Genomic DNA, 281,858 nt, shown 5'->3' with positions numbered 1-281,858 from the left:
GGTATATGGCTTTTTAGAGGAAATGCCTTAGTCCTCCACATTGATCATTTGGCAAAAGGAGGTAGAGTGTGGAAAAAAAGACTCACTTGAAGTCCCTAAAACTGTTCTGATTTTTGTCTCAAAGTATTGCCACACCTTGTCTTCCTAAGAAGGAAATTCTAAGGGCAGCCTGATAGTCTGGGAACTCTGCCAAGCACTAACCTTGTAGTAGTAAATATCTGGAGGAAGACTGGAGAATTTTGAGAAAAAAGTAACAAACACTTTTAATTTGATATGGATCAGCTCACTTCTGTCTTTGTTTGACAGTGGCCCAAGCTGGACCAAGGGACTAAACTGTGCCTCCAGCTATATAAAAGACATGCTGCATGTTTTCTATATAGCTGGAGTGTGGGACTTTTTATTATGTTCACTTAATAGCAGTGAACATGTTTAATAAGTGAATGAACAAACATACACACACTTGGATTCAGTCCCACCTTAGTACTTAGTTTTGTTTCTTTTGTTTTTAAAATTGTTTGTCAAATAAACGAGCAGCATACAGCAATCAAAGGACAGAAGTGAAGTTGTGTAAATCATTCATAGGAGTAACAAAGTAATCAAGGGACAGAGCTCCAACCCTCAAGAAACTGTAGTCAACTGTTTGGTCATATCATCCCTGCAAAGCAATGACAAGGGGACATGAAGCACAGCTGGGAATCCAGGGTGGGTGTTTCTAAAAGAGCATTCCAGAACTGGCTACAGCCTATCAGCAAACCTGCTCTTGGAACGATTCCTTCAGCCTCTGAATTTAGCTGCATTAATTATGTTTGTCTCTTCATTCCACTAGTGCCATTGCATAAAACACATTATTGATGAACACTCAGTTTGAAATTCAGAGTTATTTTGGAAAACAAAAACCACACCCTTTGCCATGAACTAAAATTCTCTGACCTAACACACTCAGGAAAGTATCCATATACCCAGACACTGGGTCTAGTAATTAACCTGCTGCTCAAATGCCTTCCATCCAAACTCCTACTGCTACATCCTCCATGAAGAAGCTGCCTTCTTCAGTACTGCAACCTGCACTAGTTGTTGTTGGGATGTAGAAAACAAGGCAGGGGGGGGAAAAAAAAGGACTGATGGTAAAACCTCCAGAGTTTGCCTTGCCAGAGCCAAAGTAAAGCACATTTATGCCTGATCCGGCCAACATGGCCTGGACTTCCTTTTGTGTACACATCTAGCTTAAATTGCCCCAAGGATACAGACTCAGTTGAGTGCTGACAGTTTTCCCAGACTTTCCCACAATTCCTTCTATGTCTCTGCATGGCTACGAAGTCTTCCATTATTTGCTGGGACAGAAAACAGTTGTTTTTTGTTATTCCTATGAATGATTTACACAACTTCATTTTTAATTGTCACACTCATATGAACAGGCCATCAAAAATAATATCTAAATGATCTAAGATGCAAGTTTGGACTCTTGCTGTTCCTATTAGATGGGGACTTTTCCAGCTGATTTAAAAGAGCAGCATTTAAAGGCAATTCCTTTTATAAAATGCAAGTACTGAGAATCTAGAAAAATAGCAAGTATCTGAATATTATGAAATGTATTCAGATACTCCATTGTATCAATGTGTTATGAATATGCATTAGGAAAAAGCAAAGGCTTTCCTACACTGAAGGCTCCCAAACAAGTCATGTATTAAGATACACTGAGATACTGGATAGTTTTTTGTGAAATGCTTCTAAGAGCCACTTACAGTCTAGTACTCTATAAAACATAAATTTTTTAGGGATAGAACACCTGAAATTTGCTGTAAACAAATGGCAAAGAGAATGTCTTAAAACACTGTAGAACCATCCATGGAATCTCAAGAAAATGATACCTTTACAGATATTTGCACTCACCTTTATAGATTGTATTTCTGTATAATGTAACACTCAAAGTAATTAGCAATAACAAGTGGCTTTGTCTTGGTTTTTCTCTGAATAGTGCTTTAATGACTGATGAGCGTGGTCTCTCCATCTAAGGCCCTACTTGCTTTCTAAACTGCTGCCAGACACTTTCAAATTTCTGTCTCTTATCAGTCCTGATTAATTCACATGATTAGTGCATGCAGGTATTGTATTTTTATCAAACTTACTAAGTCCTTACCACTTTTATTTTTCTCTGTACAAAACAGCACTTGTCAAAACTTGTTTGTGTTGATCAGCTCATCCATGTTCACATCACATATTTGTTCCAGTTTCAAGGAGCAAACTTTTCTTTTAGAGAGTAACAGACTCAGAGATTTGATATGGAAAGAGGCTTCACTGAGTCACATAAAATCCTGCAGAGAGATTACAGTCATTTTATCTGAGTCATCCTTGGTAATACTATACAGTAGACAAGAATGGCAATAAAAAATAGGTTGGAAAAAAAGGAGGTTTCTCAAAGTAGCCAACATAAAATCTATTCAGCCATTTTACATTTTCAAATCATCAAAAACTTTCTGTTAAAAACACATGATTAAAGATATTTCTGGAACATAAGACTTTCAGAAGAACCAGTCTGTGAATATGACCTCAATTATTGTTTTACTTTTTCCATAAAGCTTTAGTAGGGACCGTCCACCTATTTTCAAGACCAAACAAGATGAGAATAACACACATTTCTCATTATCAAAAATAGTAAGAAATCACTTGTGAATAATGCAGGTACTGGAACAAGCAGGGGTAGGAAGCTGACGTATGTCAGCAGAAGAGAAAATACTTGAAGTCCCACATTTGATAAAATGTCACATAACAGGACAGAGCAATCTGACTGCTTAAAACCCATGGGTAGAGATGACTGCCTCACAGCTCCAAATAATATTACAAATGTAGAACCAATTCAACCAACAAATCCATTTCAGGCTCACATGCTCAAGCTTAGCTGTCCAAAATGCTGCTAAATGTGGGCTGCTCTTTGAGGCCAGCAAATCTCAAACCATTTCTCCCAATTAGTTCAGTTGTGAAGCTTGTTCCTTCATTTCTTCCTCTGCTCCTGACAAATGGGAGGGGAGTTCTAAGTGTTTGTCTTCCAACTTTTAACCTGGTATGTGTAACCAAGACCCAAAAGCATTAAAAATGAACCCCAGATCATTTCCTCCAACATCAGAGTGAGATTTGTCTACTCCCACTCTCTTCCACTGCCATCATTTCCACAGCTATGACTATTTATTGTCCTGACCAGACAGGTCCCTCATTTTAAAAAAAGTTGTTCTACAAATCATAGCTCTCTGCAGTCTGAACTAGTTCAGCCAGAACTGAGGTCAGTGTAAATGAGGGCCTGTTTAAAAAGCTTTCAGTCCTAGATCACTTACAAAATAAATTACATAATTTCTCTGTACACAAATTCCACAGCTCTTCCATTTGCAGAACTGACACTGTTCTGATGGTTTGAATAAGTCAGGAAGATAAATGGACACACTAACAGAAAGCTGTATCCCATTAAGTCCTTCAGAGTTTCAATGAAATTTTAGGAGCTGGTGAGCAATGGTAGTGCTTTGTTAGAGTACTGAAGTACAAAAGGCTCTATTAACAATAATAATACACTTTTACAGCATGTTTTATCCAACAATCTCAGAGATCATTACAAACATTAATTGAGCCTAACTATAGCTTGTGATGAATTAGCATTATTATGCTAATTTTATGGATGGAAAGAGAAAAAGACAGAGAGGTTAAGTGATTCACTCAGGAATAGAACCCAGCACCACGTGCACAAGGGGGTTATCCCAACCAAGAACTGTTGACAGATTAATCCAAGTGGGATGTCAGATACAAATATTATAAAGCACTCCCCAAACCATGATGTAGTTGCTCTGAGGAAGTGCTCACCAGCAAGGAAGTAGTGTTGCTGTGGACATGCAGCAGGTAAATTTCTTTCACTTGCTCCTTTACTTTGAAACTCTCACTGGACCATTGCAAGATCATTCATAAACACCAAGAATTTCTTACTGGTTATATTGGTTTACTCAGATACATATCTAAAAGTAGAAGAATATTTTAAATAATGGTCATGAGCCTGAAGCAGTCATCTGTGTTATTCACATCACATTATGACTTCAAAGAAGAGGACAGCATGACTGTATCCACTTTCTTTAAAATATCATGCTGGATATAGAAAGGAGGACAAAACAGTTAAAATAATAAAATATCTCTCCAAGTACCAGTCCAGGTTCCTCCAATAATTTCAGCTCTTGGGAAGAAAAAAACCAAACAATAACAACCAAACCTTTAAGAGCTGTTTTGGCTTCCTCTCCTTATTGAATGTCCTGGAAAACACTTAATCTGTCACTCGTTAATCTTAGTCTAATTTAATGTATCTCACAATGAGAGCTACAACAAAGTTGCATCTTTGCCAAGCATCAGAGACTCTATTTCAGACAAAAATCATCCTTTGCCTCTTTTCCACCCTTTGTACCATTCATCATTTGCTACTTATTTGACACTGGTAGTTTGTTTCATGTGCCTGCTTGGTTTACTACTTTTAGACTGCCTTTTCAATGATTCCTAATTTTCATTATATTTGATACATTTTTAAACAACATCAGTTTCTAGAATATCACAATCTTTATGCAAATGTCTTGTTACTCCCCAAAAAATTATTTTAATTAAATCCTTAACAGACTTGTCATTGTTAATAGCAGAAGAAAGAAAATGTTCTCTTATGAATATCCAACAGGGAGTAACTAGTAATTAATGAAAGGTATTTTCCTCTACAACATACTGAAGAAATTATTGGTGATTACCATTTTCTCTTTTCATTAATCCTCTTAAAGGTTTCTTACCTGCTTATGCTGAATATGCCTTTTATTTGCTGGGCAGTTCTGGCTTTATCAGTCTTTCTCATTTCATAAAAATTAAATTAGTGTAACATAGGAGCTGAACACTACAGATATAAGCAAATCAACTGCAGCAACAGCTTAGTCTCCATTTCCAGCTAACCACAAGCTTCCCTGCCAGCAGTATGGTCAATGGGGGGAGCTTTATCCAGGAGATTTCACTTAGTGCCTTGAGGATTCCATAAATTAACATCTTCCAAACACTGCTGGTTCAGATATACCAGTCATGACATTACTTCCATGCTGATTCTGACAGAAGTTGACATTTGGAAAGAACAGTCAAAATGCTGAGCAGTAGAAGAGCCCAAAAAGCCAATCAGGACTAAAGGGGCTCAAGCTCACACAACTGAACAGCCAGAGTCAGGCACAGAACATTTCTGACCCTCTCCTTGTTCAATATGAACTGAAAGTAAACCCTGAGCCCAGGACCCCTGGATCTAGATTAATATTTTTGTTGCTTTGTTTACTTATATAAGAAAGGTCTAAACAACCACAGATCCATCTACATTGTCAGTTGCAGGATGTAATTGCGGCAGCACCTTAACACCTGAGTTAGTTTGGGTAGTGACAGAAAGGAAAATACACAATTGCTCACTTCAGCCTAGGCCAGTCACACAAATTCCTGGGATCCCAGACCTGGTGGAATCACAGCAAAATCTCTAATCTTGGTGATCTTTCAGGTTTCCACAAACACTTGAGGCTGAATCCGTGTCACTCTTCTCAACATAAGGTGTTTGTTCTTGATCCAGGTAAAGGGTTAAATCCATTCCTTCAAGAACCAACTGCATCCCTTTTGTTTGTCCTGGTTCACTGCCTTGCTGTGCAAACACTTGTGCTGGCCCAGGGAAAAGGGGTAGGAACAAATACCTGTGCCTGGGGAAGGGGGTGTGCCTGCCTCTTTTGGGAAGCAGCTCCTGGAAGAGCTGGCACCACCTTCTGTGCCTGCCACCTCTTAACACAGCCTTCTAATTTGTTTAAACTGGTAGGAGCCAGGCAGAGACCTCACTGCTCCCAATGCCTGGTCCTTCTCAAGGCTGGCTGCTGCCTGGGGACAGGGAGATAGAGGCAGCAAGCAGAGCAGCTGGCTCACCAGATACCCTCCTCCTGTCCTGAAGTAAGGGAGGGGTGGGAGCTAGGGGTGGGAGCCAGGGTCAAAACAGGTCATCAAGCAAGTTCATGACCATGAGGCAGGTCCAAGGTCAGGCTGAGAAGTCAGTCTGCAAGTGAGGGTCAGACACAACCCTGTGACTGACAGGCAGGTCTGTGATGCCAGAGCAGAGCTGAGGTCAAGCCAGGAGTGGTCCAGCCTTGTGATCTCCAGTCAGGACAACAGTGAGAGGAGAGAGCCAAGGTGAGGCTGGGAAGTCAGTCCATAGGTCTGAGGCCAGAACAGTCACAATGCCCAGATCAACAGGCACAGATACAGGCACAGGTATGGCTGTGGTACACATAGATATTGAATGTAAACAGAGACTTTGGGCCCATGGGTAGGGCTGTGGGGGAGGCCAGTAAAGGGTTATTAGAGTCATCAGGGTCCTGACAGTTCTACTCATTCCTCTTCCTTGTGTCCTGTTCCTCCCACCCTCCTCATTCCAGCTTAGTGCTTGTAAGGCTGCATGTGGAGTCAGAGCAGCTCAGGAGGAAACCAATCCTCTTGGTAAGGTTATTTTCCCACACTGCAGTGTCAACACCAGAACTGGTGCTGTGGAGTTGGCTGGAACGTGTGGCTCAGGGCTGAAAATCAATAGACAGTGGTAGATGTGGCAGTGTGGTCTAAGTGGGGTCTCTGCCACTTGTGAAACTACACTCAGAGTCTTCTGAAATAGTACAGATATGAATTTTCAGATTGCAATTACCTTCTAATATAACAGCAAGTGTATTGCAAATGTCACTGCTCACAAATATCATTACAGAATTAATTTTTTAATTTGTATAGCTCTACTTGGTGATCTGTATGCAGCTGGACTAGATGGTTGTTGTGGGCCCTTCCCAGCTGAAATATTGTATTCTATAGACACAGTTGTGGATATACTTATATTTGCCTCCAAGTACTAGAAGACAGTCAGTGTCTCTCAGAGCATTGTCTGGGCTAGAAACATTAAAATAAAGGAGAACCAGTCACAAGGAAGAAGAAAGGGAAACAATGTCCTTTTTTTTTTTTTTAATCAGAGCTTGTTTTTTCTTTCCACACTCTGTGTAACAACCCAGCAATGGAATGCAAATTAACATTCATGGTTTTTTAAACAATAGCCTTTGTGTTCTGAACCACACTGACAAAACAGAACAATACAAAAAAAACATGATCACAAAATCTTTTTCCAGCAATGTGCTAACCAGTTTTGTTGGAAACATCTAACTGCAAGGGAATCTGTTTTGGAAAGCAATAATAAAGAGAAGTAATAAAGAGAAGTTGGAAGTCCAACTTCTCTTTACTCAGTGGAGAATGTATTTCATTTTTTTCTCAAGCTGAATTTCAAACTGTTACATCACTGCAAATTCCATGAAGTCAGTATGGTCCTGGGCTCTAGGTCTAGGCAGCCAGGCTGAGCAGACATAAGCAAGGGCATAACTCGATTTTCAGGATTTTTGTTATCAATGAAAAATGCACTGAAAAGCACAGTGTTTCACTGTCAGAGACCTGACCACTCACTGTGCTTGCAAATACAGAAAACAGAATGTATCACCTAAACCTATTGCCTTTTGAGTGGAAGGCACTGAGAGAAAATATTCATGATACTTGATGCCAGCTTTACTTCTGAGTAGGAACACTAAAAGGTAAAAATACATGTAAAAGCATACTTTCTCCTGAAAAAATTTAAAGTTTGGAAAACTAATCACGATTGCAGTTACTGCTGGTAGATGTCAGCTCCTGTGGAAAATAATTTATCTGCTGCCCTATTAAACTGCTGTGTAATCTCTATTTAGGCCCAATCACTGATTTCAACCCACATCTGTAAAATATCCCAACCTATCTTTACATGTGGGCAGAACCACATTGCCTGAGAGACCTTCCTGGAAAGTGTTGAAAAGCTCTGCAGGACTGTAGAACATCTGTCATGAAAGTGTCACAAATGACTGGTCCACTGGTACACTGGCAGTGTTTGGCAGAGGTACCCCAAGTAGAGCCAACATGAGAGTTCACCTGCTCCAAGCGTGTCCTGCTCTGGTCCAGGACAGCTCAAAGGGTCTCACTTAGGACAACTGTTTATAGGGTTGCAGAAGAGTTGGCTTTAGTCATAGTAATTTTCCATCCTGGCCACAATTAGGGTCAGTGACTTTCTTCGAAAGTTTGATAATAAAAATGTTGTTCTACTCAAGGTTGCTATGCAGGCTTGAGCACTAATTTTCCAAGGCTATTTTTTGAAAAACAGGACCTGACAGAGTTTCTGACAAGTTCAAGAGGAGCTTAGTCCAGGTGCTGTTCATCAAGGACGAAGCTTAATGGGTGTTTCTGAGATGATAGTGCAGCCCAGGGAGTGGGGAAGGATGCACCACCACAGAAGGCAACCTTGAAGATACACTCCAAGGTGTTTCTGTCTATATTCTCTGAAATGAGAAATGAGACCACCAACAACTGTCACTACTCTGAAATCCTCTGTGTAAACCATCAGAAGACATCCTCTCCATTTACAGTGGAGAATATACAAATAAACCATCATAATCCACTGAAGGGAGAAGGACCACCACAAGGACAATTGGTTTCTGTGTGTCTTTTCTACATAGCATGTAGTTCTCAGTCATTTTTAGCCTGTGGTTACTCACTGTGGGTGAGCAGGTTGGTCGCTGCTGCTCTCTGAGGTTCTCTGCCACTATAACCAGGGAATAGTGGACCAATGTCCGTTTTACAAATGCAGAGGAAGAGCAGAGACAAAATAGTGTATTTAGCATTATGCATTTAAAGCATAAAAACACAACAAAGCAAAAGTAGCTTAAGAGAGCTTTTTAGAGCTCTCATAAGGGATAAGGAGAAAGTCAGAAATTAGCTACATCCCTTATTAGCTTTTGCCTACCTGACAAAGATTCTACTGGCATTACCTCTTACTTTTATAAGGAAGAGCTCTGTGGGAGAAAAGGATTTGATGATCTTGGAATGTTTAGTGTCTTGACAAATATAACATGCTGAGCATACTTGTTTGAGAAAGTCTGTGATTGCCTTAGCTTGTGGCCTACAATCATCTCACTATGATTAAACTGCATAAAATCTGATATTATCTAAAGTTTTATCAACTGGAATTTACTTTAACTGCAAACTCTGCCTTTAAAAGATACCAAAATTACTATTGTTGTGACAGCCACCATAAATCTGCATTAGTGACTGACCTTAAGTCAGTCCTGGGGCTGTAACCCCAAAGAAGCCACAGAAAGGAAAAACTGTGAACTGCTTCCTGATATCCAGGACCTAGGGCTCCTTGCCAGGACAAGTGCGTGTGAACAAGACACTCAGAAGAGAGACCCCATCGATCACACAGCTTGTGTTACCAGAATTCTGTAGAGATGACTGTTTCCACCACTATTCAGGTTTCAGTTTGCAGTTATTCTAATTCTGGTCCTGTACTTGCAATGCAGTTAAGTGATACTCAGAACAGGCCATGTTACTCCAGTCTTCATGCAGACAGTACTTTTTTCCACCTGTCAGCTTGGACTTTCCCCCACCTCCCTGTAGCAGGACTCTTCTTGTCTCTCCTGCTCTGATTCAACACTGGGAATAACAGGATAAAATAAGAAAAGCAGCAAGATTTCAAATTACTTACGGGGGAAAAATATTAATAATTCCAATTGTTTTATTTTCTAATATTTGCCAGGAGTAATTTTTAGGTTCCGTTGCTAATATGGAGCTATGGCATTATATAGATTGTTTTCATATTTTACATAGCAATTCAGTGATGTAGAAATATGTGCATTTCTAAAAGACCTGTTCAGGAGTTGTGACTGTACAGATCAGACATCCTGTGTTGTTTTTGACATCCTGTGACGTTTTCTTCACTGAGCTCTTGGTTTGAACAAGCGCTGGAGAAGGCGGCCCCGGAAAGGCCCGGCCGAGCAGCGCAGCCCTGGCCCCGCGATGGCTGCGCAGGGCGGCAGGGGCAGGCTGGGCGGCTGCAGGCAGCAGCAGGGCCCAGCTCACACACGGACCTCGGGCTGCTTCTGTTTCCCAGGTCATTACCTGCATACCATTCTCTCTGCTGTACTGCGACGCAAGAAACTTTTCCCCCTATCATACCTAAAATTCAGGGCTCATTCCAAAGTGGAACTCATTATCAGCTGACTTTAGTTTTCAGTCTCTGTGCAAACTGTGCTGTACTTAAGATGACGGTAACAGGCTAAAATAAAGACCAAGCTGTGGGCTGTGGTTAGGCTCATACTTCCTCTTTTTTTTTTTTTTTCTTTTTGTACTTCAGGTTACAAAGAGGGATCTCATTGGCTCATCTAAACCCACTGCTACATAAGCAGGTTTTAACTCCTTTTTCATCTGCTTGTCAGATCTGCATAAGTAAGACCATGTGGACAAGGCCCCTGCTTTCAAATTTAAGTGTCACATGTTGTGCATGTCAATGTGTAGTGAATGGTACAGTAATGCAGCAGTTACTGAAATTCACCCTGAAGTACAATGTAACTTTTTCCCTCATCACAGCATTATGGGATAGGATTTGGGGATCCTATTAATAGGAAGTGAATTAGCATTTATTTTAAAATAACTTCTAGCTTTACAGATCTTTATCAAAGCTAAAAGCAAATATACCCTGTAAAGTTAAACATTAAAAGGCAAGCAAACACCAGATTTGCTTTCCTTTAGTTTTATAATAATTTAAAAGCTGACAATTCATTTTCTGGTGTATGTACTTATGAATGATCTCTTGGAGTTGACAATGCTGGAAAAATTTTCAATTAAAAATTATTCTACTTTTTCAGATTTCTATGTTTAGGTAGCCTCTCTCAAAATAAATCCCCAAGGATTTAATTAGCCTTACCTTACTTCAAAAGGCAACCTCTGGACCTTCCAGAGCATACAATGAATGTAAGGAAGCCAGAGACGTAAATACGCATATCTTTTCCTCAAGTACAGCAATTTTAGTGGTCCTACAAGAACAATGAATTAGCATTGTTAGATCAAGAACTCATTGTTTTAAATAACATAAACCAAAAGAATTTGTGCTCCTATTTTTTGAAGTATTACAGAATTCAATAGTAAAAAGGATAAATTCATCAAAAAAGGTAGTTCACTAAAATAGTAATAAAACTTCACTGGTCTGAATGTAATAAGTAAAGGAAAAATAGTGTACATCTTTTCATATATTAAAAACTATTCTGAAACTTGATTCTGCAAGTTGATTTTGCATTTGGAAAGATTGTTAAGTGGAACTTACTGCTGTTACTTGCCTATCTAATAACAGTTACCTTCAGATAGACTCCATCGTATTCTTTGTAGTCATAACTTTCACTGCCAGTGAAAGTAGGTTTTCATTTCTTTTAAAATAAATCCTGTTTTAGATTTCATTTGGCAAACCTGCAGCATTCTCACATGCCAAGTCGTACTCTGTCTTCTGCTTGATCTTGTTTCATAGCAGCTTCATAGTAGTAGAGTCATAATAACAAGAATATGAAAATTGTTAAAGGAACGAAGCAGTTCAACTTCCCTTAAGTTCCAGTCAGTGTCATAAAAACACTTTGTGCAGGTGTATCTAAGGCTTTCTCCTTTATTTTACAGTCCTGATGATCATAATTTCTTAGAAAGTGGAAAGTTAGAATTTTACATGTAAGATCACTCACCTAACTCAGCAAAACTAAATAGCTGCTGTGTCATTAATGTTTGCCATGTATTGAGTAATTGCACCAAGTCTTCACCCCTTGAATAGCTTGGTTTGCAGCTCTTTGTTTCACTGACCATAAACCACAGGGTTAAAACATAGTGCAAGTAACAAAGAAGGGTTGTAAAACAGTGCTTTCATGGTGTCTTCCAACAGCTGAACATAGTGCAAATAACAAAGTAAGAAGGGTTGTAAAACAGTGCTTTCATGGTGTCTTCCAACAGCTGTTATCAGAAGTAGCAGAAGGTGCAAACTCAGTTGCAGTCCATGAATAATGATAGTTTTTCTGGGCTTTTTATTTTAGATATTTGAATGCCCATCATGTTTTTCTTCTCTGCAGAAGAGACAGTAGTCAATTACAATGATGATTATAAGAACTATAATTAAAACAATTCCAGCTGCTCTGACAAAAGTAGCTCCAGGCAGAGTTGGCCGTGAAGTTCTGTTTTGAGCATACCTTGAGGTGTTTCTTTTCTGCCTTCTGTAAGTAATAGGCAAATAGCTTTAAGCTTTGCTATAATCCAAGCACAAATGATGACTTGGTGTTTCACTGAGCACACTGGTGGTAAACACTGCAGAGATCAGCATATGCGGCGAGATACCGGTGAAGTGCCATCAAAGTGAAGTGCCATCCTGCCACTTGCTCCTTGTATTCCAAACATTGTCCCTATTACAAATCGTGGAGTTATCACATTAAGTACTTGTAGTGTTTAACAGATTGCACCAAGGTCACAGAGGAGGGAAAAACAGAGCAGGTAATGGTGCAGGAGAAAATACTGCACTTATTTCCTCATTTGAAGCATTTTCAGACTATCTCTAGTATTAGCAACCTAAGTGAAATAATAACAATGTAATAATCTCTTTAAAGGAATGTTTTTAGTACATTTTCTATATGCACTGATACTGAGCATTTCCTCTCAGATGAATTACTAAACATGTTCATGATCTTTAAAGGCAGCTCCTAGGTCCTGTAAAAAAAAAAAAAAACACCAAAGTATCATAATTTGTACAGTTGGCTTGATGCTATTTCTTCCCACAACCACAACAACCTTGGTGGAAGCTTTCACTTTGCTCATGGCCAGCTGTCACTCAGCTGTTAGCCATAGGATTCCTCCTGACAAATTTTCCAGGCTGCTTTGGACAGCCTGGTGACCTCATTTTTATTACAACGAAGACCAGCCTGTGCTGGGCTGTTGGGTAACAGCAAGCCACAACACAGGTACTACATATCATTTCTGTCTTAACAAAACTCTAGAGCAGATTTTCCATAGTTCACCTACAGTCATCTTCTTCCAGAATACTTCTGAATACAAACAGCATATGGATGTGGGAGAATCAGTGTCTCTTACTGACTCTGCATGGTTCAAGAAGGTGACATAGAACCTCCATAGACATGTGTGGCCCTTGGGCACATGGAGAAGAAATAAGCATTTAAAATTATTGCATGGGCTGCAAAAAGTCAGGGGGAAAATACAGAGTATATGAAGTTGATTTTGATGCAAGTGTCAGGGACAGGTTTACATAAAAAGAGAAATATTAGTATTTTTCTTTTGTTAAAGCAAAAGGGGCCAGTGACTGCAGCTTCCCTCCAAGGAGCTGAATCACCACTTCCTGTCAACTTGTCAGCACTAACACATCACTTCAGAGCTACAGCTCCAAAGCTTCAAACTGCTCCACACAGGCCAGCTTCTGTTTGTACAGTGCAGTCACTGAGCTGCACTTCAGCAGTGTCAATACTGGTGTCTGGGGCTATTTTTAAAGTGCACTGCATTGTCATGAATCAGCCTTCTGGTCTCCTACTGTAATCTGTTAAGCAAATGGTGCATTTAGCTACTTCAGCCACTTTTTATATATGTGTGTGTGTGTGTGTATATATATATATATATATATATATATATATATATATATATATATATGCATGGTAGGCACTCAGTCTTCATTCATTGTGCAGGATGATGAGCTCATTGAAAGGGTGCATTAAATAAGCAGAAAACTGCTTTTGTAGAATGAAACCACTGAGTCCTGTGGTTGTCAGGGGCTCTAGGAAGTCAATTTTATATGTGCATAAATAAGGAAAGCTTTGCTTAGTCATTCATCTATCAGTTGGTCTTTTCCTATGTATGGGCAAAAGATAACAGTGGTTAAAGGGTCTTCTCTGTAGTTTAGATCTGTATGCTGATTAAGATCAGTCTGCAAGGCATGTGGTAAAATTTCAATTTATGAATTTTTACAGTTCTTGTAACAGAGTCATGGGGCCTGTTCACTCAAGTCTTTACCCACAACACATGGAAGTCTTCATCTTGCAGATTTTCCATATTGCAAAAGCTTAAAGAATGTTAACACAGAGTTTGATAGGAAGTGAAGCCTGTTTGAACATCAGCAATGTTTCTACATGGAGCTAAAGCTTCATTTTAAAAGCATCACAGATTTAATTTGGAGTTTTTATTTAGACTACATGGAAGTAAAATTATTTCATTTTAGCATTTACACAAACTAAAAACCCCTCAATATATCAGCTGTATTATTTCACATGGGCACTGCCCATGGACATTAGAATGACAATATGTTGATAAATAAATTAGGAGATGTTTAAAGGAAATCAAAATCAGATTGCCACTGTAATGTGTCTTAAACTATCTTCTATCATTACTACATTCACTGACTTTTAAAACTCCAAACTAATTTTGACTAAATATATATAGAAATATTTAATAATCTGAAAGCAATATTTCATCACTGTGGAAACAAAAGGATTTTTAATACTTAAATATTTAGTGGCTGAAGTGATCTGGTAATGTAAATCAAAAAGAATATACACCCAGCAGAAGTGAACTCTCCCTGCTCCAGAGGGGCAGTTTGATCTGGCATCCAGGACCTCGTGTTCACCAGCTGCCAGGGCTGTGTCCTGAAGTGTCCCTGCCTCAGGAGCCTGGCTGGCCCATGCTGCAGCCAGGGCTGCTGCAGTGTGACAGGAGAAGGAGCTGCCCTTCAGCAGGTGTAGCTGGGACAGTACTGACTCTGCCCTGTCTGCTGGCAGTGCCTGAAACACGGCAGCTCCAGGGCGTCACACGCTTCAGCCCCTCTGGCTCCAGGAGAATGAGGGTCCTTATTCTGACAGCCCCATCACATCCAACAGCCCCCTATGCCTGTCTTGGCTAACTCAGGGTGCTTTAAAAGGCACTGGAAGCCTCCATTTAGGAAACTGAATTTCATCCCAAATAACACTGCATGAGCAGCCTGCTGCTCTGATTCTGGCCTGCTTCTAACTGTAATCCTGATATGGGAGAGACTTCAAACAAGGAAAAATGTGGATTAAAGTGTGAGATGCTAGGAAGGCACCATTTGTTAACAGGTCAGACTGATGTTCAGATAAGGTATTTCTAAACTGTCTCTAATACCACAAAGCTGACTGGATCTATTCTGAAAAAAATATCTACATGATGACAGAAAATTATGTGCAATTGTAGCTAAAATAATGGGCTCTCTTCCACTGAAGCCAAAGGGTACTGCTGGTTTCAATTGGACAGGACTGGTTTAAGATGGATGTGTGGGAATTGATGATGAATGCTTTCTAGTCTGTTGCAGTTTTATTCAGACTCACGAGCAAGAATGTTGTTAGGTATAGGTAAAATGTTAAGAAGATAACAAAAGTATTTTGATTTTGTACCAATAATCTATTCCCAAATTTAAGAAATATCATTTGGAGAAGTTTCACAATACAAAAATACAAAAAGAGTATACAATACAAAAAGAGTATAGGAACATGGGGAACTTAAAGGACAAGAATGATAAACTAAAAATAACTCAGAAGTAGGAAAATTTTATAAGTTTGAGCCTACTGAGGCAATATTTAAAGACATATATGACTCAAATCTTAGGATGCAGATTCGCTGAATAATATCAAGAATAATTTTCAGATATATCTTGTGGACTTTAAATATCAAAGTATATTTTCCAGAAACAGTTTTTCTTACTACTAAGAAGAATAGTCTGGTGTATCCCCATGCTTTTGATGTTTAGCTACTCGATATAGTTTTATTCTTTGAGTGTAACACAAACTGTCATCATAAATTCATCCCTTTACTGATAACAGTTTCATGTAGGGGATACCCACACTTTTATTTGGAAAAGATAAATTTTAAAAACAGATAAAACATCAATTTCAGTTGTACACTCATGCCTCTCAACTATCTCAATGATAATTAAAGGAATATGATGTAACTTGACTGTATCTTCAAAGAAAGTTAACTTACCTTGTATTTTGTCTCTGTTCAAACTGGAGTACTTTTTGCATGCTTCCTCCTCTGTGTTGCTAAAACGTTGTTCATTGTAAGAGAAGAAGCAAGAGAAATTAAAGAGAAACAAAAATAGAGAAGTTACTTGGAAACCAAAATGTCTATAATGTCATTACATACTTAGAATGTGATTCCTTCTAGAGGCATTTACTGTTTTTTATGCCATCAAAGACTCAAAAAGTAATAGCAAGAGATATAAATATTGTAATAAATACAATAAGTTCACAGCTACCATAGATTTACTGTGGCCTAAAATTTTACAGAAACAGAAAAAGTAACAAATCTCAGCTTCCCTTACTTAGAATGTAATTCTGCTAATTAATTAGCTGTGGTAAAGAGAATACCTGTTAATAGCCTAAGACAAATTGTGCACATATATTCATGCAAATTTTGGTCCCAAGCCTTAAAATGGTAACAGCCTTTCCCCCAAACTAGCTGTCAATAACAGTCCTAAGTATCTGCAAGCTGGTATCCTGGGTAGAGAACAGCAGCAACCAGGGGTATCTGCACCAGTACATTTTGTACAATGACACAGGCACTGGGAAAAACATGTCTCCCATCTTGTCTGACTTGTCCTTGAAAGCTCCTCCTTTGCTCCAACCACCAAAGATCAGCAGGCAGAATTTCCTTTGGTTCTTCATGCTGAGTGTACCTTGTGGCTGTCTCCATGCACAAGTACCTGCTGCATCAGACTGACATAGCTACAACCCACTGCATTTTGTTGATACTTCTCAGACAGGGCTTGTGACTTAAAAGGGACTGCAACATGCAGCAAGACCACAGTGGGCTTGCAGGCTTTGGGGTGGGTTTTATTAATATAATTTTATGAACTAGAAGTAATAAAATTATTCTAGTTCCATAGAACACATAGAGATAGATAGAACACATCTGAGAAGTTGTATTATTGCTAGTTCTGAGGGAAAATAACAAGTAGACAATATGCTGTTTATGCCCAGCAGAGAGGAGGAGGGCCCTGCTCTGTTATGTTGTCGTCCAAATGAAGATTCTCAGGGTACCATTACAACAAGCCAGGCTCTCTGGATGACAGTGAGCTAAGACTGCAGAACTGGTAAGGAGAGTTGCAGCAACACGCAGATAACTTTCAGCTAACATCCTACAAACAGCAGCTGCCAACAGCAAATTAGGTGATGGCTCTGTGCTGAGGCAGTGAGCAGGGCTTTTCACAGCACAGCCCATTTGGGGCATGCTGTAATTGGGGTTTGGTAGGTGTGCAGCAAATTCAGGAAGTGCAATTTGCACCTCTTTGCGCCACAAACGGAATGAGTCAGATCCTTGAAGCTTCAATTTCAGCTTTGCTGCTGCCTCCTCATTGTTCTGACTAATACAATGATTTCATACCCAGCTAAGTATGGTAAAAGCCAGCTGCATGGCCTCTAGGTTAGAGCCAGCTCATGCTGGCGTCAAAGCTAAAAGACTCCCACAGATTTCAGGGGAGCAGCTGCAGGCCACTCCAGCTACCTGAGAGCAAAATTATTACCTACACTAAGAAACACACAAATCAAGGTACATTTAACAGTACAACACACTGCATCAGAAGTCATTATCATCTCAATTCTTCAGTGCCAAATTTGAAACATCTGAAAGAGGCCACAAGTTCAGAAAGAACAAAGCAGATGGGCATAAGACCTCTAACATATTAAAAAACAAGAAACTTAAAATAGGCAGCAACTTTAAATGCAAAATCTAGCTCTCTAAACATAAGAAAAAAAGCCCTAGAAAAATGGCCTGTATGGTTTTGGCCTCAGATGTTCCAAATTACTGCATGTCCCAAATGCACTGTGCTGTGAAAAGTCCTGCTCACTGCCTCAGCACATGTTTGTCTAACACCACAGGATCAGTGTCCTGTGTTAACTTGGCATGACCTTGGTCCTGGGCAACGGGCAATACTGAAACCTCTCTCTTTCATGAGACTTTATATATGCACCCTGGCACTTTTCATGGTCAGCATACACATTTACAGAATACAGGCTTCTTTCCAATTTATTTAATTACTTAGTATAATTAAAGTATTTAAAAAACCATTTTTTACTAATGGGTATAAGGATTTTTCCTTCTGTTTATAAATTAACTTTAGTAATTTGTGAAGAACACTGAGGGTGAAATGACTTAAAATAATGTAACATTTGAAAGATTTAGTAACAGTTTTATTTCCCTGTGTGCTCCCACTGGAACCACTACTTGGCAATGCATTTGAAAACTGTTTTCCCTTCTGATCTTATATAAGCCAAAACCTTGGTCTGACAAATGATATTGTGAGAGCAGTTATCTAAAACTGCCTGGAGCTCTGGCAGAATCAGGCCAAGGGCCTTGATGCTAACCCTGCAAAAAGTAATCAGGATTTGCAGTTGGCTATTGGCAGAGTAAGATTAGATTTGGTTCTGTAAGGCTGTAACTCCAGAAAATGAAGACCTCATCCTTTAGTAGTGTTCCTAGTTAGTCCACAACATTTTTTCTTAAAAGGTGAGGATAAGGTCAGTGGTGAGACCCAGAATCTTCCCCACCTCTCCAGAAGAACTGCAGGGAGAAAGATCAGGGTAATTTGACACAGAGGTCAGACTTTGTTTGTACTTGCTGTACAGTATTCTCTGGTCTCAGTGCAGCTGACAGCTAGGATCCCTCCTTTCTAACAGATGTCAGGTGTATTTCAGTAAATATTGAAACCATGGATAGCTTTCTGAGCCTGATGGGAAAACAGAGATTCTAAGGTTTCCTGCATGCAGTTTCTAACCTCCTTAGAGGCCCCGATGATCAGCCTTGCCTGCCTGGCAAGCACTACTCGCTTTTTGGGTCAAAGAGGCATCAAAATGGGGTCAGAGGACGAGCTCATTATTTCCTGTCTTCTCAGCAGTCTGCTCCCAGTGTTTCTTGGCTCCTCTGTGACGAACGTGGCATTGTTTGTGAAACAATGTCATGTTTTAATGATTTGCAAAGTACTGTGAATCGTGCATATTAAAGATACTCAGAAAGCATTAACAGCTGCTATTTAGTGCAGCAAAGTTTTATAAAAATTCAAGAATATAGACTGATTGTGTGTTGAACAATAAGCCCCCATCATAGTGGGCTTACTTAAATAGCCCATCAAGACATCAATAATTTGGCAATAGCATGAGAGAAATTAATATAGGATTTAAAAATATTTTTAATCTAATGTGCTACATCTGACGTAGCAATATTTTCAGATGGATCTTAGTTAAGTACATAAAATAAATATTAAAACCTTCCAGTGTATACTTGCCAAATAATTAAACTTTCAGAACCCATAAGGTGTCTGACCCCAGCGTGACCCGCTCACTGCGCGGGTGTTACCGGCGTCATTCCCGCCGCTCCCCGCCAGGAGCGCCTGCCCGGTGTGTCCCGCCACATCAGCACCTGGCGTGCCCCGCGGAGCTGCTGCTCCAGGCCGGGCCGAGCCGCGGCCGAGGCCGTTCCCGCTTGCAGCTCCCGCACGGCCCGGGCGCTCCCGGAGCAGCCCCGCCTGAGGCGGCCCGGCCGCTGCGCCACGGCGCCCCCTGGCGAGGCGGGCCCGCCATGGCGGCCCCGCTGGCCCCGCGCCCTGAGGGAGCACGGGCCTCACACCGGGAGGGCGGGGAAAGGGCCCCACAGCGGCCCCACAGCGGCCCCGCTGGGAGCACCGGCCTCACACCGGGAGGGCGGCGAACGTGGCCCCACAGCGGCCCCGCAATGGCCCCACAGCCGCCCCGCTGGGAGCACCGGCCTCACACCGGGATGGCGAGGAAAGGGCCTGCCGGAGGCGCTGGAACATTATTTTTATTATTATTATTAGGGACACTAAAACGTTGTGGTCACTGCCCCTTGCAGGAAGCCTTATTAAAACTGATTGTTGCTCCTCATTAGAGCCGCAAGACAATTTTGTTAAGAAGTACATTAAAAGATACAAAGTGGCAGAAAAGTCAGGCCAGTAATAGTATAAGCTGAATAAACCTTCCATTTATTAATAAAACCTTGAGAAGAGGGTCTGCAATATTTAACCTAAAAGACAGTGCACCTGGTTGGCAGAAATCATCATCATCCCAGTGTCAGGAGCACATTAACCTTTCAGAGTACAAACAAAAAGTGCTTCTAAAATGATGTTCATAGAGGTTAGCAATCATTTCCTTCCTTAACATATAATAAAGTCTTATTAAAATAATATTTGCATTCCCTATTAAAGCAGTTCCACAGATGACCAGCTGATTTGGACTAAAGAACATTTACTAGTTTGTTTCTTGCATTGCAGCCGCCACAACAGCAGGACCAGCACCCCCAAAATCTGCCTGGGCCACCGGCAGCGCCAGCCCCTGGAGCTCGAGTCCATTTTGAAACCAGGGCGAAGTGAACAGCTGGCTCGAATGAACGCCTGGGAGCCCACACCCTCGCTCTCCCTCAAATAACAATGTTTATTGCATTCTTGTTGCACTGAAAAGAAAGCAATAAGCATTTGGGAAAGCAACATCTACAGGCTGGTGTGTGGGAGGACATTATGATGTTATCCCGTCCAGCAATCTCTTACTTCTCTCTCTCCATTTGATAATAAAGACAATGACTGAACAAATGTCCCTCTCATACTTTGCTCTTCTGCTTTTTGTTCTTCGTCACTCTCCCTAAAACAACACAAACTGAGCCCGTAATTCCAGAGTCTGGAATGCATTTTCATCAGCCCATTTCTATCTGGACAGAAGTGCAGAGCTGCTGCAGCAGCTACAGAAGCACAAGAGGTCCCATACATCCCTGTGGCTCCTCTCATGCTGGAGGAGAATTACAGCTATCGATAGGAGTCCATACTGACATCTCTGCCACCTCTCCTGTGTCATCTCTCTGCACTCTGTTCCATCCCCCTCTCTAAACTTCTGTGCTTCTTAAAGCAATTACAACTCGAGTGACTCATGACACCACAAGTCTTGGAGTCACTCTCCCATACAAGAAAAGCTCTCCCTCTTTTCTATGAGATCTACTTTCTGCTGGTATTTGAGTGAGATGGTGGCAACCCAGACAGAACTGTCATCCAACACTTCTTCTCAAGTAGCTTTTTACCCCTTAGTGACTTGGTAGGAACAACAAATACACAAACTCAAATGGAATGGAACTGGAATGCTCCCAGTGACACACAGTGCAAGACAGGGACTTGCAGGTGAGAAAGTGCCTCTCCCTGAAAGATGAAGACTCTGAAGTTACCTACATGTGCATTGTCTTTCAGATTCCCTTGAGCTGACAGCTCCCCCACCTACCTGTGTGAAGTTTTATATGGCAACAATGAAGAGAAAGAAAATTACTAATAGAGAAAGTGAGATAACAAAAACACAAAATAGAAAAATATGCTAAAAAAAAGCTCAGCAGCAGAGTTAGAAATCCAACTTTCCCCTGAAAACAGCAACAGGAATATAGCCAAGAAACAATGGCCTTAGTATACTTTGGAAACTAGAAGTAGAATAATTAGAGGCACATCTTATTTAATCAGTAATACATAAGAAGTGTTTTCTAGAATCCTAATTATGGATTTAGTCCTGTAAATTTTTTACTTGCAATGAATAGTAAATACTTAGAAGATGTTTATGCTGTTCTTTAAAAATTTATTAGGAGACTGAAACAAAGCAGTAGAATGTAGCATTTAATTATGAAAAAGAGGATACACATCACATCCAAGTATTTTGGCACTCTCCTTCTTCTTTTAGGGTGAGCACTACAAATGCTAAAAACATTTGGATTGAAATAAAAAGCTTATAATTTAGGTATGTGTTTTTTAAACTGAGGATCAATCTGGCAAATGCCAACAAGCAAAACTGCTCCTGTTCAACCTAAGCATGCTGTATTGTACTTTTGAGATTAAGCTATTTATAATCTTTACTGCTTTATTGTTGTTTTAAAAAGTGCATAGGTGTATGTAAATATTTACATACATAAATATTTTACAATCTGTAGAATAATTTTATTCTGCACTTGCAGAAAAGTATTAATATGAAAACATATATTGAAATGATATTCATATAATATGTTATACATGAAAAACAAAATATTGTATAATTTTGGTCAGAAAAGCTTTCAAGCTCTGACAACATTCTTTGGCAGTTTTCATATGGAAAAATGGAAAGAAAATTATTTTATTATCCTCCGCTAGAGGGAGAGAGAGCAGCTCTTGTTGCTGGGCGGATTCTGCACTTTCATTCTGCACCATTTAAAGCAATGATGTCAAGTTTCGGGGAAAAAAACCCCGAGCAATTTTGTTCATTATATTATCAAATATGAAGTAACTCCTAAAATACTGAAGTCATGAAATCTAAAATTTCGTTGCTGCCAGGTTACTTTGTGGAATCAATACTACACCAAGTTGATTTCTTTAGACATCCATGTTAACATAATTATTAAAACATCTGAAATAAATAGCAAAACAAAACAAAGTTAATTTGACAACAAAACAAAGTTACCCATATTGTACTTTCTATTCTGTATTGAATGTGGAATATTCCTACAGGTACTGCATTTTTTCACTGCTTCCTTAGAAATCAGAGCATGATTTCTTCCACCCAGCAGGTCACCCTCTATCTCAGAAGCTCAGAGAAGTCTCACCTCTCCAGAGACAATGTGACAGCAGCTGTTCAGAGTGTCGATGTTTCCATTTCACCTAAATTACCTGATGATCCAGTCCATGATATCCACACAAGTATCTGTCCCTTTCAGTCCTCTGGACTCGTGGTCATGCTGGTTTGCAGGTTGTGGTAGGGTAAGAAAACAAGAGCTGGTGTCTGTGTGCCCACAGAAGGTGTAGGAAGTGCCCCAGCCCACAGAAACATGAGAAACTTGGTTTAGCTCAGAGTACTGAGCAGGACCAAGTTTCTGATGCATTTATAAGGTCATTTGGAACAGTGAGCATGGGATGCTCAGTACCTAAAGGACAGCCATGGATGGAACATAATCAAAAGCTGAAATGTTACTTTCATTTAAAACCCACTGCAGAAAGAGTAAAGAAGAAAGGCTAAGAGGGCTTAATATGACAACTGTCAAAGCAATAATTTAGCACTGGAAGTTTAAGTGACCTTGAAAAGTAAATATGTCTTTATATACTGTGACATGGACAAACTAAGCACAAGGCAACAACTGTTCGGTTTGTGCTCATATAGATTTCAAAGGAAGCCCTCTGTTTAGGGTTCAAGAACAAAAACTCAACAAGGAACCACAAACCAGGCCTTAATACAATGTTTGAATTCAATTCTGAGGTTTATAAAATGCTCACAAATAAAAAATCCCATTAAATATATTTCTGTTCTGCAGTCCTGATTATGTTTATTTAAGTTTTCTAAGGAACTGGAGGCAGTTTAATAATACATTCCTTTCTTTTATCTCTGTTTAGGGAAAACTGTAGTTATTGACAGTATGAACGCTATGCAGAGATTGAAAAAACTCCAGTGAAACAAGCAAATGGTATTGGAACAGTTACTGAGAAGGAAGGAATGGCTCTATCTTAGACACATAAAGGCAGCTTTTGTACAAACAGTTCTGGCTGAGCTGTCACAGGGATCTCTGTTGCAGGACTTCTGGGCTTTTTTGGCCTAATGGAGATCAGTCCCACTCCAGCTCTCCAAAACAGCCCGTGCAGCTGTGGAGAGCACGACAGCAGCAGAACACTGAGCACACCCTGGCAGCTTCACACAATGTGAAAATCCCTGGTTCAGGTACCTGCAGAACTGCTGAGGATGATCTTATGAGATACGAGCCACTAATGGCACACTGCAGTTTAGTTGTGAGCTGAGGAAGTCACGTGCTGTAACTTGGCTGAAATATTTACAGCTCTCAATTCAGTGGAGGACAGTGTATATGTCTCTTTCTGTCTCTATGCATTGTTTACCTGCTCTGTTCTCGTAAATCATAACACCATTGCTGTTCCAGTGTTTAAAAAAGACCTTTCCTGAAAATATATTGCTTTGGGACTTTACCCAAAACAAGTTATTGAAATGTTGTGTTAGGATTTAATGAAAGTTTTGATATTTCACAAACTGTTTATAAAGAATGTAATACTTTGGCAGTGGTGATACAGCAAATAAAAAGGGAAACAGAAAGGAAAATCACACAGTTCAAATCAGTCTCAGAAAATCTCAATGTTTACAAGCACAAATGCTGTTTTATATTATGTTTTCAAAATGTTTAGATGTCAGAAGAGTCTTTTGACCAAAATGTCTGTCAAGATAAGCATGAAGAAAACTACAGAACAAAGCTAGGTATATATTTTAAACTTTATGTGTAATCTCCAGCAAATCCAAATTTATTGGTTTGCACTAGACACATGCAAAACATTCACTTCATACCCACTGGAATAAAACATTTCAAGAGCAAAAATTTAGAAAGCTACTGCACACAGATTAATACTGTGATTTGAGTGCCATAAAATCAGACATAGCCTTGGTACCACTAAAGTAAATACATGAATTTATATTAACTAGTGCTAATTTGACCTTGCATTAATTTGCAGTTAATTTGGTATATTTGCAACAGGTGCAACCCACAACCAAGTCATGTACTGCATGCTCTGAGATCTCTTCCATGCTGAAGTCTGACCCGGAGGGAGTGACTGCAGTGCCAGTGTGAGTCATGTTGGAGGCCCCAAGTTCTCTCTCTTCACGCAGTACTTCAGATGTTCAGCCAGCTGCAGCCACACCCTTATACTCGCACGTTTTAAACCAGAAAAGCGAGATATCACCGTGTGCAAAACATGTTAGTGTTACAATTGCACTTGGGACTCATTGGATTTTTCCTGATAAGACAGCTTATCTTCCCTTCTCAATATACAACTTTGATTACTAACGAAGAAAGCTGAAGTTAAATAATGCTGCAAAAAAGGACTGTTTTGTCACCTCTTCTTTTGTTTTGTTAGCAAGTTGCATTCCTCCTGAGCTGTGACTTTCTGAATTAGGGGAATAACTATAATGAGTTGCAGAACACACATTTTCCTGTGGACGTCTTTATCTATAACATGGAAATGTAGGTTTGCTGTTGCTGCTGCCACTGAAGAGCTTAAGTGTGTGGGTGGCAGCAGTTCAGTTCAGAAGCAGCCACCATACATACTCCTACCCATACAATGTACCCTGCCAGCTCTTTAGACTTCTTCTGCAACTCAGTGTCCTGTTCCTGCTCACTTTCTCCTTTCATTCTTGCTGCACTTCTTGTGGCAGGCTGAACCTCCAACTTCTCATGTGAGGCAATGCTCAGTTTTGCTGGGAGAATTCTAATATGAATCTTGACAAGTCACTGATAAAATAGCCTCTCCACTCTGAGGCAGGACTGTTAACCTCTGCAGCATCCCCAGCTGCTGAGAAACGTTCTTTGGTTCTTTTAATACACTCCAGGAAACTTTCACATTTCTCACCGCATACACGGTGTGTTTTTTACACAATTTAATTGAAAGAGGGTAGCCTTAGATGAAATGGTACAAAGAAATTCTTCCCTGAGGGTGCTGAGGCACTGGCAGAGGTTGCCCAGAGAGGTTGTGGCTGCACCATCCCTGGAAATGCTCTAGACCAGGCTGGACAGGGCTTTGAGCTACTCAGTCTAGTGGATGGTGTTCCTAACCACAGGAGGGGGCTTGAAACTACAGGGTGTCTAAGGTACCTTCCAACACAAACCATTCTATGATTCTGCACTGCCCTCCTGAAGGATCTAAGGAAATTGAACAGGACCTTCTCTATCTGTAGCTACTGTGATTCATCAGCTCTTGGAGAGACAAGAGAGAAGACAGAAAAGAAGTTACTCTCCAAAAGGAAATCTCCATGCCAGCAATGATAAAAATGTTGCTTTTCCCTCTACTTTTGAATTCCATTCCCATGGCCTATCCTCAGTATTGGGTGAACTTGAAGATAGCAAATTAGTTCATTCTTTCCCATTTGAGTAAGACCCGGCAGCTATCATGGGAGTAGGCAGGGGAATTGCTGAAAATGTTCATACTTGCTCAGAGTATTGTTTGGTAATGTTGTTTTGTGGTTGAATCCACCAAAGATACCAAGGATTCTCTGCAGACAGGCAGTGGGAAAAGAAGAAAATATGCATTATTTCTGTTTGGCAGTCTGAAGTTACCAAAATAAAGAGAGGGCACAAACTTTTAGGGTGTTGTAAGGTAGCTGTACTACTGTGGAGTCTCTATGCCAAATGATAATATTGGGTTGTTTTCCTTTTTGCCTTTTTACCCAGCACCAATGTAACATGCCCTTGCAAATATACAGAATTCTTCAGTCACCCAAAGAGGCTCATGGAAGAAAGAGGAGGCAAATTCTATAAATACCATAAATTATCTTTCCTTTTAACAGTAACTTGTGTAATGAAGAATTGGCCAGGTCATTTGGTGATACTTCGTACTGGTTAAAAGTTCAGTGGTTCAACAAAACAGGGAGAAGGATTTTTTTTTCTGTTCTGTATCTTGGTGCTGCAGCAGCCAAGCTCCTATTTCAAACCTTTCCTTCCTCATCAATCACTACAGCACCACGACTTCATGGGAAGCAGGGTGGCAGCTTAATGAGAGCTTTAGGGAGGAGAGGGATCAGCACTACAGCAATAGTAGAGGAAAAGTGCTGGGAAGATAAATAGCACTTTATTTTTTTATCAGTATGCATTTCCAGTGAGCTGAATGGTCTGTGAGATCTATAGCACAGCTGCCCTTTTAAGCAAGGAGGATTAAGAAACTGGTTGAAGCTGAAGAGTATAGTCTGAATGAATGAACTGCGAGATGGGTTAAAACTGCATGGAATCCTGGGCTTGAAAAATAGGAATCAACGGGGTGTTTAGTTGGTGTCGGTTTCTCGGCTGTTTAGGTGACCTGGAAAGGCCCGAGGTGGCCTTGGGCAGCCCGTGCTCCAAAGGACGAGAAGAGGCTTCAGATCTTTTCTCGGTCTCGGTGTTTATTAATTGTTTATCTAAAAGATTTTCTCTCGGCCCAACAGAGGTCTGCACAGCAGCCAGCCATGAGCACACTGCGAGCCCCCGGGGGGGTCACCTATCTTTATACTCGAAATTACGTATACAATATTTATCATTTTTCCCCAATACCTTTTACCCTTATTAAGCAGTGCACTTTTAGTAATAACCAATCCCAAAGTGCCAACATCACCACAGAAGATGGAGGCCAAGAAGAAGAAGAAGAAGAAGAAGGACAGGACATGCCCCAATTCCTCCATCTTACTTCTTTAGACCCCCCTGTACAGAAATCTTAAACCCTGTGTTTCACACTCTAATTAACTTATCCCTTCACCATTCACCCCAGTGAAATCCTCCCATCCTCATACAGGTGTCGTATCTCGTGTAGGATCAAAGTCCAGCCCCCAGACACTTCTGGCAACATTCCAGGACTCCCGAGCCCCCCAAGGGTGGTCTCGGTCACTCTGCACATCAGTCCTGAGGTGTTGAGATCCCACAAGTTGGTGACCAGTACAAGTAGAACACTCAAGGGTCAAAAATTGGTGCCAGAATTGTTCTTTACTTTGACTTTAGTTTGAATAATTATATAGGATGCACCTGCAAGAGATTTTCAGACAATACTAACTTAGAAGGGGTGATTTCCAAGTCAAACAGTGGAGATCCAGTTGAGAAGCCTTTGGGAAACTTAAAAACTGAGGCAACAGAAACCTTACAAAGTGTGATGAAGAGTGCAAAGGGAACACTGCGGTTGAATAGTGCCAGGCTCCAGTGCAAGCTGCCAGAGCAGCAGCTGAAGAGAATGTGGGGTCACAGTGGACACAAAGCTGAACAGGAGCCAACAGGGAGTTTTCATTGAGAATAAAGTGAACCACCCTCTGAGCTACATTAGGAAGGGAGCCCAGACAGCAGATAAATGGAGATTATTATCCCTCCTTATTTAGTGATAGTGAGTCCACGCCTGGGATAATGTGTCCTGTTTGGTGTTCCCCGGTTCAAGAAGGATGTCAAGAAACAGGAGAGGGACTCACAGAGGGCTGATGAGATGGCAAATGGCCTACAGCATACAACTTGTGAAGAGTTTAGAATAAGTTGGACTTGGTTTGCCTGGCAGAGAAGAAAATAAGGGGATATCTGACAACAACCTAAAACTACTCAAAGAAAAGTGGGAAAGATTATTGAGCTGGACTCTTCTCAGTAGTAGCAAATGGCAAAACCAGAAGGAAAAGTCACAAGCTGAGTCCTTGGAGTTGTGTCTGGATGCATGTGATTGAGCATGGCTGGTGCTACACTGGAACATACTGCCCAGAAAGGCAGGCCAGTCTCTATCCTTGAAGGCTTTCACAGTCCTGCTCCAAGTGGAGGGCTGGACAGGGTGGATCCCAGAGATCCCTTCCAACCACCACTTCTAGGACTATGCTGCCACAGTGACCCCCAGACAGTATATTATGCCATCTAATTACCTTTATGTTTAAGGGACTACTAAAACATCCTTCCTTTTCATTTGGGGTTACCCTGCTTGCCATCCAAGCATTTTACACAGTGAAGATTTCTAAGGTACCAGTAAAAGGTACCGTAGAAAGGTACCTTTTAGATTAAAGATTTCTAAGGTACCAGAGTCTGTCACACTTTGTTTACCTCTTATTTTACTGGATCAGGCACCTTATTCTTCTTACCTAAAAATGGCAGACTTTTTCTGATACTATAGGATTGTCCTCTCCGTTCTTACAAAATGGACTTTTTACCTTACTGAACACAATTCATATTCTTGCTATTAGACCTGCACAGTTTAGTGGTTACAATTCAAATAGACCCACACATACTCATCTTCCCAAGGGACAACATAAATCCAAAACAATAGCCCAGAACCCCTGTAGTATATGAACCAAAACTACTGAAGCAGTATGACACAGCTGAGGAATTTCTCCATCAGATCAAATCTCTGTTGGCACAAGGATTTAGGCACATAGGTGGCACTCAGGTGCTGGAGGCACTGGGTTAACAGCCAGTCAAATCTGTTTCTGCAGCACTTAAAGGATGTTAGCATGTTGGATAATTCATAAATCCAAGTGTATGTGTCTCAAACTTGAGTAATAACAGTAGTCAATAAGCAGCTAATTACAAGTGCCAAGCCCCTAGCATTAAGCCTTTTAAGAAAGCAGACTCCAGTCAAAAAGCTAATGCCAAGTTATAAATTAAATTCTGGGGTACAAGTGCCCATACACTGTTGTGCAAGGTATTGTAAAAGATTAAATCATCAGGGAACACGTGTACTGTAGGATGACACATATTTGCAATGAACTATCACAGTCTTTTAAAATGGAAATCTAGTTTTGTTTATGAAGGAGACATAAATAAACCTAATCACAAGTCTCTGACATGAATCTAGTTATTTATTCTGCAAAAGGACTTCTTTTTGAAGACTACAATGCAAAGTAGTGTTTTATTCAGTAAAGACTGAAGCCCTAGCAATAGTTCATAATCTGCCACACATTTGAATGGAACCCAGATAGAAGCGTTTCATATTGATATATTTGATGAATTAGATCCATAACTAGCATCAGCACATTTTTAAATGAAAAAACAGATCAGACTTGCATTTATCAGTAGATGGAGGAGCGTCAAGCAAAAATGCAGAAAAAATATTTAAAAGCCCCAAATTAATATTTTTAACCCTCTTCTGACCATTTCTTCTCTAACAGATTCTGTGCCACATTTTGCACATAGGCAGTATGGGTAACACAGAACGTTCCTGTTGGCCTCTCCTCATTTTGTCTCCTTGCAAGATACTTCTTATGTCTTCTTGAACAGCCTTCATTTATACTACTCAGCGCACTGCTAGGACATCAAGAATCTCTGAGAATGAAAGTTATGTGTGGTGGCATATGGTCACCTTAGCCTGGGTATATTCACTGCAAATAGAGCAACGAATTGCAGAATGTAAACCTCATTAGTCAGGTTACTTAGAAAGACCCAATGGAGGAGCAGATATTCGTTTGAAAAAGTGATGCATTTTTGCAGCTCTTCTCCCGAAAGTGGAATATTTTTGAAACTTATTTATAGTGCAAATAAGGTGCCATACAGTGAAACTTCCCAAGCTGCATTGTCAGGGTGGTTTGGATACATAAATTCAACCAGCCACTCTGAAATAAACATATTCAACGGCCGTTAAAATCTCGATACTGACTGATTTTATTGGATCATATCCTCCAGCTCTCTGGGATGTAAATTTCCGGCCATAACCTGTGCAGCAATAAACTTCGTTCAGCCACAAGAGTGTGCATGTGAGAGGATTGCAAATCTGCTCTGCCAAACCAGAATTAGCCGGTATCGCAGGAATGAAAGAGCGTGGAGATTTGAAATTGCAGAGAATGGAGACAAGGCGGTGCAGAGGACGAGCTGCCCGGGGAGCAGGAGGCCCCAGACCGGTGCCGCACTCCTATGGAAAATAAGCCCCAGGGTGGTGAGCAGGGGCGAGGCTGAGCCGGCGCGGGGGCTGAGCGGAGCCGGGCGCAGGTGGACACCGGAGCCCGCAGCAGTCCCCGAAGTGCCGGGGCGCGGAGCAGCGCCGGGGGCTGGGCTGACAGCGGGACACGGTGCTGAGGCGCTCAGGGACGGCGGCGTTGGCGGAGCTCGACGCGGTGAGTACCTCGGGAGGAGCCGGGAGCCACCACACGGCAGCGGCACCGGAGCGGGAGGGGAACGCGGAGCGGCCGCGCCGCCTGCGGCAGAGGCGCGCTGGGCTGGGCTGGGCTGGGCTGTGCGGGGCTGGGCAGTCCCGGCACGGGGCTCCCGGGGCCGGGGGCGGCGGCCCCTCGGAGATGCGGCGGAGCAGGAGCGCGGCTGCCGCAGCGGGGTAACTCGCGGTCATCCTTTGTGCTCGGCGGGCGGTGCCGCGGCCGCGCCGCCTCCAGAACGCCGCCCCCGCCGCCCGGCCCCGCCGCGGCCGCCGCCCCGGGCTGCGGGACAGCCGCGGCTGAGCTGGCCCTGTGGCAGCCCCGCGGCCCGGGCGGTGGCGGCCGTCCCCGCCCCAGCTCTGCTTCGCATAGGGGAACCGAACCTACGCTGGGAAGTGCCGGGAAGGAGTCGCGTGTGAAGCTCCCAAAGCTGTTCTCTTGGGAGAAAAAAGTACATCCCCTGCCTTCGGGCTGCTCCCGAAACAGGCTGTAAGCCTGTACAGAATAGAGGTGCACGCCTGATGCAAGGTGCCCACGACCTTGGGACCAAGGGAAGATAAGATAACGATTCACTATCTGAGCCATTTCTGCTGTGCGCAGGGACGGCGCACCACGCCTGGGTCACACCGGGGCACAGCAGCACCGAGGGGTCTCCGGGGAGGCCGCTTGAGCAGGGCTTGGAAACATCCCTCAGGGAGGGGCAGCAGGGCAGCACCCCGGTCTGGAAACCGAACTGCTGCAGACTTTATGCAAACTTGTCACCCTGGCAATTTGTTTAGCCTTTTAAGCATCTAATTTCCCTGATTTTGTGCTCCCTTCTGGGCATGCAGTTTTATGCACTGGGGCTCTGACTGGCAGAGGTGGCCGGTGTCCACATCTCCGCAAAGCTGCTGACAGCTGAAGTGCTGGGCATGTTAGCAAGGTGAAGTCAGACTGCTGAAACATATGACAACCAAAATAAACCATGTTCTTATCAATGTTTCCTCTGTATGCCTTCAGCAACCAAATAATTACATGTGGCATGATTCCCGGGAATATTACAAAGTAAACCTCATTACTAGTTATAATGCATATATGAGTTATCCATTGGAACTGTCATTAAAGTACAGTTTTATTCTATGTTTTTTTTAAGACTGAGGCAGTCAAATGCTGAAGGTAGTTGACCAAATATATGTAAATTATTCATCATATGGATTTTTTATAGCAAGAGCAGATGTTCTTCAGTGATTTAGTTGAACTACAAGTAAGAGAGCCATAGCTCCATTATGGTTCATAGAACTTGGGTGTTTTGCTGCTAACTTAGGTCTTATTGCAGCACCTGCATTTGTCCCTAAAATAGCTCATGAGTCAGGTTTTCAAAAAAGCTCAGCATCTTCACAGGCACTAATGCTTGGGCCATTTTTCTAAGAGCTCTGCATACTTTGTGTGCATTTAGTCTAAAAAGCTTTTCTGGGAAAAAAAAAACTCATTCTTTTACAGGTGACCAAATAAGAATCCAGATTCCCCTGCCTTTAAATGAAATTCTTCCTGAGGGGCTGTATTCAAACACTGTTACTGTGAGTGGCTCTTCCCTGCCTTGCTTGTTGGGGAAACTGGCTGGCTTGTTGGCTGGCTTCATCAGCTGCTGCAATTTCACTACAGTTTCTCTAGGATTTCACAACTGCAAAGGGTTCACTTGGCTCCTCTGCCTTTCATGAGCCTGTGCTTGGCAGGGCTGTGTGGGAAGAAGGTAGAAGACAGGTATGTGCCTTTCTCCTGGGTGCAACAGGCCATGGGATGATCAGGCTGTCCTGGGGAAGAGATCCAGGCATCCAGTCCTTGCTTTAGCCAGAGACTGAGTTTGTGCAGTTATTGGAGATGACCTTCTCTGCTTTTGAGTGTATTCACTCTGAACTTGTCACCTTAGTGAAAAGTTAATAGTATGAAAGTAATAATAAGCAAAAATTCAGTTCAAATGGAAAATATATGCATTTTCTGAAGATTTGTGGGGGTTGATAGAAGCATGACATTAACTTGCATCTACTCAATCTGAGCCAGTTCTGTCAGCAAGACTGCAAAGAGGAGTGTCATAACTTTGCAGCTCAATATCAATTATTTTTCTTCAAATGATTTAAAATATGTAAAAGATGTGCCTATTTCCTGTCCAAAGAAGAATTTTTTGTATCCAATATCAGGATTCAGGTGTGCACAAAACCAGTCAAAAGTATAAGAGAGAAAGGTGAGGCTTTACATTTAATCTTGACTCTGAATCTTCAGTTACATAATTTTGTATTCCATTATCTAAGATGCACTGTAATATCCCTCATACATTTTCATTAATCTTATGCAGAGCATGTGCAACAGCTTGCCATTTTCCTTCATCCTGCCTCTTCTCATTATTTCCCATTAGCATGATTATTCACTGTGTTTATCACCTTTTTGCACCTAGTCTCTCTCTGCCTTGTGAGTGGGCTGAGTCCTCTGTAAGAAGTCCTGTAACCTACAGCAACAGAGGATCTGGCTCGCAGTACGTTATTAGGAAAGGGTTGAGATGTCATCTTTAAGACCTATCTTTTGCAGAGGAAGGGTGAGGTGTAATTATGACTAAGGCTGTCCTCTTTAATTTAATTAATAATAGAATTTAATAATTGTGACCAGGCTGTCCTTTTATGGTCAAAAAACCAGTCTGTACCACTGCATGGCTCTGACTTGTTCCCGTGCTGCTCGCCCTCCCTCAAACACCCTGCAGGACCTCTAGAAGGACCTCTAAGCACGATCCCCATTCTCTGTTTCCCAGTTTGGAAAGGAACAGCCTGGAAGGCATGTCAGTATCCATTTCCACTGGCAACTCATCAATTGATCCCAGCTTATCTGTCTGTGCAGCAAGTGTTAAATGTGCACAGTTCTTGTTCTTCCTCACTGTGTCACCAATACCTCCCATGGCCAAGTTAGGGCAAATGACAACTTAGTCACTATAGAACATCCATCTGTGAAAGATTTGCCACCAGGAGTGCAACATATTTAAGCTGCATCTCATTTATGAGGCAGATCAGTGTGCTCTCAGAACCTACAGGCTCAAGCTGCCCTTAGTTACACCTGATTCCCTGCACTGCCAGGAAGGGGCAGGTGGCACTCGGGTACAGAGGGACCTCAGGCAGCAGCCGGGCTGGGGAGGCTGCACATACCAACGGGTGTTCACTGCTGGCTGGGACTGGCCAGCTCTGATTCCAGCTGTGGCTTACTGTGCAATGCCCAGCGCCTTCTCTGTGTGTTTATCTAGCAATAGGAAAAAAGTAAAATGGTTTGGAAAGGTAGTCACTTGAGAAGCAAAATGTACTCACATATTTAAAGACAATTTTTGAGTTGGTACAGAATCTGGGTTTGTCTGTTCACTGCCGGTTTGCAGCAATGAGGAGCCAGCCCAGAGGCACACATTCTGAGAGCTCACAGAAGACATAAGAACCTTTTAAAATCAATTTTTGATAACTTTTTTCCCTTTCCACTGTTGTAAAGCTGTTGTTTCTTTTTTATTTCTCCGGAGAAGAAAGAAGACAAACAATTACCATCTCTGGTAACTTGTATCATTGCATTCCTAGTCTCCATGGAAACCTATGTGGTGCTCCACAGTTGGGTAAGATTTGAATCTGTTGCTGCAGAAATCAGATAGAGGGAAGACTGGATTATGCACCTTGACTGTTAATCAATTAAAAGAGGCTTTGAAATTATTTTCACCTTGTGTTGTAATCTTTACTTAGAGTAACAATAGTTACTCTATCAAAATAATCAAATTAATCAAATTAAGCTAGTGTGACCTGATCCTATGTACACCTATGCATGTAACTCTGCCACTCAGTTTGATTCTGATAGGCATTGACATTAATTTGGAAGAATTCTTTGTTTATAGTAGGATAATAAGGATTAATACTATGGAAACTGAACACATAATAGCAAACTGTTGTCATATTGACTCTTTTAAAAAGAGAGGCAGTAACAATTGCCTTGTTTTAATTTATGTAAGTAAAACATTTTGAAAATTAAGAATCTGAATTCCTTATCTTTTGCTGTCTTCATTCTTGTTCTTCCACTGCTAAGGAAGAAATACATCCCCAAACTGGTTTCCTCTGAAAAGATGTGGTAACTTCATCTACCTGCTGCTTCTTTACTCCAAGCTTTATGAACTGGAACACAAAGGCACATCATCTTACTGGGACAGCAGAAGGTGACACAGAGAAGTAATATACAGAGAGAGACCAATCTTTTTTGTGACCACAGTCAACCCATGAAGAGTGAGGGCTTTCAGCCACCTAAAAGTAAGTAAAATATATAGTAATGGAGATAGTGCAGCCTACTGTCAGCCTGTAAATACTCCTGCATAGACAGCCACGATAACAAGTTACACAAAGAAATAAATTAATTGCACAATTTTCTAAGCATTTTACATTTGAACAATGAAGTCACGGTATTCACTACAACTGCACTAACTACAGTGGTGAAATACAACAGTGATTTATGGTATTCACCATAACAAACCACAAAATCTGATTATTTTGTATGCATTTGTAGGTATTTACTGCATTTGCTTCAGAATACTGTGGAGAAAATGTATGCAAGTCGAGAGGACATTGGATATGATTTTGGAGATGACTCCAAAGTTGGAAGTAAGCCAATTAAACCTAATCCAAACATCGATGGAGGATGGGCTTGGATGATTGTATTTTCCTCTTTCCTTGTGCACATACTCATCATGGGCTCCCAAATGGCCCTTGGAATACTCAACATGGAATGGCTTGAAGAGTTTAATCAAAGTCGTGGCTTAACAGCGTGGGTTAGCTCCCTCAGCATGGGCATCACGCTTATTGTAGGTATGTGCTGGCACCACGTATTTTAAAACTAGATATATTTTTAGAATATGTTTGCCATTCATCCCTAAAGTATTTTCTTATGGTTGTCCCAAGCTGACCTTTTAAAGTCACCAGGAGAAATTTTACAATGTAGATGGAGAAAGGGAATAACAGGGAAGATGACAGGGAAGACAGCCCAGCAGACTGCATGAGCAGGAAAGGAATGCTGTGACTTCCAGGTCTGACTAGAATTAAGAAAACATGATCTGTGAAGCTTGGAGTCCTCCCCATGCTGCATCTGTGAGGAGAAAATGTTGAATTCACACAGTTTGTATTTCAGTTTGGCAGCTGAATGAAAATGTATTTTTTTAGTTGTAGTTGGATCAACCCAAAATAGTATCTGGAGAAAATGTTTGTGTATATATGTATATACACATGTATGACTCCCTAAATGAAAACTGAAAAAAGTTATGTTTATATCTGCCTAAATTATTCTACTGAAAACAAGATAAAAATGCTTAACTTCTGGTTACTTGTGAAAAAGTCTTGCACTTATACAGCATCAGAATGAGGAGCAAGAGTTTCAGCTGATTCCTCTCTTTAAACTGTCCCTTCTTCATGGGGCAAATTTGATTGTAGGCATTGCAGGTGTTTGCTAAGTATTTAATCAGTTAGTTGTATTTCTCTTTCCATGATTTTAAGAAATAATATGAAAAATAAACTGACTTGCACGAGTTGCCTGATGTTTTAACATTTTATTTAAAACATTAAGAAACTTAAGGTGAAAAATTATTAGAGCATAAAGAATTAAATAAATAATTTATCATTTCTTTCATGTTTTTTAACAGGTCCTTTTATCGGTTTGTTCATCAGCATGTGTGGGTGCCGCATGACAGCCATAATTGGAGGGATCCTGAATGCCCTGGGTTGGATACTGAGTGCCTATGCCTCAAATGTGCACTACCTCTTCCTCACCTTTGGAGTGACAGCTGGTGAGAGCTGCACTAATGTTTGAAGGTTCTTTCAATTATTTCTGATTCCTTTGAAGCTTATTTGAGTGAGTAAATAGGGAAGGTAGACTGTAAAGTTATTCCAGCTCTGCTTTCACACTTTTACAGCCTGTTATCCTTTTAGAAAACTTATTTATTCAGTGGATTGGGCCCAGTGACTTCTGTTGTTGTTTAAATTTGCCATGTGAAGGTGGAACTTCTATCAGTTTCAGCCAAGTGAGTACATTAGAGGACGTTTTTAATTAGGGGAGTTACTGTAACCCAAACTCTGACAAGTAAAATTTAAAGATGAATTTCATATCTAGCTAACTCCTCTCCTTGCCACAGGAAAGAATAACAAATGTTTTCTCCAGAATTTCTATACATAAATTTTTATCTAGCTTTCCAGATGGAGAAATACTGAGCAAAGATCACTCTGATGACTCTTTACACCACCTTACCGTAGACTTCAGTAACATTGTAAATTCCTGAACAAAGAACAATGATCACAGAGAGGATCCTGCCTTTTTCAGAATTTCTGTTTTCATATATACTGAATATAATCAAGCAGTCAGGAATCTACACAGGTCTTCTTCAGCTCCTGTGCTCTTTTCAGAAAGAGCACACACAAAACAAAAAATGGCAGAGTTTAAGTAAAGAATTCAAAGAGGGGTGAAAACCAGATTTTCTGGGAAAAAAACCAAACAACGAAAACAGAGACAAACTTTTATGTGAGATAGACAAGTGAGATGTTGCAGGAGTAATTCTGTCCAATAAAACGGTGTAGAGATACCTGAGAGGTTCCTTCCAGCTCCATGAGACCTCTGCTCACTGTCCCTCCCTCACGATCTGCTCACTCACCCTCAGTCCTGCCGCTCACTCCCATCCCCTCACTCACCATGCCCAGTCGCGGCCCATCCAGAGAAGTCTCTCCATGTTCTCATGGCTGCTCCTGGAAAGCTGCTTTTCCCTTGCGGTGGCCACATCTTGCTGCCATCACCTCTGGGCCTCCACACTGCGCCTGTGGGCCTGCTCATGGCTGCTGCCTTCAGTCCATCCCTCCGATCCCAGCCTCATCTCTCCATCCAGAGCCACCCTCAGCACATTGCCGAGGGCCCTTCCCTCAGGGCTCCGCTGCTCCTGGCAGCCGGCTCCCCTGGCGGCACCGGGGCTGGCTCCTCACGGCAGCAGCCCCAGGGGTAGCGGCTCCCCTGGCGGCACCCGGGCTGGCTCCTCACGGCAGCAGCCCCAGGGGCAGCGGCTCCCCTGGCAGTACCCGGGCTGGCTCCTCACGGCAGCAGCCCCAAGAGCAGGGGTCCCCTGGCAGCAGCCGGGCTGGCTCCTCACGGCAGCAGCCCCAGGGGCAGTGGCACTCCTGAGGGACAGAGAGGCCTCCCCGAATCTGTGGTTGGGTGTGGGGAGGGACACTGGTGCAAAACAAAAGCCCAAAAATAAAAGCCCAATTGTGTATTTGCCTAGGAAAGTAAGAAATACTTCTAAAAAGCAAAATGGGTCAGCTCTGGTCAGGGTCACTGCTGTGATGGTGAAGGGCTTTTTTTGGGTCTTTTTTGGAATCACGGCTTTCTCTGGCCTAGCTGCAGCTAGATCATGCTGTAGCTGTATGCAGCTATGTTAGCACCTCTTTAGGCAAACTTCTAAGTCACAAAACACTTCTGAATTACAATCACAGTGAGTTGGGAAGCATCTTCTGCATACACCTGCTCCAATCCAAATCCCTCTGTGAAGAATTTGCTGTGAGAAAAAATGGTGAACTGTTACCTCTAATGATGTGTTTGTGCAATACATCGCTTCCTGCTTGAAGTATGTGCCATGAATACCCAGCCTGGTTTTTAACTACAGGGGAGGGGTTTTCAACAGAATTAGAGATCTGCCTTGTAAGACTGAGCAGCTACTGTGTGGCCCTCCCTGGACTGCCCAAAGAGAACCAGCCTGGAAGCCACCTGAGGTCCCACCAGTGCACTAACCCCGTGTGCTGACTCCTCAAATACATGTCACGGTCACTGTGGCTCCAGCTACTGAACAAGGACAGGATCTCAGTGTGAATCTTCATTGCTGGGGAACTTGGGTGAAAGCAACAAGATGTGCTCACTAAGCAGTTCTGGTTACTGATACCATCGGATGTGGGTATTAGAATTGCAGATATTTCAAAACAGGCTGTGTCTATGTTTGTCCCCATAGTAACTGTCACTGATTGGTTGTGGGACATTTGTAACTTTCAGTGTTGTCACGCTGACCTGAGAAAAAGGTTTTATATTCTATGTGTTTAGTTTTTCTGGCAATAAATATCAGTGTTGCATTCTCTCTAGAATGAGTATTGTAGATTTTGGAAAACACTATGAAACAGAAATGAAAGCTAACATCAGAATTGAAAATCTATTATTGGTTTTACTACTATGCTTACACAAAAGCGAGGAATAAAATAGATTTTTATTTTCACTGCTTTTTATGTTGTTGGCAAAGAGTTCAGATTTTTTTAATTTTTTTTATAGGTATTGGAAGTGGCATGGTTTATCTGCCTGCAGTGGTCATGGTAGGGCAATATTTTCAGAACAGAAGAGCACTTGCACAAGGGCTCAGTACCACGGGAACGGGGTTTGGAGCTTTCTTAATGACTGCCTTACTGAAGTACCTCTGCACTGAATTTGGGTGGAGGAATGCAATGTTCATCCAGGGGGCCATTTCCCTGAACCTCTGTGTCTGTGGGGCACTCATGAGACCACTCTCTCCCAAAGAGCTCCGTGAAAAATATGTGGTGGGAAATGATAGCGAAGAAAATCGGGCAAAAGCTCTGTCCCAATCTACAGAGACTATAAAATCTAATGGAGTCCTTGGTGAAGAACCAGAGAAAAAAGAAGAGGCAGCAAATGAAGAAGTGCTTGGCAGTGTGCAGCACATAGAAATCGGAGGTAAATCTGGAAGTGAAAGGAGCATGTATGGACTGCGCCTCTTTAAGACAGTGAGCCAGCTGACAGTCACAGTCAGGAAGGGCTTTGCACTCTGGTACTCCAGCTACTTTGGAGCTGCATCACTGTTTACCAATAGAGTATTTGTGGCCTTTATCATTTGGGCTTTGTTTGCCTATAGCAGCTTTGTCATTCCCTTTATTCACCTTCCAGAAATAGTCAAGCAGTACAAATTATCTAGGCAGGACAATGTATTTCCTTTGACATCCATTATAGCCATTGTTCATATTTTTGGTAAAGTGATCCTTGGAATCATCTCTGATCTGCCATGCATCAGCACATGGAATGTCTTCCTCATGGCTAACTTTACCCTGGTCACCTGCATTCTTACTTTGCCACTAATGCAGACATACATTGGCCTGGCTGTGGTTTGTGCTCTAATAGGATTTTCTAGTGGCTATTTTTCTCTAATGCCTGTTGTGACTGAAGATTTAGTTGGAACTAAACACCTTGCAAATGCCTATGGCATCATCATTTGTGCCAATGGAATATCTGCTTTGTTTGGACCACCTTTTGCAGGTAAAAAGTTCAAATTGCTAACCAACAGATGTTTGTGTAATGACTGTATGACTCTTTGTATTATTAAACATTCTTATGCTATGAGCATGTGTAGTTAACAAAATCACAGCTGCCCCAGAATGGACATAACATCCAGCTTTACATTGTACAGATTTACAGCTCATAGCTCTGCCATCCCCAGCAGAAGGGAGAAGTGTATGTATGCTATCCCTAGAGTTAGTTAGGTTTAAACAGACATTCGTTACACATTTCCTCATAGAAAGAGGTGGGGGAATACAGAAGAGATACAGGTACTGATTGTCAGTATTATATCAGACTCCAGCTCTCTTTTACAGAGGTGCTGCTGAGAAAAAAGCTGTGAGAAATTCTGGGAGTCATGGCCTTAGTCAGCCAGGGCAGCTCTAGGCTGAAGGGAAGGCAGCAGCAGCATGAGCAGCCCAGGAAAGCGAGAGCCCCTTCTCTCCCCACCCCTGGGTAAGCGACACGAGCGAGAAGAAAGCTCTCTCAGTGCCCCTTGAAAGCAGCAGTGTTTTACTGTGCCACGTTCCCTCAGCACCTCCCAGTCTGTGCTAAACCTGTCTCTGAATTTGGCCTTTGGTTAAGAAGCAAACTGGATGCAAGCAGCTGATGTAAAGAGAGCTTCTGATCTTGTGGGTACATCGCAATGCAGCCAGTGTGGAGTGAGGGAGTTTGGCTTAGTTGGGTTCTCAAACCTTCCTGAAGTAATGAATAAGTAACTCTAATGAAGAAGTAACTTTAATGTGTTTTTGCAAAGGAATTGAGGCTGGAATGAGAGTCATTGCAGTATTGAGATTGTATCTCTTGAACAGTCTTCTATTGGTATGTGAGGCTTGGGAACGGCTATGGGGAATGTGTTTGCTTACACAAGGCATAGCATTTGAAATGCCCAGTATTGGGCATTTTACAGAGGCAGTGATAGGGAGGAGGAAGTAATTGGTTTGGGATTACAAAATCTCGATTTTAAAATCAAACCTGTGATAACATATTTGAAAAATTTTGTTTTTCTATAAAATATTTGTGGATTTGACAGAAACGTCATGAAAGAAATGTGAAGTATTTTTTGAATTTTCTCATGAAATGTACCTTTTTGGCAAACTTTGTAATAAATATGTTCTGTCCTTATTTTCCAGGTTGGATCTATGACATCACACAAAAATACGATTTTTCTTTTTACATAGCTGGATTGCTATACATGGTGGGAATAATATTTTTACTTATACAACCTTGTATTCAAAAGAAACAGTCAAGAGAAAAATCTACAGAAGAAGCACAAGTATAGAACAAATTCCAGAACTTTTTTACAGAACTTTTTTTGTTTTGTGTTTCTCTTGTGTGGCAGTATGAAGATGTTTTTCTTATAGAACCAACCACATTTAGCTGCACTGCACTTAAGTGAAAAGCAAATATACTCCATAAGGCTTATAAATTATTGGAAATGTGCTTTTAAAATTGGTTAAGATATTTTTTACTTTAGAACTACCAAATACAGTGATTAAAAGCACACTGCTAGTATGTCAATATTAGAACAATGCTAAGAATACTTACCCTTGCTTCTTTTTTGATATTTCACCATTAACCATTGGTGAAAATCCACTGACTGCAGTGCAGTTACTCTGATTTACACTAGTCCTGTGAGAGAATTTGGTCAGGACATGAATGATTTATAAAAGTCCTTTCTACTATGTATTCAATCTGATGAAAGATTAGTTACTGGGTATTAGATAATGATTGTATTTCTTGCCTGGCTACCTAAGTACTGTTGAAATGCTACTATAATAATTCTACTAATTCAGCTTACTAAAATTACTATTTCTGTGATGCAAATCTGAAGAAAAGTTCTCATATATTTCTGAAATTATTCAGTTGGACTCAATAGGTCCCTCCCAACCCAGTATATTCTGTGATTCTACTTCAGTGATTTTTAATTTTGTTTTTTCAAAGTATCAACTGCATTTGAAGTAGCTATCCTCAATAACTAGGCTGCAGTTTAAACACTGTGACATTTAATGCACCTGAAGTAAAAAACCCATAAATGAAGAAACAGGAAACATATGGAAAATGTTTCCAGAAACAGTTTGAGTTCTTTGGCCCCTTTACCTAATTAGAGTTATTGTAGAATTTAATAAAATTGCCACTGACTCTTTCCATGGGAATGAACTCTACTACAACACACTAAATTTTGTTATAATTTAATTTAATTGTTCACCAACTTTGTTACATATGAGCAGTCGTGTTGCTGCTTGTAATGTACCATGAACTGACTAAGATTCATCATGTTTGGGAAATTTATTCTCTAGAAAATGAGATACTGCAGAGCATGGAATAGCTAAAGAGCATTTAACATATTAAAATAAATTTTCTTAACATTAAGGGTCTGGTAACCAGTGCAGAAGGTGATGTATGGTGGTTGAGGGTTTATTTTTTTCAGCTTTGAGAAGTGAGTCTGATGTTAATTTTCCTATCAAATAAGAACCACTGTAAGTTTTCATCCTCTTAGCTTTATGAAAGTTCTTTGCATGATGAATCAGGTTCTTAGGTTAATATTTCTACGTGTTGCTGGAATTCCTTAAAAAGCAATTGAAACTGTTCAATTATATTGAAGAACTATTGGGAAACAGCTCAGTACACAACAATATCAATATCCTTATCTTCTTTATAGCTGCAAGGTTGGTTAAAAAAAGTTCTGAATGTGTATTGTTCCATATTGCAATTCACCAGCTTCTTAGTGTTGCACTTCTACAGCTCTTGTCAGGGACATACTTTAAAGTATTCCTTAAAGATCACTGAAGTGAGCCAAGTTAAAAATAAAACCTTAAGAAACCCTGAATTATTTTAAGATTTACATCAGTACAAACATGTAGGGTAGTTATGTATGGCCTTTAAAATTCACATAAGACAACTGAGGTGGCACTGAACTGCAACACATGGAGTGAACACACAGTCAGTAACTTCTGAAAATCAGCTTTTGTTATTGGAGAGAATGTGCACATAAAATTTCACATCAGTTCTTTGTTACAGGTTAAATGTCTTCTTGGTGGGAATGCTGCTGATGGCTCATTTGATCTGAGCTTTTTTTGTTTTTGAAAGATATGTATCCTTCATACATAGATCTTCACTTTGTCTTTTGTCAAAAGCAATGGTATTTGCATAATACAGTAATGAAAAATATGTTCTTCACTTGTGGTATCTGCAATAGATCTTTTAATAGAGGTTCTTACAGGGCCACGTGTTGGGAATAAACTTACATTATCCAAAAATACACTTTCTGTTCATTTATGAAGTTAGTATGGTATTTTAGCCACATAATGGAATTTTTATTTCTCATTATCCTAAAACAAAGTCATCACAAAGATGAAAGAATATATATGGAAGTGCTTCTTATACCTAAAGGTGAACAGTCACTGAATGTTTCCAGCATATTGGTATATAGTTCTAGAAGAAAAAAATCCTTAATCTAAATCAACAAATATTTAAGTATTAAAGTACTGGTTTATAAAGAAACAGAATTATACAAGAACCCTGTATTCATAGTTTTTAATCAATTTATAAATTCAAGTTTAGTACTTGACATGTTAAAAAGTTGTAAACTCCTTACACTCTTCAAATATGAAACTATTATATCCAAATACTGAAATCACTGGTTTAATACTTGGGTCCTAGATCTAGTCAATTGTAAATGATATATTAATTACCCTCTATAAATGACAATGCCACAGCATCTCCTATAAGCCGTGGAGTACCTGTGGCATAGATACAAAACAGAGAAATCAGAATGAAGAAATACAAAGTAGCCACAACCTGTTCTATCGCAGTAACTACTATGAGGCTGATAAAACACAATTTCACGATACCCAACCTATTAAACATTGTAATATTTACATGTTGCTCCTGGTAAAACATATTTTATTTTTCTTCCTTCAATCCTTAAAAAGTCTGTTTTCTGTAGTAAAGAAGAAAAGTCCATGTGTCTGACCCAATAAACAGCCATGCCTTATAACAATTACTTCAATGGAACACACACCTTTATTCTGTTAGGTTTTGTTCTTGGCACATTGCTCCTGCCCCCTCTGGAGCTGTGGCTGACATTTGTGTGTGTGAAGGTTCCCAGCCCAATTCCTGGGGGGCTCTTCCATTTCAGGGGGGGCTGTGTCACGCAGCCTCTCTGCAAGAGCTTCCCAGGGCACATTACTGTCACGTAGCTGCTTGTAAGAGAATGTAGAGGCTTAAAATCATCATTTGGCTTACTCATTGCTGCTTATTCTACTCCACAAAATGTGTTTAGACAGCACAGAGGCCTTGTATGAAGGTCACTTGCAGTGCAAGCTGCCCACGCATTTTGAAAGACGCAGTGATAGTTAAACTCACAGAACATCAGAAGTTTTGTCCAGGGTTGCCAGTGCAAGATATCACATGTTTTTCTGTGAAATATCTGAGAAGCTATTTTTGGTATAATATCCAAGGCCTTTCTACTACTGGAAGAAAAAAAAAAAAAAAAAAAAAGCAGCAGCTGTAATGCCACGTATTTTCCTCGTGTGTAATTCATACAGCTGCTCTGAAATCAACCAAGCTGTATAAACTGATGCCAAAAACCTTGTCAGTATGTAAAAATCACCTCAGGAATAAAATCTGTTTTCAAGGTAAGTAAAAGAGTCCTTGGGGTTTGAACAGAAATGCGATTTTAGAAAACTTTCAGATGTACTGTAAGGATTAAGGCTGTTTCTCAGGAGATGCTGCCTGCTTTCAGAATGACTCCATAAACAGAATCAGGTGGAAACAATATAAGGAAGGAAAAAAAGAAAAAGATTTAATCTGTTAGATGACAGAACCACCACAAAAAAAAATTAGGAAGATACCCTGTGTGATATATTATCTACTCAATGTAAATTATACAAGAACACAGAAACATTAATTTTTCCCACAAATGTTCCACTTTTCTTTCCAGGTGCAGTTGCAGGAGCCTAAGTGCAGTTGTACTCAATGATTCCAATGCAAGTGGTAACAGAAATAGAAAAGCAGAAATCCTGGTGTACCTTGTGTTACACACTGCAGATGTAGCTGGAACTGCTTCCCTCACTGCCTACAGCAAAGCTGTCTCAGAGTACGTGTGGTCCTGGTTGTTCTTATGCAGGCATACACAACATCCTAGCACATTCTAGCTGAGCAAAAGGAGAGATTTTTGGGCAAAAAAGGGGATAAGTGCTGAAATGGAAATGTGTTAGCCTCTTAAAAGTTCTCTTTACATTTCTGCTTACTCTCTGCTCTTGCCAATCTTGTTTGCCCATGAAATAAGGATACCATGAATGGCGAAGTTTTTAATGAAGTTAAAAACAATATATATTAGTTTTTCCTATTGCATATTTACATTTCCAAACACAGTGCTCTATAAAAAAATACAGGAAGAAAAGCAAAGCTGATTATCCTGGCCATTCCCTGGCTCTGGGTTATCCCGGCCATTCCCTGGCTCGGTGTTATCCCAGCCATTCCCTGGCCCTGGGTTATCCCAGCCATTCCCGGGCTCGGTGTTATCCCAGCCATTCCCTGGCTGTGGGTTATCCCAGCCATTCTCTGGCTCTGGGTTATCCCAGCCATTCCCTGGCTCTGGGTTATCCCGGCCATTCCCTGGCTGTGGATTGTCCCAGACATTCCCTGGCTTGGTGTTATCCCAGCCATTCCCTGGCCCTGGGTTATCCCAGCCATTCCCTGGCCCTGGGTTATCCCAGCCATTCCCTAGCTCTGGGTTATCCCAGCCATTCCCTGGCCCTGGGTTATCCCAGCCATTCCCTAGCTCTGGGTTATCCCAGCCATTCCCTAGCTCTGGGTTATCCCAGCCATTCCCTGGCTCGGTGTTATCCCAGCCGTTCCCTGGCCCTGGGTTATCCCAGCCATTCCCGGGCTCGGTGTTATCCCAGCCATTCCCTGGCTGTGGGTTATCCCAGCCATTCCCTGGCTCTGGGTTATCCCAGCCATTCCCTGGCTCTGGGTTATCCCAGCCATTCCCTGGCTCTGGGTTATCCCGGCCATTCCCTGCCTGTGGATTGTCCCAGACATTCCCTGGCTCGGTGTTATCCCAGCCATTCCCTGGCTGTGGGTTATCCCGGCCATTCCCTGCCTGTGGATTGTCCCAGCCATTCCCTGGCTGTGGGTTATCCCAGCCATTCCCTGGCTCGGTGTTATCCCAGCCATTCCCTGGCCCTGGGTTATCCCAGCCATTCTCTGGCTCTGGGTTATCCCAGCCATTCCCTGGCCCTGGGTTATCCCAGCCATTCCCTGGCCCTGGGTTATCCCAGCCATTCCCTAGCTCTGTGTTATCCCAGCCATTCCCTGGCTCGGTGTTATCCCAGCCATTCCCGGGCCCTGGGTTATCCCAGCCATTCCCTGGCCCTGGGTTATCCCAGCCATTACCTGGCCCTGGGTTATCCCGGCCATTCCCTGGCCCTGGGTTATCCCAGCCATTCCCTGGCCCTGGGTTATCCCGGCCATTCCCTGGCCCTGGGTTATCCCAGCCATTCCCTAGCTCTGTGTTATCCCAGCCATTCCCTGGCTCGGTGTTATCCCAGCCATTCCCTGGCCCTGGGTTATCCCAGCCATTCCCTGTCCCTGGGTTATCCCAGCCATTCCCTGGCCCTGGGTTATCCCAGCCATTCCCTGGCCCTGGGTTATCCCAGCCATTCCCCGGCCCTGGGTTATCCCAGCCATTCCCTGGCTGTGGATTGTCCCAGCCATTCCCTGGCTCTGTGTTATCCCAGCCATTCCCTGGCCCTGGGTTATCCCAGCCATTCCCTGGCCCTGGGTTATCCCAGCCATTCCCTAGCTCTGTGTTATCCCAGCCATTCCCTGGCTCTGGGTTATCCCAGCCATTCCCTGGCTCTGTGTTATCCCAGCCATTCCCTGGCCCTGGGTTATCCCAGCCATTCCCGGGCTGTCCCCATGCGCGCTGACAGCGGCCCTGCCCCGGGGCGCCCTCTGGCGGCCGCCGCGCCCCGCAGCGCGCGGAGTTTGAGGAGGGCTCGTCCGGAACTCCGGGCTGGGATCGCTCGCGGACGGGACCGGGGCCGGGACGCTGCACAGAACAGCAGCTCGCTGCCAAAGCGTCGGGAAAACACACACACTGCTCACACGGTGAGGCCACGTCAGGACTTCTGTTACAGGACGTAAGAATAGCCCCTAGTGAACAGTCTAAAACACATTGAAAGCATCTGGATCTCCTGGAGAGCAGGATTTATGCTCAGAACTCCAGTCAGAGAAATGCCATGCTTGGGGTAACAATGCAGATATCTGCTGAGTTCAGCCTGCAAGGATGCACTGCATGGCACGGACACACAGATCTCCCACACTCCACTTTCCAGTCCTGAGTGGAGAGACTGTTCTATTTCCTCTGTTCAGAAATCCAAATATGCTACTCGATAATCCCACAGAGAGCAGCATTCCAGTGTATACATAAATTACTCTGGAAATAAAAACATATTATTTGGGCAAATTTTTAATTCCCCAGGTATACTGCTGAAATGAGAGAAAGGGAGCATGGCTTTACTTGTTCTCATAGTTTACTGCATTAAGCCAAAATCATATTTTTATTGGTATGCAACTTAATGCTTTCTAGGATTTCTTTAAATTCCAAAATATCCAAGGCTTTGTGTTAAACTAATGAAAAGTTTACTGCCCTCCATAGTACCTTATCCTACTTGACTCACACTCTTCAAATGACAGATGAATTCCAAATATACTGACAAATAATTTCTTGGTCTCTCTTCAATCCATTCTCTTCCTTTAGTTATTTTACTCCCTTATTCTCCATTCAGTTGTTCCCCAGCCACAATATCAACTGATTTATCTTCAAACTGAAATACAGCCCAGAACTTTAGCAAGCTTATCTGCTCCCATCTGGCCTTCATATTTAAATTAATGACACGCTCTATTTTCCTGTCTTGCCATTTCCTCCTGTGCTTTCTTTGCCCCGTTCCCTTTTTCTTGTGCTCACTTGAACTCGCTCTCACTAAAGCATCTGTAATGCTTTGGTAGCCACAAAACAGGAATAGCAGCACAGCCACATCCTCTGGAACTGCCAGTCTGACACAGAACTTTTCTTGAAATCTTGTCCCACATAGCCTCAAAATAATAGAAATCCTGTGAGCAATCTCATTGTGATTGGGATGTGCTCTGCACCAGACATGTCCCACTCTCCATGCTACAAGTTTAATCTGCCTCTCTGAAGTCTTTCAGAGCATATCTAGTTGTCACAGCAGAATCAAGAGAACTAAACCCATTTTACAATTCCTCATAAGGTCTCACTGGTGCTTATGTTCTCATTAACTTCTCCACCCAGAAACTGATGGGCTTCATTCTAGGCCTCTACAGCACTCTTGGGTATAAGAATAAAGTTATTTTACTCTTTAAAACATTTCTCTTCCTATTTTCCATGAGCTAAAATATTTCTCTCTCCTACCTGAATTACTGCAGCAGCCTTTTTTCAGGCTCTGACAGGGATAGAAAATTTTGAGGTATTCAGACCCACAAAAATAAGCTTCTTACATGATAGCTCTGCATTTTTTAGCTTTCCATCCCAATTTCCTGACCCTGCACTGACCAGGAAGCTGGAACAGTTGCCCTCCCAAAGGCCTTTCCAATACATTTTCTCTCTTTTGCACCAACAGATTGCTCCCCATTCTCCTGCAGCTTCCAGGTTATCCTTCCAATCCCTTACCTGTCATTCAGCATGGAGAGGATACCCTTAGCTCCAGTTTTCCAATAATGGCAACTTACTGTTATTCACTCTTTAAAGTTTCAATTCAACATGTACATACTATTTCCCATCATTTCCTGAGGGCTGGGAAGAGCTTCCTAGCAAGCAAGCAAAAGTCACCTCTTTCTCCTCCTGTGTTTCTAACAGTTCTTGCTGCAAAATCTAAAAAAATCTCTTTCCTTGTGCTCATGTCTTTTGTCAAAGACATAAAGAATTTTTGTTTGGTGATGAGTTCAGAATAAGGAGATCTCAGTCTGTGGGTGAAGTTTCTAGACACTAAATAATACAAATCATAAAACAAAGCAAAGGTTTCACATTTCCAATACTTAATCCTGGAAGTAGTGTGCAACAGCCAGCCATGGGTTGCAATGGAATTACCTGGATCACCGAGTTTATTATAAAACAAAAGCTTGCAGGATAAACACACCCTTTGTAAGATCTGTTTTTTACTGCAGCCATTCAGTTTGATTCATTTATTGTCTCCAAAAAAATGACAATCCTTATTTACTTGTTGTCTTAAGGAAAGCAGACAGATTGATGATTATGTTAAACCATGAATCAAAGCCAACAGTCTGCTCAGCAAAGATAACTATTTCAATTTGAATGTTTTGGGTTTTAAATTTTTACTGTCTCAAATCTGTGTGAAACTTGAGAAAGTCTGGCAATATCTTCAAGCTCAGAAAGGAAATGATGTACAGGAGCAATGGGACAGGAAGCTGTTTCAGGAAGTCATAGTTACCTCGGCACAAATTGAGGACGTTCCAGAATTCTGGCACAAAACACTACAGCAATCTGAAGTGGGAAAAAATGAAACCAAATACGGGAGACAACAGATTTGTAAAAGCCTGAAATTTCTTTCCAGGTTATGCAGGTACATCTTAAAAAAAACCCAAACAAACAATACCAAAACTGGCCCAACAAAACGTCAGATGTTTTTCCCCTATGTTTTTCTAGAGAAAATATTATCTAACATGAATATTAAGATTCATTTTTGGATCAACTTTCCCACGTACATACAGATTTTTATGTAAAGAATGTGCTATTTACTCAGAGGGAAGTTGGTAAAACAACTGAAAAAGATACTTCAGTCATATGTTTTGGGGAAAATAATGATGGCTCTGACATCATGAGTCCCTGTAGTTCTGCTTCTTATCTTACATAGGTACAGTGAAACCAACATGAAATTGAAGGCAGTTCCCTTCTACAGGGATGTGGCATTTTTTGTCTTATTCCTTTGTGATCCAGTACCAAACCAAGCTGTCCTTCTGTAAGTCTCCTACCTAGGGAGGAACTGCCCATCCCGCAGTCACCTGATTATTTCTGCTTCTGTGCCCGACTTGGAACTTGGCCTGTTGACTTTACCACTGTTTTCTTCAGATCACGTATCTAGTTTATCAAATTCCTGTAATAGAATTACTGGTTCACTACAATAGAAATCCTGAATTCAATTTGCTACACTTTTAATGAATAATCAGTGGTACATTCTGAAGCTGCATGTTGTTTCCTAACAAAATGAATGCAGCCATCCCGATTTGTACAGGATTTTTTCCACTTATTTTTCATGGAAGTTGAAACTATAATGTCTATAGGCCTATTTTTATGCTGCAGTTTTCCTTCCTAAGTATTTTTTCAGATTAATTAAAAAACTCAACATTGTGTGGATACCTTTCAAAGAGCTTTGAAAATGACACGATTTTAAGATGTTACGATTTTTTTCTTCTTCCCCCCCCCCAATATTCCTGAGGCAACCACATGGGAGGATGGGAGGAAGCTATCACCTTATCTTCCTTCATGTATTTGGCTAGGTGACCCAATATTCTGCAGCTCTCTTTTCCATGCTGTATCTCACTGCACAATCAGTTTGCTGTCAGTTCTCCTTTGCTTTTTTGCATTGCAAGCATCTCAGTTCTATACAGTTGGTAATTTCCCTAAAATTTCTTATGCAAGTACAAAATGATCTACACAGTCAACTAAAAATGGTCGGGCTGATCTAATTCAAGCTGATATGAAAGAATGCTTCAAATCTTCTCATCCTGGGAATGATGGGGATAAATATTTTCACTGCACATCTATTTAATGTTGAATGATCAAGCAGGCTACCACACACATATTTGACTTTTTCTTTATTAGAAATTATTTATTTCTAGAAATAATAGTGTGATCTGATATAGCTATTCTAATATATATTTAGTATTTAATTTTTTTTAATAATGTATGTGAAGCTAACAATGAATTAACTGTGAAAATCTATTGAATTTTAAGTTTTCTATGACATTTTCATTCTGAAAGTGCTGGAGAATATTTGATGACTTGTACTAATTGTTCACCCATCCAGAAATATAAGTTGCTCAACACTGTCATCAATTAATTTCCCATCATTGCAAAACCAAATCCAAAATCTTGCTCTATCCTCTTGGCTTAATGAAATAATGAAAAGAAACATAATTATTTGTTATTTCACTGCCCAAAAAGAACAGAAAACATCTCAAAACAAACACGAATGTTTACAGCTGTATGGTTGTTTTTATAAATTTAGTAAAATGGTAATGTTAGTAGTTCAGGCACTTTATAAAAGAAAAAAAAGTTCTCTAAAAATCCCAATCACATGAAGAGAGATAAAATCACAGGAATGAAAACAAGGAGATAATGACAGGAAATACCAACACTTAACAGGAAAACATTTTAGTGGCAGGAGGGTACCAAATATTTAGCAGCAAACCACAGATCTGGTGAGAAGTATTTATTTGAACTCTCAGTCAGCAAATAAATCAGTATGTATCACTAGAATATTATTCCAGAATATGTATGTATGTATGTATGTATGTATGTATGTATGTATGTATGTATGTATGTATGTATGTATGTATGTATCTATCTATCTATCTATCTATCTATCTATCTATCTATCTATCTATCTATCTCTTTTTCCAGTGAATATATATGTATATTATATATTTGTGGAGAATTAATAGAAAAATAATAGTGTGTGAATACTCAGGAGCAGCAAAGCTCTTAACAGGAGGTGAGGAGGTGTAAAAACATCACATTGTGTGGAACAGCAAGAACTATGGACAGAAATAATATCAGAATGACAATACAACTCACAAACATAGTAATTTATACTTGTAATACTTCTATTTGTGTTAGCATTTTTCTAAAAAGAAAACACCCTTATTTTATATTATAATTTTAATAAAAAGTAGAGGGGAACCCTCCAGTTTTAGAGATACTTTTAGCAGGAGAAAGAAATGACTACATCTTAGAAAAGAATGGCAAATGTGGCTTTCAATACTTCCTATAGGGAAGGAAACCTCTGAACCACCAATAAGACTTTTCAAGAAAAAGCAGGCAGATCTTATTTATAACCTACTGAATTATTTGTAACCTACTAAAACCACAGAATAACAGCGGAAAACTGCTTGCTAACAATAATTTAATTACCTACATCATTGCACCCACGTAACATAAAACAGATGTTTCATTGTGACATCATATTAATATCAAATGCTGCAGAAAAACCTTAGACTACAAGCAATGAGTAAAAACCAAAAAGCTAGAAGCCTTCTCACCAGCATATATTCACATCTCAAATCTACTTTTATAAGGTAAATTAAAAAAAAGAGGTTAACAAAAAGAGTATAGAAGACTACTTCTTTGAAAGCTCAAATTTATAAAATTTTAATTTTGCTATGAATTAAAATGCAGCACAACTTTTTGCTTCAGCTAATGGAGCAATTAGGAACATCTGCAAAACTCCAGCATATTTAAAGTCTGTCTGAGCCTGAGCCAAGTTCAACAGGCAGTCCATTTTTCTGTTGGTTCAGGCCATATTCATTCCCCTCCCAGTCAAAACAAGCAGTAATAACTGGAATTAAAGATTGGTTTTGTCATGGACTGTGAGTGCTGATTGAAACTTTTTCCATGCCTTGTGTATATATATCCAGTCCCTTGAGCTGAGAAAGTGAAGCCTTTCCATCCATGGAACACTAACAGGGCTCACAGCCCTACCCAGCAGCCTAAGGTGGTGTTATTATTTCTATCAAGTTCACTTGAAACTGACCAGTTGCAAAAGTTATAATAGCAAATCAGAAACACAAATGTGACAAACACAAACCTAAACATAGAAGTGCAGGCCATATGAACTCAGCAGGGCTAAAAATCTCCCAGTTGTGCTGTAGGATGTGTTAGATTTTAATAAGCAAAGCATAGAGAATGTGTTGGTCTTATCTGAGACTCTGAGTGAGGATACACTCCATTTTATTCTTGACAAGAGATAAATGGTTGTACCCTCCCCCTACCCCCATACCTCTTTCCCAAGATTCATATCCTTCTTGGGAAAGCAGATCTCCTCCACCTCTGTGCAAATAATCACAGAATCACCCAGGCTGGATAAGACCTTAAAGATCATCCAGTCCAACCATCAGCCCAGCACCACCATAATCATCCCTAAATCATTCTCCAAGTGTCACATCCAGACACCTCTTGAACACTTCCAGAGAAAGTGACTCCAGCACCTCCCTGGAGAACTTACTCAAATAAGATGATGATTACATAAGATAGTGATTCAATAAGATTATGTCAACCAAAGCTGTTGATGAGAAAAACAAAACTTTATTTCAAAATGACACTTTTCAAGGTCATAATAAAAATGGGATAATTATGAAGTCACATTGTAAATATTTTTTAATGCCTGTACAGAGTGAGAATACAAAAGCAGTTTATTTTTTAAAAAGTCAAGATCTCACCAATCTGAGGTGGTTTGTGCTATTAGGTCTTGGGCTACAAAAGAGACTGCAGGTGCAGTTAAGAAATTCTCCATTTCCAGACTAGGCATAGCTCACCTCACCCATCCCCAGCAGTTACTGAATAAAGATGTCTCTGGATCAGTATTTTCAGAAGACTGTTTTCTCTGTGAACCATGATCAACTGCATCTTGTAACATGACCACCTCTTAAGTTAATCCATTACTGGGGACCAAAATTATCAGATGCAGAGCAATAACTACCTGGGACACAGTTCCATGGAACTTTGGGAAAATGCATCATTATTTCAGATGTTCTCAGTGGCCAGCCTGTCTCTGAGGTTAATTTAGTGGTGTCCCCACTGCCCTTCTTTTCCTGGCTGTCTGCTCCTGGAGTAATTTTGCACTTGTATAGACCCAGTCACCTGTTGCATTAGCAGTTGTGTCAAATTAGACTGGGAATTCAAATCTGGATGGCTCACAACATGGCCATAGAAACAAATGTGCTGGCACAGAGCATTATGAGTTATCAGCCATAAGAACATTGCTTTCTGGCCTATATTTGTGGCTAAAATCTCTGTCATTGTCTTACAATGAAACTATGAATGCTGCTGGGCTTTTTCATATATTTAGGTTTATTGTCACATCTTTTTGGTTTTTTCATGATTCATATATTAATTTATATTAATTAATTCAGAGGAAGAAGTATGTTAGCCAAAGCAATCCCATCTTTCATGAAATTTATTGCAGATCAATATTGCCACCCAACATTTGTAATTATTATTATCCTCCTGGGACGCTATAATTTCTCTAGGTTTTAAATTATGAAATTCATTCCTAAGGGAGATTTTCCACCACCTGAAAATTACCTACAATTGTGAAAGAAAAAAAAGAAAAAAGGCAGATGAAATTAATATCAAGCACCAGGAGATAAATATTATACCAGATTCAGGGTTGGGACCACGTAAATATTACTACAGTCCCAAAAAAAGTTTTCCTAAAAGATCAGACCACAGTTACATTACCAGCAGCTTCAAGGGACAATAAACATCCCCTAATGCACTGGCAACAAGTGTAAAATGTTTTAACAACTCCTGCATGCAAATCATTCATAGAAATAAACACACACTTCACACACAAGATATCTCAACAGGCAAGACTACAAAGATTCTGGTTTTGTTTCTCATTTATTCATACAATCACAATGTATCAGGTGTCAAGTTATGTGGTTAAGTAGATATACCCATCCAACTGCTCAGGCATTCAGAAGTGGCAGCTTAGAAGTCAAACTGGGACTTTAACGTTTTGTAAAAATCAAAACTAATAGGACAGTTCAAAGCTCAGCATTTAAGAATTCTGAAAACTCTGGCAAAAGCTTTCCAGAAGTAATGTTCAACTCACATTTTCAGAGACAGAAAAAGAAAAAAAAATCTGCATTACAAAGCATGCAACCGAGACAAAAAAATTAACGTGAATAGTAAACTAGATAGCTATGAAATGATGGAGTATAAGTGGTCCTAACTACCAGCAATTTTCCCAGAGTTGTCTTAAAACATTACATATGTGCTTGAACAGTGTGTCACCTTTTAACATTGACTTTCTTTCTGTTGCTGTCACAGCTGGGCCTACCCAAGAGGAAAGTCATCATCATTCACACAAGGTGCTCATAAAGAGCACGCTCCAAGCCACAAGTAAAATTCACTGCTGTTATAGACAAGGTTAAAAAACCCATCTAATCCAGTGTTACTAATATTAATCTGGTTTATTCCCTTCTATTTAATTAAGAAAAGTCAGGACTTTACACGGCCATATCTATAGGTGGGCTCCTGACATGAGTGATAAAACAGAAAAATGAGAATATTAGAGAGGTGAACATTTATAAACACATTCACATACATGTGTGTATAAAAACACATACTCCACAGAACTTTCTTTTTTCTACTGGCATGCCAAAAAGGAAAATTAAAAGCAAGCCTTGAGTAAACTGTCAATACTTCCATATATTGACTGAAAAAAATGGAGTTACTTTTACAAATCTTAGCGCTGACAACAGTGGTATACATCTCTCAACATAAAATTTAACTTTAGATCTCTCTGGTATTTCACTGCTAAAATGGAGATTTTAAAGTAGAGTATTAAGTATTTGTAACTCCCAATGAGTTGTATTTAGTTTAATTTTCAAATTAAAACTCCTATTCCAGACTATCTTCTAAGGCAGGCCTATACCAATCATGTCCGTATTTTTCAAGTTTTTCTTTTATCCTGTTGATATCTCCTATACAGCAGTAAATAAGTTAGAATAATAGCTTAACATTTTTATCTGAATGTCAAATATAACCAGGTAAAATTTATCATTTTGATGGTTATTGTGGCTAATATATCACTATATGGGGTAATCATAATGGCTAAATCACATATCTGATTGCATACATATAAAATAGCTTTGATTAACACTCAGAGATATCCACAGTACTCTGCAAAACAACCTTTTGTAGGAATAAAAGGAAAAAGTCCTACTCAGTTACATAAATTCATTTTATTTTACAATAAAGTCTCTAGTCCTTTGCAGTGAAACAGCTGCATCTTTGAAGGCAAAAAAGCCCATATTCATCCAAACTGCATTCTAGAATTTAATATATGAAAAATAAATATACCATTGAAGCCTTTGATACAGTGGAATTAATATTTCTGCAAGGAACATGCACAATATAGACTACCATGTTGTTAACATAACCTCATTTCATACACCAGTGGTAATGAGGATTCAATGCAAAAGGGATTATAAAGCCCTTGTCATTCTGTTTCACAGATGATGTTGCTACCTGGGAAGGCTTTAGAACTCGAATGATTGCAGCCCAGCACAGGGATAATAGTACACTGAATGCCCTACTGTACTTCCTAAAGCTCTTTTCATCTCTAGCAGTGTAGGGAGAAGCAGCGCACAAGGCTACTTCCATTCTTATTTGTGGAAAACATGAGGTGAGAATAAGGTCAAAACAAAACTGATACACCAGTAGAGAAAGAAAAAACATCTCTAACATGTTCCTCATCTTGGATATCCTTCAACATGGACACATGAATACAGTATATATGAGAAAACCCCCATTGTTAAAGGAGAAAAGAAACATGGTTAATAGGCTTTCTCTTGGCCTTTTCCTGTTACTGTTGGAAGTGACATTTCTTTAAAAAACAAACAAACAAACCAATTTCTCAGAATGAAAATGCCAAATGTAACTGAAAAACAAAATAGCTACCTGTCCCCAGAACCACTTACCAAAACTGATTAATAACTGTTGCTTTTAAACTTTTGAACTTGCATACCTTAAAATGTTCTACAGATTAAATCTATAAGTCTATACAGAAAATTAACTATACACAATTTTGTAAGTTTGATTCTTTAAAAAGCAGAGCTCTACTGTACCAGAGATTACAATGCGTTGAGATCTGTAATAAAATACATTAATCAACACTTTTCAGTCTGGAATGTACAATACAACAAAACAAAGTGCATACAGATAGAAAATACTCAAAATCTGCACTGCTGTAAGCAAGACAAACTTTTCACAGTAAGTATTCTATATATTTTTTTGTTATTTTGTGTATATGAATGAATTTATCTATAATGTAAGCTTAAATATATGTGAGTGCCCAAGAACATACTTATTCTAAACACTAGGTGGGCATATCTGTGTTTAGACTCTTGAAAAAGGTTTTTGTCTTTACAGAATCTAACAAACTTTAAAATGGAATATAAGCCAATATTCTGCAAATTAAATACCCTTGTCTATTACAGCAGATGTTTTAATATGGGTATAAAAATGTACTTTCTTGCAGTATTGTTGTACAATTCCAAATTATTGTTTTCTAAATTCCAAGGCATTTTAATAGGAATTTCAAAAAAAACTAAAGAAATACATACTTCCATAACATTGCCTCCTCTTAATTGCTGTACCAGGAATCACACTGCCATGGAACTCTGCCAAAATGGAAAGATCAGACCAACATGTGGAGGCACAGGAAAAGTAAAATATTCAAGTCATTTTATTGAACACCACTGTGATTGTTTGAAACATTATTCTTCCATTTACAGTGGAACAAACTGTCAATAGCACCACCCCATTAAAAAACTGCTTTATGTACAAATACCCAGGGCAAATTGCAGTTACCTTGGTAATTTGTTAGCATGTGGTTATTTCAAATAAAAATATTGCATAGATTTTATAATACTATACTATTTGCATAGATTAAAAGAGAAGAATGGAAAGTGTTATGAGTGCATCCTGGTTACCATGGACACATTCCATTCTCAATGTTATTTGGAGGTGCAAGTGGTAAAGGAATTCACTACCACACTGCTTATTCCAAAGGCATTTTCTTCTTTAAAAAAGAGAGAAGAGGAAAGGATGAGCAAACCTAAATCTAAACAGTAGGAACCAAACAAAGCTTCAGGTAAAAAGTAATTGCAATTTTTTAACCAATAAAACAACTTAAATATTTAAGTGAAAATTAGCAAAAATTAAATTATTTAGGAAGTATCTATTGTCAAAATGAATCTGAACTGTAGATTACCAGAAGCATAGAACTCTTTACATTGTATGAGAAAATAATATTTGAAATTTGTCACATGGTGAGCCACCTTCCTCAGGATGTGGGTCTCACTCTTCCTTTAATCTTGTTCAGAAGCTATAGAAGTAGACAAGTCTCACACTTCAGACTCATACTGTATACTGAGAAACCTCTGGGGAAGCTGAGACAGACAGGGTGAATTGTGAAACCCTGTAGAATGGCAAATATGAGACACTTTCTCCTTCCCCAGTACACTTTATTAGGATTTCAAACTTCTTCAGATTCAGCTTTTTGCTTTGCTTAAAACCAGTAACTCAAAACACAGTTTCTCAGATTACAGGCTATATGGAAGTTAACTTTTCCCTTAAATTATTCTCTTTTAAATAGAAACATTTGTTGGAGAAGGAAGGTGACTACAGAATCTAGAAAATAACATTGTTGAGATTCAGGAGATCTAGATTCAAACATTTTCCTCTGTCCAAGGTGAATGGCCTAAATCCCCAGTCTTTGTTTTTAGCCTTGGATTTGTTACTACAGTCCAAGATCTCATTCCACTGTACAGTGAAGGAGCCATTGCGTTTTCTAGAGAGAAAATGTCACATTCTCAGTCTTAGAGACTATCTCTACTAAATCCCTTTACCCAGACTATTTTATCACACATTATATTACTTCCCCATCATATTAAAAAAACAAACAAACAAACAAACAACAACCTGTGCTTTAGTTGGGTTTTGTAGATTAAAGAAGACCAGAAAATTTTGATTTCAGAATTAGAGTATTCAAATGCTTCTGTCACTCATTTTATAATTTTATCTTTTTTTCTCTTGCACAGAGTTGTTGCATTTTTACTACAATTGCAAAAGAATCTATTGGTTATAAAACAATTAACTTCCATGCATTTTGGTAAAAAAATTGCCCATTTCACCCTCATTTAAATCTTTACAAAATAAAAGTGGAATAAATATCAACATTACTGAAATATCTTAAAGGAGATAACTATAAATTAGATAGTTCTAAAATTTTTACTTAGGAAAAGGCACCCTCTCACCATAGTTTTTTCTACTTCTACTCTAACATAGTTGCATCTAATTGAGAAGCTGATACCATAGTAGAGGGTTTTTTTTACTTTATAGTGAAGTTTTTCACACAGTTGCATTTACATCCACACTGCAGCTTTGACTGCATAAGAAATAAAGGAAATTTTGAGTTGGACAACATAAATCGTTAGGTTTAGACAAAGCTATGCTCATTCTGCAAGTGAATGAAGCTGAGGCTTCTAGGTCACTTTAAAAAAATGCAAAACAGGTACCTTAAAATTTTACTAAATTTTCACTAAGAAGAGGCAAACATGTCTTGTGTCTAAACTATGAAAGAGCTAGCACTGACAATGGACAGGTATTTGCAAAAGAACTAAAATAAAATGTTTCACAGCTTTAGAAGGGGCTGGAGTGAGGCTATCCTTAGGCATGGACACTGGCCCAGCTCAAGGCAATGCTATTTTGATCCCTGTGGGATAAGCTGCTGCGGAATGATAACACACATGGGCAATTGTTTCATGAGAGCCTACAATGGCATATTGTGATTAACTTCAAAGCAAGAAGGCAGATCTTGTGCAACTGAAGAATCTGTTAAGTCTCCTTTTTTCCTTCCTGCCTCCAAGACCAGTTAGACCCTTGGTAATGAAAATATATGACTGGCCAAAGCAGATTATTTTGAGAGTTCTGATTTGGTTAATATGCAAGAATGTGAACACTAGCAAATGCAGCCTGGAAGAAGGGGCTGGTTTCAGGACTGGTGCTGGTATGTAGCTCAAAATTACTGGCAAGCTTTGACCTGAAAAAGAAAGTAAAATGAACTATCAAGAGGTTGGTTAATGAAGTCCTAATTTATTTGGCGTTCTCAGAAGTTTTTGAAGGACAACTTTTCAGGAATAAACACAAAAAATTAAACACATCTGGGTGCAATAGTGCAAGAGTCCACCAAACTGAAGACTCTGGTGCCGGTGCCACACACTGATGCCATTCCACATTTCGGGGATGAACAATATGAAACCAAACAGGTACTAGTTGCTGCCTGTTATGTCTGTGAAATCATATGCTTTTTGTTCTTTTGGCAATTTATTAAGCCTTACCAAATTTAAGGCTTACAAGGTTCCTGCTTCATTTCACAACTGACACAAAACCTCGACATCTGCATTTGCTATAATATAGGAAATCATACAAATTACTATTTTTTCTGTACTGATAGGATAACATCTATACAAGGTAAAAGTTTCCTTCTGATGTGCACTCCACTTACGAGAAGAAAAAGTAGATTCGGCATTAACTAGACATGGTCCATGTTTCAGTCTTTCTCAGAGATGTCCACTTCATCTATGCCAGAGTCTAAAGTGTAAAAGCTAATACCCAGCTGTGCTAGAGGAACTGTTCTACAAGAAATAACCATACACATCATCGAGTAGAAATTCTGGACAACAGTGTGTACCTGAAAGTTTGCACAGATTCTTCTCAGGACCACATTAGTCATCATGGAAACCCACATACTTCCCTTCTCTTATGTCTGCTTTGGTTTTGGAGAAAAAAGAAGTTTTAATAGCAAGGAAAGCTAAAATAAGATTAGTTTGCTTTAGTTAGCAAACAAAAATATACCAGTGACTGTAGCAGAGTTCAGAGATAAAGATAATGACACACAGAAAAAAGATAACTTCTGGTGTCAAGGCAAACTCTTTCGTGTGGTGCTTTTAACAAGTATTTCAAGTGCATGAAGAGAAATGTCTCAATTCCAAAATTTCACATATAGCAACTTAGAAGTTGATAATTTTTCCTTCACTTCACTCACGCTTGGAAACATCAACCCACTTAAACCAAGGGATTAGCTTTGCGTGTGTGTATGCATGACTACCGAAGGCTCCCACTTAGAGCATTTGAAAAATGTTTTAGTAAAATTCAGGAGGAAGATATAATAAAAAACTTGGAATTATAATTGTCTTTTCCTTTGGGGAATGCAGTACTTATATTTGAGCACAAAATTTGTTGTCTTGCCATGGTCTCTTCCATTTCTCTCAGTTTCATACTGGGTTAAGTCCTATTTTAGTATCTTTCTTCCTTGGTTTTCCCAGAGCTTGTGGGTGGGAGAGAGAATAAATAAAAAGTGAAGAAAGTAAGGGGAAAAAAAAAAGGAGATAAAGCTGTTTATCACAGCTGCTTACAGCAAAGGTGCTTTGGAAGCTAAGGTCTACTTTTGTATAGAATCATGCACACAGATCAGAGAAGCAATACAAGAGTGAGAGACAATGCAGAAGGGAGGTGATGTGCTGAAGGGAAAGCAAAACTATGAGAGGGAATAAAATATTACTCTAGAGGATCAGAGTCTTCACTTATGAGCATGATACTTGCCATTTATTAATGTGATTAAACAGGCAGACCTAGATCAGACCGCCACAAAGAGATTATGCTACTACTTCACAGAACAAAGCATGTAAGCTAAGTGCAAGACATAACATTTCTTTCTAGATGGATAAGACACTGACAGGTTTAATTTAAAACCATTTCTTTAAGTTTTGTCCTCCTTAATTCAGTTTCAAGGTCTCTCCGCACAATTTCAGGTCTAGTCAATGCTTTGAATTGTTTTTTTGTGTTTGAGTTTCTTTCCTCTTTATTAGAGTAAAAAACTCCAAACAACAGAACAGGGCAGTCAGACTTTTGCTATCTGTCTAAAATGTCCTGAAGTTCAGCAGTGTTACAGTGCAAAGTAATTTTTAGGGAATCTGCACCTCTTTTAGCAGGGTCTGCACGTATACCTGGCAATCCTTTTTATTACAGATGAAGTCTTAGTTAAATCATCCCACTGCTCCCTTCTTGGATACTTCTTATCTTCCTGCCACTTGTTTAATATCTGCTGAAAACTGTTTTCCTATATTCATACGTGGGCAGCTCACTTTCAGCACTGACATCTCCTACTCTAAATTTTGAGGAACATCTATTGCACTGGCTCCTAAATCTCACCACATTTTTAAAGAACAAACTAAGACTACCAATATGTTTTTCAAAGTTCCCTTGGTGCCTATTTACAGCTTTAATTCCACCTCAAATCAGAAGACAGGAACACTAAAGAATCTATCACATGGTGCAGGCATTCTCATGTACTTGGCTCCTACGCATGACTCCAGTTTTTAGAAAAAGCTGTGTTAACAAGTGTGCCCTTTCTCTCCATCAGCTATCAGCCCAGTACTACAGGCAGCATGTGCTACCTGTTGGTTGACTTTGTTTCCTGTTTCTTCAAACACTAGGATTTTTTCAGTCCAATTTTAACTCCTCATTTTACATGAAACTTAACACTGATTACCTCTAGGTTTCAGCCTCATTATAAACTGCACAGGAGAAAACAACAGTACAACTCAGCTGTAGCACCAACTTAGCAAGAAGTGAAATCTCTCATTATCATTTGCCATGATAATTTGATATGCACATGTATTAAAACATACATTACATTTTCTGTCAAAAGTATCTGCTTGCTTTTTTGATGCTTTCCAGCTACACAGCTTCTCTTGCTTGCAATCCCCATCTGCTGTCATTCCTTTCACTCTATTGTTCACTGTCAACTTATTAGGTTATTTAGAACTCTGGCTTCAGAACTCTCCCAGGTTTCTGTGTCTACAGTATTATTTTGAATTTTTCAACAAATGATTTATATCCTTTTACTGTGCACTATTGTTCATTCTTCCAGTTCTCACCCTTCTCCAGACAATTTGTGTAATTCAGGCTTCAGCCAACAAATGACATGTACACTGGTTGTACCCAATGCACAATTTTAATCTAATTTCGTCAAGTCCATCCAAAACCTGCAGGCACTTTTACTTTGGTTTTATTTAGGCTTATTTCAGTTTAACACAAACTGATTTAGTTTACAGCAAATCAAAATCAAGCAAATCCTTAAAATAAAAATCCATAGAGCAGTTTAGACCACCAACTTTGTTTAAAATTTTTTCTAGGTTACACTGATGCATCTTTATATACGACCTTTCACAGCCTATCTCACATTGAGATAAAAATTCTGAACCTTTTCTAGCTTTGCCTTCTACCCTTCTTCTTTCCCTTGAACACTTTGCTGAGTGCATTTAATTACTTTTGATAAATGAAGAAAGTATAAATATGCCTAGTCAAGTAAACATATCTGACGGTTCTTCATCATGAATGCTACTGTGTATATGGAAAATGAAATAATGTAAACAGTTCATGGTTAATAAAGTGACAGAAAAAAGAAATAATTATTTTTCTAACTTGAAGCAGGAAAAAGGAAAACAAAACAGGCAAGAACACAAACTTACCTTCGGTAACATCAAAGTAGAATTACTCCTGAGATATCCCAAGACAGAGAACAAGATTGATAAGGATTTACTACCTAAGTATAAAAATATCACTAAATCTTTTTTCTAAAGAACAAGCACTGGCAATAAGGAACATGTGAACATGACTTGGTTACAGCAAGAAATGTTTCCATTATTAAGCAGAAAGTAGTTGTGATTGCTTACCTTGAGAAACTATTCTCTTCATGACCTGAAAATCATCCTTGTCAAGCAGGACTAGATCAAGTATGATACTTTTAAAGAAAGCCACAAATATTAAAATCATGCATAAAATGGGAGATCACATTTAAATTCTGTGAGATCCTGCTGTCTGAATATTAAAGACTAGTTATAAGTAGACAAAACCCAGCTGAGACATCTCTAGGCTACCAGTGATATAGTAAAACCAGACTAATGGCAAATTAACTGTGATTACTTTATCACCTTTAACATACCTTAATTAAAACTGATATGAGAATATTCCAATGCATCTTTAAATAACAGCTCAACCACTACTGAAAAAGGATTTTATAAGCCCACATGACAGCACTGCATTATCATAGGCTCACTAAGAACTCAACTTCACAAGTAACAATCACTCCATATAAGTTATATATCTAACTTCAAATCAATAAATGAATGTTTCACAGGATTAAGCATTTAGTAATGTTTGTGGGGAAAAAAACCCAAAACAATCACCCTCCAAAAAGAGAATTGAGCCTTCTGGGAAGGTAAAACCCCACCACTTACATTGCTGTACCTAATCCCTTCTCTAGAGAAATCTTGCTCCACTAATAATGAAAGCCCTGAAGTTCCAGCATTGCCAGTGCAACACACCACCAATTGCATTTCAGTTGTTAAAAGCCCAAATTTTCCTATGTCAGTTCTTGTGGCTGCATTACATTTTCAATATTGCAGCATGACCAAAGAATTCCCAAATCTTCCCCAAACCTTATGGATAAGATCTAGCAAGTGCATACACCCAGAGGTGGCACATCACAGACATGAGAGGTACCATCAGGCATCCAAACTGCTAAAATGACTTATTTTAGCTTTGGACTGGAACACCTGACAACAATATTCATATTTTTCCAGTTCAGCATTATTTCCCCAGAGAAACTGTCTACATTTTCTCTGAGCAGCTCTACTGTTTACTTTGATGTCTGAATTAGAGACAGCAAAAAAAGCAAAGGTGATTTCCCTACGTATTTTAGGCTTAATGAACATTCTCCTGATAATAACTGATTAATACTGTGTGATAGAATTACCATGAAAATGTTTGATTCTTTTGGAAATACATCTTTTCAGCATAGCAGAGCATTTCCGGAGCTGGGACAAAATGGCTGCTGTCTCCTGGTCTCAACAAAGTATACTTGAAATATTTCTACTTTACAACAACAACAACAACAACAATTTCCTATTTTATGCAGTTGAAGTGCTCCATACAAATAGCTCATAATAAAATATAATTTTTTAAACTTCCTCTTGAGAAATTTCTGTGCTCTTTTTGTTTGCTAAGAACACAAATCTCTGTTTGAAAAGTCAAAGAAGAGACCTGGATACAATCTGACTAGGTAGTAACTGGTATGGCATCCCTCAGGTTTCAAAGGCAAATAAAATAGTAGAATTTTGAAAAAGGTTCATCTCCTACAGATATTTACTTAAAATAAGACTTATCTTTCCAAAAATTGTTTTGTGTAACATGAAATTAATTTCAGCTCAATTACTATTAGAACATCTGTTAATTTCCCCCCCGCCCCAATCCATCTGGCTTAAGCACTTCAAATGGCATCTGCTGTCAATCAAATAGGTTACATATCAAATGTCATCATACAGACTTGAAAACAAGCCCAAGATATAATAGTTAACTGTAAAATACCAAATTGAGGAGCTATCCTTGCAGGTTTAATAAATCATGAAGGTTCTTACGACTGAAAATCAGCCAGCCCACCCTAAGGATCATTTATTAACGACTCTTAAAATAATATTTTATTGAAAATTATAAATTGTCGGAGTGTTTTGTTTTGTTTAATTTTTGTTTGGGATATGTTGGTGGTGGTGTGGTGGTGACTTTTTGTTTGGTTTTTGTAGTATAGGACTTACAGAGATCAGTAGAGAATTGGGTTGTTTATTGTAAAAGGATTTTTTTAAAAAAAGGTTCTTAAAGATTTAAGTGCTATAAGTTCAGAATTTTTGCTTACAACTAAAAAAGTCAGAAAAAACCTTTATTTTAAAAATTGAAACAACTAATTATAGGATCTTTTAAGCAAATACTATAGTACTCAGTATCCAAAATAATGCGCTGTGCTCAGAATGTATTGATTTAATCAGAAACTGATTGAAGAAAGAGAGGCGAACACTAAACAATGGGAGCAATGAGGGGTAAAGAACAAGAACATTCATGAGAACTGTTTGCCCAGTTACTTACACTGTTTGTTCATCTACATGTCCTGTGTATGTGTTTGAGAGAACCCAGTTGCTGATCTCTGGCCAAACACACAATTCTGTAGTAGCATATTTGACAGAGTCCTGGCTGTTACACGAGCAGATCACGTGTGGAATATTGCACAGAACCACGGCAGCCCTGTGAATGTACCAAGCTGGTCTTTTGTGGGTAAGTAGCTGAACATTTTACTAACATGACAAAATCTTCTGATTAGTGTAGCATTCATTAAATGGCGACAGATGCTAGTATTAATTACATGTTGAGCGGATCATTTTCCCATTACATTTCTTTTGTTACCAGCCTCATCATTCCAGTTATCAGCCTGCCCTATAAGCAGATTAAGCACCAGACTTTTTTTTTTGAGGTTGGGGGATGTGTGTCTATATTCCTTGTTTGACCAAAATGAGTGACTGATCTTTCCTACACTACCCCACCATCTGGATTCCTCTCTTGCATTTTTCAAAACCTGTACTTATCATCTGTTAGACAATTTATAAGAAATGTTATTTTGGAAGGTTATTTGTGTGGCTCTCTCAAGCCAGCTGACATTTAATGTTGGAAGCCATAAGAGAAATCACTTGCCTTGTACAAACAGATAATATCTATTGTTTTTTGTGATAAACATTGCCAAATTATAACTGGCATATCAAATATTAATTTGGCATTTCAAGATTGAAAAACATGTACAGTAAAAGGTATACGTGAAACAAGTTGCTGTCCCTCGTGTCAGTCTTGAACAAAAAGATTCCCATTCTATGTAATAGTATGTGCACTCAAACAAAACAAAAACTATTCACCATTTCCATGAGTACTAGCGGGATTCCTAGAACACATTTTATGGCCAAGAATGATTTGTAATTTATCACGTTTATTCTGACATGTACACCAACTTCTCCTTCATAACAACTCAGAGCAGTCCTGGAGAGGAAAAAAGGAAACAAACAAACAAAAAAAATTTGAAAAGTACAAATGGCAAAGTCATTCATCTGGAAATAATTTCTGCCATAAACCAAAAGGTTATAAATTGAAAGTTGACAGAGGAGAAAGACATTGGAATAATAACTAATCGAAGGATGATCAAGAGTCATTAAAGTGATTTTGGTAGAGAAAGTTAAATACAAACCTAAAATTTAAATCACTCATGTTTTTTCAGAAGACATGGGGAAGTAACAATGCTTTGGCACATGATACTTATTAGGCCTATTATGATTAAGAACAAAATTATTAATTGGAATAAGTGCAATGAGAAAATGAGAGTGACCAAGAAGCAGAGAGTATGTTTCACAAGTGGAGACTGATAAAACAAAACAAGCCCTATCCAGAGTGCGTATTTATTAAATATATACAATATATCTCACATATATATATATACATATATATACAGCTGCACTTCTAACCATCAGAGAAGTGATGATCTGAAGCAGTTGTTCTGTGTGAAGTAGCAGAGGAAGAAAAGCTTCACTGCCTTTGAAACACATCAAATCCCATTTATGCTATGAAGATCTATTATGTAGCTGGATGAAACAGCAGGCACTGGGACTGGATGACCTGAAGTTGTCCCTTTCAGTCTTATATTTCTGCAGTGGAATTGGCAAATGCCCACACAGGGGAAATATGCAGAATAGTTTCTGTGTATTTGTAAAATTATGATTGCTGACTGAAAGTAGCTACTTGAAAAAAATTATTTTTGCTGATGGCTCAGAAGATCTCCCCTTCCACACAACCCAGCTGGGTGAATTGCATTCTGTGAATGCTCATTTCTGCAACTAAGTTCCTTGCCTTAACACATTCTTAAGATCTTCTGTATTTGTACAGGATTTCTGGTTCTGTGACAGTTTGACTTTATATTCAGCTGATACCTGGAAATCCTGGCCATGACCACAGGTCCACAAGCTTTGGAGCATTATAAGATATGCCCAGTAAATTGGTAACTTCATCCTGGAGGAGCTGAATTTACTGCTCATGTAAAGCCCAAGTACACTGTTTAAAGAAGGGCAACACTGGATAGTGTTATTATGGGAGCTTTCATACAAATCCACTATGCAGCCACAAACTCCCCTTTTTGCTTTTAAAGAAAATAACAACAGACAGTGCTGAAACCACTCACTTCCAAGAACAGGGCTGTTCAAAGTAGCACGTTTCAGCATTCATGTAGCCCTGTGCTAGGCTGGAGCCTTAGACTGTGAGGCCTTTCAGGCAAAGACTGTTATTTATTAGGAAACTGCAAAAGAGCTCACTGGGAACGTGAGCCAACAACGAGGCCTGCTCCATGCTAACCCAGGATGGCTAAATATCTTTTACATGAGACACAACTTGGAACATCAGTGATGCACATACCTTCAACTGCTATTTTTGACACAGGTCTCTTTGCAGGAGATTCCATAGCCTGGAGAAAGGTTAACTAGCATCCAGAAGTTTTACATGTACAGAAGTTAAAACTGGAGACACTTCTTACATGAAGGTGTTTTGAGGAGTGAGGAATTAAAATTTGAGTGAATTGGAAAGTTTTGCTGGAATCAGATGCATTAGCTTCAGAAAATATAGTGATATATTCAAATACATACATTCACTGCACAATACTCAAATGATCTTATTGACATAAAATCAAATCTCAATTTTTTAAACAGTCCAAACCAGTTATTTTTCAATGACACCAGCTTCCTGGTAACGCTTTGTACAATGAACAATTGCAGAACAATTTGAACTTACTTACACTGACAGTTGTGAAGCTTTTTTGCATGGTTTATGTTAACTGATTTTGGTTCATTTTCCGGATATATTTGGGCAGCTGAAAACAAACCCAAGAATAGATACCTGAAGTGTGAACAGGAAATAGATACGAGAACCAAAAACCTGAAGACAGTAATAATAACAAAAACCATCTTATTGTTATTATCCAAGTGCAAAAATGAATAGCAAAGACCCCACAACACTCAGTCACATTCAACAGACAAACAGAGCACTGGTAGGATTCCTATGGGGTCAGTGGGACAGGCCCACTACAAAACTTCAGCAACTCAAAACCACATATTTCCCAGTTATTGTGCAGCAGTTCTTCCCTGAAAGAACATATGTTCACTATTTTGGTTTACTTTATGAAAACAAACTGAAAACTTCCTCCTAGTTTAAAAATATATTGTGGTTTTTTTTCTGATTCTGGTGAGACATTTAAAGAACCTCCTCAGAAAAGTTTTTGAAACTTCACATTTTCTAAATCATTATGTCCAGCTTGAGACAAGTATTTGTGTTTCTCTCTCTAACAAATATAAAGTAAGTAAACTAAGTAAAAAAGTCTCAAAATGAAACAAAGATTATATTTGTATTCTTATTTAATAATATTATAAACTCATAATAGATTTGTTAAATTTCATTTGTTTACTGTCCAACATTTCTCATTGATGATTCTATTAGATTACTCTGAAAAATACTCATATTGCACATTTTGCAGGATATTTTAAAACAAAGGTTCAAAAAACTCTTCCAAGATATTTATCATTGCTTATTTCCCTGTGTGAAAAATCAGTTATCTACACTGGTGGAAGGCAGGACATCTGACATCTCCAGGTACAATGTGGAAAATATACACAGCCTTTCCATTCCCAGATGTTAGTTTCATGTCCTTGGAATGACATGTTATTGTTTACCCCTCTGCATTAAGTCTGATTACCCCGGAAGTGCAGCAAAACTTTTCTTTAGAAGTAATACTTAAGGATTTGTCGTTTATTTGCGTTAAATGTCGTGCCACATTTATTTGTGAGAGTAAACTTATGGATGTGCATATACTACTTCGCAAGGCTTCCAACTCACATTTCTCTGTCCTCCTTTCCTCCGGTTCCTCACGCAGGGCCCCATCGCACAGGCTGGGAAAGCCCAGGTAGAAGGAACTCCCACCTCCTGAGGCTCCCCACATAGTTTCGCCATGTCTGGAAATACCCTTTCGGTAGCCGGCCCTCTCGCAGCCGGGCGTTCCCGGCCCTCAGGAGGCCAGGCCAGCGGCACTTACTGGTGGCGCCTCCCGGGTCGCTTCCTGGCGGCGTTAACGGGACCCCTCGTCCTGCAGCGGCACGGAGGGGCTCCTTCCCGGAAGACAAGCCCTGGCTAAAGCCGGTGCCGCCTCAGGCTGCCGGTTTGCCTGCCTTCCTTCCTTCCAAAGCGGCGGAGAGAGCGGCGGCCCCGCGCGGCTCCGCCGCCGCCATTTTGGGACGCCGGCGGGCGGTCTCCATGGCAACCAGGAAGGGGCGGACATCGCGCGGGGTCACCGCTAGCCCGGCCCCCTCTTAAAGGAGCAGCCGCGGCGGCCCCGCGGTGCCGGGCAGGGTCTGACCCCCGCCGCCGGTGCCACCAGCGACCCGCGCCCCGGCCGCCCCCTGGCCGCCCCGAGGGGGGACATTCCCGCGGACCCGAGGTGACGACCCCGGCGGAGGGATACCGACCGCCGCCAGCGGCTCCGGCGAGCGCAGCGAGCGGGCCGCGCTGCGGGCCGCGGCGGGGGCTGCGCGGGGGGCGGCAGCCGGGGCAGGGGCCGCCCGCCGGCCCGGGGCGCGCGCGGGCCCCGGCGGGGCCCCGGCGCCGGGAGAAAGTAGTCCCGCGGCCTCCCCCTCGCGCCGCTGGAAGGGGTTCGGCGGCGGAGGCGGCGGACGAGGCGTCGCTCGGTGCTGCGGCTTCAGCTGATAATTGAAGGGAAGCGAGGCGGCTGCTGCCGGGAGGAGGGAGGCACGGAGCGTCTGCGGAGGCCGCACCGGGACAAACTAGGTACCCGGGGCCCCTCCGCTCGGTCGGGGGGCGCCGGGGAGGCGGGCGCGGGGCGGCGGGGCGCTCGCTGGGCCCCTCGGCGACTCCGGGCCGGGCCTGTTGTGTCATCCTGGCATTAGCCGAGCTGCCCTTCCTGGCGGCCCGGGGCAGGGGGAGGGGAGCGGCGCCATCCCGGAGCATTGTTGCGGATGGGGGTGGGGGGGCGAATGGGAGCCGGGAACGACGCGGCGCCGTGCTGGTGAGTGTATGGGGCGGCCCGGAGGGGTGGAATGGGGCCCTCGCCGTGCAAGGAAGGGGTGGAAACGGAGCTGACAAAATGGCCAGGCAGTCCCTGAGCCCGCTGCAGGGATATCCCTCGCCCCCCCACCCCGGGCAGGGGTGCCGGGGGCCCCTTGGCCTCTCCCGGGTCGCCTGGCGGGGAGGGGGGCGGCAGCGCGGCCGCCCCTCGGCGGGCCCTGTGTGGCTGCTGATACAAAAGGGTAGTGTCAGTGTTGACACTGCCGTGCCGATTTCGATGCCCTTCCCTGTCTTCCCTCCCCCACTTCGCTTGGCCCCCTTTTCCTTAGTGGTCCTTTCTTTCCCACCCCCCTTTTATTTTTTGTTCCCTTCTAAAGAAGCTAGGGAATATCTTAAAGGAAAAAAATAGCTTTTTCTTTCCCTCCTGCCCAGCTCGGTAAAAATGCTAAACAATCGGCCGACGTCCATATTTCACAAGCTTTTTTGGGGGCAGGAAGAAGGTGGGCAGAAAACGGAGGCGCCCGTGGGGTCGGAGTCACAAAGCTGGCTGCCCACGAAAGGGATTATTTTCGCAGCTAAATGTTTTCGAGCTGATGTTTTTCTTTTCAGTCAAGAAGCAAGTTGCCTGGTCCTTGCGTTTGCTTGCATAATGCGTCGTACTTGGAGGCTGATCAAACGCTGGGTTCTGCCTTTCCTGCCTGGCTCTTCCTCCTTCCCTTCTCCCGGGGGGCTGGGTCGTGGCACAAGTTCGAGGGGGCCGCTGGCGCTGGGGCTCCCGCCTGCTGCCCCGGGGATCCGGGCAGGGGAAGGAACCCAGGCCGGGGCTCTCGGCAGAGCTGCAGGCCTGTCTTCCTGTGTCCAACTTTTTTATTGTTCCCCCTTCCCCCTTCCGAGTGCTCGGGCTCTCCGGCAGGCGGGGGTTTGCTCGGCTCGGCAGTCCCAAAGTCTAGACGGGGAACCGGAAAATAATAGGGGAAAGAATGGAAAGTTATGTCAAGGGCTTTGGGGGAAAAACATCGACGTATCGAACAAAGGTCCTGCCTGTGTTGGAGAGAGAGGCCTGCATGTGAGGCCTGATTGTGTCGCATTTACACACGGGGAAGAAATGAGTGCTTGGTACTGGCCTAAATTTATTCTGTAAGTCTGGCATAGAACTTAGGAACGCTTTCAGAGAGTCTGTAGTTTGTTTTGGGAGTGTTTTTGTTATGTGTAGCAATCCAGTAATAATTTTTGTTTTAAATTCTTTTTTTCCTCTAAAAAGAGTTCAGGTTGTTTTTTTTTTTTTCTTCCTGTCTCGTTCAGCAGAAATAATACTGATTCAGAGCTTTTAACAGTGTAATGCAAAACTTAACTCGGACCAACTTCCACTGCTTTGTTTTGTGTAATACGAATTTTGAGCTTCCTGGTGCTTTAAAGGCTGCCATGAAGAGGAATTGAGTAGTAACCAGCTGATAAATTTCAAGTACATCTATCATAATGAGAAAGAAGAGGACTTCTGAGCACTTAAATAAAGATTTTCTTGTGAAAAATACTTTTGTAAGATATACTTTTATAAGACTTCAAAAGCTAGCAAGCATTCCTGTGATTATTTCTGTTTATCTCTGGTGTAGTTTCTTCAGTTCTCCCTCTTCACTCTCAGAACTAGAGTTCTAATTGTACGGAGTTGGGGTTCTGCTTTGGGTTGGGTTTTTTTTTATTTTAAAATTTTTTTTAAAATTTTTTTTAGTATTTGATTTCTGAGGTTTCTGAGATTTATTAAGATTTTTGTTAAGCTATAAGTTTTTAAGCAAGTTGTATTTTATGTATGCAAAAATATATGTAATGGACACGAAGGTGCTGGAAAAATAACTGTCTTTATATTTTTTGGCAGCCTACTTAATTAATATCAACAGGAGTTAAATGTGTTTATGAAAATGCTTGTATTTCAGTTTTTGCAGCTGATATTTTAACAAAATATGTTGTATTTGAACTAAGAAATTTAAAACAGTGGTCTGGTGAATAAATTCTGAAAATTATGCCTAAAGTTTTTGGCAATATACATGTTTTTAACTTGTAGTAGTTTCTGTATTTTTAAAATGCAGCTGATTGTGAGCAGCTCAGTTCTTTTGATCTTAAATGCAAAGGTGTTTTTAAGTTTTATTGTTTGGTGTGTCTTATTGTTGTGTTAGAAATAGAGGTAATCAGATTTTTTTTTTTTCCCTTCTTAGGGTTTTTCTGAGAAAAATGAGTAGTAAACTTGAGCTAACAACCTTTAAGACTTCAGTCTCCAGATGGTTGCCTAGGTAGGAACCTAAACGTGTCTTAGCTGTTAGTAGAAAGATTGTAGGTCATCCACAGTGTGACATTACTGCTTATTAATATATTAATATAGCAGATCTACTTCAGTAGGAGTGCCAACCTGTTGAGTAAGAGCTTATGAAAATGGAGTCTTTTCATGTCTTGCAAAAGTTTTTCAGGTCAAAGTGACCATTAGGGGAAATATTCTGCATCTTCCCAGTAAATGAATAATCAAAGTTGTCATTCCTAATCAGGAATCATGCACAAGTTTTTGTGTGGTTGGTTTATTGTTGTTTTTTTTTTTTTTTGTTTGTTTGTTTGGTTTTTTTTTTTTTTTTTTGTGTTTTTAGTTTTCCTTTTTGTATTGTACTTTGACTGTCTTCAAACCCAGAGTGCAAATATTACAGAAAAAAACCCTGTAATGAAAACTTTTTCTTATAAAATCATTCCTAAATTTGAGGCCTAAAGCCATAGGTGACAACAACACTATTCCTTCTGCAGCAGCTTAGCAAAAATAAGATGCATTTGTCTTTAATGCCACCAGTGGAGACATGATCAATTTCCATGTGGATCCTTACACAGTTACTTACCTGCACCAGTCCAGAAGCCTACCCTGACTAAATTCCTTTTGTTTCTAAGTGATGAAGCTGAAGCAGAAGTAGGAAAGTTAGTAAGTAAACTATGTGTTTGTGCCTGATTTGCAGCTAAATGAATCTCACAGCTATCTGTGCTAATCTTGTAGTTATAGGCCATGCTATGTTTTCTAACAAACTACTTGGTTAGCATCATGTGGAACACTTTTGGTCATGGATCTGTCTTTTGTCACACTGAGACTAAATTTTTGTGACAAAAATCAATAATCAAATACTAAAGTTGTACAACATGGTGAACTAGAGCTTTGGCAAAAACTTAACCCAGGGTGTTTCTGGGATCTCCCATTGGCCTGTTGGATGATCAGTGTCCTGTTCATCACCTATCAAATTAGTAACACTCCCTATAAAGCACTTGGTTGACTCTGTTATACTCTTTTCATCAAGGTATCACTGCCCCATTCAGTAGTGACTCTGAAGGTGGTACCACAGTGGATATTTTTTTTTTAATATAGTAATATATTAGCTTTGGGTGAGTATGCTTAGTTTTCTGAAAAAGTAATATTTTAAATGTGCTGTTAATATTTTAATTACTACATGGTATCACAACAGATTTATGGTAGTATATGAAGCAACTCCTTGCTGGGGGTTTCCATAGATCAGTTTTAACTTGGGACATGAAGTTGGTAACTGCAAAGCAAAATCATACTAACTTTTTTTTTTTCCTGCTCATGTAGTTTTTTTTCAGTTTATGTGAAATTAAGTGCTTCTCAAGGAGCACAACTATTTTCAGAGTTCTCAGTGGTGAGCAATAATGACAAAAATGCTTGTATGTAGCCACTTGTCTCAGGATTGCTTTTTTTAACAAAACAGTTGCTGAATTAATGTTTTAAAGTTTTCTTCTGCAAACGGAGACATTTTAGCTACCTATCAAATGTACAGTGTCTGTGGAGGACAGGGCTAAGTCAGCTGGCTTCTGCCTGATTTCAGATACCAGCAATGGTTGCTTTTGTATGAAGATCAGTTTGAGGAGCAATTGTTCTCCTCATCCTGCCATCAAGTTGGTAGAGTCCAACTGGGTAAATATGCACATTCTCCTTCAGTTCTGTCTGGCAGTCAGGGTTCAAGCACAGAGAACCAATCTCTTTATTTTCCTTGTCTGTTATGATGCTTGTCTTGCAAGGTAGTGACTGTTGCCAGTCTAAATTCATTCAAGAAGGTACTTGGTACAAATATGGCAGCAGACTGCCCTGGGAGCAGTAGATGGTCAACTCTGTAAGGAAAAATGGAAATACTGTTTTCATATAGGAGAAATGGAAAACTTAGGTGTATTATCAAAAAGGTTAATCATGATAGTTTAATACTGGACTTCAATATACATGAGAAATATTAGCAATGATGTTCAAGCCATGGTTGCCCTCAGTTGCTGCAGAAAAGCCTCTCTTGTAAGGACTCATACAAGCCTCTTTGGAAACCTCAGGATGTTACTTGGCCCTTCTCACATTTGACTTCTTATACCCTTGAGTAGTTTTTCATTGATTACAGCCTGCTAAAAGGAGGTCTGTTTTCTTCAGTAGTAAGAAAGGAGAAAAAACCCCAAACCTTACAAACATACAAAAGTATTTTTGGAGAAGAAACTGGAATGATTCTATCAGTGTGTAGTAATACTATGCTGGCTTATGGACTGGAGGGGGAAAAAAATCCCATTTTCTTGAGTGTTTTCTATATGATTTGCTTTGACAGTGTCCACAAGAAAATGCACATGCTGAACTGCAAAGATCTGACCTTCCTGAAAGGTATGAAAGGGTCTGAGTCATCTTCTAGAATGTGAACCTTGAGTTGTAGGGAGCAATTTGGTGTTTCAAATTGGAAGCTGAGGTCCCCGGTACTTTTCGAATAAGATGGCTTTTTTTTAAGATCTGAAAGGCAAAGTATATTTCACTTTTATTCTGCTTTCAGAGGAACTTGTTGCTGACAACTTGTGTTGTGTTTCATGAAGTCTAAATAGCTAAACTTAATGTAAAGAAGGGCAAAGACTAGACTTTTGTAAAGCTGGAAATAAAAGAATACAAATGTGTTCTTTGTTTTCTGAGGTATATGTGGTTTTTTTGGGAACAAAAGTGTTAAACTTTCAGAAGGCTGTCAAGCCCTGAGATGGGCATTAGACTTAATACTGACAGTGTGCACCTCTGTCAGTTTTGTGGCTGGCTTTTGAAGCATGGTTAATACCAGTTTTTGTTAATGCAGAGCAGTAACTAATTTTTTACCTTGATTTTCAGGTGTAGCTTTTAATAGTAAAACTAATAGGAAAAATAGATCTGTGACAAACTCATGCCCCAAGGTAACTAGGTGTAGATTTAGCTGTGTTGTCTTTTAGAAAGCATGTATGCTGTTCTGTTCTCCCTCATTTTTCTCCTTCTTGTCTTACTTGTCTTACTTTGAGCTTGTGATAGTTTATCTTAGCACCTCTGGGCAGGAGAAAGGATCTTGCTGTACCTGGGCTTTTATGCATTTGAAGTCTGGTCTGTACCTCTGCTCTAGTCCAAGACTGCTTAGATGTAAAAGTACAGGTAAATAAACATGTAAATAAATACACTCTTGTATAGTATCTTCTGAGTTGAAAACATTGAGTTTTTGTAGGATCAGGAGCAACATAAATGAGTTGAGGCACCAAAAAAGAAAAGATGGAAACAATGCATAGTAACGCTAGTCAGGGAGGACTCCAATATCCCCCATGGCTGCCCTCCTCCCCCTTCCCTCCAGCCCTAAAGAAAAGGAAAAACACACACCTGCATCCCACCCACTCATCAAGGGACTTGAATTACATGTCCTTGATACTGGTATAATGATTAGTTGCTTACTTTAACTCCTGCAGTTAGTGAGGAGAAGCTCTCTTTACATTATATATGCCTTTGTGGAATATGTGGTAGATGAGTGTTTTTGGACGAGGTAATATTGTAAGATATGGTTAATGTCAGGGCTAGAGGATGGCATCTTATCCAAGTTAATAATGTTCTGTGTCTTCTAATGTCAAATCCCTTATGTAATTAGCTTATTCAGTGTAGGGAGTGTCCTGTCCTGGAAGGTGTGTGCAGTGTAACTGAATCTTCTGATCACAGGTGAGATGTGGCTGTGCATTTAAAGAGGACAAATGAGGAAAGTAACTGAGGGGCATGTTAATAGGCTGTATGCTGAATTTAAACTTGGAACTCTGTCTTCCTTAGAGAGTGTGTGTTTTCTTCCTCTTTATTTTGGGGATACACTTTTTGTAATCAACTGACTGACTGCAAACTGTAATTTCTCCTTAAAACTTCACTTGTCTTGAGCATTGCAGTTGTTTCAGGTCCAGTGCACAGGGGTGAGGGGAAGGTAGGAAATTGCTCAGCTGAACAAGGACAGTCATAAGCTGTGTCAATAAGCCTGAGTGAATGGCACCTGTGAAGCAGCTGCATAGCTAGGTAGGTACATATGAGATCTTTAACTTAAACATCTGGAGAAAACACAATTTCAGCTGAATCTCATTTAATGAAGGGGATGGAAGCTGCATAACTTCGGCAAACTTTAAGTCAAAAATTCAAGTGTTGCAGCTTGTACTTTAAAGATCTGCTGCAGTCTATTCTAGTGTTTTCCAAGTTCATATAATAATGGATGTTGCCATATCTTAACTTTGGTAATATTCTGCCTTTATATTTAGCAGATAATAGTCTACAATAAAAGGCTGGTAATAAAAATTAAAAATTGAATTATACCTTAAGATGGTGGATTAAGAAGTTAGTTTCACTCCCTTACTCAGTTACAAGAAGTTTGGCAGAAGAACAGATACATTCTTTTGCCAAAAGTAAGATAGGAAATATGGGTTTGTCAAATTTCTTCCATGGCAGTTCTTAAGTTGATACAGTTCTGCTGTGTATTTGTAGACTTGCAAATGAACATAGCCTTGCTGGATACCTGACTCTGGACAGCCCCTCAGAACTTTCACCAGCACTTTGTCACTAGAATTGGAAGAAGCATGTTAAGGGAAATGCCATTGCACACCTCAGTCTGCACATTTAAATGCTGCATGGAGTGGGTAGAGAGGGAGCTCTCTTCAGATTAGCTGTGAAGAGGAAAGATGAAATTTAGCATGTGAAGGAATAGTACCACTTTAATGCCTTTGGTTAATGTTGACATTTGAGCACTGTGACCATACTGTTTTTTTTAAGAGTTTAGAGGTTCTTGATGTATTATCCAACTCAAACCAGAGTTGGAGCAGAATGAGCACTGACAATTCCAATTTTATTGTGCTTTATGGAGAAGAGCGCAATTAAGCTAGAACCTGAGAACTTTAAAAACTGGGGGTAAATAGGAAAGTAGTCATGAGTTAATTTTTGGGACTACACTTTAACAAAACGTGAAGTTGCCTTTGAGACTCTGCTGCCGTGATAGGCCAAGTAATCTCAATCTATCACTTTCAAACTACAGTGCAGTGACCATACTTGTTGTTATGCTTCATGACTTCAGAGATTGCCTGGAGTAAAGCGTATTTCCTGCTTTTCCTCTGTTACAGACGTAGCCAAAAGCTGTTAAAACTCTTCTTGTAGTTTAAATAAAGTAGATTCCTATTAAGTAACAAGTAATGGATAAAAATTGTATCATCTGTTTTTCAAAAATTCTTCATTCGTTATTTTATTCAGATGAAGTCTTGGGTTTATATCAGATTGAGATCTCACACTTGAATGCAAACTGTGATTCTTGCTGGTAGTACCTGTAGTGTTATCAGGAACACTCCCTCAACCTGTTCTCTGCAGTCTGCCTATGCTAAACTAGTGTTGCTTCTGTTTGTCACATCTGTTTGTTGGTTTCACATCTACCTTGCAACCCTATTAGGACTCATCTGTACTATTATTTTAATTAATTAATTTTAATTGAAATAATTTTTGACCTATTTTAGTAGTGTTGGAGTATCTTGAAAACTTTTATCACAAGTAAGCCATGTAGATCGCTCTGCATTACCGAATTGTGTAGTGTTTTAATTTAAAAGCTGTTCCCCTTCAGCTAAGAAATGGTTTCTTTCTTAGCCTCACAGATTTGCAATACTGTTTTCCTTCACCAAGATGATGTCAGGCTACTTGGAAGGTCAGCTCAGTAAGATGGCAAATCAAAACCAGATAACAGGTGATAGTGCCAATTGATCTAACAGCAGAATTCAGTTAGTATTTTGACTTTCTCTGTTGTGTAACCCACTCAAACATCATTTGAGTTGAATGTTAGCAACTCAGTTACAAAATTTCTCAGCACTTTCATAGGATTCCTGTTTTTTTTCTGCTGGTTCTACATGGAGCTCTTTCCACAAATGGAATAACTGGTTTGGTTTTTGGAATATATTAACTTTGGCAAGTTTCCTCCCCCCTGCTCCCCCCCCCCCCCCTTCCATGTGGCAGATATCAAACATGAACATATGGGCACAGAGTGACACAGCAATAGAAGGATCAAGCTGGGTAAACAACCTCTGCACAGACTAACCCTATCCAAAAGGGTGGTATATGGTTTGTGGTTTTTTATTTTTAAATCCTAGAACTTGCTGCTTACTCCAATAACTTGCTTTGTGGAGGACTGTCTTCTGCCTCCCCTCCTCTTTCCCAGGAGAAGGTGTGGGCACAAGTTTCCTCTCTTCAGTCATAACAGAGCTTCAGTGGTAGGTACCATGGGACAAGAAAGACAGGAAAAGCTTCTCAAATTGTAGATAATAGAGGTGTTGTCTTCTTTGCAGTGTCTTCTCTAACTTCTTACACCTTCTGAGAAAGAGGATGTCTGTTACTATAGCAAGAATGGTGTTTTAGTTACTTCCTTAGCCAAAAGGCCCAAAGGGGGGACTAGCTTTTTGTAGGAACTGAGCCTTGAAAGAGATTTTTGTAGCTGAGCAGCATGAGCATCTCCTCTCTGGTGGGCATAGTAGGACAACAGAACTTGTTAGTTGTCTGTAAGGACAATGTCATACTTGCCTTTTTAATTCTTTAGTCCTCCTGGGATACTCTTTCAGCATGTCATGTCTCAAAATTTAGGATCATCTAGTTTCCAGCCTGAAAGTTTCTCTTAACTGTTTGCCTGCTAACTGTTTCAATACTATTCCTCTCTTCATTTTCTTCTGTTGATGTTTTAGTATCGGCACTTACTGAAAGTATGTACAGCCTTGTTGCCAGGCCAAATAGTACAGGTTTTATTAGTTAACTTCTTTAAGATCACCCTTCTGGTTTTCAGCTGGAATTCATGTCTCTTGACAAAGGCCCACTGTGATGGGGTAGAGTATTTCAGATAAGCACTGAGAATTCTCAGTTTCTCAGTAATGGTGCATACACCTAAGCATTGGTTCCTCTTCCACACCTCCTCTCCCATTCCCCTGCTGCATCACTATGGAAGGAACTGGAACATGCTGATGGGGTTTGGCTTACAGAAAATGCTTTTTGGGTTCAGTACTGAAGTACAGCATCTCCATATTGAGTGGTAATATTGTACTTCATAGCATTGCAAGTGTCTCTTTAAAATCATTTACTGTTCCATATTTGCAAATATCCTTACTATTTTGGGAGAGGGACAGAGGAGAGAAAAGGGGACTAGCAAGTTTTGATAATTTTGGAGAAAGGGAAGTTTTAAGGGAAGAGCTCTGTGTTTAGATAACCATATCACCTGTGTAGTTATTTGTAAATAAGCAAGGCAATAATAATAACCAAGCTTTCATCTTAGTTAATAGTTTTCTTCTATGGGTAATAGTCTTCTATCGTTACAAACACTTTCTGTTAAATTTGTGCAATGATGCAATCTGTTTGGATGCTACTTAAAAGCAATTTAAATAGTCTTGGGTTTAACAAAACAGAAATAAAATATGAATGACCTCTCTTCTGTGAGCCAGGAAACAGAAACAAGTGTCTAGAGTTCTGCTGTCAAAATCCGAAATCTTTTGCTTCTGGAATCTGCTGATGTCCTATCATTATTGAAGTATGATTTCAAGATTTAATACCGTTACAATTTGAGCATTATTGCCTGCCTTCAAATGTTAAGTTTAAGCACCCACAGCTTACAGAGACACTATTTTCCAGTTGTTTTTCAAAACCTTGTATTTGTGTTCAGAGTAACTGTGAATATTTTAAGTCCAGCTACATCTGAATGGTAGAATATTCTTACTTGAGTGTGTTTGCTGTAACACAGCTTTGAAGCCTACCAGGTGGAAGCTGTGGCCCTCATCAGAGAGTACATTTTGCTAAACTTTGAAACTTTGGTTCAATGAGAATGGCCATCTACATAAATTCATGGAGTAAACAAATACAATGTCACAGCACTACTGACATAGGGAAGCGAAGGTACACAGGCTGTCCTGTGTCAAGTACTTGAAAAAATAGACTTTGTCTCTCAGCAAAGGAGAAGGCCTATTCTGGAAGTACAGTCAGCACTGAGGGTGTCTCTTTAAAAGCAGAGAGACAATTCTTCCTTACTCTATTTTTTGTATTGCTTTAGGCTAGATGACTTTAAATACCTGATTTTTGTGTAAAATACCTAGTTGCCAGCTAAAGGCTAACTTGAGGAGAAAAATTGAAGTGCAGAAGGATGTACAAGTGTTCAGTTTTCGTACCACTGATTTTAGCTGTGTTGTCATAAATGTTACATCTACCAGGAGAGATAGTTTTTAGGCATTCTAAAGATGTTAACCTGCCATGCCTGAGCCTTGAGTAACTGAGTCAAGGAATTCAAAAACTCAGTTTTGTACCCATGGATTCAGGAATGCTGCTCAGAGATCACTGAGTGTGACAAGTAGAGGAGATGCAAGGTACTGTATCTCCTCCAATTTTCACCTAACCCTGTGAGACATTGCTGAGCTGGGGCTTGTGAACCCCCATCCTTGCTTTATGTAGATGATCTGCCTGGTAAAAAAGCCTACTTGATAAGGAGTTGGGCTTTCTGTTGACAACATCAAATGCAGGATGTGACTAGTGCAAGCCCAGACCTGTGGCAGCTAGAAGCAGCAGCTCAACCTATGGCAGAATATAGTGATTTAAATGTCTAAGTTTAGCTTAGATGCATCCAAAAGCAAGGTAGTTTGTTACTACTTAATAGTATTCCAGGTTATGACAACAAATTAGAAATGCATTTATTCTTGGGGTGTGTTTGCTCTATTGTTGGAAAGGTTGGTGGCCCAGCTTTGAAGTGGGAGTAACTTGAAAATACAGATTTGTGACTGGCTATCATTTAAACTTTTGTTCTTTGTACTTCAGTAGACTGGAGTAGTGTTTGTGGTGGGAGAGTGGAGGAGAAGCTGATGTAATTTCAAGTTGCTTCATCAGAATTTGAAAAGTTTAACTTGTGACAACGGTGATAGATCAAAATGTCAGTTTTTAAGTTGTCTCTGTCAGCTTGTACAGATGCAATCTATAGTTTTGACCAACTCCCTAAGTTTCATGTGCTGAATTTTAACATGAAAATGATCTGCACTGGCATAATAGTGAAGCTTATGATTGTACTCTATCTCCCCATACCCTGTGAGGTGTGTGGAACTTTGGATAAATACATGTAATAGTTGGAAATTACCTTCTGTATAGTACACAAGCCTTCCATGTAGGTTTGGATTAGAGCAAGTAACTTGACTTCCTGTTTTATCTGGGTGACCATACTCACTACGATGTCTTCCAAGAAAAGTAGTTGGGATTCTTACCTTCCATCAGTACTTGGTATGCTTTGGGAGATACAATGGAGCTCAGCTGAGCAACTGCATAGTGCAGACTCACAGCTCTACTGCCCTCAAGTCTGGCCTGTTTGTTTTGTCTCCTTAGTCTGTGCTGTAACTTCAGTAGTACTAGAGTTAAATATTGTATTAAGAGTATAAGGAAGTGTAATCATCACTAAGCTTAGAATTAATGGAGTTACAAAAAACCCCAAAAAACAAGTAGGTGTTTGGCTCAGAACATCTGTTGTACTTGCATATGTACGCAGTATTTATGATGTCATTTGAATTTAAAAAGTATCCATTACAAAACACAGACTGTGATGCCCCATCTGGAATATTTTCCTTGAAAATGAAAAAGCACTTCTGAAACTTTCAGGCTCTTATCATGTAACTGTTTAATATAATAAACAATACCATGTTAGTAATATGCTAGTGGTATATTCTGCCCTTGATATAAGAAAAAATGACTCTAGAATTCTGTTGTGAAAATTCAATGTTAGATGCTTTATATCCTCCACTTTTTACCAAAATAGATGTTTAATAGGAAATAGTTTCAATTAGTTTTTCATAGATAACTGCATGTTTGGAGAGCTGTGTTTTCATCAGCTTTCAATTATGTGGAAGAAGTTTGTGTTGGACAGATCAGGCTGTTTCCAAATAGCAGTACATGATGTCTATGTCCCAAAACTGGTCTGTCAGGGAAGCCTTTAAATCCAAAGTAAACATACAGATAAGTTTTGAAAAGCATAGAATAAAGACCCAAAGTCAGTGCAATAATTTGGCATCTTTGGTAGCTAATAGGGTTGAGGTGCTCTCCTTAGCACCTCATCCCAGTAGTTGATGGGAGAAAAGATGTATTTCCAAGACTTTACATTGGGAAATGGAGATGCTAAAGATATTAGGATTACTAGTACATTTTACCTGTCATATGTAGGATACTGTGCAGAGGGGAAGGAAGAAACTGGCTCACTTCCAGATATTTTCAGTCTTTCTTTACAAGCCTGTCTACTTCATATTCTTTCTTTTATCTTTCCCTGAAGCCACTCCATTCCCTGGATGTTTTTTACGAAAGTGTTGTGAAGAGCTATTTTATCTTGCACCATGATGAAGCTGCCCTCTCCAGTTAAATACCCTTTCGTTTGTCTTCCTTACTAGTGCATTTTATTAAATGGCTTATAAGAGGATGAGAGGAAAGAGGATGATGTGAAGTAGTTTTGGAGTGTCTTATGGGTATTCTTTGAAGAAAAAAAACCCAAACTATGAAAACAAACCAGAAACACAAGAGATCTTGCATGGGAGTTGAGTGAACTTTGCCTCCAATTCTGTGTCATGTTACCAGTATGGGGTTATTTTCATGCTTTCAAAAATGTGTTTTAGGAGTGAAGCAAGATGGATGCATTGCTTTGCTTATGTCATTGATGGATACACAAAGCACTTAGGAGAAACACTGTCTTCTTTTCTTCTCTTCCTCACCCTATTCTTTTTCAGTCCTGGACAAGCCAAAAGTAATGTGTTGTTTTGCAGGGCAGTAGGTTGTAGGTTTGCTCATAAAGCATAGTTAATCATTAGTGTTGGATGAAAGGTCACCAGCATAGAATACAACTCTTTGAGTATTCTGATTAGGTCACAGAGCAAATTGCAAGAGCAAAGACTTATCAAACCAGCTATTGTAATATCTTCTGATAATTTTGATCAAGCTATAGAAAGCTTACAGCTCTGCTTGCTCTTTTATGAGTGTCTCAGGGTGGTGAAGGGACTGTGTTCTTCTGTTATGTGTTCAGTATTCATCAGAAGGTAACAAAAGGCCTTGAACAGATTTAGGCAGTACCTGTTGGAACATTTTGTTGTCAGAAAGTAAGGAGCCTTTCTTCCAGCCCTGAAGTGATTGACTATTGACAGGAAATTCAGACTTTGACAAACCTGGCCATGCTAGGACCCTAGGAAAAACACCTCATTAGTGTTAACTTCTTAGTCTTGTGAGCTGTAACATATGGGCATAGTTACAGTTGTTCTTGTTCAAGGAAAGTGTGTGGGTAGCCTGGGAAAGACGAAGTAAAAATCATTGGTGAGGTAAAGCAGAAAAATGTCTTTATTGGTACTTGCACATAAGGGAAGGAGGAGAGGAGTTTGTAGCAGATTTTTTTTGTGTGTATTTGGTGATGTTGAATTCTTGTCTAGCTTAAAACTAAGACTAAATCTAGCATCCTGCTAAAAGCACTTCAGAGAGCTCTAATATTTAGTTTTGCTCAAGGTCAGCATCATGTACAGTGCTCTTGTTTTATTTGTGGAGCACTGAGAAGGTGTGAATGTGCAGAGTGGAGTAGACACTTATCAAAAAAGTGTGCTGTAAAGTTGTTACTCTCCTTCATAAAGCTCTGGCTTCTGACAACTTTTTCCATGACTGTAAAAGAGTGAACCTTCCTTAAATACTGTTGTGGGATGTTTATTGTTCCCTGTATTTAACATGAAAGAAGAGCTCTGAGAACTGTAAAGTCATGATCTTACAATTCATAGGATCAGTTTAAAGACAGCTTAATCCTTAGTGTTAACAAGTGTTTCGTGGGCTGTGACTTTGTTTTGCTCAGCTTTACACAGAACTTCTTCTGTTTATACAGATATTTGGTAGGCAGTTTACTTCATGATTTCATACAAGGTAAATGTCTTTAATTGTGCCTGTGTCAGTAATGTGGTATGTGTATTGGAGCTTGCTCCTAATTACATCACTCTAAGATAAAATGTAAATGTAGAAGTTTTTCCATGGTTGACAGAATGTCTCTGGCACACAATTCCAAGAAGCTGCTGGTTTGAGCATTGCCCAGTTAAGAAAATTTAAATGCGTTTTAATCCCTTTGTTGTTACAGTGTTCTTGTGATAGCAAAAGATCCATATGCAGATCCAGTGCTGAGGAAGCCGGAAACTTAACCTGTTTTAATTGGATTTCTTCCTCAATGACTGCAATTAAACCATTTCCCAGATTGTGTCATGTGGCGTAGGGCTCTTGCTATCATTAGGCCTATTACCTTTTCTGTGTAGCATTTGGATGAGGGCTCTGTTCAGGGGAACAACATAACCTGCTTGAGCCAGTGTGGGAAAGGAAGCCTCAACAGGCATTAGTCTGAATCAGTGCTGGACATCAGTGGTTAGAAAAGCACCACTAAAACTCCTGAAATCCTCCTGATTTCTCCCAAACTTGTCTAAGTTATATTTTGAAGATGCAAAAATCTGAGGACCTGTTGTAGGTGAGTAGAAGTCAGATGAGTACCTTCTACCTGGCCTTGGAAGCATAAATATAATTTCTTGAAATTTTTGTTTTTAGGTTTGTAGTTTTCCTCTTTAAGGCATGCTGCTATTACTGAACAGATTTGTAGGCTGGTTTAGAGCTGAAGCAGAGTGTTATGAAAATGAAGATCCAGTTTCCTGCTTCTTTGCCTGTTTTTATAATACACTTAGACCTGTGGTCCTGAGCTCATCTGTGGAACTTTTCTAATCCACATCTACAAGTCTGCTGATTTTTCCAGCAGTAATTTCTGTGACATCTAGTCTCTGAATTTCTTCAGTCTAGTGGCTGATTAAAGCTCTTGGATTTCTGTTGTTGTATTTGTTTGTTTGTTTTTGGCTGTACCCTTCTAGTTGTTTAGGAGATTGCAGAGATCATCTTGTGTTAATTTAGACTTTGGGTGACCAAACCATGTTTTACTAGTCACTGAGCTGACTGGGTCTCTCAATAATTTAAGACAGCTTGGCAAAAGTTGATGAGGAATTTGGCAGGTCTCAGAAAACCTTCCATGCTGCAACTTGGGGCAGGTATTGTCTAACAGGCTCTGCAGGTAAGACGTGGCTGTGCACTATATCAGTATTTGTCTTGTGCTCTTGCACTTGGTTTTGCTTCAGGGCTGTGTGTGCCAGATGCAGGTGAATGGCAAACTGCAAATGAGGCACCATCTGGTCTGTGGCATTAGAATAGGGAATAGGCTTGGTGTTTGAACAGTAGGTTCTGCATTCAGACTCGGTGTTGTGAGTAAATGCAGCTATGCAGCTCAAAGGCAGCTGGGTATTCAGCATTGGTGGTGATGGTTTTGAGTACTTTTTGGTTCACTTGCAAAAAAGTACTGAATAAGCTACTAAATTGAAGTTTGTATAAAACACACAGATATTTTTTTCTTTTTATCTGGTAATAAATACCCCTTTTCCCAACTTTGCCACACTTCTTTTACTTGGTCTTACCTTAACCACCTGCTTCTAGCTGGTCTTTTTTTCTGGCAGTGTCACTGATCTGTACTTCATGAAGGTTTGTGCTTTGATTTGTGTTGTCTCACAGAAGGTAAAGCTCCTCATTCCAGTGAATTCCTGTCTTCTGAGTGGAGTCTTCTTCATTCTTGCCAGACAGTGTGATTTTGTGTTTGTTTTGATTTTTTAATGTTTTTTGTTGTGCTGTTAGTGAAAGCTTGAACCACTGTTCTGATGGTGACACAGCTAAACAAGGGTTTCTAGAGTCTGAAAATGAAGATCAGGTTAGATTGTACTTTTATTGTTTATGGTGTTTTTAGTTAAAAGTCTGGAAGAAACAAAGAATTCACATCAGTTCACTTTACATTCAAACAGCATGGTTATGGTCAGAATTTGGCTGTTGGAAAATGTATTCTTTTCTGTTGGAGAGAGCTGCTTTTGTTTGGTTTCAATAAGGGAAAGAACTATTCATTTTTATTACAAGTTGAAGCTACATTTCTATTAACACTTGGTAGCAGAATTGCATCCTGAGGCTCTCATAGTGTAGACTTCCTCAGTATGTAATGTTGGTTTTAAAGGTCCTGTAGAGGTGAAATCAAGTTCTTGCTGTAGGACTGATTTGGCAGAAAAATTTTGCTCTCTGACACAAGTGTACAGAAGATGAAACTTTGAATATATTTGTTCCTCACTTTTCTTTGTTTCCCTTTGCTGTGCTAAAAGGGAAGAAGTTCTGTCAATAAAGATAGGAAATGTGATTCGGTATTTTGCAGCAAACACTTGCTGTGTTTGTGTGTGCCTGTTCTCTGTGTGGTCTAACAAATCTTTTGTGCTACTGACATGGCTTAAATACCTCTGGGCTGCTTCTGAAGCTCTGTGCTGTCTCTGGCTAGCTTGCAGCTATCCAGATCAGACTATTTCTTTATATAGATTGACTCAGGAGTGTCTGGGTTCTTATGCTTTTGATAATCTTTATATCTCAGTAGCAAAAAAATTAACTGCTGCAGAGTTGATGGAATTATGTAACAGATCTTCATGTTTAGCTGGTTAAAAAGCCAAGGTAATAGAAGACACCGAATTTAGACTGAGAAACTACAGGTCTTGTAAACGTAAAAATATTTTCTTGAAGCTTTGAGTCCTGGCTCTCTTCCACAGTCAGAGCATTATCTTCCTTTGTTAATAAATCCAAGTCAAACTGTATAGTAGAGGAAAACTTGCACTGAACTAGTTTGGACGTGTTATGGAAGGTGACATGGAAAAGTATCAAATTGGGTTTATTTGGAGGAGAAAAAGTTTAATATTTTCATTTTTTTAGAAGGGCAAATTCTTTGAATGAAGTAGTGAGTAAATGTTCCAGGAGGTTTTTATAGTTAACCCTTTTACTTGTGCAGAGAAGGAATAGTAGCTGTTGACAACACTGTCAATACATAATGTAAAACTACAGAGAAGCAAGAGGAAAAAAAAAAAAGAAATTCTTTCTGTTTTCCCTAGTTTCTCCTTTGGATGAGGATTGGATGATGCGTGTGTTGTTTTGGAACCAAAGTGCAGTCCAAAGAGTGACACAAATTGTAATATTTCAGTCCTTGATGAACATGAGAGATAGAAAGCAGTGATGTGGCAGAACTGAAGAGGGATGCCCTCAAGAGACCATTATATTTGTTCCATTCCTTAGTTTTTCTCCTTGGACTGCATTTTCTGTTTTTCCAGAAGAAAGAAAGGACTATAGGAGTAAGGACTTGTACTGTCTTAATGTTAGGTAGCCCTCTCAACCACCTTGCAAGAGTTCAGTTAAGATTTAGACCCGTATGTAATTTCTCAGTGCACAAATATAGTGATTTTTTTTCTTCACTAATGAAATGAAGCTCAGGATTCCTGTATACCATGAGCTGGGAACACCAGTTGTACAACCCTACCGGATATACCTGAGCTTGCACTTGTATCCTGTACAAGCTTTAGGTTTTTTGTTCCTTTAAGCTATTCAGATGTGTGGGAAGGTTCTGCTGTCTAACTTCTGCAGGTGCTTACAAGTTTTTTTAGGCAACTTGTGTCCCTCTCCTCCATCCATAGGTTTCTCTTGGTTCTTCAGCTGACAAGCTGGCTGTATTGTTGGCTGCCAGTGGTACCTGTACTTCTCAGTAATTTTGAATAGTGCCCCATTTGCTAATTCACTTTGACTTTTCCACAGCCCAGGAGGACTTACTGATGTTCAGGCTGTGGCATAAAGGCCAATCCATTGTTTTGGTGGTTGTCAGTTCTCTGTAATCTTAATGGAACAAGTTTTTACATTTCTTACAGGTCCCTGAAGTCTTTAGTTTTCTTTTCCCATATCAGGTTCAATGAAAGGTCTCTGCACTCTCAGACTTCAAATTCAATCGATCTGCTTGAAGCAGGGGAGACTATTCAGCTTCTGCAACTCAGTCACTGTCACAGAACTGTTCTTACCAACATTGAAATATGTGATACTTGTCTTTAGATCTTTTCTTAATCAAAACTTCTCATATCTTCCAGTCCTTGCAAAAGGACAGTAGCCAGAAGTCAGCAGGTAAATGTGCTGCTTTGCTTGATTGGGGTCACGGCATGGATGACCTTTTGGATCACATAATCCTGACAGCCTGGACATTCCTCTAGCAAGTAGTGCTGTGCATCTTTTCAGAGGTGTTTTCAGTGTCCTTACCACCTGTGAGGACTTGTAAATGCTCTGGTTGCAGATAATGAGTATTTGAACTTCAGTTAGCAGTAAGAGATTACAAATGTTGACTTTTTTGCTTTTCTTCCTTCCTCTTTCATACAGAGACTATGTCATTACACATATGTGCATAAATGCAGTCTGGAAACCTGAGTAGTGGTTACATCCTTTCAGGCTCTGTTTTCACAGCTCTTAGCCACTCCTTTTGCTGTTCTGTCGAGGTGGCCTTCAGCACTGCCACTCTCTTGGCTGGAAGGGTAGGTAAGGGCTGACCTCTTGAAAGCCTGGGAAAGGGAAAGCTGACTTCCTAATGTAGCAAGGCCTGAAGTTTGCCTTAATTTTCTGATGGCTGTTGGTTATAAAGTCAGTGGAACAGGGAATAACTCCTGTTCCTTGAGTGATTTATTTTACTTTTTTTCTTTATATTGAAATCCTTCCAGTGATTCCAGAGAAACTGAAGTAAAAAGAACTCTTCCACTGTAAATGATTCTAGGAAGAATGTTTTACTGAAGCTTTTCTCTTTTTTTTTTTTTTTTGGGAACTTGGAAAATGAGTGGATAACTCTTGAATTTGGAAAGTATAGGAAGGGAGAATATTGTGTCGAAACCAGCTGCAGAAGACTGAGTTTAAAGCAACTCCTTGGACTAAAAAGTCATCTTAATTTAAGTCAGCTATTGAAGTAGAAGTAGTAATTGAGCGCTTGCAAGTGCTTGCTTGTAAGGCAAGTAAAGAGGTGTGTATGTCTGCAGGTAAATGAGGAGAGCCTTGTGAACAGTGAGCAAAAATGAGGTGCAGCTGAGATCAGTTGAAAATGATGTAAATCTGAAACAATTCAGCAGTTACTAAACCGTAGGCAGTAATTTCTTCAGTTTAGTCACAATTGAAGTCTGAGCTCTTAAATGTGTTGTATGCTTATATATTTAGAGTGTTGTTTCTGTCTTAAGTGACAAGATTTATCACAGAAACAGCTGATCATGCAAATTAATGTTGTCTACATTGAAGTAAAGGAATATAAATCTGAAGTCTCAGGCTTAATATTTTCTGATATGTACACTGAACTCTGGGTTCTGGCAGGCAAGATGTGCGACTTGCTGGAAGAAAATGTTCTGATCTTGCAAGGTATATAAACATCCTCCTGTCTCTTCCTTCTTCCCCTCCTCCTTTTGGCTAATACTGACTTCAGGGCAGTAAGTCTGTACAATTTTGAGGAGCTGGATTGCTGCAGCAACATTAAATAAGGGACCAGGTTTCTTGGACTAAACTATGAGAGAGGAAGGATGCTGACCAGTGCACTTAGCTCAACTCCAAGCAGGTAACAAGTATTATAATGGGGGATTATAGGCAGCGGTGCTAGACATATCCTGAAATATTCAGGAGAGTGCTAGAGTCTGAAAAAAATCTTGCACTACCAAAATTTTGCAAGGAACTTCAAACCCAAGAACAAAACTAAACTACCACCTAAAACAACAGAACAAATCCAAACCGAACAAACACCCTAAACAAGTTATAGAGCTGATGCAAGTAGGTTGAGAAGGCCCTTGTGGAAGAGTTCAGTTCATTTTTACAGGTATTGTAACTGATTTGCCATGTTACCCTGTAATGGCCCTAGAGAATGTTGGAGTTCTTCAGTTTAGTCATTGTCTTTTTCTCTCAGTAGCCTATGTCAGGGTAGCTACATTAGCTCCTTGTATCCTGCAGGGAGTGATTTGGATGCTAAGCAAAGGCTTGATGTGTAGTTCTCTGTTTTCCCAGTTTGCTTCAAAAACATGGAAGCGTGTTAGTTGTTTCCTGTTGGCCTTTCCACAAGAAGAAAGGTAAAGGCTGCACTGCAAGGTAACAGGTGGTTTTTGTCTTGTGTTCCTGTACAACCTCTCTGAGCCATATGTTGGCCATAGATTAGCTATAGTGTTTGCAATGGGTATGTAAGGTCTACAGAAATTAATTCTAGTTGCTTTCCTGTTCAATAACAAAGATGACTTTAAATAGTAATCAAATTGTGTTTGATGAAACTCAGAAATGCTGTGCTGCATAATAAAAATAAGCACTAGATAGCATAGCTTCAAAAGTTATGTTGTGGGTTTATATGAAATGCTGGCCTTTGGAATTCATCCTCATTCTAAAGAGTCTGCTGCTGATGAGAACCTCTGCAGGCCCATGCTTTGGCATCATCATAACTAGGAATATGGAGTTATGAAACATTAATTAAAAAGGCTTGTGTCCAGATAACTTTATGCTAGAAGGGGACCTGAGCTTAAAAATTCCAAAATAGTATTGTCTGTTGTGGAAGCATGAAGGTCTGATGGAGGGTTGTAGCTTTTTGTTATTGTGGGTGTGAGGAAGAATCGGTGTAGTTGAGGAAATAGTCTTAAAATCTGGCAGGACTGCACTGGTGCATTTGGCTGGGCTCTGCTGAGCTGCACATTTTCTTTGAATGTTGCCTGACAATGGGGAAAAAAGCCAAGTGCTTGGAGTGAGCTCTGAGATAGAGGGACAAGTCTGAATGAGAACAGCTGAGATTTAGGGAGCTCTGGGCTCTGTTCTTTTTGTTTTAGGATGTGGAAGGCACAGTTGTGAAAATGTCTCTTCATTGCTGGACTAACTGGGCACATGGTTGTGGGGCTTGCGGTGAGACTTAAGTTAGCATTTTGATGTTAAATGTCACAGCTGAGTCAGGAAGCTGCATTGTATTTAAAAGCAAACTGGGAGTCACGTGGTAACAACTGCCCAATAAGAAATGCAGTTAAGTTGAGAGGTATCAATATAGAAGATAACTCTGGACATCATCTTGACTTGACAGATGCCTTATAGGATAAAACAGTTGTCATTTCATTCTTCTATACAGCTGAAAATACTGTGTGTATGACAGCACATTGTGCTGCATAACTTCTAAGCACAGACTACTTAAACTGTCTGGCTAAACTCTGTGTCATGGCTTAATCCCAGCCAGCAACCAAGCACCAGGCAGCTGCTTGCTCACTTCTCTACCAGTGGGATGGGAAAGGGAATTGGAAGGGTAAAAATGGTAAAACTTGTGGGTTGAGGTAAAGAGTCTAATGGGAAAAGCAAAACCTGTGCATACAAAGAATTGACTGTTTCCCATGGCTGGGCAGGTGTTCAGCTTTCTCTAGGAGAAACAAACACCATCACTTTAAATGTCCTCCCCTTCCTCCTCCTTCCCAATTGATACACTGAGCATGGAGTCATGTGTTCTGTAATATCTCTTTGGTCAGTTTGGGTCACCTCTCCTCACTGGGTCTCATCCCAACCTACATGCACCTCAAGCCTCCTAACCAGCATGACTAACGGTACAAAAAGCAGAAAAGGCCTGTCTAAAGGTTCTAAGTGCTTTTCACCAATAATTAAAACATCTGTATTATCAACACTGTATTACATCTGTATTATCAGCACTGCTTTATTATCAGGGCTGTGTTCAACAGAAATCCAAAACACAGCCCTGCACTAGCCACTTTAGCATAAATTCAAGTTGATCGGAGACAAAACCAGCACAGCCAGGCAGATCAGTGTTAAAGTTTTTCTAGGGAGGGCTAGGATTGCCTGTGCAATGTTTTCTTCAGTTGGCTCTTGTGGTGGTGTGTGGAGAAGCCCATGTTCTGGCCCTAGGTGGGAAAGTGCATGGCTAACCTAGCAGAGATCTGGGTGAGCACTGCTTCTTGTGGAGTGGAACCTGCTGGAATGCACATTTCAATCCCTACAAGGTGAGGCAGTAGTTCTGTGGCAACCATTTTGTGGTATGACTGAAAGTTTGACATGACTACAGTTTCAGTGCCAGCTGACCTTCGTGCAGAAGGGGACACTACTCCCTCCTTTTAGAAAATGCACAAAATGTGCCTCATTTCAGATAGTAGAGAGGTGGGTTTTTTTTGTTTTGGTGTTTGAATACAAGGAAATAAAAAGAGAGTGCACAGAAACATTTGACAGTGTCTGTGACTGACTCCAGCTGGACCCCCTAGGTGCTGAGCCCTTGCTCAGCTTTCAGCCTGATTAATGCTAGGCTTCGTTTCTTGCACTGCTGTTCTGAAGGAAATGCTACAGTTTAGGAACTTGACTGGTCTGGCTGCACCAGCAAGCTGGAATGATTTTGAGCAGTTGCAAGCTTTTTCTGTTTTGTTGTAAATCTTTTTGTGCTCTAAAGTATAAAAAGTTTTAGATTTATGGTGTTACATGTTACTGAAAAGCTTTAAAACTTTCTGTTAATGGGAATATTGCCTTTGATTAAGGAGTTTGCATAAGAGGAAACAGTTGTGAAGAGGGAAAGGTCACCTTTTGAGTAGTAGTGTTTATAGCTTTCTCAACTTAGTCATCAGGACTTCTATCTAAGAGGTTCATCAAACAACTATTTTGTGGGGTTGTGTATTTTGTGCTTTACTTATATTCTTTCAAATTCCTAAGCACAAGGTCAAAATAAACCCCAGTCAAAACAAATGAAGGCAAAAGTGATTAGTTAATTAATTCTACTTTCTGTGTTTGCTTTTTCCTGCTATGTTGGACTTCTTAGTAGAAAGAACATGAAAAACTTTCAAAAGATGCTTTTGGCTCCTGTGATATGGGGATTAGGATGGGGAGCAATTCTTCTGCCTAATTTGTATCCTTATTCAATTCCTGGAAATATTTAAAGTATTTCTGGCATGCTGACTGTGACCTTTCAATATTAGGTTGTATTATTACAGTGTAACAAGACTGAATCTGAGCTAGCAGAATCCTGATCAATAATTTCCTGTGCTGCACAGGTATATTGATGATATATGTGTTCCTTGTAGCATCATATGTGAGGTAATGGTTTGGATAATGTGTTTATATGCCTGGTTTCTTATGGCCTACAGTAAAACTGAATCATTTAGGATTGTTTCTTTGTCCCTCCCTTCCCCTCCTGTCACCTTTGTTCACTTCTATGAGCCCTTTTCAGAAGAATAGACAGTTATGTTCAGCTATTCACTGTTTTTACTGACAATGCCAGATCTTGAAAACTATTTCATTGGAGACATTTGAATTTGAATCTGAGGCCTGCAGTGTTTTAAACTTCTTCATGACAGACTCCATGCCTACTGTGCTCTGGATACCAAATCAGTATATAAACTGAGTTACTTGGGTTACTTTCTTTCTTACAGCTTCTTTTTTTCACCTGTGAGTACCTTTTTTTACCAGATTCCACAAAATTAGAAACAGTAAAACTGGATTTGCTGGTTGTGGTCCTGTTGCTATGCTCTACATGGAAATACCAATTTAGCACAGGATTCAAAAGTCACCTCTCTTCACTAAGGAATTAACTGAGGCTTGTTCTTGAAATATGTCTATTTCAGAGGACTGTGGCTGGGGGTTATCGTAGTCTTTAATAAATAACTACCAAAATAATATCTGTAGATCTCTAACCGTCACAAAGCAATACCAGCAGTAGTAATACAAAACCATCACAGATAATTTTTTAAAAATAATTGTTTGCACTCATTAATCCTTCTGTCTCAAATATTTTTTCCCTTTAATTTAGCTCTCATGAGCAGAACTTCCTGATTATATCTAGATCTTTTTTCCTGAATGACTATGTATCTTGCTTTATGCAAATGAAAGTTGCATAAATCACACTAGAGAAAGAAGCTGTTTGGAAAGCACTGTAGTTATTGTGAATACTGCTTCTTATTCCTGAAATGGGCTTTGTAATCTCCTACAGTGAGAGTTAAAATACTTGAATACTGTTGCTCTCTATCAAGCACTGAGTTTTTCCTTAATGTTGATGAACAGAGATTCTCCTAAATTGTGTTTGTCCTGTCTCCTTATAATTAGAGAAGCCTGCTAGAAAGGAAGCGTGTCATCACAAAATCATAGAGGAGTTTGTAGTTTGGGTTGGAAGGGAGCTTTAAAGGCCATTTAGTTCAGTATGCTATATATACCAAAACCTGGTTGCTCTCTATTAAGGTTCTAAATGTCTTGACAAGAACCTTGTCCATGTGTCTTGTAACTAAAAATTGTTTGAAAGTTTTTGCCTTCAGTTTTTGCCTAAACAATATACCATTGTACATTTGTCTCTGGAGGTGTGGCAGTGAATCTTCATGCCATGTGTCTTATGGCTCTTCTCTCTTGTCTTTCAGTGAATGATAGTGTCTAGAAAGGGTATGTCCCTTCAGGAGAGAGGTGCCAATGTCCAACCGGCCTAGTAACAATCCAGGGGGGTCACTGCGACGTTCACAGAGGAACACTGCCGGGGCCCAGCCACAAGACGACGCAGTAGGAGGAAGGTATGGCTGCTGTCTGAGTGTTCAAATGTCTAACAGTGACATGCATGTGATTTACAGAATGTTTTCCACCCTGCAGTCCAAGCACTGAAACTTCCATAAACTCTTTTTGCCCCTGAAATGCTGTCTGTACTGTTACTGCATGGGATAAGCCCATGGATGAACTCACTACCATACATGTTCAGCTACAACAGCAGTAGTAGAGCTAGCTATAGGGGGGAAAAAGCTTTTTTCATAAATCACATGTAGTAAGAAATTCTTTCCATGTCTTTCTTGCTGATAATAAAAGTATAGGAGGGAGATGATAGGGAGAGTTCATTACTGGGAATCTGGGAAAATGTTCCTCTTCGGCAAGACTGAATAACTGGTACTGAATACCTTTGCACTGCATCTAAATCCTGTGCAGATGTTGAATAATTCAAGAAAAAAAGGTTTGGCATAATTTAATATGCCTGATACAATGAGCAAGTGGACCAGATTGTATTTGGTCTGTTAGTGGTTGGTTCTGCAGTGCAGAACAAAGAAGATCCTTAAAACTGTTTCACGGATGACTGTACTGTTACTGCTGTGAGTGAATCCTGTATGGATATAAGTGTGTCATTAACTTTGTTAAAAGATCAGTCTAATGAAGAAAGATTTGCCTACCATCACTCTATAACCTATCTATTCTACTCCTTCAGATACATTACTGGTGCAGTTGTTGAATATGTGTAGTTTGGACTTGAATTTTTTTTTTGGGATGAGTATTAAAATATTAAAGATCAGTGGCACAAAAGCTTTTTACTGTGAAGGAACTGGGCTATAAAGTTTAATGAAGGTTAGGTAAATTTTCTTACTAGTACCAAGTCTAACTGAGAACAAGCTGAACAACTGTTGAATGGGTGAAGAAGGCCAACCTCTAAGGAACTTTGGGGAGAATTGAATCTGAAGAATGCAGCTTCACTTTCTCTAAACTAGTTTACTGTACAAGTAGAATAACGGATGATAAACACAAGGCTTCTCCCCTCAAATAATGTGGCATAAGGAAGGGGAAGTTCCTGCCTTATGTAGCTGGTTATTTTGTAAGCTAGAATTGGTTTTGGAGAATAGGTTTTTTAACAGAGGCATAGTGAGCCCTTTGTTCCCTTCTGCCCATTCTGTGTTGTCTCTGCCTCTCAGTGGATGTTTAAATTAGGTATTGCCCTACCAACTCTTTCCTTTTACATGGAACTTCACCTGGAGTGAATAAAGCTCTCGCTAGAATAAAGGATTGGAGGCAAGTTATTTGGAGATGAGATATCTTCTTCGGATATCTACTGGTAGTTCAGTTTTTACAGTAGAATACCAGGGAAGAGCTCCACAGTGAGTCAGAAAAACAGAAGCATTTTAAGGGTAGCACTGTTTTCTTTTAAGGAAGTCACTCATCCATTGTTTTGGTGCATTGTGATCTGTTATGCTATCATACATTGATTGAAGATTGACTTGTCTGAGATGACTGGACCTCTTCCACCCCTCACTGGATCTGTGCCAAACTTCCATGAACAAGAGTGTATTGCACTTTTAAAGTGTGTTAGACCTTTATCAGAATGAGAGCTCCTTGCTGAAGTAAGCAGGATGGAAGAAGCTTACAGTCCTCTTAGAATTTGGGTCTCTTTAGAACAGGACCTCCCCTGCCTTTGCATTTCTGAGCAAACATTTTGAGCTGGCAAAGCCTATAAAAAGGCCTGGTTAAAGCATGGTGATTAATATAAAATTTAAAATGAATGCCTTCTTTTACTGTTATCAGCTTCTCCTTTTGAATAAGGTGCTGGGCAGAAATGGCTCTTGTACAAGGACCGATGTAAATAGATCTCTCAGGTCCTTACCAAATTTGTGGATGACTTTGAGAGAGGCAGGCTCTCAGGTAACAGTTTTTAGCTGGTGCCTGTCTTTGAACACAAACCTCACAGAACTCACCCTTCCATGTATGTAGCATGCAGTGGGATAGTATGTTTCAGTTCTGCTGCTGAGCAGTATGCGGAAAGATTTAGAGTTCACAGCTTGATGTGTCTTGTTATGCCTCGCTGTACTCTAGTGATAAACACTGCTTTCGCTGCTGTATTAAAAACCCAGCAAAACCCCAAACACAGCAAAAAACCCCCATTTTTTCTTACATTATGGAGTTCTTTGGGAAACCTGAGACAGTTTATTTGCAGACTTTCTTGCATTTGTCATCAGTAAAATGAAACTTTTCAGTTTGAGTTGTAAAATCACTTAAATAGAATAAACAAACTGTGGAAAGACTAGTTACTAGTTCCAGTAATAGGCTCACATTGAGCAAATAACTCAACTTGGGATGTATCTATGTTAGTGTTTCAGTTGGATCTGGGGATGTTCTTTTGAAGCCAAGCAGTCATCCTCACCTGCTGTGTTTTGGCTAATGTGGAATGGTCTTGGAGCACTTGAACAGGAATCCTTTTGGATGAAACTGAGTTGAAAGTTGTGTTCTATGAGAGTAGTTTGTGTATGCTGGTCACTTGTGGTTGTAATATGGTATGCTTTGAAGTAGAAATGATTGAAATGCAGAGATGGTGGGCACTGATCCTTAATGGCAACTGCCTTGCTTTATAGATTTTCTTGTGTTGATCCATACTTCTGGTTGATGTTGTTGTACAGACAGTGTGAGATTTTATTCAGCCACTTTATTAAATCCACGTATTTCTTGCCCTCCCCTAAGAAACAGCAGGCCAATGCAGAGATTGAAGACTCCCAACTCTCCCCTTTCCCAATAAAAAAGAAGGAATTAGACAGCAGTGGGACTCTATAGAGGATTGTTGCTTCATGCCTAAAATTAGCCACAAAGTTTGTAAGCAGACTTGAGGGCCACACCTTCTGCAGTGTTGGAGGTTACTTCACTTTGGTCATAGATATGCAATCATAACCCTTCCAGCAAGGACAGGTTTCGATACTGTCTGAACTTGTGTACTTGATTGCATTTCTGCTTTGTATAAATAGCTTTCTCAGTGCTGGAAATGCAACAGCTTTTTTTTTCCAAAGCTTTTTTGTGGCTGAGGTGTGTGCATTTTCAAAATACAAATTAAGTGACGAAAGCTTGGAGAGTTTATGCAGTTTGTCACTCATAATTTCAGACTTGGGTTTGAAAGCCAGTAATCCAAGGTAAGTGTGTGGTATGGCCAGATGGCCTTGTAATAGCATTAGAGTTGCCTTCATCTCTTTTATGCTCTGTCTGGAGTGAATGCAAGATATTTTAGTTGATAAAGGTGTTAAAAAAGAGAGAGTCAGAAGAATGGTAGTGCTGCCAAGCTGAAGTGCTAATGTATGTCTTTCTATAATCTTTGACACGTCTACAGCTTAAAGGTCTTTTGTTAAAACTCTGCCAATCTAACTTGTTTAGCTGCTACTGTTCACTTGTATGAAGACCTTGGAAATTCCAAACTTCTCTCTTGCCTCTTTTAAAAGCAGAATCTCCCTCCTGTTACATTGAGTATTGACAGACTGGTTTAACCTGGAAGTAACAGTGCAAACCCATTTTCCTCTAGACTGGGCTTGTTTGATGTCTCCATAACGTCAATACCGGAGTCACCATGAGCAGGGGACGCCTGTAATGGTTTTCTGCTGGAGTTTTACCAGCAATTCATACTCAGTATAGTAACTTGATAGGAGCTTTTAGAGTTTGATTTTGAGGTGCATTGTTTAAAGGTACAAGCAATGATACTAGGCTCAAGGAAGTGTAGAAAGACAGATGCTGTTTATTTGCAATTTGTGCTGTAACAGTGATGTGTGCTTTTCTCTGAAAGAAGAAAGGAATCTGTGTTTGAAAAGGGGTATATGGGCTGGTGGTGGTGTCATTCCCTCCCCCGTATGCATGTAAACAAATTGGCCTTAGTGAAGTTGGACTAATGTGATTCTTCACTTTCTGTTGTCAGTAGTTATGTTGCAATAACTGTGCTTTGGATGAATTTTAGCTCTTGTGGGTATTATAGTTCTTATTGGTTTTAATACCATTTTGAAAAGTATTTAGTGTTTACCTCCGAATGTAGAATTACTGCTACGATTGCACCAGTTTTGACTTCATTGATGAACTAACACATTTGCTACCTTTCGGTAAACAAATCTCTATAACACATTCTACATTTGTCTAGTAACAGGTGAATTGTTTTAATTCTTTCTTTCAGCTTTCTTACAGTTTCTCACAGCCTTCCCCAGGGAAAAAGTTTGGGAAGGCCTGTCCCTGCTCTCTGTGGTCAGAGAGCTGCTGCTACAGTTTCCCTTTGCAGCAGTAACTGAAGCAGATGTGTTAATGAAGCTTTCTTTTCATAGGGATAGGAGGAGGTGGTGGAAGGTACTTATTGCATTTTCATAACTGTATATTGACATTGTTACCAAGTGTGTTGAAGAATTGTGCCCTCCTGGCTTAGTTCCCAGTGATGCCATAGGATTCACTTTGAATGAGAGCAATTTGGAAGTGGTATTGTAAGGGAAACAATAAGATCTTTTCTGGACATGGAGCAGTTGATTGTTCCTTTCAGTTGTGAGCAATGTTTCACTGTATAGAGTATATGGATGTGGTCCCATGCACTAGAACCTTCTCTACCAGTGCTGCAAAAATTATTTTCTTTTGTTTGTGACATTAAATTACAGTGGTGGTTATCTTTTTGCATATGATTAGTCTTAAGTAATCTTTAGGAGTAGTAGTATTTAAATAGCATATCACTTTGACATAAATAACTGCTATACTGTTGTTCTATATGGAAGTAGGATACTTTGTAAGTAAAGTTTAATGTTTCAGAATAAAATAAATACTTGGGTATTTGGAATTGAAGGCTAAATGATAAATGAGATCCTTGTTGACTCTGTGTAGGACTTTGATATAAGCAGAAAGAGTGCTTTTGTCAGTTAGATTGCTTTTGTTCTAAACAGAAGATTTGGTTTTGGACCAGTCTTGGTGATGTGTTAACTGGTAAGAACTTATGTGAGACCTGTAAAAAACTACATAGGATGTTTGAGTTGGTGAGGAAGACATTTAGAGTATTTCTGAGGAGAGAGAGTAGGTGGTTTTCCACAGCTTTTTTTCATCTGTGCTATTGCCTTTTTCTTAATCCCATTTTTGACAGAAATAAAAAAATAGGTTTTGCAGACTTTGTTTGGAAGCATTTAATAGCTCTCTTTCAGCTGCTGAGGGACATGACTTAGATTAAACACTTTGTTGCTTAACTAACTTCAAAAGGTTTTTTTTAATATGCACAGAGTAACTCTGAGAACAGGTTCTAGTTGGTTCCTTATTATGGTTTTGCTCAGAGCTGGCATTTTCCACCATAGTGTTTATATAACACAGCAAGCTAAATGGTGGTTATCTTGTCAACTTCTGTATATTTGTGCTACTCTAAACTTGAGTGTCTGCCTGTGAACTAAAATCTGCATCAGCAGACAGCTTTGCCCAGTTGAGTGAAGCCTTGGAGTTGTTTATGAAACTATCTTTAAGTTTGAGGAGGGAAGGAAAACAAAAAAACCCCTACAAAACACAGCTTGAAGGTGCTGCAGGAGCTCAGTCTTTCTGGAGGCGCCCCTGAGAGTGAAAATGGAAGAATGCAAGCTCATAAATACTTAGCTCATGATATTTTGTCAATTATGAGGAACTTAGTCTCTCAAAACACTTCTTGCTGGAATGACAGTTCTTGATGAATAGTACATTAATGGAAAAGACTGCAGAACTTGTAATTGTAAGTTACAAGTGGAAAGCCTTGGTTTATAGACCAAAATACATGTAGCTTACAACCTTAGAATCTGCCTTTCAATTGTGCATATATCTTTTATAACACTTGATTGCTCTGCAAGCATTGCTTATTCTGAACTTTACAGACTATTCTAACTACCTTTGTATGTGAGTTAACTTTTTTAAGGAGACCTTAAGTAAGCTGTCACAACTTAAATATAAATTGGGACAATGATACTTGTTGATGTATGGTTAAAGGTTTTACCTTAATCCTGTAATCAAATTCTCAGTGTTCTTGTATAAACCTGAGAGGAGAGTTCATGTCATGTTCCTGGTGACTGACATGCTACTGCATGCACAGTTGTTGTTGTATTGTGGCCTTCTTTTTTTAATTTATGCAGGGTGAATGATTAAACTCACAGTGGGACGTGAGAGCACAGTTAAAAAAAAAAAATCTCGGTTGTGACTCCCCATTTGTGATGTAACCTTTCTGCTCAGAAGGCTGTTTGTACTGATAGCTTGATAAAGCAAAGCAAATGCTAATACTCTGCATGTATTCATGATCCCTAGGATGTGGCTGTAGCTTAATAGTCCACACAAATTGGATGTTGGTATGAAAGTGTATATGTAAAACTTGTAAGAATCAGAAGGGTTTAAATGTGAAAGGGCAGGAGCCAGAAACAAGTGGAAACTCTTCAGTGCCTGTTTTGCATCTATTGTTTTAGCAGTATTTTAGTTGAAAAGTTCTTCAGTTATTGTGTTTTGTGAATATCTAAAGCAAAGTAAAAATCTTTACAGGAAAGTAATCTTTTAAAATATACTTCAGAATAAATGAACCCTGATCAGTTTAGCTTACATAAAACTTGAGATTCCTGCCAAGTGCAAATTATGTAATAATGTCTGTTACTCCCATAATAAAAACATTTCGTGGGGAAAATTAAATTTCATGCCTTAATCTTTTGTTGGGAAAAGGAAAATCCAAATACTCAAGATTAGGTGAAACATTCCCAAGTTTACCTTGATGGAGTTTGCTACTGCGACCTCAAGAGTTTTGTTTCACTTGCTTTTGATAGTAAACAATATTTCTTATAGTGTGATAAAAAAAATTAATTACTGGAGTCTGGAGAAGATGTTGTTAATTTAATCTTTCAGACTGTCACACTCTTAGATGGGGCACAGAAAATGTTGAATATGTACTGTCTATGTGCATTCATCTGAGTAACTGCCTAAATGAGAATAATTCAGAAGAAAGCAGAAGGAGGAAAGTTATCAGGAAAAACAGTCATACTGCTGAAGTTTGACTGTTTTGACTCTAAGTGAATTAGCATTTGGTTTTCATCTGGATGGTTAAACTTGATACTTGTTTTCTACTGAGATTCAAGTTTGTGTTGAAGTCCTGAAGAGGATGGGGAAGCTTTCTCGTGGTCAGTGGTATACTTAGCTCTGCCTATACTACCAGACTTCTGGCATTTCATTGGAAGAAGTTCATTTTAAAGCTTGTGGAACTCTTGGCAGTTCCACTTTCTCTCTTGGGCTAAACTTTTTGATGTTTGGGGTCATGGGCTGGATCAGGACACTTAAATTGGAAGTGTACATTCTTCCCCATCCTCCATGGGTGTTTGTAGAGCTCAATTCAAAAGCTGTCTAGGCCTGGGTTAATAGCATGTGACCGTGTAATCAGCAGTTCTTTAACTTTGAAACTTTCCTTCTTTCAGCATTAATACTGGACTAGTTTGAGATTTTTCAGAACTTAGTGGTTCTTGGGCCTTCTTTGTAGGTAGGATATGTTCAGTAGGGTTTTCCTGGTGCCAGCTGAGTCAAAAACTGCATTTTATCCAGGGAAGTGCAAGTGAGATGTCTCTTGCCTTAGAAATTATTTATGCTGTCCTGTTTTAAATGCTGATGAGCATTCTCTTTTGAGTCTTGCAGATGGTAATTCTGAGTGGGTTTCAAAGTAAATGTGGAATATATAAAGATGTAACTTTAAGTCTTAAATTTTATCCATAGTGTACAGTATTATCTTTGTCCTTCAGTCAGAGCTCATACAATAAACCATTTTTTTCATGCAGCTGAAAGCTGCTTAGAAGAACTCTTACAGCTTATCTATGTGAAACTCGTTCCAGTCTCTGACATCACAAGTTTCCTGTCTCATTTGACTGCCTTCATTGGTGGTGTGCATTTCTTCATTCCTCTTACTTCAGCTGTTACCACACAGTTCTCAATTTTTTGAACTGGTAGATGCTGCAGCCAGAAAATAACTGGTATGGTTGAGCTTTCCTACCGAGTGGAACTGGCTGAATTCCCATTGTGGGCATTTGGGGTTGTTTTGTGTTGTTGTTTTTTTGGTTTTTTTTGGTTTTTTTTTTTAACTGAAGAGTAAAGATGTGAATAATCATAACTGTATAAGGACTTAATGCCTGGAATCTGGAGGTAGATGAGAATATATCTATTTTTGAGAGGAGATCTTTGGCAGATGCTCTAGTCTTGTGCTTTACTCTGCTAGGTTAATCATTAAGTGAATAATTCAGTAATCTTGCACACTAAAAAGATCTGAACTTATCTGCAAAACTCAGAGCTAAGATGTTTTATTCATTTAAAATGACTGAATAATTGTGTGCTTTGCAAAACAGTTACACTGGTAGTGATTTGTAACTGCATCGCGTGGTTCTTTTGAAATGTTGCTTTAATATTAGGAGCTGATATGGAAAAATTGGTAGCTGTGAATTAATATGTATAAGTACTACAAAAATAAACAATATTCCACCTACAGGTCTGTATCTGTATCTTGGAATCCTGATAGCTTTCTGTTTTGACTTTCTGCTGACAGGTCACAATTAGGGCAGGCAAAGCATAAGGCACATAGCCCTCCTGAGAGTAGAAAATCTATTTCAAAGACACCCAAAGTGCAGTCTAATACTACTTCTGAACAGTCCAAGGGATACTTTTCTAAAAGGTAATTGTGCTTCATATTCATATGTTAACCAGTGTTATCTGCACTTGAAAAACTTGTATAATTATTGAGTTACACAGAGTTCTAATAAAACATATGACTAATGGATATTTAACTAATCTAGGTATTGCATTCACTGGATATATTTCAGTGTTTCCAGTTCTGTTTGCTTTTTCTTTTTCTAATTCACCAACTAAGAGCATTCCATCAGTGATGGGGAGGAAACGATTTCTGCATAACTAGTCCTGGAATACTTGCAAGGTGTTTCTCCCCTTCTTGTGCTTCCTGTTGGGGGAAGATTGCCCAAGGAGTTTAGAGCAATGTCCAATATGAATTGAAATGTGCAGTAATATAAAGGCCTGTAGTCCTATGTTCAGGGTAATCTTGGTATTGCTTGCCTGCTCTTCCTATGCTTCTGCTATATACACTCTACAACAGTTTTCTGTTACGTAGAAGAGAATTTTGCCAATTTTGTATGTGATTCACTACATCAATTTAAAGATTGATGAGAAACTATCCTTTAAGAGCCTTTCTTGAACTAGAATCCAGTTATGACTAGTTATGCATTACTGAACACTCCTTACTCTCTTGTGGAACTTATATTCTCAAACATTCAGTTAATAGCTTCATGGCTTGATTTGTTTTTTTTTTGTTTGGTTTTAATCAGTTTGACATATATGTATAAAAGTAAAATCTATTCAAGTTAAATTTACTTTTTTTAAAAAAAGTGGTGTATGGTGCTTTTATTTTGCAATATACTCAGGTTTTATGCTAGCAGATATGTGCAGTACGACTGTTCGCATCCAAGCATGTGGGGGTTTTTGTTTGTTTGCTTCAGTGTGAGCTGAACAGTGTTTCTTACATGCAGTATCCTTTATTAATAAACAATGATGACATTTATCATGCAGAATTCTTACAAACTGTGGAGCTTCTTGAGTTCAACTCTAATGCTGTTCCTGCTTACTTCTACAGAGGCTGTAGTTCATCTGCTGTTTTAATACCACAACAAGAAGATCCAGAGAGAGTCAATACTTCAGAAAAGCAAAAAACGGGGCAAGTGCCTAAGAAAGACAATTCTCGAGGAGTTAAACGCAGTGCTAGTCCAGATTACAGGAGGACCAATTCTCCTAGCTCTGCTAAAAAACCCAAAGCACTTCAACACACTGAAACTTCCTCAGAAACTAACAAGCCACATACTAAATCTAAGAGAAGACACTCAGACCAAGAGCAGCCCAAGTCTACACAATTGCCATCAACAAGCAAGGCTCACACCAGAAAGGGTGGAGCTGCTGGTAGCTCCCGAAGTCAGAAAAGGAAAAGGACAGAGAATCTGTCTTGTATAGAGAGTGGGTCATCAGTTGAATCAACTGGCACTGAAGAAAAGTCAGTAAAAGTCTCCAAGCTGGCTTCAAAATCGGTGACCTCAGCCAAAGCTGGGTGTAGCACCATCACCGATTCTTCTTCTTCAGCTTCCACCTCCTCCTCCTCTTCTGCTGTTGCCTCTGCTTCTTCTACTGTTCCTCAGGGTGCCAGAGTGAAACAGGGAAAGGACCAGAGTAAGGCTAGACGTTCCCGTTCTGCATCCAGCCCCAGTCCAAGAAGGAGTAGCAGGGACAAAGAACCAAGTAAAACAGGTGGCTCTTCAAAGTTTGACTGGGCTGCTCGATTTAGCCCCAAAGTCAGTCTCCCTAAAACAAAACTGTCTCTACCAGGCTCTTCCAAGTCGGAGACATCAAAACCTGGACCTTCAGGACTACAGGCTAAGCTAGCAAGTAAGTCATTCTTTTCTGGAAGAATAAACACATGTTTTAAAATCAAGTCTTCTAAACAAATACTTCTGTTTTTTCAAGCTGCTTATGATCTTCCTAGAAATTAATTTTTAGTATGTTCTGCTGAGTTAAGTAAAGCTGTGACTGAAATTGACAGCTAAAGCAGACAATTTAAGTTCAGACAGTATTCTGTGGATTTTAGTTGCTTCTGTGTCTAACAAATCATTTTTAAAAATACATTGAAAATAATTAGATGTTGTGACGGGGGCATATATGTTATAAAACACTCTTGATTATATTCCTTTTGTCAGAGTTTATTCCCCCTTATTTTCTTAAGTCTTCTATTTGGAAGTGGGAATGATGAGTGCTGGAAAACAGCTCATATGAGGTATCTTCTTTGAGACTTACTTCCCTGTTTCTTCTTTTTGTGAGGATCTGACATTTAAGAACTGTAGTCTTGTAAACCTGGTGTACATAGTGCTGGGGGTATCAGTCACTTTATTTTCTAGAGTTGTTCTTACAAAGTATGGCTTCTCTCTGGTGCTGAGTTTGAATAGCAGCTACTGTTCCTAAACATGATCACTGAGAAATGCAGGCTGTTTCCAAGCAGAGCACCTGCTTGCTAGTATGCAGATATGCTTGTAACTCTGTCTTGAACAATTTTTTTTTTTTAAGTGTTTTACTGTCATTGTCTTCTGAATCATTTATTTACTGCTTGCATTCTCTAAACTTGAGGTAAGAGGTTGATTCCTAAGCTTGCTTACTGTTGTTCCTTTACTTAGGCGTGATCACAAGTAGCTTGTCTGAATGGGGACACATCCATACCTAATACTAATGCTGGAAGTAGGTGAAATAATCAAAAGCAACTGTATGTCTTTCTGTAGATTCAACATAGGTCTGTTAAATTTACAGGTGTGTTTTGGCTAGTGTGCATGACTGGAGTATTGATTCTGGAATGACCTCACCTAACAGATGAAGAATGGCATTTGAGGAGAGAGGAGTTATTTGCTTTACAACAAAGTTTTTTTTTCCCCCTGCCTGCTCTGTGATTCAAGGCTACCAGGTGATGAATTCCAGAATCAAAACTCTGAATTTGCACAGGGTGAAAGGAGAGGGCAGTGAGTAGAAGTCAGGGACCAATGGGAACAACCAGCAAGTTCTGAAAGAAGTCAGACTACAGGCAATGAAGAAAGGCAACAAGAAGGAGAAAGAGAATTTATCTCCAGCGAGTGAACAAGATGATGAAGGCAGAGACTAATTAATGTGATAAGTTAAAAAAATTCTTGAAGGAGTGAGAAAGGGAAGGGTGGAATAGCACAATGTAAAGGATTGTGTGTGTATGTCTTGTGTACCTTGAGAGAACAGCATTTAGAATTTGAGCCTAAACTGTGTTACTGCAAAGACTGAACTGAGAAAGGTACTATGATTTAACTTTCAGGTCATAGAAGAGCTAAAGGTTTTTTGCCAGAAGGTCCTCGAATATATGTGACAAAACCAAGGTGTTGGGGACTTGGTGTGTGTGTAAAATGTCACTGCTAAGGGGCACCAAGCATGGTGAGAGATGTTTCTACATGTGATGGAGAACCAAACTATTTTCTGTAGATACCATTTCAATTTGAGGGAGGGGAAAAGTACTGACAGGTGATATTAGGAAGTCTAAAATGTCTAATGCTTCTTTACCATAGATTTCAGCAAAATATACTCCAGTAAAATGTCATTGATCACCAGATATCACTGTAAGAGCCCAACCTAGAACAGAAGTCTTAAACTATGATATTTTCAAACAGTCTCAGCCTTTCAAATAGTGCTCTCTGACAACAGGTTGAGGTGATCTTGGAATCAATAATAACTACTGTTAGCTTAGTCTTTTTAAAAAAGAGAAAGTGTGTGTGACATACACTTTCAAACTATTTGGAAAAATTTGAAGTTTTTTAACAAAATGCACATTTTGCATAATGCTGAGAAGTGTTGTGAAAACATGAAAAAAAAATGAACCACTAGGGTAGGTTTTTGAGAAAGAATAGGTGAATTCAAATTTGTTTTCTGTAGCAGACCAATAACCTTAGGGGATAAGGGAGCAGAAGAAAGTGATGTCTCACACAAATACTAACACTGTGGGGCTTTGTAAAGCAGGAAAGCAAAGAGTGATGTAGATGAAATTGAGGTGTACACCCTTCTACCTGGAAACAAATCCTTAGAAATCATAGTAATTCTGTGTAGAAACGTAAAGCTTAAACTTGATAGGCTTTTATAGGTGTATATGTTATGAAACATGTTTGGAGAAGTCTGAAATAGGGCTTATAGAATTAGTGGGAGATAAACAAAAAAGAAAACAGAACAGTTGCAATAACATCAGGAAAATTATATGTGGAAGTGGCTCTAGGAAAATAAGTGGGAGGAGGGGGGGGGGATTATTCAGGCTGATATAAAATCATAGAATGGCTTGATTGAAAGGGATCTTAAATTCCAAAACCCCTGCCACAGGCAGGGCCACCTTCCACTACACCAGGTTCTGAAAGCCCTATCTGGTAAGTCATGTTTATATAAATGCAATGCTCTTATTTTCTGGAGATGATGCAGTTTGAGAAGTGCAGGAATCATTGTTAGGGGTTGTGGTCTTTGAATGAAAAATAACAGCAGCTGATCTGACTTACTCTGCTGAAGAGAAGAATGAGGAGAAACATGGTTGCCATCTTTGCAGAAGTTTTTCACATGCTGAAGGAGAATGAGGACAATACCCTGAGGTTTCTTGTCCATCTGTCCTGGATAGCTTAATAGGTGTTAAATCCAGCCCAGGTGACTTTCAGAGTGTTAAGCTCTACCCAGCAGTCTCCATAACAGAGCAGTGATATCACTGAATGACAACTAAAGAGTATATTGGAATAATAAAAACAGGCTACTCTAAAGCTCTTCACATCTATTTGAGTAGTTGAATATTTCTTCACGGTGGAAAGGGGGAAGAGAGAAAGAAAGCAAGTTTCTCATTTTGTTCTTGTGACTTGACTATTTTCACATCCCTTTCAGGCCATATATGTTGGAGGGGCTTTTCAAACATTGCAGATTGGGTCATGTTACTGATTATGCAACAATATAAAATCAAACTCAGTTATGTTTCCGTTATTGGGGAAATATTTGCTGTCCTTTGTGTATTGTCTTGTTGCCTCTAGGTAGGAAGATGCTGGCAGCAATGGCTGGGACAGTGCTAAGAGCAGGGTAACTTGGGATAGCTGTCCCTGCCTGGGACAGCGCTTGTCTCTACCTAATACTTGGAGATTTGGGGGGTTAGGGAGGTTATTGGTGTATGTACTGAAAAACCACGTGAACATAAAGATGGAGTGTGAATGGTATGTAACTCCTTCCTTTGAGGGATTTGGCAGAGGTGAGGGAGAAAAGAATGCTCTGAATCAGTTTATTTGGGATTGTGGGTACAGTGCTGGTTTGGGTGACGGTAGTTAGAGCCTTGGAACTGTGGATTTGGGATTGAGGCAGTAAGATGGCTAGCTTGGAGATACTTTGTTTAATTGTGATGACAGGCTGTGTGGGGCTTTAATAAGAGCTGGGGATGTCTAGTTTGGTACTGAGGGAGGGTGATAGTGGAATATTGCAAGAACAGGAGGCTGTCTGGCCTTCCCCTGCTACAGCTCTTTTTACCCTCTCACAACTGGTGAGAAGAACAGCCTCACACAGAAGCCAATCTGAAGACTGAAATTCCAGTCCTAACAAGTAAATCACTCCTGATTGCCTTTCTGAACTGCACATGAAGGGCTTTCTGGGTTATGAACTGTGAAAGTTTGTCTTAACTTTGTTTTGACTTGAGTAATATGTTCAGACTTAATAAGTGATTACAGTACAGCTGCATTCAGAACTTTTCTTTTGCACAACAAAATCTTCCTTAAGAAATGCTGACAAGTAAACACACTTAAATGTGAAGTTAAGATATTTCAGTTTGATTTGTTAGGCTGCGCTATTTTAGGTTTAGCTTGTTTGAATGTATTTTCCTTCTGACTCATAAACATGAGTGCTTGGCATGCAAAATAGGATGATGTCAGGGCATAAGCAATATATGTCTGCCATAAGAAAGCCTGTGCTTCTACTTTAATTATGAAGTTCACTCTTGAAGTTCTTGCAGGTGCTTAAACATGATTTTCTTTGAAGGGTTTGGATTAGAGATCATTTAGGTAAACTTGGAACCCACAAATCTATGGGCCCTGATGGGATGCACCTACAAGTGTTGAAGGAGCTGGCAGATGTTACTGCTAAGCCATTGTCCATCATCTTTGAAAGGTTATGGGGAACAGCAGGGATGCCTGAGGAAAGCCATTGTCACTTCAGAAAGTGCAAGGGAAAGGATGTTATGAACTATGGTCAACCTCACCTCCATGCCTGGAAACGTGATGGAAGAGCTCATCCTGCATTGTCATCTCTAAGCATGTGAAGTAAAAGAAGGTTGTCAGTAGTAGTCAACGTGGATTCACTGAGGGGAAGTAATGCTTAACTAGTCTGATTGGCTGGCTAAGTAGGTAGATGAAGGGAGAGCTGTGGATGTTGTCTGTCTTGACTTCAGCAAGGCTTTTGACTCTGTCTCCTGTAGCATCCTTGTAGCTCAGGAAGTGTGGGTGAGGTGTGTGACAATGGACTGGGTTAAAAACTGACTGGGTGGTGGAGTTCAGAGGTTGTGATCAGCACACAGTGTCCACTTGGAGGCCTGTAGCTGGCAGGACGTCAGTATTGGGTTCAGTCCTGTTCTGCTGGTTCATCAATGACCCGGATAAGGGGACAGAGTGCACCCTCAGCAAGCCTGATGATACAGTAGTCAGAGGTGTGGCTGATACACCAGAGGCTGTGCTGCCATTCAGCTAAACCTGGAGAAGCTGCAGAGGTGGGTGGAGAGGAACCTGGTGAAGTTCCAAGGCCAAGTGCAGGGTCACACATTAGGGCAGGTTAGGAGCTGACCTGCTGAAAAGCAGCTCTGGGGAGAAGGACCTGAGCACCCTGGTGGAGAACAGGTGGTGCATGAGCCAGCAGTGAGCTCTTGTGGCTGAGAAGGCAAATAAAATTCTGGGATGCATTAGGAAGAGCACTTCTAACAGATCAATGAAGTTGATCCTGCGCCTCTACTTTGCCTTGGTGAGGCCTCAGCTGGAGTGCTGTGTCCTGTTCTGGTATCCCCAGATCAAGGAAGACAAGGAACTACTGAAAAGGTCCTGTGGAGGGCAATGAAGGTCATGAGGGGACTGGAGCATCTCTGGTGAGGAAAGGCTGAGATATCTGTGCCTGTTTAGCCTGGAGAGAAGATGACTTACCAATGCATACAAACACTTCAGGGGTGGTTGTCAAGAGATTAGGCCAGACTCTTTTTTCAGTGATTCCCAGCCCCAGGACAAACAGCAGAGGACACAAACTGAATACAGGAAGTTCCACTGACTAAGAGGAAAAACCTCTTGGAGGGTGGCAGAGCTGTAGAGCCAGCTGCCCAGAGAGACAATGGAGTCTGCTTTTCTGGAGATACTCGAGATGTGCCTGGATGTGACCGGTTAACCTGCCGTAGCAGTGGTGTTGGATGGTCTCTGAAGGTTGCTTCCTGTGGGTCTGTGACAATTGCTGTATGTATTACAGAAAGGGTGCTAAGTAAGCAACTTCTGGAGATGAACATCAAACCAATTGAGGGGAACCCTTGCTGTCTGTCTGTGACAGATACACAGGGCATCCTTAATCTCATTTTCCTGAACACTGGTGAATACTTGCCACTTTCAGCCTCCTGCAGCTCCTAAAGACACAGGACTAACCTTCAGTTTGGAGGCTGTGCTGGCTATCCCAAATTTTAATGACTATGTGAGTGAGGGGAGGAAGAATCAGTCTGGAGATTAGCAGTCCTGAAGTTACGGTATTGGGAAGACTCAAAGGATTTGCAGAAGATGCAGGTGGTAAGAGTATGATTGACTTAAAGTTGATTAAGAAGGCTTCTTAAGGGCAGAGTGGCATTGAACAGCAGCAAAGGAACATGCTGTGAGAGGACTTTCTTTGCTTTCTCTTTTAGCCTTTAAAATAAATAGGGGGAGGTAGAAGCTCAGTTGTATCCTGGTGGATGCTCAGAGACAGAAAAGTAAAGACTTGGGAAAAGAAAGATCTTCTGCCAAGTAGAACATTCTTGAACAGTGGGGAAAAAATGTGCTCAGTGTTTCTGGATGCTCAAGGTGTGATGTGTTCTGCAGCTCAGCCACCAAGCAATAAGTGGGTAGCTGTACATTCTCTACAACCCTCTGAAGTAGTTCACTTTAAAAAGATGGCTCAGCTAATTTTTTTAATGCCACTTATGGAAAAGGACAACCTATTTTATTACATCTTTGTCCTACTGCTTGATGGTGTATGTACTCATCTGACCCTTAAGCAAGCTCAGCTCACCAAACTGGCAGAATACTAAAACAAGGTGGTGTGTTAGATGTGTACTTTATGCATCTTGGGATTGATTTGGGAAAAATAAGAGATGGATGAGCCATACTTTTAAACAACAGTGAGCTGTTAAGCTGGCTCTGCTGCTTTGTGAAACTCTTGCCCTTAGCAGAAATCCTGTTTTGATACAAGCTAAGTCAACCTTCACTTACAGTGGATGTGTGGTGTCTCATCAACAGCCTGTCCTAAGCTAATATGAAGTTACCTAACTTAAGTTTGATTACTTGAAAATGACTACCCACAGATTTGAAGTAGTAAATGGTGTGCTAACATAAAGGATGAAAATGTGGGTTTTTTTTTTCCTCTAGTGAAGTCTACTGTATTAAGGTGATTATTTTATTCTAATGTAAAGCAAAAGTGCATTTCACTTAGAATTTCACTGTAGTGTTACAGGTACTGAGTAACCTAGTTTTCCATGTGTGTTATATATGAGAAAGTGTATGTCTGAACTCAGTGGGGCCAACACATTTTACCTGTGGAGTAGTACAGTGCTATACCTAGTGCCAGTTGAAGAATGCATTTTCTAGTGTAAAATACAACCAACTCTGAGGGAAATGTTGATGTATCATTGTACTTCTGAGTACTTGTGAAGTGTAGCTATGGCATGGGATCCTGCTGCAACCATTTCAAATGAGTTTTGTCTTGTATCTCTACGTTATGATGTGTTTTTTCCTGTCACACATGTCCTGTTCTCACCCCCACTGTTACATATACTATATGTAAGTAAGGTTTGAGTCTGTGAAGTGGTAACTTCAACTTACAGTTTTGGTTTCAAAGCACACGTAGTAAATATGCTGCTACTTTTTGAATATTCAAAAAAGTTAATTTGCACTATATGTACAGACCATGTGGAAATTCAAGTGACTGCCTGCTTCAGTTCAGTGCTTGGTGGCTTTTAATTACAGAACATTGTTTTTTTCTTAAGGTTGCCAAATTTCTTGAGTTGCTAAGCCAAGTGTGTGGTATGAATATCAGGTTAACCTTCACCTGCATAGACCTTAACTGCACACAGCATTGTGTTTCTGGGTCACATATGCTGTGGTGTTTGAAAGGACACATTATTGGCCAGATCAGTTGTAGTTTTATAGATCACTTTTCCTTTTCTGTTAAATATCCAGTCAGAAGCTGCATAGTTATAATTTCATCCCTCAGTACCACAACTCTGCATTCCTGGAATGTTTTAGGATTAAGGAAATAGGAGCTAGTTTGATAACTTCTGAACTCAAATGCATTGCATGTTTAAGTGTGTTTTATTTCTGCTTTGTTGCCAGAAGAGGGAGCAGTGATCTTACTTACTTTTAAGAATTGTTTACATCTGTTCTGGTAATAAGATGTCTGAATTCAATGTTACGATGTTCTCTTCTATTATGTTTATTCATTGTGGAGGTGTGTGGATGGGGTCACTGCAATGTCAGACTGGGCCTGATAAAAATTTTTGATTTTTACCCTAAATTATCAGTTTTGTGCTTTGGAAGCTGCCACTGGATATTTCAACCTGACACTAAGCCTGCTGAGAATCATCTGAGAATGTTATATTGCATGGGGTTTTTGTGTTTAACCTGGTTCTGTGTTGGGATGTTACCAGAACAATGGCTTTGTCACCTAGAGCAAATTATTATTAATTGGGTCGGTTTTCAATGGTGGAAATGCTTGTAAATTAAACACTGGAACTCCTTTTCCAAAGCCATGAGGATGTGCTTGCTTATTTACATCAAGGATGGCCTTATGACAGTAAGAGGGGGCTGTAGTTGAAATAGGACCACAAATAATACCTGGGATAGCTCTCAGCACTGACAGTGCTTGACTCCTGGAGGAGAGCATGGTTCTGATTTAAGACAGTAATTTTTAAGCCAGATCAGTGTGAATAAAACTGACTAAAATTTGAGATTGCAACCATTACTGCCTTCCCTCTTGAAATATAGTTTTTTTTTTTCTGTTTAAGCCTAAAGCATCTTCTTTTAATTGCTGAAACGTAGAAATAATACTCTTGTATCCCGTAATGTGATACCTGTTTAGCATGAGAAAAATGCTCTATAGCTGTTATATATAGTTTAGTAAAAGGTACTTACATGAAAACTTGGAGTTTAGTACTACTTAAGTCAATAAGTAAAAGTAAATGTCCGAACTTTCTTTTACTGGTGTAGCAGTTCAATGTAGGCTGACTACAATTGATGTGGGCTTATTGTGGTTCTTATGTAGAAGCTGTTCTTCTACATGGAGGTTTTCTGTACACAAAAGTTTAATTTCTTTGTAGAACTACTGTGTATTTAAAGACTGGTTGACTCTCAATTCTTTACATATTGCATAGGTCTAAGAAAATCCACAAAGAAGCGCAGTGAATCACCACCTGCTGAGCTCCCCAGTTTACGGCGGAGCACACGGCAAAAGACCACGGGCTCCTGTGCTAGCACCAGGTAAAACTTGAAGAAATGAAACTTGTTACTACAGTGAGCTGGTATTCATGTCATTTCCATGCATGACAATTGGCCTTGGCTGTCTCTGACTTGGCTGTTGTAAAAGCAGCTGTAGCTTTTCAGGCCTGCTGGATTACTCTGTACACTGGTGTCATAGATAGCTCATAGAGTTTTTCACCATCAGACTTCCAGTAAGTCCCCCAGCTGTGGAGGTGGAGGAAGAGAAACAACCAAAGCCAGCATCACAAACTTAAGTAATCCTGTCCTTAGAAAAGTGTTTAAGAAGAGAGACAGTAGTGCTGAACTACTGTCTCATGAATAGTGAAACAGATAATTGTTTTGAAAAAGAAGTCTTCGTGGTACCACACAGGAGTCAGTTTTAATAGGGGCACTGTTAAGCTGACTCAGCTTGTCAGCAGTTTCGTCTGAACTGCATCTAAGTACTTAATGTACTTCTTGGTAGTAGAAGTAGGAGGAGGAGTAGTCCTGAATTAGTAATTTTAAACAGCTGGTAGATGAAATGGGAGGGGAGAGTTTATGTATCCTGTGATGCAATAAACTTCTGTAGTTGCATATATTGTGGGACTAAATGTAGGAAGCCTTAACAAGCTTTATTTTTGTTCTTATGCCTAGGTTGTTTAGTACTTCTAGCACATCCTCTTTTCCCCCTTCCACACCATTAAAAAACCACTTCTGGAGTCTTGATTTTGTTGTCAAGTGCGTATTTGAATTTGACTGTTTACTTTGAAGGCAGATGTATTTGTGGCGATGAACGCTGTAGTGTTTAGAACTGCAAATCTAAATAGACGCATCCTCTCAAGCTTGTTCTGACTCTGAAAACCAAGTTGAATGTCAGAGTCGTCTTCTTGCTTTTAGTAGTTCAGAACTTCCTGTAAAGATGTTCATTGGCCTCAATCATCAGCCTTCTCAAATGTGTATGACTTATAACTAACAGTCACTTTAACCTTGCTCGTTTTCTCTGTTATATTTTAGTACACTGCCTGGTCTTGAAATGTTTAATGCCTTAGTGTAAACAAATCACTGCCATGGTGCAGGGCAGGGAGTGTACAGAGAGGTTGGATAATTTTATGAAGATTGATTCTTCCACAAATTGCTCATTTGCACAATGTTGTGGCAGTGATGTACATAAAGATTATGTAGTCTTTAGTAGGCTTGCATTAGTAAATCTCTTATTTTAGTTCACAAGGTCTGAAATTTCGTTTTTTGAAACTTTATAGTCGGCGAGGCTCTGGCCTGGGCAAAAGAGGAGCAGCTGAAGCTCGCCGACAGGAGAAGATGGCTGATCCTGACAACAACCAGGATGGAGTTAACTCTTCAGCTGCACGGACAGATGAACCTCCCCAGGGAGCTGCAGGTGAAAAGGAACTTAAATTAAGGAATTTTTTGTACAGTTGCTAGTATAAAATTCTAAGCATTTAAAAATAGTTAAATGGATGAAGTTCTGAAGAGCAATTGTTTAAGCTGGTAAATAATGCTGGAAGGTGTTTGAGTCAGAGGGATCCTTATATTCGAGCGTGATTTTTTTGGCTATTTGGTACATGTTTCAATTATGCTTTTTTGTAGTATCCAAACTATATCCAGTAATCCAGATGTTAGCTTTTAAGTTTCTGCTACTTTTAAAAAAAAGTAACTTCTGCTGATAAATACCAGCATGAATATCATCAACTGAAAAGACTTAAAACTGTTCAGAATAGAGAAGGCAAGCATTACCTGTAAACCACTGTTGAAACTACTTGAATATTCTACAGCTTTTCTGTTGAAATTGCAAGCATGTGTGTACTGGAGAAATTTGTGACCAGTCGAATTCTGTTACTTGCACAGTTCTTTTAGATGATAATTTTATCAATTGACCATAATTAGTGAGCTCAAAGGAACTATGCAGTGATTATACTGAATGGTAGAAAATACTAAACATTCTATGCTATAACTCACTCTAAGAGTGAGTGCAGAAAGTAGTATGGAAACTATAGCATAATACTCAATTAAGAAGGGTATACATTTATTAAGGATACAGGTAAATTTGTCTGAAACTTAATTTTATGGACTTAGCTGTATTTTTTTTTCATTATCTTGTGTTGATAAAGCCATTCTCTTCAGCTTTTGTACATACTAGAACTCTAGACTGCTCTGTTTTAAATTGAAAGTTTTACAGGAGTTTGCGGGTGGCAACACTAAATGCAGAGTGCGGTTTTGATGGTGGAGCCTTATTTGGATGTGAGTTTTGTGGCTTTAAAGACACTGTAACTTGTATTAATTAATCTCTTATTGTTCCTTTAGCTTCTAGTTCTGTTGCTGGAGCTGTAGGTATGACAACTTCTGGAGAAAGTGAGTCAGATGATTCTGAGATGGGAAGACTACAAGGTATAAAAGTTGTCACTAATTTACCTTTTTGTTTGTTAGCCTGTAAATAACCATACCTACACAAATTCTGTATTACATTCAAGTGAGAAGGCTCTATTTTGTTTCAGTGTCTGTGAATGTGTTTCTGCTCACAGTAATTCTGAAGCAGGGATTTACAAGCCCTTAATTCACAAAAGATGCAAGGATGTCTGGAAAAGGGGGTGGGATAGTGTCTTTATTCATTTAAATGGTGTGTAATACCCTACTTCTGATAGTTTTCTATGAGGAGGTGGAGGGGAGAGAACTGAGAACTCAGTCCAATCAAGTGTGTAAGCTCAAATATGAAAATATTCTTTGCAAGCATGTTTTAAGTTTACAGGGTAGGTTAGGCCTACTGTACTCTGCCTGCTTCTGGATAACATTTTTTTTTTGTGCTTGTCATTGATACTCATGTTGCTGTAAGCTTTGACCAAAAAAAGTCTGAATGTTCTTAAAATGCTTGCTTTTGTGCTTGGGCTAAAGAAGCCTGGTCTCTCAAAACCAGAGAGTATGACAGGTATAAACTGAATATGCATGTCCTGCAACTGGTCTAATGATTTTGCTACTACATTGCAGGGAGTCCTGAGATCATCATCTCCCTTGCAAATGACAGGTGTTTGTTAATCTGTATATTTAATGTGGGAGTGCTGTCAGTATCTGTTCACTTGCTTATAGTTCTTAGCAAGTATAGGTATGCATTAGAAATATTGGGCTAAATTGGTTTTCACTATTAATGATCAGCAGTAGTGATGGTTGCTTGCAATAAAAATCAGAATCACCCACTTAGTTTAGCTTAAGTAACAGTACTGTAACAAAGTGTTAAAAATCAATCAGAAGAGAAACCCTCTAATACTTACCAGAGTTCTTCCTCTCCTGCTCATCAGCAAATAAGGCTGTTGAACCTGTTTTTCAGTGCCATTTTTTTTCAGAGTAGTAGTGCCTGCAGGTCCTGAAAAGATGAAGATAAGCTTAACCTATCCTGTGTAGTTTGAGTTCAGCTTTGAAGTTGCAGCCTGATGTATCTGCTGCTCTGGCTCTAGGCTTATAACAGTTTAATAGATGAGGTTACTTCTGTGAAATACACAGCTGTGCAAACTCAGCGGGTGACTTTGTAAAGGACCTTACTGCTCTGACACAAACAAAAATCAGTTACTTGTTCCTTTAAGGTGATCTTTATGGTGTTTTTTCAAAATCGAGGTAGCTGCAATCATCTAATCCTAACTCTTTAAATATCAACATTCTAGTAGTCTTAAATGATAACATCACGGAATTTAAGCTTTTAAAAATATACATAGAAGCTTTGACAATGGCTGTTATCCTCTGTTTGCTTTTAGCTCTATTAGAGGCTAGGGGTCTTCCTCCTCACCTGTTTGGCCCTCTTGGTCCTCGGATGTCGCAGCTCTTCCACAGGACAATTGGAAGTGGAGCTAGTAAGCAAAGTTTGTCTAATTTGACTTAATTCTTTCCACTTCCAGACTAGTAGAATTCAGCCAGTAGTAAATCTAATATTTGTATTAGCTTCATAGTTTAATATAGTATTTTACATGTTGGAGACTTGTATGTCATGATAGTGCTAGACCACTTGTCAACAGTTCTAATTTGCTTATCTTCCTTTAAGGAAGAAAAATTTGCCTTAGCTGTATTTCTTTGATTTTCTTTTTTGGGGCATCTTAATGTTCCCTTCTAGGTGGGGAAGGGAGGGTTCTTGCCTTTTCACCCATTCCTTATCTTTTTCTTTTGCATGATGGGCTGCTTAACAAAAGACCTCTCCAACCCCCTTGGGTTTTTTGCTAGCTTTAAACAAATGCTTAAGCTAGCTTTAAAACAATTAGTGGATGTCAGTTCTAAGTTATTATGTTGGTTTTAGTTTCAAAAGTGTCTTCAGTTTTGGACAGAATGGATTTCCTTCAGACGTTGTGTCAGTGAGAATGTGGGTCAGACTTGTTGCACCAGGTCTGCGCTATGCAGCTGGATGAGATGTGCACCTTCCAGCCCATGTCTGGCTTCCCAGGAGAGCCAGAGGCAGCCTGTTACACTGCATGCCAAGAAGAGGATGGGGTCTCATGGGTGCTCCATGTGCTGTATTAACTGGGGGGTGCTGCACAAAGGTGGGGTGGTGTGGGTTCCTGCTGTAGGTTGGCAAGATGGCTGTGCTGAGCAGTGTGGCGGACTCCCTGTGCTGACCAGTCTGCACTGGAAAGGCAGCCAAGAGTGAGATTTTTGTCTCCCTTCCCTATTCCCCCTTTTTATGACAGGGAAAGGAAATGAAACTACAAATACAGAGGAAAACAAACTATCTCTGGTCTTCCACTCTGGCAGAAGTATAGCATAACAGTTCCCTTGTACACTTTCTAATATCTTTTTTTCCTAAATTTTTTTTCTGGATATCTAGGTTCTAAAGCTCAACAGCTTTTACAAGGTCTCCAAGCCACTGATGAAAGTCAGCAACTACAGGCAGTGATTGAGATGTGCCAGCTGTTGGTTATGGGAAATGAAGAAACATTAGGAGGATTTCCAGTCAAGAGTGTTGTACCAGCTTTGGTAAAGATTTAATCTCAGATTTCTGTTGTAAGATATAATATTTAACTCAATGTCTTGATTAAATTAAATCATCACTATTTATATTGTCTTCTTAATGTGTGTGTGTCTATCTATCTTATTTGGTTTTGAGAGGATGTTTTGCTAAATTTTATAGTCTATTAATTTTTAATAGCTCATGAATAGGCAGTGGTTCTTTTGGAATTCTTACTAACTATCCAAAATCCTGATTCAAAAGCTACTGTAGTGATTTGTACCCTTTTTATGATATCATCTAGATACATTTTTTTAAACAAACGATACTTTTTTTTTTAAACAGATAACACTGCTGCAGATGGAGCACAACTTTGACATTGTAAGTGGTTTATGATATTTAAGAAGCTTTTGAAATATTAAAATGTTATCTGAACTTAAAATCAAATATCTGTGTATTTAATAGATGAATCATGCGTGTCGGGCCTTAACATACATGATGGAAGCACTTCCCAGATCATCTGCTGTAGTGGTAGATGCCATTCCTGTCTTCTTGGAAAAGGTAAAATGAAATTAAAACAGTGATAGAACAACATGAGGGGATTATATAGTTTGTTTTAACTTTAGAAAATTCCATTAAGATAGTGGCTTCTTTTCCTGGTTTACAAGATAATAGAAAAGTGCATGATAAGCTTCTAAAGCCAGGCTTAATCTTTGCTCCCACCCTTACTGAAAAGTGCTCTCTCCTTCCCTGAAAACTTTTTGTTGGATTGGTGTCACAAACATACAAAATGTGTAAATAAATGAGCTGTTACCCCTTGGAGTACCTCTGTGGCTGGGGTAGCCTCAGACTGTCAGACTTAGTCAGAGCTGGCTTCATTAGCATATGGGTCTTGGTAGAGGCTGTGCATCTGAGTGTTAATCAATATGATTATTTTTGAAAATCTGTTTAGAAGCTGATGTACCAGCTCTTTTGTTTTCTTGTAGCTGCAAGTTATCCAGTGCATTGATGTGGCAGAGCAGGCGCTCACAGCCCTGGAGATGTTGTCACGCAGACACAGTAAAGCCATTCTGCAGGCAGTAAGTACAACCAAAACAGGGCAGGTTTTCCTCTGCCAGCTCTACATCTTTGTGATCTTCTGTGAAGATGAAATAAGAAAGCAACTTTCTGTGACATCAGCAGTACTGAGAGTGAAAATGTTTGTTTGTTTTGTTACAGGGTGGGTTGGCAGACTGTTTGCTGTATCTGGAATTCTTCAGTATAAATGCACAAAGGAATGCACTAGCTATCGCTGCCAACTGCTGCCAGAGTATAACACCTGATGAGTTTCACTTTGTGGCAGACTCTTTGCCACTGCTAACACAAAGGCTAACCCATCAGGTAAGAAGTTGTTTAAAAAATGGAACATCTTGATTTTGATCTGAAAGCAGTTTAAAGATGTCTTCAGATACCTGTTTCTTTGCCGTGTATTATTTGCCTTTGCAAGGTGATAATTGAGTTCACATTTCTATACTGTCAGGTTCTGATATACCAATGTGCATATGGACCTTCTGTGGTTCTGTAACTGTGACATTTTATAAAACAAGACAAATAAGATACTTTAACTCAAAGCATGAGTAATTGTTTTGTAGTCCTTGTAAGAACAAGGATATCAGTAAGAGGAAGTCCAGTAGCATTACTGGTTTTATTTTTTCTTAACAGATGCGTTACAAGGTTCTCTCCCACTTTAAATCAGAACACCCTCTGTTTCAGCTTTTGTGGGTTTTTTGTGCTTTAACTTTCTGGGGGATTTTATGGCATTTTTAAAAAGTTCCTGCTTTTGTACAGTAGTTTGAAATGATGATTCTGAAATCAAGGGGCTCCTAAGGGCTACGTATCATGCAGTGCTGCTGTGTTTATAAATGGGCACCTACAATAACTGCTGCTCCAAAAGAGATTTTTGGTGATCTGCTTGGTTGGCAGATCCCTGTTAAAAAGATGAAAAAGGAGAAATATTTTGTTTGTTAACAAATACAAATAATTGGAAGCTTCCAGGTAATGGTTTTATGTATTCTTGTGCTGTTCTTAATTTTGCCTACATCGTCTTGCTGAAAGACTGCTTGAATCTTTGAGGCAGCTTCTAAGAAGCCAAATGACAGCTTTAGATTGTACTCTAGAAACAGGAAGCATCATTCTCACCAGTAGTAGGGACAAGTACTGATCCTGATCTCTGAAGAGAAGCTACAACCCACCAAAGTAAGATTTCAAGAAATTTTGAAGTGGAAATTTTCTGGAAAAGAATCTTGCGTTAGCTCTTAACAAAATAGTTGAGGTTGGAAGAGAGCCCTGTTACCTAGTCCTAGTTCCCCTGCAAGCTGAGCTAGAGCAGATTGTCAGGAGCATGTCCAGATGAGTTTTTTTTTTTCTGTTTTTAACTATCTCCAAGGATGGAGACTTAATCTCTCAGGCTAACCTCTTCCAGTGCTCAGCTACCCTTACAGTTAGTGTTTTATTATGTTCAGGTGAACTTTTTTGAGCATTTCATTGAACTTTTAACCAGAGCTGTTTTCAAGGCAGTCTTTACTTGTGTCTTTGAATTTGCTGTGTTGTATGTGCTGCATAATAGCAAAATCAGGCTTCATGTAGTCTGTAGAATAGTAGTGTTCACTCCTGCTTATTATCTATAACTCCTGTTACTTCAGTTTTTCCCTATTGTTTCCTCCTATCAGAATCCAGAAGGACTATTTAGAGATCAATTTATTAATCTCTAAAGGTCCCTAAAGGTATTTGTGTTGCAAGAGGGGGGGTGTTTCCCAGGGAATATGTAGGAAGCACAGCTGTATCAGGAGGTCAGTTAAGACTGTCAGTGAGTTGAAAAGTGAGAGCTGTAATGTTGTGTAAAATGTGATTAGACTGGCCCTTTTGGAGAAATTTTATGAATGCCTCAAAATGGCAGCATGTTCTAATGCAAGTTAAAATATTCCAATTTAAATAAAACTTTCTTATAACAGGACAAAAAGTCTGTTGAAAGCACTTGTCTGTGTTTTGCACGGCTAGTGGACAACTTCCAGCATGAAGAGGTAAGGGAGTGGATGGGGGTGCACTTCTGCTTTCTTCTCCACCCACCCTGTTTCTCTTGAGGGCTCACCTTTCAAGGACTGATGTTTCCCATTTGTTGTTCCCTCCTTGAAGAACTTGCTGCAGCAGGTTGCTTCCAAGGACTTGTTGACAAATATCCAGCAGCTCCTGGTCGTGACACCTCCTATCCTGAGCTCAGGAATGTTCATCATGGTGGTGCGCATGTTCTCCCTGATGTGCTCCAACTGCCCCACACTTGCAGTCCAGCTTATGAAGCAAAGTGAGTTCTTACTTTCCATGTTCTAGGGGGTCTGTTCATTTGAATGCTTACAGTCAGTGTGGACCTCTATGCACTTGGTTATATAAATATTCTGTTCTTTCAGTTTTTCTCTCTTACTATGTTTCCCCTGGGATAAAAAGTTGTTTAAATTTTGTTGAAAGCTTTTATCCAGAGGGGTTTTTATCCTTTTTCCTAGCTGTTGCCACTGCAGTGCTCACTTAATTTTGAGTCTGTATTGGCTGCACAGGCTATTCTCATTCCAATACAAGCTAAATAATTCTTTTCTTCGTTGTGACCATGTGGAGGAATGATGTGCTTTAAGTACTTCTTCTAGGGGAAAATATTGACAAAAGTAATTGGTGTAGAGCTGTCTTAGTTGTCACTTTTTTTCTTTGTTCCATCTCACAAATTTTGACTGACCCCTTCATCTGCCCTGTATCTTTCCCTGTTTTCTTCTGTGTCCTGTATATTGAGTGGTATTTCTCCCCTAGTTGTCCCTTAAAGGAAAGAAACAAACCCAAAAAAGCCACTAACTCCAGACCTGAGAACAAGCACATTTCTTAGTGTTCAAAGAAAGACTTTTGTCCTATAGTCCACTCTGTTTGCATTGGGCAGTAAATACATCTTTTGTGTAGTGTTCAACAGAAAATGGAATCCATATCTGATGCAGGCAGTCTCATGAATAATAATTTTTTATAGATATTGCAGAAACGCTTCACTTCCTCCTTTGTGGAGCCTCAAATGGGAGTTGTCAAGAACAAATTGACCTTGTTCCACGAAGTCCTCAAGAACTTTATGAACTTACTTCTCTTATCTGGTAAGTCTTGCAGTGCTAGGTTTTGGGTGTGGTTGGTATGTTAAAATCCTTAACTTGACTAAAATAAGGCGAACAGTTTTCAGCTTAGATGCACTTGATTGTATACTTGTAGTAAAATACTGTTTTAATGTTCTTTACAGTGAACTGATGCCTTGCCTGCCAAAAGAGGGGATCTTTGCTGTTGATACTATGCTAAAGAAAGGAAATGCACAAAATACAGATGGTGCAATATGGCAATGGCGAGATGACAGGGGTCTCTGGCATCCCTATAACAGGATTGATAGTCGGATAATAGAGGTAGTAATTCCACACTTTTGTGTTGTGATGCTTTTCAAATCTGCATGCGGTTGTATAGGGAATTGAGTGCTTTCTCTGTCTTTAAAAATACCACTCCTGATCTTTCTGAGTAAGAAACACAAGTTTCCTCAAACATCCTGCTGTAATATTGCACTATTTTGGTGTTCAGCCATACCAAATCACTTATTTGCTGTTCTTATTGAATTTCTTTCACTGTTTTTCCTACTCTGTTACCCCTCTCCTCACCTTTTATATAGTTTTCTGTTTATTAGGGATTTCTTAACTTCATATTCTTCCTTGATTTTAGGCAGCTCATCAGGTTGGTGAGGATGAGATAAGCCTGTCTACGCTTGGGCGTGTCTATACTATTGATTTTAACTCTATGCAGCAAATAAATGAGGATACTGGAACAGCTCGTGCCATTCAGCGAAAACCAAACCCTTTAGCCAGTACAAACACTAGTAAGTACAGCTCAACAAACACCTGGGCTCTCTAGCTGTGGCTAATATATGTTGGGTTGTGCAGCCATTTACTTCTTGATGAATAAATTTCTTATGGCTTCTGTGGAACATCAAACTATTCTGATTTACATGAATGTAGAAAATTTCATAACAAAGCTTATACTATTGACATGTGTGCTTTTTAACATATAAGCTCCTCCTGGGACCTGAAAAAGTATCAAACTGAGAGGGAGCTGGGGGTGTTCCTGGCTTGGGATTTCTGAAACAGTTCTGTTCTTACAGCTCTTTTATTTAAGGAAGACTCTGAGGGCTTCTTACTGTTATACAGAAATACATAAAAAAACTGAAGAAAAAAAATATTAAACTCCTTGAAAGGGGAAGTTTTGTACCTTCTTACTCACTTTGACTTCTGGTTCTTGAATTTTCTCAATTTGAGAGCTGAACTGAATCAGTTTTAACAAAAGAAAGTAATCGTCAGAGCAGAGATGCAAAGGTTGTCCAGTGATTTGTTGTGCACTTTCTCACAGGTGGACATTCGGAATTGAAGAAGGATGATGCTCGAGCACAATTAATGAAAGAGGACCCAGAACTGGCAAAATCCTTTATCAAAACACTGTTTGGTGTTCTTTATGAAGTATATAGTTCTTCAGCTGGACCTGCTGTTAGACACAAGTGCCTTAGAGCAATTCTTAGGATAATTTATTTTGCTGATGCTGAACTTCTGAAGGATGTGCTGAAAAACCATGCTGTTTCAAGGTGGGTTCTTTAAGTGCGGCAAATGAAACTAATTTTGAGCTTACAGCTCAATCTTTAGATTACTTTTTTTGAATCATCTTTTTCAGGGGAAAATGACACTTTAAAAGTGTTACTTATTTTTCAAAAGCTGAGGCTGCCAGCTCTGCAGGATTTTTTTTGCATCATAGATTTTACAGTAGTTGCCAATGCTAGACATTCTTACTGGAAACTTAGGTGGCCTCTGGCTGTGTGTACTAGGAGTGTCAAATATTTCCTTTATTGGTTTTTTGATTTCTAAGACTTGCCTATGAAATTCTGAGAGCAAGATAACTTTGAGGTAATACAGTGTGAACAGTAACAGACACTAATAGCATTCAACTGGTAAGTTTTATTCATGAAACCTCTCCTACATGTTACAGGTAAAGTTGGGGATCTGAGGATGCAACTGGAAAATAAACCAAATAGTTTTTCAGAGACAGTACTGAGTTCCAGAACATGTTTATAAAAGACTCACTCCTTTATGCTATGTTAAAATTTGGTAAAAGTGATATGGTAGGAAGAGAGCTGTTTCAGTCTTTTTATTGATAGCTTTTATAAAAGCATTGTGAAGTTTGTTTGCTTTCAGTCTCCAGTGCTGTGTATGCAAGATGAACTGACTTGATTTAAAAATAAAAACTCAGCCAAAACCCCACAAAGCTAATTCTAATAAATTATCTGTTTTAGTCATATTGCCTCCATGCTGTCGAGTCAAGACCTTAAGATAGTAGTTGGAGCCCTGCAGATGGCAGAGATTTTAATGCAAAAGTTACCTGACATTTTTAGTGTTTACTTCAGAAGAGAAGGTAAATCGTGGTTTCTTTTTTTTTTTTCTCTTCACCTCTTTATGTAGTATTTTAAAAATGTGTGTCCACTTTTCCCAAGCTGTAAAAGTTGAGTATTGTTCTTGAGTAATAAAGGCAGACCTGTGCAAGATGTCTTTATACTACTAGGGAGGAGCTGGCCCAGACTCTGGAGGAAACAAGCTTGTGCTTTCAGAGTCTGAAGCAAGTTTGTACAGGCTTACTGGATACTGGTGAACTCACTTAGGCTGAAGAAGTCTTTGTACTTGTCTTTGCACTTGGCGTTTCTTTAGCTACTGTTCATACTGCTCTAATTTTTTATTTTTCAACTATGTAGGTTAACTTTTTGAAGAAAAGATTGAACTGCTTTTAAAGCTTGGTATTGATGGGTGGGGTGAGCAAATACTGTCATATTCAAAGCAGAGGTTCAAGTAGCATTCTGTTCTACATTTTCAAACACCCTTGTTCCTGCCACCACATCTCTACCCCACCCCTCCTCTCCCCCTACCAACCCACCAAACCAAGATCTTTTCTTTCTCTAAGGGGTGATGCACCAAGTGAAAAACTTGGCAGAGTCTGAGGCTTTGCTAACAAGCCCCCCAAAAGTATGCACCAATGGGTCAGGGACGCTGGGAACCACTACAACCATAAGTACTGGGACAGCCACTGCTGCCAGCAATGCAGCTGCAGATCTGGGCTCTCCCAGCTTGCAGCACAGCCGGGAGGATTCCTTGGATCTGAGCCCACAGGGGTAAGTACACTTCCTGGAGCGTAATCTGCATTCTGCCTTTGGTGCTTTCTTGTGGGGTGTTGGGTTTTTCTTACCTTATTTTTGTAAAAAAATGTCTGGGGTAACATGGGCTGCCCACATTGTCATCTGCATTTCACTGTGGTATTTTCCTCAAAAGAACTAAATTGGAGTGATGTTGAATTTTTCAATGGGTAGTTTTGATACATTTTATATTAAATGTTTAAAAGAGGAAATAAAGCAGTGACCCAATAGTTAGGTCACAATTATATTAAATAATTTTCTGGTTTAGGAGACTGTCAAGAGCAACAGCTTGTAATCTCACATCTAACTGTTGAGGACAGTGATTCTTTCAGAGCTATGGAGCATGGTTCCTTTCTACTGGAGACCGGAGAAAAAATAAATTGTCCTTAAGTTTTCTTGAAAGGCAATAATTTTGAACACTTGTAGAATTAAAATACAGTGTAGGAATAAATGACTAGTTTGCTCTTATTTTAAAGGTCAAATATTTGTCACTTTAAACAAGAATTGAAATATGTGAACTTGTGAAATGTAGTGATTGATGAGTAGAAGATGATGGCATTTCTATGCCACAAATTGTTTGAGAAGTGTTTTCTGTGCTTTTGTAGGGGAGGCATGTCAAATATCCAATGTTGGTTGGTCTTTATTCGGTAGAGATTTGTGGAATTTTTTTTTCATTTTAAGTGTATTCAAATGAATGGACAAATGGCTATACAAATTAAAGCATGAAAATCATGAAAAAACGCCATTTAGTGTCACTTCTGACTATATTTGGCTGCTCATAATAGAGAGATCACATCCAGCCAAACTCTCTTACCCCGGATGGAGTTAGTGAATATCCTTGTTATGGGATGGAACCTGTTCTTTACCTCTCAAGGAAGTAGTTGGCAGATGCATCTTAAACTGAGAGAGGGGTGTGTGCACGTGTATGTGTTTGTGGGTGGAAATAAGTAACTTTATTTTTAAATTTGGGCAGACGACTGAGTGATGTTCTAAAGAGAAAAAGACTGCCAAAACGAGGGCCAAGGAGACCAAAATACTCCCCTCCAAGAGATGATGACAAAGTAGACAATCAAGGTAAATAATTCTGAACATATGATACTCTTATCTCCTTTTAAAGTAAGCTTATAAACTGCAGAAAGAGTTAGCTGTGATAAACCTCTTGATTCTCTTAAGTTTTGTGTTTACTTCCTCTAGCTAAAAGCCCTACAACTACACAGTCTCCTAAATCATCTTTCTTGGCAAGTTTGAATCCTAAAACATGGGGAAGATTAAGCACACAGTCCAACAGTAATAATATTGAACCAGCACGAACAGCAGGAGTAAGTGGTCTTGCAAGGGCTGCTTCCAAGGATACCATTTCCAATAACAGGTACACACACACAAAAAATATCACAGTACTTGTAACATGATGTTGACTATGATCGTGTGATTAGGGTAGCACCTACAAAAAAGTTGGAGCTTAACCACAGTTAAAAAATTTCTGGGAAAACAATCAAGAAATTAAGGTAGAGAGAATAACATCTGAATAGTTTAAATTTGCATGGTGGGGAAAAATTGGAGAACTGAGAAAAACAATGCAAGAAGTGATCTGTAGAGAAAAGTACTTCATGATGTTGGAGTGAAAGCAAGGGTTTTCTGTGACTGCGGTTTAACATGGAGAAAATTATACTCAGGCTGTATTTACTTGTAATATTGATGTATGCAAATGCTAAGTGTGGCTAAATGCCTTTTGTGTGCTTCTTTACAGAGAAAAAATTAAGGGCTGGATCAAGGAGCAAGCCCATAAATTTGTAGAACATTACTTTAGTTCTGAAAACATGGATGGAAGCAATCCTGCACTAAATGTATTACAGAGACTTTGCACTGCAACTGAACAACTCAACCTCCAGGTTAGAAGTGGCAAACTTACTTAGAATGGGGGGCAGCAATTTCTTGCCTTGACTTATGAGTCATTATGACTTGGAGTAATTTTTTAGAATGAGTGTGTATGCTCTGACACACACCACTTTATGATAAAAGACCCGTCCTAGCAATGTGTCATTTGCATAGCGTTTCACATTCAAAAGTTCTGCAGTTAAGTGTCAGGGATTAACTTTATTCTTAAAGAACAATACTGGTTATAGTATGAACTTTGAGACTGGGGGGAAGAGGAGAAGGAGGCAGCATTTTGTTAAAATTATAGGAGAAATACAGATTGAGGTAAATGTGGTTGCATGTCAAGAACTTCAGCCTTACTTTTCAGACAGTTGTGGTCCTTGATAGGTGGTCCAAACATGTAACTTCTAAACAGCACAAGAGCTGAACTGTGTTCTGTACTTTGATCTGAGCAATTGTTAAAATATGAAACTTTCCCACCTCCTCTCTCCCACATAGATGTCGTGTAAAACATGCAGCAGTCTGAGGTGTTAGGCTTCTGTTAGTGGCTTTTTTCCCCCAAACAGAAGGCATCCCTGTTTGGAGCTTATCTTTACCTTGCATAAGATGGAAGTGGGACCTTGTATTTCTCTTAAAGTAGAGAAAATGTAGATGTTGCCAGTTATGTCTCCCCTTGAACAGAGACGTGCTTATCCTCAGATTATTTGCCCTGCATTGCTGCTTGTATTGAGTTACTGTACATTCCAGACTTTCCTTTTTTCCCCCCACCCTTTAGAGCTGTTCCATGCAGTGAAAAGAAAGCTAGCATTTCTTAAGCCTGTAATACCTGGGTAGTAAAACACTCTTCATATTTTCCAGGTGGATGGTGGAACAGAGTGCCTTGTAGAAATCCGTAGCATTGTCTCGGAATCTGACGTCTCCTCATTTGAAATCCAGCATAGTGGGTTTGTTAAACAACTGCTGCTCTATTTGACATCTAAAAGTGAAAAAGATGCTGTTAGCAGGGATATCAGATTGAAAAGATTTCTTCATGTATTTTTTTCTTCTCCAGTAAGTTTTCTTGTTTATTTTTTTGGCCTTCTTAGTTGTCTTTCTCTCAGATTTTCTTTCTCAAAAAACCATCTGAGAGGTCTTGTGTGGACCTTACCTTAAAGGTGGAATACAGAAAGAATGTTTTTTTTATGTATAAGTTGTATAACACTATAACTTTCACATTGTTCACTGTCTTTGTAGGTGATGAACTTTTTGAACAACCTGTAATTACAGAAAGTTCTACGCAGCAGTGGAAAAAATGCCAAAATGGCCAATTGTCTGAGTCTTAAACAACTTAAAAGTTGTTTCTGTCTTCTAAGAAGCTGATATGCAAAGCATTTGGATAGTAATGTTGTCACTTAGGACTAAATACTGCAAGATACTAAATACTGCAAGATACTAGTGTTCTGTTTATAAAGGAAGAAATTTGAAGTGGAAGAGAGAAAAGCAGATAACTAAAACTTCTAAAAAGCTTGCTTTTCATGGTTAAGGGTGAATACTTAAAATCTGTTGCGCTATTCAGTTGAAACCAGGAGAGAAAAGTACATTCTTTGAAACAGGTCTTTGATAAACTTGTGTCATTTACTCATCCTGATACTGCTGCTACTTTCAGTGAGAGCAAGGATTCTTAATTAATGGTATAAACTGTTTAGGATGTTTTAATTCAAGCAGGTAACTAAAGACTGGACTGTATTTCAGCTTCCTGGAGAAGAGCCCCTTGGAAGATTAGAGCCATTAGAAAACGCACCTTTGTTGGCATTAGTCCATAAAATGAACAACTGCCTCAGTCAGATGGAACAGTTTCCTGTGAAAGTGCATGACTTCCCTAGTGGAAATGGAACAGGGAGCAGGTAAGGATTAATGCTCAGGTAACAGTTTTGTTGGAAGCTTTGGTTTTCGAAAACTTGTTTCAAGCAACACTAAAAGGACGAGTACAAGTAGATGTACAATTACAAGAGGAGGTAGTGGAAACTTCTGACCCTGTTAAAGACAGAAGCAATGACACAGTTGGGGTTTTTTTAGTCAGTGGAAGATGGAATATTTTACTAAATGTTTGCTTACCATCTTGAAACTTGTCTCACTTAAATTGGGGGTGAGAGATAAAGTTTAAATGCAATCTCTAAGTTTACCCTTTAAATATCCAAATGTCTTCCTTGTCCCCAAGTAACAAATGCTGGAAAGAAACAATATATTGCTTGGACACTGATGCTTTTCAGCAGAGTAATTAAACTGCAGAGAGTGTATTACAGTGCTCAACTTCATGATTCATCTAGGTTCTGTTCTCTAGGATGGTAGTGGATTAAGTGATAAGTCTTGGCTGTGAATAGAGTTTAAAATAGCTATAGCCCTACCCTGAGTCTTAAGATACAGAATAAATTTGGAATCCAGCTTAGTAGTTGTCTTTTAAGTAATAAATCTGAGTGAATAAAGACCTGATTCTACAATTTCTTTTCTATACCTCACACTATAGCATTAACCTAACGTTAAAATTGAGTACTTTTTTTGTGAAACTTAAAATCAGTGGGAATTAATGCAGTACACAGATTTCTTATTAGAAGAAATTAGTGTCTGTATACTGGCTTTTGCAAATAGTATGTGCTCTGTAATCTCAGAATGCCTCCTTATGTATATTATTTTGGTAAAAAGTGGGATAACAACCAAAATTATAAAGCTGCTAATCATAGAAGCAAAATTCTGCTTTCTTTTTGATAGAAAATGAAACACAAGAAGCCAGAGGGCTGTAGCATTGTTTGACTGCAAGTTTTACTGTGGATTATTTCAGTGAGGATTGTGAAGCATTAAGTTTTGGTAGTCTTTTGCTAGCACCTGGAAATAGAAGCAGCCCAAGATAAGAGGCTTGTTGTATAAACCAGCTAGCTTGAGTATTGGTAGTTTGGTGAGGTGGAATGTATATATAAACTATTCTTGGCAAGGGAAAAAAAAGAGGAACTTTCAGGTTTTCTCTTTGGGTTCTTATAGAAAAAATCTATTTAAATGAATAACTGCATTTTCCATGCCTGTTTCTGATCCTTGTTGCACTGCACATAAGCACAGCTCTAAATCTGTGCCATCAGCTGACCACTGAACTGCTTCAGATTTCAAAGATGGTCAGTGTAGGCCATCTTGTAATCAGACCTCAGGCTGGGCTTTCTCTTAATTCATAGAACCTCTCTTCCAGATTTTGTCCAACTTGGATTCTGGTGTTCTTGTAGAAGAAAATGTTTTATCCAAACCATCTTAATTTATTTTTAGAGAAGCAGTCTGACAAATAATACTCTGAACAAGTAAAATTGTAAATGCATGTGTAAGCCTATTTTATTGCATTTTTAATGCAATTGTGGTTATTAGATTCTTTGTGTAGCAACTTTTTTCACAAATTATTTTGAGTTTTTCTCTTAACAGAGGATCCCAAGCTTTAAAATTCTTCAATACACATCAATTAAAATGCCAACTGCAAAGACATCCAGACTGTGCTAATGTGAAACAGTGGAAAGGTGGACCTGTGAAGATTGATCCTCTGGCTTTGGTACAAGCCATTGAAAGATACCTTGTAGTTAGAGGTATTTATTTATTACACAGTCACTTGCATTTTCCTTTTTGGAATAGTTTCTGGTGTCAGTGTAGAGTCTGTAAAAACCTCTGAGGATTGTGCTGAAGACAAATGGAAGGTACCTATGAAGATAACCTTGCTCACAAGGGAGGAGATTAAAGCTGTAGAGAATCTTCCTTTTCTGGGACAGACTGTTTCCTGTGGTAAACAGTTCAGTCAAAATACTAACAAAAGTATTACTGCTTTACTGTCACACTGGCTGTAGCTTGTCAGTTTTCATGCCAGGTGTTGCTACTGAAGTTTGTTTTAACAGTTGTGAATCTTACTGTTTTTAACTGATATATTTTGGAACTGTTTTAAAAGTTTTAGTAGTTGTAACAGACAGAGTACCAAAGCATTGTTACCTTTTTCATGAATAACAGCAAATGAGGATGTCTTCTCTCTTGCCTCAGGCTATGGAAGAGTTAGAGAAGATGATGAAGATAGTGATGATGATGGGTCAGATGAAGAAATAGATGAATCTTTGGTAAGCTTTTGCTCTGGGAGTATGGGGAGGGTGCAGGGAGGGTGAGGAGGGCCTTAAAGAAAAGCTGTGCAACAAGTTTCCTCACTTGTATGATGGTTGTTTTTTATTTTTATTTTTTGTTCAGGCTGCTCAATTCTTAAATTCAGGGAATGTGAGACATAGATTGCAGTTTTACATTGGAGATCACTTGCTGCCATACAATATGACTGTGTACCAGGCAGTCAGGCAGTACAGTTTGCAAGCTGAGGAAGAGAGGGAGTCTACAGATGATGAAAGTAACCCACTGGGGAGAGCTGGGATTTGGACAAAAACACACACCATTTGGTAAGTTGCCTAGAGAAACCCAGGAATAACTTCTCCAGTTTAATAAATGTATATACATCAAGAAATTTGGAATATAGCTGTCATCTTTTTTATCTCTTTGAAAAATGCGGAGCTTTGCATTTCCTGATGTGCTTGAGATAGTTAAAACTTAGGAAGAATTCATTGATAGCTCCTGATATTCTTTCTAGCTCCTGAGTAAAGCTGGTGAATAAGAAATGGGGAATTCTAAATGATACCTGCTAGATGGGGAGGAACCATTCTTAGTGTTAGATAACTAACAACAAACAGCAGAGAATGTGCAGTGTGCAACTAATGGTTGACTTCATACTAATTTTCCCAGTTGATTGCTGTGAAAATGAATGTATTCTGTGGCCATACTTTGCAAGAAACATTGACATGTGACTGTGCTGAAGATATTAATATTCTTTTTAACATTTAAATGTACAAAAGAAAAAAGCAAATAAAAACCCATAAAACAGCAACCAAAAAATGCCAAAACCTAACCTAACTGTAACTCTATAACCTCAGTCACTTTGGGGTTTTGTTGATACATTCCCCTTCTCTCCTTGCAGTTCATAGAGCTGAAGGGTCCCTGTTTTTTCTCCCCTGTGAAATACTTTGCTTCAGAGGCTGGATCATATCTCAGTACAGCGTTCTTGTCTTTCTGCTTTTAACTGTCATTCAAAGAAAGTTCTGGAAAGCTGAGAACTAGCACCTTTAAAAGTGCTTTTGTTTCCCTGTAATTTAGCATTTCAAAACATATTTTTAACTTTTGTTTGCTTTTTAGGTACAAACCTGTGCGAGAGGATGAAGATGGTAATAAGGACTGTGTTGGGGGTAAAAGAGGAAGAGCACAAACTGCTCCCACAAAAACCTCCCCTAGGAATTCTAAAAAACATGATGAATTGTGGCATGGTGAGTGTGGTGACTTGCTATAGGTTAGATTTCCTGTCAGTCCTCTCAGAACTTTCACAATGTTTACTGCCACTATAGTGTTTCTTTTAAAACAGACATAGTATAAAAATATTAAGCATATGTGTTTAGCTGTATATTAAAACTAAGATATTTATTGAGTTGTTTAACTGAATTGTTGCAGTTAAGTGAATGCCATGAACAATACTGCCTAGGCTCCTAATAATTAAATCTTGGGAAAAATTCTAATTGAATTATTTTGCTAAGATGTTTTTTTTTCCTGCTAGATGGTGTGTGCCCTTCGGTGTTAAATCCACTGGAAATTTACCTCATATCTACTCCACCTGAAAATATAACATTTGAAGACCCCTCATTAGATGTTATTCTTCTTTTGAGAGTTTTACATGCTATCAGCCGATACTGGTATTACTTGTATGATGTGAGTAGAGCACTTTTTAGATCACTTTGGTACTTGATTCAGGACAGAACTATCTGTAACATTTTAAATAACCTTTCCCCCCTCTCCACTGCTCCTCAGGAAGGCAGAATAATGCAAATACTGTCATCTTCCACTACATGTTTGTCTAACTTCTGAGAAGATGAAGGCTGTAAATTCTTAATGTCAGTCATATTTTCTTTTTACTGTTTTGAACACAATATCCGTGCTTTGTCCTTACTTTAAGTTCAAGGACAAACGCTGTTCCTGAAAAGGGGATTGGTAGTAAACATACTGAGTCCTCCTTTCATGTCTGAAACTCTGGATGAACAAAATGGCAGTGAAAGCTTTTTTTACTTTCCATGCTAAGCAAATTAGAAGCATTAAAAATCTTTTTTAACGAAGACTTGCTGTTTCTTTCAGCATTTCTCTGACTAGAAATACATTGCTTTTATTTAACACAGAATGCAGTCTGCAAGGAGATAATTCCAACCTCAGAGTTTATCAACAGTAAACTGACAGCAAAAGCAAACAGGCAGCTTCAGGATCCTTTGGTAATTATGACAGGAAACATCCCGACTTGGCTGACAGAACTTGGAAAAACATGGTATGAGTGATTTGTTGTGTGGTGTCTCTAATTCCAGTTAAGTAGGAGCCTTGCCTGGGCAGCACGGTGCATCATCCTTACAGGACTTGAGAGTGCAAAATGCAGTCACAGAAGTGTTGCCAAGTTACATAGTGGCGTGGATGTTTGCACCTATATTGCATATTCTGGGAGGTAGACTATGTGCAGAGTTTGGACCACTTCTTACAGGAATTGCTGAGCAATCTGAAGGTTTTCCACTGAAATTTTGATTATTCAGATGATATTTTTTCTCCTGTTACACTGCTTAATAGCATTCTTACCATATCACTGTATTTATCTTTGCACATTCAGTATGATACAAAGGAAGATACATTTATAAACAATACTGATAAAAGAATAAAAATAATTTTTATGAAGCTATATACATAGTACTTTGTAGTATCTTGATACAGAGTACAAGCTGTAAAGTTCTTGCATTTGAAAGAATGAGAAATTAGAGTTGACATTCTTGGGTTTTTCAAGCCTGTTAATTACAGCAATATTGTTGATGACTGTGGAAATACATACTCAGAGAAACTCTGGCTTTTCATTTAAAAAATAAGATCTCTAACTTGCTTCATAAATGTTCCAGATAAGATGATGAGCATGAATGTATATTTTTAAATATCTGTAGCATTATTTGTTCAATAAAGCTGCCTTTCCACTTAATGCCAGTGGAGGACCAAACTGTTAACATACACATGCCTTTGAGAATAGTGGAAGTGATAAATTGAAACAAGAAGTTTCTCTGGTTGTCTTTCACAGATTAATTAGAATATGTTTTGCAAATGGTGGAAGGTAGAATAGTGGTGCTGTTCTAGGCAGGTTCTCGTGTCTTTCTGCTGCCAAATATGGGAGCTTGAGCTTAAGTCTTTGATCTGTTGGATTTGTTAATTGTAGAGCAGTAGTGAGCAAGGAATTTTATTTTCTGATGCAAACTTTGCACAGTCAAGGCATTCAAGTATTTTGAGTTACTTTTCAAGAGGAGTCAAAAGTTTCTCGAATTTTTTGTCTCCTTCATATATTGCTTTTCTCAAAACTTCTACTCCTAAGCATTGTAACTAAAACGAAAGTGTGTTTTGGAGACTGCTTTCACCAGAGAGTATAATAGAACACTCATTTTGGACATACTAGATTTGTTGTGTTTTAAACCAAATGCTAGTCTGAGATGCTGCTTGGAGCACAGCTGACTAATCTAATGCTCTTCACAGCCCATTTTTCTTTCCATTTGACACCCGCCAAATGCTGTTTTATGTGACGGCCTTTGATCGTGATCGAGCCATGCAGAGGCTGCTGGACACTAACCCAGAAATCAATCAGTCAGATTCTCAGGATAGCAGAGTGGCACCAAGACTGGACAGGAAAAAAGTAAGTACATCTTATTTAAAATGGAATGAAGGATCTATTTATTTTCGTGTTGTCTATAAGAATATCATTGGGAGCAAGGCTTATTTGTAGAAGTTGATGTTTTGGTGCTGTAGGGAAGGGGAGGTGGGTTTGTTCCTGCAGTCCCCCAGCAGAGGCCGCCGTGTCTTCTCCGTGCCGGCCGCATGAGGGCAGGAGAGGCACCTTGACATAATTCCTGAAACTAAATTCCAGCAGTGAACACAGAGTTTCAGACAGCATTAGTGATACTTACACACACTTGCTTGTAGACCTCTGTTTTGCCTGATTCTCAGAAGAATTCAAGTAATGAGATTTAAACCCTTAATAAACAAAAATACTGTCCTTGTATTTGGGGAGGGTAAATCACCTGTCGTAACATGATAAAAGTGAGCCGGGACTTATTGGCATGGAGTGGAAAAATGTGCATAACTGATTTTTACATGTTGTAACTGCCTTGGCAGCTGGAACTCAAGGCCATAATGAAATTAAAACTTATCTTATTTGTAGCGCACTGTGAACAGAGATGAACTGTTGAAACAGGCAGAATCTGTGATGCAGGATCTAGGCAGTTCAAGAGCCATGTTGGAAATCCAGTATGAGAATGAAGTAAGTAATATCACTGCAGTCTAATTTATCCCCTTTTTACTGAAGGTTAATACAAAATAGCTACAAGTTTCTTAAAATGGCTTGGTCAGACCCTTTGTCTTTCATGTTGCTGGTGCTAAAGAATTTTATCCTTTAATTATCCCTAATCCACTTGGTTGTGATTTTTAGTTGCTAGGAGAAGTTCTTTCTGATCTAAATTTCATAATCAGTTGTATTCAGCAGAACTCATCTTTTTTCTAACTGTTAAGCAAACAGCTCTGTGTGTTTCCTCTATATGAGCATTAGGTGATTAATGCTTTTACTGCACTGTTACTTCCTCTGATATGTGACCTTTCCAGGTCTGTCATGCTGTGAATGTTGCTGTAGTTAGGTTCCCTAGATGCTTTTTGCCATGTAGTGTTTTCATAGCAAATAATGTATTATATATCTCTGACTAAGTAAAATTTTTGTATTCATACTGACCTAATGGACTTATCTGTCTCCTTCCCCCTCCTCTCCCCCTCACCCTCCATCCCCTGAAGGTTGGCACAGGCCTAGGCCCTACACTAGAGTTCTATGCACTTGTATCTCAGGAACTACAGAGAGCAGACTTGGGCCTTTGGAGGGGAGAAGAAGTGACTTTAGCCAATCCAAAAGGTAATTGCTCTACTACCTAATCTATAAATATTGATTAATATTGAATTGATTTTAGGTTGACTTCATTTATGTAAAGAACATCTCAGTTTGTGGTCAGCTAATGTGCCTGATCATAGTGTGTGGATCTTTGTGAGTTTTGTTGGTGTTTTTATGTGTGTTTTGTTTGGTGGGGTGTTTTTTTTGTCTTGTTTTTCTTATGAGAAGCTTAGGTTAAGCTTATCTGAATGCCCCTTGCATCTTGAAATAAACTAGTAGAGTAAATACTGAACTCTTTTCCTTCTTTCTTCCTCAACAGGAAGCCAGGAAGGTACCAAGTACATTCATAACCTTCAAGGCCTTTTTGCACTTCCTTTTGGTAGAACAGCCAAGCCAGCTCACATTGCAAAAGTTAAAATGAAGTTCCGCTTTCTGGGAAAACTAATGGCCAAGGCAATCATGGACTTCAGACTGGTGAGAATGCAATAGAAAATCTATTCTGAAGGGGTCACATAGAAATACTGGTTCTGACTGTTGAGAGATAAAAACATTAAGAGTTACATGGTATTTATTACTTTCACCTCCAGAAGTAAGGGCAGTGTGAGGCAGGTCAGGGAGGCAATGAGCATGCAGTGAAGTTTTGTGGGGGAAAAGGGTAATTACATGTTGAAGATCTTTACAGTGGCTTTTGAGACCATGGAGTAGAAAGGAAAAACCATTATCTGCTAAGTGTTACAATCATTCCAGTCTTTCAAGAATGTTTTGGGCTCATTGTTACTCCAGTTGCTGATAGCTTTAATAGGCAGTCACTTGGGTTTTATAACTGTAAATTTCTGAGGCAAAGACACTCTAGGACATGGTGCTTTGGTGTGTGCCACAACTATGAGATAGTATTGTAGATCTGGTCAAGAGATGTAAAAGAACTTTTGGAAGACCGTTCAAAGCTAAACAGTTCAGTGCTTTGCTTTCCAGGTGGATCTTCCCCTTGGACTTCCTTTTTATAAGTGGATGCTGCGACAGGAAACTTCCTTGACATCGCATGATTTGTTCAGTATTGATCCAGTAGTAGCCAAATCAATATATCACCTTGAAGATATTGTAAGACAAAAGAAAAGACTTGAACAGGATAAAACTCAGGTGGGAAAATAACCCTAAGAATGGAAGAGTGCATCTTTACTCGTTTGGATTTTATGAAATAACAGTAATTCGTCACATATCATAGGGCTTGAAACTGATTGTAATATTGATAATTACTTTGTTCTCACACAGAGTAGTTTTAATGTTATTGGATCAGTGGCTAATAATTATGAAAGTCTTTTTGTAAAGTCTAGCATGAGAAATTCATTATGGGATTCATCTGTGTGATTAAACACAGTCCCAGAAATTTCTCAAACTGCCACATGTTTGCCTGACTTTTTTTGGTACACTTTTAAAAGACTAACCAATTCAAATATCGGTGGAAAAAATCTATCCTTGCTTCTTGAAGAGTCAAAAGTTTTTTTACTAGTTGGTTTAATCAAAATTTCATATTTCATGTAGGAAATTTCATCCTTTTATGTAGGATTTTTTTTCCCACTGAAGAGCTGTATTCAGAACTGAGGTGAACTGTCATCATGCATGAGCATACAGGTTCTTTCAGACATAGATTAATTTTTCAAGGATATTTACTCTTAGCTGAAAATACCACAGTTCACTCTGGCACTAGTGGTAAAAGATTTTTGGCACACATGGTTTTTCTAGCATCCAATGTTAATAGATGGCAGGAAGTAATAACCCAATTTATAGTCTTAATACATCTGTCTGGTTTGTTACTAGTGTAACTACTCCAAGTTTGTGGGTCTTTGTTCCTCTTTACCTCATTGTCTCACTCTCTCTCCTTGGTCATGGCTTTTAATTTCCCAAGAATGTGAAAAGCCTGAAACCTGGTGGGTGAAAGCTGAAAAATGTCAGTATGCATGCCAAATATAAATGCCATTAACTATTCTAAGGAAAAAACAGCCTGAGCCGTAGCATATTTCACATTTCTTTTTCTTGCAGTAGTATTTTCTAGCTAGTTTGTCTTCTGGCATGTTAAGTAATTCTAAAACTGCTAGAACAAAGTGTACTCCTGTGATCTTTCCAGTTTGTCCATTAAGCTTGTTTATCTGGTTTCTCTTGGTTTACTGTTATGTATGAAAACTCCAGAAGGAGAGCAAGGACAGCTGCAACAGTTTTAATGGTCATGCTCTACAGAAATGTCTGATTAGTCGAAGCTACTTTAGAAGTCATAACTTTTGGATAAGTTTATGTGAATTAATTGTTCTCATTGGCTTTCACTTCCAATTTTTTAGACCAAAGAAAGTCTACAGTATGCATTGGAGGCTCTGACTATGAATGGCTGCTCAGTGGAAGATCTAGGGCTGGACTTCACACTCCCTGGGTTTCCCAACATAGAGCTGAAAAAGGGGGGAAAAGATACACCGGTCACCATCCACAATTTAGAGGAGTATCTCAGAGTATGTAAAAGCAAACTTATGATTAAAATTATCTTTTTTCTTGCTCCCAGGTAGTTTGTTTCCATATATTTCCTACTTATGACTTTTCTATACTAGTTTTTTACTACAGTAAGACTTTAGAACCTAATTGCACCTGACTTGAAAATTGTGTAGTACAAGAAGTCTGGTTGATATGTAATGAAGTCATCAGAAGTTTGGCTTTTTGGGGAAAAAGTATTTTAAGTGGATTCATTGTAAGTGGTTATGATAATGAATTTTTTAGGTATAGTGATTTAGTAAATTATTTAGCAGTAGTGATCTAGCATCTGGTGGCCTTTGAACTGCTCTACTGGTAGTGTAATTTTTTTGGTCTCAGTCTTATGAAAACATCAACCATTGTGAGTCAAAAATAAAGCATTAGTTTTTTGTCCAAGAAGCCAAAACCAAACCAACAAAAATCCCAAGGAAAACTGAACCAATCAACTTAAGAACCCCAAACACATGTGAGAAAAGCATAAACCATAAAAAGAATAAATAAGGAAAAGATAACAAAATATTGCCAGAATAAATTGACAGTACACCTGTGTATTGATTCATTCCTGTGGCAAAAGGGACATAGAAAAACAGAAGGCTGATATTGCTGAACTGAGGTAGGAAGCGGTTTCTGTTGAAGGAAGTGATAAAGGGAATTGGTTAAAAACAGCCTGGAAAAGAGATGAGGAAAGCCAAGAGGAATGCAATATTATCACATGAAGTTGTGAGTGGGATGGAGGGGAGGATCACTGTACTCCAGTTGCTAAATAGTGCATTTCCTGACAGGTTAGGGTACTTCCAGTTTCACTCTGAGGACTGTTAAGTTTTGAAGCACTGATAAGAAACACACCTGATGTTTTGGTAGAAACAATTCAATAAGGATCATGTAAATGCCTGCCTATCAGCTGAGAAATTTTGCAGAGCTGTTCAGTAATCCTTACAAGTGAATATTGAGCAGTTTCTGTTTACCTTATAGTTCCATACTGTTACCCATCCACTTCTCATGTGTTTATTTGTTAAAAGTAAATTCTACTAGTCAAGAATCGCTTGCAGAATTAAATATATTTGGGTTTAAAGCTCTTTGCAGACCTAACAGAGGAGCAATACAAACTTCCACAGTTTCTTCGAAACAGAATTTACAGTCTCCATTTACTGAGTAATGTTACATTCAAGCATTCTAGACTAGTTTCCATAGTTTGCAGTTTTGTTTTTTTTTTTCTTCCCTAAGTAACTTGTATCAGATATCTGATACACTGAGAAAGGCTTACGCATGGCTCAGATGTCCTGTAGTTTTCCTGCTGCAGGCTTCTGTCTTTGTAAAGGAAAAGGAGATAACAGAAAACTCTTTCCTCCTACTAAAAACTTTTGGAACTTTTATTTTCTTAAAGGATTTATAGCTTTATAGACTTGATGTGAAAGAAATAGAAAATATTTCAGATAGAAAATTAATGTGCTCTCCATCACAAGTATGATGAATTGCATTTTAGAAACAATATTTTTAATTGCTCACCTGGCCTGTATAGCATCCTGTGAGTCAGCTGCCCTGCTCTTGAACATGTCATTTTCACTAAAATCTTGTATGACGATTAACATGAAAAGTAGTTTATAAAGCTGGAATATCCTAATGTTCCTTTTCATGCCTCTTTCTGCCATCATGTCACTCTTCCCTCTGCCTCCCTGTTTTCCCCCCAAGGACAGTTCCCACAGGAGCTGCCTTTATCAGAAAGTAGAACTGCTTCAATTACCAGTATAGTGAAAGACTTTATTCTCTATCTTTTTTTTGGCTTTTTTTTCGCTCTTCTCCCCTGTATTATAAAGAGGCCACCTTGCTTGTTCTAATTTGTGAACAAAAAGCTTCAGTAGTGTAGATTTTTGCCTAGCAACTTGATCTTATCTTTGAATCTGCAAGAATACAGTGCAGCTTAATTATGCCACATGCTCTTGATCATAAAAACTAATCACAGTTGTAGGTAAGCAGCTCTGCTGTTAGAATAGCCATAGACTATTCTGTTGTGCTGCTGGTGCTTGCTTCCTTTCTCTTCAGTATTAAAACTGGTTTGTGGAAGTAGTGCAGTGTATCTCACATGAAATTCAATGCCTGACTTCTATTGGAAAACTTACCAGCAGATCCTAATGAGCTTTTGTACCTTGAGAGCTTTCTGGAAGCAGTAACTCTTCAGTTATTGGGATAGGGTGACAAACTTGCTTCAGGACTCCCAACAGGATTTAATCCTGTTCAGATGCATCCATAGATGACTTTAATCAGCACCACAGGCCAGAGCTTTTAACACGTTTTAAACTAGTAGTTCTGTGTTGACATCTTTTATGACCAGCCCATGTTTCCTGCTGGGGTTGAGGATATCCAGGGCAAGTGTAATCAACAATAACTCTGACTGACAAAAGAATCTGAACTTGGCCTGCAATCTGCCTTGTAAAATACCTTAATTTTGTGGAGAAATTCTGGCTACAGGAGATTTATTTAAAAGAACTCTGGTCTCATTTGTGTCATAAGACCTTGCTTTCCCTCACTGATTGTTGTTTCAGTATGTGCTGTCCACTTTGGAGTTACTTCAATGTTGAGGGGATAACTACAGATATAAAACCAAAACAAAACAGAATAATTACTCTCAGAAAGCCTAGATTCGTGTGTTAATGTCTTTTGCATTGTGATTCTTAACCATATTCCAGTAACTTTAAATGAAGGTACTGCTTTTGTTCCTAGGTATTCTTATAGTATTAAGCTAGTTAATATATCAAGCATGATAGAGTTGCTTTTTTTTAAACTTAATACTAGAATAGGGACCCCTATATTTCCATGGGGGAAATTAAGATAATACTGCCAAATGATGCCCTATGGATTTCTACTTCAGGTGCTGCATTTTAAGAGGTGTAGAGAGAGGACACCTAGGTAAGGCTTCTAAAGATAACAAATGTTCGGATTTACTTTACATTATTCTGTTAAATAGGTTCAGTTTAACCAGCCATTCTGAGTTCTGTTTGTTTTGTTAAAAACAAAGGCAAGTAAGTTGTTTAAATTCTGCAAAAGTTCATGTTAAGGGTAATGTAAATGATGAATTAAGGCAGAACAAGGCAATGCTGTAGAGCAGCTCCATGAATCAATGTGCACCCTGTGGGAACTCCAGTGAGCATATGGCTGGGCTGCTGGAGTTTGGCTTTTGCACTTCTTGGTACAGTAGTGATCACTGCATGCTTCCTTTGTTCAAATGGCTTTTTTCATTGTTGTTTTTTTCCTTTCCCTGCAGTTGGTTATATTCTGGGCACTAAATGAAGGTGTTGCCAGACAGTTTGACTCCTTCAGAGATGGATTTGAGTCGGTGTTCCCCCTTAGTCATCTTCAGTACTTCTATCCTGAGGAGGTTGGTGAAAGTGTTTTTGCTGCTGCTTTTATAACCTTTATCTGCAGGTATGGGCAGTCTTAACCAGGGTGCAGGGCATTTGTGACAGCCTGACATTGCATTTCTGGTGCAAGTTAGTAAAACTGAGTGTCCCTGAAATTCCACACTTAACTCTTAAAGATTTCTCTGTGCAGTAGTCACTTATTTAATGCTTTTATTATGAACAGCTCCATGTTGTTTAAATGTGTGTATCCAACTTTTCTGAGAAGTGCTTTAATTTATGTATCATACTTCATTTCTCTGTGCAATGTGGGTACCCTAATTCTTTGTACTGCAGTACCTCTGAATAGCTGTAGATAGTTAGTTGTGGACACTACCTGGATCTTCTGTTAGAACAATAAAACAAGTAGTCAGCTCCTCAGCAGTAAGAAGAGATTCAGATGAAAGGGTAAGGAATAAGGATAGTTGGTCTTGCTTTAGTTCCACCACCACCATATAAATTTCCTTGTAAAATTCTCAACACTCTTAAGTGGACTGAATTAAATCACAATTATGGTTCTCTGGATGAGAAGAGAGAATGTTTTATTCTTCTGTGAGGGAGTTTGTTTGGAGACTGTACTTTGAGGGTTTTTTTTACCTTTACAAACTCAGACCTCTGACTTTAAGAACAAACATTAAAGCACACTTTGGAACAATGTGTTAGCCAAGCCTTTGTAGTACTCATGTGTTCCTGGTGCTTTGCAAGGCAGAGTGGAAGGCTTACTCCTTGTTGTTTAATTTTACAGTTGGAGCAGCTCTTGTGTGGCAGCAAGACAGACACTTGGGATGCAAAGACTTTAATGGAATGTTGCAGGCCTGATCACGGTTATACACACGACAGGTAATATGTTGGTCTTGTTAAACAAAAACTCAAATGAGTAGAAAATACTTTCTTGAAATAATGTTCATACATTGTTATTCAAGCTAAAGGAATTATATGGCATAGATTTGAAAATGTTCATACTGTTCTGAATATGAATCTGATGCAGTTATTTTAATTATAAACAAAATAATATTCTCTTGGTTCTTTTCTCTCCTCAGTCGAGCAGTGAAGTATCTCTTTGAAATTCTCAGTAGTTTTGATAGTGAGCAGCAGAGACTGTTTCTCCAGTTTGTGACAGGCAGCCCCAGACTGCCTGTAGGAGGTAGGTTTTCCTTATTGCATATTGCTGTGCATGAAATCACTGTTATTGATGTATTTCTGAATAAGATGTTCAGTATAGGAAGAAATTCCTTAACATTGGTATTTAAGAGGTTCATACTGTTTTCCCATTTCTGATTTCAGAAGTAGCTGGGCAGTCAGGTATAATTCTCATAACCTTTGTGTTAATCTCATGACATTTCCTACAGTTGACTGTCCAGGTTTAAATTGTTGCCAGAAAATCTGTCAGAGGGCAAAAGAGTGTTCAAAGTTTAAATAAAACTGAAAGCTCCTAATACTGTCTTTTTTGGCTAGAGGTGCATTAAGTTATGGCAACAATATGATGCATTGTAACCTAAAAAAAATAGTCTCCTTTCTAGAAAGGAGACAATACTTAAAATAGTATTAATCATCTTATTTAATTTCTCTCCCTTTTGGATTTCAGCATTTAGGTAAGAGACAGTGCAGTAAACAGAAATTTACTGTCTTTGCTAGGGACTATTGTAGAATACACATTTTACTGTATTCTCAGCTGAGTGCTTTGCAGATCAAAAAATAATTCATGCATCTGTTCCAGTGTTTACCTTCTTTGGGATTTGGGGGAAAGACTTGATTTTTCTTTTCCCTTAGTATATTTTGGGAGCTCTTCTGTGGAGACATGGTGCAGACACAATTGAGTGTTAGGAGTATAGCAATGATAGCTGAAGTAAGAATAATCAGGTAACTAGAGTCATAGATGATTCCTGTTAAAAAAATGTGCATGAAGCCAACAAATTTTAAAGAATTGGTTGGAATAGGATTTTTACACATACAGAACACATTTAAAAGGAGATTCATGCAGCTTATTCCTGTATTTTAAATTAATCTTTTAAGACGAATCTGCAGGCAGGATTTCAGGTACTTTTGCTTATTGTGCAGCTTTATAAAGTTATATTCTGAATTTCTGAAGGTGTCCAGGAAGTCAGTTGTGTGATGTGTGCTTCTGTCACTGGGCATGTCTGCAGTCAGTGGGTGTTCAGGAGGAGCAGCCTTATTTTCTGAGTGTCTTTTCTCATTACTAGGTTTTCGAAGTTTGAATCCTCCCCTGACGATTGTACGGAAGACATTTGAGTCCACAGAGAATCCCGATGATTTCTTACCCTCAGTAATGACTTGTGTGAACTATCTCAAATTGCCGGACTATTCAACTATTGAGATAATGCGTGAAAAACTCTTGATAGCTGCAAGAGAAGGGCAGCAGTCATTCCATCTTTCCTGATCACAATGAAAAATGCAATGTCTGCCTGTTACAGCAAAAGAGAAACTCATGATTCTTTTCTAAATATATCACCTGAGTCAAGGAAACGTGTTACGCCTTCTTGTTGTAGAAAAACGGCTTGCAGATTATAAGCAAAGACACTTGGTTGATATTCATTAAAAGCCCCTATGGACTTAAAGTGATCAGGCCCTAAAAGTTGTTGTGACAAGGTTTCTTTAGCAAGTTCTTGTTTAAATTATCATTTATTTGATGAGTGAAGTTTTTAACTTGCTTTGCTGTGTGAAATTTAAAAAGGGATGTTTTTCCAGGCTGGAACAATAAATGTCGCTGTGCAGTTTAATACTGGGCTGTGTGTATCCATCTAGCTAAGTCTGAAGTTTTTCCTCCAAAGACAACTTTTGTACATAAGTACAGAAATTAAAATACACCATGTATTTGACAAATCTAGTTTAGTAGACTAGTTCTGTGTACCCTCACCTGCCTCTAATTTTATCCATCCTCATGTATTGTCTGATGTGCAATTCACTTGGTTCTTTTTGTGTGCAAAATTCAACAATTGTTATGTTTTGGTTAGCATGGGCATTTAACTGCTCCATGCCTCTTTCTCTGATTAAGATAATTTAAATTTTACTGAAATCAAATATATATTGTCAATATAATTCAGCCTTTGTAACTAGGTAGAACTTTCTTATAGCTTAGTTTTACTGTAGTGGTAGGATATAATGGCAACAGTCGTTACCAGAGTGCTCCAGAGCTGTTTACACAGTGATTCAGGCAGCAAAAGCCTCATAGGGGAGGCCAGGCAGAATTATTTCTTTCATGTAGTTGAAGTCCAACAGCTTGGGCTGGCCAGCGTGTATTGTGGTAAGGCCCAGAGCATTTTGAATTGATGTAAAGTTTTTTAAAAGACAAATTAGTCGTTCCATTCCCTGTTTGAGTAAACAGTTTTTCTGTTCTTGATCTAAGTTCCTGGCTAATTTTGTAGCTTTTTTTCTTTTTTTTCTTTCCCCCCAGTGCTAGCTTGGAACAAGCAGTTCAGCCTTTGTCTTTTGACACAGATAAAGCACCTGTAAGCAATGCTCTGTCCAACTGTTTTATGTGCTGATTTCTCAAATCTGCAATAATTTACTTCATCAGGTTAATGTTTTTACCTGAATATAAATAAAAAAGTTTGCTTCACCTTTTTGTTTATAGTTTTGTACTGTATGCCTAAAGTTCAATTGTGTAAATTACTGTAATGCAAGTAAATCATCCTAAATCTACTTGGCTAACAACCTGCAACTTGTGGATGATTTACTACTAAAACAAGACCTTTTAAGACCTCCAGCTTTGAGGGAAATTTTTTCCTTTCTATGCGTTCAAAAAACGGGCAATTACAAATATTCCTGAGATGTACCTGCTACATAGGTAACCTTTATGAAAATGTCATAGTTAATTACTTTTATTCAACTTTGAGAAATCAAAATTCCTTTCAGTACTTAGAAATTGTTAAATTCTGGCTAATCAGGCTAGTTATTTCCCCTAAACTAACAAGTTTTCTTTTATCCAGCTGAAGAACTCGTGCTTCCAGAACATGTAATGGACATTCTTCTGGTGAACATTCACAGAGTTACCTGTGCTTGCTCAGACCAGTGCTACTGAAATGTAATACAGACTTGTCATGAGCATGAGTAGAATGTGAAATCCTTGCACAAAGAACCTGATAACTGAACAGTTTTTTATTACCGTTTTAAACCCGACCGAAGGCGCTTCACCCTGTACATACAATAATGGTAGCGCGCAGTGCGGCATAGTTTGCATCCAACTTCAAGGCAGTGTTTAAACTATGGACTGGTGTTTAAATTGTTCTGATAACTTGATCAAACTGAGCACAAACAAGTGTTTATAGTGTGTGGATAGCAATTTGTTCATTTTTTAAGGTTCTATATTTTAAAAAAAAACTGACTTGTGTAAAAAAAAAAGAAAAAAAGCTAATATTTTGTATTAAAATATCATGTGTATTGATACTTTTTTTACCCATGTTGTCTCCCTCTAGAATCTGGCTTTCATTGACTTGGAAATTTTGAGGAGCTTTCAGATTTGATAGTGTAACTGCTTGTGTAACTGTTTCAGTGGGAAAATAAGTTGGTGCCTATCTAAAAGGAAGGAAAAAACAAGTACCTATGGTGATCTGTTCTGGCCGTCATTTTGAGCACAGAGTATGGTTTTAGTTTGCCTGAAAAGTGAATGAAACCCTTTTGGGTGACACTTCTTTTTTCCTACTAAGGGCAGCTTCTAGCATATTAGAAGAGCAGTCTGGCTTATAAGGTAAAGATAGTAAATTACAAGAATAAACTGAAAAGTCACATTTTGCATAACTGCAAGTATTGTCCTGCAAACAAATATGTATATCTAAAAGTAATTTAGAATGAGTGGAGGGGTGGTGTGAGATCTTAAGGATTTCTCCTTTTCAGGAATTTTGGATTAAGGGAAAAGCTCACTAAAATCAATTCAGGGGTGTATGTGGTCATTGTAGTACTGCACTGTCTTGTATACCTTTATAAGGTATAATAAAAGGTGCAATCAGAAGTCTTATCTTTGAATATGGATGCTTTTTTAGCATGGTAAGTTCAACTCTTCTTAGGTAACACCAGTTCCTATTTTGGATGAGTTTCCTGTCCTTCTGTGTTAACATGAGCAGCAAAAAATAATTATTTCATAAAAGGGCTTTACAGGCACTGATAGTTCCTACTGAACTTATGCAATATTTTTGTTGTTGTTAGATGTTGGCTTTTTACCAAAATACCTGGTTTAGGGAACACTTTAGCATCCCATCTGACACGAATTAGTTACAATTGTTCTTCATGTTCTCTAGGAAGGTGCACAAAAATTAATTCCCATCATGTGTGAAGTCCTCCATGCTCACTGCCAAACTTAATCAGATACTCAAATTTCCATATGCAGACTGCTTGCATAAATGAATTGTCCAGATTCTTCTTTCCCCTCAACCATGTGTTTTACTTTCTTCTATCTCCTTTCCCTTACTGAGCTGATGAGAAAGTGGGTGCCTGAGGGCAGGGACTGGTGAAACTCCAGGTGCCTGTAACACTTGTGCCCTCTCTTCTGGCCCCTGATGGAGGTAGGTCTGTCATCTGTGGAGTTTCTGGGCCTTGGTCCCCCGTCTTCCCATGAGTAGTGCCAGTTCCCATGCTCTGAGCAGCCTGTACTCTGCAGAGGCAGGAAATAAGGGCCTGCCTGGCATGAGACAGAATGCCATGGTTTCAGTATGATCGTGCCTCCCCCAAGCCAGAAGTGTGCTATAGCTAAAGCTGTTGGCAGTATGGAGAAAAATGAAAAGCCTTGTTGAAATGGATTCTGGAAATGCTGAAATTTGAAGAAGAGGTATAACCTGCTGATAGGTGAGCCTTTTCAGGGCTTGCCCTGTCTTTTGCCTCCTTTCCTTTCCTGGTCTCTTGATTGTTTGAACTGTAAAGCATCTGTGCTATGTGACCTCTTCCTGTGTTCCCAGCATGCCATATCTCTCCCACTGTGTTGTGGTTTTAGGAGCTTTTCTCAGGTGAGTGTAGGTGGCTGCCCCAAGAGTAGGAGTGGTCACCCCAGCCCAGTGCAGCAGCAGAGGCTGCACAGGCAGTGCTTGATCAGAACCTTGGTGCCTGTTGTACAGCAGATGGGGAACATTCCATCCTCTGCTGCCTCTGACTGACAGCCAATGGCTGAAGGAATGACTGATGCCTCCAGAGGAATACCATGTTCTTGTCTCCTGGTACTGGAACATGCCTCTATTGATCAGGTATGAAGCTGCTTTGGGGCAGAGGGAGGAACAGATTCTGGGTCTCTTGTGTGTATCTGGGACTAGTGATATCTCGGGTTGTAGGCAGAACTAAGTGGAGGGAGAATAATAAGACACATTCAGTATTTCCAAGGCACTAGATTGAAGTTCCTGATAGCTCTGGATCTAGTTTGGCAGCAGCTTCTGGAAAACTGGTTTAAAGAGAAAAAAAGAGGAGAGCAAAATGCTACAAGAAGACACAAAACCCAACCTAAATGGTGTAACAGCTGACAGGAAAGCCCCTCTCCCACCCACCCTTCACAAAGAGGGGGAACTCTCAGTCCTGTGATATTTCCCCACAGGGAGAAAACTGAGCAGTTGAAGCTGGAAGTGGTATGCTGGGGTAAAGCAGCATGTGCACTGTGCCTTTGCTCTTGTCTAGCTCTGTCCTGTTTCCCCTCCTGCCCCTCACTTCAGGATTAGGATTCCTAAGCCCCCATAAAAGACAGCAGTAGACAAGCCTGGGGGAGAGTGTGGGACAGCAACCACCCGGCCCTCTTGCAGGAAGAGGTGTGGAAGGAGGTTTCCCTCGCAGAATGTAAGCTTCCACACTGAAAGCCAAGGCAGGTTCTTGCTCTGGAAATAGATGTAATGCCGTTTTCACATCTCCCAGCTATTTCCCAATATTTTACTCTTCCTTTAGCTGCTATCCAAGGTGTTCTAGGCTAAATATAGGCCAGGTCTGACTGCAGCTCGGCTGTTCTTGGGACTTGCATGCAGAAACCTCTTTGACAGGCAGGGTGATGCAAGCACTGATCCAGAAATAGTTAGCCTATCTAAGAGGTGGCATTTTATTTCCCAGCCTCATCTTCCAGCCCTTTTTACAGATTATTGCCTCAATGTATCAAAACTGTCAGGATATTGGCTAAACAGTGACAATTTGCTAGCTGATTACTTTCCCCCCCACAATGTTTCCCATATTCTGTGCTATGCTTCTCAGAAAAAAAAATTAATTCCTTCACTTTTTAACTTGGCATGCTTAATTTACTGGAAGTACTGCTGTTACTAACCATTCAGAAAGGTTCCCCAGAGTTTTGATATTTCTTGATAAAGGACCAGTTACTGTTCTGGGGCACTAAAAACTATAAAAGCTATTCAAAAGGGGAGAAGTCGTTTAAAAACTTAATCAAGCAGCAAAATTATTCTATCTTTACTAACACTGGGTTCTAAGAGTGGTAATTTCCAATTTATAGCCAGCAGTACTGGCACTTCTACTAGACCAGGAGCGGGAGGGAAAGGGAGAAAGTGGCAAGAGAGCAGCTCTGCTGGAAAGGCTGAGCCCTGGTCAGCTTTGTGCCCTGGCAGCCAGGGAAGGCAGCAGCATCCAGCATCACACTGCAGTGATGGGAGCACAGCTGGTGAATCAAGGGAAGGGATTATTTCCTTTGCTTCATATCCCCGGAGGAGAGATTCTGCAGTCCCCATGGGTTTTTTAAGACCCAAATGGATATGTGTTTGTTTTACTAAAACATACCACAGTTCTAAAATGAGCTCTCTTTAAAGTCAGAACTGTATGACAGCATCAAACTAAATTGGTATGCATTTTACCCTTGCACTGTTTGTGCTACATCAGTCCCATCAATTTAAATCAATTCAGTGGGAGAAATTCATATGCAGAGAGGTTTTCTAAATTTTCTGATAAAATGAGTGGAAAACACAAGGGTCTTAGCTTCAGCTGCAGATTATGGGTAATCTCCACATCAAAGCACTCCTTTTCAATTGGCTGAAAATTACAGGAGTTAATTACTTCTACCTTTCAAAATCGTTTAAATTCTCAAAACTTTTCTGGCTTCCTTGTCTGTTTTTAATATTGAATGAATTTCTCATCTGTGATGAGAAACTGTTATGACTCCATGTTCATCTCTGCCCCAGCAAGCACCTGGTCATTTCCAATTTCTTCTGGAGAAAGTAGTTAACATGATTTGACAGCACTTATGGAGAGATGCCATAATTGCATATAGAGGAGTTTCTAGAAAGAGCAGTTTTCACAAGTATTAGCAAAAAAATAGCATCCTGAAAATGGAAAGGTAAGAATTAGCAATGTGAAATGGACAAGATAGGAAAAAGTTCTGTCCTGTATGTGGAGGTTGAAAAATGAGTACTGATAGGTGAGTGACCAGCAGTGCTGTGGATGTCCATGGAGATGCTCAAGACATTTATGGTCATGTTCCATCACTCACCTCCTGCTTTACTGTGTTAGTGCAAAAGCTTAGTGATACAAAAGATATTTTCTACCAAAGGCTCACTGTGCAGGTTACAGATGAATTAAGCCTTGATCTTAAGAAATGTATGGTCAAAGGAACAGAGTAATATGCTGTTTAGGATCCTATGCCCAGTGTTGATACCCTTGTACGTTCCAGTTGTCAGTAATATTTGATATTGTTGAAAGCTGTTGGCAGAATTCAACAGGAGGCCTGATTTTGAATTGGTATAGATCCTTCTTGCCTATGACAGGATAAACAGAAAAAGATATATCCAGAAAATACCAATTAATTCAAATCAAGTAGGGTTTCATTTTGTATATCAGTTCTTTGGTGAGAGGCATTTATGGATCCACTAAGCAATCTTTGTTAATGAAGCTTCATAGAAAAACATTTGTCTGAAGAACAACAGTGAAAGAGCAGAGATGGGAGTTAAAGCTGTACAGGCAGCACGTCATAGGAGGAACACAGGTGCTTTGTGCTAGCAAGGGTGACCCTGTAACTCAGCAGCCCCTGCTCTGCCCTAGCAGCGCTGATCTCTTGCCCACCTCTTCCCAAAGTAAAAGCAGAAGAGATGTACAAGTTGCATTGGGTAGGCAGTCAAAGCTTTACAGCTCCTGAATTGTGGAAGCACTGTTAAAACAGGGCCAGAGGCTGTGCAGTACCAGCTGTGTATTGTACAGCTCTATGTCACTTTTGTCTTCTCATATCCTTGTCATTTTTGCTACATACATTATATGTTACAATTACTGTCCCCACTTTTGCTTTCCTCTTTTTCTTCTCTCATGGTTTATTTTTCAGTAGTCTTGTACTAAAACACATTCAACTGCTTCCCTCATACTAATAATTTAAAGGTTTTATTCTCCTGTGCTGAAGCAGACTATTTCTGACCAAATCACATAATAGCACTGATGTCCAGATGTTTCACATCTGTTAAGTCCAAATTAAGGCTTTTAATCATTATTCCAAGAGATTTACTTTTTTTTTAAATTTTTCTTTTTTTTCTTTTTTTTTTTTTTTTGTCACTCTGACTTCAAAAATCTTCTTATATCCACACTGGATCTGAACGTGCTGATGCTTTGTGCAGGTCCTCTCCTATCCACTCACATCATTTTTGTTTTTCTTTTTTTTGCTGCTAAAGACAACAATGCTTATTCCCATTCAGGGGATGGATACACAGACTGCAGCTTTGCCTGTGTTAATAGTCTCTTTTCTCCATGTATATTTCTTAGCTCCCTTTCCTCCACCACATTAAATATAAAGTTCTTGTCTTCCAGTGCTCTGAGAAGGAACTGTTGTTCCCTCTCTTGTTCTTCACCTCACACTTGAATGTATTCTTATGGCTGCCTCAGGCAATTAAAAAATCTTTAAAAAGCTTCTTTGTCATGATATTTGCCCCAGAAATGATCATGATAAATGACAATTGCTGTGGATGCTTCTGGCTTGTGATTACAACTGCACGAAGAAATTGCACGTGCAGTGGTTAACAAGGAGAAATGGTGAAGATGCAACTTTTACTGCCATGATATGTCCATGCAAGCTATAGTACCTTGGTCTTAAAAAAGGTGACCACAAAAAGTTCAGCTCATCTAAAAATATGTTTAAAACAGCTTAATCTTAATGTAGAATCACCTACAAAGTAAAAGTGCTATGTTAATTATTTTAATAGCTCCTTCATCTGTAAGGAAAAACAAGTAAAATTAGATCTGGTGACTGAAAACTAGAATAATTCAGATTAAAATTATGATTCCTGAGAAAAATATACCTTGAGGCTTCATCACTAGTTGTCTGCAAATAAAGACTGGATATTGTAATTTATGCATATTTTTAGTCTGAATATAAAATAAATGAGAGGCTCTTTATGTGGGAGGCCTCATGAAAACTGGCCCAGAACTGTCTTACAACATTACCATTTTGTTTTGAAAAGGTTTTAAGAAACAGTGGAGAGAGTTTCTAACAGGCTGTCATTAACTCTGACTGGGGCCTGTGTGGAATGCCAGCACACATCCTCTGCCTCTGCAAACACCACTGACACCTTGCATCTGTCCAGTCTACTTTTCCCTAAATTTGTGCTGTGCACAATGGCTCTCTTTTTCATGATAATGAAGTCATACTTCTTCGGCTTAATTGTTTTCCCATAAACATATAATATTTATTTTTAGTTTTTACAGAAATTAGAGCCTGGTTGTTTTCCCTAGCAAGGTTCAGCATTGTGTAAACCAGTAGTTCAGAGCTTTAGGATGAGTTTTGTACTTACCACAGCCTCTCTGTAGCTGTTAGGCAAGAATCTAGCTTGTTGGTTAAGTCTTTAAATTGTTGAGGATCTGAAGCTTGAGCAGGAATTCTTCTCTGTGATGGGGGTGAGGCACAGAAACAGGTTGTCCAGAGAAGCTGTGCCTGTCCCATCCCCAGAAATGTTCAAGGCCAGGCAGGGATGGAGCTCTGGTCTAGGGAAGGTGTCCCTGCCCATGGCAGGGGTTGGGACTAAATCTTTAAGGTCCCTTCCCACCTTCCCACCCAAACCATATTGTGATTCTGTGATTTCTTTTTGAAATAAATACTAAAGGAGAGAAAGAAACTGAAAAGACAAGTCCACACTGAGCCATAGTCTACTAATTATAAAGTCATGTAAAAGAATAGAGAGCAAAAAAGTGATATTTTATTGTGAGTTTCAACTCTAGTGAGGTTGATATTATGGAGCAATAATAAATTGAAAGACTTCAAATGAACACCTGAAAAAGGTTTGAAAGAATAATTGCATGAAAGAAAAAAATTGCAACTCTGTTTTGTATTTTCTGGGAAATTTTGTGCTGAAATTAAAGCAATAAAAGCAGTTCCTTATTTGGGGCATTTTTTGATGCTGGCTGCCCCTTGAGAATCTCAGGTACTGTTCTTTTTTGTTTATCAACCAAACTAAAGCATCACCTTTTAGTTAACTGCTCAGGAAGAATAACAGAAGAAGCATTAAGCCTTAAAAGCTGTCAGTAAATTATCTTTTTTTTTTTTTTTTTTTTTTTTTTTTTTTTTTTTGAAGGGGGAACAAAGTGGTAGGGTCAGCTGTCTATTGGCATTTTATTTTTCCTTTTTACAGCTTCTAATATGCAAGATTTCTAGTCAACCAGAACACAGATGTCACATCCTCTGCCATTCACACCTTGAAATTCATAGAAATAAAAAGTCATTTAATTGCTGGATATAAATATAGCTCTTCTTCAGATATCTTGCTTCCTTGAAGTTCTTACGGTCAAATACTTCTCCTGATTGCTGCCATATTAAGCACAACACTTGAATTACTGAAACATCTCTATAAATTCCAAAATGAAGATTAAGGTAATTCTGACATTAATTAATTCTGATCCTGTGCTTTGCACTTGCTCTCTTTCTTTAACTAAAAATTACTGTCTGTATGAATGATACCTTATGAATTATTTGCTTTATCTCTACTGAAGTTGTAGTTACATCAGATCATTATTTGAAAGTCTAGGTCACAGCTTAAGAATAGAGCAGAAGATTGCAAATGGCAAACCCTATTCATTCTAATTACTCTCTTGTATCTACATCATAGGATTTAAAGACCTTAAGCTGTATACCTCTGCTGGTTGCAACATCTGTTTTGTGAGAGACTTTTCCAACAAGTGAATTCAAACCTGGTATAAATATGCAGAATTCTACTCGATGCAGTTTGCTTAGAAGTAGGTCCAGATCAGTTTTTTCCTATGATAAGTTTCTCATTTTATGATGTACAGTAATATCTGCTCTGGTGTCACACAAAATGGTGGTAAAAAACACTGAGAGTATAAAAACCACTTCTTGGCTGAAGAGTGCCTGTGTTCAAAGGATGTATACAGCTTTTTGGTGAAAGGTGTGCTAGCCATGGAAAAAATCTCTGTTAACCCTTAGAGAAAGAGCTTTCTTAGATATCTGAGAGTTGTTCTGTTTGTGAAATATCTATACTCTGTATATTTTATCTCATTGTTCCAAAATTAAATAAAACCCACACAGACTGATAAAAGTTGCTGTGAACCAAGCAAACAGGTGAAGATGCAGGAAGTTCTGCCACTCCTCAACTGCCTGCCCCTGATAAAACACACGTCATGCATTTTCACAGCACGGTGGCTTTGTGCTCCCTGATAGAAGAGTTTAACTTCTGCTCTATGGGTTTTGTCTTAAAGCACAATTTCTGACTACCAAGAAGTTATGATTCCCACAATGAAGAATGTTTCTCCACCTGGGCTGGCAGTTCTTGATATTCCTTGTGTCAAGACCTCCCTACTTGTACTGCAGCTCCCCTGCCCAGCAGACATTAAATAACAACACACACCGTGCACACAAATCTGCAGCATTATCACCACTTCTTACTGCAAAGTTAGCAAACAAAAAAAGAAAACATGCAATTTCCAAACAGCTTAACAGAGGGGGACAAGTTAAATATAAATGCAAGAGCTGGGTAGAAAGGCAGATAAATCCCTACACATTGTCAGGGAGCAAGGTGTGTGCCAGGCTGTGCCAGGAGAGAAAAAAACCACCAATTATTCAGGTGCACACAGAAATGAAGCAGTATTTTTCCCTCACTCACCTACAGCAGTAAATAATGTATTTTAAAAATTCTGTTTCTGTTCAGAGCCTTAAACTACCTTTCTCCTATGGTTAAAAACTGCCCTCACAAACCCAGGAAGGAGAGACAAAATAAGTTTCAATATGAAACACCTGAGCACCTTCCTTCCAAAGTGAGTATTCTTACTGAATTCTGTGGGCTACTTATGTGTTTAAATTTGTACTCCAGTATTTTGATAAATTGAAGTATGGGTAATTCAAAGTTAAATTAATAGTTTCTATTCCAGTAAACTCTATGTGTTTGGAAAAAGAAAGTTAAAAACATGCAGCAAACATTTTAAGTAAATGCATTTAAAGCTTATGAAACACAACTTTTAACAGTAATAATTTGTGATTCCAGCAATTATTTTCAAGGGGATGGAGCTTTAATTTTGCCTGCTATTCAGAATGAGATTGGGAGAACAATGGGCATTTTTTAAAAATTTGCCTTCAGTTGCATGAGTAAGGCCCTTCTGAAATTTTCCAAGTGCCATTAAGGTCCCAGTCCTTGTGCAAATTGGAACTGGAACTCCCGAGATGCTGTAAAGCAGGCACAAGCTGAGGGAGGCATGAGGAAAATGTTAGTTTTTCAATTTCAGTTTGACCCAAAACAAGCAGCAAAAGAATCACAGTCCAGACACTGTTCAGAAAAGGCTCAACACAACAGCTTTCTTATATAAATTAACTCTTACGCTAGTAAAGAAAAATGCAAGAAATAATTACTAGTTTTAAAGGAATTAATCAATATTTAGAAAATAGATCATTGTTGTCATGGGAGATATTTAAAGCATGTGGCTTTCTTTTAGCAAATAAGAGTGGGTTTTTTTGGTTACTAAATATTTAATCAGAACAGATAAAAAAATCTCTGTAAAATCTCCTTCAAGCCACTAGAGGATGAGTACTTCTCCATCAAAATAAATAGTTAAGCTGTAATGTAGCTTATCTAAGCCACACTAATAAGCTATTAAGCTGGTAATACAATTCAAATCCTAGCAAGTGTAAATGAGGGAGACAGCTTGAATCCTTATTGACTACTAAGATTATTAATTTGTTTATGGAAACCTGACTATGAAATTATTTAAACTATGCACCTTGGAATGTTAATATGCATAAAAAGAAATAGCATTTCAAAAAATGACTAATTAGGTAAGCATAATATTTTCTGTTGCAAGGTTAAATATTTCCATATGAAAATAATGTAAACGTTGCTTATATATTCTGTAAAAAGCTAAGAAAACTGTGATGAAGGTATGTACAACCTGACTCAGAGCACTGTGTTATGTCCTGCTTGGTCAGCTGCATTGGTTGACCAGCTTATTTTTCAAGTTGTTATTTTCTGCAAATACCAGGCTACTCCACCAACAGAATTCATTGTCTAGTGTAGCTGTCAGTCCTGAAACCATATTTTCCAATGTTTATATAAATGTCTCCCAAAAAACCTCAGATATAGACCAGAATTATCAAACCCTTTGGGGGTACAGGAACAACTGGAAATAGGGTCACTACATAACTGACTGTTCAGCCATCCTCTTTGTTAGGGAAGATCAGTCAGCAGCTCAACACAATTAGCATGAGCCAGGAGCAGAGCTTGAGCAGAAAGATGGGTCAGGTTCGAGAGGAGAACATTCAGATTGTCTGGTTTTCATGATTTGTTCTATAAAATGTTTAGAGAACTGGCCAAAGCTTGTTATTAACAAGTATCTTTGACAGCCTGTGCAGAAAGGTGAAGTCCTATGAGACTGCAAAAGGACAAAGCTTATTGAGGAGGAGGACAGAGAGAATTACAGCCCTGCTGCTTTACCAGCAAATCCCAGAGCAACCTGGGATATATACAAGTTATTTCAGAGCACTAGGAAGATAACAAGGAGACAAGCAGCAGCCTCTGTGGACTTATCAAGAACAAATCCTGTCAAATGGAGTTGGTTGGAGCGGAGCGGTCACCGCAGCGCCCGGGCCGCAGCCGGCGGAGGCAGCAGAGGGAGCCGGAGCGGCACCGAACGGGCTGCGAGGAGAACGGGGAACGGGGCCGGGGACATGGAGGAGAACGGAGAGGATTTGGGAACGGGGCTGGGGGCATGGAGGAGCACGGACAGGGTTTGGGAACGGGGCCGGGGGCATGGAGGAGCACGGACAGGGTTTGGGAACGGGGCCGGGGGCATGGAGGAGAACGGACAGGGTTTGGGAACGGGGCCGGGGGCATGGAGGAGAACGGACAGGGTTTGGGAACGGGGCCGGGGGCATGGAGGAGAACGGAGAGGATTTGGGAACTGAGGAACTGGGCTGGGGGCATGGAGGAGCACAGACAGGATTCAGGGACAAAATATCATGATCAAGCTGCTTGAGACCCTGAGGAATTGGGCTGGGGGGATGGAAGAGCGCGGACAGCCCTGAGGAACGGGCTGGGGAGGTGGAGGAGCACGGACAGGATTTGGGAACTGGGCTGGGGGCATGGAGAAGCACGGACAGCCCTGAGGAACTGGGTTGGGGGTTGGAGGAGCACGGACAGGATGCAGGGACAAAATATCATGGTCAAGCTGCTTGAGACCCTAATGAATTTTCAGTTCAGTTAGCATCACCAGTTATTTCTGCTCGCGATAGAGCTTTCGGCCGTATGTTAAGTGTGAAAGTTAACGAAAATTGTAGCCAGGAATCCTCCTGTGCCCTGTGATAGGGATGTGAGCAGTTGTCAGTTACGAGGAATTCAAATACTTCACTTTTGCAGAAGCAAATGGATAGAAGGCCAAGGAACAGGGCTTATCTATCTGCTCTCTGTTAGCTGATTTACAGATCTTGTACCTTAGTTCTAGTAAGAGGTAGTAGAAAATTCCCCAGAAGACTGGTAGAATAAAAATCGATTTTTCAAAATCAGCCGTAGGTAACCCCACTTGAGAAAACATACAGGTTCTCTGCCGTATGAGAAATGACAGGATTGGTGTTTATGCTTTTCATCTGACTCTGCTTCGGCCTCAACAGAACTTTAAAGTAATCATCAGCGAATTTCACTAGTGAAACAGTAAATAAGCAGCAAATGGTGAGCTGATCTTACGCAGGAGTGTCCCTTCTCGCTGTCTGCCTGAGCCGGGGCAGCGCTCGGTCCCGCGGGGCTCCTCTGCCCCGTCACTGGCATCGGCAGGAGGCCCGGCAGCCCCGGAGCGCCCTTCGGGCACCTCAGTAACGCGCTGCTCCCGTTTCACGGCAGCGGCCGGGGCGCAGCGCCGCTCCCCGTGCCCCGGCAGCTCGGCACAGCCCGGCCGCCGCCGCCCCGCCCGGGGGATTGGGCTGGTGCGCAGCACCGTCCGCTCCGCCTGGGCTCAGCCTGGCCCGGCGGATCGCGGCAGTCCCGGTCCCGGTCCCGGCCCCGCTGTCCCGGCCCGGCCGCGCCCCCTCAGCCCGTCCCGCCGGGCCCGCGCGCTGCGGGCGGGCGGCGCCCCCTGGCGGTCACGCGGCGGCGCGGCAGCGGCTCCGCCCCGGCCCGGCCCCGCCCGCCCGTTGCCCGGGGAACGCGGGCCGGGAGCAGCAGGGCGGCCGCTGCCTCCATCCCTCCATCCCTCCTTCCTTCCTTCCCTCCCTGCCGCCGCCAGCAGCGGAGCGGCGCCCGCACCCGCACGCCCCGCCGCCATGCCCCGAGCCGCCCCGCTCCTGCTGCTGCTGCTGCTCGCCCTGGCCGAGCGCCGCTCCTGCCTTCCCGCGCCGGCCAGCGCCGCGCCCCCCGGCCGGGACCCCTGCCTCAGCCAGCCCTGCCGCAACAACGGCACCTGCTCGCCGCTGCCGGCGCCCCGCCGCCTCCAGCTGATCCTGCCCCAGCCCCCGGTCGGCTACAGCTGCACCTGCCCCCCGGGGGTCACCGGCGACTCCTGCCAGGTAAGGGACGCGCCTCAGCGCCGCCCGCCCGCCGCGCGTCCTTGTGCCCGTCCCTGCCCTTGGGTGTCCCCGCGCTCTGCGGGGACAGAGCCAATGTTCCCCCCCGCTCCCGCCTCACCCCTGCCCCGTCCGCGGGCGGCTCTGCCCCGCTCCGCATCCCGCCCTTCCCGCTGCCCTGCGCCGGCCCTGCCGCCCCGGCCGGTCCCGGTCCCCGGCGGGCGGTGTCGCGTCCCCCCCGCCCCGCTCGGCCGCTCCCCCCGCCGGCTCCGATCCCGGCCGCCGCGGGTACCCGGGGCTGCGGTGGCCCCGGCGCTGCCCGGGCTTCCCCAGGGGCTGCCGGCCCTGCGGGCTGCGAGCCGCGACCACGGGCGGCAGATGGAGCGGCTTGGGGCTCCGGGCTCGGTCGGGGTGCGGGAGGATGGGGCTGAGCTCAGCCGGTGCTGCCGGGTTAATGTCAGTACTTCAGCCCGCCCCGCCGCCCAGACCTCGCAGGTTATTTAACACTGACTTACTGGAAGGTGAAAAGGATGGTCCTTGGAAGCGGATGCTCCATTGCATTGAATGCTAGTCCTTAAGTCGTGTCTCCAGCAAGCAGTCATTTTCATAGGCTAGGAGTGCTCGCTCCCACGTTTCGGGTGCCTTTTGAATTGATCTTAAATTCTGAAGGATCGGAATGTTCAAAGTAGGGATAATGATTTAAAATACAAAGAAGCAGTAAGCAGTATCTTTCTAATGTGCTTAGGATCTAATGTAATATAATATTTGGGTCCTAATGTAATATACTATTTGAATTTAATTATTGTAACGTGAAATAGTATTTTTCTTTTTTTTTATTTTTTTCTCTTTTGTCTCTAGCATTAAGGATCTTTGTTATCATGTTAAGAAATTCGCAAACACTCAGTTTTGTCTATTTCCAGATAAGGAAAAGCAGGTGCAGGTACACAGAGGTTTGTTTCATGCATGTGTATATGCTGGGGTACTTTCTGTGGCAGTGGCGTACAAAAGGCTCTGTGGATTGATGTCCATTTGTCAGTGCGCTCGCTCGTAAGTGCATTTGACATAGAAGAAAATGACTTCAAGTAATTTCAGTCAGCGTTTTAGTCTTTATTTTCTTGTTCCTTTGTCATGTAGTATCTGAAGCATACTGCTGAATAGATGAAAGGGATAATGAGTTTACTGAAGACTTAATGTGTAGTGGAGTGTAAGAGTCATTGTAAAGCAGGAGCGCTATGCACAGAGTTCTCTGCTTCCCTTGAAATGCCTCAGCTGGTTCAATGTAACAATGAAAGTGAAAATATTTACACTAATGAGATTCTGTAAAATCGGAGAGATGAAAGTGGATTAAATAGATTTCTCTTTGGCTATTTTAGATCTTGTCTTAGGAGTTTACTCTTTCTGTCTCTACAAGGAGAGAAAGAGAGCGCTGTGTGTTTGCTTCTGCACGTTGCTGTAAGACTTAAGTGTCTGAGATCGATGACTGAAAGATTAATGACCCTTTTGAAGACCTAGTAAAATGTAACACTTGCTGCCATCACACCTCCTGTGAAGTGTTGTGCCTGGGGATCTGGGTTTAATTGTTTTTCTAATAAAAGATATAGGCGATGTTTTCAGAGCAGTTATGTATTCTATTAACTAATAACAGGAGGCTCATGGTGTTACACATTTTGTTTCTTTTTATAAAACAGTGAGCAATGACCCCTGCAAGGAATACTGATAAAGAAATGAGTGCCACTTCTAGCTATCACATCAGCAGCAGAAGTGTGGATACCAGGTAGCTCTGGAAAGTTAATATGGTTTTTAAATGTAACTTTAACTGCAGACCAGGCAGGGTTTTTTAAAGGTGTAATATAATTGACAGTACACCCATCTTTGAGGTTTTGCTCATTTTATCAAAATAGGGAATAAATAAATGTTTTATAAATGCCTTACTTGTGTTACTCTGTCATTCAGCTACCTCAGAGATGTATCAGGTCTCATTCAGGTATCATTCAGATACCTTAACAGATGCCTAATGGCTTAAACTTCCACAAAGAAACATCATGTTTTCTAATTCAGTGACAGTAAATAACTATAATGATTTAGAAATAACTGTAAGGATTTTTTTTTCATGTGCCATTACAGGTTATGAGAAAACTATTGGCTAAATCAAGGCATCATTGGGATATATCTAGATATGGGTTTTTGTTTTAATGCTGCAGTTGTTACTGAACAGTTGGACTCATAGAGAGAAACACCAGGAAGGGAAGAAAGAATAGGAATTATTGTCTTTAGTTACTCAGATAATGGAAAGTAAGTTTGGATTTTTGGAATTTATGGTGGAGCTGGAATTCTTTGGGAACTCCAGCTTCCCTAAAAAGATAGGATTCCTTTTGTGTTCCTTCTTGTAGTGAAGGCAACGTTTCAATGATTCTGCTCAGATGTGTCAAGATTTTAGAATGAAGACAAAATGTTCTCAATGTGCCTGTGAGTCAGCTGGGCATGGTGAAGTTGATAATGCAGAAAGATTGCTGAGAGTCAAACCTGGAGACTGCCCATCAATTTTACCCCTGAAGATTTTACTGTAACTGGTTTGGATGCATCTGTGGATGCTGGTGCTGGCATGGGAAAAGAATAAAACTGACATCGCATGAGATACTTCTAAAAGTCCAGAGCTTTCCTATCACCAAGTGATGTATTTTACTGGGACAAGCCAACTCCATGATTTCACATTAGAATTGCTTTAGTAACTCATTGTTTATTTAACAACAAAAATTACAGGTCCTTCTAGTGCATCCATCCCATGAATTATGCATTTGTATATATTTCACATTTTTTATGGTTTGAATATACTTTGCTTTGCAAACTTCGGGCTTTTTTTTTATGGATTGTCTGCTCCTCCTTTGTGGGACATTGCTCTAATTTACTCCATTTGTTTTCATGGTTCTGAATTTTTTTCCCACTTCTCTTTACAATACTTCTAGTCTGTAAGGGAGACATAGAATTACTGTGTTGAAGTATCTTAAACTTTGGTCTGAGCAAAGAAATCACTTTCCCAAGGAAATTGTACAAAAATTATAGTGAATTCAACTGCCTTTTTTTCTGTGGGAATTTGAAATTGACCATTTCTCAGGTTTACACTGAGAGAATTTGATGAAATAAACTGAAATGAACATATACTAAAGTTCCATTAACTTTATATTCCCTAAAGCTTGTGTTTTACTTTTAAAAACAATCTTTGTTTTTAAATGACTAAGGTAATCGCTACTCTGTTATGTTTAATGATGTATAGAACCAATAATACACTTTTTCTTGACCCAGAAAGTTGTATGTAAAAATTAATCCTTGTTAGTGCCTCATGAAATAATTTTAGAGACATAAGACACAAAGTAAGTAGTTAGGAAATGAAAAACCTTCATGATCAACTTGAGAATTTGCTTAAAAATACAGACTTGAAACTTAGCTAATTGCATTGAGTTGCATGATGTTTATTTGATCCCATGCTAGTGCTAATTTTGTTAAAAGGCTATCACATGAAGAAATATTAAATTATTAATGTATTTTAAAATACTGTCATACATGCTTTGTTTTGCTTTTCTTGCTTTTTTTTAATTTAAATTTTTTCTCTTTTTGTTGATAATTTTCTTGTTCTTTTACTTTGCTGCTTCTTAATATATTTTTAGTTATTTTATAGATTGTTAGTAATGAAAACTAGAAAACAAGTAGTGTCCAAGCATAGTGAAGCAGCACTCTGACTTTGCAGCAGTTCCCTTCCATCCAGGCTGATTAGTGATGACTGCCTGTTCCACTTCTGACCCTGGCGTGGTAGCCACTGGTGCAGGGCGTTTTTGAGATAGTGCTCAAGTTACTCTTTTAGTAGCAAAGAGTTCTCTTTGGTCTTGGGGATGATTTGTTGTGCTTACTCTACTGGTTGTATTTCCACACCTAGAACAGAAAATATTTTTTAGACATAACTGTGGACATTTTATTTATAATGGAATCCGAGAAGGATGTAGCCTGAGTTTAAAAAAGTCAAGGAAGGAACTGATATTATAAAAATTGGACAACAGATTACATTTTAAATTTTGGTCATATAATTATTTTTAGAATTTTTAAAGTTATTTTTTATTTCCCTCCTGAATTTCTGCCTGATTGTTCTTCTTCATTCCCTCCCTTTTGTTTTGTACCTTTGAATGCCAGATGAATTTATTCTTGTCTTTGATCGTAGTATTTGAATGTTTGTAGACTTTAGTGCAGGGATTTCAGGATTTTTTGTCCTTTGACCTCTGCTTTTGTTCTTTTATCTTGTGTTGGGGTTTTGCTTCTTTTTTCTTTGGATTTTTTTTTGTCTCAGTAGATTTCTAGTAATGTGTTTAATGCTGAATGCAGAAATCCAGACTTAGCAAACTGCTGCGGGAAGAAGGGTTGTTGTTTCTTGGCTCACTGGGCTAATACTTCAGCATGAGCAGTATGAATTTCATTGGCCAGGTTATTTCAGGTTGCACTGGACAGTGCTGTGTAAAAGGACATCCTTTAATCTAACTGCTAAATCACCTTGGTGTCAGTATCCTGATTAATTCCTCACATGATCCTGTTTTCTATTAAGTGCTGACATCCCTTCTGAACAGTCTCTAGTCCTTAAATTAATAATGAATTCTCTAATATATTTCAAATGCTATTTTCCCATTCTGTACTCATTAATGAAGGGTATATACTTAGATGATGTGGTTATTGTGATTCAAATGTTTTATGATGTGACCACTGTGTTTGCTCTTTTACCTTTAATAACAGTAACATACAGAGTTAGCAGATGCCCTCCAATTTTCTTCTTTTATTTGGATGTCCTTAGCCTGAGTTCTGAGGTACCATGTTGTTTCCTGCTGACTAGCTCTGCTCACTCTTGCAGTACTTTCAGGATGCAGAATTTAAATATTTGCGCTGATGAATATACTATGTATGAGAAGAGGCTGTGAGAGCTCAGTTTGTTTTACTTGGAGGCCACAAAGGGGGATCCAAGTGCCCTTCTCAGCCACATAATGGGTGGTCACGGAGAACAGGAACAAAATTTTTCCCAGATGTAATCAGTGAAAGGAGAGGGGACACACATGCTATAGTAGGGGAAGTCCCAGAAATCTAAGGAAAAAATTCCATGCAATGCTGGTGGTCAAACACTGCAATAGGCATTTAGAGCAGTTGTAGGACCTTCATCCTTGGAGATTCTGGGCTTGAGTGCCCAAAGCCCCTGTGCACTGTGACCTGAGCAGGGCTTGGAGCAGAGAACTCCCCCAGGGTCCTTCCAGTCTGAACTGTTCTGTATATACACACCCCTGTATTTTTTTCCCTTCCCATTAGATTTTGCATTTGCCTATTAGTCTTGTCCTGTTCCTGCCTCCCCTTTGCTGGAAATCTGAATTATTTCCCTGTTGTTAAATATGTCTCTTTTCCATCAAGTTTAGACTGTAGCTGGATGCTGACAAAATTCTTGCCATGCAAGCAGGATTCCTAAGATGGCAATGTTACTGTTAGATATCTGAAAAATGAATTCCAGGACACTTAGTTTACATCTCCTTTAGTCACAGATGACTATATTCACATTGCACAGTCATTGCTGAGGTTTTTTTTTAATTTACAGTTGTGTGTCACATGGAACTTAGGGGTGTAATTTGTTTTCTGTGAGTTCCTGTGGTCTGCAAGTGCAGTGTTGTTCAGGCCCCTCGTGAACTCTGATCCCCAGGATTGCAGTGGAGCTGGTCAAGTTCTGCAGTGTGGCAATGTCTGGTTTCAAGCAGCACAGAATAAATAAATGGGAGAACTAGTTTCTTCACCCAATTTATTTCAGCTGTTAGAACATCTGGTTTCTCTGGGTGTAGTAGAAATGTATTTCCAGTCAGAAATTTAAGCTTTTAAAATTAGCATCTTGCCTTGAAGCATATAATGTGAAAATATGTAAGAGACTTCTCAGCAGTTTCCTAAGCATTCAATAAAACGTTGTGCTGCGATTTTTGCCATGTGATCTAAACAAATTTATTATAAATATCTGTAGAATAAAACTGGAATTATATAATAACCCAAACTATCTCAGTTATATGAGAAGTTTTTATTTAGGTATCATCTCACACTGACCTTTGGAATCTTTGTATTGTCTTTTCCAGTATCTCAAAAGGCTCTCTTTAAATTAGGTAAAAGAGTTAATTTTAAAGGCCAGTCAGGTCATTACATATAGTGCAAAATACTAAGTTCTGAAAAATTCCATCATATAAATGAAAGTTTCATGTGTTACTTTCAATACAATAATTTTTTTATGATTAAAGATTGCAAAAAGCTGGATCAGGTGTAAAGTACCAGAATAATAGTAGAAGATATGCTATGCTAAGATGTTTCAGATTTTCACGTATTTTATTGAGTTTATGCTCTTTGATCTAAGAGAATCAGTTTGCAATCATATCTGCTTAAAAACCATAATTGTTTTACTTTCCTTTGAAATAATCTAACTTGATGTTGTCATATGTATATTGTGTAGCTCTGGAATTCATCTTTAGTGGAGCAGGTTCTCAACGGAAGTGGAGTTGAAGGCCTTGGTTCAGTGTTACAGGAGTAGCAGTAATTTCAGTAATTTCAGAAGTGGCATTTTGCAGGATCTTGATTGATCACGGGATCATGAGTCCAGAAATCTTAGAAGATTATTAATTAAAATTAAAATTCTGTTTTAATAGGCAGATATGGGTCTGCTGAACACAGTGTCCACTTGACCACAAACATACATTTGTTGGTTTTTGGTTTTGCAGTTGCTTTTGGTGTTCTCACAGCTCACTCTGTACTTGTTAAATATCAAACTCCCATGATATTTTGTGTTACATTTGTGTTCCAGTTAATCCCATATCTTAATTGAGTGGTAAAAAATTATTCGGACAATTTTCATTTTCTGTCTTTCAATGTAACTGCATTTTCCTGTTATATTTTTTCCCTTTAAAAAATAATCTTCTCTCTGTGTGCATTTAGTGAATATTTTTCTTTTTGTGGTGCCCTTTCTGAACTGAGTAAGTCAGTTAATGATATTCCTGTTGTTTGTTTGTTAATCTAAAAAAAGGTTTAGTGCAATGCTAAATCCCATTTTTATGTATGCTGAGAGGTCATCTGTTCTCTTGACAACTGCGCTAGAAGAAAGGCTTCAATAATATTATTTTTTTTTATACTTTTGGTTGATGTGGTAAGCTGAGCTCAGCAACCTGCCTAGTGGCATGGTGATCCCCAAATGAAAGGTTCCAAATTTCCAGTGCACCAGCATCAGCTGAAAGCGCATTTTTTGGCAAAAGTAGAGCTAATGGCATGAAAATTTCTTAGTGGCATTAAGTCAAAATCTGAAGGTAGAAACAGTTTATTATGTGCATTTGACACTGTAGAGCACTGTTAATTAAGGATCTTGTATTGTTTTTTAAGTAAAAGAAGTAGTTTATTCAGCTTTTCGTTTCTGTATAGTTTTTCCAATTTATACATTACTGGAATGATGTAAATTCCAAAATAAACGTTCTCTGGAATGAAAATATTCATTTTTCAATATGAATTCACAAAACATAACTTGTAATTGTGTTATTAGAAAAAAGATCTTGAACTGTGATTCAGTTGTAATTTTCCAACAGTTTGGTAACAAGAGAAAGGTACATCAAAATAAACATTGAGAAAGTAATGTTTGCTTGATCAGAAAACCCTTTAATTTTTCCACTGACTGAGTATAATCTCTTACAAAGAAGCACTCAGGCACTCAAAAGCTGATTTGTGTGCTGCATATGGATCCTATTTGAGTTCAGCAGTACATATCAGTGCCCTATATTATTTTTCAAGTTGACCTTGGTTTACTTTACTATTATACAGACTGTGACAATTATAATGTATTTTTAATATTATATTCTGGTGTAAACCCTGAAAAAGTAGCTGTAAATTCTATAGAAAGGTCTGGAATTGATAGATAGTGGCTACGAATGGGATATCAGGATTTGGTGCTTGCAATTCTCACTGCCTTGCTGAGTCACACTGGGCAAAAACTCATAGAACCTTCTTACTTCCATTTCTCCTCTGTAAATTCAGTTAATCCTGGGTTTTCAAAAGGTTAATTTGTGAATAAATATAAAGGCTCCAAGACTGCTGAGTGAGAAGTACTTTATAAGGAAGCATAGTATTGAAATGCCAGATTCTGAATTACACATCAGTGATCCTATCAGGATATATTTAAATTCTAATGAAAAAAGGCTTCTTATTAAAGAAAAAAAAATCAACCACTTGGACTATTTTTGTATCTGGCAAATATTCAGTCTAGCAGTTTACAGATGAATTTAGTTTCATAATGTTCTTTCCCACTGGAAACAGGGCAATATATCAATGACCAGTATTTCAAAGACTTCTGTAGCAAAGGTGTTTGTGAACAAGGTGCTCTTGAATAAGGTAAGAACAGAATTCCAATTGACAATGAAAGTAGGGTTGTTTTACTGAGATAAGGTCACTGAATGTTAATGATTTTGAGAACTTTGTTGTACCTCATGTATTAGTTGCAACAGCAGCTGTATTGTCAGTTTGAGAAGTCTTTGGGGTAGCCGTAGGAACAATAGCTGTAAAGAAAGTAACAAGATAGGGTTCCTTTTCTTTCCAACAAGCCTCTCTTTCAGCCCAGGTAGCCTTATCTGGTCCTTTGTGCTGCATCTAATAAAGCTGCAGCTTGTTCACACAAGTGTACAAGAGGAGGAATAACTTCACTCAATCATGCCTATTCTGGATAAATAAATAAACTCTGATTCTTTGGGAGGAATATATGTGAGTTTTGGTGGGTGTATGTGGTAGAATCTTCACTGAGCTTGAGTGTTCAACCTGCAATTTGAAGATGTGCAGATAATGTCACAGGAGAGCAGAATGTTATTCCCTTCTATGAACAAATAGAGCTTGGTTCCCTGAAATCACATTGTGGTAAATTTATTTACAAGCTAGAGAAGGCAGAAATAGAGAGCACCCCAAGAAAGATCAGTAGATATGGAAAGATTTGAATCATGTGGGATGGACTACTTGTTCACTTTTATACAAACAGGAAGAGTCTGAAGGTAATCTTGTGACAAGGACAATCCCTTAAAAAAACAGTATCAGTAAGGCAGTTAAATTCTTTTAGGCATCAGCTATTAATTAAATCATGTGGCTAAGGAATATAAATGGACAATTTTTTGTAATTTTCCAGACGTGGTATGTTGCTTTGATCTCCCTTTGAGATGTTTATTGGTTTTGTTTGTCCATAAGGACAGTAACTATCACCAAGAACCACAATGACGATTCTTCAGTTTCTTATTCAGCCTTAGCGATTTGTGCATTCAATTCAGCAAATCTGTAAAAATTAATGCAAATTTTATTTTTATTTTTGCTTTAAATGTGATGTGTGATTTATTCTGCTGAAGAAATTAAGCAAATTGTTAAATACCTTTATCAAAATCAAATTAGTGAATGAATTTTTGTAATGGCTAGCCAAAACAATTTTTTTAGGTTTCTTACACACCTAGCAGTCTATTAATAACTTGTGATTAACTGTATACTTGTACTTCTATTGTAATCTAATTTTTAGGTAAATTTAACTGTTTTCAGACAAACTGAACATTAAACAGAAGGAAGAAGGCTGTGTAAAAGTCTAATAATAGTTTATGAGCTAAATGCATTTTGTGTTGAGATTTCTAATTCTGCTGTCTGGTCACAAGAGAATTTTCTGGCATTTATTGTGATTATGGAACGCCAAGGTTGTGTTCTGGTGTGTGGGGATCTGAGAAACTTTCTCATTTGAGAATGTCTTTGAATTTCAGGGAGTTGGGTTACATGAGGTTTGCTGACATGGGCAGGGTCTGTAAGATCAGATACTTGATTAATTCTTTTTAAGGGTACAGTGTACTGTGTGATGATGGCATATGTGACAACTGAAGAAAATGGTGTTGAGTCCCCTGGGAAATTAACATGTTTAATTGAAGGAAGGACAAATTGACTTAATACATGACTGTAATAGATTCTAATGTTAAAATTTGTCTAATAATTGCCTTTTAAAAGTAATGGAAAGGTACTGAGTTGATGTTACAGAAATTCTGGTTAATCTTTCTGAGGATTTGTGGGGACCTGACTTGTACAGAGAATTTTAAGAATGTGGAACATCTTTAAAACGGTGCTTGGGACTTGACTGTGATATCACTTAAAGCTGATGTAAACTCATAGTAATTTTTTTTGTCTATGAAAATATTAAATGTATATTTAGAAATTGTTATTTCAGTAACCATTTGAGCTTTAGTTTCCTGGAATGTACCAAAGAAATTCTCCAAGGTGAGAGAACGCAGGAACAAGGTCAGCTATGCTGTTTGATTCCAAAACACCTTTCCCTCCAATTAAACATCTTCCCCTGCAATCATCAAATGTCATAATTTTATTTTCTGCATGTGAGTGAGAAAGGATGGATCATTAGTTACAGTGATTCTGCCTTTTCACAAAGGCCTGCTTAAGAACAGCAGGATAGATCTGACGTTAGTTTGCTCTCTGACTGTCAAGTCCTGCTGGTTGCAGTGTGTAGCAAGCCAGGGTATGGTCCAAACCTTGCTGGTTTTGATTTAGGAACATGGAGTCTTTTCTGTTGATGTAACATATTTGTGAGTGATTTAACCATGTTTTATGTTTACATGAGAGGTAATGTAAATCATTATACTAATCAATTGAAGGATGCTCTGGAATGACAGCTGTGCTGACAAACCTTAGTATGTGACACAGCAAATGCAAATGTAGCATCTTAGTTATTTTTGCATGATGTATGTGGTTTTCACTTTGTAATGAGTTCTGCAGCATCTTCCAGCTTCAGATTTCTAGTTCTGAGGACATTTTTGTTTTCCAAGATACATTTGCATCCAGCTGTATTCTGTATTCTCAGATTTCCTAAGCTCCTTGCCTACGATGGTTCACCCCACTGAGAGGTGGGGCCTTTCCTGCCAGCAGCTCTTGAGCTGTGGGAGCTGCTGGCTGGCAGAGGCTCTTCAGCCTTCTTGGCAGTGGGCAGGGCAGTTCTATGAAGTCTTGAGAACTTCAAGGTACCCTGGCAGTGTTATGGCTTTGAGATCCTATTCTCTGATTCAGAGAGTGGGGCTGCAGCTGAGGGCTTCGAGGGGCAGCATTCCCTGATCTTGGAGCAGAACATTAGTGCTGCAGAAGGGAGGTAAAGTGTCTGTCAGAAACACATCTGTGATTTGGCCTCCTCTGATCAGAGGTGCCAGCACAAAACTCATTTTAATCAATCAATTGTCATTTTCTGATAACCCCTATGTTCAGCTAGAAGTTTCTATCACTTGTGGTGTCTGGAGAGAAAAGTTACTGAGTATTTAATGGTGTATTGATTTATATGCTAACTTTGCCATTACCTTATCTAATTTTGGACATAAAACTGTTGAATACCAGGTGTTGATCTGCACAGTTTATTTTTCTCAGTCTCTTTAAAATAACAGAGATGAGATTTTCTGTTTTTCAAGGGAATTGTAAAGGTGTGAGGTTGATTGCTGATCAAGCTGAGCTGATGAAAGTTGTATCCCTCATTTTAGAAGAATTTGCTTTCTTTCTAGAGACAATCATGTCAACCCAGAGGGAACCAGAGTGTATGTAGGGATGTTCCAAGTGCAGAAGCTAATTTGCAGTCATTCTACTGCAATTATGGATGAGTAGAATAATAAGTCATTCATAGTCCGTTTAAACCTCATAGAGTAAGTGGGATGAAGATGAGTGTGGAGCACAGTATTATGTGTTTGCATTTCTTTAGTTAAGACAGGAAGCTTTGGGAAGAAAAAAAAGGACAGAAGTTAAACTTTATGAATGACTTTTAAGCTTGTATAACAGATAAGCTGAAATATTTGCTGTAGATATTCATCATAGAATGAGGAAATCAATACATTCAGGCTTAATGACCAAGCACTTGTGTCTGTGCTCTGGAGTTTGACAGTTATAGAAGCTTTGATTTCATGTACAAAATCTGCTCTGAGCAAGGGAAGTTTGCATTGCTGTGTTGGCTGGTTTGGAAAGGGAGAGCTGGGCTGGGGCCCTGCTCTGGCATCCAATCCCACAGCACTGCTGCTCCTGAGCACACAGCTGCCCTTGCCTTTGACTTTCACAGGCTGAGGAATACTTTTGAGGATGCTAGCTAGATGAGTAAATATATACTTCAAACGGCCATTAGAAGGCAATCTATTTGAAATATTCTCTAGGTATGTTTTTCTGGTTTTCCTCTACCTTTATCAGAATAACATCTGTTCGATTCCCTGTTTGTTTGATGCTTTGGCATCTGTTCTCTGCAGTTGCAGGAATGTAATTTCTGTAGCTTCTGGTGTTGTCTTTTAACTGTGAGTTGCATAAATAAAGTTAGCTGCCAAAAATAGTTTTTATTTTCTTCTTAGACAAAGAGGATTTAGATGCTGAAAAAGTCTGATAGCTTCTTTTCTTGCTTGACTTGCATTTCAATGGCATTGTGGGATTTTCCTTTTAGTACTGACAGTTCTTTAGGTATAACTGAAAGGATAGTTGGTTTGAATTTTCTGTGTCTCAGCTAGGTGAATTCACATACTATATCAGAGAATTTGACTGCTGGCCTTTCCTCTAGCACTTGCCTGTATTCCAGGTCTGAATAAATGCATTAATGATGCTGCATAGTGTTCCAGGTGTCCTTAGCACTCTCACAGGTATGAAAGGATTATGAATTTTTCTGCTCCTATTATAATACTATATACCATTGTTCATGTGGATACAGCAACCCACATTATTTTTAGCCATCTGTACGGATTTTTGAATATTACTTCTTCGAAGGCCAGCATTCTTCTTTAATACAGAAGCAGACATAGTTAGACGTCTGCCATAGGATTTCACATGAATAGAAATATTAAGAACTAATTTGTGGCATTACGGTATGAATTGGGATATACAAGAAGCAGATAATTTAGAGAAAAAATAGTCAGTTTTCATTGCTGATGAGTTTCCAAATATAATAATATTTATTCTCCTTACCTTTTTTTTTTTGGTAGCAAATCTGATTTGCGTTTCCACAGCGAATGCTAGAGAATTAACTAGAGTGATCCAGTTAGTTTTCACTTAGTCCTGTTAAACAAATGATGGACTTACAGGTAAAATATTTTTTCTCAGCAGCAATAACCTCAGCAGTGACTTACCAGCTAGAAATAATGCCTATATTTTAGTTCTGAAAAATGTAGTGATACTTGCTCAATGCTTGACAAATTTAGTAGATTTCTCTGTTTCTATCTTCTTAACCATGACTTTCACTTATGACTTTCACTTATGAACATTAAGTAATACTGTTATTTCAGAATGTATTTAGGTCTTTAGCCTTTTAAGATCTCATTTCTGCTTTGGCCAATAACTAATGTGGAGGTCATGTGCCTTTTTGCTGAAGTCATATTGCATAGTCATCTACATCAACTTGGAAGTGTGAGTGGATTGCATCTCTTCTTATTCCAGATTGAGTGAGAGGATTCTTTTAGAAAAGAAGTTTCTCTAAAATTCCTTTTTGTGAAATATGTTGGGAGTCAGTCTTTGTAATTCTTCACAGCTGATAATTTTTGATTTTATTTATAAGATCGAATTTCTGAGGGACTAGGTCCTTCAATGAGTTTTTCCAGTTGTAATTACAATTTCACAATTGTTTTACTGTTCCTGTTTATTCTGGAAGGATGTTTCTGGAGCAAGTAGATGGCTCCTACCACCAAGCTAGCTGAGAATGGGAATTTTATTTGAAAATCCTAGCAAGCACAGAGGCATCATTCTGAACAAATTTGTTTTCAAGATTTTACTATGAAATTAGAAATGCTTTCTGGAAAATCAGATGACAAAATAACTCTTACTAATGCTGCAATTCATCTTGTTTTGTTTGAACTAACTAGACCAGATAGCAACTTTCTTATTTTTCTACACTTGTGATAACTCAGTACAGACTGATAGTGTAAGTAAAATCTGAGATTCCATTTTTGTATGGGTTTTGGAATTAATTTAGAATAATCTATTGTTGAAGTGTAACAATAACTTATTACTAGCAACATTTAAAATAATAATCTACAGTGTTGCATTTGAGCTTAGCAGTTGAATTGGACTCCCATCATTTCTATATAAGCAGATATACCCAGTGGTGTGGCAAGTGTGGTTTAATTTTTTCACAGAGGATTGTGGTGCTGCTGACAGTCTTCAAGAAGCTCATTTCTCCAGGTACTCTGAAATGGCTTCTATAGAGCAGTGCAGCTCAGAGGCCTTGCTCTGAAACCTTGAATCATTTGCTATGCTGAATAGATGTGGTAAGCACAGTTTGTTCTAGGTGCCCTTGGGTTTTGTGCTTTTTAAATTTTTTTTTTAATGTTTTCATTGTGTATTGCTATAGGGTGAGTTCTGTGTTGGATTCTGTGTGAAGATAAAATATTTGATATGATTCAAGATGAATGAAGAAAGAAAGAAATAAGAATCTGTTTTGCAGGCATATTTAAATTCCTAATTAAAGACTGTTTTCATTGCACTCAGCTGATTGTGGATTGGATCAATAGACTGCAATAGTGATTAATATTTGCAAGACTGCATTATTGGTCAATTCAGATTAAATAATTCTGGCTACAAATAATAGATGTAAGAAAAAAATCCTGTCCTCACCCTGCTTGTTCTTCTTTGTCTCCTGCCTGATCTGTTAACATTGTTGTTTTTTGATCTAAAGGTTTGGAAACTTGGTGTTGCAAGTCTTGATTTATAATCTGCCCCTAGAAATTTTCTCGCAATTTTCTTCAGCATCAAAAGTTTCTGTGTGTCTATAATGTTGGAATAAGATATGCTCACATTTCACTTTGGAAATCTCTTGATCTTTTAAGAAAAATATAGACCTTCAGACTACAAAATGGACTCTGTATTTTTCATTCCAAATATTGCAAACTTTCTCATACAATTTAATAATATGGTGACCTTTTAGAGCTTATAGAGGTCTTCTTCAGAGCTGGTAGGTACTGTAGATTTTTACCTGCCTATACTGATTTACTTTCCTTATTGTCCCTATCAGATTTATTCTAGAAGTGTTTTAGTAATAAATCTCCAGCAATGTGGTGGATTTTGGTGCTATGTTTAATTGTGCCAAAGTCTTATTTTGTATCCCTTTGTATTTACACCTTCATTTTGTCCCCCTTTTATTTTTCCTTTATCAGTTTACCTTGTTACAGGACGTTATTATTTCTTTAGTTTGTCTTAATTTCTGTAGAGTGGTTCTGAATCCCTGAGAGTGTTCCTTTGTGTGGGCTACAACCTTATGGAATTCTCAGTATTGGTTAAAACTCCTCTTGTTATGATGAAACATTTTCACTCAGTAGTAATAAGCACACCAAATACAAATTCTGTTTTTCACTTTATTGCAGGTTTTTGTTTGTGCACCTGTGACAATGCAAAGGTCTGCTTTCTTCTCCTAACTTCCTCCTGTCCTTGTATGTTTTGGGGAAGTTTTGTACAGAAGGGCTGAAACTGGGATGGAAAAGCTTTGGACAAAATCTTTCTCCTGCTAGTAGTCACTTTCCATTATCTGTTATTGGGGAAATAGCATACTCCACATGGAAGAAAGCTCCAGGGTACTGATGAGGATCATGTGGAGTCACCTACATTTGTCTGTGTAGAGCTGAGCTTTATTTAGAATGGTTAATGCTGATCAGGAGCTAACAAAGCTCCTGACTCCCTGCCAGCTCCATGCACAATTACCCTGGTCCCTGGAGTGTGGTGCTGAGGCACTGCAGCTGACTGGTAATGCAGCATCATGCCACAATTAACCCTGCTGAGCCAGCTCCAATGTTTTCCCCATCTGTAGTCTGCTTATTTTCCACCCTGAAAAATCTGCTAACAACTGAAAGCTGAATGTAGTCATCAAATTGTCCACGTGGAATTCTATTGTTTTATATGAATAAAATGAGCCAGTTCTGATTTTGTGTCTTAGGAAGTTTCACGGAATGCTCTTTACTAATTACAGTAGCCTACAGATGCAGGAATCTTTTCCTGCTCATTTTTCCCTGACTGCCAGGTCAGCTCTCTATAAATGCTGATGCACATCCAGCTCTCTCCCAGCTGTTTGCCTACAAATTGCAAATCAATATTTGATGGTCAGCCAATTGTCTTTTCTGGACTTGGTTGAAGTAAAGAATTTTTTCTTTTACAAATAATATATATATATAAATAATCATTTATTTGCAAATGATAAATGGCATTTCTTGGAAGTAAGAAATTCTATTTATTATTTGTAATAATAATGGCTGTTTCTCCTTGCCAGTCTGGCTCCCATGCCAAGACAGCCTTCTGTAACTTGGTCTGATGCAGCGAATGAGCCTTCTCCAGGAGACTCTCCTCACAGGAAAGTGTGCATTGTCTGAAAGAAGCCAGGCTTGGTGCATGTCTAACAGCTTCATGGGTGCTACATCAGAGACACAGTGTCAGTGCTTCCATCTCCATTCCTCTGCAATTTAAATTCAGGTGTCTGGGTTGCTAAAGGACAAAATCAGATAGTTCATCTGAAAAAAGGAGCTATCATATAGATTCACAAAGGTTATCCTTCCATCTGTTTTTCAATTAACAATGAGAAACACCTCGTAACTTTCAAACAAAATATGCGAAAGTTAGGAACCAGAACATGTATATGTAAGATGTAACTATTTAGACAAAGAACTTTGCATAATGGGTTGGCATTTGTAACAAAATGTTTTGAACTTGATGTAATAGCTGCAGTAATAAAAAAATATTCCAATAGTTATCAGAATGTCATCTGGATGTCATGTCTTTTTTAGGAAAGCATATGAAATCTAAAATTCAAAAATCCAGTTCAGCACATTTTTAAAATCAGGGTTTTGAAAACTGTAGAGTTTTGCAATTGATGTGTTGTGATGTGTTTTGGTTTATACACCATTCACTGTCAGTTCTGGCCAGCTGGTAAGACCAGTAAAAGTGTTCAATGATACCAATTTTGAGGCTGGTGCTCTGAGAGTCTTTTAGGTATTTATCTAGCAAAATTACCCTCACATTTCAGTAACTTTAAGTGTCCATGAGTGCTGAAGTGTCCTAATTAATTTGTCTTCTTAGAATTAACATAAAAAGATCCTGTTTCATTCTGAATATGGGTAACTAATTAGTTACAAGTACTTCTGTTTATCTGGCTTCTAATATTAATATTTTTCATATTATATATATAATAATATTGTTGCTGCAATACAGTGAAAAGCATTGAGTGATAAGCATTGTTCTGTTTATCTTGAACCATAATTCAGCTCTGTTTCCTAGAAATTCAGAACTATCTTATTCCTGTAAAAAGTATAATGTTTTATCTATGTTTGCATTTTGCATGTACATGTAATTCTTAAAGTAAAAGTATTTTTTTGGTTGTTGGAAGTAGAACCATATGATGATAAAAAGTGAAAAAAACAATTTGATTTCTCAAGAGAAATGCTTCTTCACTAGACACATAAATGGACACCATCTATTCCTATCTAAGTTTCTTAGGGGAAATTATTGGTGCTGTCTTGACTGAATGGTTGAATGCTTAGTTGATTTTTTAAAGAATGAAATAAAATTTCTCAGTTGTAATCCATCATATGAAAGGATTGCTTATAAAAGCTCTGGTTCTATAGACATCCACAAAGTAAGTGTTCTTGCTGTTTTGAAATATGCTTGAAAATTAATGCCGTATTGATAGTCCAAAAGTATAAAAGTGATACATGTTAAACTCTAGGGTCATAGGCATGTTTTACATGGTTTCTTTTTTCAGAAGACACCCTGAATGGTTTCAGACTGCATGAGTCCAGTTGAGAATCATTGCTTTATTTCACTAGATTTTCCTGGGTTCTAAAAGGATGGAAACTAAGCAGCCCCTCTGGCTCTTACTTGCTCAAATCATTCGTGCATTAAACAATGCACATGCAAAGCAATTAAATGCTGTCAGTGTGAAGTCTGTTTGTACAGTTTTGTTGTAAGACCTGGAGAAATACTTAAAATAGCAATATCTAATAATAGAGAATGTATAATAGAAAGACTTAATAGTGTGGAACAATTCTTTCTGCAGAGGGTTTTGCAGAGGGCACACAGACTCTCTCAGTGGCTGAGGTTCCAACCTTGCTGAACACCAACCTCGAGCGGCTGCTGTGGCTTTTTGCAGCCACACCTTTATTGAAAGTGCAGCGTGGCTGTGGCCCTTGGTGCTGCCCCAGGAGGGACGGGACGGGACGGGACGGGACGGGACGGGATGGGATGGGATGGGATGGGATGGGATGGGATGGGATGGGATGGGATGGGATGAGATGGGATGGGATGAGATGGGATGGGATGGGATGGGATGGGCCTAGGGCTGGTGCCCAGATGGGTTTCCAGCCCAGCTGCCCTCCAGCCCAGGCAGGGCAGGTGTTGCTCGGTCACATCAGCGCTGTCCCTGTCCCTGTCCCTGTCCTGCTGATGCTCAGCCACTGTGCCAGAGGAGCTGCGAGACAAAATCCCCGCGCTCAGGGGCACAATTCAGTGGTGGACAAAATCCTTCAGCCTGGGAAATGCATCCATAGCACAAATCCTCACTGCAATGCCATCTGCATCCTTCCTTTCTCACTCCTGCAGAATCCTCAACGCATTGTTTGTGTTTTATTGCTGTTTGAGAAGTGCACAGTCAGTAAAGTAAATTTATTGCCACCTCTTATGTTAAAATTAAACAGAGAAAGGTTTATAAAATTAGGAAATACGGAGTCAGGCCTGGAGGTTTTCTAGTTTGTTTCTGAGTAGGAGGAAACAAGTGTATTTTGCCAAGTATCTTTAATTGTAAAAATGTTAACAGTAAGTCATTCTGATATTTTTGCAGGCAAGGAAAGAAGTAAGATACTATTTTCATGTTACAAATGGATGAATCATTGGGATTTAAAATGTTTAACAATTTAATTTTTAATCTGCTGATTTTAACAACAGAAATTTTTGGCATATGCTTGACGTTGTGCAGAGATAGTTTATTTCAGTCTTGTATTTACATGATGGTCTCTTGCAGTAAAAAAAGGGAGGGAGGGGGAATGAAAAAGGAGAAAGAAGGATGAAAGTTCACTTAGGGCTTGCTTTGCTTACTGTGTTGCTGCAGTGGATGGTTACTCAGGTTGGATGAGGACGAAATTTTAGTTTATGGAATTACATTGTCAGCTAGAACTCAAATAATTGATCAGTTTCTGGAACATAGCTTGCACGTGTCTCTGCATCTGTGTTCAAAATGAGTAAAAATTATTTGTGACTTTATATTCAGGTTTACTTTTATCAGATGAAATGCAAAATTTCCACTTTGGGCTGGCATGCTCTCCAGCTTCCATGTCACATTATCTGAAATCTGTGCTGCCAGCAAGTGTGAGTTGTTTTGCTGGATTGCACAATTTCAGGGAATAGTGATAGTTTCTCTTCAAAACTATCAACCATTTCAAATTATAGTGTCCATTATCAGGAAAATAAGTTTTCTAGCTTGCACTTCTTTCATGCTTAGTCTTGTCCAGATGCAGGGATATCAGTGAACTGGTCCTTTGACGTAATAAACCAAGCGTGTATTCCTAGGCACTTCTAAAAATATGAAATCTTTTGAAGTTTTGTAACAGTTGTAAGCAAAACTTTTTGGTCTGAAAGCTGCAGTATTTAATGACTTGTGAGCTTGAAATTAGAGTATTGTAAAGCAAAAAAATAATAACTGATATTGCCAGCAGCCTATGCAGTGACACCCTTCCTATTCCATTGAATTTCATGTGAGACAGATTTATATATAAGAAATTAAATCTAAAGGATTTAAATCTATTTAGAACAGGATTATGTTAAAAACAAGAAACAGGGTTTATTTTTTTCTAAATTACAGAAAGGAAATTTTCTGACTTTGAAACCTAGTGCCAGGGTTTTTCTAATTTGAAATGTGTTCTTTTATTTTGATTTCTCTTTTCTTTTGTGCCAGTGGGGTAGCGCAGTATAATGTCACTTCTTATTTCTCCTACTTTGAACGATTTTTGAGATTTTTTTCCTTCCATATCAAAGATGGTGTTTGGTGGCAATTCCTCATTAGTTTCAGTTTATTTATGAGTTTGCTTATCCCCTTTTATAATACTTCTCGATCTTGCTCCATGTTATATAGAAAGTAAAAAATAGTAAGAAAAATTCCTTGCTTAATGTTAAAGAAATAGTATTTCTAATAATCTAGAAGTGTATAATTTTACTCCTGTCTTTCTGTCCCCAGATGTATCTGACTCTCCTTTTCATATAACATACCTCAATGTTCTTGAGATGGTAAAATTTGCTATCACTATCACTGCCTTGATTGCTCCAGGCTTTTAGTTATAATGTGTTGTTCTTTCATTTCTCTCTTTGCTTTCTGCTTTTTAATAGGTAGACATAAGATTAAATTTTAACATTCTTTAATAGGCATGTTTGACAAGCACAGAAGTTAATGAAGTAGTATTAGTAACTTTTTATCAAAGTATTTACTTGGGGTTTTAGATCTTACAATTTACATTAGACCTGACTTTAATATCATATTTTTAATTAAAAAAGGAGGTTTAATGACGGCGTGCTTGTAACTAGGGAACATTTTCTACTATGTTGTTTTGCTTTGGTTTCATTAAAAAGTAAATGGTCCTACACATAAATTCTCAGTTATGGTTGTAATTTGAATAGAAATGGGGAAGTTTGGCATTATGGAGAAATTGGATCCATAGGTATGACTGTCAGGACTAGTTTGTACTTGGTTCAGTAAAATGTAAGTGGATACCCTTAATTATTTTGTACTTAAAAGAAAAATCCTCACAACCAAACAAAAAATATCCTTACTTTTTCATCATAATCCGCTTGAGATTTTTGAGCAAAACCTTTGTGCTGATAAAAATACTGCCTTTTAGATGTGTGCATTGTTTCACATTGAAATATGGAGAATTTCAATGGCATACTTTTTTTCATTCTCTTACGAAAACAATGAACACTTGCGTTGCATAAAATAAAAACAGCCAGATAAACAAAATTGTATGATACCCTGAAAGAGAAATAATTTTGTCATCAGCTTGCAAATAAGAAAGTTTAGATTAATTTTTTGTTCTTTGATTTGACCATCATCGTATGGGTGACACATGGGTTTACAATGATGGAAGAATACACCCTTACGTCTACTGGAGAATTTTTAAGAAAACTATGTTACACAATTTTTATAGTTTTTAGAATTTTTAGTGTTGAATCTTTTTATTTCAAGGAGAAATCAATGGATGGGATGCTAGTTTTAATAAAGAATTCAAAGAAGCTACCTTCAAACTTGCTTTGACAGAGAGTGAAAACAAATACTGTCCTTTACTGTGGCCTTTTGTTGGGTTGAATATTAAATAGTGTCCTGGTCTCAATTCAAACAAATGTCTCTGGAAAGACTTACTTGGTTTAATGGATCAACCTTGTAAACCAGCAAACAGCTTATTAATAGTGTACTAATATTGGGCTGGTGAAAATTTGATTGAAGAAATTAGTCCAATCAGCATTGCTCTGTCTAAAAATGTTTGGAATGTTTCTATAACAGTCCAACATAGTATTGATATTGCAGAAGATTATATAGGACAGGACTGAAGAAGTTGCCAGAAATTATAAGAAAAACCTTCAGAAGAAATTATTTTCCAAAATCTTGTAATGTGCCGTCAGAACCAGTAATTTTTATTTTTTCAGGTGTATGCACAGTTTAATTGTTTTGAAATTGAATAGAGAAGCTCTTGTCAGTGTATTTTCTGAAAAACTAAGTTCTACCACAGGGGAAAAGTTAACAAGGAGCCTCTGAAGCTGGTAAGCTCATGACCAGAGGCTGTTAAATGCAATGTTGCCTTGCTCTTGCTCCTGGAGCATGCAGATCCTATCAGGAAAAGTGTGTCTTCAGTTACCCCTTCTATCAGACTATCAGGATTTGATTTCTCCTATGTGTATGGGTTCATATGTCAGGATCAATTAACTGAATGATCTAATAGTGGGGCACTCCCTCCCCCCCCCCCAAAAAAATTCACCATCCTTGCCTAATGTTGGCTAGAGGTGTGATGGTTACCACATATTAGTTAAAAAGTAGTAAAATGAGGGATCATTTTGTGAATTTTCAGCCCACAAAATGGGGGAATATGTTTTTATATGTAAGAACTTAATGCGACAGCAAAGCTTTTGCATAATTTTGACCCAACATGCATTAATATTCATCTCTGTCACTTTCTGACAGCTGGCTGTTTATTCTGGATATCCACCTAAGAGTGAAACAATGCTAAATGACAACGAACCCCCAACTTAATTAGGTAAACTGTTGGCTGTGACAAAATGTGTCTCAAACTCCTTGTTTACTTCTACATTTCATGTAGGCTGCAGGTTTAAAAAGAGGATTTATTTTTATTTTTCCTCCTAGAACCCTGCCCCTCCCCATAGATTTTTTTTTTGATGGGTTACCTGAGGTAATTCTTGAGACATTCAAGCTCCAAATATAGAATGACCACAACAGAATTCCAAATGAAAGCTTTGAGTGGCTTCCTTCATATTTTATTTAACAGCTTCTCAATTTAAGGTCACATGTTTTGGATTCCAGCTAGTTAAATTTTTAGCAGTCTTTAAGGATGTAATGTAACATACAAAGCTCTTGCATTTAGACATTCTCATGGTAGATATTCTCAGATATGATAACTGAAAAGCCAAATGTGTTTTTTCCTAAGCTACCTTCAGATAGAACTTCTGAGTTACAAGCCTGTTATCCCTGGATGTAGACTCCCTTCTGATAACACTGATCATGAGGTGTCTCCTTCTTGGGTCAGATGGTTTTAGGCAGACCGTGTCAAACACACTCGAGAGCTCTTCTGCTCCTGTTGAGAGCTGTTCACATTGATTTAGCTTGGGAAGGGCTGCAGTTTGCATAGCCTGTCAAATCTGGGTCATTTGAGCTGACTGCAATAACCTCCCATGGAAGATTCTGACCTTGCAGCCATGGTAATCAACCAAGACCATCATTTTCTTGTAACTCTGTGTATAATAGTTCATGTATGTTTGCAGTATCTATACAATTACCAGTGAATGAGAATCCTGCTGTACTTGCATAACATAGAGGGATGGAATCATTCCTGTATGAAAGAGCTTCCAGTTTGCCACAAAAGAAAATGGATGGTGGGACATGGAGACCTAGCAGTGTTTGCTCCATGGTTGGTTTGTCATGACAGTGCAGAAAAAGCAGTGCTAAGGGCTTGATTAATAAGACATGAACAAGAAGTATTTTTGGCTGTCTTTGGAAGTAAATGGGAGAGCTGCCTGTCTCCAGTCTAATAATCCTCCTGCCCTATCTACCCTCTCCATGTCTGCTGGCAGCAATGAAAGTGTAGGAGTTTGAAGCAAGAGTTCTCTTTAGCAGGATTATATGAAATTCTCATAAAATGAGAACAGCACAACTTCACAGACACAATTTAAGTTGAAATAACTATTTGAAAACCTATTATAGAGGAGTCCCTGCACAAAGAATGTATAGTTTAAGAAAACCAGTTCAGTTAACCTGGCATGACTTCAGTAACCAGATTCCATAGGAATTGCCTACATTCTGCTAACCATGTATCAGTGGTTCATGGCTGCTGCATAAACATCATTTTCTAGTCATAGAAGATTTTGTATAAATGTAATTCCTGGCATTATTATCCACTTTTGACTAATACATGTTTTACAAAGTGCAGAGCACTTTGATGTGAATGGGTATTCTCTTCCATTATTAACATATTCAAATCATTGTTTCCTGCAGTGTGTATCCTCAAATGAAACCTCAGGAAAGTATCTGATGAAAGATGTCAGTTAAAATACCTGTTTTATTTAAAAATACCCATACTTTTTCTTTCTTTGCTTTTACAAAGTGTAGAGGGGTGACTGCTTTGGTGAGTTAAAGCAATTCAGAGATATCTTAAGTCTTGCATGACATGAGATAAAAAACCAAATTACACAGCCTTGAAATATGACAGGGCAGACTTTATTCTACTGCATAAGGTGGATTTTAAAAATAAAAAACTCCCAGTACACAATAATTTTGTTCTTATCCAAGAGATTGTATTATTAACTGGTAATCTTATTCATTTTTACTAGAAAGTTTGTTAAACATCCTGAGCTTTCACATGGTACCAAAAATAAGGTGCTTGATGAAGAAGTCAGCTGTAGTTTGTGAGGGTTTTTTAACTCGAGTGCTTTTATCTCCTCTTCCTTACTTACACACATCAGTGGTGAGAATTATCCCCATTCTTGGATCATGATGGCATCTTTGTTTTGGCCATCTTTGTTTTGTTCTGGAGCTAATGTAGGTCTTTTCTGGGAAGTGCAGCTCTGCTCTCCCCCTGTGTAACATACTTGTGCTGCATTGGAGCCATGACAGAGTTCAGCCAAGATTGCTAATGATTTCTGTTCCAGTGCTATGTGAGAGTATGTTGATACAAGAGATCTTCAAATGTGCCATAAATGTAAGGGAAGGGGAGAGAAAAAAAGAAAAATACTAAAATTTTTGAAATAGGATAGAGAAAATAAACCATTTATTCAAATCCACATCCATCTGAAGGAGTAGAGTAGCAATCAATCTTCATAGTATCAGGAAGGTTGGGAAATAATGCAGAGCTGATAGTAATGAACTGAACTTACAGCATCTGTCTTCTCATATCCATTTCCCACTGCAGCTAAAAGATGAGGAGCCCTAAAAGAACTAATTTAAAACCACAGTTTTTAATTTTAGGCTGTGGTGTTTTTGCTTTTCATATGAGAACCTAATGAACCACAGCGTGCAGATCACAGTTTTGTTCATTAAATTTTAGGAATGTTCATTTCTTATATGTATTTATAATAAGTAGTTCCTGTTTATAAGATGCAGCGTGATGCTCAATATAATTTTATAAGGCAAGATGGAAATGAGTTGTTTATATCTTGAATATACAAAAATATGTTTGAATGTTTCCTAAGGATGCAACAGCCTTGTTAGGAAATGTACTTCTGTTGAATCAGAGGAATTGGAACACATACCTAAAAGGTATGCACATTTTTAATTAAAAAAAAAAAAAAAAAACAAAAAAAGAAAAAAGGATGGTGTTGGTGGTCCATGCTTCAGTCCTGAAAAAGTTCTTTCTGCATTACACTTAAGTATTATCCTCTTATGTGTGAGGATGTATTTGGAGGCATTGGCATATAAATGTCTTGGTAAATATCTTTCTTTCAGAAGGGATGTGTTTCTGAGGATTACACAGGTGCAGGAGGGTTGCAGCTGTAACTACCTTTATTTATAAAATATGTGTACTGTGCTTTATAATAACTTTTGAAAGTGTATAAATGCCCATGTCTACTGCAAGGAACAAGGAAAAACGTTTTTCCATGTGTTTTTAAATTTTTATTTATTTTAACTTACTGGAGTTATGAAGGGTGCTTTGGTGGTGATTGGAGCAAAAGTAAGGAACAAACAGATTTCTGGATCCACTTAATGAGTTAGCTGAGATTAATTGCTGCAGTCAAAGATGCTGACAAAGTAGATTCTAATAGGGTTTTTCAAAATATTTATGGCAATTATAAGTTTCAGTGTGAGATGCAGAAAGACCACTGTCTTATTTAAGCCTACTTTTGTCCAAAGGAACTTGGAAAATGTTGTAGTCCACATTTTTTGAGAGTTTTCATACTTCTTAGAACATTATTAGGAAAAAATTACTTCTTAGTCACAGAGAGGAAAAATTAAGTTGTTTTATTAAAAGGAAGGTTTTTGAAAGGTCATTTTCCTGGCCCAGGGTTTTATACCTGTCAGTTACAAGCAGTAGCCATATCTACAACATTTTGTCAGATTTTTTCTATAACAAAATTAATTATAGAATATATTATGAAACCTTTGCTTCCATATGACACATGCAATTTAAACTGAATTATGTTTTTTGTAGTCCCACTTCATAAGCAAAGCAGCTTGTATGTGGAAAAATATAAAATAAGGCTGATTATTTTAATCTAATTTGATATCTTTTTGAGGTATAAGAGCTTGGTTTTCAATGTTTTATGACAGCAGACATGCAGATAATATTTGTATTATACATAAAAGGCTATGAAGCAAAATCCATGTTGTGCTTGTTTTGGCTGAAGTTTGATGGTTTTAGGTTGTTGGTGTCACCAATGTTTTGTTCTGAAACAGTGAACACATTAAAATATCCGTAATTTTTTTTTCTTTTAACCCCAGCTATGACCCTTCACCATATATTAGAGATAGGGCTAAAAGTTCCATCTAAGTCAATGTTAGATGACAAAAATCTTGCTATTTTACTTTATTTACCAAAAACCCCAAATGGTTTACCAAAAACCCAAAAATGTTTTGACATGGGTGAACTTTGTGATGGCTTCTGAATGGAAGTGCATATAACTGGAGATTTTATTGTCAGGTGTAGCCAAGATATATTCATGCACAAATACAGAGGCTCATGTTTATAAACACTTAAATACTGGAGGTAATCTAAGAAATTCGACAAATTGTTTGCTGCTGTCTAAGCCCTGGAGATCCATTGGAATTGCCAGTACTGAGAGTTCATAAAATTTGAAACAGCAGTACCCAATTCTAAGCATAATAAACAAACCTCTTACAGCTAAAAAAAGAGAGAATTTTAGAATCAGAACAGAAAGAGTTTGGAGAGGTTTCATCAGAAGTTTCCTTCACACATGGAGGAAAGTCATCTTTGGGGTTGCTGACAATAGAGCTCCTCATATTGAAGTTCAGCCACGATAGAGAGAAAATGTAGGCAGCAGGACTGGATGGTTTTGGCATTGAAAACACTTGAAAATCATCATGTTTGATGCATCTGAGAAAACAGTTCATGCACAATGCAGGTTCCAAGAGTACTCCAGATTTCAAGAGAATTAGAGAATTGTTTTCCCACTTTGCTTTCAGTTAGTAAGATGAGCGTAATGCTCCCAGTAATTTTATGTGCTCTCAAAGACTCACAGTGTTCTGTGGTGTGCTCTGCTTGTTCTGCTAAACAATGTTGGCCCACTTGTTGGAGGACAGGTGGAGTGCTAATCTAGGATAACTCATGAGCTGTTTTTTGGATGATGTCTGTGTATGTCCTTTCTAGAGTTCTAGCAATTCCATGGCTTTTCCATGACCAGACTTACTCATTATTTTTTATATGGGGTATATGAAATGTCCCCTTCTGTACTCACAATGTCTACAGAAGTTATGTTTGTTTTTTTCTTCCTTTGTAAGCATGTGAAATCTGTGAGGGACAGTGCTCCTGAATGACTGCCTGGATGGGCAGAAAGAGATTAGGAGGATAAAAGTATCAAGTAGAGATTTCCCCCCTCTAAATGGTTCTTATTTTTATATAATAGAACTTCACATTTTTACCTGTTTTCAAAGCCCTGGTGAGAACAGCCCATTTCTGTCTTATTTCAAAGGAACACCTTCCTGCCTGACTGTACATCTACAGTCTCTTGCTCCAGCTGTGGCTTTGGTTCATCAATTCACCCAGTTCTGGGTGCTGCAGAATTCTGATAATGAGGCTTTGCCATTTTATATAGGTCATCACAAGGACCCAAGGACAGATATCAGATAAGAGGAAGCAATTGGAAAGGAAATGTAAAAATTCAGTAACCATATCTTTTAATAGGGAGCTAATTGGGTGAAACTTTTAATCCAGAAGTTTGATTAGCAAAGCCTTGGTTAGGATTTAAGACATTATACTTTATGGCCTTTCCTTTCTGGGTGAAAGACATTTTGTGATGTTCATGGATTCAGACACTTTAAAATGCAGAGGCTCCCTTTGCCTGCCAGGTTTTCCATGGAGTCCAGGTAGAACAAGCGTTTGTGAATATTTAACATTTTTGCAGGTAAAATCACTGTGCAGAAGACTGAATATTGGAAAAGTTCTCTCCTTCTCTCCCTCATTTTAAGCATCTTTTTTTTGGTTTAGAGATGTAGTATTTAGCAGCCAAGGATATCCTGGAGTGTATGAAAAATCTCTGTAGAATCCAGAGGATTTTGCCTAGCAAGTGGATTAGCACTATCATAAAATTGTAGAGTTTTCTTTGATCTTTGAGAGATTGCAAAATTATGATGATCCATGGAGCAGAGGATCCAAATAAGATTCAGCAGGTCATTATTAAAATAAGTATTGATGGTAGCACTGAAAGGCCAAGTCAGGATTGGATTAAGCTATGATTTAGTATTACAGGAATATAAAAAACGATTTTGTACATAGTCCACAAACTTAGTCTGGTGTAATTATAAGCATCTGATGCACCAACAGTAAGAGGTGAATTCTGGTAAATATGTGCTTGTGTTAGTAAAAATCACAATTAAATGTTTGTCTTTATTCACTGAAAACAAACTGATCTGAAGAAAGTGCAAGATTTCAACAAAGGAAATGATGGGGATGTGTGCCAATAAATATCAGGTTTTGATGTAAATGTTGGATGCAGGGCCCACTATCAAGTTTTTATTTTACTCTATTTTTAACCTGTTATTTAAGAATATGTTGTAACCTAAAATATTTATCTATGATTCTGGCTTATCCTCAAAACATTACTGTGTCTTCAAATTAGTGGAACAAAATGTAAATCCACTACTGTTTATAAAGAAGTGAATATAAAAAGTCTTCCAAAATTTTCTGTGTCTTGAAAGACTCAAGGACTCTGAGTAAAAAAAATAAAAGTTTGAAAGTATTTTAAACTGGAATACTTTCTGGGACAGATATAGACAAAAAGGTGTACATTTTGTTTTTTTGCTTTATGTGTAAAGTTCTCTTAACCAGTTTGGAATTTACTATTGTTCCATCTTATCTATGTGAAATTCTTGGAGAAGTTAGGCTACATTTTCTTTAACAGAAAATGATAAATGTAAGCTTTACATTTCAAGAAGCAAATTAAATTTGTGCCTAAATATTGTTATACATCATCAGAGTTTGTGGATATGTACGTGTGCAGTTCTAGCAAGAGTTCAGAAAGGGGCAGATTTCCACAAAGACACATTTGAAGAACTTGGCTTTGAGTGATAGAGGAGTGGGGAGAGTGGGGAGTTTGTTGTCTTTCAGTTTATTTACTCCCCACCTTCCATCCCTAATGCAATTTCATGATGCCAGTGCACACTATCTGGTGCTTGGCTTTTGGCCTGTGGGTAAATATTGATTGTAAGAAAAATTAAGGTCGATGGCCTGTTTGGTTCAGTTTTCTGCTGCAGAGATCAGAGAACCTGTAGTATTAAGGAGTGTGCAAACATACATTTTATATTCCTGTGATTTACCACGTGTCTTGACTTTTTCATATCAATTTTGGGAGACTGTATTTAAAGACTGTGGGATATATTTTTACCAGTATTTCTTTCCTCAGCCTCAGGGGTGTTGTTTGCATTGTTAGGTCATTTCTGTACTGCTGGCTGCTGTGGGGTGTAACTTGTCATATTTTGACAAGTTATGGAGAAAGACTTGATGCTAAATCAAGAGAATTTCTGTCATCTAGCTATGCAAGTACTTGAATATTAACAATGTAGGTGTCATGCATTGCTTCAGTTGTAGGGTGTCAATATTTCTTATGGAATATAAAATCTGCTGTCTTGTCATGTCACTAAGTATCTTACTACTTGCTTTGTCAATAAGTAGCTTGTTCTGTCTCAGGGCCTGATTGTTTTTATAGTTCTTAACTAGCGACTTAAGCTCAGTTTTCCTTCAGTATAAAAATATTTTATACTAGTTAAGTAAGTTTGTAAATAGAACTGACACATTTTGCTAGGTGAGTTTGATATAGTTGGAAAATGTTGACAAACTAATAATTGTGTCTATTAGGAATTCAAAGGAAAAACTGCATAGTTTGTGGGGTGTAGTCATATGTAATATGGAGCCATATGCATTTTTTGGTAAGAGCTCTTTATGGGAAATAAAAATTACAGACAAAAATGTTGAAGTTCTCTGGGAGCAGAAAAGGGGTTAGATAAAATTAGTGTAAAAAATGTTCAGTGCATTTGCTTGTCTTGGGTAGTAAATCTTGGCCACAGAAAGGGTGATGAAGATACAATATGTGTCTACTGAGATGGAGATAAAAAATAGTTTTATTTTTGGAAATATTTCAATATTTCTATGATAAACAGAGCAGGTAAATAGGTGAAATAGATATGCTGGCTTTTATCTAAAAAAAAAAAGAGAGAGAATAAGAAAGAATGTGTGATAATGCTTTGTTTTGCAAGATCATTGCAATTTGAAATCTAATAAGGATTGGTGGAGAAGAACCATATTAAATCACAGGCATAATTTTCTACTTAAAGAACAAGTGCAGTTGCAGTAGGGTATATCCTAAATTGTGAATGCAAGTCCAATTTCATCACTCTAGAGTGCATTTTTAGTTCCAAGCTGATTATATTGTGGGACAAGAAAATATGACTAGTTACCAACATATGGAAAGTTATTGTAAAGGAAACAGAATAATTATTGTAGGCATTTTACCAGATGGTTTGTTATCTAAAAACAGCACTGCTTTGCATTGCTTTTATTTTTCTGTCTTTGCAATCAGAGTGAGCAGAAGGAACATACCCTAAAGAAATTTAGGATGGGATGGTGCCATGCTTCAATCTGCTTGTAATACCAGCTTTTCAGTTTCCAAATATTTATCTGGCAGATCTCTACATGTTTGTGATGGAAAATGACTTTATTTTTTATGTGCTAGGTACCACAGCAAGGAGATACAGGCACACCTACAGCACTACTTGCTGCCAATCTACTGGCTTATGAGGAAGGGGTTTCTGTGTTTGGTTGTTCAGTTAGTATAGCCAATTTTTTTTAGTTGTGTTTGAGACATAAATAGCATTGACTGTGTTCCAGACAAGACAAAAATCGCAATGCAAGAAAGTCAAAATTGAGGTTGTGCTTTTTATTGAGATTCAAGTTCTATTTGAGATCATAAATTAAAATGAAATTGCTCGTTATTTTATTCTTACTTGATATTTTTGTGTGCAAGAAATGATTCCCGAATGTCTTCATCAAATATGCAATCTGTTTGAGTAATGGATAATAAAAAAGTAACAGAAGTGTGACAAAGCAAGTTGGAAATATATTAGCAAAGTAATGTCACAAAGCTTGTGCAAGGGCCATGTGCTTTTATCTTACCTTTCAATCTGTTTCCAAATTCAATACTAATTCACAAGACCAAGAAGATCCCTTAAAACTTTTCTGGCTTGCAGACTTCACTTTACTCTCTGAATCTATTGAGGGCTAGAGTGTGACTGCCAGAACTGGACTGACATTTAACCTGAATATACCTAGTCACTAAATTCCAGGAAAATTGTCATGGCAATCGTTCATTCCTGGTAAGATGCTTTTTGAACTTAAAATGAGTAGAAGTGAAGCCATTGGCAAAGGACAGCTTTTGGATATAATTATGTTTATAATTTGTTTATATTTTGTCTATACCTATGTTTTAAATGCATGTGTGCCAGCTAATCCATCCAGAAGTTGACACTGGGACTGAAACAATCCATTTTACTGCATGTGTTGTGTTAGGCTTTCTAGAGGTCTGTCCCTTTGTTCCACTTGGTATGGTAAAAGCAGATAGTGAAATATAATTCAGTCTTGCTGAAAGCCCTAATAAGCAAAATTTTTTATCTGATTATCTGATTTAAATGGGAATTTAATGTTTCATTTACTATTCTTTCTTTCTGCTGTCACAGGAAGCCAGTGATTTAGTAGAGAAGACCAGAAGAATAGAAGTCACTTTTTATATATTGTATCTCTCCACCCTTTAGGCTTCAAACGTAATTTCGGTAGTGTTTCAGAAATCTGTATTTATTTCCCTCAGGGGTTAGGACCATGAGCTGTAGGCACTCAGTTTGTGGTGATTGGGATGGGGCTGGGCTGAGCCTCATCCCCAGTTGGTTTCAGCTGTGAGCAGCAGGTGAGCAGCATTGACGGTAACGAGCCATGGAGTGCCCAGGGGCACTGACCAACCACCAAAGGGAGCAGAGGGCACACAGGGGCAGGGCATCAACAGGAGGGGATAAAAGGCTGGGCTACAGAACAAGAAGGGCTGACTCTTGAGGCCTTCTGAAGTGGTGTGGTGTTACCCTGTATGGGTTGAGCTTTCTGAAGTTTGCTGATGGTGCTCTGTGTGTTGTGGCCATCTCAACTGTGACAAGTGCTGTGACAATGAGGATTTAATATGTATCTGATTGTAGAAGATTTTTTTCTTTTTTGACCACAAATGTATTGTGGTCTCTTCTGTCTCTTTATTATTTTTTTTCTTCCAGTGTATATTTGGCCCTGGAATTTAAGGAGGTATTGAAGATGGATTATCAAAAATTGACTGGAATTTCTCTGAATCAACTGCAGGAATTTTAGGCTAATGAATTTTTTACTGCTGAGCGATATTGATCGTTCTGCATGAGCTTGTAATTCAGCAACAGATCATTTGAGCAGAGAGGGAAAGTTGTATGGATTTGGTAAACTAGCAAAGCAGATTCTAAGGTTGTAGAGAGGAGTGCTTTTTTTTTTAGTGATTTTTGGTGAGGAGAGTGGATTTTGCAAGGCCAAATGGAGGAAAGCTTTTGGGCTGATTTGTAACCCAAATACCCTAGTGTAGCTTGCACAAGGGAAGAGGAATTTGTTCACCTGCTGTTGATTTTCCACCCACTGTACTCCTTTCCTTCTCACCCGGTAAAGCAGGTGTATTTCTGGAATCTGGGTGTTAGCTGACTTCATTGTCAGTGGTAAGCAATGAGCTAGTGTAGTCCCCAATGAAATCCCCTTTGAGGACATATCACAGACTATTCTGAGTTGGACGGGACCCGCTAAAAGAGGGTTTCTCTTGAAACAAGTGCACAGAGATTTGGGTGGTGGTGTCCTTCAAACAGGAGGTTAAAGAGATGTTGGGGGTGCTTGTCAAAGGGTGCGCAAGGATTTGAACCCAGAGAGACAAGAGTAAAACTGGAGTGAGCAAATGAGATGCTACAGAAACCCAGAGTTTGTTAGAAGTTCAGTCTTTTTGTGAATATCCATTAGAACTCACAGAAGTTATCAAGAGTTGTTGTCATCTTAATTCCTAATACCTGTTAGGCAGGACAGTGGTATTTTCTAGGATATTTATTGAGTCTCTAATTCTGAATCTTATTCTCAATTTGCAACTTATACCTCTTTACTAAAGGATGCAAAATGCATAAATGTTGATTGCTCATTAGAAGCTCAGTTCCAACATATGTTTGATCATCAAGACCAGCCTCTGAGGGTGTGATTGCAGTAGATTTCCCGTAATGGTACTTCAATTGTGTTATATTTTAGCATTTACAGAGAACTTACAGAAAATTTGATCAAGAAGCAGTAGTATTGTGATGAAGAATTTCACAAGAATGTTTTTTTCATAGGGTGAGCAGCAGCCCAGTTTTTTCCTGAAGAAGACAGAAATGGGACTGTATTATTTTCAGTGTTTCTGTTCCAAAATGTAGGTCTCAGTAGTTTTGTTGTGTTCTTCCATTTTGCAAATACAGCATTAAGAATCTACTCCATTGCACTTTCTATCCTCAGAAGGAAAGGCAGTGGTGTAGTGCCTTAATATATTGTGTAACCTGACAGAGTAAGATGTGTAGGATATGGTACAGCAGGGATTTAATGAGCCTTTTTTTTGTCCATTATCAGAAACTTCCTGCAAGACATGCCCATAGGAGTGGTTTAAAATCATTACTTTTTTTTTTCTCTTTTTCCTATCTTTTAAAAGCAGTTTGTTGTAGTATAAATGTGTTTGCTAAAGGTCAAGGACAAAATGCTGATGCAAGATGTGTGTGTGCAGTTTTCAATAATTTATAAAACCCTGGCATTTGTCAAAAAGATGCCATCTCATTCCGTGGTGTAAATACATGGAATGGACAAAATGAATTCTCTGTTGGGCCCCCAGTGACGGAGATACTGTGCAAAAGGTGCTTGACTGTTTTGCTATTTGTAGTGTTTGGCTGCCTGTTCAAATGTTTCCTGAATCATCTTTCAGTACAGTTACAACAGGAGAAGTGGCATTTTTAATATTGTGACTAACACTTGTAACAGAGCTAAGCATTCTGAGAGACAGTGTCCAAGTGCCTCACTAATGCATGATGTGGAGGCAATGTGCTGGATGATAACCCCAGAAATAACCTAGAATTCTTTTACAGTGCCAGGAAATACTCACTTGAATGCTTGTAGCTGTTTCAAAAGGAGATAAGTGCTTCAGCCCCTAAAAACCTGAGAATCTGGGGGAAAATAATATCAATAAACACTTCTTGTTGCCTCTGGAGTACTCTCAGACACTCTTATGTGTCTTGCTATCTATTATATCATAAATAGATGTAGGAGAGTGACTTTCAAAAGCCCTGATGTTTGCCACCAAAAATGAATGTTTCGTTATAGGAATTAATGGAAACTTGAAAAAAAAATACATAGAAAACTATTAATAATGTAAGTGTACATGTAGGACTCTAACTGATGAAAGGCTGCTGGAGTGATCTGCAGGAAACACAATTCTGCTGCTGTGGCCTTTGTGTTCCACACAAAGCTTCCCAGCATGGCTGTGGTCAGAGCTGGAGGTCCTTGCCCTCGCAGATCCTGTGGGTCATTGCTGTCAGGTATTGTGCAGGGGAATGGGGACATGCAGAACCTCAGAGGGGCTGTGTCCAAAGCGGCCAGGACAATTTGGGCCTTGAACAGAGGTAGAGAGTCATGGGTCAGATAGATAGGAGACAATGTATAGTGTCAAAACAAAGGAGACTTGGTGTAAATGTTGCTTTTAATATTTTGATTACTGTGATGAAAGGGCCAGAGAAAAGAACAGAAGAATTTCACAATATCAGTATATAAATCCAAGATATACCTGCATGTCTGGTACTCTTTCTACATCCTAAAGGGATACTGAATGAAAACAAGGTGTGTGAAACAGCTTCTAAATATATGACTTGGATCTATATTTAGATCTATGGATCTATATTTAGTTATTACCCTTAAGATTTTTTTAGATGCTATGAAGTATTGCATCAGGAAATTAGAAGTCTAATTCATAGATCAAATCATGAAGGGATAAATTAGTAGATTGGTATTACTAGCTAAAACAGCAGATTTGAAGTCATTCAAACAGAGTAATAATGGATTTAGAGAAGTAAATAATATGGGGATTGATCTGTGGCATAGGTTTCAACTTGTCTGGATACAGACTAATTCATAAGGGTAAACCATCAGAAGAGAAATTTAAGTGACAGAAATTGTAGAATGGTATTGTTTAAAACCCACCCTTGTTTCTAGAGCTTCTAGTGGACAGCAAAATGACAGTGTGCACGCAATGTAGTTTGATGAGAGGTAAAAAGTCTTTTGATGCATGACCTCAGAACAGAATTCATAGGAGAGTTTATTTGGGTCACAGCCCTGCTTTCTCAGTGCTAGGAAAATGGGCTGAACAGTATTGTGTCTGTTTTCATAGATTCCAGGGTTCAGACCAACTAAAAGAGACTTGGAGAAGCAGAAGCAGCCCTACAATGATTTATGCCCTATAGGGGCAGGGCCCCTTCATCTGTGCCCTTTCATCTAGAAGGGGCACAGATCCTGTCCTTTCTTTCAGGAACTGTTCATTAATATTGTAATGCATTTGGTAAAAGCTGGGATCTTTAGGACAGATTTAAAATGATAGAAGATGAGTTTGTTGCTGGGCTGAACCTTGACTCACTTTACCATTTCTGGCATGTCTTTCATCATGGTGAACAATGAGTATGCATGGCATCTTAGAGACACCAGCAAGAACATATAACATGTTTTCAGCACTTGACATCTCTGATGTGACAGTGAACACACTGAGTGGCAATTCCCCTATTTATCATGACAGGTTCCCTGCAACTTGCTTCAGGAGACCTGAGATTGCATACAGCTGTCCCAGAGAGGAAGGCTGTGCACCAAATTTTTATTTCCCTAGACCCAGAGATTCTTGAATAGTTCTATCAGGAAGCACATTCCTCTGCACTAAAGAAAAGTCTGTGTGTATAACCAGAAGGTCTGAGAGTGGCTGACTAGCTGAAATTGAAAGAAAGTGATCAAAACCTAGCATAAGAAGAATTGTGCGACATAGACTAGCAGGACAAAACCCTGAGCAATTGTTATTGGATGGCATAGGAAAACTGATAATCCATTTTATTTTAATACAACTTTAGAAGGTATTTTGGATCTCAAGATTAATTTGTTTTAAAAAAATAACCTCAGAAAGGATGTTCTACTGACTGGGCAAAACTGCTATTTCAGATGAGGCTAAAAGAAGCACTGCCTCTCACCACTGAATATAAAGACCTATTTTATGGCTCTGCAGACTGGTTTATTCTCCAAGTTCAGGCATATGCTGCTGCTGTTTTCATACCTTAACTAAGTGCTGTGAAGCAACTGAGTTCACCCAGGCTGTCATAAAATGTGAGATTCAACATTGTAGTTGAAAGTGCTTTCACAGAGAGAGATGGTGACAATGGCAGTGAGTGCCAACATGAGTGAGTGAAGGTGTTTAGCAAGTAGGAGTAGAGAAATTTGGGGTTTCTATCTCCATCCCAACGTTGTTCAAATATTTAATCCTGTTAGTTTTTGCAGTAAAATGGTAAGTTCTTCAGGGATGAGGGAGTGGATGTTGATTTGAAACTCTTTGGACATTATGTGTGGGCAGGTGCTTTGTTATGAAATAAAGATGCCTCCAGCTCTGTCTTAAAATTAAAAATCACTTTTGACCAGAAAACTGTCAGGTTCCTAGTCCAGAAAGGAAGGCTTTGAATCCTTGTCCACTGTAACATCGAGAGAGCTGAAGTCAGTTTCTTCACACTGGCATCTCTTTTCACCTGCTCTCTGTCGATAGAAGATCTGACATTGCTGCAAATGTCAGATGCACAATGTTGTTTAGGTATATTAATTAAGTATATTTAGTAGTCAATTTAACCCTCAATAACAATATAAAAATGTAAATGTGTTGTATTTGTAAAAATATCAAACAATTTGAATGTTCTTTCACAACAGGAGAAAGGCAAATATATATATTTAAAAAGGAATTGAAAATAATCTGATGAGAAAAGCAGGAAAAAAGTAAGGTGCTTCTCCATAATTGTTTATGTGCACGCTGACATCTGACAGTTTTCAGTGGTTAGTGTGAAGCAGATATTTTCCTTTCATTGAGGGAGAGGGAAGGTGATCTCAATTTGCTTTACAGTTATTTCAGGATATCTTGAGGTAAGAATGTGCCTGAGGATAGGTAGAGCAGAGCAGTTGGTGTCTGCTAACTTATTATACAAGGGTAAATCAGCCATTTGCTGGAGCTCTGTTTTGAAAATCTATCAGGCTGTTCAAATTCTGCCCTGTTATGTTTGCTGGTTTTTCAAATAGATTTGGGCAGCCATGCTTTGGTTTGCAATTAAACAGACAATTTCTTTAGGCATTTTTTTTCTGCTTCACTGAAGTAAAGAAAAATGTTTTATATCCATTTATTGCATTCACTGGCAGTTTCATTACTCTGAATATTCAAAACTCATGGAATGAGAATTGCAGCTTGGAAGAAATCCCAAGTTCTCGTTGTTAATGGTGTTTCAAAGAATCATATTCTGAATTATCTGATAAAGGTTACACTTTATTAGATTTATTGATAGCTTTCCTCATGGGTTGGGCCATAGGGTTGAATTGCTAAATGAAAAGAGTAAGTGTTTGCTTTTAGAAAGAAGTTGCTTATATTCTGTTTTTAGTGGGACGCAGTTGTTGGTCTTGGCCTTCTAAATCTTGATTAATCTCAGTTTTGTCTTGTAGCTAGTTCCTAATGATTGAAGCTGACATAGCTGCCAAATTCTTGTTTTGTGTAATAGCGAAATGTCCTGTTTATACTTTTTTTGAGGAACGCCCTTATTGCTCTGCCTTCCAGGGCCTCTGTATACAGCACTTTTTATTGCTTTGTTGTTTCCCATTCTGTTGAATCCCTGATACTCAGGTCTCAGACTGGTGTAGTTCATTGCCCACAGGCAGCTCGCAGCACCATGATGGCACGGCCTTCCTTCTGACAGACTCTGACATTCCAATTCCTGTACGGCCTGGCTCTGCTCACTGTGGTCACCACGCCCTCTCAGGCAGTGTGTCGCTGTGTCCTGGTGCATGTGGCACAAGAATTGCTTCTGGAGAGTGTCCTTAAATTCTCACACAAAGGACATTGCAGGCAGCTTTTAGGGAGCAGCCATTTAAGGTGGCAGTACCTGTGTGATCACAGTGCTGATCGTGTTCTATTTTTACATCCTCATGTGACAAAAAGCTCTCATTCATCCTGACTCTCCTAATCAGGGTGTTTCAGCCACTTTTATTTCTGTTGTGTTCAGTCACGGTTGGAAAATGAATGTATTCTTCAGTGCATCTGTTTTGAAGCAAATCTTGTTCTGAAGAACAATAGTGTCTAAAAATGCAATATTAAGATGGTTTTCCTGTCTAGTATAGGTTAATTAAAAGATTTAATATAATTTAGGATTTTTCTTGACTTTAAAGTTTGCCGAATAATTCTGTAAACACTTCTGTCCATTGGAGCAAAGAAGTGTTCAGAAGAAACCAGAAGGGCCATAGAGAGAAGCAAAAAAGAAAAAGACTAAGTAACAAACCTGAATAGCTGCAGGTTATATATTTAGCCTTGCTCTACAGGCATGTATTTCTTGATTGTATTTATTTGTATTTCAGTGTTGCTTGAGAGTTCCTATTGCCACTGTCTCTGTGGTTCCCATTCTGAAAAAAATTGCTTTCTAACCAGCCAACACTGGCAGTGTGAGGAAGGAAGTGTAATCCCCATTTTACAGTTGGAGAGAGGCAGACATGGAGTCTGGCTGTTCTCAGCTCACACAGGATGTCTCTGGAAGAGCCAGAAATTGAGTGCAGATATGTTGCTTGAGTCCTACTGAGTCTCAAGACAGTCCTTTCTCAAAACTAAAGAAAATGCATTTATTTGATATACTCATCTCAATGCTTTTCCTGTGGATACTATTTGGAACATCTGGGGTTTTTTTAAAATTCAAATTAATTTTTTTAATTGCTTTTCATTTCATATTTAGCACTAATATTTAATGTGAGATGGAATGGAATTTACAGCTTCATTGTGTGAAAGATTGCATTAGAATAAATTTTAATAATAGTTTGAACATAATTAAACACATTTTTTCAAAGAGATTGCATTTTTTGATAATCTTTATTGTCACTGCTATGTAAAAGTTTTAAATCTGTTTCCATCTCTTTTTCATAAATTGATGCATATGCAAAAATAGATGATATTTCAGATGCTTAAAAAGAAAAATATTTCCTCCTCTACTTTGTTAAAAGCAGATAATAGGTTAGACTGTAGTTTTTAATTATTTTCTTTCTAAAGTATTCAGAAATTGATAACTTTTAATGTACCATGCAAATCTTGAAATTGGTGTGTGAATGTGGTGGATCTTCCCATGATTTCATCTGGGAGAGCAGTTGTTTGCTTTTGTATTGGGGAATTTCTTCAGCAATGTAGGAGCAAAACCAGTTTTATTTTTACTGATTTGAATTTCTCCGAAGATCTTTTTACCAGAACACGTGAAGAGACTTGTCTAAGTCCCAGCCACTTGAGTAACTCTACATATTTGAGAACCACAGCAATTTACCCTGTAACTGGAAAAACTATCTCAGGGAGCCATGGAAAGTTGAAAACTTTGGGCTATGCCGGCTTTAATATCTGCAGGCTGTCTGAGGTACTGAGTGCTTCTGGATGCATATGCCAGGTATCAGCCTTTGACATGATTGTGGCAGCTTGGCTTTGTTAGCAGCTTAACATTCACCGTGTAGAATGAATTTAAACAATCTGCTGAATTCTTAACGTGAGGACTGGATTTACGGTTTTCTTTATTTTCCATATTTTACTGAAGTTGCAAACTGGTGTATTATTGTCTGTGGCTGTAGGCAACAGCAATAAAAACTGACCTAAAAGTTGGTTTTGTACTAACACATCTAAGAGGAGAGTTGCAGGTGGAAGAGAAGTTTGGCACAGTGTTTAGAGCTCATCTGCAGCCTTGGCTTTAGACTTGCCATTCTATTTTTTGAAGCTCTCTGGAGGATCTACCTGGACTATCTCCAGGTGGAACAAGTAGAACCACTTTGAAGAGAAGGTGAATGAGCATCAACTGACAAATTGTTGTCATCACAAGTAGTACTGGCAGAAAGATCTTGCAGATTTACATCCTGCAGTGTTACATCTTGAAACCTGAGGAAACAATTGGACTGGCTGGCAAAGGATCCATTTTTGTGAGTGTGATTCTTAAACAAGCTCAGTTTGTTACACCATATTCAAACTGCCTTTGGAAAATTAGCTATGATCTGAAGGGCACCTTGGTATGCATCTGTCTTAGGATTCTATTGCAAAAATGTTTCAGGGATTGCAATTGTCCAGGCATATGGAATAGTAATTGCATGCAAATACATTTTATGCTTTTTAGCTTGGCTCTGTCAGCTGCAAGGGCTGGCTGTGCCTGTTTAGTCAAGGAATGTATTATAAAAACAGACAGACTATTAAATGAAAAACTGGGGATGAAAACAAGAGGCCGAAATACAAAATATACTTTCTTAATAGTGACTATAGAAATTCTGTACCTAAACAACCCTGGATTTTTTAGTGGTGATCATATTGATTTAGTGTTTATTCATCGGCTATATGGATTTTTGTTACTTGCTGCCTTCTTTTCTCTGTGCAAGTCTCTGAAGATACTGTGACCTACATGAGGAGTGGCTAAAAAAGAAGTTTGTAATTGTGTATTTGCAGTACACTTAGGTTCAGCTCTTAGTTATGAGACCCAAGGTGTTTTGGTTCTTTTTTTTTTTTTTTGTAAGTGTCAATAGTTCATTGAAGAGTAAGCCTTGAAATTTTGCTATGGTGAGGACCAGAGAAACCACAGAAACATCACAACCAACACAAATTAATCAGTTTTATTTGCTTATCTATTTTTATCTGATAATTAAAATTGACTGTTTAGTTCAACAGAAAACCTATGCACAAATGACATTGATTTGTTTTGATAGGCTTATTGGAAGACAAATGAGCTTTTAATTACTAGTAACTAAGGAGTGAGAATGATGATAAAATCCTTTGAAGTGCTTCATAAAACAAAGTTTTGAGGAAGTCTATGGCTGAAGTTCAACATCTATTAATCTTTTTTAATTTTTCATCTAATCTAAATTGTTTTAATTATTTTCACTTCCACTCTGTCTGAAAGGGTAGGGGTGGTTCCTAAAGCACAAGGTTTTCTTCAGTGCGTGACAGGGACAGCACTGAGCAGGACTTAATAATTAATTAAACACATCTGTTTCCAGTCAAACAAGCTCAAATCAGTTTGCATCAAATAGAATGGATCACACAGCATTTTTTATTATTGAGCTTGTTAAGTGAATGGATGCGTTCAATAATGGGCAAAGTGCCCTTTGTGATTGAAAGAGTTATTTTTTTCTTTCTTGTTACTAGGCTTGCAGGTAATAACCTTAACGTTTTAGGTGTGACAAGAACAATTGAATTACTAACACAAAATAGGCTTATTTTGAATTTGGATTTATTTTGAAAGCATGAGTAAAGAGCTTATCCTTCAATAGGAAATCTGCAGTTCTTTGAAACTCAGATCTAGTCCAAGAAACTAGAATATGAAAAAACTATTGCAAGCAATTTTTGAGCTGTGCTTTGTTCACATGTCAACACATTTTATCTTCAGTACTCTTAAAGGGAAAGAAAATTTCTATGAATATCTCTGGCACTTGGCAGTGGAGCAAGCTTAAAATGTAACTGACAAACCATAGAACAGAACTAGCTCCTTCCTGAAAATTGTTCTTTTCTGTCACTTAAATGTTATTTTGGGGAGAAGAGATGTAGAAATTGTTCTTTGAGAACTTAGGTGTTCTTTTGACTTGTAGGGGAAAGAGCCTTGAAGGAGATAAGCCCTTCTGAACATAAAACCCCATACTTCCTTGATATGTCAAGTATATATGTAAACTTGCCATATAGTTGAGGGTTAAAAATGAGGAAGAGTCAGAGCTTGACCCTGATGTCTAATGTATCACCTTATATGTATGAGCTGTGCCCCCAAGCAAAGTAAATAACACTCTGAACTGTGACCAAACCATGAGATAAATTAATAGACCATATATTTTGGACTGTCCTCTATGGCCTCTAAGCCTTCTGTATCAGGACAAAATCTGACATTCATCATTGACTGTCTCTAAAATTAACTTTCTTAATAATCTTTCCTCTATTTTCTGTCCAAAAATGTTACAGAGTCTGGGATATACAAAAATTTGAGCCAAAGAAAGAATTCCAGCTGGGGTCAATAATAGTATTGTTTTATATAAGGAGGCTTTAGGATTTGGTGTCCCTGACACCGGACCTTTGGATTAGTGGAAAGATAAAATTCCAAATGTAGACCCAATACTTGTTTTTTCCATTAATGATATTTAAGGTTTACGTAATTCTTGAGGTAATTATAACAAATATTTAATAATAAATAACTGTGCTGCTTTACTGAGAAATGTAACACGAAGCATTGCTTATGCAGGGAAGAGAAGGAATATTGTACAGGAAAGAATGGAGTAACCTTTAGGACTGGAGCACTTGGGTGAAATTTGCATTTAAAGATGAGGAAATGTCTTATTCCAGTGATGTGTTTTCCCTTTGATGTGAAGACAAGTGGAGGGAGCTGCCTGATGGTCTTGGTTGATGACAGTGAACCAGCAGTGTGATTTAGCTCTCATTAAGGCAAGCATTTCTTCAGTAATATCTTGGAAGCTGTTTCCAGGACAAGCGAAAGTATTGATGCTTTTGCAAAAGGCAGTGCTAAACTTTGGAGTCTCAGGTGCAAAAATAAACATGTGTCTGGAGGGAGGGGCTTGTCCTCCCCAAGGAAACAGGGCAAGTACAGCTGATTTTTCCAGGAGATGAAACTTGAAGAGTTTGTAAATGTATAGCTACAGATCTATAAATGCATTATGAATGTAAAATTCAACAGAGAAAAGGGAAGACCATTAACTTGAAAGTCAGTGATGACATAAGGAACTACAAAACAGCTGTAGGAAAATTCAAGATAGAAATTAAAGGCAGCAAGGCTCAGAGAGCATTTTTCCTACATCACTGGCTTAGTCTTGTCCATGCTACTACAAATGCTGTTTTAAAAACAGGCAGTTTTGCCCCTGCATTCTAACTCCTGTTAGAAAGCTTTCAGCACCCAAATGAATCGGGCTCTGAAACTGCTGTCCACAAAATGAAGTGTAGGTAAAAGGCCCAGCTCTTTCACAAAGGAAGTTGTGTCCACAAATAGGATTGTGCGATGTGGTTAGCTCTGACCACACAGAGCTGCTTTGTAACCTGCTGATCTCTACGAGTGCTGTGCCCTTTCCTATTTCTGTAACTCCCTTAAATTCCAACATATCTGATGTTTTCTTTGAATAGGTTACTCTTTTAAGTCTGTTTTTGAAAATTCCTGATAGTGAATGGTGGTCACGTTCCTTTTTTGTTTATCTCTTTGCTCGAATGTGGCAACAGTGAATTAGCATAAATGGTGTGAGGAAAGTAGTTAATATAATTTGTATTCTTCTTTAATCCTTTGAATTTACCTCCTTGAAGATACATCAAAGATGAGTTTGGTTCATAAATATGTTCAGAAGATGAATACAGTAGGGGAAAAGAATCCTGTTTTATGGTATTTTTAAGACCAGAAATAAATCCTTTATAATCAGTAATTGACCTATATGATATGTTTTTTCCAGTTTGTTTCAGATCCTTGTGCCAGCAACCCCTGTCTCCATGGTAACTGCAGCACCAGCGGGGATGGGTACCTGTGTGTGTGCAGCGCGGGCTTTGAGGGAGCGCGCTGCGAGCGCTCCGCCCGCGGCCCTGCGGCCTCCGCGGGCACAGAGGGGACAGAGGCCAGCCCGGCCCGGCACGGCAGCCCGGCCTCGTCCACCCTGCAGCCTGACATTGCCCTGCCCCGCTCCAGAGCCACCGTCACCTTACCCACGTGGCAGCCAAGGGCTGGACAGAGAGTTGTGGATCTCAAATGGGATGAAATCGAGGTGAGACTATTCGGTCACAGTGAAAATTCGCTGACACGAAACCTTTAAAGTGGTTTTTTTGGGTTGTCATTTCTGCGTGGTTTCATGATGTCCTCATGAGAAGGCTGAAGATGTGATCTCTGCCCCGAGTTAATATGCTGATAAAGTTGAAACAAAAACCCTTTTGATCCGTGTTATGAGTAATGGACTTAAGCTGGCTAATGTGTTGTATTAGATACTTCTTTGAAATGGGATAATATTGGTTCTTCCAGTCAATTGTGTGACAACATATCTCCAAACATCAAATAAATGTAGGAAATGCTAAAAGTTAAAGCAATTCCTTTAATATATTTTTTGGTATTTGCCATTATTATCACATTTTGCTACATGTTTCTGCATTATTGAGACAACACAGTTGCTTGAGGATTGGAAGTGGTAGCTAATACATTACACAGGGCACAACTCTAGGGATGCAATGACAGTGGTGGAAACTTTTAAATGTTTAAATTTTAAACATTTGTTGTAACTCCAACAAACAAATCTCTGTCAAAATGTAACAATATCTGGTAAAACTACAGCTGGAAAGCACATAACGTATGATCCTTAATAAATGTGATCTTTGCTTTCTACTGTGTTGCACTCTGTGCTGTTTGTAATGCTTAATATTTTCATAGACTGAAGTATCTGCAAAAATTAAAAAAACTATTAAGCTTAACCAAGTTATTGTTAAAGGAATGATCAGCTTAGTACCAAGTTCTATGAATAGTGAAACTTGTTGCTGAAAAAATACTTAAATTTCTGTAGGCAAATTTTTATGACATCTTTTTCTTTTTGAGAAAGACCTTGTAATATAATTTTATTTCAGGTTGTTCAGGAATAAATAGGTAAAATGTCAGTTGTGTCTTTTTTTTGAGATGTTTCAATGAGTTTGATTCTCCTGAGGTGTTTTAACATACTGTATAATGAGAAAGTAAGCAGACAGGAGTTTAATCATGGAACAAGTTTAATCATTTCATCACTCTTTTCTGGCCCAAACATATTTGTTGAAGTTTCCACTGTAAAATTTATTTAATCAATTTTATGAAAGTAGATTCAGACCATGTAAAATATATGTTTGTTGTGTTACAATTCTGATATTAGCTGAGGTAGAAGTATTTATAGGGCTGTATTCCATTTCAGTGGGAGTGCTGGTGGGCTATGTCTGGAGCATAAAGCTTTATTTCCTGGAATTCCATCTCCCATATCTGTTATTTTACAGTAGAACATATGTCAGGCACCAAGGATGGAGTTTGGAGAGATCACTGAAGCAGAAACAAACAATGATCTGCTCTTATTACTTAGTTTAAATGCAGTCTCATCTCTGCATGGGTGGTCCATATGTCCTGATCAATTAAGGGCATGCTCTTCCCTGTTCCAGATTTCCCTGGTATGTCTTCCTCAATCTGTGGTCTGGTGTTGTATAAGGAACATTTCTGCCTGGTTTGCGTTTTAGGTAGATTCAATAAGAATTTCAGTCAGGCAGATAATTCACAAGTGACTATTCCAATAGCTGAAATTCACCCTTCTGCATGTCTTCTGTTACCTAATAAATTCAGATAGATCATCAGTTGCTATTGCATGACTAACACTAGCATGGCAATTACTTGCTATCCTACTACAAAATTGCTTGTGTTGATGTGTTTTAATATACTGTGATGGGTCTTGTATTTTTGACAAGCTCTCCAGTGTGGCATAATGACCTTCTACCTTGTTCTTTGGAAGTCACAGTGAGAGAGATGATTATCTGGAACAAAGAGATTTCCGTTGCTGATTCGAGACATTGTATCTGATCTCTATTAACTGAGGAGAGTTGATTTGCCTGAAGGTCTGTGCTCCAAAGCCTCTTTAGTGGAGGTTTCAGAAGTCAAATGTGTTAATAACAAAAACTCTACCTTTCCTCATAGCTGTAAGATCTTTGCAAAACTTGATCATTCACTCTCTTGAAAGGAAGAGTAGCTGTAGGTTTTGTATTGCAGAAATGTTCTCTTGTGATCTTTGAGTTTCAAAGGATAACAAGTACTGATATTATCTTGTTGTTTGTTTTTATAAATCTTCCCAGAGATTCTGTTTTCCAAATTATTCTATACTGGTAGTGGAAGTGAACTAATGTTCTTCAGACCCTATGGTCTCAGAGAGAAATTTTGCCAGACTTTTTCCAAATGGAAGCTCTCACAATCTTCAAGGATGAAGTTTCCATGAAAGCTTTTCAGGGAAATTTTGGGAACTCAAAGAATGAACACCTGAGAGAAGTAAGCTGTCTAGGAGAGGCATGATGTGTGCTTACAGTTGGACATGTTTTCTATATTCCTTGGATAGCAGGGATACATTTAGCACTGCTTGCTGGAATCAGCTGTCTCAGTAGTGTCTGTACCAGCAGGTAACACACAGATGTCTTTGGATGCAGTTTAATTTCTGAGTGGTCTTCATATAAGAAATTAATCTTTTCATGATGTCCAGATTAAGGACTAAAACCATAGATCATAAGCAAGAATTTTTTCTCTCAGTTGATTTTCTTTAGTATAATATGAATTTACCCATTGACAGATAATTCTTTTTCCTACTTGGGACAAGGGGTTCCCCTTGTGGAGAGATCCAGCTAACAATCCCCATTTCCCCAGTTCAATCATCTTTTGTGTTACAGAGTATAGGAGATATTTATTAGCCAGTAATGGAGGGAAAAGGAAACCATCTCATTAATCCTACTCAATTAATGGATTTAATAAAGATTTCAATGTACAAAATCAACGGTAAGAATAGCAGTACCATACTCTTTTATACAGCTTTTCATAATAGACCTGAAATTCTTTTCAAAGGAAATCAGCTGTATTATTCCCATTTTACAGACTGAGATGCTGAAGCACAGAGCAGTGGAGTGATTTGCCAGGTGTGCAGCCAGAAATTAGAATGCTGAGCATGTGAGTCCTAGTCTAACCTTCTATTTATACTGCAATTTTGTGCTCAGATTCAAGGCTTTGGAACTAATGATTAGAGGCTACAATAAACTTCTATTTCCCTTGCAGTGGGGACAGCATTTGTTTTATGTGTGTCCTTAGTCAGTAAATTGCAAGCCTTTAGGAGAGTGGCTGAATCAAGTGTAAAATCCCGAGTGTTCCTGCTCTGTAGCAATGGCAGAATTATTCCTTAAGTATATTCTTGAAACAGGAACCTTTTAGTCTTGACTAATTTTATGTGTTGCTAAATGTTTTTGCATTTTTTTGGTCAAAGTATGATATGGGTGCAGAAGGAGGAACAGAATCTGAACAAAGCCATTTGAGATTGATAAATACAGAATAGAAACTTGATCCTTAAAAATGATATCTTAGGAAAACCTTTCACATGGAAATGGGCGCAGGTTGGAGTATAAATGCTTGTCCTCTGCTTGTTTTCTTGACATTCCCTCTTATTATTGCTGTTAAGAGCTGGAATGTGTGTAATTTTGATTTGACTTAGGACAGCTTTTCTAACTGTGTATAAGATTTGTTTTTGAAATCTCAATAATTTTTCTTTTGTTCTGAGAAAAATAAATTCTACAAACACGGGAGAATGAAGGAAGCACAGATTTTGGTAGAATAATATTTGCTTTCTTCTAGGTTAAATCTGTAATTTCAATAACTCTCCTACAATATTAATTTCTGGAACTTTTTGTTTATATAGAAACATAATTTTCATAGACAACTTGATGTAAATATCTCTGGAGAGCTGCTACTTTTTATTGTATTTATTTTTTAAATAAAACCCTAAATGTCTCTAAAAACTCAATATGCTTAAACAAAACTTATGTGAATTTCATGCAAACCTCAGTTTATTATATTCCATTACTAAATCATGTTCAATAGATAGTTATAAATACTAGGTTTCCTATAATTTAAGCTCTTTGAGACAGAAGTTATGTCAAGATATTGAAGGTCTTCTCTTCTGAAGCTATATTGGTAGGTGGGCTCAGGATTTTTGGTTATCCAGAGTTGTTTTTGAAAAGTATCTGGATTCATTTAACTGTTCCTTCAGGAATCATCCTGTTTTGAAGTCCTAGAGAGTTCAAGGAAGAAAGAGGGGGGGAAAAAAAACCCCAACCCTGATGTGTTTACTGCCTTTCAGTGTTTTGGTGTAGAAATATCTATAGCTGACTTGACAGTCTTAGGTTGAAATTTATGTCCCAGCTTATCCTCCAGTGAGCTGAGCTCATACACTGCATGCAAAGATTTGACTATGTGCAATTTTTGCTCAATGAACTTGTTTACACAGTGTTTATCTTTCTTTTCAGAACAGCTCCATAGACTCTGGAATAATAAATGACTATTAATTCTTGATGGAAGTAATCTTTGTTGAATGACTGTGCTGTGATCTAAGTAGAGGATAGGCAGCTAAGCCTCACACAGCCACTTGCTCACTGCCCCATCCAGTGAGATGGGAGAGAAAATTGGAAGGGTAAAAGTGGGAAAACTCATGGGAAGATGAAGTCATTTCAGTAGTTTTAAAAAGGAGAAAAGGAAAACAAGAAAAAAAAAACCTGAACAAAACAAGTAATGCAAAAAGCCCTAATTACTCACCACCAAGTAGCTGATGCCCAGTCACTCTCTGAGCAACAGCAGCTCTGGCCAAGTTCCAGCACCAGTTTCAGCTGGGATCTGCTGTCCCACTGTGTTCCCTCAGCACCCCCAGCCTGCCCCTGGTAGGGCACTCTGAGAAAGAGAAAAGGCCTTGATGCTGTGTGAACACTTCAGTGATAACTAAAATATCCCTGTTACCAACCCTGTGTTCATCACAAGTCCAAAACATGCAAGCACAGCAGCATAGCACTGTGCAGGCCATTGTGAACAAAATTAACTCCATTCCAGCCAAAACCAGTACAGACTGAATGTCAGATTTTATGAAGCTGACACTGAATTTGGTGGATGGCTTGAAACAAGAAGGCAGCTTGCTGAAATGATAATCTAGGTAATCTGTCATTGTGTAAGAGAGCCTCCTGTGCCTGCTGATGCCTATTGGTGGGATGTTGGCATTGATAGTCTATGACAGAAAAACAAAGTTTTAATAATGTTATCTGGAGGATTGCCGTGCACTGGAAGGTGCTGGATCCTCCTGGTGCTGTGGTTGCTGACTCTACAAAGTGGCTCTTGCTCAGATGGGCAAAGAAACAGACTTCCAGCAAGAGAATTTGCTGGGTGGATGTGCAGCCTCCCTTACACCAGGTTTCAGTGCTGTGATAACTGGTAAGGCTTCTTCATCTGATACTGTTTGTGGATGCAGTCTGTCAGTCTCCCCCTGGTGTTCCTCAGAGAGGCACTACTCCTACTCTAAACACTTTTGCTTTTCTCTCCCACTGGTGAGATATGTTAGAAGTGAACCTGATTTTCTTTCTGTTCTGGTTTTCTTTCAAGCATTGTCCCATTTGAAACTCTGAGGGTAGAACCAAGTGCAGTGATGTGGAGGTTAAGCTAAATGACACTAGATTTTTCAGCAGCAGTAGTTTTCCTGTGCTACAGGGCAAGGAAATTGGAACTGCTTTTTTTTCCTTTTAGAATTTTGTTCTGAGTTCAATTTCTGTGCTAGAAATGATCCTGCTTTGTTCCTTGACATCCTGACATTAAGAAGATAGTACTAGATCCCTCTCTTGTGGTTCTATTCCGTTGCCTTTTCTTTTCCTACTTCTCTTTTCACTTTTTATTTGCCAACAGCTGTTCAAGATCTATAGTTAGGATCTAACCTGTTTTATTTCTTTCATGTATTATTTTTTCCTTACATAAGGAAGACTGCCAAAAGTGTTACATGTCTTAAAAATGAGGGATGCCTCTTGCCACACTTACAGGGTCAGAAGAGAAGAAATCCTGATGGCTTTATTCTGATAAAAAAAGTAGTTGTATGTTCAGAAAAGCCAAAATTGCACGTTATGAAACTTGCTTTATTAAACTGAAATTTAATATGAAATCCCTTGGAAGAAAATCTGAAAGAACTAGCATTTACAAGACCATCCCTCATACTGCATTTGTCATGACAGTTTCTGTCCTACTGAAGAACTGAAAGGTTTTCTTTCATAATGACCATGCCAGTTTTCATGGGGTACCACCCCAGAACACAGCCTTGCTTTTCTCAAAAAACTCATTTTCTCACTCCTTCCATAACATAATGTCTTGGATGAGTTTGTGTCCGTCTTTTTTATTTAGTTCAAGAATTGTGTGCATTCATACATTGTGTTTAATTCCAGGCTAATTTGCCCCACTTTGCTCTGGCTGCAATACTGTGCAGAGTTGTCTGTTGCCCCACTAGGAGGTAAGAAGAGGAGAACAGCTTTTGGAGATGAAAAAACAAGAGGTTGACCAGATGGAAAATTCCCAAGGCAATATTTTGAAGGAGAACATTCTCAGAACAGGGGGGAAGTACCTGAGTCACAGGTGTCTGTGTGTGCCTGAATGTGCACACACATGCACACATACTTATTTGTGGTTAATTTGGGGATATTTTCAAAAGAAGCACTTTCACTGTGTGCTGCAGAGGGGTTTAGTGAAAGCTGTGGTGTCACTGAAGTTACAATTAAAATTAACAGGAAATACTTAATAGGCAGCTGGCTCATGGGCTGACTTTTCACTGACAGCCTCATAGTGTCGGTGAGGTTCAAGGCACCTCTGGGTTTCTTTCTAGTCCAAACCCTTGCTCCAAGCAGGGTCAGCTAGAGCAGATTGCTCAGGACTTTATTCAGCTGAGATTTAAGTAACTCAAAGGATGGAAGGTCCACAAGATACCTGGGCAGCCTCCTCCACTGACTGGAACTATCTGTTGGTTTTCAAAAATATTTATTAATACCTTGTTGATAGGGTAGTGAGGGCTTTCTAAGGCACATATAAATTTGGCCATCCTACTTACAAACCACTTTTAAATTTGAGGAAAGTGTGGTGCATTTTGAAAGAAGTAAAAGCTTTCTGCCATTCTATCAACTTGGGACTGAGGTACAAAAGAAATGCAAACGTATCATGGCAGCAGAATGGCTGGATTTTGCACTGTCAGGATTAGTCTGCCTGTGTTGATAAGGCCTTGTAGAATTACAAATGTCTGCTCAACTTTTTAAGAAATCTACTATGAAATTTCATATACAATAGCTATCTTCAGAGAACTAATTTCAGCACTGAGAGGCTACATAAATGTAGACTTAGTCTGTATGCTCCTCTTCTCAGCCTTATTGAATTAAAGTCTAGTACACTTAGGAAAGTAATAAAGGCACTCACTCATGTAAAAATATTGCCTTGGGATTTATATAGGTATTTCAGCACTTGTTGGAATAAGTGTATATCTCATTATTCTGGTTTTGTTAGGCAGGAGAATATCTGCCTAACTCATGCTATTTAATTTCTTCAGAAAAGTTGCAATATGGAAGAATAGTCTATTTCTCTCTTAGGCACCAGTCCTGATTTTCTTTGCAATCTCTTCTATACCACTGCCATGGCCTGGTAAGGAAATCTAACAAATTCACTGCTGGCTTGTTAAGGCCCAGGTGGAGATTGTAGGAGTGAGAACTCTCAAGATTTCACTCTTGCTTTCTCAAATGATGCTGCTCTTTTACCTATGTAAAGTCTAAAGGCATTTGAAGGAGAAATATAGTTTTTGTATATTATGTTATCTTTTAAGAAAAATATAGCATGATTTAGATGCAAACTTGTGAAACCTTTATGTAAAGAGGAATTCTTTACTGTCCAAAATTTTATATTTAATAATCTTTAAATAAGATATTGAAGAACAGTCTTGGATGTATTCTATGTTGTCACGGGAGCTTATCTTTGTAATCAGCTCCTAAACATACTTCAGACTCTGGAGGGTGCATGAAGGTTTTATTTTCTTTGGTGACTATTTTTAAAGTAGCTGCATCATTTGTGTAAATGTTTATAAGTCTGTTCCCCAAGAACCATCTTTCTGTCCTGACATTTCTGTACTATTAAATGCTTCAGGAGAAGTGTTGGATGTCATTGCAGTTATGTTATGTTTTCTTTTGATTGTCTTTAAATGACATTAGATACCTACTCTATTGGTATTTTTTACTTTAGACTAGAAATGATCTTTATTTTGTCCTCTGAAAATCATTAAAGTATATTTCCCAGTGACTTCAGTTTTAAATATCTCCTACCAGTGTCCTTTATTGCTGTAATATATTGGTTGTCTTTGGCCTCATTCTTCAGTAGTACAGTTTTGCAGAGTGCTCTGTTAAGACATGAAAGAGACACACTTAAAACTCTTTATAAAAATTTCTCACAGCTGTGAAAAAACTGCAATTTGTTTCTTAATTCAGGTGTCAAAGCTGTCATTTTTTGTCTCCACAGAACTTGGCTGAAATAGGACGCTGCTGAGACAATTTTTTTCCTTATGAGAGTTACTGCTTCTTCCTATGTTTTTTTGTCTGGTTCAAGTAGCAGGGTTGTTAATATATAAAAAAATTCAAATTTCAGTTTTCATAAAATCTGGGTTTAGCATCCTATTGGTTTAGATGTTTCTTTTTACCAGATTCTTAGAGCAGGAAGTCAGGGCCAATTACAAGTGGAGTTCCTAGAGAAATACTTTGAACGTTACAGATCTCTTAATAGAAGAGTCAAAATCATGCATTTTGCCTTCACTCTTGTAATTATCTTTGCAGTATTTCCTAAGTGTGCTTTTCCTGCTGAGTAATCCTAAATTCTGATGTGTTTGCAAACTAAAGTCTTTTTTTTGTTTCATTGGTTCTTTTTTTTCCATTTTATGAAGGTTAAATCTCAGATCTTGTTCTGTAGCCACTTTGTTCAGCTCTTGCTTATATCATTCTATTAGTTTTATTCCAGTTACAAAGATATCAATACCTTTTACTTAAAAAACTTCCATTATTAAACAGTAAGGTAAGTGAAATGCTTACATTACAATTTCCCCCTATGTCCTAAGGTATGATCCCTGAAATTGTAAAACTATAGAAATACTATAAAAAGGAGTGTGTTATAGATGTAGTATGAGACTGTATGAGAATAGAGGTACTTATTTCTTTTTCCCCTTTGTTCCAATAGGCATGCAGATTGTCAAAGAAAAAAAGTTTAAATGTTGGCAAATATAAAAGGAAGAGTGTTAGCCAAACTAATTTTGGATGCATTGTACTTTGACTGTTAGTTCCATACTTTTGACTTCTGAGATTTAAAAGTCGTAATGGATATGTTATAATTTTTCAAAATTAATTTGAAAAAATACAATAAAATTGCAACTTGCTTTATTTTCGTGAACTATATGTATTCATATTGTATAGATCAGGGAATTCAACAATGAATTGAGTAATCTAGACTCTGGGAAATCATTCACTTGGGAAATGTGAATACTGAGTATTTGTCTTGCCTGAGTCAAGATAAGCTCTGAGTGTCCTAAAAGTTATTACTTGCATCATATTCTCGACTTCTGTTCATGTATTATTTACATGTGTTTCATTACATTCATGTAATATTTAAAGTTTCAATTGTATTTAAATTTACAAATTTTATTCTGGCTTTTGCTTTGATGTAAGATTAATTCATGGAAGTGTGTCAGGTTGCATATTTGTATTTTCAGATTAAGGTTGATGTAAAAAGTTTGAAAAACATTCTCTGTTTGAAAAACATTCTGAAAGAATAGCATTTCAAACTGCCTAGAATTTTGAAGATTAAACTGATATGTTGGTTTTTTTTTCCAATGTGACATTTCATAGGCAAGTTGATGAAGATACATGAAAAGTTATTTTAAACTTCTGATGATATTAAGTGATAGACTCAATTATGCCACATAAAGTATTCCTTATTTGAAATAAATGTACTCTTGGAAAGACTAATAATTTTCACACTATCTTAAGGAAATTACTGCTATGAAGATCTGAATAATTAAGGAGTCTCTGTGGTTTCTGTGTTGCATGACACTGTGTATGGTGTCTGGATGTAGTTAATGTAATAAATTATTTTTTTGCCTACCAGGCATCACTGGATTTGGCAAATGCATCCTTTTGTCTCACTGTGATCATAATTTTTTTTTTCCATCTGAAACTACTGTTTGTCCAAGCAATTTTTACTTGGAAAGAAGAGTAATGGGCCAGTGGGAGAGTGTTTTTCAAAGGAAAAATCTGTTTGGAAAAAAACCCCCATATATCAATATGGTAGAAAGGCAATGTCTGTATTTGTTAGTATAAATCCTTCAGTATTGCATAGATTAATGATGAACTATTTCTTGGATGTAGCAAATATTAGAGCATCATTTATTATTCTAAAGGACCAGAAAACTGTTCATATTTTTCTAAATATGTTAACTTTTAAAGGAAGAGGCCTTTAGAAGTTCAGACTTTTCTGCAGGAGCTTTTTATTAAAACAAAACCCTGAAAGGATGGTTATGTGAATTTTCAGCACCTGTTTTGGCAGCATTAAGGTTTCAGTGAATGTTCCTGAGGATTTTTAGATGACCGCTAGACTATTAGTGTCATTTGTAAAAAAAAAATCTTTCATGTTTTTAGTCAGATTTTATGGCTTATTGTTAAATGAAGTTATTTTTCTTTTCAGATAACCCCAGATGTGGCTTGTGGAAATGCCAGTTCCAATACTTCTGCTGGAGGCCGGCTTATCTCCTTTGAAGTTCCACAGAATACATCAATAAAGTGAGAATATTCTTATATGTGATGAAATACAAAAGCACTTTTATTTTCATTTGACTGGATATTTTAGAAAACAGTTTTTCAGATAGGCAAATTTGTCAAATGACTAAAGGATGATGAGAGAATTCAGACAGACTTCAAGCATGTAGCAAAGCCATGATAGCTCTTTGCTTGGCATAATTTCTCCCACATCTTTAGTGTTTTAGAAGATGTAAGCATGTAAGCTGTCTCTGGGCCATCATAATGCATTAGAAATTAGGGCAGATGTGTTGAAGATGTCAGTTTGGAGAAGATATGACTTAGTGCAGTGAACACACTTTTTCCCTCTTTAATCTCAGGATGAACTTGCTGATAGAAAGTGTTATTGTTGACTATATAAGTGCATGTATATTGTGCATTTGTATTTGGTTTCCGGGTTATTGCTTTGGGTGTCCCCATTAGCTGTGAAATCTTTGTGTATGTCCTAAAAAACATTTCTCAAAAAATTTGAATTTATTCTGTTATTCACTTTTCAAAATCATGCTTTTTGGATAAATGCTTGTTTTGTTTTGTTTAATTAACAGAACCTGACTTCCTAGAAAGATCTGATTCTGTCACTGGGATGAGGCATTTTCTTATTGGAAATTTTATTTTAAAAAAAATCTGCCAACGTAGTTCTCTGGCTCACAGCTTTGCTGCAATTTTAGACTTACATTTTCCCAAAATAGCCTACTTTTCTCATACTGTCATCTCATCTTTCAGAATCCTATGTTTCTGTTAAAAAAGGCCATGCTCACAGGAAAAAACAAAGTGATGCAAGCAGACAAGCTGCAGACAGTTTGGAGCAGTAACTGTTAAACGTGGGGGCCGTCCCACCCTTCCCACGGGCTTTGAATTGTGCTCATTCATGAGCCTTGAGCCCAAGTCAGGAGCAGATCTGGGAGCGTGGATGCCCTGGCTGGCTGCAGTCTGAAAGCAAACAAGTGGCTTTTCTTGGAATCAGGAAAAAGCCAGCATTTGTGGATTCTGAAGTTGTATTTAAGAGCCTTGATGGAGAAACCCAGTTTTAAAGGAGGTTGCAGAGTACACAGTTGGTTTTGGTAATTTTTACATTGTATATATTTAGTAGAGTTTTATGCCTGAGTAGATTAGTGCAAGTCAGGATCAATTTTTATTTCATTTACTATCTTAAAGGCACAAGTAACTTACCTGATTCAATGGCTATCTCTGAAAGGGGAATAATTTCAGTTCAGTAAGTTGATTTAGTTTTGATCGTCATATGAGACCTAAACTGTAAAACTAGTTGCTATCCTGTTCTAAAAGTGAGACATTGAACTTTTGTAATAGCAATTGGGGTTGTTCTTAAAGACGGTGCAAATACTGTAAAAAATTTGCTTCTTATGACACCTAGTTGCAAGATTTTTTCAATGTCTGTTGCACTTTGGTTTTCTTGTTTTGAAGTCAAATAACAAGTGACTAGGGATAAACTGCCTTTGTTTTTAGCAGAATTGAATCAATTTCAGTACAGAATATTGTGGAACAGAGCTTCATCTCTAGGTATTTGAAGGTCTGTTTACAGCAGGAGAGAATTACCAGTTTTTAGCAGTTGGATGCAGTTATGTTTGTATTTCTGGAGGTTTGTTCAAACTCATTTTGGATTCCTTCATAGGAAATTAATGTAAATACTTGGAACCTTACCAGAAATATGACAGATTTTTATTGTTTCATTATGGAGGTGAGTAGGAAAAGCAGTGCCCTGTGAGTACAGAGACTGGCATAATGCAGTTCCCTAATGGAGCCGACAGAGTGGATGCAGCAGTAGACTTTCTATCCTATCTGTCAATATTCAGGAAGGCACCATGGGCTCAGTGACCTTGGGAGCATTACATGACTCATTTGATTTACAAGAATAAACTGTCCTGAATCTTCGATCTGGTGTGTCAGACAAATGAGGATTTCTAGCAGGATCTGTCTCCTGGTATTGAGTGAACATTGAATGTTCTTCAGTAAACAGCAGGGTTGGGTGTATTTCAGCTGCAGAAAATAATGGCACTGTAGGATGGAGGTAATACTCAAAAAGACATAATTAAAAAAACTGAATAAGGATCCCTCTTAAGGATATACCTCACTATTATGTGGTATTTATCTAAAACTCTTCTTGGGTATTAGGATGGTGACCTTCAAGTATCAGAAATTGGGACTCTGTGTGATTTAATCTGCTATTACATAAACTATTATGCAAATCTTACAGCTGAAGCATTTTTAAGTTCTGTGGACATGCTAAAGACATGCAGGATTTTTCCTAATTCCATACTTGCTAGATTTAGGTTTCCCATCTTTGTTATGATTCATTTCTACAGTGATGTACTTCTTAATTACACCGACTTTCTCAGTGTAAATTTTCTCATAATTTCTTTTCTTAGAATAAGGCAAGATGCTACTGCTTCTCTCATTCTGCTGTGGAAGGTCACAAGCACTGGATTTAAACAGTGTTCACTTATTGATGGCAGAAGTGTCACTCTTCTCCAGGCACTGGGTGGACTTGTCCTTTCTGAAGAAATGCTTGCATTAGGCAACAACTACTTTATTGGTGAGTAACATGCTGACTTTCTGTCCATCACCTCTAGGTGACAGCTGATGGTTTGCTCAGCATTTAGGGGAACAAAGGACTAATTCCTTTAAGTGCTGAAAGATCCTAATGGGATATTGGGACCATGTTTCAGACATTGGTTCATTCAAACCAGACAAAAGCTACTCTAAATTCTTACACAGTGGGCACCTCTCACTTTAAAATCTACACAGTCATTTTTGTCTGATACCTTGAGATGATGCAAGTTATTTTATATGTTCTAATTTAATAAACTTTTGGCAAATGCTGCAGTATATAATTGAATGCTTGAGGTGTTTCTTTGTCAGGGATTGTGTCATGGAATGCTTTGTGAAGAAGCTTAAGCCTGAAGACAGGAAAATTTAAAAAATACATTACAAGATCAGATTTCCTATTACATTTTAACAGTGTTTAATTGCACAGCTTTTTTATCTTCTAGTGTTGTCTCTGTGACTATGGAGCCTTAGAAATATATTATTTGTTTCACTCAGCAATTAAATGTTAAGCATCTTTGTGGAAGGAGTATAATGAAAATAGCCTGATACATTATTTTTAAGGGTATGGGAAATAACACAGATTTAAAGGTATATTTTTGCATAGACACAATAGACTTAATTAAATTGAGATTTCTGGGCAGATGTTTTATTATACCAATGACATGAAACCAAAATCATTGTAATAAAATACTTATTGTTATCTGCTTGAAAGCATGTATATTTTTAAAGGAACTATAAGCTGCTACAATTGTTATTTGAAAACTTACCATGCTAATAAATGTAAAATTAAAAACATTCTGATGTGGAAACATGGTGAAAAATTCCAAGTTAATAGCCAATACAGAAAATCCCTAAATACAGAAGTAGTACCTTGTTCTCTCCTTTTTCAGCTATCACTTTCCAAAGATACTGCTTGAAGGTTGTTAGTAGAATAATTTGTTTCTTATCATCAGTGGTTTCCATTAGTGATGTTTATTTCCTTCAAATAATTTTCCACTTTCTTTTAATATTATTATTCTTTATAAGAGACTTAGTTTTAGGCTTTTTTCCCCTGCTTTTAATCTTATTTTGCATTTAATTTATCAGAGTTAAAGCCTTCCTCTCATGTGTCTGGAATAAATTTTTGAATTTGCTTTTTGGTAGTTAATGTATGATAAAAGTATCCTGAAGACAGGATAATTGGTAGCTTTTATGCAGTGGTGAAAATGCCCAAAGGCACAGCTTGGTCTGAGCTCCTAAGCAGAGAGCCCAGCTTGCTCTGTGAAAGCTCCACTTGGCTGTACAATCCATAAAGCATAGGCTATTGATTTAGATAACTAAAATATGTAGTGTGTTACTCTTTCATAGCTTTTCTTGTCCTCTCATTTCTATAGCTGAATTTCTGTCACTGGGATTCTTTGAATTTTTTATTGTGTGCTGGATGACGTGAGGTGAAAATGTACCTTTTCCTAGATGAATATAACACAAGGTTGAATTCACAAAAATGGCTTATTTTGTGCAGTACAAGTATTCTGAGACCTCTTGCTTTACTTCCATGTGGTTTTCAATACTTTCTTTGGTTTTTCATTTCCTGATAGTGAAGTTCTTTGTAAAATTTTCCAGCTGCTGAAACTAAGGCATGAATTTTTTAGTTTAAGAAAGAGCCTCTGAATTTCCTTCTCAGTTGTATGGAAATATTCTGCTTACTTCCCATCATCAGTTTTTGTCCAATGAAGTGGAGGTCTGGGGTGATTTACTTAAAAAGTAACTCAGTTATTTGGTGTGAAAATGAATTTTGTATTCACTCAACTGAAATCCATAATTCTGCCAAGACTTATAGAAAAATAATTTGATCTTTACTTCAGATTTGATCCAGATGTGTGGAAGAGGTCTGTCAATTTGATGTGCCTGGCAAGTTTTTTAATCATTTAGCTTTCAATAAGTCACTTGAATAAAGTTTTTCTTATAGACAAATTTCCGTGTCTCTCGATCGACATGAAAAACTTATTCAAAGGTACAAAAAGTTAAAGTGGGTGATTTTATATTAAAAAACCAATAATGTTGCCAGTGCTTTTGTTGATGTTATTTAAGCTAGAATGATATGAGGAGGCCACAAGATGGTGTAGGTTTCTGTAAGCAATCACACAGTAAAGCTCTAGACCATGTCAGTTGATACATTTACTTTATATAATTTCCTCCTCCTTCCCCAACTCTTTTTCTGTTTATTCAAGTGTAATTTTAAAGGTTTCTTCTCTTAATTGGTTAATTTTGTATGAGGGCACTTTTTTAGGCTTGTAAAAAATTTCTGAATAGAACTGTAAAAGAAAAATGAGGAAGATATGAGTGAGTTTTTTGGTTTGACTTTTTTGTGTGTGTGTCTCTTTTTGATCTACATCCTTTTTGAGTCATTTCTCACTGTGTTCCTTCCAAGTTTTGTTACTCAGCAAGGTACTTTAATTGCCTCTTGCAATTCTTTCTGAATAAGTTATTTATATCAAAGATAAAACATTTAGGGAAATATTATTTGTTTTGTGTTACCTTGTGGTGACACAAGTTTAAAGTTGTTTGTACAAGATTGAAAAGACTCAGAAGTCAGCAGTAATGTGCTGATTTGCTGATCATGTGGTTCAGGGCACAGTGTCTAGAGGTTGGGAAGAATGCTGTTTTTGAGATCTAAAAATAGACCCTGTCAGCACAGAGCTGTTCACCCCAGAGACAGTACCTGCACTGTGTGAGAATGAAGGGGAGAGCACAGCACAGCTCACCCAAAAAGAGCACTCTGTGTTCTCTGATGGGGTTTATAAAATGGCTGCTGCATCTGCAAACAGCCTCTTGCAGGGCAGGACAGAGAGATGGTGCTGTGATTATGCAGCAGGATTATGTGGATTAATTACAGCACTGACCTGGCTGTGGCCAGCAGCAGGCTGCCTTGCACATTCTGTAGCACATTCCCTCCATGTTTTGCTCAGGGGATTTTTAACAAGTTTCTCTAAGATTTGCTACTACACACATGCCAGTCTTCTAAACTAATTTTTTATGTTTTATTAGAGAGTGTACCTATTAGCCAGGGGGGAAGAAACCCCAGTATGGCTCAGGCTTTGGAGTGAGCAGGTGAGTTGTGGGGATTTGAGTAGGATGAAGCACATGGCCCAAGCCGAGGTGCTGGTGGCTTTCAGTGCCAGGTGACTCCAGACAGAGGTGGTGATGAGGTGGTTGGTCTGTAGGACAGGCCAGGTGAGCTGTTCCTCTCTGCTCATGGTTTGCAGGAGCAATGTTTCTTTTCAAACCAAGATTTAAAAAAAGGGTGTTTAATCCAAGAGCATTTCTGAACAGGAAATGTTTTTAGTGTCTATTCTGTGGAGTGCTCTAGGTGGGCATCAAGATTGGCCAAAGAAATTGGCCAAAAAGAGAAGCAGGAGGAATTTAATAGTGTCTTAAAAGAAGAGATAGAAATTAAGGGTTCAACATTAAAAACATTATTGAAGTAAAAGGCAGGCTTTCCATTAATTAGACTTATAGATTCATACTCTTTGTCCCAATGTTGCATTAACTATTTATGATATTTATAAAATGTCTCATCAGTATTTGTTTTATTTCTGGATCTTCATATAGTCATGCTAGCAGTAATGGTACTAGAATTTTTGAAAATGAGTTAACCGCAAAACTTTACATAGTTAGAGTCATACACCTATTCTTTATTGCAATATATCTCGAAAAATTGAAATCAGATGAAATACATTTTACAAGTCTGAAAAAGTGAGATAAGAGGTCCCTGATGCACCATCAGCTGGTGGAGGAGTCTTTCAGAAGTTCTCATGAATGCTAATAAGTTACAGCTAAGGATCTCTGGGGTGAGTTGAAATTGCTGCTTATTATATGTTTTGGGAGGAATCTAATCTACCCAGCACTGTGCAGTCCTCTCTTTCAGGGAATAATACACTGGATTTTGGAACATGTGTATATTTTTCTATACTAGATTGTTGCAAATGCAGAAGATTTACCGAATTGATTAAATAATAGCTGTTTTGAGAAAAAAATTATGCATTAACATTTTTCTTTAAAAAATAAAAAAGGGCTTTGAAGGACATTCTTAGCTTGTGTGGCATCTCCCACAAAAATCCTTTATGATTTGTTGCATGCATCTCTTTTATCCAAGCATGCTATCACGCGGTGACTGAGAACTGGAACATTAATTTTGAGAACAGTTTGCCGTCAAAATACTGAAAAAACCAAATCCAATGTAGACTAAAAGCATTAAAGCATTTCCTTTTTTTCAATGCTCACATTTTAGAAGTTTTACAGTGATTGTACACCATCTGCTTCTTCATGAGTCAGTTAATTTACCCTGGTGCTAAATTAATATACCTGTTTACTAAGGCAACAGCTCTGCCCTTCAGGTGTATCCAAGGTACACCTGTGGCTGGCAGACTTGCAGGCAGGCAGGTCTAATTTCACACAGTTTCCAGTCTGCTTGGAAAACTGGTATATATCCACCTGTGTGGCTGTACAGATAGCAGAACATATTTAACAGTCCAGTTAACAGCTAGGACACAAAACAACCAGAGCTGCTCTCTAATGAATTTGGAGATTGAGTAATAATTCATTGAATCACAGAATATGCTGAGTTGGAAGGGACTGACCAGGATCATCAACTCCTGGCCCTGCACAAGGCACCCAAAGAATCCCACCCTGTGCCTGAAAGCACACTGAACTCTGTCAGACTTCGTGCTGTGACCACCGCCCTGGGCAGCCTGTTCTGTGCCCAACACCCTCTGGATGATAAATCTTTTCCTAATATCTGACCTAAGCCTCCCCTGACAGCTTCATACCATTTTCCTTTTCATACCAATACAAAATGGCATATTATTTGATTATTGTATGTTTATTACTTAGTTTTAAGAAGTGTTTATCTGGAGGTTTTGGGCATAATGAAGAAGGTGGAGCTGGCACTGCTGACTCTGTGCATGCAACCTATTTCCTTTCTTTCTCCTAACAACATTAAAAAATGAAATTATGTTTTCAGGTCATTATCATGGCTGTTAGGATATTGTCTCTGTTGTAAAAAGATCATCTTCTTATCAGCTTTCATGATAAAATGTTGGTAAAATTTATCTTCTGCCTCAGTGTGCCCAGAGCTGAAGCAGTAATGATGGAAGCTTCTTCAGACAAACAGTAAAACAAACAGCTGGGCATTAGTATTTTGCTTCCATTTTCCCATAGGTAATATGATAGAAAATTTGTATATAATTGTAAAAATAATGCTAGTAAGTAGCTTGAAACTACTTGCTTTTAGACTTTGTGCTTTATTTAGCACTTCCATGTGCTGCTTAAGCAGCTGCTTACAACGCAGCTTCTATGAGATGTTGCTACATTTGCTTTTTAGCTTATTGTCTGCTTATAAAATCAAAGGAAGACATTTATAAGCAAAATGGCTATTTCTCAGATAAGCCCTTGCAGATAATAAGGTAGAAAGTTTAACATTTAATATGAATTAATATTTTTATCTGAACAGAAAGTAAGTCCTCCAGCACAACCTTTAAATTATAATGTTTATTTTCATCACAGCAAACAGAAACTGATGTAGACTTGTCAGTTGACATTGCTTGGCATGTCATCTGGTGTTCTCCAAGATGCCCAGCCTTTTAGATCAATGCAATATAATTAGCTGCTTTAAACTATAATTATCAAGTATTTAAAAAATATTTCCTTAAATAAAATTGGTCGCTGTACAAACTCACTTGAAAATAGGTGCTCTAGCATCTTTGTGATGAGATGAAGAGTACTGATGCCATTCAAATGCCAACACCTCTAAGGCAGCTTGCTTGAGTTCTACAAAACTTTTTGATGTTTGGCTTAAAAAGGAAAATTAATGCTTGGCTTCTGATGCACAAAATATCTGCTGCTTTTTAATAAATGTGGGAGCCATATGGTTCTATGTCAGGAAGGATAATATTTTTCAATCCAAAATGCTATCCTGCCTTTCAAATGCAACAAAGTATTTTCTATTCTAACTCTGCCCTGAGCAGTTATTTGGTCTTCTGTTGTTCCTTGATTATTCAACGGGTTTCCCTGCAAGACTTTAACATGCATTAAGGAGTAGTCACCACCGATATTTGTGCAGTTATATTGAACAGGCAAAATGAAACAGTGTAAAAATACTATGTGAAATAAAAATAATAGAGAGAGAGATTTTGAAACAAGTTGGTCTTTTCTAACTCTTGTCTGGAAATAAGATTTTAGATTAGGAGGCAAATTGTAGCTGGGGTTTTGAGATGTGGTTATTATTGTTACAGGCCTCTAAAACATGCACACATTTCCGTCTAAAGACGGCAGTTTGCTGCATCTTGAAATTGTTTTCACTTAAGCAAAAAATTAAATAGGACAATTTTATTTCATAATAGGACATGTGTGAATTGAATTCACTGAAAGCCACGTAATCAAGTTACTCTAGCTTTAACAAGTTGCCATGTCTCAGCTGAGCATCTGTGTGAGCTCCCAGTCCAGGGCATATTGCAGTCGTTTGACTTAACCCTCTTTCACTCTGGACCTAATTAAATCAATGTGCCCTGTGCATGCTGTGGGGATGTGCAGAGCCCCTGTCCGTGCGTGCGGCTGCTCTGCTCCTTTGTGCAAGGCGGCCTCGCTGGGGGGAGTTGCTGATGACTGCTCCAGTGAGTGGGGTTCTCAATTTGAAGTGTGTAATGTGCCTGGAAGGGCCCTATTGTCTGCAGATTTGAGCATTGTTCTCAACAGAACATTTCCCTGGGGTTTTGGGCACAGGAGCTAACCTTGCAGAAAATGGCCTTTTGGTTAGCAATAGCAGCAGCAGCAAAGTGTGAACTGCAAGAAAAAGCGTAGTGAAGTGTTAATTTCAATGATTTATTTTAAAAGATGGTCTTTCAGCATTCAGCTGAAATCCAAACCATTCTGAAGAATGCTTTGGCCTATATAAAAAAGGGTATCTTTGTAAGTATGATAAAATAAATACCCTGTCCTTTGTGATCAAGTTGCATGTACCTCATCTCACATGTAAGTAGATGTAAACATCAGAGTAGTTACTATTTTCATACATTGTATTATGTTTTAAGCTAGCATTTAAATAAGTTTAGAGTAATCTTTATTAAATTAGTAAATTATTAAAATTTAATTTCTATTAACATCTATTTCTAGCAAGTAATAGTGGGAATTATTTTTCTAGTCCGTCTTGGAGGTTCATCTACTCAAATTTGTAATGTTTGGTGAAATACCTTTTGTTTGTTTCTCTAATTTTAAGATTCCTTTTTCTTCAAATATGACTTCTGTGACCAATTTGCAAACAAGATCAATACATTTATTTTAAGTTGATCACATGGTTGTTTGCATGATAAGATCTTGGACATACTGCTTAACCTGATCCATGGAATATGGATACCAGTGCATAACTGGTACATTTTCTCACCAGTGTGAGACACGTTTTAATAATGCTTGTAAAATGCATTGAGATCTTCAGCTGGTAGTGTAACATGCTGTAATGTGTATTTAAAAGTAGGGTAGCCACTAATAGAGCCTCTCAGTTGAACCAGTCCCTAGAGATATATCCTGGCCAACCTTGTCATCCCATCTTCTGCAGCTCCCCTTAGTGCAGTCCCAGCTGTGTCACTTGTATTCCACCACACTTAACTGCATTTGCCAAGTGTGGAATCAGAGCTTCTAGTGGTCTACATTTGGGCCCAAAATAGTTCTGTGCCAGCTTGGCAACTTGGCTGAAATGCTGACAAATAAAGATACACTGGGAAATTGTGATACAGGAAATCTTTTAGAAGAATAGTCTTGTCACTCTTTGCTGGGCTTTCACCATTACTGTGAAAGCAGAGTCCTTGAAGCTGGGGGAAAAGGTCACAAAAAGCTACTGCCACAGCTCCTTAATAAGCTGAATGCAAGTGGCCTTGTAAGAGGAAGTGCACTCCTGCTAGCTGACTCTTTCATAATTCTGTCATGGGGTTTGGTCCAGGTAAGTTATTAAGTTGGACAATTGTTTAAGTAACAGTGAAATTCAGAAATTGACATTTGTTATAGAGGAAATGTAGTGGAACGTGGGACTTTGCTATGTGTAGGGGCTTGAGTTAACTTATGTATTGTAAATATATGTATGGCAGTGAAAGATCTTTGTATTGTATTAGTGACCCTGCCCTGATTCTAGTTATTGTAAATGGGCTGCAGCTGTGATGTCCTTGATTGGGCAGCAGCTGTAGCCCATGGAGGTAGCTGAGATAAAAGGGGGCGGGGTGGTCAGGGAGAGCCTTGGAGAGGAGCCCTGACTGAGAAGCAGCAACAACACTGCTGTGAAGATCTGGTGCGAGAAAACCACCAAGAAGGTATGAGACTCAGGAAATATAATTATACAACAATATGAATACAACAGCTATGCTAAGTGAATTAAACTATTTTGCTCAGTTCATAAATATATTTTTACTACCAGTCCTGCAAAACTGAGCTCCAGCTTGAAAGGCAAGCTGTGTAATGTTTCTTCTCAAAGTTTTGGTAATAATTTTCTGATACCCAAATTTTGCTTTCTCTTACACCAGTATAACACTATCATTGTCAATCTGCCTCTGGTAGAACTGCAGGATTGTTACTGAGGATGTAACTTGAACAGCAGCACTCTTACCTTTTAGTGGTTATACTTGAGAAGAGAGTGTTTGATTGTAGGAGCCCAGGCTGTTTTTATTGTTGGTAGCAAAGGAAGAAAGCAGATCCATCTAAAACTGACTGTGGCTATGAATGCGACTTGGAGAAGACAATGAATGTGATGAGGTGGTTTTCAGTCACCTCCCAGGGAAAATTCTTTAAATTACTCTTTCACATGAGCTTGTAAAAAATATTTGAAACAGTTCTTGAACTGATTCTCATTAGAATCTGTATATACTTTCAAAAGCAGTATCTGACCAAGGCTTCTGTGAATAAAGCACAGTAAACATGCTGATCTATATAGAATTTGGGAGAGTTGTGCCACCTATAAATAGTGCTATTTGTGGACAAAATAGCAATTTTGCTATTGCAGCTGTATTTTTGTATCCCCAGATGCTGTGTTGCCTAGCAGCATCGTTAGAGAGTGATCTCAGATGTTCTGTACGGTGCTGATGGCGCTGATGTACTGCATCAAAGATTGCAAATGGCATTGATTACCTGTTCCTCACTTCTCATTTTCTTATGTATGATAATCATCCTGAGGCAAACTAGGAAAGGATTCCTGACCCATTTTTCCTATTCTGTAGCACAGTATTGGTGTCAGGGTAGCGAGGGGATTGGTAGGCCTTAATGACCCTGAGTATCAGTGTCATGGAGAAGGGGGGTAAATGTTTGTCCATTTGTAAATCAAAAGCAGGCCTCTACTACTTTAACATGTCAAGGTAAATTTGCAGAATTGAGTGCATCATGAGAACATCTGGTCATGCTTTTTCATTTGTTAGGTCTCTAGAATGAGTTGGACATGGCTTGTATGAACAAGAGAAGGATTGAGCTTGCTTGGATTTGATTGATGGAAAACTGTTTGAGATTGTGATATACAGTGCCATAAGAGGGAAATCGGTTTGTATAGTTAAAGTAAATATCCAACTTCATGCTTAGATCCAAGAAGGCACTCTGAAGCATGGTGGGTGATTAGTACAGACCTCTGTTTTCATAATAATTTTCATGGTATTGAATGTTAGCTATATCACATGACATGGATGTGAAATAGTCTTTGGATAAAATTTGGACAGCAAACATTTTAGGAGGAAGAACTAGAATTCATTTTTTTTTTTTTTTCCTGGTGGGTACTGTAATAAAAATAGAGTTATCTTTCTTTCCTAGCTTCCTTTTTTCAAGTATTCTTATGTCTGCAAAGTTCAATGGCCATTAAAAAGAGGTTCAGCATATTGACCACTCTTGTTTAGCTTGCTGGATAATGTTTTCTTTTGTGGGGGAGAGATGTCTTCAAACAGAAAATTCCTCTGGACTCTATTACACTTTAGGTTATTTCTATGACTTTCCATCATCTGTGGATGAACTATCAGATATACTTAGGTAGCTTCTCTCCTGGACCAGTAAAGTTTATAAAGGATGCTCATTCTGCTCTGAAACAGCAGTGTTTTCTCTAGAAGCTGAAATCTGATCTGGAAGTATCACAGCTTGTCTGTGTTACTGCATGACAAGAACTGAAGATATGGTGCAGGCACACCAAGTACTGCTGCTTTGATCCTGAAGGACTGATATGATCTGTTTTTCTTCCATTTAACGATATCTGTGTTTCCCATTTTCCAAATAATGAATAGCTGACTGTACTGTACATGGGGAATGGGGTGGAGAATCTACATCACCTTATTCTGGGGCCCTTTTTAGTTTTCCTACCATCTTGACTTACCAATGCCCTTGGTGCAAGGGCTGCTTGCTGTGCAGGGGAGCTGTAGGCACTTAGTGTCTTTGAGAACTTCACTGCTTTGCAAAATGTTGAAGTTGGCTACTGACCCCAAAAGCTTTTGGTGTGGGAAAGTGTTGAGAGAGAAAAAGAGAACAGATGGAAACTGATAGACATCCCACTGCTGTCTCATTTCCTTGGGAAACCAGGCTAAAAATAAGTTGAAAACTTGAGGACTGATATTTTGTTGTGAGTGCCCAATCCTGCCTTGGCAGTCATTCTCACTCATCCAAGAAACCTTTAGGTGAACTCAAAGATCTACTCTTCTGTGAACTGGAACTAAAAGGATAATCTACTGTTTCAACCAAAGGTGTATGTCTTTGGAATGCATGCATTCATTGTGTAGAATACAGAGATACATTTGAGCCAAATGCAAAAGGCGTTGGTGTGTGTCAGAACATGTGGGGTGCATAGCAAGAGTTAGTGAATGATTTCTAGTGAAGTGTTTTGCTGACATTATATGCAGTATGATAACCTTCTTGGTGATCTGTTAGCTTCAGTCTTCCCTATTTTGACTGTCCACTGTGGACCAGCTCACTGAGCTCAGACTGCTGTGTTTAGAAGGAAGGTATTGCTCAGAAATGGGGCTTGTGGGGGAAGCAAATCAGTTTGTCTAGTCTAGAAAGCATATACTCAATGTTTGAGCACTGGTAATCTGAATGGCATGATATGATCTTCTGAAAGTATCTGGACATAATGATGACACCTGTCCTCTTTTAGTTTAACTTTATTCCTTTTTTTTCATTCTCAACTTTCTTGATGTGAGTGAAACAGGAACACCCATACCTCGTGCTCCTAGACATATGTGTGTGGAACTGCCAGGGAGGAAGGAGCTGTAGTGTATTTTACCATGCTTTCTGCCAAGGAAATTGTCCAGGCATTTCCCAGACTATCAAATGTGTGTGCAGAAAGCTTGAAAATGCCTCCTCTGCAATCTATGACTACTCACATCACATTATGATTTACTGGGCTTGAGAATTGTTTCCGTTATATTACTGTAAATAACTCAACCCTGAATTCTGCAACTAAAAATGTTTTGATGCTATTATGTTTTAACTGGCTTTAGAAAACCAGCAAGGTTGAACTGAACAAAATTACCTTTTGGTATAAACTGCTGTAATATATTTCCCCAGACCTGAGATGAAAGGAGCTGTAAATATGGTTCTGAAATTATTCTCCCATCTAGAAGTTAAAAATAGAACTTAAAACTCACTGTAGTTCAGTTGCTGTTATGGGAATTGGGGAAAGAATTAATTGAAGTGCTATGACCTGAGTTAAGCAGGGTGTTATATTTAGATGGTCAGGCAAGCTTCTTTTAGCCATAAAACCTAGAGATCTCAGAACATTATATGTAACTTCTATAAAGTGAAAATAAATACCCATGTTTGTATGTTTCTAGTATTTACAAATTAGGTGAGATAATTAGAATTCGCAGGAAAATGTGTGGCATTCTGGAGAGAATAATGATTTTTTCAGTGGTTTGCCTAAGGGCTTTTGATACCAAAATAGTAACAAGATTCAAAGTACAAAGAAGGTTGATTTAATATTTCTTTAGGGAACTGTCCTGAAGAATATGTAACAATCTGCTTCAGACAAGGAAATGTGAACCCAAAGACATTTTCTAAATACCACATCCTTCCAAGCATTCACATATAATTGCATGACTGCCAATGACAATTGCATTCAATTGTTAAAGAAAAATTCTGGCTGCATCTTTGAACAGATGGGTAAAAATGGGGTATGTATTGAGGCCAGAATAAATTGGCTTGCTTTGAAGAGGTCATCAGATTACAATAATCTTCACTAGCCAAAACAGACCATTAGGCATTTGGAACTATACCCAATACATGTGTTTTTGGTTTTTTTTTTTTTGGGTTTTTTTTTTTTTTAATCTGATCTTTTAGAACATTCAGCTAACTTGTAGAGGCTGTACTCAAGCCAGTGGTGTCTATGTAGGACATAAGATTTTCCTGTTTGAAGGCAGGATTTAGGGATCATAGACAACTAACAGCTGAAGGAATGAAGCATTTAAAAAAGTGAAATCTAAAAATGAAGAACAAAGAATTCAAGTCTTCCCCATGATTTTGTGTGGAATTTGTAGAATTAGTCATGCTTGACACTTCCATATGCAAAATGTAAGTAATGCTTAGCAGCTGTTCTGAAAGAGAATTCACTTTAAGCTCTGTTTCATTAAACTTTTGTTTTTTCCTGTTCATTAAAAATACTTTATTTTTTTTCTCATGACTAAATGTTGTGCTATCTCTAGTCTGTAATGCAAGAAGCTAAATTGCATCTTTGAAGCTCCTTAGAAGTTTAGGCTGTAAATGGATTTTGCAATTTAAAGTGGAAAATCTAAGAAAAAACATTCTATGTCATACACTGCATCTAGTGTTGTTCTTTTAAAAATTAAGGATATTTGTTTAAAAAAAAAAAACATCAATTTTTCCTTAAATTATTTCTATATTTTCTAAAGAAAAGAGGAATCATAGAATGGCTTTGTGCCTGCAACATTCCATTTTGGCACTACAGACTCTTTGTAGTCTGCCTACATGGAGGATAGTGAAATCAAGGTTTGACAGTTTATGGAAGGATCTTTGGTGGTTTTTATGCATAAATTCTGCATGCAGTATATACACTGTACCAAACCCACATTTTTGTGTCAGTGCACATTTGTTCTCCTTAAACAAAACAATTAAATGGAAGGGCTGTGGTCCAGGACTCTAATCAGAGTGCAGGAACGAGGCAGTTCAAGCACAAGTACAGGAGCAGGGGCTGTGTGTTTTCACAAGGACTCTGACTTTATCCCATATGGCATGGACTGTGTGCGTGCCCCATTTTATCTTTCCTGTCGTCCTTCTTTTATTTTTCAGATAAATCTGTTAGGAGTATGTGTGATAGTGAAGTTGTTATGCTCTGGTGTTTTTTAATAGCTACCAACCACAATTTTTTGCCTTCCATGTAATTGCAGGTGCTAGCCAGAGATTCATGAATCTTCCTGTTCCTTGTCCACTGTTCCTATTTCCATGTTTAGTTCACCTTTACCTGCCATATCAGCTTATAGAGACATCAGATCAGACATTCAATAATACTTGTATTGCAAATACACAAAGAAACGCTGTCAAGTGGTATAAGTATATTCTTGCAAACTTCACAGAAAACAAAACAAAAGGGATTCTCCATCTTTTACCAATGTAGGGAATCTGGCTGCTTTTTAGCTCTGAAAGTAACTTTTATGAATTCATTCAAATGAATTTCTCCACAAAATTTTATTTTCATGTTCCTTGTCATTAAAGAAATTAAATATATGTTTTAACTTTTCAAAAAGTAGCAGGCAAAAGCATTTATTTTTGAAACATAAAAAATGTAGGTTTGAGCTCGGGAAGTAGATCTGTTTCACCATCCTGTCTTCCTTTTTTAAATCAATATAATGAGGTTTGTCTCCAAATTGTATTTTAATTTGTATTTACGTGGCTTGCAGTCAGAGGTGTGTATTAAATATGAGCAATTTTCTTCTTAGTTGCCAGTTTATTTCAAATCAGTTTTATTTGTTCATCTAGCTGCAGAGCATTAACGGTATCAGCTTATTTTGTCATATAATAAGAATATTTTCTTTTGTTTTTTAAAAAGGGTTTTTGAATGATTCAGTTACCAAGTGCATTGTGGCTCTGCGCCTGACTGTGGTGGTGAAAGTGAGTACCTGCATGTCTGTGGGGAGCCATCCAGACAACTTCCCATGCTCAGGCAAAGGGAAATGCATCACCAGGCCAGATGAGGTAAGGCCAGCTCACCAAGACATTCCTGTAATGTGGCAATTCCGTGATAATTGAAACACAGGGAAAATTGTCCTTGGTGTTTATACCTTGCAGCTGGGGAACAGGCACTGACAGCTCACAGTTGCTACTAAATAACAATATTTATCTGCTACACCTGAAAATCAAGCGCTTGAAGTAAGAAAATAGCAGAAACGAGATGCACAGATTCGTACCCAGCCCTGGCAATAAAAACAATGGTTCAAATCAGGTGTAAGGGAATTTGTTCTGCATCTTAGAGTCACTGCAGAAGAAAGGTTCCCTAAAGGAGGACCATGGTGTGGGCACTTGGGATCTCCACTCTCCAGACCAATGTGCTCAGATTTGTGAAGTTCTCAACTTTGTCACAGGTTTTAGGTCAGCTTTAATCTAGTGCTTCTCTCTCCACCTCTTAGTAACTGCTTACTCAGAGTAGACTCACCAGTGCAATGAAATTACCAGACCATAATTATAAGAAGCAGAATGGAGTAATTTGATAGTGGTTGCAAGGTTTCCTGTACAGCTTTGTCTTTTACATAATACTGCATTAGGGATTACAATGGCAATTCCACTGGACCCTGGGGATTTTGTGTGATATAGCAACATAAGAAAATAAGAACCAAATCTGTCAAATTTGCAGTCTCTTCTGCTTTTACAAAACCAGACTGGGCTTTTGTGATTTAGATACTGTATACTCTGTTACCTTCTATACATATTATTTCTTATTTCATGGATTAAAAGTCATTTACAGCACAAATATGCACAGTTAATCTTTGGTTTTATATTATTCATTTGGGAGATAAAAGCAGTAGTAACTGTTGAGTAAATATTAACAGCTGTGAGCCTGCTGTGAGCACAAAAATTTTGGCATATTGAGTGAATTCACTTGTAGTTCATCTGCTACCATTTTCTGATTTAAATTCTCAATAAGCATGTTTGATAGAAAATGGTGTTTTGAATTGTAACAACAATAATTAAATTGCCACAGTAATCTATACATACGTGGCAGTACTAACATCTGGAATAATTATCTGTTTTATTTCTCAAAAATGAATTTGTAAAATGCTTGAGGTAATGTGTGAACATAATTATTGCAAGATGAATTTAGAAATAAATGCTGCTTTACTATACCAGCTGGCTGGTATCCAAATAAATTATTCATTCCGATACAGTGTTGTATTTCATAGTCCAGTTTAGTTTTTGTCCTTTACTGTATTTATCATTTTTATTTTATAAAGTCAGTATTTTCAATTTGACGTACATAAATAATATGTTCAAGTTTACTATGCATAACAGCATATCAGAATTTTGTCTTTTTCCATTATTTGTCAATTTGAGTGTTATATCTTTTGATACATTGCCTCATTTAATATATTTTCATGTTGTTTGTCCAATATGACTCTAATTTCTTGTTGCATGTGATGTTACCAAATAAGAATAAATTGTTTCCTATATCTATGCAGAAGAATTAATGCATTTCTGTATTAAGGGAAAAGCATATATGGCCTCTAATAATTATCCATGTGCTATTAACCTTTTAAGATGTTGCAAATAAAGTAAATTTTTCTTTAAAAAAGACAGATTGACTTCACAGCAAGAACGAGAAGCAATTATTTAACTCAAAACAAAGATAAACCAGTATCTGTATGTTCCTAGCTGTAATCTTGACATTGGAAGCTTTCTATGTTAAAAGCAGAACAGTGAGTGATGAGAGAGCCCTGCCTTGTGCACATGCAGGCTGCTGCTTTCCTTGGCAAGTGAATAGAAAAAATTAGGGTTGTTTTTATCTTATCACTACTCTTTCTCTGAACCTAATAACCAGAAAATTTCTAAATATAAAAAATTTATAAAAATTATGTAAATATATTTATATGACCATTAAAGATATATAAATATCTTCAAATAAACTTTTAACTTCAGACATGCAATTGCTTCTATTTTTGCTGTCATTAACTGCTCCTTAGTTTTCTAGAACTTGAATAAATGAGGAATGCTCCCAGTGTTCCTCTCAAATGCCATCAAACCTGTGCCAGGTGCCTGCTGGGCTGGGGTAGCTTGCTAGAACATCAAATACAGTGACCAAAAGGAAGTTAATTTATATCCAGCCTCCTACTCCAGGGGAATTAAAATGCCATGTTGTCTTTTTGCCTGTCCTGTGTTTCTAAATCCATGAGCTTTCCTTGCTCTTTTGGCTATTAGGTGCATCAGAGAACTTCAGATAGGACCCTGATTCATGCCCAGCATAAAATAAAAATAGAAGGGCATATTTCATTAAGTAGAATGTTTTTGCCATAGTTTAACTGAAATTATGTGAGATGTGCTTTAAAAGTCTTGATGATTTCCCTAATGATGGAGCAAGTGGCTGCCAAAATTGCATGCTTGACATGACAACCATGGTCTGTTTCCCACAAGGCACTTCTTTTTGCAGAACATAAACTTTAATTTTCTTTAAATTTAAGATGCGCCCTTTGTGATTTGCTGTTTGTTTTTATCCATAATTCATTCTGGTTTTGCACAATCTGGTCTTGCAGGATGCAAAGCAACTTCTTAGAAGAATGCATAAAAGGCCCAATGCCATGAGCAAGCTCAGAGCTCTGCTGGCTGTAGTCATTGCTTCCAGTGCCAAGAAGATTAATGTCTTGAGCTTTTATGTACTTCATAGTTTTATTTCAAATCTAGTAGTGTGTAAAAGAATGTAGGAACACATCTGCTTATTGGGAAATTTAAATGAAGTTAACAATCTGCAGTGATATAAGCACAGGGGGTTACTGTTATGTATAGAGTGCATTTAACTATAAACAAATGAATTCTGGTCTAACCTGGGAGTCTTGGCCAGTTTTCACTCATTCCTTGCTGATCTATAACCTGAGTTCTACTCAGCTAGATGCTTTTTATAGAGTGTGGTTATAAAAAGCAAAGTTCTAATGCAAAGTTTTCTTTTCAATTATTGTTGCTTTTGAATGGAAAATAAAATTCATCACCTTGAGTGAAGTTCTGTGCAGTGAGATGATGCTGAGATCAAGTGATGCCTCTTCCTTCCTTTGTATGAGCTTTGTGCCTGTTTTGTGGCAACTTCTCCACTTCCACTTCTCCACAAGGGAAACAGGAAGGTGTCAGAAGTACAGCACTGGTCTTGGCATCATCACAATATAAATACCACTCTCACATTCAACTATTTGCCTTTACACCACGATGAGTTAACAGTTAATGGAAGAGACATGTTTTGGTGTTAACCCAAAGGAGAGAGATTTGCCTGGTGTGAATTTCTGATTTCGTGTAAGATTTTGAAGTGAACTTGGTCCATCCATTGATTGTGAGTGCCACAATTCTGCTTACATAACAGGTTGTTTTTCTCACATATTCCTCTGTTCCATAACTTTGACTCTCCCATAAAAAATTTGGATGGGCTGACTGTGTAAGTATGACTTTTTATTGCTAGATTTAGAATCCATTTCACAAAATTTTACACAAAAAATATCTGGCCTCTGCCAGCACAGAGAAATAATACATTGAAGTGAATAGCTATCATTTCCATGTCTTCTATGCAAGCTGAAAGCTTTGGGACAGATCCATTTGATAATAATCTGTTAAAGGTCAAATTATAAAACCCCTCATGTATACCTGAAGGTATGCTGTCCTGCATATGGACTTATTTTCCTAAGTACAGCATGCTCTGAAGTATGTAATTATCATGCAGTATTTTGCTCAAATGTTATAGTAACTCACTCTGAGTTGTACTAAATACTGAAAGCCTTTCTCAGTAAGAGAAAGTAGACATTAGTTTTTTTCTGGCCATCTTAACTTCTTTGCCATAGTGAAAAAAGGATTTATTACTCTCCTAATTAGACTAGCAAAAAAGTACTATATTCCAGCTGTTTTTATGATTGCTATATATATAGCAAATTATTTAAAAAATTATTTTATTGCCATCCAAAATTATACTATATATTTGCACTTAATCAAGTAAAATAGATGATCTTTTGATTGATAGTAGATAATTTTGAAGTTTTTACTGACATTAATTCTAGCGTAGTGACAGTGTGGAGCTGCTTCTTGACTCAGTTTGGCTCAAAAATACTGGTGCATGTTATCTATTCAGGAAAAAAAAAGTAATATCAATTGGGGAAGCGATCATCACCTCATCTTCTCCACAGAATAACTTGTCGGCATCTCAGAACTGTTACCTGTCATTAGATATTTCAGATTGAAGTGTTAAAATGCTTTACTTTTACAGCTTTCAAACCCCATTTTGTTAATACTCTTTATGGTAAATTGATCCCTATATCAATCTTGGATAAAAGTTTAAAGATAGTTACTGTGCTATGTGAGTATAATAATTTTGATTCTCTCTTGCTTGACTGTCTTTCTGTTGAACTACAGCCTTTTTTGGAAACCTGTCATTGGTGTGTGAGATACTCAGAGCTGTTTGATGAAGAGTTTGGGGTGAATTCCAGAACATGTGTAGGCTGTACACTTAAGAAGGGCTTCTGGCACTCCTGATGAATAACATAGTCATGGATTTGAGTTTTGAAGATGTATCATATTTATTCTTGTGTAACTCTGCCAGTGTGGTAGTTGTAAAGAAGAGTGGAATCTGGAGTTTACCGAGTGAAGTTTTTTATTTAGGTGAAGATGATTATTTTCTACTTAAGTCACAGCTGATTATTCATATGAAGTAAAGCCAGAAGCCCCCATCTCTTTGTTTCTAGTTCCATGCGTGTTCTGCACTTTGCCTTCCAGTGTTTGTGCATGGGACAGCTGCGTTCCAGCACTGAAGGTCTGGCTTTGGGACAGCTGAGAGTGAGTGATGTTGCCATCTAGTGTTTGAAGAACAAAGATTCAGATCTCATCTAAATGCATACCACAGAGGAGAGAGCTTTCCTTGCTGCTTTTCTTGGAGACTTCCTTAACAATCTTAGTCACCTAAAGAGTTTTTAAATCTCATTTGAATCATTTTATTACTAACAAAAATGTGCCATATCATGCCTCCTGTAGGTACTTTAAGCCTTTAAGAGGTGTAGTGGTCTTGATTTTTATTAAACAGCAAAGTTTGGAAAAGGTAATGAATGCACTCAGAAGAAGACATATTTTAACAGAATTTAAAGGGAGTGTTACTGCTGAAGTACCACTCTGGGAGCTTGTCATGTAGAGAGTGCATATCTGTAACAGGACTTTGTTGCAGTAAATCTGCACATTATTGATTCTGACATTTATTTCAGCCTATAAATCTAATTTCTGGAATGGAAGAAAAAATGTATAATGATTTAGATATTATGGATCTGATCCCAGACTCCTTGTCTAGATGAAATGACCCAACATCATTAAAAATTTAAGCTGAAGAATTGGTGCAGGTTTAGTATTTCAAGGAGTAACTTTGTTCAGTTGATGTATTTATAGCAACTACTGTTGTTATGAACAGGAAAACCAAACCATCTTTGTTCAGAAGTGTATAAAATGAAAGCATAATCTTTGAAAATTTATTGTGAAGTACATATCCTCTTTGTTTTTAGGCAACATTTTTTTGTGAGTGTGAAGATGCATATAAGGGTTCCCTGTGTGAAGAATTTGATGCCTGTCAGAGCCAACCTTGCCAGAACAATGCAACCTGCACTGATGTAGCACAGAAACACGACAGGAACAACTTCACCTGCAGCTGCCTGCCTGGTAGGTTTTGAATTCTTGAATAATGCAGCTTTGCTTGACATTTGGTGCATCTCTCTTTGCAGAGCAGTGAACTGTGAAACTTCTGATACCAGAACAGACAGAAAATGCAACAACAACATAAGGGCAGTGGAAGGTTCTTCACTGGTGAAAAATGCCACAGAAAGCACATGTCTGAACCTTAGCCCTGTGAGGGAATTAATCATAACTAGTGGAACTTTACCTACTAAAAACACAGGAGGAAAACTTAGTTTACATCAGCTTTTTTTTCTCCCAGTAGTGTTCTGTGACCACCACATAAGCTTAGGTTTAGCTTTTTGGGTTTTTTAAATAATTCTTCTTATTTTTTTTTTTTAATATCAAATGTCTAATGTCATTCAAATGGCTCAATCATTTTTAAGTTCAGTGGTTTGTGTTTTACCCATAATTATTGTATCCACCAAAATGTGTGTCCACACCCTAAAAACAGTCTGGAAAACTAACTGTTGTCATTTAACTTTGAATTTCTAAAAAAATATTAATTCCATATGAAAAATATTAAAGAAAATTGAAGGTAAGAGTTTAATTATCCTATGTGTCTCCCTATGCAAGTTTCAGAAACGTTTATATGTGAACATGATCATGTTTCCCAAATTCTGGTAGAAGGAAATGTTATGAAGTTAAATGTCAGCACAAAAGGTAGAGTTGTAATGATTCTTAGTGTGTATCTCACAAAAAACTGCTTTTCCCCCCTTTCTCTGAGGACTGTTTAGTGCCTCTGCATTTCTAGTCCCTGTAACATATTTGGGATGCTATTCCTAAATCATATTCTCTTTCAGATGGACAAAACATGCCCTATAGGTGGTAATAAGATAGGACATATTTTATTTATAAATGATTGCATTAAAAATAATTATTTCATAAAACCATAGGTGTTTCCCCCCCCCAAATTGTTTAATTTTTGGGGGGGAGGGATTTCTACTTTATTTTCCTTTTTCTCCCCTGCATCAGCTAAATCCTGTGCATGTATGTCCTCTATCTCACCTTGGGGGTCTTTCTCTTCTGCATCTGTTCATAGCAGTGATAATCATTACTTACTAGCCTTTAACACCAGCCATTTGGTTAAATATGCTCGTTATGGAAGATTATTAATAATTTTTTGTAGGGTTCCTTTTAAAAAAATAAGATGTGCCTGGATGTAGCATGTGGTTTTTTCCTCAGTCATGCATCCAAGATATTTTCTTGAAAGTAATTAAAAATTAGAAAAGGGGAATGTGTGGTATTTGTTATGAAATTTAGGTATGGAGTGTAGAATAATTTAGATTGTATTTTAAGTTTGTTCATTTTTTGGGGATGTTTTACAGACATCAGACATATGGAACAAAGCAAACTTATGGTCAAATAGTACAGTACACACAATCTGTAGCTTGTGAACTTATAGAAGCATATTTGGAAGAGTTTGCAACTGTGCTGAGCAGTTCTTCACAGCTCCCACTTAAAATAAACACTCTTCTTGAAGCCCAGAAGTAGGAGCAAATGACAGACATTCAGCATATGCACAAATAATTCACAGTGTTAAGTTCTGTTTAAAGCCTTGCTAGAGATTATTGACTTGGGATTCTATTTGCATTTGAAAGCCATACCAAAATGACTTTATTTTTTTGGTTCTATGAGTACCAGTGAGGACCCAATATCTATTGCCAATTCACTAGTGATGTCAGAATATTGCTGTTGGTAAAATACAACAGATGAAGTCTCTAGAATTCTGCTGGTTTTGTATGCTTCTCTCATGAAGTATACATTTTAATTAGAAATCTCATTTTGTAAGGAATGAGAGACTGTCCTAGATTCTATTGCTTATATTGGTTAATTTGATTCAAGAAAAATAATGGTACTACTTGGCTGGCTGAGCAGTATGTTTAGTGGTAAACCCTTGTTTTTGCTCCATCTTCTGAATATTGTGAGCCTTTTTGTAGGTTACACTGGAGAGCTGTGCCAGTCAGAGATTGATCATTGCAGCCAGCAGCCGTGCCAGAATGGGGGGACCTGCTCATCCCACCTCAATGGATTCAGCTGTCAGTGCCCTGAAGGTAACCAGCAAACTCCTCTCTAGTACCTCATAGAAAGTGCTGCTTTTACTCTAAATTTTCAATTATAGTGACATGTAGAAATGTATATTTATTTTTTTTTAATTGTGCCTTAACTTGTAATTGTAGGCAGAAAAGACAATGAGATGAGAAATTTTGGATAATCAGCAGCAGGATATGAAGTGTTGTAGGAGTTTAGTGTTTCAGTGTATATGTGGTGTGGAAATGTTCTTTATTTCTACAATAGAAATCAGACTCCAGCACTGATGAGAATGGTGAATTTGAGGAGACTCAGGATGTGATCTGATTTTTATGTTGTCCACTAAATGTGTGAGGAAAAGGATGTCTCCCTTATAATATTTGCACTTTTCTGCACATGGGCCGGTTGGCTAAAATGTGTGTAAAAGTAATAACTAAAGGAATTATTTCAATCCCCAAAAGTTTTAATTAATTCTCCTTTCCATTTGGACATATTTCTTTCTTGACATGAAAGCTTCTCACTGATTCTCACTGGTAAATCTTGTAAATGTGAAACAAGGACACCCCAATGCCAGAGTGTTCTTTCATAACACTGTGCTGACTGCAATGACAGATCCCTAAATTGCGCATGAAAAAATTATCATGAGTGGAAGTTTTCAATTATGAAGCCTCCTATTAGTTATTTATAATTAAGATTGGAACTTTGAGCTAATTATACTTCTGTCCTTCCTTGATCTGTGGATGTTGGTTTTGTTCTATCAGTACTTTAATGCTTGCTGTAAGGGTGTAAATCTTTGATAGCTGCTCTGGTAATATCTACGTGCTTAATAATGAAGATTATTTGTAGTTTCTTCAGGCTGATTCCTTGCTTTTCTAGAGTGCTATGCTTTAACACTTAACTGCTGTGTTGAAACTGACATATTGACAGGCATGCAGATCCTGCATGTGGAAAATTCTTGGAAATTGTTTCCCTTAAAAACAGTAGTGAAATTCAGGAGAAAAAATATTAGATGTTAGTCTTGGTCTATAATTAACTTGCAGTTTCCCAAAGAAATCTTTCAGGAAGATTCAAGATTCTGAAAGGAATGTTCAAGAATCTTTAAGAAAGCAGTGCAGGCAATGATCTTTCCAATAATGTTGGGAAGAGCAACTACTGAGATTTTTGGTTGTTTTATGTCTGCCATACGTGTTTCTGTGTGTGGCTCATTAACTGCTCTCCTGCTGCCGTGTTAATGAATATGCTGATCATGGCCCAGCCTCACTCCTGGTGCCCACAGGGCAGGGTCACTGCTGGGCTCAGGGCCCTGCAGGGCCAGGCACTGTTGCTTCTTCATTGTGCTCTGGAAGGTCTAATGTCAATGAGCTGAAGAATTCAGGTAGCTTGTGAAAGGAAAGAAAGTTGATTTAACAAAATGTATTGTCTAAGTTTACTAATGCCTGTCCCTTGATCATTCTTACATCTTTTGAGGTGTTATCCTTTCACAGAGGCATAATTTGGGAGCTTTTGTTTGGGCTTTAATCTCTGAAGAGATCCAGTGATTTTTGTAAATACAACAGAGTAGTTAGCTGAAAATTGCAGATGCAGTAACTTGCAAATTTTCCTGCCAACCTCCAATTTTCTAATTTAAGCGAGGTCTCTTGCTCTGCTGCTATTCTGCTCTGCTTAATGGCAATCGCTTGTTGAGAAAAAGCTTTTCTTTCTGTCACTGTGGGGAAAGGTAAGCAAGGAGCTTATGTTTGTGTAGGAACTACAGTCTGCAGATAGAATACATCTTGGAAAAGGATAACAAAATGCAGCAGCTATCACACAAGGAAAAGAAAAAGATGACAGATGAAGGAATCAGATGGAAACAATGAAGAATGATCTTGAGATTGTGCATTTCTTTTACAAACAAGATCTGTAGTTCATGAAAAAGCGCATGATAACTGACAGAAAGCTAAACCTGAGGCCTTGAAAAAGCAGCCTACCTCAGATGTGAACAATTCTTGATGACTCTTTAGACAATTTTATTGTCTTAAGAGTCCTTTAGTGAAGAAAATTTCATTATGCTTACAGAGTTCATTTTCTGTAGGATGCACTGTAGGTTTTAATATCCAAAATACGTCAGAAAATAAGCTCTTATATGATGTTGTGGAATCACCTGTAAAGAGAAAATTGGATTTTATACTTGAATTTGTAGTGAAGAAGCTTAAGCAATACTGAAGACCAAAGAATTTGTTTAAAATTTTGACACTGTTGCTTTCTAAATAATGTTTGGATCTTGTACTTGCTTACAGTCAGATAGGGATCTTTGATGGTTTTATTAATTTTATGTTAATAAACATACATTTAGTAAATATTAATTTCAAATGATCATGCAAAGGAACTTCTAGACATTCTAAAACCCTACATGTAGTAAGCATGAAAATGAATATTTGAAATTTATATTCAGAATCATTCCATCCTTATCACTCTTAAATATCTCCTCTTGTTTTCTTCCACTTATTGCAGTGTATAACACAATATTGTATTGACAGTGACATTAATAGATTTTATTTAAACTGCTTGGGGTACTGCTCATCTGTTTACAAATTTGGTTATTCCATTTTCTTTAAGCTTCTGAGAAGTTATGTGTATTTCCAAAATACCCTGAAGTGGAACTAAATATACAAATAATAATTGGAAACGTAAAATACCCCTGATTGGTATAACTAAATGTCATTGCATTAAATTAATAAACACATATTTTTAAATAAATCAATGTAGGTTTTAGAGACGTTGAAGCTAGTGATCCTTATTTATGTAGTTAGAAAATTCACAGAAATCTTTGCTGGAAGTTAAAATAAATATAAAAACAACTGTATGGAAATTAACTGATTGTTTGGTGAGGAAATGTGTTCCTTCCAGACAAAATTTTATAAAATTAGATAGAATGAAAGACTTGGTACTTGAAGGTACTTCACCCTTTGTGAATTTTGCTCATACAATAATATTAAAATGATTTAGTAGCGGGCTGTGGTTTAAAACAAAGCCAGACAATAATGAGCAAAGTGCAGATCAATTACAATAAAGAACTAAACTTCTGTTGCAAGATATTTCTGACGTTCTGTTCCATGCAAATTTGATGTTCTGATGATAAGTATAGATAAACTGCCTTCAGTGTTATAGGAAAACATTAATCTTTGATAAAAATAACTTGCATTCAGCTGGCCAACCCCATCAAACTGACCTGGGTTCTTGGGCTCTTCCTACATGCTTTATGTGGAGGTCACCAGCTTGGACAAACGGAGCAGAAATATTTTAATTTGGCTTAATATATTTTTGAAAAATGGCAGCAATAATGTCAGTCATCCTCTAGAATAAAAGAAGACAGAGCAAAAACAATGCCATGATAAAGAGTTTAACATATATAGATCACTTGAAATTCACATTTTAGCATTGATTTTATTTACTTTTGACAGTTTGATTTGAGTAGCTGCAGGTAACTACTGCTAGCAACACACTGAGCAAAAGTGTCCTGAAATATCTGCAGGCATTTCTGAAAATACTGGAAAGCAATAAATTTATGAATGCTCTTATAATGGCTTCTGTGGTTTAGAAAATGGTTTGACAGCTGTAGAAGATGCTAAGTTGTGATTCATACGTGTTGATTTGCAATAGCAGCCAGAAAATGCACATTGTCACCATGAATCTTAATTGACTGAGAGAACAGAAATTATTTTCTGGGACTTAAAGTAGTTTAGGTTTTAAGGTTTTCACTATTTTCTCTGCTTCATAGTTCATGTAAAAGCCTTTTTCTCTAGGACATCTTGCAGATGTCATTCTAACTTCTTTAGGTTTACATAGAATAAACCCATTTATAATCTTGATCACAGGAAACTGGGTCACACAGCTGTTGCATATAGAAGATTTCCCAAGGTTACTGGTGATCAGAATGCAGAACTTTTCATATTACCATAAGAGAGTTTAATTTACCTGAAGAACATTTTGTCGTTAATTAAAATTTTTTATGGCTGTTTAGTTTCTGGTACTTTCCACTAATCTAATGTTTTTACCTGGCACCTTCCCAAATTGCTCCTATTTTTAATAGACTTCTCCTTAATGCTTGAATGGGTTTAGCCTCTATTCATCTTCATCAAGAAAGACTTAGCTAGAGTGAATTTCAATCAAAATCTTACAGCGTTTTAATGGTTTCTTGATCCTTCTGATTAGTAACTTTTTTCTCTCTACAGAATTCTGATGAAATACCATTTATTTCTATTTCCTTACAAGACAAATTTCTATAGGGAAAATAATAAATTGCTTGTATTTCTTTTAGTGCTTATCCCTGCATTTTGAAGTTAAAAGTTTTGTAGTCCTGAGCCTTTGCAATTCACAGGCCTAATTTTTCACATACTTGTAATTATTGGAATTGGGTCTAATGTAACATTCAGACAAGTTAGTTGTTCTACAAGCTGTATAAAAGGCAATTCTGTGGTGTCTTCAGAAAATGTTTGACTTCCTTGACTTGCACATGACTCTTTTGCTTTCAGCAGCCAAATAATTAAAATCCCACTGTGGTGAGAAATTTGGATTTATTCAGAACCTGTCTCTGAAATCTGATCTAGTTTCTGTCACTGCACTGGAGGTCTGTAGCCATTTATAAAGCATATCTTTATAAATTTATAAAGTATATCTCTGTTGTACTTCCTGACAAGTAGCCAAATTACCATCCATGTAAGCACAGGCATTGTACTGTGGGTTTTGCCAGTATAAATATTTTCCATTATTGCCTTTCCCCTTTACCTTCTGTGTTATTCCTTGGTAGATTTTGTATTCACTTCTTTCAAATTACCACTACACTTTGCATTGCATGTCCCTTTTATGCCAGCAATGACCTTCAGGCAGGGTTGGGTCCATGTTAGCTGGTTGAAGAGCAGTTCAGGGGATATTTTTCTGCACATAAACAATTATGGTTTTTTCCTTCTGGAATTTCATTGTTTTCAGTCAATACACCTCTGAATTTGATTTTTATAGTTGTTACTTGCATTATTTGCTTTCAACAATTAGACTAGTATGGATTTAAGTGTACATTCAGAAATGCCAGAATAATAGATTTCCATATTTTCTGCTTTGAGTATTTTCAGATATTTGACTCATGCTTGAGATTTGAACTTCCAGAATCACCTAAACACATTTCACAGTGCAGTCAAAGATAGCACAAGGGCAACATGTTTTGGTGTATTTTAAACCTGCATATGTTCTTGAAGTGCTTTGTCACTTGAAACATTAGCCATCTGCCAGTAACCTCCTCTTTGGAGGGAAGATTACTGCAAAGGTTGTATTAGTGTCATTGTGTGACCTCAGGTCTCCTTAAACCTTGTTAATCTGGTTTCAGAGTTACTTGAGAGATTTCACTGGACTCACTGGCTGATCTCCTCCTGGTAATAGTTAAAAGTCCTTGCAGATTCTTTTAAATCTGACCAAGATTTTATTACAACAGTCCAGGCTTTGTTAATTTGCTAGTGAACCATTGCTGGAATTACATCCTTGCTCTTGGGGTTTCTGTTCTTTGCAGTTTCTGATGGTTTAGTTATCTTTTAGGCTCTCTCTGTTCAGCACTGCTGAGCAGGTGGTCCTGACAAAGCCCATGAAGGAATTGAAGCTACAGCAACATGGGGAGGACAGAAGGCTTTGCCTGTTCTTCATCTGTGCCCTGCCAGACCTGATTTTCTCTCCTGGTCTGTTGCAGAGTTTGTATGACAAAACTTAAAAGTCCAATCTGTAGGTTTTTTCTTTTCTTTCCATCTTTATAGCTACCTTTTTTTTTTGTAAATTAGATTATTTTTTCCATACTTTCCATTCCATAATTCTGATGTAAGACTTATGGATATCTAAGGGAGATGCAGCATTGAAAGTGGTTTTTGCAGAACCTAATGTTTTGAAGACACCTGTAAAATCTTGCTGCCAGTTGTGACCAAAAAAATCCAAAACCTCTGGCACCCACAGAGCAATTGTGGCCTCCCCATGTTTTCTTAGTTCCATTGATATAAGTTGTGTTAACTCTGTAAGTAGATCTCTGTAGGATGCTCTGTGTGGGTTACTCACCTTTGCTCATTATTCTACTGTAATATTATGAACTTTTTACAATGTAAGATATTCCAGGGAATTTTAAGCCTGAAAAGTGATGGTCTGTACAAAAGGACCAAATACTTACTAAAAGATATATAACTGAATGGAAAGGACAGTTGGTTCTGTTATTTGGAAGGGTTCTAGAATTTGAATATGCTTTTCTCACTTTAGGATACAGTAACCATACATTGTGTTACTACATCCATGATGTATGTGTATGTATAGATACAAGATGCTGTTACTGTAATTGATTAAAACATAATTCTTCCCTACATCTGATTAAAAGTTCCCTTGCAAGAATATCCTTTTCCTTCTGTTTTGGCATGGTGTTGCTTTAATTAATCATTGTCTCTCCTGCTAATGAGAAGTTTGTTCTTCTAAAAGATATTTCAATTATTGAAACTCAGTGAATGCATGTATGTTTAAGAGGTTGTTAGATTTTACATACACATTAACAGAGGAAAAATAGGTCAGTTTGGGCTTTTTTTTCCTTTTTTTTTTAGGCTAGCCAGCTCCTGATCTTTAGAAAATCTCCTCTACTTTTCAAGCCAGATTCACTCAGAAAGCAGATAAGCACTGTCGGTTTCAGAAAATATTTTTGCAATTCCCTGCCTTAATCATTTATAATATGATATTAGCTGAAGCATCTCTTTTCACAGACTGTTAACAGGCAAAATTAGAGTTTATGGTGTAAAAAGTCTGTATTTTTATAATATTCATAGAATTAAAAAAGAAAGGAATCTAGATCTCTCTGTGGCTTACATTTGGCTTGCTTTAGTTCTTAAAATTGTATGCATACCAGGATGCTTACTTACCAAACCCATTTATTTCTTTTAGGGTTTTTAGGAACCACTTGTGAGGACAAAATTGACCCCTGTGCATCATCTCCCTGCCACAACAACGGAACCTGCTATGCAGACAGACTTGCCTTCTCCTGCAGCTGTAGTCCTGGGTTTACAGGACCCACGTGTGCTCAGCTGATCGATTTCTGTGCTCTGAACCCGTGTGCACATGGCAGTTGTCGCAGCGTTGGAACCAGCTACAGATGCCTCTGTATCCCTGGTTTGTACCAAGTTACATCCTCTGGAAATCTTCTAATATTTTTATATGTAGGTTCCATATATAGCTTAAAATGACTTCCTTTTCTTCTCAGTCTATAAAACAGATTGAGCAGATGTTCTGTCTGTTTAGAGCAGTGATAGGAATCTACACATTGCACTTGGAAAACCAAAAATTGCAGAGTGAGCACTGAAATACCCACTGAGATCCATATGGCTTGAGTGAACTCTACAGCTGTATTACAAAACTGTAGTCTGCAGTATAAATCTTTCCAAGGCGAGGCATCAGCACTGTTGGAATTACAAAATTTGGTAGAAAGAATGGAAAATTTGACACAGATCATTTGGGAAAAACAGACAAGGCAGCTGAACAAAGGTAGAGAAGGAAAAATATTGGCTATTCCAAAGGGTTGAGTTCTGCTGTGTATGTTTACACAAATTGTCTCTCTAGAGGAGATCCAGCAGGGCTGCTCAGGTGAGTCCAGTGAGGAGACTCAGCTGGAAGCTGTTTGGCAGCACAGCCTGACATTCATGGGGTCTCTGTAGCAACTGGTTTAGCTCCAGATTTTTTTCATCCTTGTACCAACATAACAGGATATTGGGGTGCTTATAGCCCCCTTTCTTCATGTTAGCAATGCTAATTAGAGGTGAAGTAGCAGTTAAAATGTCTGATAACCAGAGCTACACATCCACTGCTGCCTGAGCACTTACAGAGTGAGCATCAATCTTTCTTTTCACTTGAATAATTTTGGCATCTTTTTTTTTTAGTCTGTTCCTATGAAGCTATAAACTTGAAAACTGAAGAAATTAAGGATAAAACTAATTTCCAGACTACAAGGGATAAACTAAGGAGTGACATTTGATAGTTAGTAGCTCTGCTGTGACATTCACATTGTTCTACACTCCTTTCAGAGGAATACCTTCTTTCTGCTGCTTTTCCTTGTTTTCTGAGAAACCAGTCATGATTCTTCATCTCTTCCATCTCTGTTTTCAGGATGTGCATGTATCCCACCAATCTATTTATGGATATTTATGAATATGGGGATTTTGTAATGAAATTAACTTACTCAGCATTTTTAGGTGGTGTCAGAATTTATCTGCTGTTTAGAGACATGAAAGGAACCATAGGAAGTATTTCAGGAGGAACTCACAAATTACCAGAAGCTATGGAAATTTGTTGTTGGAGTTGACAGATTTATAGTTAAATTACATACTCTTTTATAAAGGAGAAAAGTATGAAAGTGAAATGCTGACAATACCACGGTAATGTTATAATGCATTTGTTGACAGCACTTGTCATTAATAGTAGGAAAACCTAGATATTTATCTTTCCAAGAAACCCTGGGAAGTTTTAATCTTCTTCAGCAAGTTCTTTGCCTGTAGTTCAAACAAAGAAAAGCTAGTCAAATATTCTCAGTCAAATAAAAGCTTTTTTCAGAACTTTGTCACATAAACCTGATTAGAATTCCATAGTTTGGCTTTTTCAAAATTATTCTGTCTCTCTCAGGACTTAAAAGTAATCTTAGAACTTTCATGTTATGAAAACTTATTTTTATTTGAACAATACTTATGCTTTTTAAAGTTACAGATAAGGAGCCTTAGAGGTGGTATCCAGGACCCTATGTGGCATTTATTTAGTTAAACTCTTTTGTGTTGCTCCATGTATTAAAAAAGATTTATTTTTTCCAAACATTTTGTAGGGTGCTGTAAACTTCACTTTTAAAAATAACATTACTTGCTTCACATAGAGGTGAAACTGGAGGCAAAATTAAGTGAGCTCATCATTAATCTGTCAATAGTTTGAAAACTTGGGTAACTTATTTCAGAAGGTCATTTAAGAACTGCACCTAGTGGCATCAAGATAGGGATAGACAGAATATTTCCTGCTTTTATACCTTTTATGCCTTTTCATTATTATGAACATACCATTATGGTCTTTTATTAACTCAGAGCAGCAGAATTTTAATCAATTATTTTCAGATATTTTTCCCATGACTTAGAAGGATAGTAGACAAGCGGCAGTCAACTTCAGTGTAGATCATCATGTAGGAGGCACTGTGACTTACACTTTGCCCTTGGTTTGGATAATTATTGAGTGTAAGGCAGGTAGGAGCAATTAGACTTGAGGATTCCTATGTTGCAATTCCTAAAAAACCCCAAATTAATGACTGCAAATCATAGCCTAATACATTTTTGGTATGTCTATCAAGAAGCAGTTTGATAGAGGGGGTAAGTAATGTGGTTTTGTCTTGGGGATATTAAGAAGCTGGATTCTATTTACAGTTTTGCCTGAAGAGACCTTGACAGTATCTGTTACATTACTTATAAAGTGAAGGAATAAAATTTGGGTACAGTTTAGAAGCGTTATCAAGGGTTAATAATAAAGATATTACCAGGAAAGAAATGGTCTCTGCCTTGTGACCTTGAGGCTTTCTGACTTGCAGGCTCTCAGCATCTGTGCCTGCTCCCAGACCATTGGCTTCTTTGTGCAGGAGGCTTTCAGACATATCCCTGAATTCCTACATGTAATTTTTTTTTAAGGTATTTTAATGGAAAGGCTGTTAAATGACATTTTAGAATTCTCTTCTGTATTGATTATCTGACATGTCTGAAAAACAGTTTTATGAATTTGCAATCTGTCACTTAAATTTTGTGTTCAGCTCTAGGATGCTGTAGTCTTTTTTTTTTTTTAAGTATTTGACAGAGGATATAATTTTCTAATACAGAAACAAAGTGCCTAAGAGTTTTGCTTATATGTGTGACCTGAACACTGTCCGTCCTTTAAGCACTGTTTTACAGTATCAGTTGGATTTTGGATTTTCATCTGTAGTACTTCTGTCTCAAAAATTAAACAAAAGAGGAATTTTAAATTGTTCCAATTAGTCCAAGGTCTGTGCAAGTCTCCTTGCTTGGTAGGCAGATTGACTTCTTTGTTTCTTTGGCCAGTGTACAGATTGAAGAATGATGAATGATAGTGGTTATACTTGCATAGCTGCACAATTTGCAGAACATGAACAACCAGACATTTGCTACTAATTTTGTGTGTGTGTGCTGGATTTCATTGTGGGCTTTCATCTAATAGCTTGTAGAGGAAAGCTAATTTGTATAAGCTAACTTGCAAAGCAGTCTAATATTTTGAATGTTCCTATTTTCAGAGTGGAAGGAAAAGTGTATAAGTTATTTCCAAGTTGAACATGCTTCAAATGTCTGCTGAGGGGCTCTGTGGAACTCCCAAGCCTATGCAACTACACCTGCTTTGTACTGTGTGTGTGATTTTTCAATTGCACATGAAACCTTACCTCAAATCTGTATTTCTATGCTTACACACCCTAATTATTAGCACTTATCACCTCACCCTTTACAGGTAACAAAGAAATACTTAATGTTTGTACATTAGATACAGAGGTTGTTTCATGTTTTACTTCTTACCTCATATTAAAGAACTAATTCTAATAAAAGTTCCTGTGCTCTTTTCCTGGCTTCTCATCTTAAGTCTGGTTGGTGAAACTAGTGGGAACCCTTTGTGTCTTTTTGTAGAATGTTTATTTAGTCTCTGGCTCCCCAACCAGTTTCTTCCTCCTGATAAACCTTTTTACTCTTTATATGCAATTGTTCTAATATAGCCACCATTATAAATTTCCAGTGCAAATATTTAATATAGTATTTTTAGTTTTGTCTAGTCCTAAGTGGAGAAATATAGCTAGAAATTGCATGGCTTAATATCACAGTAAGGTTTTGGATTTGGGTTTTTTAAAGACACAGATTTTGAAACTGCACAGCACATGTACAGACATTAACACCTGTCCTCCATATAGATATATATGATGGCATATATAGAACATTTGGGAAAAAGAAAAGAGAGGAGTTTCAGAAAAAGTGCTGCGGGGTATAAAAAGTGACTGCAACTTCAGAAGTAGGACCATGGAGTATGTTCCCTTGATTTTACTGCTCATGCAGCTTAATAGATAGTTCTAGGAGCATAAGTTAATTTTAGTGCCTTTGCAGAGGCCAGAGCAAGATTTGTCTTGCAGCAGTTGCAATTTTTCTTTTCTGTGTCTTTTCCCTTCCCACATTTTGTAACTGGGGCAGGTATGTGAGCTCTGGAAGAAGTGACTTCAAGTTAATTCCAGTTCCTGACTGTCTCCGAGCCCATTATTGCTTGTTTCCTCATCTTGTTTCCACTTCTACATTAAGACAACTTTCCATGCAATCTGACCATGGCTGGTGAGCCTGGCTTCCTACCTTCTTGCCACCTGGAGTATTCTTCTCTCTTATTTAATTGCTGTATAAGCTCAGATTTAAGTGAGCACATTTACTTCCTGGCTATATAACATGCAGCTCTGTGGTAGTCAACAGCCATAAGTGTGAACTGATGCTGTTCCCTGCACAATAGAGCTGGCTTGCATTGTACCCCATCAGGCCTTCCCATAAAGATGGGATTTATGTTCTGCTGCCTTGATTGGATGAAATGTTAAGTATGAATAAGCCCAGGGAGTCACTCTTGGGGGGTTCGTGTCTAAAATGGCTCAAAAGATTTCAGCTTTGTTCTTTATTGATTCCTAAAGGAAGAGTAAGCTTTTGCCTTTCTTTTGTTAACCTGATAGTGCAGACATTCTTGAGAGATTATTCTGCTGTATCTTTTGCTCTTGAAGGCTTTGACAACCCCAATGTCTTCTCCTCATCAGCCTGTGTGACACAGATTGTGGGCTCCCTTTCCCATTTTCTCCTCTGCTGTTTTTAACAGCCATGTACAAAGACAGTGCAGTTCAGCATGTAATCGAAGGCCATACCTGGGCACAAATGGATTTTTCTCTGTTCTTCTCAGGTGTAGTTTTTTCTGCTGTTTTTATTATATGTTTAAAAGATATGAGATTTTATTTCTATCAGGAAAATAACCTACTCTCTTTGAGGCAGCCTTCCAGTTGCTGAAGAAAGAGGAAGAAGAATTTGGGGATCAAGAGAAGAATGGCAACAGATCTGTTTCTGCTTTTGTAAAGCCCAGTAGCAGTGGGCAGTACCAGTGGGATGGCCACATAGAGGGAAAAGGGGTTACATAGGGACATCTCTATTTTAGGGTTTTTTAGACTCCCTGTCCGTTCCTCAGCCTCTGAAGATAGCACATCAGAATTAAACCTTCATTTTCAGGTTCTGCTTGAGTTCATGAAGATTCTATTACTAAAGATTTTTCCAATTTCATGTGGCCTGGAAAAGTTGCCCTTTTTTGAAGCTGCAAATCCTCCTGTGGGTTTTTTTTATCCTGTTCAGGACACAGTCGCTGGAGAAGTGTTGTTAATGTAGGTATATTTTCTTTCTTTCTGAGTACATCCACAGAAATATTGCACACCACAAAAGATGCAAGGAGCTGCATTTGGCATTGGCTGGGAACATAAAAAGCAGCAGAATCACAACACTGCTAGAAGGAGAGGAAGCAGCTACACTAGAATCCATTACTCTGAAGTTATTTATGAAAAATGCTCCTGTTTCAATTTAAATTCTTCAACAAAAATGTATAAATTATTTATTTAGTCTTTTTGAAGATATCTGTATGAATTCAGTGTACTACAGGGTTTTTGTATCAGTATAATTTAAAAGCACTAATATGAGGAGAAATGCTCGTTAGGAATGACAAGGTGGCTCTTATCTCCCTGAGGAGAAGCAAGCCTTTCCCTCAGGTGGTCCCACACTGGAATGTTCTCCATCCCCGCAGTTCCAGCAGGAGGAGGCTGCTGGCCCCAGGGTGAGGATGGGAGGGTGAAATTGTGTGTGGGTGAGACCTGCCCTCTCGTGGAGAGAGGAAACATCTTTCCCTGGCTGTGTGCAGCGTCTGGCAGCGTGGGCAGGCTGCACTGACGAGGTGATACCATCGTTCATATCGATTTTGGAAACCAGACAGCTATTTAGTCACAAATTCCCTTCGTTCTCTTGGAAAGGTGAGAAGTGGGAAACATTTTTTCTGAGAGTATCTCATTACATCGGTGTTAAACACTGGGAATTCCCATCTGTTTTTCTGACTGATTCTCCCATCTGATTTTGGTGTTTTTTATGTGTTGGCTACAGATCTCACTACATAAGAATATTTCATATACTCATAAACTAGATAAACTTCATTGTAGGCTAGCAAGAAAACCCATAACATTTAGCATAATTAATTCTCTATTGCCTGGCTGGCAGCTTTGGAGAAAGTGGTTCTGAAATGTTTCTTAATACCTTACTAGCCCAACTATTTCCTATGAAAAGGGGATTTTTTGAGAATCGTAATGGATGGTATTGTCTATATATCTTGACTAGTAATAACAGTTGTATCTTCAAAAAATTGTTTTGAATTATCCATAATAGGGAGGGAGAGGCTAAATGCAAATATTGTCTGAAGGCAGAATTTATCCTATTTTCTATTATTTTTGAGAATTTTGGGGAATATTTAGATCAGGATGCTGAATACAGATTGATTGTGACTTACTAAGAGAATATGCCCCTCTTTGGTTCTGTGTTCATGAAAGATACCCTCCTTTCATATCTGACTTTTGCTACTAACTAGAGATTACTTTAAGAAGTAAAATCACACTGAAGAATCTACACTTCATATTTTAGGCCTTTTTACTGGCACCTGTATTCATGCCCACTGCATATTTATTCATTGTATGTTCATTAATTTAATTTTCTTATAAGTGTAATGAGGAAATCAAGCTTTTATAAGCACAGGAACACAGTTCCAGTGCCTGGTATTATATCATAGACTACTCTAGGTCTGTAATTTCAACTACTGTTAGGGCTAATGATTGTGTGGCACACTAAGTAATAAAAAAGGTGCTGTTTTCATGTGGATTAACTCCTTCTTTCTTATCTCATAGTACAAATTACTCTGTGGCTGTTAACAGGCCATGTAGCTTTTCTCTGCTTCTGCTTTCTATGTTTACTTAATCAGCCCATAGTACCTGTGTATGGCTTGGAAATACTGTAAAGATGAAAGTACCTTAATGCTTCTGCAGTGCTTTGACATTGTACAGCATTAATGCTAAAACATGTAATCATTCTAACTACTGTTATACAATTATCACCTCTTTGATGAACAGTGGCTTTGATGCAAGGATCCAAAGGAGCTGGGAGATAGTCAATATTCCTGTATTTCTTTTAACAATCTGAGTATGGGTATTCACATTGCTGCCTCTGACCTCTGCCACCACCCTCCGTCCTTACACCTCATTATGGTTTATCACAGGAGCTAGGAATTCTCTCAGAATACTATGCTTCTAATATTTTCTTGGTAATTTTCACCTGGGGAACAGATGCCTTTAAAATCAGTGTCTTAACAAATATCAGTTTGCACAGTATATTTAAATAAACAAGCATCTGCCCATGGTCTATAGTCGTCTAATAGTTAATTTTTACTGCAAAGTGTTCCATAACTATTTTTGTTTCCCCTTCATGTGATTTAGGTTACCATGGCCTTTACTGTGAGGAGGAATACAATGAATGCCTCTCTGCACCCTGCCAGAACGGAGCCACCTGCAGAGACCTCGTCAACAGCTACGAGTGCATGTGCCTTGCTGAGTATGAAGGTAGGCTGGGCTTTGCAAGTGTTCTCTGCAGTTTTTGTGGCAGGTTCTGCTACAGAGATACCATATCCTGAGCAGAAATATATCCCTCGTGTAAAATTAACAGAGACAAAATTCAGTATTGATCCTGATCCCTTAATCTTTATTCAAATTAATAGTTAAGATTTAGCTCCTCTGTGAATAATGCATGTCCTGGTCTGGGCACAATAGGATTTTTCTCTGTTCTTCTCAGGTGTAGTTTTTTCTGCTGTTTTTATGATATGTTAGAAAGTGATGAGATTTTAAAAAACCCATAACTGTTAAATAGACTTTTTCATCAGTTGTTGTTGGAGCCTTTACACAGAGAGCTTTCAAATTATTTTTTATTTTCTCTAGTGAAGTGAGCTAAAACATAATAATAAAATATTAGTATTTGAAATAGATTAGCACAAAGGAGTAGAAATAAAAGCTTTATCTTCATTGTTCATTGAGAGGACTGTAAAGCCCAGAGAGGGTAGTAGGTCTGTGGCTGCTTTTCCATGTTAACTGCAGCTATTCTTAGATCTGTGTTCAAATGGAATCCAGCTTTGGCATTTTTGAAGTAATTTATAAAATACATGAGAATAGCGTTTGTTTGGGTATACAAAATCTTTTCTCTCACAACAGATTTCAGCTCTAAACAAATTAGCACATATCGGTGGTCTGTGACAAATCCTGTGGGGAAGGATAAAGTGATACTTTTTTAGTGTATTCTGTGTTGAATCGTTGAGGACATTTTGAATGTAATTTTATATGCTATTAGGATTAGAAATAAATATTGTACACAGAATGACTGTGTTTTAAGGAACATTGCTCTAGCATTTTCTCATTAAGCATATCAATCCTTATCTGTGCTGATAAGTAACGCTCACTTAACAGCTGCTTGAGGCTAAATGTGTGTTTCATACTGGTGATTGCACTGCTCTTTAACTATAGATGCAGAATTCATCATTTTAGAGGCCTGGTGAGGAAATGACCCTCAGCTTTTCATGACAGTATAAGCAGCACTTAATCATAATGTTCACCATAATATTCATCTTTTCTTCTTACCCGACCTGTTGGTGGAGCTGCAAGCACTGTGTGCACAGCACATCATGCTGGAAATGAAAGCAGGGGGCACCTGGTCCTGGAGGCTGCTTCTGCTGATCACTGAGCTCCCATCATTGCAGTACTTGGGGAGTTCAGTGGCCCCATATGTTTTATCTGAACAGTAGACCCCAAGAAATAACGCATGCAGCGCTGGCATTAGATTCTCTCTCCTGGTCCCTAGGTGGGAATATGCTGTGTTACATGTTTTGTATGCCAGGTGCAGCTTGCCCTGTCTTCTCCAGGGCAAACCTGCTGGATTCACAAGGCCTACAATGGGCATGAAAGAGTGGCATGAGGTAGAGCCATCCAGTTATATATTTTTAATTATACATTTTAATTTCTTTTTTTATTACCTTAGTAATATTCCTCATTTCCAGCAACAAGTAATGAGAGGCATCTGAATGCTTATCTGTGTTATTTAATAAGTTATTACATAAAATTCTTAGTCAAGACAATTATTGTTGACATGTTACTGAAGAATTTTAGATAACTGATCTGTTTATGCTTCATTATGTGGTTTTTCATAGACCAAATAGTTCTAAGCAGAAATTGCCCTGTCTCTCCTAGCCCACAGCCTGTGGGAAGAGCAGAGAGGAGGCATGTGTGTAAAAAGTTTAGCCAGCATAAACCATGTGGCTTTACTGCTATGGCATCATTAGCCCAGAATGACAGGTGTGGAGTCTGCACACTCATCCAGGTGCAGTCAAGTTATCACATGTACTGATTCCATGCTGCCAGTATCAGTCATGTCAATGGCAATTACTGATTTTTTCCTTTTCAGGAAGGCACTGTGAATTATACAAAGATCCTTGTGTTAACATCAACTGCCAGAACGGTGGCACTTGTGACAGTGAAGGTCTGAATGCTACGTGCATTTGTGCACCTGGATATGCAGGCAAGTGATTTGTGTGTTAAACAGAACACCTAGCTGTCATTGTTCACTGTGTCTAGAGGAAGACATATACCAAGTAAGACTGTGTCTCTTCAAGAAATGAACCAATGTGAGCTTTGCTGTATTGTGAGCAGTCTAGTGACAATGAAAAGCTTTTCATAATACTTACATCTGCTTTGAACTTTGTAGCAAAAAAGGCCTGTTACTAAAGTGACTTCACAAAGCTAACAGCTATTTAACATGGCTTATGACCTTGCTACTTGAGACTAGACTGCATTTTAAAAATAGTATTTTGAAGATTTCCAGGTAACCCAATATACTAATTGGACACTGTTGAAAATGAAAAATCTTTTAACAGTGACCTTAGTTTCTGTGTGCTCAAGAAACCTCTTATTCCATTATCTTAATAAGCAACTGCTGAAAGCTCTAAAGTCCTTGTTATGAATCAATTTACACTTTCAGAGTACTGGTAAGAAACTCATTTAATCTTTTGGCCTTGTACTTAGACTGATGTGATTGGCATAATCCAAGTATCTGATGTCAAGATAATTTACAATCTGATGTTCTGTTAGTCATGTAAGGTAATATCCAATGTGAGAGTAATGGGTAAACCCATTCATAGCTGGTTTATAGGTCAAATTGTGCTTTTTGATCTCTTCTAGTTAAAGGACATTCTTTGGAAAAGAATTAGCTTTCCATTGTACCCTGTCAGTTTCTCAGGCACTGATTATCTACATTATTGCATAGCATAACAGAATATCCATGATCGTCTGTTGTACCACATTTTCTTGGGATGGAAATTATATTTAGAGAAATGAGAGTCTCTGTGAGGTTAGTCAAGTCCCTTAGTCCTCAGGCTTTATTTTCACCTAGTTGAATAAGGATAATACTTCCTTCTTGGAATCCTTTTGATGTTCTGAGAATAGAGATGTATTGCACTATAAGGAGTTTTGCAGCAAGAGAGAAGTTAAATGACTGAGGATGTACTGCTACATCGGGCACCTGTCATACATAATTTTGGTTTTGGTTTTTTTTCCCTATGTAAGGTGAAGACTGTGAAATTGATGTAAATGACTGTGACAGCAACCCATGTCACCATGCTGGAACTTGCATAGATCAGCCTGGTGGTTACACCTGCCATTGTCCTCATGGATGGGTCGGTGCAAACTGTGAAATACGTAAGTGTTGGAGTTCTCTAAGCATTTTTAAAAATTATAAGTTATATTAAAGGAACTTTTTCTTTATCTCTAAATACCTATCTGCACAAATACTCTGAATAATACGTAAATGAACACAATAATGGTAAATTAATTTTATTTTTGGCCATAGCATTTCAAAAGTGGTTGTGAAAATTAAAAACTTCTTTTTCTGGGCACCCTGCTTTGAGATGTGTCAGACTGGATTGTGAGGGATGCTGTCTCAGAGCTGGGCACTCAGTTTGCATTTTAATTGTGCTCATGCTTCACAGTGTCCCTGCACACTTTGGATCAAGTGTGTTCCATAGCAGTATAAGCACATTCCTAACAGGCTTGTATTGACTTCTGAGCACCTGCAGCTCTAGTGATGTCTCAGCAAAACAACTTGGAACTTGCTTACCTAAGGAAACTGGTGTAATTGTTCTGTAATTTGTGTATGCAGGCATTTAACAACTTTTTCAGGAATAACTATTCCAGCCATAGGCTAATTTCCATCAAATTTGTTAGATAGAAGAAGGAGTCCAAGACCAAATATTTCCAAATAAGACTTAAGAGAGGTTCCGCTGGCAGGAACAGCTTCAGTGTGGGCTTCTTTCTCATTTTAAAGAGAAACTTCACTGTAAGGGCATCCTTATGGCACAGTGGAGAGTCCAGGAGAGGCAGAATGTATGAATAGCCATGTGAAGATCTTTGTGCTCACTGTGAATGAGCTGTGAATTAACGAGCTGATGGGAACTTAATTCTAATCATCTCTAGATAGGCCATATCCAGCTCTTTTATAAACAGGTGCAGCACTTCTGAACTCACTGGAGACAATGACAATGGAGACTTGAGACAATGGTGCAGTGGAATTCTTTGAGCTCTAAAGTTTGAATCTATTAGTAAATGTGCTTCTGTTCATCTTTACAGTTCTCTTTGCCATATTTGTTATATTTCAGCAGTTTGTACATAAAGGTAGTAATGTGATGGAAATTAAATTTAAACACTGCATACTGACTTTGTATTGGATCATGCCTTTGAATGCTAGAAAAAGACACAAAGCCAGACTTATCAAGAAGTTGGTGTTTGAGTGGCATTTGACTAAATAAATCACATTTTATCCTTTGAGATTTTCTGTTACTGACCATGAAGGAGGCTATTGCTACTTAATCTTTTTTGTAGAACCACCCTATTTATAGTTTTTTCACCAGCTGGTTTAGCTGCTTGAAGTGACTACTTTAACAGGATTTCAGGGTTATCTTCTTTGTTAGACTGTTCTTTTTAATTTCCAAGTGCTGTATATTCAACAAACTAGATAAGATGTACCTTGCCTGGATGAATTGTGATATTTTTTAATATCATCTTATGATCCTTACCAGTATTAGCAATTCCAATTAAATAGGATTAAATTGGTCCTAATTATAAAGAGGATATTCTTTATTTCAAAATGAAATGCATTTGCCTAAACAGTTAATGGAGCATTCACTGTTAAAATGCTTACAAATGTCTCATATGAATTCTCTAATGCCTGCTGGTTATTTGTTAATATCCTTACCTTTGCCACATTTGTAATTATTAATGTAGTCACTGAGGTATGCCAAACCGTGTGGTTACTTGAAAACTGACATTATGAAGAATTTCTAGTACAGACCATTGTGTGCATTGAAATCTTATTCCTAATTAATTTTATGAACTTTAATATAACAACTCAAAATGCTGTTATTTTGAGCTGTCATATGCTATTTATAATCTCTGGAGTACAAGATATTAATCTTTATATTTTGATATGGTGAGGAAAAAGGGAAGAAATTTTTCTCATCTTTGTCTTCCAGAAATGGAAGACGTGGAATCTAAATCAGGAATGTCTTGCCATTTATCTGCAGACATTAGATCTGAATTCAGCCTAGTCTGACAGCCTGACAGAAACCACTGTGTGTGACAGATGTGCTGCAGAACAGAAATAGAAGCCCATCCCAAACTGCACAGAGCACAGCTGTATTCCCTCCCTCATATCCTGACTGGGCAAACTACAGTTACAGTGCTTTAGAAACTTTAAATCACTGAATGATTCAGGCTGATCAACACTTTACTGACCTCTGAAGAAGATAAGAGAAATGAACAGCCAGTCTTTAAACTCAGCTCCCATTTGTGGACAAAGTCTGAGCACCCCTGAGCTGGGAGGTGCTCCAGGACAACTTTCACTATTGTGACAAAGAGCAGCCATTTCTCCAAACTCTGCCCAGCTGAATCCCACAAGTTACAGCTTTGGCCTTTCTCACCACCTGCCTCTAAAACAGATTTCTTTTCCTGTCCTTGTACACTCCCTTTATTTCTGCTGTAGATTGAGATTTTATCCACTGCTGCTGAACTGGAGATTTCAACTCAGGTGCTTGAATTATCTGCCATCATCAGCATCTTTGAGAGGTGGCTTCTGAGAATATCTTAACCTCCCAAAGCATGTGCTTGGAAGCCCTGTTCCCAGCCTGTTTGTGATTGAGGAAAGGGAGATTCTAAATCAGGGCAAAGCAGAAGTACATTTGAAAAAGGAACAGGCACCTGCTAGAAATAACTTTTGCAGAGTGCTACATTTCTGTAGTCAGGATGATTCAAGTCTGTTCCTGTTTTGAAATAATATGAAACCATAGGCTGCCAAAAATGAACCCTGGAAGGAAGTACAGGTTAATTAGAAATATTCTGATCCATGCTAGAGAGAAACAGATCTGAGGACATAGGCAATTGATAGAAAATCTGTTTGGCATAGATATAGTTTGGGGATCAGGAATATTTATATAGAAGATCTGGAATACATAAATACAAGAAGCCTCTCCCAGATTGGCTTTATTTTAAGGTCTGCTTTGAGAATCTCAGGGAAATTATGCTTGGAAAAAGACTACAATGGGCTCCTTACTGTAGGACCGTATCACGTGTCCTTTTTGTCCTTGAAATGCTGAAGTCTCTGCAGTTTGGTGGAGATAGGCATAAGAAAGTCTGTGTTTCAAATTACAAACTAAGTGTGTTTAGTACATCTTAAATAACACATTTTAGTGGAAGGCTTCACTATTGGAACAAACTGCACAAGACAACTGGTTGTTTCCTAGAAGCTTTTGCATAAAACTTGCCTGCCTTTAGAGAGCCTGTAATATAAAAATAGCATAATGCAAGAATAACTTGATTTTCTGTTCCTTGGGTGACACAGGAGATCTAACTAGATAGGTGTTCCTATATGACCTTAAAAATCAACAGAAAAAAGTGGGTGAAGGTTCAGCATAGTGCTATTCAAATTTGTAGCATGTCAGGCCTGGTGGTGTATTGGTAACAGAGCCTGGGAAAGTTCAAATTACCTATCTCCATAGTTTCAAAAGCCTTAGCTATTGAAAATTCATATCTTAAAGTGGTTCTATTCAGCAGGACGGATATAAATTATTAATTAATGGTAACCTTTTATTTCTTACTGGCAGATCTGCAGTGGAAGTCTGGGCATATGGCAGAGAGCCTGACCAACATGCCTCGTCACTCGCTGTACATCATCATCGGGGCGCTGTGCGTGGCCTTTGTGCTGATGCTGATCATCCTGATCGTGGGCATCTGCCGCATCAGCCGCATCGAGTACCAGGGCTCCTCCAGGCCAGCCTACGAGGAGTTCTACAACTGCAGGAGCATCGACAGCGAGTTCAGCAGTGCCATCGCCTCCATCCGACACGCCAGGTTCGTGCTGGGGTGCTGACGTCTGGGAGCTGTTCTCAGGTGCCATTCAGTCCATGCACGCTGCAAACAAGGGCTGGTGACAGAGCCAGCGGGCTGCTCTGCTGGGAAAGCACCAGCCCTGCTCACTGCTCTCACCTGAGGTCATGTGGTTGTGTTCACAGGGACGAGGGAAGAGATGAGAATCTGATACACTCCATGTTTCAGAAGGCTGATTTATTACTTTATGATATATATTATATTAAAGGAAAATTATATACTAAACTACATTAAAGAATAGAAGAAAGGATTTCATCAGAAGGCTAGCAAGGAATAGAAAGGAATGGAAATAAAATATTGTGACTGACCAGAGAGTCCGAGACAGCTGGACTGTGATTGGCCATTAATTAAAAACAACCACATGAGACAAATCAAAGATGCAGCTGTTGCATTCCACAGCAGCAGCAGATAATTATTTTTTACATTTCATTTCTGAGGCCTCTCAGCTTCTCAGGAGAAAAAATCCTAACAAAAGAATGTTTCATAAAATACGTCTGTGACAAGGTGTGACAATACAGCAAAACTCCTTGAAAACACAGTTATTCTGACTTTATTTGGAGTAACTGGTGAAGTGGGACAGATGCAGAGTTCTTAGCCTGTCAGATCTGTTAGGGATGTAAAGATTCTTTAACTGCTATACACAAGTAATATGATCAGACAGGAAAGGCACATTGATTTTTGTGACTAATTTACCAGATTATTCAGTGAGAATCTCTTCACATCACTCATGTTTGTGCTCCTATTTGCCTTTCTTACTTGCTTTCCTAGAGACAGTAATTTTTTTACTTTGAAATTTAATGGAGCACTTGCAAGGCAGGGCATTGAGTGTCAGAATAATCCAAAAGCAGAAGTAGAAAGGATTTGAAAGCTCAAGTGTAAGCCATGGCACTAATATGGCATTAAATATACCCAGCTCCCTGCCAACAATTGTGTTTAAAAACTTCCAAAGGAGTTGAGTAGATTTAGAAAGGGCTTTACTAAAATTTAACCTGGATTTTCTTTGCTATTAACCTGGCTGCTTCTTTCTTACTGCTCTTCAGGCTGTAATGAAGGATAATTTACTGCTGTTCTTATCACTTGTATATCAGGTGCTGAGCCCTCCCCCCTTCTCTTATATGATAAAAACAAACAAAGCAAAGCAACTTTTTTTCTTTCCTAGGCTTAACTAGCCCATTCTTTCTGTATCCCCTCCCAGATCACGTCAGCTTTCTTATTGCCTTACTGGGACACACTCCAGATTATATTTATCTTCTTTTTCTTTTTTGAAGGGGGTCCCTAAAGCAGGAAGTAGTTCTCTGTCTGAAGATTCAGGTGCACCAAATAAACTGAGTAATCACCTCCCGCATCTTATATATGGCATTCCTGTAAACACATCTGAAAAAGAAACTTGTGTGGTTTTTTGTTTTGTTTTGTTTTCTTTTTTTCATTTCTAGTGGCAAATGACATACTTGTGTGACCTGTGAGACCTTTTCCTCATCCCAAGATCCTCAGTGTCATTTTGCTTCCTAGCCAGTATGGTTTCTTCTGGGTTTGTTATCTCTCTTAATAGGGTGGAATTTGGATTTTTGGTGTTTCTTTTTTCCCATTTCTTCAATATATCAAGATCACTTCAAATTCAACAGAGTATTCGTGTGTGTTACCATTAAAATGCTCTTAAAACAATGGAGGGAGACATGTTTCTGTGCACTAATATGGAGAAATATGTGCATGTTGGTTGGTGATTGCTGGTAATTCATTTTCTGAGTGCTCCAGTTCTGTTTCAATGAAGATGAAATAGGTTAAATTGTACCACTGCTGAAGTCATCAAAATTAGCTGAAATGGGTGAGGTGTTCCCCCAGGCTCAGTTAATCGCATCACAGCTTTGAGTAGTAGTTCTTCAAAGTGTTCCAACTTCAAAAAAGTTCTTAGACTGGGATGGATTAATGATGATTTTTCAAATCCATATTATGTAGTTAGAAATTGCATTATTGTCCATTGAGGGTTTCCCCATCTTGGAAAAGGTATTTCTACTTAAAATGAAATGTTTTAATTCCAAATAATTTTCAGTGCCTCCAAGAATGTGATGCCTTATAAAAGTCCAAGATGGAGCTGCCAAGTAGGGTAATTCACGGAGGTTTATTGTGGAGATTGTTGTGTATATTTTGAGTTCAGAAAGATATAAACCAATGGTTTGGTCATTTCAATCCAGGAAAAGGAGCAAAACTTTTATAGTTATTTTTGCATAAATTCTTAAATCTACATATCTAAAGGTCTGAATTTTCAGAATCGCTGAATCTGAGAATTCTACTTTCAAATAACAGAAAGTTAAGCATTTTCTGAAAATAATTCCTTTTCACAGTTAGATACCAAAACTTGCGAGTAATTTTAGAAAATGGAGGCCAAGGGAAAAGTTAGTAGATTATTTTCTTTAAAGGGAAGGTTTCTGATAGTGGCAGGTGTCTGGGGCTTGTGGATGCCTGTTGCATAGTCAGTAAATTATTTTTAAATTACTTGTTCATCTTTCTCGGCATTTTTTTCCTAGATAATTTTTAAAAATAATTTGATCTTTACTAATCAAGGTATTTGCTGTAAGACAAAACCAATGTGCTTGAGGATCATTACTAATAAAAGTCTTCTTCTAGGGAATGTTCCTAAGATTAGCAGATCAGAACTAGGTAATTTTCTGAGCAGAAAATGCACAGTTGTCTTTAGCATCCATTATACAGACCGTAAAGACAAAAAAACCACCTTTTGCAGACAAAAAGAACCCTTTTATGTTAAAATTTATACATTCTAAACCTGGAAGAGAGCAGTGGAATGAAATAGTTGGCTAATAGGCTGCTGGCTATGGCAGCCATGTCATTGAAATGGAACCAAGATCTGTTATTGAAACAAAATGGTTCACTTTAGAAAAGCATTCACACTGAGTTCATGAATTATCTGGTGACAGACTATGCTGCATTTAGTTCTGTGTGTGCCCAGATATCAGAAGCCTTCATGCACCACTTACAGTGTAGTTTATTTAATTTTTATTTTCACGTGCTGATCTGTCCTGTCTCTGTGTCAATTGAAGAGTCTGGTTCATCAGACTCTGATTAAGTTCTCTTGTCACAGCAGGGTCAGCTTCTCTCCACTGCATATTCTCCCCATTCCTGTGGAGCTGCCTGTGTCCCACTGTGGTGTTCTAAGACTTCTGAATTGGATGAGCGTCAGCATGCACTCATTTCTTACTGGCATAGATCTCTGTCAGCTGCCTTTTTGTAGAAGTGTGATCACGTGCACATATTCTCTGGTCTCCACATCATCTACCAATTGCTTAATATATATCCTCTGCCAGGGTTAATTTTCTGGGATTACAGCTCAATTTCTCTAAGCAAGGCACAATTCGACTTGCACATCTGACCTTTTCTCTGAATAATGCAGAGGAAATAAATCTTCTCATTCTCCTCCTGTGGAATCCAAAAGAATCCCTTCGTTCTCTCAATGTGCTTTATCCCTTCTTAAACTTCTGGTCTCTGTCTTTTACTGCTCTTGTTTAAATTTTATTTGTGGACTCAGTTTGCCAGTTGCTGGTTTTGAGCAGAGTAGCAACACATTGTTGGTTTCTTAATTCTGTTTCTGGGTAAACTCTGAAATTCTGTATGTCCCACAGAAGTCGGAAGTTTCCATTTCCTCAGGATTCAGCTGTCCAATGTTCTCAAAAATTTGAGTGAAGTTGGTGAGGTTAATAACTCTATAGTTAGCCATCTCTTGAAATGTTGTTCTGAGGAAGTGGAGGAGCTGGACCATTCCAAATGTGAAGCTGATTTGCAGCGTCTGTCACACACACAGAGCTGACTTTGCCAAGAATTCCTATAATGAATATGTGCTATCCTCAGAATTGTCATGGAACCCTCAGTTTTTCTCAAGCTACACAGGTCTCTCTTGTTCAATGCTTCACTGCAAAATATATTTTCTGATTGTTATTTTGTATACTTTGTGATTATCTTTGTGATGTGTAATATTGTTATATACTGGTAAGCGTGTCTGATGTACACATTGGAAAATCACCATCATCACCCATGAAAGGACATTACAAAGCTAAATGAAGAACTTACCCAGTGCTACTCCTACATTGTTAATCAACCCAAACACATAATTGTTCACACTATAGCATTGAAGCTAATGTAAAAATTATTATCCATTGTGTCCCTCCAGTATTTTTCCACACTCAGTGCTTCGCAGGATCGAGATTTCCCTACACAGTCTATACTCTTTGTTAGAGGAATAATCTTGTGTTTGGTGGCCCTGGAAAGAATCTTTATTCACTTGTTTGTATATGCTTTTGTTGTAAGCAGGCAGTTAATTGATCCAGAACACTTTGTAGCAAGAACCTGCAGCTTTTCACTATTGATTAGTCCTTGAATCATTGCCTCCTGCAGATCGTATTGATAATTGCTTTGTGTGTTCCTTTATGCCATCAATTACATAACATAGCCCTGCTGTGCATCCTAGCACATACACACCCATTGAACAGAGCTCCCATTTAACACTTCTGTCTTTAACATAAACCTCTGAGGTTGGTGATAGCTCTGTTTGTTTGCTGCTTTGGGCAGAGGCTGCTTCTGAAACACCTGATCAAAGCAATGTGGTTGAGCAGCTCCATGGCTCACCAGACCATAAACACAACTTGCACATGTGCTGGGCTCTTTCCTCAGCCTTCTCTAATTAGGGGCGCATGTCAACCCTGACCTCAAGGAGAAAACAGATTTTGTCCTGTTTCCCTGTATGCAACAAGCCATGAGCTCTCCACTGTCAGAAAGGGCAGGTAGACTGACTGAAATCTCTGGAGAATGTTCACCATCATTTGTACCTCTGCAAAGCTCTATATTTCCTTTAAACCCTTGAGAGTAATGGTGAACATGGGTGATTCAGAATTCAGTGCTGCCTCTGCTTTAGTAAGATGCCATGAATTTATTCCTTCATTCAGTTCTTGAAATTTTATCTCATTTGTAGAAAATCAGGTTTATCCATCATGATGGAGATGAGCAAATGTCACCTGTCTGCATTTATTTTAATAACCTATAGAAGAAGGCAGACATTCATGCATGGGAATGAATCTAGTGTAGCCTTATGGACAGCCGAAGTACTTTGAAAAATGAAATTTTCACCATATATCATAATGCTTCCAGCCAATTCAGTTTTGTCTGCAATTCTAAAATAACTGAAAACAGGCAAGAATGAAATTGAAAATTATGAACCCCCATAAAAGTCTTGGGAAAAAATCAAGTTTATTTTGGTTTGGCATAAATATTATCCTCAAAATCTGAATTTTCTGGATTTTACTTTCCAGAGTACACAATGTAAATTAATGTATGCTTCATATAGTCAAAAGTGCACAAAAATCCTTAGTGTGGATGACTAAAAAAATAATTCTGTTTCTGTGATTTCTGTACTGTTTTCTCTGCATCAGGTCAATAAGAAAAAAATAATTGACCATTTTTGCCTCATTTTCCTGTGATTTCTTCTGGTATATAGAGTTTATCTAAGCTGTCTGACTTTGTTTCTGATCGCAGGCCATAAATGAATGTGTTGTTGCTTTGGACTCATTCATGTTTCTGTTTGTCACCAAAAGTTTTCTTTTATTTCCAGGTTTGGCAAGAAATCCCGACCTGCAATGTATGATGCAACCCCCATTGCTTATGAAGATTACAGCCCAGATGACAAACCTTTGGTTACACTGATTAAGACAAAAGATTTGTAATCTAGTGTATCTTTTTTGGATTATTTTTCAAAAGGATGGGCTACTAACCTAATTTAAATATTTTTAAGAAGAAAGCATAAGTAATTTAAACCATTAGATGCTTCAGAATTTTCTGTAGAATATTTAAGAACCAATTTTCTGCAGCTTTTAGTTTGGAAAAATATTTTAAAACAGAATTTGTGAACTTCATGATTTACATTTTAATGTACCTTGAGCTCTATAAATTATAAGCTTATGATAGTGTGTGCTTTTTTCTTGGTAGACACTATTACTAAACCCAGATGAGTTTCTTGTGGTTGTTACAGAACAGAAAACAATAATTAATGAGGAGTTCTTTATGAAATGTCAGTGCCAGCTTTCTCAGTAGAGGTAGGAAAAATGTGAAGCATAATATGATATATAATATATCCATTAATTAAAAAAGTCTAAAATGTTTGTGTTGTGAAAAAGAAACTAGTAAAAATTATTATTCCTAATCTGAATGAATTAGCTTTTGCCTTATTCCATGCATGGATAGATAACCTATTCCTCCATTATTTCCTGAAAGTTGCTAAAACATACTCTTGAGTTGATGTTTGACATTTTTGTAATAGTTATTCAGGCTAGGCCTTGTATAATAATTAAAGTGCCTCTTGAGGCAAAGTAAGGGCATGATCCTTTAAACATTGAAATCAATGAGAGAACTTCCATTGAATTCACTGGATATGGGATTGGATCCTACAATTGGACTGAATCTATATTTTTCTTTAAAGGTTAAAGTTTTTTTATATTGTGAGTAAACTAAGCATATGGTTTGAATTGTTTGTTTCCTAAAGGTTGTTGATGTACAGTATTGTTTCATGAAATATTGTGTATTTCTCATAGTGCTTCTTAATTAGGATCAGTATGGGGTTTTTGTGGCTGTATTTGATCGCTTATGGGCGTCTTAAATTCTTGCTTATTTCAGAAAATACTGAATAAAAGTTAACCAGTGAAGATTGCAGCTGTTTCTTTGTTTTTCTTCATTTCAAACTGAAGTGTTGTCTATAAATTTGAAAGGACATGAGCATATGATGCACTATAAATAATGCTAAAATATGACATTCCAGCAGTTAATCTGAAAAGGGGAAAAGGGTTTGTATTACCAGAGTAATCTCTCAAAAGTGAGATAAATGCAGCTCCAGAATAAAGGCACAGTCCTGAATGGTGCATGTGCAGGTTAGTAATACCATTCTGTGTCTGAATTACAGAAATGCCAAATGCTCCTGAGAAATCCAGAGTTACCTTTCCTGATGTCCTGTATCTGCTACCATGGGCTTTCAACAATGCTGGTCTGAAACAGTAATAATTAAAAAGAGGACTGAGGAGCTCAGATCCAAGTTTAAATTAGATTAATTCTTCAGGCATGGTTTTCTATGACAGAAGTTGTAAATTTGCATCTGGTGGCTGTCAGAGGATGTTTTTTATTATTGGTACGGTTTTCTGCTGTACCAATATATTGAAACTTTTGTTTACTGTGACTTCTAGGAGTCTTTTGAGAACCCTAAAGAAAGAAAAATTGAGAGCAAGCTATACCCTGTACCATTTTTGGTAACTTGAGCAGAAAAGAGGCACTGTTGTAATTGATTTGTTAATCAAAGGAAAGGAAATACTCATTCTTCAGAATATTTGGCCTTTTCAGTCAGTAAAATATTGGCTTGCAAATCTATATAAAGTAGGGAAACAAGCAACTCTGTTGTTTTAGGGAACATACATATTCATGGTCCATATTTTACAAGAGAGATGTTGCAACGAGCAGCAGCCTTTCTGCATACAAATCACACCTTGGCAGCAATTCTTGACCAACCTATATTTCTCTCAATTGACTGACCTGAACGATAAGTAATTTGTGAGGAGCTATTTTCCTGTCAGCTTGAAGCCTCTAGCTGCTGTAAATCATCCTGTGCATCCTGTGAATTGTGTTCTGAAAATTACTTTGTCTCCTTCCAATTTATTTTATTGAACTGTGATGGCATGTTATGCATGCACTTGTGAGATATTTGTGAGGCACTGCCTGCCAGATGGAGCTGTCCTGAGACCTGGAGGGAACAGACCCATCTTGTGTTTGTATCTCAGCTATGAATCTGCAAGAACAGGTTGGTTACTGTCTTTGTACACCAGACTGTGTCCTGAGAACATACATGAATGTGGGCAAGGGACACAAGTGATTTCATATCCTTTTCCCCAACCATGTGAAGTTTGCTCTGTACAGGGAGCAAATACCACTTGCTGTTAATATGCTACACTTTTTCTTTTTATCTTTCTTTTTTATTCTTTTCCCCGTGTAAATAATCCATTTGCAGAAAGGGCTGATTGTATGTTGTCTTCCCCTAGCAATGGGCTAACAGCCTCCAGCTCCTCCTGGACAAGTCTCTGGGCTTGACATCAACTTCTAGTACTTGTGTGTAGGCACACAGTTTGTTGTAATTGGGAGTGGGGATGGGCTGAGCCTGATCTTAAAGGGCACAGCTGTGAGCAGCAGGTGAGCAGCACTGACAGCACTGAGCCATGGAGTGCCCAGGGGCACTGACCAACCACCAAAGGGAGCAGAGGGCACACAGGTGCAGGGCATCAACAGGAGGGGATAAAAGGTTGGGCTGAAGAATAAGAAGGGCAGATGCTTGCAGCCTTCTGAAGTGATCAGATGTTACTCTGTGTGGGCCGACACCTGAAGCGTTCTGAAGTAGTAAGGTGTTGTTCTGTATGGGTTAAAGCTTTGTGATATTGTGTGGTGATACTCTGTGTATTGTGGCTGTCTCAACTGTGACGTGTGCTGCAACACTTGTGTGCTCTCCAGATTTGGTTATTTTTTCATGCTCTTCCATCTGGAAATAGGAAAACATCCTTGAGTGTTTTTTTCCCCAGAAGCATGTACATGTCTTCTTACTTGTTTCTTGGGATGTTGTGAAACTTGTCTTTACAGCTTAGAGTTGTGATACCTGTGCTATCAGGAAAATGTCATAATTTACATGGATTCTGGATAGAGTCAGTCCAAAATGGTGAAGACAGTGACCCTATCCATGTGGTTGGGCTAACTGCAATATAGCACAGATACACAGCCTGAGGGAAGAGTTGAGCACAACAGCTAGGAAAACACATGTTGGCTAAAACCATACAAATTATCCCCTTTAAAACCTGCAGGTGTAAAGCTAACTTTAGCTGAGAAAAATTAGACCAATTAGACAGATTCATCCTCTCCTTGCATCTTATCTCTGGGAATCTGCATTCCTCCTGTGTGGGCTCCAGAGGTGACACCGTGCCAAACCCTCAGGTGAGAAGTCTCAGTCCCACATCAGAGCCAGTGTTCAGTAACAGATCTTGCACTTGGAACAAGCTGGCTCTCCATCCTTCCTAACTCCAACATGCTTCACCTCTCAAAGGCACGATGAGAAATGAAGGTGTTGAGAGGTGCAGGTAGCTTGAGAAGGAGCCAGGCCTGCTGTGTCCCCAGCACACACTCGCTGTAGGTGCTCTCTGGGTGAGGGGCCCAGCCTTTCTGCAGCTGAACGCAGACCATTCCTGGTCTGGAGATGACTCAGCTGAGCCTGCAGGAACTGTTTTCAGCTCTTAACCTTATTCCTGTTCATGTATTAAGCAGTGAGCTCAGAGGGATGCTCATGGCTGGAGATGGGATGTGGGAAGGCACGTATGAGGTGAGAGGTTGCAAGGAGAGCTGAGGCTCCTGCATAGCCCTGTGCATTGTCAGTCAGGGCTGGGTAACACCCTGTTCCACCCTGCTCTCCCTCCACTGCAGCTGTGGCCAAATGCTGCACTGATGTGAGGGGAATGAGAGCTGAAAAGAGACTTCAACTCAGTAATTGCATCCTCAACCGGTGAAAGTCTCAGTGTGGTCAATCCCTTTGAAAACAATTGGATTTTAAAGACAATGTGTGTGATGTTTTGGGGGAAAGTGGCTTGGTGTTCCTAGACATCTAAAAATATACAAGATCTGACCATAGGAGTAAACATTGCTTGTTTTAGTGAAGTCTTGTATGGTGACACTTCTGTCACAGAACTGATGTTTTCATCTTGTCTCAGCCTCATTTCTGGAAACAGCATGGCTTTTCTCCAGCAGGGCTTTGCTGAGAAATGCCTGAGCAGTTATGACATCCCTGAAGATGTGTAGTTTCTTCTTTGATAGCAATAGACACCTAATGAGGAATAAACTCAACACCTCTGAAAATTATTCTGTGTGAATGACTGAGAGGAATTGAAGAGCCACTCCTCACTTGTGTTGCCAGAGGGAACTTCTTTTCCCCTTCATGTGGCTAAACCCTTCTGTGTCCAAAATTTCTCAGAGATTCCCTTCTCATGTTGCACACAACCACCCAGCAGAGCAGACAGGCACATTGCATCAGACAGATGCACATCCAGCCTGTCCTCCCTTTGGGTGCCTCCAGCCTGGTTTCTGTGGGAGGCATTTGCTGTGTTACCAGCTTTGGGAAGCTTTTTTTCGCTGCTGCCATGTTTTTGAGGTTCATGTGCTGCTCAGGGCAGCTGGGCTGGAATTGCTGTTTGTATGGTACTCTGCTGTTGTGTTCCTGACCTCACAGGGGGTGCAGAAGTACAGTCCCCCCATGGATCATGGAGGGCAGCTGAAAGCCAGATTAATTCAGGGAAGAGTTGAGTCTCTCATGCTATGCTCTGCTATGAATAGTTAAAATAATGAGTGTATTATCAAGAGCTAATGAGTTCAGACATGTTCCCAAAATAAAAAATGGGAGTCAGGGCAGTCCAGTGTGTGAAGTTAAACCTTCTCTTCCAACCTTCTGAGAGAGATGTGCACTGGCTTACAGCTTTGAGGCACCCTTTATTTTAAAACAAAATATGAACAAAATTCTTGTTTAAAATTTGTTTTCTCTCTCAGCATCCATTACCCTTAGGGAATGCTCTGCATGAGCAGGGGAGCAGTGAGAGAAGGGCAAAGCAGAGAGCTGGTGCCAAATGAGAGACATGGAGCTGATCTGCTCTATCTGCTCTCTGCAAGTTTGTCTTCTGTCCCTTGAGACTTTGCCTGAGCATCTGCCAAAACCCTGTAGTTATGTGGGGTTGGGGGGGGTGGCATAAATCAGATTTGAGACACTTTTATGTCTATCTTAAACATCTCATCAGGGAGATGAGAGCAGCCAGAGTCTGGCATCTGAGCAATCAGATGCTGCTGCTACCTGCGAATGCTGGAAGTTGCTGCCAAGATGGGCAGAGTGTGATGTGCTCTCAGCTCCTGCTCACTCTGATGTGCTGGTCACTGGAGAGGTGACCCTCAGAAATCATCTTTGCACATCTTGACTCTCTGCTGTTTGCACTAGAGCTGATGCCTCTGGTGCAACTTCTGTGCTGCAGAATCCTCCTGCAGGACCCAGCATCTGAACCCTTTCTATCCTTTCACCCCCTCATGTTTTGGAACGGTTCCAAGTAGGTGAAGGTGATTCCTTCCAACAGGACATGAGTCAACCAGTGAAAACAAACAAAACTTCAAAGCAGCTATGCCACATGCAGCTTCATCTAGGCTCAGCTGGCTTCTTTTCTTCTGCAGTGCAAAATGGATAACAAATATGACCTCTCTGGAAAAGTCAGATTTCTCTATTATTATGAATTCCACTTTCAAATCCTCCTTTTAAGATGTTTATGATAAGACGATTATTGTAAATAAGCTTCCCCTTTAGCAAAGAATAAATCATCAAATAGGCTTTGTTTGGTGAGATCTTTGGCAAAGGAATGTAAATAAATAAGCTAACTGAATAAACTTCTTTATCTGATGTGCTGAGCAGAAAAGGCAGCAAAGTTAATCATTTAGGAAAATAAGCTGGACTGCTGTGCTTTCTTCAATAATAGACCAGTGTAAGGAAAACAATCTGCTCTATCTCGCTGAGCCGGGACTTTCTGCTAGCATCCCACAGACCATGAGAGATCCTGTTTGTCACTCTGGCAGCAGTGCTGTCTTGTCAAGGAGATGTCCTTTGGCCTAAATTTTTATTTGTTTCTTTTCCTGTGGACTGGTCTACTTCCTGTCAGAGGTAGCTCCTCACAACAGAGCAGAGATCTCTTAGAGGTCAACTGTGGCTTCTCTTCCATCTCCTGGGAGTAGAACACACACAGACAACAGGCTGGATCTGCAGGGTCTCTCTTTGGACTCCATTCATGTTTCCTTATGAGAAAGTTTGCATGTGACTCTGCATGGATCTCATTCCAACAGCCCTCAAGGAAATGAGTGTGACTGTTCCAATTTTCACCATGGTATTTTATTGACTTATGGATTTGAAGTAATCTGAAGCAAATCTGCCTGGAATCTGAGCCTATAAGCCAAATACAAGATGCACAAGGTAACAAAAATGCATGTAGCTTCTGTGGAAAAGCAAATAGCCTAATGCAATGGAGGTTATTTTGGCATGTAGGAGCTGCAGTACTAATTAGTTTGCCAGCAGAATATTTTGTTCTCGTCCCCATTTGTAATTGTTGGATATGTGATTGCTGTTGGTACAATTTGGCCTCCTAGAAGTTTATTTTCTATGTTGTATTGTGACAGAGAGAGCACAAATAACACGTTCCAGTTATGGTTCTTTCTCGCTGAGAACAGAGAGATATATGATGGGTTACAGAGAGCAGAAAGCAGCCCCAGCTTGCTGAAAAGGGTGTTGTAGATCCCAGTGTATGGCCTTGATATTTATTCTACAGCTCAATCTGAGGTTGTTTGATTTGCTATGTTGCATCTGTCATGTGAATAAGGCAACCAGCCAGTAACGTGTCATGATGCAGAATAATTTAATTCAAGGATTCTGTACCTAAAATGTGCTGCCCACAATGTCTTATCTGTGGACTGTACATGACACCAGTTCCTCCTATTAATTTAATTTGAACATTTATTTCAGTTGTTGTGCCTTTGTATGGCATTTGCTAGAAGGGTCTGTCAAAACAAAGCTGACAGAATGTCGTGTAACTGAGAACAGATCTGCTTTCCCATGTGCCTATTATGCCATTTCACTTTCATCTTGCCATGAGTTTGGACTTGAGGTTGTTCTACATATGAAAGATGATGACCAGTTATTTTTATCTCCAGTACTCATCACATTGCTCCCCTCTTTCCTGGTGCCCTGACTTGCCTGTGTGCAATAAGGACAAAGACAGGAGGAGATTTTTAGAGGGCTGAATCAGGTGTGGAGTTTATCAGTTTTCCTCTGTCTTTTGTTCATTTCATTTCCATGGAGAGAATATTTTACAATTCCATGGAGATGCCTTAATTTGAAGGGTTTTGAAGGATTATTTTTCTTTAATGCATGTGAGATTTAAAATGAGGTAGTAAGCTAGCAGTATTGACAGACATGTCAGGTTTAAATCAAAATGTCTCACAGCTGTTGCTGAATTTTGGAAGATTTAATTTGGAATACATTATTCAATGGTTTAGATTATTGAATGGTAAATATGGTGATGCTTTAATAACATTTTGGAGTTTCATGCAATAAACTACAAAATTTCTGTAAAAATTGGTTAATACTATCTAATTTTCCCTCACTTTAGGGGACTGCCATCTGCAGAGAAAAACCAAAATTCACAACAAAACTATTACCCTACCCTGGCATTTGGCCTGGTGGTATCCATGTTTTTCCATTGGTTTTTCAAGAAGCTCTGATTTTGCACAAGGAATATAGCCATATTCTCTTTCCCCATAAGGCAGTACCTCTCAAAGAGGGCAGAAATTGTGGGCAGAGAATTATCAGACTTTAAATTAGCAGTTAAATGTGGTCTTCATTCAAAAGCAACTCAGCCTTGAGATTTCTGAGAATTCATTGTCTCTCTCTTTTTTGTTTATGTGTTGTCTCTGACTTACATCCCTCCCGTTCAAACTCTAGTGTCAAGGGTGATTTATGAGTGCAATTTTCTGTTTAATATTATGTAGCAATAGTTGGCAAATCCCTTCCCTCAGCAAGGGGATGTATTCTTCTTTGTCAGACACCAAAGAGACACACAACCCTTGAATCTCTTTAAAAAGATAATTCTTTTTGAAAGGACAAATGCAAATCTCATCTTATAACAACTCATAATTATTTATAGATATGTTACATGTATAAAAACTGCTCTGGCCACATGGAATTGGCATTTTCATGTAATGGATCCACTGGGAGTCTCTCTGACTGTCTCAGGTCCAGCTCTGTAACCAATCTCTTGCTGTTTGCTTGAAACAAGCTCTGCATGGTGCTGAGCAAAGCCTGGGAGACCAGCTGCATTGCTGTGCTGGGCACTGTTTGTGATGAAATTTAAGCATAAGATTAATGAAGGACTTTGGAGGTTTGTTAACTTTCTGTTATGCATTTTTGCCTATTCTAGCGTTGAAGTATTTTTGCATTTATAGAGCTCTTTGGGTTGCAAGACTTAGTAAAATCTTATGTGAAATGTTGATGGCATCAGCCTTATACTCTCGTGAGGGTCTACATTCACTGGTTCTCAAAAACTGAGAAAGGACTCAAGTCCACTAAATTATTGTACACAAGAGGGTGATTCTTGTGCTTTTCTGGATGGTTTGTAAATCTCTATTTACAACCTTTATGTGTATTTGCCAGAAAATCAGTTCACATCCACCCAGTGACACATGTTGAAATTCTTCCTGGTAACGAGTGCTGTGCCCAGGTTAGGGACAAATAGGGCAGCCCTTTCCAGCTTACCTGTCTGCCTTTTCTTACTTGGGACTGTGGTGAATTGAAGTATAGTTTCATCCTCGAACTCTGCTCTGTTTCCTGTCTCACCCATTTTATAGTCTATGATCACTGCAGAACAGGGAATATGTTCCCCTTGTCCAACAGTGGTCAGGGGTTTCTGCCCCTTTCTGTGCTTGGCAGAATTGGATTAGGGTGTTACTGGTACCGGGTGTTGGCTGTGGGGGACAGTGAGTGCACTAAACAAATGACACCAGGGCTGTTGCACACTCTGCCATGAGCAGCTCAGCAGTGGAATTTGAAAATTACCTGGGTTTAGCTCTTGAACAATGCTTGTGGGCACAGTCATTTCCAGGGAATCTGGATTGTTGCAGCAGGGCTCTAGGTTGCCATGCTCGAGTAGGGGAAGGAGAAATGTCTCCTGGATTGCCACACAGCTGACCAGTCTCCCTAAGCCTATGAATAACTGCTGGGGATGTGTCACGGAAATAGGAAGTGTGGCTTCTGGTAACTTCCTATTTTAATGGATAAAATTGGGTACTGGAATGGTGAAATCTAGATGACAGATTGCCAAATCTTCTTCTTGCTGTAATGATGCTCTGCAAACAGAAGTTGTGATTTGAGTCTGTCAAAAGTCTCTTTTCTTGGTAAGTTTTCTTATTCTGAGGGAATATCCAGTACATGTAAAATTGCCCACAGTATTATTTATCATTTATCATGCTTCATGCATTTTTATAATTTCAGTCTCTTCAGTCTCAAAACCAGCTTATCTATATAGACATGACTCTTCTCTCTCTTATGTTGTTAAAAATCAGAAGTAATTTGAATTCAATTCACTGAATCACATCTGTGCAACTCAGAAAAGTGTCATGATCAGGAGCTGTGCAGATGCCATGGATTTAACCCACTGTAAAACTGGTGTAAGGGTCATCAGGATCTCTGCACAGATTTGTGGAGGTACATACTTCTTTGTCACAGACAAATAAGTACCTAATAATCATTATGGGTAATTAACAAATAAAGACAATACAGTCTAAGGGGCACAAGGTGGACAGGGGTCTTAACAGGTCTTGTTTCAAGTTTTTCTGGACTAAGAGAGAACAAATCTGTAAGCATCTGGCATGTGTCAACCCAAAGATTTTCTGGCGTTCATTTTCTGCTGCTTACAAGATTAATTGGTGCATTAAGAGCTGGACTTGAGCTTCTTTAGATTGTTCGTGCAAGATTTGCTGTTGGAGGCTGCCTGGGAAATCTCAGCGTTCCTGCAAGGAGGTGTCTGGCCAGCAGCTGTGCCAGCGCTGACGCGGCGAGAGCGTTCCCTGGGGAGGTGACGACTGATCCTCCTGTCCCGTGTTCCTGTCCTCTCCTCTGCCCTGCGTGCCATCACTGCCCCCACACCCCGGGTGGGGTTCTGCAGGAAGCAGGAAATTCTCGGGGTTTTCCCCTTGCTGGCTCTCTGCTCGGTGCGCCCCTTCCTCTCTGGGACGCTGCCCTCGGCCCGGCCTGCTGCCCTCACCGGGCCCCACAGCCGGACTGGGCACGGCCGGGGCTTCCCCCCGTGCGCGCCGCCTCTCCCGTCCGCGCTGCCGGATGGCTGCAGTGCCCTCAGCCGGGGGGCTGCTGATCACATCCGCCTCTCCGCTCTCTGCAGACGCTTTTCTCGCCGCCTGTGCGGCCCAGATTCCATGGCCTGAATTCCCCCAGGCCGGCTGGCGCGGGGCCGACAGGCACGGAGCCCAGAGGCCGCGGCCCCGCAGCGCGGCCGCTGCCAGCGCCCACAGACTCGGCCTTTCGTCCCCGGGGCTGGCCAGGGCAAAACAGCCTTGGTGCTGCTGGCCCGAGGGACTTGGCATCCCCAAAAGATCAACTCTGTGTTTGCTGCGAGGCTGACAGCCCCGCTTCCCTCGCTCACCCCGGCTCCTGAGGGGACAGTGGAGGGGCTGACTGGCACAGGCAGAATTGCTCCCCCTTTCAGTATCGTGTATTTTGTCCTCCACAGAAGTGTTGTGCCCCTTTAAATGTATGCAAGACCTTTGCAGCAACCTTCCTTCTGCACTCGTTGGCCTGCCATGGCTTTGGTGCTTTATTTTCTCTGCTGCTGTGAGCCGGACCAGTACAGTGCCAACATGAAGGAAAAGTAAGATCAAATATCTCTCTGCCTTTCTAGAAATAAGACCTCTAGAGGTAATAAGAAAAAAAGGGATATCACGTAAACGTGGCCAAATACATCACTACCTATGCATTCCATGTTTTTATTTAGTTCATCCATCTCCAAAACGGAACTTTTGGAAGAGGAAGGGAAGTAGCTGTCCTGGTACTTGGGGAAGGTGGTGGGGTGGGTAAAGCTGAAGGGGGAATCAGAAACACAAGCTCTGTGGCAGCAGTAAAGGTAATTAAAGACACCTGGTTGCTATGGGAACGCCAGCAAGAGCTTCCCCAACAAATTGGAAATCAGCACCTCATTTTCCCTGGCAAGCACAATGTGGATGGGTGGGAGAATATGGTATATCCACACCTGAATTATCTCCCTTGACTGGGATACTTACTGCTGCCTCAATTTCACAAATCATTAACACCACAGTGCTTCAGGTTATAGCGTCTCCTGATGCCATTTAAAAATACCTCTAAAGGGGATTTGAGGCAGATGCATTGGGAGCAGAAGTGCCCTCTGCTGAACCACCTTTGGTGGAGCTGCACTCCCATGTCTGCATAATCATCTCTATGCACCTACACAATCAAAATGAAAATGATTACTAAATAACATTAGGGATTATACAGTAAGCAGGGATGTAAATAAATTTCCCTTTCAAAATATCAAAACACAATACTGAAAGGAAATCAACGGCCTTTGAAGATAATGTGGTCTGTACTTTGCCAGTATTTTAATGAAACGTTCTTACTGTGAATTGCTGCTAGTTTAACAGTGACCATGCCTGAGGAGATCCCTGGCAAGGAACCAGAACCAGACCTTTAGATGCTGCTACTCCCAGCAGAGGGTGTATCTGTCACCACATGTACGTTGAAGTTGTTTCTCAATAGCCTCTGAACTCTGCAAATGATTGAGACCCCTCAAACCCCAGGTTTCTGCTGGCAGTGTTTGCAAACTGCCAGTGCTCTGCCCCTGGCTGCCCTTGCCTGCATCCCATGGCTGGCTGTGGTGCTGGTGCTGTGACCTCCCCAGGTAATGCCCTCACTGCAGCTCCCCCAGGCCCAGACTCCAAAGTGTGCACCCTGCCATGGGAATTGGAAATCTCCAACTTGGGTGTTGCCTCTGCCATATTTATATGACATGAAGTTGAGGCCATGCCATCCTATCCAGCTTTGTCATCTGCATGAGATGAAGTTCTACATAAAAATACATTTATTTTTATCTTGAATGTTAAAATGTAATTGTTGTCAGAAAAACCAGTTTGGATTGCTTGGATAGTGTATTTTGGTGTTGCTTAGGCACTAAGAATTTTTTCAGAGAAATATTGGAAAGCTCGGATGAGGTGTCTGGTGCCATCTATGCAGGGTAGGTAGCTGCATTTCTTCGGGTGATTTGACAAAGTGTTTAAGAGTAACAAGTGTATTTAGATTTTGGAAGTATGCTATTAATTACAGTCCTTTACAGACCATTAAATTTGCTAATTAAGCAAACTTACTCTACAAAAGCAAATACAAGGTAAAATGAATTAATAATAAAAAAAGGGATGTGTTTAATGAGTTCTGTATGCTTTGTAAACTTGCATAATCAAAAAGAGGATCTTGGAAACAGGACTTGCAAAGTCTGCAAAATATTTGGGGAAGCAGCATTTAAATAACTGAATGACTCTTCTAGTTGTGTTTCAGTGAGAAATAAGTGCTCCTAAAGCTAAATTAAGCTTTTGAAGTCAAATAATTCAATGGGATCAGCAAATGGATGAGTTTAGTTAATTAAAAAGGCAATGCTATAGTTAAAACCAAAATAATTTCTTTTTCTTTTCAAATGTAGAGGAGCTACGTTGCTATAAAAACCTTAAATAAAATCATCCTTATTAGGGGATGAGATGGTGTAAAAGGAAGACAAACCCAATAACTAGAAGCCATTAAAAGACAAAAAATATCCTGGAGTCACAGGAAATGCTTCATATTTACTATCTGAATAAAAGTGAAATTGGTCCTAATGCATCCAATACTCCCTTTTGAAATGCAAGATCTCCCCTGGCTCCAGTATTTCTGTCCTGTGAGCACTGAAAGGAAGGAGACTGAGAGAAGTGGGACCAACCTGTCTAATGTATTGCAGTCTTTGAAAGGAATTGTCTTAACTCATTCTGAGAAGAGAAACTCCACAATTTGGCACAGTAAAAGGAAAATTAATAGAAAAAAACCCCTGTATCTTCTTACAGGCACATTCTGGAACACAGTACATCCTGGAAATAGGAATTCACACTATTTATTTAAGTGAAAGATCTCTGACTGGCTTGTAGCAGGACCTTACCTAATGCAGAACAGCTTAAATACCAAATAAAGAATGATGCTTGGATTAAAATATTAGAAAGTCTAGGTAGAAATGACCTAATCTTAGTGAGATTGTGACATGAACTCACCCAAGTTAAATTAATCATTTCCTGAGCTGGGCTCTGGCTGGTGCCTGACCACCCCAGCAGCACCTGGCCCAGCTGAAAATCAAGTTTCCTGCAGAGGTGTTGTGGGGCATGAACAAAAAGGCAAACCAGCTGAATTTCCTGAGACAGCCCATGGTGCAGAGCACACCTGGAGACTAAACCAACATGAGCAGAAGGGCTCAGTAGCTCTCTCATCCCCATAGTGCCACTTTGCTGCCTTGGTGAGGGATAAGGCTTGGGGAGGATGATGGTGGGGCTCAGGGATCACAGATTGCTTTCTAATCAACCAGGTGGATTTAAAAAATTTGCAGCTGAGCTGCTCCTCCCCGTGTATGAGCATATTCCTACCTTCTCATACAACTAAAGCCTGAAGCTTACAGCATTCATTTTCTCTTGTTTTCATATCCTTTTTTGAAATTAAGTAATTCATTTGTTCTCATAACGTGCCACCCATTTCGTAGCAAATGCAAATTTCCCTCCCCAATTGTTTTAGTTTATATAAAAGTCATGTAAACCAAGAGAGAAGCAGCCTCCAGCCCCAGGGTTGGTTTCCTGCTAATTTCAGATCCTGAACTTCCTTTGTGTGCCCTGCTGCTGACAGCCTGGGTTGTGCCAGCTCCTAGCTGGTTCAGGAAATGGTGGTGGGTGGATTTATCCATATGGGAAGGGTCTATGAAACTGCTCCAGAGCTCACTTGAGGAAGAGTGAGGCTTTTAGAAAAGGCCCTCGTGCAGCAGTGTAGGCACCAGTTGAAACAAACAATGGTGTGACAGAGACATGGTGTTTGGAAAGAGCTCTAGTGGGCATCTCAGCCAGAAGCTGGTGCAGAATTAGTGCTTCACTTCTTGGAGGGGAAGGAAAGGGGTGATGCATCAGGAAATGGAGATGCAACACTTGAATTGCTTTAATCAGACCATCACTGCCCAGGGACAAACTGGTGGAATCTTTCCAGAAACAATCTAAAAGTTCATGTTCATTGTGTCTTGCTCTGGTCACATCCAGCCTCAGCTGGATCCTGCAATGTGTCTCAAGGTGTTGGTCCTTGAGATGGATCCTGTGGCAGAGCTGCCCTGCCAAAGGTCATGGTTTGTCCACAGGTGAGCCTGATGCCTGTTGTTTTGAGAAGATTCCCGTCAGTATTGCTTTTCCTTGCTATTTAAAACCCTGACACAGAAAGGATGCCCTGTGTCCTCAGGGTCACACACCCACGTTGTGTTGGAGCCTGGCTTGCAGCCTGTGGGATGTGGTGGTCAATGCTCAGGACAAGTATGACATGGGCTCCTCTGGGTTGTTAACAAATCCTTCTGCATCCAAGCATGAGGCATTACCCAGGCAGCCTCAGGTGAGCAGGGAGGGCCAGGGGCAGCTTTTGTGTCTGGAGAAAATGTTCCTTGGTGCAGCTTTGGAACCTGCAGACATTTTGCTTTTCTCTGGCATTTCTGGCCTCCTCGGGGAAGAGCAGTGCCTGCAGACCTCTAGAGTGTGTATGTCTATCCTTGTGGGTGTCGGGGCGCAGCTGGGATGCCCAACACCGTGAAACAGCTGAATGTGGCCTTGATGCTGGTTTGGT

The 281,858-nt window shown here is 38.8% G+C and overlaps 3 protein-coding genes and 2 long non-coding RNA genes across 18 annotated transcripts; 3 read left to right on the top strand and 2 right to left on the bottom strand.

Moving 5' to 3' along the window:
* Nucleotides 1–7,073: 7,073 nt before the first annotated feature.
* Nucleotides 7,074–12,617, bottom strand: LOC134423658 (uncharacterized). Its single transcript, XR_010029167.1, has 3 exons — nt 11,247–12,617; nt 10,820–10,928; nt 7,074–9,549 (listed from the first exon to the last, which is right to left on the bottom strand). It is a non-coding gene; the product is annotated as an uncharacterized LOC134423658 (long non-coding RNA).
* Nucleotides 12,618–30,055: 17,438 nt separating this feature from the next.
* Nucleotides 30,056–43,128, top strand: SLC16A14 (solute carrier family 16 member 14). 4 transcript variants are annotated; one of them, XM_063166877.1, is made up of 7 exons: nt 30,056–30,500; nt 34,060–34,146; nt 34,612–34,825; nt 35,079–35,377; nt 36,205–36,348; nt 38,856–39,848; nt 41,000–43,128. In XM_063166877.1, the coding sequence occupies exons 4-7, from the start codon at nt 35,116–35,118 to the stop codon at nt 41,146–41,148; spliced, it is 1,548 nt and encodes a 515-aa protein (XP_063022947.1). In that variant the 5' UTR covers nt 30,056–30,500; nt 34,060–34,146; nt 34,612–34,825; nt 35,079–35,115; the 3' UTR covers nt 41,149–43,128. The 4 variants fall into 4 exon arrangements, with proteins under 4 accessions (XP_063022947.1, XP_063022946.1, XP_063022948.1 ...); XM_063166876.1 differs by lacking the exon at nt 34,060–34,146 and having other exon boundaries at nt 34,608–34,825; XM_063166878.1 differs by lacking the exon at nt 30,056–30,500 and having other exon boundaries at nt 30,931–34,146; nt 34,685–34,825.
* Nucleotides 43,129–53,266: 10,138 nt separating this feature from the next.
* Nucleotides 53,267–69,892, bottom strand: LOC134423655 (uncharacterized). Of its 2 annotated transcripts, XR_010029166.1 has the most exons (4): nt 69,514–69,892; nt 68,420–68,494; nt 63,447–66,624; nt 53,267–59,749 (listed from the first exon to the last, which is right to left on the bottom strand). It is a non-coding gene; the product is annotated as an uncharacterized LOC134423655 (long non-coding RNA). The 2 variants fall into 2 exon arrangements; XR_010029165.1 differs by having other exon boundaries at nt 53,267–66,624.
* Nucleotides 69,893–70,309: 417 nt separating this feature from the next.
* TRIP12 (thyroid hormone receptor interactor 12) lies at nt 70,310–147,219 on the top strand. Of its 10 annotated transcripts, none has more exons than XM_063166869.1 (43): nt 70,310–70,458; nt 95,266–95,412; nt 103,929–104,054; nt 105,024–105,685; nt 105,764–105,823; nt 114,579–114,684; nt 115,923–116,059; nt 116,983–117,066; nt 118,419–118,514; nt 119,477–119,625; nt 119,942–119,977; nt 120,062–120,157; nt 120,583–120,675; nt 120,815–120,976; nt 122,587–122,655; nt 122,768–122,933; nt 123,633–123,750; nt 123,891–124,047; nt 124,355–124,508; nt 125,036–125,264; nt 125,967–126,085; nt 126,626–126,833; nt 127,828–127,928; nt 128,049–128,223; nt 128,602–128,743; nt 129,588–129,779; nt 130,461–130,612; nt 132,150–132,322; nt 132,765–132,838; nt 132,963–133,162; nt 133,950–134,077; nt 134,362–134,513; nt 134,975–135,117; nt 136,347–136,503; nt 137,029–137,127; nt 137,649–137,763; nt 138,059–138,213; nt 138,712–138,876; nt 140,070–140,234; nt 143,510–143,623; nt 144,388–144,482; nt 144,683–144,786; nt 145,844–147,219. In XM_063166869.1, exons 2-43 carry the CDS (start codon nt 95,315–95,317, stop codon nt 146,038–146,040), a joined length of 6,123 nt encoding a protein of 2,040 aa, XP_063022939.1. In that variant the 5' UTR covers nt 70,310–70,458; nt 95,266–95,314; the 3' UTR covers nt 146,041–147,219. The 10 variants fall into 10 exon arrangements, with proteins under 10 accessions (XP_063022939.1, XP_063022938.1, XP_063022934.1 ...); XM_063166866.1 differs by adding an exon at nt 72,903–72,977 and having other exon boundaries at nt 70,387–70,458; nt 105,024–105,823; XM_063166868.1 differs by having other exon boundaries at nt 105,024–105,823; nt 132,165–132,322.
* A 13,047-nt stretch (nt 147,220–160,266) lies between these two features.
* DNER (delta/notch like EGF repeat containing) lies at nt 160,267–268,021 on the top strand. Its single transcript, XM_063166863.1, has 13 exons — nt 160,267–160,524; nt 204,282–204,587; nt 215,117–215,211; nt 217,611–217,777; nt 231,833–231,978; nt 237,504–237,657; nt 239,610–239,723; nt 246,628–246,852; nt 254,282–254,404; nt 256,290–256,403; nt 257,447–257,578; nt 261,034–261,280; nt 266,928–268,021. Exons 1-13 carry the CDS (start codon nt 160,282–160,284, stop codon nt 267,037–267,039), a joined length of 2,178 nt encoding a protein of 725 aa, XP_063022933.1. The 5' UTR covers nt 160,267–160,281; the 3' UTR covers nt 267,040–268,021.
* The last annotated feature ends 13,837 nt before the right edge of the window (nt 268,022–281,858 follow it).

This window comes from Melospiza melodia, chromosome 12 (assembly GCF_035770615.1).
Source record: "Melospiza melodia melodia isolate bMelMel2 chromosome 12, bMelMel2.pri, whole genome shotgun sequence".
Taxonomy (NCBI): domain Eukaryota; kingdom Metazoa; phylum Chordata; class Aves; order Passeriformes; family Passerellidae; genus Melospiza; species Melospiza melodia.
This window is presented reverse-complemented; position numbering and strand designations above follow the sequence as displayed.

What these genes read in the sequence shown, in the direction of transcription:
- TRIP12 (XM_063166864.1), top strand. Translation starts at nt 95,315, where the DNA reads ATGTCCAACCGGCCTAGTAACAATCCAGGGGGGTCACTGCGACGTTCA. An exon ending in CAAGACTGGACAGGAAAAAA is followed by an intron (nt 136,504 to 137,028) that starts GTAAGTACATCT and finishes TCTTATTTGTAG; the next exon opens with CGCACTGTGAACAGAGATGA. An exon ending in CACGGTTATACACACGACAG is followed by an intron (nt 144,483 to 144,682) that starts GTAATATGTTGG and finishes TTCTCTCCTCAG; the next exon opens with TCGAGCAGTGAAGTATCTCT.
- SLC16A14 (XM_063166876.1), top strand. Translation starts at nt 35,116, where the DNA reads ATGTATGCAAGTCGAGAGGACATTGGATATGATTTTGGAGATGACTCC. An exon ending in CACCTTTGGAGTGACAGCTG is followed by an intron (nt 36,349 to 38,855) that starts GTGAGAGCTGCA and finishes TTTTTTTTATAG; the next exon opens with GTATTGGAAGTGGCATGGTT. An exon ending in GTTTGGACCACCTTTTGCAG is followed by an intron (nt 39,849 to 40,999) that starts GTAAAAAGTTCA and finishes CTTATTTTCCAG; the next exon opens with GTTGGATCTATGACATCACA.
- DNER (XM_063166863.1), top strand. Translation starts at nt 160,282, where the DNA reads ATGCCCCGAGCCGCCCCGCTCCTGCTGCTGCTGCTGCTCGCCCTGGCC. An exon ending in GCATCACCAGGCCAGATGAG is followed by an intron (nt 231,979 to 237,503) that starts GTAAGGCCAGCT and finishes CTTTGTTTTTAG; the next exon opens with GCAACATTTTTTTGTGAGTG. An exon ending in CACCTGCAGCTGCCTGCCTG is followed by an intron (nt 237,658 to 239,609) that starts GTAGGTTTTGAA and finishes GCCTTTTTGTAG; the next exon opens with GTTACACTGGAGAGCTGTGC.